Source organism: Brachionichthys hirsutus, unplaced genomic scaffold, assembly GCF_040956055.1.
Source record: "Brachionichthys hirsutus isolate HB-005 unplaced genomic scaffold, CSIRO-AGI_Bhir_v1 contig_1421, whole genome shotgun sequence".
Lineage (NCBI taxonomy): Eukaryota > Metazoa > Chordata > Actinopteri > Lophiiformes > Brachionichthyidae > Brachionichthys > Brachionichthys hirsutus.
In genome coordinates, this window is record NW_027180334.1 from 119,266 (window position 1) to 407,623 (window position 288,358).

At 40.8% G+C, this 288,358-nt stretch overlaps 7 protein-coding genes across 7 annotated transcripts; 4 read left to right on the forward strand and 3 right to left on the reverse strand.

Annotated features, from left to right (window-relative positions):
* The first annotated feature begins 606 nt into the window (after positions 1-606).
* LOC137913552 (adenosine deaminase 2-A-like) lies at positions 607-3,576 on the forward strand. The gene is made up of 9 exons (XM_068757196.1): positions 607-910; positions 995-1,214; positions 1,399-1,612; positions 1,698-1,825; positions 1,942-2,032; positions 2,164-2,272; positions 2,442-2,599; positions 2,693-2,895; positions 2,975-3,576. Exons 1-9 carry the CDS (start codon positions 607-609, stop codon positions 3,063-3,065), a joined length of 1,518 nt encoding a protein of 505 aa, XP_068613297.1. The 3' UTR covers positions 3,066-3,576.
* A 1,053-nt stretch (positions 3,577-4,629) lies between these two features.
* On the reverse strand, positions 4,630-7,924 carry LOC137913547 (kelch-like protein 36). The gene is made up of 8 exons (XM_068757190.1): positions 7,862-7,924; positions 7,181-7,375; positions 6,927-7,049; positions 6,601-6,822; positions 6,199-6,504; positions 5,706-5,933; positions 5,445-5,602; positions 4,630-5,173 (listed from the first exon to the last, which is right to left on the reverse strand). The coding sequence occupies exons 1-8, from the start codon at positions 7,922-7,924 to the stop codon at positions 4,630-4,632; spliced, it is 1,839 nt and encodes a 612-aa protein (XP_068613291.1).
* A 2,326-nt stretch (positions 7,925-10,250) lies between these two features.
* Positions 10,251-16,659, forward strand: LOC137913550 (coactosin-like protein). The gene is made up of 4 exons (XM_068757194.1): positions 10,251-10,342; positions 11,039-11,121; positions 13,897-14,054; positions 14,625-16,659. Exons 1-4 carry the CDS (start codon positions 10,269-10,271, stop codon positions 14,733-14,735), a joined length of 426 nt encoding a protein of 141 aa, XP_068613295.1. The 5' UTR covers positions 10,251-10,268; the 3' UTR covers positions 14,736-16,659.
* A 6,847-nt stretch (positions 16,660-23,506) lies between these two features.
* LOC137913553 (heat shock factor-binding protein 1-like) lies at positions 23,507-25,350 on the forward strand. The gene is made up of 4 exons (XM_068757197.1): positions 23,507-23,630; positions 24,346-24,412; positions 24,640-24,766; positions 24,898-25,350. Exons 1-3 carry the CDS (start codon positions 23,586-23,588, stop codon positions 24,759-24,761), a joined length of 234 nt encoding a protein of 77 aa, XP_068613298.1. The 5' UTR covers positions 23,507-23,585; the 3' UTR covers positions 24,762-24,766; positions 24,898-25,350.
* A 430-nt stretch (positions 25,351-25,780) lies between these two features.
* On the reverse strand, positions 25,781-43,508 carry LOC137913545 (DNA topoisomerase I, mitochondrial-like). The gene is made up of 19 exons (XM_068757188.1): positions 43,393-43,508; positions 41,997-42,051; positions 41,346-41,392; positions 39,234-39,353; positions 38,948-39,029; positions 38,728-38,855; positions 38,485-38,600; positions 37,979-38,100; positions 36,977-37,099; positions 36,677-36,864; positions 36,221-36,365; positions 34,364-34,507; positions 33,972-34,157; positions 31,177-31,245; positions 28,191-28,305; positions 27,620-27,747; positions 27,316-27,416; positions 26,687-26,836; positions 25,781-25,991 (listed from the first exon to the last, which is right to left on the reverse strand). Exons 1-19 carry the CDS (start codon positions 43,506-43,508, stop codon positions 25,889-25,891), a joined length of 2,238 nt encoding a protein of 745 aa, XP_068613289.1. The 3' UTR covers positions 25,781-25,888.
* Positions 43,509-45,157: 1,649 nt separating this feature from the next.
* On the forward strand, positions 45,158-54,136 carry LOC137913555 (malonyl-CoA decarboxylase, mitochondrial-like). Its single transcript, XM_068757199.1, has 5 exons — positions 45,158-45,703; positions 47,795-47,907; positions 48,765-48,921; positions 49,282-49,434; positions 52,694-54,136. Exons 1-5 carry the CDS (start codon positions 45,158-45,160, stop codon positions 53,237-53,239), a joined length of 1,515 nt encoding a protein of 504 aa, XP_068613300.1. The 3' UTR covers positions 53,240-54,136.
* A 41,569-nt stretch (positions 54,137-95,705) lies between these two features.
* On the reverse strand, positions 95,706-222,264 carry LOC137913549 (cadherin-13-like). The gene is made up of 14 exons (XM_068757193.1): positions 222,169-222,264; positions 221,921-222,041; positions 207,975-208,186; positions 200,981-201,094; positions 194,174-194,179; positions 193,445-193,597; positions 180,645-180,789; positions 162,187-162,365; positions 135,478-135,618; positions 124,869-125,051; positions 124,529-124,782; positions 112,249-112,391; positions 98,697-98,930; positions 95,706-95,968 (listed from the first exon to the last, which is right to left on the reverse strand). The coding sequence occupies exons 1-14, from the start codon at positions 222,262-222,264 to the stop codon at positions 95,706-95,708; spliced, it is 2,244 nt and encodes a 747-aa protein (XP_068613294.1).
* Between the last annotated feature and the right edge of the window lie 66,094 nt (positions 222,265-288,358).

A 288,358-nucleotide genomic window follows, 5' to 3' on the forward strand; every position in this document is an offset into this window, starting at 1 on the left:
TATTTTGCATATGAGGTGTTTAATTAACTTAATTAATTGAATTAACAGCCCATAATAGAATAGAATAGTAGTTTTATGTAAATTATTATCAAGTCTTTGCTTTATTTTGATTTAGTGTATTTAGTGAGTCACGCTGACGCCACCAATAAATGATGATCCGCTTTAAGTTTCAGCCAATCATAGCGGGGATAGGCACCACCAAGTGCGGTCTTGCACGGAAGCGTGGACATTTCTGTACGCTTTGTTATTGTCGTTACGGTGTTGGAACAATAAAAGCGTTCTGATCACACACGAAACGTGTTTCCGACAGAAGTAAGTTTTTAATGTCGATCCGCCGCGTTTAAATTGAACCGTGCGTTGTAAATAGAGCAGAGTTAACCTCATCAATCGGTCTTTACGTTGCTGTCAAAGTTATAACGATGCCGTTAAGCACAAAGACTGGCATTACGCAATCATCGGAACATTTATATGTATAATTAAACAAGGTAGAATTTGTTGTGCGCATTGTTAGTTAGTTGTACGCTATTTTTTACACGTGCATCCCCCCTTGACAACTGTGAGTTGTTTCCTCTTTTAGGAGACCCTCCCCCCCACCCACACCGAACCATGGCAGGGCTGCTACAGCGCCCCCAGGTGGCTGCTACCTGTCTGCTTTTGTGCTGCTTGACCGGTGGTCTGTCCATCCCAGACCCCAGACAGAGGGACGCCCTCATACAGCTGGAGGTCTCCATGCAGACAGGTGGGCAGATGGTTCTGACTGAGGCAGAGGAGCGGCTGGACGCTCTTCTTCTTAAAGTGAAGCGGGAGGAGATACTGAGAGCAGACTTCCCTCCCGCCTTGCACTTCTTCAACGCCAGGCGGCTCATCCGGGCCAGTCCCATTTTCAGCTTGCTTCAAAAGATGCCTAAAGGTGCGTGGGTTTTTTTTTGTCGTGCAATTTTTAAATGAACGCTGAATGAGATTTATACTAAATAATCTGTGTGCTTTATTACAGGGGGAGCGCTCCACGTCCATGATTTCTCCATGACTAGCGTGGAGTGGCTAGTGAAGAACGTGACCTATCGGCCCCATTGCTACGCGTGTTTCACCGACAGCCAGTCCTTCAGATTCATCTTCTCATCTCAAAATCCTAAGGCTCTGGACCGCTGCTCCCCTTGGACCCTGCTGGAAAGCCTCAGGGCCAAGATGGTCAACGCCACAGACCTAGACAACAGGTGAATCACGTTTTACTTTCAGTCGGAGTCGTCATCGTGAAGCGGGAGCTCATCACTGCAGATTGGACGGCGTGCCATTAAAATATTGTTGGAAGCTTAATAGACCTTTTATTAAGTGAAAATGTTGTCTGTGATAAGTAGATTGAAACCCGTGCAGGTAATCTAACAGTATGTTCACTCGCAGCATCATGGGAAACCTGACGCTCTTCACTGAGCAGGATCCAGAGGCGGCGTATCCAAACCAGGATGTGGTGTGGAATAAGTTTGAACAAGCCTTCCTTATGATGTTGGGTCTGGTCACTTACGCGCCCGTGTTCAGAGACTACTACTACCAAGGCCTCACAGAGTTTCACACGGACAACGTCATGTATTTGGAACTGCGGGCTTTGCTTCCGGAGGTACACCGATGTCATGTTTGGTATGTTCCGTTCATCCACTCATCTGTGTTATTATCATTGACCCCGTTGCGTTTCTGCTGCTCAGATATACGAGTTGGACGGCACAACTCATGACACAGCCTGGACTCTGAAGACCTACCAGGATGTGACAAGACAGTTCACAGCAGAACACCCAGACTTCTTTGGTGCGAGAATCATCTACACGATCCATCGGTAACTATCCTGAATTCACCTACGGTGAAATTTATAGTTTAAATATCACTTGTTTGTTTTTTAGAAGACAGTAGAAGTACACACTTGGCCACCATTCAACATTGTGTTTTTTCCAGGGGAGTAAACATATCTGTCATGACCGGAGTTGTGGAGGCAGCAATGAAGCTACGGAGAGACTTCCCAGATATCATGGCTGGCTTTGACTTGGTGAGAATCAGCAGCAGTTATTATATAAACAGCGACGGGTTGAACTGTGAGAGTTCTGATTTTACTCCAAAGACAAAGTCTCCAATTGAATCATTTGAAAAGCACAACTGTTTGCTGAAACGCATGTACAGGTGGGCCGTGAAGACAGCGGCAGACCCCTGTGGTACTTCAGAGACGCCCTGTCATTGCCAGCGGAGAGAGGGGTGACGCTTCCTTTCTTTTTCCACGCTGGAGAGACTGGTGAGCTCCTCTTTCCATATTCCAATTCATCGTGAAACCTAATCAATCAGATCTTAACCAAGAAGTGAGTCAGACGATACATGGGCATCGCATCATTTAAGAATAGCCCGACTGTGTCATGAAAATCATTGCAATATAACACGCACATTGATGTCTCTGTCACGTGAAGATCTTGAGGGCACAGAGGTTGACCAGAACCTGCTGGATGCCCTTTTGTTTAACACATCTCGTATTGGCCACGGCTTCGCTCTGCAACGCCACCCATTTGCCAAAGTTCTATCCAGGAAGAGAGGGGTGGCTGTGGAAGTGTGTCCCATATCCAATCAGGTACAGCATTTCCCTATAAGCCACAACAAAATTGTGTTACGAGTTAAAGTGTGCATCTTGTAAACAAATATCTTATTCCTTGCCGTCATGCAGGTGATGAAGCTCGTCAAAGACCTGCGAAACCATCCGGCGGCTTCACTGATGTCAGAGAACCACCCGCTAGTCATTAGTTCTGATGACCCTGCTATGTTCGGTGCCTCTGGACTCTCGTATGATTTCTACGAAGCTTTTGTGGGCTTCGGTGGGATTAGATCTAACGTAGGCTCCCTCAAACAGCTGGCAATAAACTCTATTAGGTAAGCTTGAGCGGAGAAGGCGTTACAAACTGTGCTTGCACGCAGTCGTCGTGTGACGTTTCCCTGTCTTGTCTTCCAGGTACAGTTCTTTGACTCTGAAGCAACAACAGGAAGCCCTGGCTCTGTGGCAGAAACACTGGGAGAAATTCATCTCTGATAATGCTCCTTAGAAAGAAAGCAACGCAAATTTCGACTATTTTATCCTATTTGCAGCGAGACAAAGTGACTCGGATTATAGAGAGACTCTATCAACGGCGCGAAAACGTCAGTCATTAATGGCGTAGACCCGTACGACCTCACGAAGTTAGCACTGATTAAGCCTCTATGCAGTATTATCATGTGTACTATTACCTCGTATTGGCTAGGTGTGTTTACATGTGAGCAGCGTCGAGCCTGGAAATCACTGGAGGCTGCAATCAATTTGCCGTGGGTTGGGTTGGTGATGGTTGCTTTAATTTCAGCTTTGCCTCTTCTTAAACGGTGCTTGAAGAGTTTTCTGTATTGTGTGTTTGTGATTTGCTTTTGCTTTATAAACATGAAATGAAGAACTAGTGTAAATTCTCGTGCTTTTAGATTTGTATATGTTGTGCTCTGTATAGGATCATGGTCAGATCGTACAGGCACATCGAATGTAGAATACTCACGAAATATATCTGTCTTGGGAGTGTTTATTAAACAAACAAAAAAGAAAATTTTACAAGGTTTTCTTCAATGCACTGCTTGTGATAACCAGAGAGTAGTTTTTCTTTAGGTTACTGACTGTTCTTTCTGTGTCTGGGCCAGTTTGGTGTTGGTGCTGTCCAAGACATTATTATAGAATGTTTTAAACGTATATAGGTCCAAATCAATCCATATCTTCACTCCTGAAACGTATACGTCAAGGGTTTGGTTGAACTGCCTTGCAACTCCTCTCCTCCGTCCCCCAGTGTGGGGCCGCCTTCCCCAGGACATCTTTCTGGCCACATGTTTTATTACCGTATTTTCCGGACTATAAGTCGCTCTTTTTTTCATAGGTTGGCTGGCCCTGCGACTTATACTCAGTCAGGTGTGACTTATATAAAATAAAATATAATATATTTTTATATAAACATGAAATAAAGCATGTAAGTAAACCCCCAGTTATCCACAGTTTCAACTCAAGCATCCGCGACAATTTTTTCGTTACGCTCAAAATTCCTTCTCAGTGTTATTGTTTTTATTAGAAGTAAACAGCTGCTGAGATGTTTGATGTGTCATTAAAGTAAAAAGTCAAAGTCGGCGATCTGCTTGAAACGTTTCTCTGTATAAAAAGCTCTTTCTCTGTTTTCTGGGGAAAACTGCTGATTTCGGTGAATTCTGCTTCTTCAAAAATATAATTCGTATATCATACCATTCCACTGTGTTCACTGAAAGACAGCGCTTACTGGTTTGTGACTGTTGTTTTGACAACTGTTACCGGCTTTCGCCAGCCGTAGTTAATTAGATTAAGATAATGTTAGCGCAGTGGATTGTCTGAAAGAGCCTGACTGTAAAATGATTCTTGAACTTGTGCTTTAAGGTTTCATACAGGACGATGTGGCAAATGGCTTTGGTTTTATTTGAACAGCCCAGGCAAGTATGTCAAGCATAGGGACATACAAGCCCCTAATACGTAGTTGGTGCCTATAAACATAAACAAAACATCAGTCTATAACTGGATTTATCTTAAATGTATGCTTCAGGTTCTGCTTCACTGTCATTATGTGAGTGTTTCATTCATTTCACTATGTGCGCCATCTTCTTCTGCGGACAGGGCGACGGCCTCACCGTGCACACACATGCTGAGGCCCCTGCGATGCGTTTCGGCACGTCTGGTCCCCTGGACCATGAGTCCTTGTCGGGGTTATAAACCTGAGTAGCTCTGGAGAATGACATTTTCTCCCAGCTGTAGCCACCCAGCACATAAATCCTCCCCGCCCACACTGCAAGTCCTGCCTCGCTGTTGGGCAGCAGCAGTGGTGCAATCTGGGTCCACTGTCCACTGTGCGGGTCGTAGGACTCCACCTGCAGGATGTCAAAGCGTTCTGTGGTGTCGGCGTCGTCATCGCTGCCCCCGATCGCGTAGATGAGGTGGTCGAGGGACGCCATGCAATGCCATCCCCGCGGTTGGGACATGGCCTGGCGCGCTACCCACACGTCACTGTCCCGCGATGGATCATAGCTCAGGACGTCCCGGCGGTATGGGCCGATCTGGTAGTCATGACCACCAGAAATGTAGACAATGCCGCAGTGAACTGTCCCAGCGTGGCCGTAAGTAAACCTACAGAAGACGAAATAAAAAAAAATCTAGGAAATAAATCATTTCTCCTGAAATACATTTTGATAAAGATATAGCAGAGTATTCATAAATTCACTATTTCCCCTCATTTTATTAGTCTCAGCAGAGACATCAGCCACCACCACCAGCAACCCCATTTCATGAGGGGATTTATTGTCATGTTACTCCGGGCAGATTTAATGATCGCACATTATCTGGTGCAACAAAAAAGAAAAGTTATCATTATTTACTTCATATTTATATTATTATTTACCTGGGTAGGCCCGCCACGAAAGACCAGCAGTCTTCAGCGGGGCGATAAACCTCCACAGAGGACAAAGCTCCCGTTTCATTCCTGCCACCTACAGCAATCAGGCAATCTTCAACTGCCCCCAAATAAAAATCCACTCTCTGCTGGTTCATCGGAGCGCCCTAAAAAAACGGGATGACATGTTTTGCGTTTGCTATTTATGCTTCATTTGTAAAGTGAAAACTAAAGGTGAAAGAAGGCCGCAGTGCCTATTTGGTTCAGTACCCTGGTCCACTGATTGTGGCGGGGGTCGTATCTGTACAGGAGGTTACAAGCAGCATCTCCACCAATGTCCCTGGACGAGCTGCCACCAGCAGCGAAGATAAAGCCCCCGAGAACCGCCAGGCAGTGGTGGCTCCGCTGGGCCGGCAGCTCTGTTTCCACCTTCCAGCTTCCTGTTTTGCCGTCCAGCCGGCAAACGTTGGCGCTCAGCTCCTCTCCGTGTTCTGAAACCTAGAAAATACAAATTAAGAGGACAAGAATCTCATGGCTTTTTACTTTTGTGCTGTTGAAAAGGTTATTGTGACATGCCAGATATAAAAAAACATTCGACTTAAGCGAGTTAGCACAAAGTTATTTTTGCTGTACATTCCAAATCATGTCTGAGTCAATTAAATCAAGACAAACCCTAGTCAGGAGGGTACAGGAGTACTAGCAAGTACATCACGAGCAAACTTCTCATTTGTCAGTAAACTACTGGACAGATCCACATCTGTACCTCTCCTCCTATCAAAAGCAGCCGCTCTTCCCCTCCCCTCAGGCTGGTGCGTCCTGTTTGCAGGAGCGGCTGGGCGCTGGGCCTGGCGTGGTACCCCAGAGCTTCCTCCAACAGGGTCTCACAGGCAGCCCCCTCGGGATGCAGCGCCCGCAGCGCCGGCAGCACCCGGCCCACGAGGTCTCCCATCGGCATCAGGGGGAAGCGGACATTAGAGAGGAGCCGTCTGGCGTGGGCGGGCCGCTCAGGACTCTGGCTGAGCCACTGCAGCGTGGCCCGAAGTAGCGCCTGCTCACTGTCATGTTGAACCTGCAGTGAAGAGAAGACTTTTTAGGAACCGACCCTCCACAAAGAGCCCCCCCCCCCCTCAAAAAAAAAAGCATTTGAAAATTGCAGAGTGTTTACCTGACTGCTGGAAAGGTAGGAGGAGAGTTTGCATAAAGGAATGCCCCGGAGAAAGTTGGGGGTGAAAGAGAGCGTAGCAAAGCGTGAGAGGATGAAGTGATCAATAAAGGCGTCGAGTCGCTCCAGGCTGTAGAGCAGCGCCAGCTCTTGTAGGTACAGGTAGTTTTCCTCGCTCACCTCCCGCTCCAGGTACTGGCAGCAGAAGTCCACAACTCGCCACACCTGAGCAACAGTTTAAAGCATGCTATATAGGAACGACCCTCTCAGTAGCGTGATGTCATCACTGAATAAGTGTCCAAATGATTTAATGGAGCCCAGTTTCTCACCTGCAGGAGGTGGGCAGCTTCCAGGACATGGTCAATATTACCCCCATCCAGTGGCAGCTCCCCGCTGTACAGGAAGTCCACCACGGCGGCGAGCCCGATGTAGGACAACCCAACCAGCTCCACCTAGAAAGAGGACGGGAACGATACAGAGAAATCAAGAGGCAGATGAATAATAATCTGTGTAAGCCTCTGAATGACAGCGTTATTACTGTCTATGTGTCAATCTGGACCCTACATATGGAACTATCTAGAACCTCCTGCTGGCGCTCCTCCCTCATGCCCAAAGTGAACATGGAATGGAAGTACGGGCTGCAAATAGCCAGCAAAGCTCGGTGAGCCGGGACCCGCTGGTCGTCGGCCACCAGGATGACGTCACAGAACTGTCCGCGCTCCCGCTGTCCATTGAGGCCCTGCAGCACTTCCACAGATTGATCCACCCAGTGGAACACCTTTGACACAAATCCACAAAACACAATGAATGGCATCCAGTTTATGGAACTTCACGGGAGAGCAGTGTTTTTTTTTTTCTCACAGTCCAAAATTCTGTTTGCAAAAATGATTTGAGTTGATCAAAAGGATCATAGAAGAAGAATGTCTACCGATGACACGGATCTTCTATGCACGTTCTAGTTGCTGCTCGGCCGCTGACGAGGACGCACAAGGCGGGAATCTGGCATAGAAAACCTACGCCACATTAAGTCTACTCCGATTTACCGTCTGTTTAACATCTGAGAAAGCTATGAATTACATGGTACATTTGAATTGTCCGGTGAAAGTTATAGACTTTGTGAAGTTTTGAATGGGGGGGGGGGGCTTCTAGCTGTGCTGTGCATCTGAACCTCTGGCCAGATAAACACAATTTTAATCAAAAATTCTCATCTTGATTTGGGCTCATCTGCACACAAACACACAAACACACACAAACACACACCGACCTTGGCCGAGTCGCTGATCCGATAGGCCCGACGCACAAGGCTGGGCTCGCCATTGTCCATCATCATGTCCCCTCAGACAGGGATCATCTAAAGACACACGCACACACACCCGCACACGCACACACATCATCATTCTATGCTGTGAAGAGGTTCGGTCCCCACAGCGCGCGCGCACACACGCACACACGTACACGACGATAATATATTTTAAGTTTAGTCACTTAGATATGTAAAGTGATTAGTGCTTACATTTGGCGAAGCAGAAGAAATCTGGTTTCAAACGGACTGAATGCTGTTTGGCATTAGGGGGATAATCAGCGGCATCGATCAACACGCGACGAGACAAATCGATCCGTTTAATTAATGAAACGAACTCTGGTAACGTAATCTATTCTGCAGAAACACACATACACACGGTACACACATGGCTTAATGGACTTAGAAACAGTGCTGCACAATGTAGCATATTCCTAGCTAGCCGGAATAAATAAGGAAACTTCCGGTTTAGACGTTCAAAATAAAATCCTTTGTTCAAAATAAATCCATTTACGTCAAAACCTTGCGACCGCAGCATTTGTAAAGTATTAAATTGCATTACCCTCAACCCTAAAACTTAGACAAGAGCAATAATGTCCAGGTAAAAAAGGGAAATTCTTCAAACAACTGTTTAAACGAGGAGTATCAAGACAGGTAAAAATGTTAAAACCTTTATTCATATGAAAATATACGCACGCACTGGCCTGTATCCATACAATAAAGCAGAATAATCTGTCAAACGCACTTTCATATAACATTTACCAAGGAAACCAACTTGCACTACAAAGCGACTGTCTCAGGGTGTGATTCGGTGAAGATCCAGTAGGTGGCGGTGTAATGCAGGAACAGATAACCTTGAATCCGGGGCTGGGCAGGTGTTGTCGGTGTCGGTTTCAGCAGTCGAGCCGGTGGAAGCTGCGGACTCCCATCTGGAGGGGGGGTTGGGGGGGGCGCGTCTGACCTCTGTGCAGCCTGCCTGCTTTACGGATCAGCCTGGTACTTTACGAAGGACGCACACACACACACGCAACCATCCGCCCCCGCCAGAGCCCGTGCACGTTGTTCCATGGCCCCAGCTTGTGTTCAATTCTAAGCGTGTAGAAGCCACATTTGCCTTTATGCACTGTAATTGCTACGAGTGCGGCAGCAAACTGCATATCTAAATGTAAAAGAAATCAGAAGAAAGGGATGTTACTTTTTATTAAATACACTAAAGTATTTGGACACTTCTATTAAAAGGTCATAAATGGAATGGCACGCGTGGAAGAAAATTAAAGGACGGAGACAAAATTAGTGGATTTCATCCACTGCGTCGGGCTCTGTCAAGTTGCAGAATTCTACACAACCAAGACCGGAAGTGTATTTATTTTTATTGCATTCTGAATAAAAAAATGTCTCAAATAAATTTTAAGGGCCAGGGCTCTTTCTCAAACCTGTTTCTGAGGTGCAGCAGATTGATATATTGATTGGTCACTACACATTTTCAATCTGGACACAGGCAGTCTGTCGCTAATCCTCGTCTACACTGGTTAGTGTGGAATGGTGAACCTGCCTCTATCTTTCTAGTGTGCCAATGACAGATTCCGGATTATGTATCCCCAGGAATAATATTAGTCATTTTCTCCCCAGTGTGTTTAACAAGGGAGGGGTGATGTGGAATTAGTTGCATGTAGACATCTTGGACATTTCTCTATCAATAATTGTTCTCATACTCAAGCCACACATATAGATGCACAACTAACTTTAAAGTGGAGAGTTTATTTCCAGATTGGGCGATAAATCATGTGCTTTTAAATTACCATAGCATTAGTATAGATATAATATCACTACAGTATTTTGTACATTTGAATAATTTTGAACTAAATATTAAATAGTTAGAATATAAAACACGACATATTCATTATCTAAATATTGTTCTACTAACATTGATTTGCCAGTTCGATTAATTCATTGCTGTGCATCTTATTTTGAAAGTGCATGCCGGAACAACGAGTTGAGTGTTGGTCGCCACGCTGACGTCGGTTCCCGCGCCCGCCGCCCACTGACAGTGAAGGTAAATCCGGCGTCGGGGCGCTGCTGTTCTCTCTCCTACATCACCAACGCCCATTGAGGAGTAACGTACAGGAAATGAACGGAGCCGCCGTTTCCCGTTAGGTGTCACTGGCTCGGTCGTTCCCGAGGCGGTGGTCGTGATTTTTGGGATCGCAGCCTAATCTATAACGTTATCGGTTGTAGTTCTCTTGATGTTCAGGCCTAGCATCAACTATATAAGTTAGCCGCTTTAGCTAGCTCTCCCCGATTTGGACTGATTTAACGCGGACACTTCCGACACTTTGATTCCGGCCCACCGGAAAACAAACAAAACAAAACGATGACACAAGTGGATAAAGAGGCTTGCATGGATGCTTACAACCAGGTCAGAGACGACAGCACGGAGTACAGCTGGTAAGTGGAGCCGAACTCCCGTTCTCCGATGCGGCTATTATTTGTGTGAGCTCAGGTGGAAAAACTCACCATGTCGTTTAGAAACGACCTTAAAAAAAAAAATCTGATCCCAAACATGTTAAAAATCACGCAGCCTCCTCCTAACGATGCCACCCACGGCGTCGTCCTTTCTATGGAGAAGGGCGTGAAAATTACAAGCGGACATTTTGGGGAAAGTTTATTTTTTATTTTATTTTGTCAAATCTGCCGATCTCAAAAGACATTTTGTAGTAAACGACATTTTATTTAGACCAGGGATCCATTTAAGAATAACTCTATGGTTAATAATCGACGCGTCCTGCGTCAGAATGCCATTTTAGTGGGTTGGGTTTGCCGGTGCGACACCAAATTCTGTGTCACCCATCAGATTCGGTGACCGGAAAGCCCTGCCGGATCCACTTCGATCCAAAACACAGCCGTGAAAATCCTGAAGCGTTCGCATGATGTGAACAGTTTCCTGCTTTGTTAGTAACCGCTGCTTTAAATCCACGCAGCCTGTCTCATCTTTATGCTGTTTTATGTTCGCATCCCAGCCCAGCAGGGCAGCAATAGTTCCCTTTGTCCTGTGTATATAGCAGCTATGGGCGTCCGAGGAATGCTTGTTGTGACTCCCGAGACCGATTGATCCGATAATGTTTGTAATTCTGCATCTTCCAGGGCTGCTTTTAAATACGACGACTCCACCATCGTGCCTGCGGGACTCGGGGCTGACTTTGAGGAGTTCAAGAAGTTGTGCACAGGTAAAAAAAAAAATAGTAGCTTTTATTTCTAAATCTGCATCTGTCGTTTTTTTTTAAAACCAGACGTTACCATGGTGACGTATGGACGATACTTGCCTCCCTGCTGCTGGTCTAGTTCTGTGCTCTGCGTGTCCTGCACCTCTCTGCAGGACACTAATCTTTTAAGACCCTGCTCCGCCCCCCTCTGGCCTTGAGCCCTTGTGTTTGTGTGTGTGTGTGTGTGTGTGTGTGTGCGCACTGTCAAAGCACTTAAACCGTGCACACTACATTTTATAATGCGTTTTACAGTATCCTGTTCTTGATTTTAACAAGGTGAAACGGTTCACGCGAGCACGTTGGGTTCCATCGCCACAGGTGTGATGGGAAGTTAAACGTTTCCACCGGACACACCTCTGGTTCAAAGGAGCGACATGCTGTGGACGAGTCCTACCATAATGTACGCCGTTGTGTCTTTAGCGAGGAGTCGGGCCTGCTGTGTATTCAGTACGATGAGGAGTCATTCACTTTGCAGGGAACTTGTTTTAATCCTCACAAAAGGAAGTCGATAGCTACAACGATAAAGAAGATGTTTCCAATCGAGCCGATGTAACGAATGGCTGCCGATGGGATGAAGAAAATCTGTCTCTGAATGTTACGTTCCTCTCTTTTTTTGTGCCCTCTGGCGAAAAATGTCTGCTCAGATGTTGGGTGTGGTTTTTTTTTTTTTTTGTTCCTGTTGCGTCTTTCTTCAAACCGAACTGCCTCAGGGCTGTACTGTCTTTACTTCCTGACAATGATGAGTTCGCTTTTGCATGTTGAAATATTTAACGAATCCCTGTCATTTACAATAATTCAGTCGGCATCCTTCTATCTGTGGTCTTAGTTTCCGTAGTGTAGTTGTACCCCGAGGAGGAGGAGCAGATAATGCCGACTGATAGTGTTGGAGTATTTTTTATTTTTTTTTTAAATCTCATCCACTTTTTGCAAGAAAAATATGTGAATTCTGTTGTCATCTTGGATCAGTGTAAAGAGATGCTGCAATAGCTCGTGTTATAAATGATCATATGCCCCTCAATAAGAAGTTGGAATCAGTTTTATTTTTCAGAATAGTTTATTATCAACATTAGTTTTTGAAATAATGAGTTATGATGTGACCGGCGATGACACCGGAATCATTAGGGATCATCCTCTGGGGACACCAGTTCAAAGCGAAAATAAAAACAAGACCAGATTTGTCCTCGGGTAACAGTCTGTGATACTGATACTGTTCACAGGAGACGGCTCTGGTTTCAGGCTGTGTCGCGGGGGGGGGGGCTACCATGTCCTGAGAGAGACACAACTCACCACAACTGAAGCTACACAGAACAAAGTCTCTCCCAACAAGTATTTCTGCTGTATCGTCATCGTCGAGCGGATGCCGACTGAGTCGGCGTTCCTTTAAAGGGGGAAGACAAATCAGGAAGAATACGGTAAAGAGAGGAAGTGTGCAGCAGCGGGGTCGGGTTCGTTGTTTGTCGTAGTTCCTCTCTGGAACCCCACAGTGGCGAGGAGGAATAAGACCAGGATTCACTCTGAGTTCCATGTTATTGTTTTTGCTGGAGGCGAGATGTTGAAACCAGCGATGTCCTTCGTGGGTTTGTCTGATTAGGCCCATGACGGCGGCTGTTTTCTGCTAGCGCTGCTGAACCGATTAACGCCGCTGCTCTCTCATGCCTGGAATGCTTCTATCAGCCGCTTCAACGGGTTCATAAAAAAAAATGATGTAAAAAAAACTCCTAAACAAGGTGCAGTTGATCCGCCGTACCTTCGACCGTTACTGCCAAGTCGTTTATCATTGTCAAAGCCTTCCCAGAATTTATAATGCTGCTCTCCTGTGTTTCCTGGTGGAGCTTTAAGGGCGTGTTCACACTCGGCAAGCTTGGTTCCATTAAAACAAACTGTGGTGTGATTGCTCTGCCAGTGCAGTTCATTCAAACAAGCGTGAACCCGACCGCCCCAAACTACAAGCGCGAACGCACCCTAAACGCGAGCGTGAAACCGATTGGCCCGGTCAGTCGGTGGTGCGCTGCTGCATTGGGCCCAGCGCTGCACAACGACTTGTATTCCGTTTCTTGATTGAGTTGCATTCCTTCTGCGAGTGGTCAGTCATTAGAACCAGATTTAGTGTGTTCCTAAGCCAGTAGGGATGTTTTTCGTGATGAATGTGACGGGATATAATCTTTCTGACAGACCAAATGTTTAATTGGAAGCTAAGAACATGGAATATGAGCGCAGCGTTTCTGGAAATGTAACCATTGGTGTCTGATAACTGGAAGCGTACTCTGGATCCCAACCTGAATGAGCCCTTATAGTTGGGCTCTGTCTATGAGCGGCGTTGCATGTATTCTCATTACATGTCTGGTAGCAGGTCGTCCCGCTGGACTAATGTGTCTTGACCGGATTGTTTCATTTGAACAGACACATATTTTAGAGTTATTTCAGAGGTGGACGTCCAAGACGATGGCGGATGTGGTCACTGGGGAGATCTGTGCTGCTACTGGAAGTCTCAGAAAACATTTGACTCATTTAGTCACGGAATATTTCTGTGTTCAACACACACACACGCCATCACTCAAAAAGAAAACCTTATTTTCTATCTGTGCTGCACCAGACCGGCAACGCTGAGCAGAAAAAGAAGAAAATGTGCAGTTTTAAATGCACCTTATTTCCAATACATGCATATTATAAACGTGGGTGTAAATAAAACCTGAAAGCACCATTAATATGTATTCAGTCTTTCATATTCTTATCCCACAGATGATTGTCGTTTGTACGGCTTTGTACGGATCATGACTGGAGATGCCATGAGCAAACGAGCCAAGTTCACTTTCATCACCTGGATCGGCAAAGGGATCGTTGGGATGCAGCTCGCCAAGATCACCACCGACAGAGCCTTGGTTAAAGAGATAGTGCAGGTCAGAGACCTGCGGGATTGCATGTGGAGAGAAGAGCAATTAAAATAAATAAATAATGGCTGCCATCATGAGAGTAAATTAGTGCAAAGCAGTAATAGTCCCTTTGGGAAAACTGAGTGATTACACAGGCACCGGGACAAAGGGATTAAAAAAACAACTCAGACTATTTCACCAGTAAATGTATGAGGATAATATAGTGGTAAAAAAACAAGCCACAAATCAAATGAGGAAGGCTCTGAGACATCATGGCAAAGCAGTAGTAGCAGACATGATGGAAATGTAGCCAGTAATGGAGTAAGACTTCCTATTAGCCGTACCAATATAGCAAGCAACGCCTCATCTCGTAAATCATGGACTATTTAACACTATTAAAAGGTACGTTTAAGATTTGTGAAAGGCCATTAAGGAGACACTCATGGAACCAACATTTGGTACTGAATTATAAAGGTACTTGTTTTGTGAGGAATAGATCATGGATTCTGTGGAAACAAGATTCCACCTGAAATAATTATATTGATGCTTTTTGTTCTCTCCATTTAAATCAGTCTTTATTTGTTTTTCATTCTGCAGAACTTTGCCAAGGAGTTCTCATTCAATGACCAGAAGGAACTGGATGAGGACTCCATCCGTTTGGAACTGAAGAAGTCGGGTGGATCCAATTATGACGCTCAAGCTGAGTAGAGAAAGTGCCACAGTCAACTGGAAGGGTTTGGGTTTTGGGATCAGGTCTTTTTGAGGATGGGGAGTGAGCCAGGATGCTACCGCTTGGGGAGAGGGAGAGACGGCACAGAGGGGGCTCATTAGGAAAGGAAAATGCATGCACCAAGCATAATTGTACCATCAAACTATAAAGCAGCCAAGGCGCATCACTTTCGGTGCATCTCAAAAAGGATCATGTCTACATTAGGGCTTATATTTAAGCTATTCTTACAACACTTATGGAGCTGCTTGGTTGCTGTACCTGCTAGCATCCGTTTCTGTACCTAGAACATTTCAAATTGCATCCATGCATTTCAAGTTGTCTTAATTTGTTGACATTATATTAAATTATATTATATCTATAACAGTGATCCCCCAACCTTTTTTGTGCCAATGGCCGGTTTCATGCCGGGGTGCAATTAAACCAAACCGCATATTATGCACTTGTAATAACTATTAAAGGATTATCACACCAATATCTACTCGCATATAACACACATGTTAGTTAATGTGGCGGCCCTCAGTAATTGCTTCTGTCCTTCTTGCTCATGTGTTTTTTTCATTAAAAAAAATCCCCTCCAACTTCTTGTCTTTTAACCCAGGGTTCATGATCTCCAGGGTTCGTGATCTCCACGTGCCGAAGCAGTTTTTGAGGCTTCATTGGTGTGCGGGTCAATTGTTAAGCCCGTAGTTTGAGTATGACCCTGTACTGTTAAAGAGCAGCTTTCTGTTCTTGGAGATTTTACGCTCCTCTATTTTAAGCGAGTATGCTTTATCGCTTTTATGTGATTGAGAACCTCAGAATTGCCATAATTAGCATTGTTAAGTCTTTTTTTTTTTTTTTTCCATACAAAAATCAAAGTAAAACAAGTGGAGAAGTTAGTAAATCACTGATCTTGTATGAATGTATTTACATGTTAATTAACTTCAGGCATTTTTGAACCTTTATTCCTTTGACAGACACAGGGTAGCTGTTTTCTTTATGCTAGGCTAAGGCCTTCGTACTGAATGAGCATTGCTAAGAGTGGCGTTGACCCGCCCATCTCTCTACCATCACGCCAAAGCAACATGCCCCAACGTGTTGAACTATTCCTTTAATTACTGGATCTGGCCCAAAAATGTACCCCAGCAGTAGACAAGCACGGTTCTGTTTATACTCTGTATCTGTCCACTGTTTGAGTTCTAGAATGACTGATGAAAAAGCAAGTGCATGAATACTAATGGATCAGACTCTTTTCTGTGATGCTCTGCCCTCTCCCCGTCCAGCTCATGGTTGGTTTTCTACTGTGCTGTGCATCATCATCTCACACTGATCTTCATCTCAGCTCGGCAGCAGATGAGCGTTATTAATTTACATCCAGGCTTTAGCACTGTTGACTAAGAAAAAATCAATTAAATGAGGACGTGGAAAATATGGAAGGGTTTTGCCTCAATCGCCATATTCTTATCATGAATCAAGTTTTAAGAATTAGTTCAAGGGTGAGGATAGATGTCCCATTTTTGAAATGAAGCTCTTTACCCGCGTTTGCCAACAGAGCATGTTCTTAGTTGAGTTACACTGTACCTCCTGGAGGAAAAGATCTCCATTTTTTGTTACAAGTATCCTTCGGCATGAAGCTCGAGTTGTAATGGCAAGAATATATTTAGCCAACCACTTCATCTGTAGCCCAACAGCTATGTTTGGATTCAACCCTCCCAAAAATCCCCTCTGCACAAAAGTAGGATTTCACTTGTACCTTTCTTTGAGATGAATTGAATTTTACCTGAACCTTTGCCTTTTGATTTTATTTTTAAGAGCATTGTTATTTTGGACATTTGGCAGAAAAAAGAGAGAAAAAAAGTCAAGGAGCCCAGTGGGCAAAAGTTGATTCATTTCAAAATAAAAACTCATGGCTTTTTTCCAAAATCTGTTTCTCAAGGTCTCTTTTGTGTCTCTCTGCATCACATGACATAATGATTGCATGACCATTAATAGTCATCTCGATGAGGTAATACTCCAGATGTAAGGACATGAAACAAAAACTATTTGGGTGTCTCATTAGGGTTTGACTTGACTTGGACACTGAAATCGGTGAACGTTTAACATTTTACCCAATAAAGAAATGGACATCTGCTTATGTGTATGAAACCACTCAGTCATAGGTCAAAGGTTAACCTAACAGCCAGTCAAACAGCTGATGGTGCCCCACAAAGGGAGACACAAACTGAACTAAACTCATTATAGCCAAAATTTGAGTTGGAATTTAAAAAGGAATTTTATTGTATTTAATCATGAGTAAGAGCTGCTGTCTGGACCGTCACCAGCCGCTCCTGATTCTGCTGCAGCTGCCAGATGACTGGATTAATGATGTCAGCATGACACAGTCAATGGTCAAACATGACTCCATTTAGTGTGTGTGTGTGTCTGATAGGACAGCAGACAGGTAGCATTGAGGCCCTGGATCGTTCACTGTGAGAAAGTGAGCGAAAAAGGCTGAAATTTAATATCGCGACACAAGTGTGTAAGATAGTTTAGTTGTCAGGGGTGACTGGTTTTCCATTGATGTATTGGCTGTTCTTCAGCGGCCGTTTTCCTGGATCACAGTTGAACTGAGAATAAAGTCTGAATAGAATGGTCATAAGAAAAGTGTTTACTTCGTCTGGACTGCGGACTGTGCTAACTGTCACAGTGGGTCTTGTAAATGTGTCTGGACTGTCGAGACTTTTAGATCTCCAAGCTGCAAGAAGTGAGTCACACTTAACTTAACCACAAGCGTTTGAACACATGTTGAACTTGAAAGCTGTCACACACATCTGGCAACTACTTTGTCACTCAGACCTGAACAATCCTCTCCAGAGAAAATCCTGCAGCCATTGTTGATCACGGATTAGTGTTTTACGTACGGGTGGTAATTCTGCTTCTCAATGTACCATCTGTGTCGCTCATGTTTACACCACGATTAGATAATATTAGAGATTAGGTAAGACTGTAGATTCTATAAGGACTTGAAACTGAAATAATCTGTGAGGTAGAATCATGATAAATATGAATGCTATATAGAAAGGTTATGGAAGAAAACGAATTTGATGCTTCCTACTAACATACATTTTTAGACATTGCTTGTCTTGAATCGACATCATCCAAAATTAAGCAATACTTTGACCCTTTTGTTTTTTAAACATTTTTATTTTTTTATTTTTTATAGATCTTATATATTTTTTTATGCCATTTGAAAAATAAATCCCCTATCATTGATGAAATCATTCCTGATTTGCCTTAAATTGTAATCAGCTCTTACTTGGCAAAAAATACACCTCTTGACAGATTGAATTAAAATTCACAACTTTTGAGATTTGTCAATGTGGCGTACATGTCCTGACAGCTCCAGACAACATAAGTCCTAATGTGCCCTTTACCCAATCTGTTTTTGTGGAAGAGAGAGAGCGAGAGAGAGAGAGCATACAAGACATGTTGGAGCATCTAAGGAAGGACTATCAGACCCTTCCTGCATTCCTCAGAACAGTGATCAACACAAAGGAGCACTTCTAAATTTCAGAGTTTGAAAATGACATTCAAACAGCAGACATAAAGACAATTAACACCGATTGAAAATTGTTCCCCATATGTTTTAATTAATCCTAATACACCACCAATCTTACCTCCCAAATATTTACCTTTAGTTGCTTGCACTTTTCTGGGTTGTTTCTTTCTATCCAGAGGGTGTAAATTGGAAGGGCGTTGAGGAAAAAAAAGACAGACACATGTGAATAGCGTTTCATCATTACCTCAACTGGGTAAGGAGGGTCAGAGCTAGAGAGGCAATAGGAAGGTCAAAAAGGACAAAAAGGGGCTTGGAGATTTAAATTTCCACATTTAGCAAAGCAAATTTGGGTTGGGGGGGGGGGGGGGGGGGGGGTCTCTATTCAGATTCTTCCAGGCCAAAGAGAAAACAATAAAGCAGGAATGTGAGAACGGGTCAGTTCTTAGCTGCTGTCTGCCAGGACTTCAGTGTTGGCACAGACATGCCATTGTCTCTAACGAGCTGAGGGCGACGTCATTCTTCCACCCCGAATGAGAGCACTGACACTGTAAATCCAAGCCCATGTCTGTTTGCTGTGATGCCAGCCTGTTATTGGTTTATATCAGCAACACCATCATGTTAGCCCCGCCAGAGGTCTTCCCTCCCAAATGTAAGATAACAAAGAAACAGGTATTGCGAAGAGAGGGCTGTGTTTTTCACTAAATGTTCTCGCAATCAAAGAAGCTCGTTAATATACCAGGGCTCTCAATATCGAAAGATATTCCTTAAATAAGAGTATGTCAAATTCAATATTGCGTTCTTCAAATTGAATAGGAGTTGGAAATGAAGCATATTATATGAGAGTATTATTGCTAACATTAGCAGCTAAACACGGCTCAGGGTATTTCACCTCAACATAATTCGAAATTAACTCCGAGTTTATGCCTCCATCATTACAGCCATGCTGGGGTTCCATTGGAAAAGCTGATAGCATCAGGATTACCAGGCCTGCGTCTCTCATCCAAGTACCCCGGACTAGACTGGGCACCATTTGGCCATTACGGCCATGTCTTCATGTGGGCACCACTCTAAATTCAGAGCAGCATTAATCACCCGCATCGCATTAGAATAGCTGAAGGCAACACAAGTTGCTCCTTGTGCATTCTCTCTGTCTGTCAGACAATATTTGATATGATTTTACTTTATGATCATCCAGTCCCAAGAACTACTGTCCATGTAGTAATATTTTGATTCACTGCAATTACTTAAGTACTGTGCACTGAAGAGTCCACCATAATGTTAATTAGACTATAACTCTCTCTCTTCTGGATGGATCAGTGACCCCCAATAAAATGGTTATTCATTTATTGAACCTGCTCCAATTTTCAAATTACACTGTCTCTGTAGCCATAAGGTCAACTGCCTCTTTGCACAGGCATTTACACTAAAAAATGAGGGTGCATTTGGATTTTAATAGCACTTACTGAAAGAACAGACTTAGTTACATCCCAGTAAATTAAGATATTGGTTAACGAGAGAGTGATCCAACACTGATAGGTATAAGCTAAGGCTGAAATTTTTATTTGGTTTGTTGAATCTTGATGGGAACTCACACGAGTTCCTTTTATCAAAGCACGTAAAAATGTGATCCGGTTGCATGTTAACTTCATTTGGATCCTTTCAACAACACTTCTTTAATTATATTTATAATATTTGAAGCTAACGGGTTCATAACAAATTCACTACTGTGAAATAACAAATAATATTAATATTAGTACAGATTTGCCCCTAAAATAAAATTGCAGTCGGCACTGATCCAGGTACCAGTAGGTCAAATTTGTACCTTCAAGCATTATTGAGTTAAAACCTGAAGAATAGCACCATTATAAAAAAAACTATCACAGATCCAATGACAAGGTGGATATACTGAGCTGCACAGTGGAAGTTTGCACTCTCCAAGTGCAGCCTAGTTGTATTTGACAGCCATTAACAAAGTCACACAATTCTAAATGAATGTTTTATTGCAGTTAAGAAAGATGCAGTTCAGCTGAAGCCTGAGATGGCACACATTATGGTGTGTGCAAAAATGAGCAATAAGCAAAAAGAAAAGACCTAATAAAAGCACCTCAGTCTCAGAGGAGCATCTGCCTTATTGAAATCCTTATGTACACACATGTAAAACACTCAGGTATAGAATAAGAGTGCATATAAACTCTCAAGTGTTGTTTTATTTTTTAAGAAACACCTAAGAAAAACACAGCGCACCTTGTGATAAGCATCAGGTCCCCTTTATGTTAAAACCTGGCATCTCATTGTGTCTTCAGAAATCAAAGTTGGGATCATTGGAATTTTCTTTGCATCTGAACTAAGTTTTCGTTTTAAAACTTGCCATTCAGATCATGGTGGATTTCCTGTTGAGTCAGTCTGAAGTACAACTTTTACCATATAGGGATAGAACTGAGAGGAGTGATAGTGTGTAAAGGGAAGAGAAAAGAAGAACTAACAAGACTCACATCTCAAGTCTCAACTCGCTGACAGCTGAACAAAGGAGTGAACACATTTAATCCCACAGTTCCGTAAGCAATGAAAATTTATGTTCTTATTGGAACAACTTTAACATTTATATAACTGTGAAACTTGTGTACTACCTGCTCCTCTTTATACCAGCTTAAAACAGAAGTAAAAAAATAAAACAACGTAGGAAATAGATTGAAAGTAGCGAGAGACAGAGACTGAGATTGTAAAGTGATATGATGACACCTGAAGGTTTTATAGCTGCTGAACTCAAATTCCTAGGATACAGCATTATAAAGAGACTGAACACCTTACTGCACGATCAAAAGGAAACATTTTTCATCTTCCATGTTTTCCGTCGCTAAATGTTTTCTGATTGAAACATTCCAACCACTTGCCATTACTTGCTACTGTCACGCCATGTTATAATTTACAATTCTATTAAAAAAATAAAATGTCAACTGCTGTAATAACTTTTCATAGCTATAAAATCCTGTCTCGCAATATTATGCAAACTGTTGTGCAAGCGTTCGGTATGAGATAAGCAGTGAAATTTATCTTTCGAACTGATCAGTGTTTGAAAGAGTTGCATGATATCTTTTTCAGCAGTGGATCAATTTGGAATCAATACCTCATGGCAAAAAAGTGTACACATATGTTGATTCATTTTAGGGGAGGTAAAGTGCTCCTCAGAGGCTGCAGAACCATCTCGACCATAAATTCAGGGTCATTTCTTTCACCTTCAGGACGAATTACATATAAATTTGGATTCACTTTAATGCAATCCAAAAAAAACCCCCTCACATTCACAAATGATCTTTAAGTTTTGTCATTCACCTCACGCTGCCTACAATGATTCACAACCGATATCCTGTTTACAGGAGTTTGCTTACTTTGATGTGGGCAGATTGCTTCACCTTCATCTCCACATTCAGCTGTCGCTGTGGGTGCATCCACTTAGTTACAGTGCAACACACCCATCCCAGAGCATTCAAAAAAGGCTCATGCCCTTAAAAGGCATTATTCACTGCCTTGCTGTTTCAACAGAGGCCTCGGTCTCTCGGCAGTTGCTCGTGTGCAGACTCTACTGGTGTAAAATGGCATAGGATTGGAAAATTATCATTTCAGGTGGCGCAATGGAGTTGCCACTTGCCAGCATAGCAACTTTATTATTGCGCAAATAATTTCATAATAGTAGACTACTGGCAGCAAAAGCAAAAGGAAAGGCACAACACCTGTTGTCTAAAAACGGGAATATATTTAGTAGCAGTGCTCTGAGGCAACATTTATTTATTTATTCATTTATTTAAAATCAATTTATGTGTTTGTATGTGGACTGACCAATCTCAACTATTCCCAAAGAGGAGCAATGAAACAATGTTTTATAAAGTCCGTAAAGTATAAACTGCATTCAGTGAAGGAAGGATGGGCTTTGGAATGTACATTTTTTATGTGTGAAATTTGTATTTATTGTTTTTTGACATACAGTATTTTAGTCGTGGACGATATGCTCATTTTAAATTCTGGCCAAAGTAAATTTGTGAAATGGCCTGTTTAAATAAAAAACAGCAGGGAAATGGAGGAAACTTACAAGGCAATACATTGCTGGAAAAAACTTCTCATGTGATCACTTCCCTGGGTGGACAAAAGCAGAGAGAAGTTCAATTTGCAACGGTCCAGATAGTAAATTAGCACACCCTGCAGAGCGCACATTTCTTAATCCTTGCCACACATCCAGGGTCTGCGCTGTCAAAACAGCCCCCAAAGAGGTCATCTAGAACAAATTGAAATGGCTTTCTGTACGCTAATGATTTAAACGATGACCACGGGGTCGACACCAGCTATCAAACAGAGCCATCTTTTCTTTAGTAATGGATGGCAAGCTTTTGCTGGCTCCCACAAAGAGGATTTTAAAAAGCAACAGTGGCTCTGACACACAAAGCACCGCTCCAGGAGAGAGTCGGCTGTGACTCAGGAGGCAGAGTAGTCGTCTACTTATTGGAAGGTTGGTGGTTTGATTCCGGTGTCGTTGAGCAGCACGCTGAGACTCGATTAACTCTCACTGCCGTTTTTTTGATGTGTGTGGGTTGTGTCAATGGTCATCACTCCTGTTGAGCAGGTGGCACCTTGCATGATAGCAAAAAAACAAAATGGAAAACAGACAGAGTTTAGATGTTTAGCGTTGCATAACCCCTAATTACATTGGATTTAAACCTTTTCTTAAATGATTGTACTGTTGTCGAGTTCTTTAATGTGCCATCCAGGCTATTCCATAAATGTACTCCTCTAATTGAGATGGATCTGCATTTAGTGTTTGTTCTAGCTTCTCTTTTTTGATATTTGTGAGTTCCTCTCAAATTATAACCGGTCTCTCTGTGATTGAACCTTTTCTGGATACAGTCTGGAAGATTGTTATTGTGAACCCTGAACATAACCACAGCTGTGTTGAGATCGACTAAGTCGTTTAATTTTAATATATTTAGCTGAATAAACAGTGGGTGTGTTGGGGCATAATACTCTGCATAATTAATTAATCTGACTGCCTTTTTTTGCGAAATGCAATGCAATGAGGAGTGCAACGAATAATTACGTTTTAATTGAGAACATAATTAACGACTGCTACTATGATATACACGCCCCCATCCTCACGTCGTAGCACCGCGGCTCTCGCGAGACTCTGACTGTTTTGGGACCGTAGCCGTGAGTTGGGTGGCGCTAGCGGTGCTGGGATATTTACAAATCCGATTCCAGTGTCGTGAGGGAACAGTTGTGTGAATTGTACTTCCGTTCAGGCACTGATAATCATTTACATCACCAAATGGCTGAGACGGACCCCAAATCGGTGCAGGACCTTACCAACGTGGTGAGTGGAGATCGAGCGGGCAAGCTAGTATTAGCTAGCTAGAAGCCTAGCAAGACATCACTTGTACAAGGATGGGCAAGCTAACGCTAGCACGCAATGGTTAGCTAACCCGCGGTATATCACATCGGTATTATTCCATTTTTCACTTTGCTTGTAGAATAAAATAGATGAATGTGTTTGCTGTGGTTACTCGAGCCAAAACGTCGTGACATTTGTGTGAATCTACAGCATGTTATGTAATGGTGGGATGGTCTTGTCAACGACATCACCAAATTACAACCATCATAACATTACATCGATTGTGCTGCGTGAATGATTTGAGTATGTAGAGTTGCTTACTCTAACAGCAATTCTAATGTCTCTTTCGCGTGTATTTATTCAATTTAAAATACAGCTGAGGTGATGTCATGGAGACGAGCGTGGAGAATGTTATGCTTCAAACACCCTGCTATTGATAGTCTGACAGTCGTCCTATCCGTGCTATTTTCTCCCTTTGTTAGTAGTAGTATGCATTCATTCATGCGTTGTTGGGTATGCGCTCACTCTTAACACAAAAATACATGTCATGTCATTAACCGACTGACCGTGTTAGTAAAGGAAGTCACCTTTTCTCATCTGCATATTAAACTGGTAAAGTTGAAGTGTGGCTGCCATCCTCATTGTCCATTGGATTCATGTTGCTGTTAATAGTACCGTATTTGGTTTTTTGTTTCAGGTTCAGACTCTGCTGCAGCAGATGCAGGACAAGTTCCAGACCATGTCAGACCAGATCATTGGCAGGAATATCCTAACCAAGTTAAAAATGTCAGGAGTCAGTTTTATGCATGAAATGATGTAGTTTTAAACTAATCCAGTAATTAATGTCTGAGCTGTGATTATTTTGTTTCACATCCTCTACAATTTCTTGTAATTGACCTCAAAACGGTCGGCGCCTGACCCGAATGACTTCACCCGTTTAAGAAAAACAGTCAAGTTATGGTAATTATGTTCGTTGACTCCTTTCTTCCACTCGATGAGATGAGCACACGCATTGATGACTTGGAGAAGAACATTGCTGACCTGATGACCCAGGCTGGTGTTGAAGAGATTGACGCAACACAGGAAAAAGCTAAAGAGGGTCAAGGCTCATAATGAAGGTGAGCGCACACACAGCGTTTAGCTTAAAATGATTTAACACAGAAAATATTTTTTAAATCAACAATTAAGTTTGCAAATGTGGGTTTAAATAGTTTGACATACTAGCCCATTTGTTTTGTCTGTCCTGCAGATTCCAAAGTCACATGATGCAAAGCCAGCCCTACATTCAGGAGCAGAGGACGTTCCACTGAATTACTCAACCTCGATTTGGTGTGATGCCGTGTGAAATGCTTTTTATATATTGAATATTGTGATAGACGGTTACCTTTCTGTAATGGCTTGAAGAGTTGAGTGTTATTTGTAAGCTAGACTAGTGTTATGTGCCCGTCAGCACCTGAAACCGGAAGGCACCTTCTGGAATTCGTGAGCCGACCTGGAGGTTTTGCCCTCCATCTTGAGGGATGCTTTGAGGACGGCGATGCCCTGGCCTATGCTGAGAAGTGCAACCTGCAGGCCAACAGGCCCGTAGAACCTCCATCCTTACCAGCATGAGAAATGGGCAGTGCACGTCTGAGCCCCGCAGTGTCACGACCAAACTTTGGGACGCATTCCAATTCTCTTCTATTAAAGAAATTTAATACAATGTAGTTTGTCGTGTGTGAAATTATAAATCGCAGGCAAGAAGGAAAGCAGATTTAAAAATATATATATTTAACTCTGACATGCTGATTGTGTTTCTGTATTGTTTTTTCCAAGCTAGAGCTGTCAATTATAGTTAGCAGGAATCTGTGTCGCATGTTTTTCGTCTAAATTAAAAATATTCTATACTGGTCAATGATCAACTGATATTTAGTGTAAATGAAATTATATACATTTGAAACTATACCTACTCCCGAGTCCCGTAGCATTCAGACAAACTGGTACCACATATTTTCATCTTCCATGAATGGCAGGAACCTTTATTTGAATTAATTGAAACAAAAGTTGCATACAACCGATCTTCAAACTTAAGTGACAAAAGCATCATTCAGAAATAAACAGCAGTAAACTATCCACCATGTTTGAATCTCAGGTATATAATCAACATGCCCTGAACATATGAAGGCATTAATGTGTTGCATTTGTGAACAAGTGAATGATCGGTGTCTTTAGCATTAATTCTGAGGCTCTGAATTGTGAAGTTAGAACTCAAAGTCATCCTCCGTCATGTCGATGGCCCAGGCAAACTTGTCCCTTTGGCTCTTATTGTAGATTTTTTCCACAGGTACATCCATGCTTTTACACCTGAACACATGGGGAAATCTTAAGTATACAATGTAAATAAATACCCAATGTTACTCAACATTTAATATTCAAAAATCCTCTTGTCTTGGAAGCGGTCAGACATCAGCTATCTTTATAGTCCTACTCGAAAGCAAACAGTCAGAAATGCCTAATAGGAACAGGAACGGGCATTATGCAAGTGTTAATGCTCAAAAAGCTTACAACAACATTTTCACACTAAATTGAATTTTATATTTCACTGGAAAAATGATATTAAAGTAGATACATTTTATACAGTGTGTTTGTGTTTGGCGTTATTGTTAGCCAGCTTCCTGTTTGTACAAAATATTCAACAAATATTCCTCACACCTGATTAAATGGTCATAAAAACACAAGTGTGAGTGATCTGATCTGTGCAATTACTCATTGAACTTAGAGTATGAATACAGTACTGCTGTCCATTTTGGGTTCTTATAAAAGGGATCTTTTTTTCCAGAAACATTCTCCAGGTTGTAGAACAGATCTGCTAAACTCACGTTACATGATTTACATTGGAAGTGACATCCGCCATCACAACGCTGGAACTAATCAGCTGACCCAACGGCTCCTTTTTGTGTTGACACAGGTCACATTGCTCTTTACAGGCATGCTAATGCATGAATGCTGGCAGAGTGTTTTCATCAAGCCCTGAGAGATGATTAGCATGGAACACTCACCAAGCCACGCTAATGCGAGGGTCCAGGTAGTTGAGCTTGGAGGTACCCAGAGCAATCTGTTTATTTTCCTCCCTGTCAGTCGCCTGGACCTCCATCTTCAGCAACTGCTCCTCACAGCGTTTGACCGCCGTTTTCTTCCGCTCCACCAGCCTGATAGAAAATATAGACAAGGTCAGGTGAGGGTCTTCTGATTAATTATATCATCAAAAGGCTTGGACGTTAATTGGCAAATATGATGTGATGTTCAGCAGACCAAAGTCTTCTCTCTCAACCATAATATATACTGATTTTTGATTCTAAACATGCAGTAGATAAACATTTTAAAACATGAATTTAAAGCCAGAATTTTCCCAGTAAATGTGCAAATATCAGTGTGAGTGCAATTACCTTTATGCAGAAAGACAAAAGTCATTGCTAAGTTAAAAGCAGGGTTTCCACCACAGCTTCTGTGATGTTGCATTGAAGATCACGTAGCTCATGAATTACAGTGAGGTAGTTGTCTCTGGAGACCTTTGAACCTGCAAGGTACCTTTCTAGTAGTGTGTGTGCATAGCTTCTGATTTAGCTTCCGCTGGAGGGGTGCATGTATTTATTTATCACTTTTCTCCCATTTCTATTATAACACATACGCCTGCAGCTTGGGGTCTGAGCCTCCTTTGGTCTTGGCCTCCTTCTTGGCCTGTTTCAGCTCCGTCTTTGCAAGCGCCAGCTGTTCCTTTCGAGCGTCAATCTGGATTGAGAACGTGAAGCCGTTAGCTTAAAAATGTCACTGACAGAAAAAGGTTAGAAAAAAAAAATGACTGTCTTTTGACATCTGTTCTGGTGTTCTTTCAGCGCAGCATTTCTGCAACACATTATTACCCCTGCTAATGCACTTTGAGGAGAATGTCAACATGAATTACTGTGTGCGAAGAGTGGTCAACAAGCTCTCACCTTAGCTTGAAGGTTAGCCATAGACTGATCAAAGGTCTTGGGTGGTGCACGCTGGTGGTTACACAAAATAGCAACAGCCCTGTTAGCTCTGTTGTAGGACAGCAGCTTCTCTGCCACACTGTCTGAATCTTGAGAGGAATGATAAAAGAGTAAATTGTATTTAAACAGGCAAAGCCCACTGAGAACACTTACTCGAGTTCTGAAACATATTTAAAAGATGACATATGCTACCGTTATTGCACACCCACTTGCACTCACTTTATTTATTCAAATTCCCACTAGTCTCATTTATTCTTCCTGGGGTCCAAGTAATCAGTACAATATAGCCACACGTCAACCTGAAGATCGGCCCACAGTGGTAATCAAGAAATAACAGTGCGATGCTTCTATCGCTGAACTCTGTCAGAGGATGCCAATAGGACATTGATTTGATTTTATCCTTCAACTTTTGTACTCGAAAATGAAAATGACATCATACATGATGTCAGTCATTATTCAAACTTCATGCAAGCCCACCCTTTAAAAAGTAATTCATATGATGATGGACCATTCAATGCACAATGATTCTTACTGTTTGTGAGATCTTTGAGCTGTTGCTGCAACGTGATGGAGGCGTTATATGTCCTGAAAACCTTTGCAGAAAGACCCGGCATGAGAGAACTCAGGTGTTTGTTCAGCATGCTTGTCTGCAATAAGAAATGAGACCATGAGACAGAGTGACAGACCAACACCACATCTATAGCACAATGGTACGAAACAAATGTTCCGTTCTGGCAAAAAACATGTCACGACTCAACCACTAGGTGGCACTGTGGCATAGTCAATTATTTAAGGTCTCTACAATGGCTTTAAAAAGTCATAGCAGCTCTACCTTCATTATCTTTATCATCATCATGCATTAGAGCAAGTAGATTAATAAAGATCAAAGTACTATTCCCGTCTGACATTTCAGGCAGGTATTAAAACAAGCTAAAGCTGTCATTACCACCAGTTAGACATCCATTAGCTCATGTCAAATGCTTGCAAATTTATAAACATAGATGAAAAAGGAAAAACCATTGGTATGAAAGGTAAACAAGCACAAACACTTACTGCACACACATAGGCGATAATCGTAAATACGGAGGAAAAAGTAAGAACAATTCGAAGAGTGCCGTGTGTCTGAACGCCGACAGTTCCTCGTGGTGAGAGAAGTGCCTGTTTTGATTAAGTCAAATGGCTGTTTTGGTCAGAAACTGTAATGCAGATGAACCCAATGAAGTTGTCCGATGAACATCACAGGGAAGAGTGCACCAACTCCAAATTAGTGTTGGATGGTGGGATGATCAACCTGCCAGATCCAGATAGCCTTACTGCAGGTGAACGTCAGGGCATGCAGGACTTGTGCATTTTTAAATCATGCTTGAGGGAGTATTGGGAGTGAAATCTGGTTTTTCTGTCATATTTCTTTTCCGTACGTGCCAAACATGCTATTTATTTCTCGACTTTATAAACACAAGTTTAATCAGTTTCACTGCTGGCAGCCTGACTTCAGTTTTCGGTGTCACGGTTAAGGTGTGAAGTCTTAAACTCCATTATTCCTCAGTGTTCTGATAAACCTCGTGAAGCAACGTGCCTTCAGACTCACGGGGCTATAAAGGCTGGATGATAAGGCAAAACGCAGGACCCCGAAACACTGATCAATATTGATATTTAAAATGTTAACGTGAGAATTTAACAGTGCAAACATGGCCGTGCGCGTTCCTATGTGCGTGTATGAAATGACTTGGTGATGGACAGATGGAACCGTCTTTTCCAACCGTCATTTCATTTGTGGTGATCGGGGGAGGGGGGTAATTAATAATATTATCCAGGCAGAGAGGATGTTAATTGAATATGGCTATTAGTCACTAAAATATTTAACTCTCTCCACTCGTTTGATTTCCCTTTCAGTCAGAGTAGCTTATAACCGCGCTCTCTCGTTCCTTCCGTCAGTTTCCAGTCCATTTACCCATTTTCCTCCTCCTCCTCATCTTGGCCTTAGAGCTGCTTTTCTTGCTCCCCTGACTTTTTCCTCCCACCACCTGAACCCGCTGTCACTTTCTCCTCCCCCCCTCCACTCACTGGCCTGGCCTTTCTGAGTGTCAATCAGTCCTGCACACAGCAACCATTACCATTCCACCTCAAACCCACCCTGACATTTCCCGCTACATCGGAGGGCAGCGAGCAGAGGCACCACATTCCTTCCTTCAGTTGCTCCATCTCTTCTTCATAGCATCTCCACCTTGAGTCTTCCTTTTCTTAATTGTCAGTATTTATAATGCGTGAGATGGCTCTCCAAGCGTCCTCAGTTTACTATCGGAATCTATTTCTTCCATTCGGTTCATCAAAACCCTTCTCATCTGCTGCACACATACCCAATGGATACCCAACATCCATTGCTGTCTCCGTTCAGCGATGGCAGCACTTAGCCCAAAGTCAACACACTGCAGCCTGCAAGAAACCTGGATAATGAGCGGGTCTGAACATAAACGACTTCCTTGGCTAAAACTATTTAATAGTTTGAATGAGTCATAAAAAGTCAAACTCCGATGTTCTTGTCCTGTTAAGTCTGAGTGCATCTTGCAAAGCCTGTGTCTCCCTGTGGTGGATATCAGGCTTAAGTGTGCATCTGCTACTTTGTGTGGCTTTGCTGCCTGCAGCTACACAAAGGCGTTGAGACGCCACCAGATTTTTATGAAAGAAACGAAATCTTGGATGTGCAAGCAGCAGCACTGTACCCATGTTTAAATGTGTACATAGTTTTATCTCTAACATTTCTTTTTTATTACTGTCTTGTTTTATTCTTAATTGTTTTAGTTCTGTGATAAAAACATGCATAGATGACTTTTTAAAACAATTTTCCTTCCTTTCCATGTTTTTATGAATATCTGTGTTGGAAGCCCATCTATGGACAGGTGCTGCAAATTAGCTTCAGCTATAAGCGCTATAATGCAAGCATCAGATACTTGTGCTACATGTGTCTATGTTTTGTCTTTGTCCATATTCAAATAAACCAGAAATAAATAAATAAATATGTGTGGCAATTCATCTGCCCAGGATGTTCACTTTCAATTTCCACTTGTGCAGCTTCACTTTTATCTGATGGCGTCCATCCCCCCCTCTCTTTTGATACTCCTTTCTAGCTTTCAGTCTTACCACTTCCAATATCCTTCTCCTTATCTTCACCTTCCATTGGCACCCTTTACTCCTTTCATCTGTCCACACCGATGTACTCATCCTCATTCAATCTCATCTTTCACGCCATACAATTTAGTCCCTGCTTATTCTTTATTGTCACCCTCTGTCTCTCAAAAGAATGAAAAAAAAGTAATTGTTAAGTGATTTCACAATCTTTTTTCTGCCTTTTCTTTGACCATCACACAAACCCGCAAAAAATTTCAGGTACTCTCTTACAAAGTAAATATTCATAGTACATTATATTTTCCCTTCACAAAAAAAGAAAAGAAAAAGACAGACGGACAAACAAACGAGTACGGAGACAAGAAACAAAGACATCAAGTTAGGGAGGAACTCACATTAAGGCGGTCAAAGAGGTCATCGCCAGGCTCCTTGTTTTCCATGAAAAGCATAAGATTCTTAAAAACCTAAAAAGATAGCCAGATTTTATGTTTCATTACAAGACAAGAAATAATGTTTAAATATGCATATTACAAACTGGAGTGCAGCTAACCAGCTAACAATCACTACCAAATACGCAGGTCGAAATGGTACAATATGGGTATTTTTCTTTTAAAATGGAGCAGAAATTTCATTCATTGGATCAGTCATTTCGCAGACCATTGTCACCTGTAATAAAACATTATAAAGCAGCTGTGGTGGGTACCGTTTGTGCGTGTGTAGCTGTTTGTGGACAATGACTCCATCTCAAAGCAGAACCAGAGTAACACTTACACAATCGCATCTGACATTTCAAGCAATTCGGCGGCTTCCACGGTTTCACTGTACCCCCAATTAACTAGTAAAATATGCAAGACACCAATTAACGGCAACAGATGTGGTACTTTATGACACCCACTCAAATATTCACTGGTTGATTTGTGTGGCAATGTCGTTCCCGTCGGCAGATAAAATGAAACTGAAAAAAAGTAAAGCACAAGTGCTTTGGAGATGAAAATGTAAATCAGCATCTGCCTACAGACTCGGAAGCAGTAACAAAGAAAGCTCACCTAAATGGCTTAGTGGTGTGTTTGTGTTCAAAATGGAAATAATAATCTCGAAAATAAAGTAATAAATGATCAGCAGTTTGAACTTTAATAACCCAAAGGGTTTAAGCATCCGCAGATGTCCCCACACTCGGAGGGTATTTGGTTCAGTCATTCAACATCCTGGTTCGGGTTCCAAATGTCTAAGTTTATTTTTTATATTTTTAAATACAAAGTGTTGTACAGTTGGGTGCTGATTAGCAACTTCCTGGGCATTTGCGGATGGAAAAGGGACAAAGACATTCATGTGGATGGTTTAACCCTTGTAGCTACTCTGCTCCCCGTTTCAGCTGAGAAATAACGCAACTTTTTATTTCAATTTGGACATAAAGTAATCCACATCAAGGCACACCACTTCATTGAGATTGTTGAAATTATTCCCTGCAAGTACATTAAGGTCTCCGTTTGCGGCAACACATTGGCCACATATAAACCGAATATACGACTAAGTATTAAATTCAAATGATTCCCAACCCAGAGATAAAAACTGGACGCTCCTTCCTTGCCTCCCTTCCATTTTATTCCAGGTGATATTTAGCAGTGAGTCTCACTGATTTCCTGGGAAGCGACAATGCTAAAATATGCAAGGGACTAATTAATTCCAGCTAATGTGAATGCACTCATTTGAATAATGATATGTTCTGCCAAGAAACAAAACACTTTGGCTGTCAGGTGCTAACATTTCTGGAATAGAAGATAGCAGGGCTTGACACCAGAGAAGGGGTTGGAAATTTACATACGCATACACACAAATGTGATATCTGACAGATTGCATGTCAACTAAACAAACAAAAAATGTTTCTTGGCATGTTTTATTTTCCTGTATCGAGTCACCGGCTTATTATAACATAAATCATTTATTGTAGCAGATGAATTGACAACTAAAAGGCAGTAGCTGCAATACTTACTTTATAATACATAACTCTCAGAAAAACACTATTTCTACTCCCGCAGTGACGACAAATCCAGTGTCGAAACTTATCAGCTTTATCCTTATCTCATCACTATGGGCAATTTAAAATGTCATTAAAATGTCTCTGGAGTACAAAAATATCTCAAGTCAAGATGGTTTGCCAAAAAATGAGGAAATTGAAAGAGCAGTGTGGCGTTGCTACCTCCTCCTGGTTACAGACGATACCCGAGATTCCACTTTGACCTTGTTTGACTACAAGGACAAATGTGAATCACCATTCTCGTCTGTCAGGATTACTGAAACTATGAACCGCTCATAAGACATTAACATGTCTGTTTAGAAACTGACTCAATTCCTCCAAAGGCTTCAACTGCGAGCAGAAAAGGCTGAACGTTTGATTAGATGTGACATTTGAATTCTTCTTGAAGATAAGAAGTTTTTGCTTGTTAAGCTTACTTCAGGCTAAAGGTGCCCTTTACCGAGTTCTACTTTTAGGGTGGGTTTTTTTGGGGACTGGAAATAATTTATTTATTATCCATATTTAGAAATCAATCATTTACGGTATTAGTTACTGCTTTTATATATATATAACGTTAATTAAATGGAGTTCTTCGTTCTGTCTGGCTTTTTTTTAAGTTTGGACCTCAGCAGGGCAGGAAAGCGGACTTGACTGAGCCATTACACATTTTAGTTGTGCTACTTAAATAGCCTTTTATACTGGGCAACGGAATTGTCTTTCTATTGTACAACCAGGTACTGCAGGTTTGATCAGATTATATTTAAAGTATTCCGGTGTGGCTTGAATAAAGAACTCACCAGCATGTAAGAGGGAGCAGCAGACGGGAGCAGGCGGACAAGTTAAATTAAACCACCTCATCTACAGGAATCAAATTTACAAGTTTGTCTTCAGGACATCTCTGCGTTCCCTTTCTGCCTCGGGCTCTGTGCACGGTGATGTATGCGAGTGACCTTCTGTGTAGGAGCTTCTGCTAAAACCCAAAACTAGATTCATTTTGATGAAATATATGGGTTTTGGAATCAGCAGAAATTGGCTTCTCATTTTTCATTTGTCAAGGTCTCTTTACTGAGAAATGGGCATATGTACCTTTTATTAAATATAATTTCCAGGTCTCAGCAAATGCATAGAAGCATAAATAAGAGGGAAGGAAGATGCGCTTTCATGCAATTCCTTTACCTTCCTGATAACGGGGACCTTGTTGTAGTAGCGAATGGAGTCTTTCCCCAGGAAGTCGAACTCCACCACACACTCGCTGCAGTCGAGCTGCTCGTGCAGGGTGATGTGCTCGATGCGTAGTGAGCAGCAGCCCACCGTGTCAGCTGTCTCTCCCTCTTCCTTCTCATTACCTGCTCTCAGTGCCAGCTTATTGGGTCAAAAGACACGAGAAAAATACCCTTCAAAACTCACAAATACTCCGACAAGAACTCTCACCGCCATCCTTCCTATTCTCAGAACAAACAAGCACGTGTCAGATCACCACACTGAATACCACAAAGCTGTATTCAAAGGGATTTTGCTCAGATTAAAAGCTTGAGATCTTTTCCTGGACCAGTGGCTCCACATCAGACCTTATCTATGAAGTAGAGGGCCACGGCTCGCTGCCTCGTGCTCATCTGTCTCGACTTGAGGTCTCGCAGGTACTCGTCGCGTATGTTGTCCACAAACGACTTCAGTTTCCGAGCAACTTCATATTTCTCAAAGTCTTTTTCTCCCTGTATTCATTGAGGAAAGAGACCGAAAGCAGGAGGAAGAGGGGAGATGGGTGGGCAGGAAGGTTAGAAGTGAGAATCAGAGATGGAGAGCAGGACGGACAAATGCTGTTAAATATTCACATGAAAACATCATTTAACACGAAATGATGACTTCTTCCACACCTGCGCACACACACACACACACAATCTCAAAAAACAACAACATTAAATCCAAATTTTAAGTAATTAAAACCATTTGGATAATTTAACATACATTTCCGACAAATACCTGACAAGAATTTTTGAATTTGAAAGCATAGATTTATAAGAAGTTCAATTCCATTTCTTTACTTTTGAGAATTTCACTGATGACTAACAACTTTCAGAGAGAGCACCGATGCCTTGTTTACACCTCGTGGAGTTTCTCTGGAATGAGTTGTGCATGGCTTTCTCTGGAGTCACAATATGCTTTATAGAACTCTTTCCCAAATACTCAGCAGTAGTGAGAACAACAAAACGGTTCAACAGTACACGTTCTGTTTAAAGTCAAATTCAGAACACCACAAACTTTAAAGACGAACCTGGCTGGCGGCTCAGAGTTTTGTGCCTTTGTTAGAGGAATCAACATGGCAGTTTTCCTGATTTAGAAAAAAATAATTGAAAGACAAACCGAAACAACTACCACTGCGAACCTGTTTGGAGTGCAAACTGAGCACACGTCAGACAAATAAATGAAAGCAGGAACTTTTTTCCCTTTTCATTAGCGGCATAAGCCCATGGTGTTTTACTTACAGAGCAAAACAACTACAGGCAAAAGTAATAAAAAGTGAAACGCTTGTTTACAAACACACCTTGACTTTTAGATGGCTTATCCTGAATACGACGTATGCTGACGGTTTTCCATTGGAGATGACAAGGAAGGAGGCGTGTTTGTTTTCCAAAAGCAGTTTCTGTACAAAAACTCGCAAACTATTAAAAAAATATCTCTATTTAAACAAAATAGCAGCTCTCATTGTAGTAAAATTTACATTTTGTTGAGCTCAAAGATGCCATGGCAACACCTAATTGGTGGTGCATTCAGGTTCTTGTTGGAATGCTGGCTAAATGTAAATGTAGGGGCGGCTCCGAGACTGAATCCGGCATGACCAAAGTCTACAGACGGTTTCTCTAGGAAGAAGCAACCAGCAATACCGCAGGCCACGGGAACAACACTACCCTGTTTAAATGTTCCATATCGCAGAATTTCATATTCAACACACACAGTTTGTGTGTTTAAGTACTTTAACTCTACTAAGTATGAAAAAATGCAGTACAGCTGATCCTCACTTAACGACGTACTCATTTAACATTAACTTAGAGTTACAACGGACTTTCTGAAATTCAAAAGTATTTTAGTGTTTAGCGAAAAGGAATCGCTGTTAAAACGAGCGGAATGCACTGGCTGTGGAGTGTAGGGAGTACGTATATAGTACATAGTATATAACATCGCCTATACGCATTCAAATAAAACATAATTTTGACCATACAAAATGACATCCAAGTTGTCAGTCGACGGGGGTTTCGTTCAACGATGAAATCATTTAGTGACGTCACATTCAGGGCCAAATGTTGCCTCCGTCATTTCTAGATCGAACAAAGAGGCAGTCTCTGATTTCAAACAGCAGAGGCGTTTTAAGGGTTAATCTAGCACTGAGACGGTTACTGACATATGTCGGAGCATTTCTTTCTCCTGACCTTGAGTTTCGAGTTTGCGTTGAGCATGATGTATTTAATGGACCCCTGCACGTTCTCAGTCCAGCTGGCCAGCCATGTAACAGTGTTGTCATGGCGAACCTCCTTCCAGCGGTGACCAGCAGGCGGCACAGGAATGCGGGACTCTCTAACAAAATTAGAGCAACAATGAAAAGTTTGTTCCAGGAATAAAAGCTTCTACACAGAAATGTAGACACCAAAGGTATATTTTTGTTGAGTGGTGAACAGAGATGGAAAACTATAATTCTGTACCACTTTAAAGCACCGTATTTCTGCTGTTCCGAAAAAACAACTTAAAAAACAACAACAATTGTGCTAACGCACGTGTGCAGTGATCAATATGGGCACACTCTGTAGCACAATCCTTAAAAAGCGTGACATGAGTTTGCATTAGATTCGGCTCTCTGCATGCAGTTTGACCCGTTGCTCCGCTCTTACTTGCTGCAGTTGATGATAACTTCTTCTGATTGGATCCTCTTCTTCAGCATGCCCTGTTTGGGATGCTCACCACGACCCCGGAACAGGCCTGGAGGCTCGATTTTAAAGTTGCCAATGCGTTCTTTGTGGTGGTCGAGCAGACAGTAGCCGTATTCATCAATGATCTTCTGATTGGCCTCTTTCGAAGCCTACAATAAAAAATAAACCAAGACAATCTGACCTAAATGATCTACACTTACCATCAGATGCAGGAAGAGGAGTACAGTGTACTGAATTTATTAAAAGAAACCTGAATCGTACCAGTTTCTCCTCTTTGCTCATGGCTTTCCTGGCCTCCACTTTGGCTTTGTGCATAGCATGAATCTCTCCAAAGTCACACTTGTCAAGATCTTTAATGAGGGATCTCTCTTCATGAGTCATTTCCTAAAGAGACAAAATATTCAGTACCGAAATCTGATCACTGCTTCGGGTAATCTAAATTTACATCCAAATAAAATTAGAATAGCGCAATTAATTAAATTTACATCCAAACATGTATTTGATGAATTAATCTATAATGAAAAAAATGGTCATAGTATCAAAAGCTCCAGTTTTACGTGGACACTTCCTATCGAGCACTACAAGAAGCAGTAGTTTAGTAGTAAACACTACCAAACATTGTGTTTAGTCGTGTTTACTACTAAACACAGCGTGTCAAATCGACTAAACAAAGTCTGAGACAAGTGTTTCCACACAATTCTGATTCACTGACATTGAATAGTACATTGAATAAATAGTACATTGGAACCACAGCGTATCATAAAGACACAACTGTCAGCTTTCCAATGTTATCGTTATTGTTTAATTGATGCCTTCAGCTCAAATAATTCAATCCAAGTCACTGGAACCCGCTCAAGATGTCAAAATCACCGTCCCTTTAAAATCTTTCAGAAAATTATGCGAGCGTATCGAATCGTATCATGAGCTGAATATCGTGCATCGTATCGTGAGATTAGTGCATCGCTACATCCCGACACACCAGGCCAGAATATCGCTCACTAGCAATGCACAGCTGGGATGACACCAAGCGAATGTTTCTGACACTGCGTGATTCTCCTGCATGAACAGTTCAAGTCTTGAAGACAAAGTAACAAGAAGATAAAAAATGTAACCACAGTGGGCATCCAACTCCATCAGAAATCTGGCAAAACTCTTGCATGATGCAAATATTTGTATTTTCAATTTTCAATGTATATGTCAGATTCAATTGGATTCATTTCTTCATTTTAATAACAAGGTGTCAGGTGTCTTTTCTCGCCTTACCTTTCTCCAGTCTTTATAGAAGTTCTCCCGGAACACCGCTTTGGTTGTGTACTCATGATCCAACATCTGGGCAAAAAACAACGCCACCTCCTCCGCAGCGAGGCTCAGCTTCACAGACTTGCCTGCACAAAAAGGACAACCAACACTACCATTTCACTTGTGCGGTGCCAATCAGGCACCGACGTGAAAATAGCAGATGGAAAAAGACATTTAAAATGTTCCTGGAAATTGGACTTCTCTCTTGGAAGGCCTTGGAAATTGTGGCCAAAGCTAAATATATTACAGATTTTGCAGCAGGTTGTAAACAATACGAAGCGTTAGCATTAATTTCCGTCGTTATTTGATAACCATCATTAAAAAGGAAAAAAATCCACAGCAATAAGAGAACTGACTTGGACAAGCAGATTTCTGACTCAATTGTCTGACAGGCCAAGTAAAGCATTAAAAATGAAATGTCCCTATGTCAGTCACACTTTCCAACACATCCATTTCTGCTTTCAACCGACCGTCATAGTAGAAGTGCACATTGTCTGGTAAAGGCTGGTATACAGGAGGAAAGTAGGGGCCATTGTGTTCAAGGAACTTCCATTTCAGCCCATCTTCATACTTCTCTTCCTCCCACCTGACAGAAAGAAATATGACAGAAAGATGTGCTTGAACAAGTGAAAATCGCTGCGCTCTGCATTTCCCATGTAGTTTGTGGGATGGGTCCAGGTCAATGCAAGATGAATAGAGCAACATTTCCAGACCATCTCCAGCGACTCCGCTCCTCCTCCTCCTTCTTTTTGATCTTCAACTGTCTTGCCTCTTCAATCTCCTTCTTTGTCCTCTTAGGCTTTTTGGAGATCGGGTCCTCGCCCTCCTCTTTCTTTACCGGCTGTACCAAGAAAAACAGCAAAGTCAAAACTGGAACTGCATTTCCAACATGCAGTCAGGGAACAAAATATATATATATATATATATATTTACCATTTCTGTCTTCAACTTCTTTTTTTCAGCTTCTTCACCACTTTCTTCATCCCGCATGCGTTGCTTCTTTTTTTTCTTTGAGCTGTAGGTATTCGACAGACAGAAAAAAGGTCACATAAAATGGAAAGGCAGAAGCACTCAGCTAACATTCTCATATCACACAAATTGCAGCACATATTTTGGATGCTAAAGGAACTTGGACTATGAACTGTGCTCTAGTAAAATGAAAGACCTAAATAAAAGCTGTTTATTTTGATACAAGAAACAGAGCCCTGTTCAGACTTACACAGGTTTGCCAGAAGGAAGGGAAACACTGTCCAAGTGCTCCGCCTTGACTCTCTTCCTTTTCAACGCTTTCTTCTTTGTAGTAAAGTCATTATCCATTGGCTCCCGTTTCACCGACATACTAAATTAAAAGCAGAGAGTACTCACTGTCCATAACATCAAGCAGAATGAACATTACCGACATCCTTCAGTTTCCAGTCTGCTCTGTCGTCTCATGCAGGAACAATTCTTTTCACATTTCTGAATATACAGAATACGCTGCTTTGTAGATGAGCTCAAAGAAAAATTATCATCTCCGTGAACTTTAGTTTAAGGATGAGCGTAATTTTATTTTTCACGCCATCTTATCCCACTGTATAAGCAGTTGTGTCTTTAAAGGAAAAAAAAAAACTAACTTGAGCTGATGATTTTAAGAATTAAAGCTTAATGGTGCCTTTCAATCCTCGGTCACATTATTGACTACAGATTTAGGACAAAATTACCCTCCATGGGTAAAATCAAATGGTAAAATGACCACAATACATTGAATTTACACTGAATATAGTAAATACGAATTACACATCGCTGTAATAATGAAATAATCACAGCAATTAAAACATAAAATCTCGGAAGCTTGGATTTCCCGGCGAGGGAGGAATTGCTGGGTTTGGATATAGCCCAGATTCAGAAACATTTAGTTAGCAAATCACTGTCAGACTCATTTCTTCCTAATTACATGATAGTTGGCTGCTGTAACAACTACCTTGTGCACACGCTCAGGCTTCTGTTGTATAGTAGCAAGCTTTGATCTGTGACTTCGTCTCGTCTTTGCTGTGAAAGCGGCATACGTTCCAGTTCAGATGTAAGAGACCATATTCATTATAAGAGATACTTTGACTTCAATAAATAGAAAAAATAAAAACTATCGTTGAAAAACCTATTTCATACTCAAACTAGCAGTTGCATGCATCCTCACAGCACTAAGATGCTGTTTGCAATTTATAGCTAAGAACTTAAAGGACTTTAAAACAGTAAAGAGAATCATCTTTGCACTGCACAAAGGTCCAATTAAAGTCTTATTCCAGCTTGTTTGACATTGTTCATTGAAGTCAACATACTGACAAGAGTAACTTTGAAATTGGATTGTGCATGAGTAAATGCAGAATCTCTGCAGCCTACCTGCGAGCCTGAAGCCATCACAAGCAATATCCTGAACCTCCATTAGAGGCAATGACTTTATAATTACATTTATGTAGCTGAACGGATTCAAAGCAACTTGTATTATATGAGCATTCCATAAGGCAAACACGTGACCATACAGCTGTTACTGTGCAAGTCCGTGCACTTCATTTATCGGCTTGGTTTTCAGTCCCGTGAAGTGCCTTTGCTGCCCTGGTGGCATGAGCGGTTGATCCATCAGTGTGGAGATTACGAAAGCACAATAGGAGAAAAGCCTTTGTCCAATGTTCTCCCCATTCTCTTTTTAGCACACATTGCTAAGTTCAGCGTATGATGTCATCAAGCTGTTTAACTACGCTCATCGTGGGGAGTGTGTGTGCAGAAATGGTCTTGCTTGTTTTATTATTTTTTAAATCCTGCACCACTGAGCAAAATCGATAAAAACGATCCTAAAAGTAGTTTGACCACAGTGGCATTTAAAGTCTGTTGTTCCAACAGGCTGATGTTTCTTCCCCGACTATACACCCTGCAGGAAACAAACTCTACTGGCAACCTTACAACCCAATAAATAACAACTCTAAAGGAATCAACGAAATTCAGAATTTAAGTAAACAGTTTTGCCGAATGACACCTCCTTTTGAAATGCCACTTGTTGAATTGGGTTAGGGTCCAACCCATTGATAAATATGCAGAATCACTGCTGGGGAAACAGATTTGACTCAGCAGGCAATCAACCAGAATCTGTCATGCTGGCTACACCCTGCTGAGCATCATGACAAGCCACAGATTTCTATCCTCAGTGAAGAGTACACAACACAGCAGTTTGTGTAAGAGAGAGATTTACACAAACTGGGAATGGGAAGGAAAGAAAAAAAGGGAGCATGCAGTTTGTTAGCTTATTGTTGTTGTTACCATGAATAAGATACAGCCCATTAGAAATTATGAATCCATCTACCTGGGACTGATGGCTGATTCCGAGTTATCTGTCTTTTTTATCTTGGGCTGAGGGGAAGACATACGTTAAGTTTGACAGGATAAAACAAAGTTGGCCTGTGACACTTATGTCGTCTCATGCATACAACAAAAACACGTATTCACACTAAACTAATTAGAAATACCCTCTATACATTGCTAATGTGGTAAACGACCATTCTAGCTGCAAATGTCTGGTTTTTGGTGCAACCATCACTCCAGCGTTCTGATGGTACAATGTGTTTGCTCATTGCGTCAGAAGGCTAATGGACGAGTAGAAAATCCTGTGCATTCATGTTGCACGGGAGTCAGTTTAGCTCCTTAGAGAAGCTATGAAACTGACCTGGGTGACCCCAAACTTTTTGAACAGCTAAATATAGCCTGACACTACCTACAGGAACAGCATGCGGGTCAACTACAAGGACATTCAGTTGCACATGCTGTCAGATATGGAGCCAATGGGTAACATGAGCTGGAACTTTCCACCTAGTATTTGACGTGCCAATTCCATATAAGTCCATGGTTATGGATCACAATCCCTCCCCTGCTGAATAGGACAGTGCACGTGCATTGACATTATTATTCTAATTTGAGTCCATGCAATACAGGAAGGAGAAGAACACGAGTTGCTTACCTTCTTATGAGACTTTCCATCGTTAGTTTTCTCTGTAGACTCAGTTGCCACAAGGCTGCTTGCCGGAATGTTAAGATGGGACAGCAAAGAACATAAGAGGAAAAGAAAGGGTCGGTTAGTTAAGCAATATTTGTGATAAATAACTGTTTGTGACCAGAGAATGCTGCTTTCCATTTCTCCGTGTCACAACTGAAGTGGGCCCTGAGAGACATTCTGAGCTACACATTTATCTATAGGATTTATGAGAGAACATATTATGGCCATTTCAGAGTTATATATTTCCCCGGTTTGCATCATTCTAGTCATAATATGCTATAAATGGCACCAATCAGACAAAGTCTCAGAGGATTCCTTGCAGCAACTCTAACGTTGCTCATCCATCTCTCATACAGGCTGGATGATATATATATATATATATATATAAAATTATATTTAAAATTCACAATTTTGAAGCCGAGATTACTAAACCTTGAGAGGGACCACGCTACTCGTATAAAATCTGGATCACTTTGACACTTCCATCATTTTGCCAATATGAAACATAATAACTGGCCAATCAAAAAAAAAAGAAAAAAAGAAATGCAGGCATAGAAAATGCATGATGTTCCACCGCTGTGCACGATTAGGTCTGGTTCATTACCTGAATCCCAGAGACTGAAGTACATGTATTAGAAGTAAGGGGCTACATATTTGGTTACGGAATAGTAATGGAGAGAGCTAGTGACATGAAACTACCTCTAATACGGAGCTGTGATCACGCAGCCAGTTAAATATAACTCAGCGGAGTCTTGAGGAAAGATAAAGGTGGGCCTGCCAATTTGGAAAATCAAGTACGCTTGATAACTCACAAACTACAAGCACACAATTCCCCAATGATACGCTTTCTTGTGTTGAGGCTTTAGGTTTTATTATAAACTTTATTTAGCACATTGTCACTTGCCTGATATGTGATAATATACAACTACATTTTAAGCATCATAGAAAAAGCCTCCAATCTTTGGCCGATCACATATTCGAGCATGGATAAATTTAACATGCTGATTCACAGAGGTTAAAAAGAATAAGAGTCTCTTATAATTTCTTTGATATTCAATGTGCATGCTTTGATATATAATTGCCCTCACCTTGGTGCTTTCCAAACCCCAAGTGCAAGTACACAACGATGTGAAATGTGTGCACGTTTCTTGCACAAATGATTGCAGCCATTTCTTATTTTAGAAATCTGCATTCTAGCAGAAATTAAGAGAAAAATCATAGCCAATAAGAAGACTATTTTCTGATCATTATTATTAACAGCGCTTAGTGGAATCATTTATTTCGCGCTAAACCGTGTCAGTTAAAGCCTTTTTTGTCTTCTTCTATCTATCTACCTGTCTGAAATGTAACATTTTCTCACCTGTCCCTCGCAGAGTCTCCCTCCGGACCAGCGCTGTCATCGTCACTCAGCTTTTTCAGCTTGGTCGCCTTGACTTTGGTTTTCTCTCCACACTTTCCATCCTCTCTCCCCATCATTCACAAACACCTCCGGAGAGCACAGTTTGGAAACTAGTATATTTACGAGAGCTGAAAAGCGGGAGGTTTTAAAATGCAAAAGATAAATCCCTTCGCAGACGTAGTTAACCTGCTACGCAGCGCTTTGCCTTTTGAAGTTAGCCAATTAACCGGGTATCTTTAAGCTAGCGGGAGCATGACAAATACAATCTACGAAAGTTGCAGAGCAGAAAATAAGTTATTTCTTATTACGCGTTTTCTTGCTTTTAAAAAAAAACAACAACTCGCTGATCACTTACAAAGTCAATAAATGGTGTTTAAAAGTACTAGTTTTATAGATGACTGGCCACGGTCGAGCTGCGCAGGTCGGTTCCGGCTGGATTCTGATTGGGTGAGAGAACTCACAAAGTTGCCAGGTTTGACGGTCTGACAAGGAATTCCGCCAAATTCCATTACTTTATTTTGTTTTTTTTTTGTACAGAATTAAGTGTTATGGCGAATGTACCCACAGTATCGCATTACTGCCCATCATTGAACTGAAAAGAAACAAATTGTTAGTCTTGGTTGTCCATCTAAACAGAACCTGCACTCCCCCTCCAGGAAATCTCTCAATCAAAACTTTTTACACAGCTTTTTATCTATTTTTATTTTTACATCCACCACAGTATTGCTAGTCATCATGACCAGAACAGCTAATTAAGTAAGTAAATAGATCAATACTCTTATTATTATGTACCTTTTTTTGGAGTCCCAGAAATATTAATGTTTGAGTTTAAAAATCACAGAAATTATCTTTGTTTGTCTGACATCATTGATCCAATAAAAAATACTGACATGGTGAAATATAACCCACCGGGTATGGGCATTTGATTAGATTTTTTTTTAAAGAAAATAACTTTATTTGTCATCTGTAAGCACACGAAGTACAGCACACACAATGAAATGTAATTTTTCACCCTACTATGGGCCCCTCTAACAACCAACACACACATGCATATGTTAGGCCCCGTAGCATCTGGAGAGGGCATAGGGTGGGGGGTGACGCCATGGTCTGCACACCCGGTGCAGTTGAGGGGGTTTGTTGCCTTGCTCAAGGACACCTTGACAGTGCCCTGGAGTTAGAGTGACCTGTCTCCAGCCACAAGTCCACACTCCGTATCCTTCTTCTGGGCTGGGACGACTTGAACTGGTGATGTTTATTAAATGCAAGGATTGATTCAAAATGCACTCCCAGGTTCAGACATTCGTCCAATAGTTAACTCAAATGGGCCAAATGAACACCGGACATCAGGATGAAGATAGACTCTGGAGTTTAATATGATGTAAGTTCAGACATGGTGCATGCCTGGCATTATCAACAGACACAAGAGTTATGTTTGATAATTAACCTTTGTGTTACCCCTTCAAACAAGTTGCATCCACGACCCTTCAAGTCGCCAAAAACGTCCATTTTCTAGAAAGTGTCCAAGTCATCTGTAAAATGGAACTAGCCTTTCTAAAACACGAAATATGTAAACTTAGAATTGTAAAAATGAAATTTATAAAAACACACCTGGCACGGCCTGACCATCAAGCGCGTCACCCGATCCCTTCCCTGTACTGTCTCTTTAAGAACCCGGAAGTGCTTCCTTCTGTTTATACACGCTGCTCACGCGACCCCTTTCACGGCGATGTTACGCCTCGCTGTTAACTGGGCTTTAAGCATCATCGTCCGGGGCTGCCGACACCGGACAGTCATCAAAGCGGCTCTCGGGGGCTCGGACGTCGGCATTTGGCGCCGGTATTCGTCCCGAATTCGTGGCGGTGCCTCCGGTATGGAGGAGATACTAGCGAGGGTTGTTGCACCGCTACCCACATACGAAACGAGAGACAAATCCCCTCCTCCGCGAGAATCAAATAGCCTGGAGTTTATGCGCTTCTACAACAGTCTCAACAAGGAAGACAAACACGGTTTCCTCACGAAGCTGTCGCAGGACTTCGGAGTGGACCACAAAAGCGTGTCCGAGCTCGCCGTGAAGCTTGTGGACGCTCAGCTACGAGACCTGGCGACCATTTCGCAGGTTGAAGACAGGTTACGTTACAGCTTGAATCCTCGCTACAAACAGTTGCTGAATCACATAAGCAGGGCCGAGGCGGGAGTGAAGTTTCTGGTGGATCTCCGAGCCGATGTGCTTGAAATGATCTCGTCCAAAGCCAGTGAAAGCCCGCACATCAGGGTAAAAAGGCTTGTTTGCTTCTTCTACGGATGCTCGCATGGGTCAAGAAGTGTGGTTCGCGTTGTTTCCTGCGGATACGGATTATGGAAACATTATTCCTGATATGTAATATTGTAACGGCATCAGTAACGTATCTGATGCAACAAGTAATCGCCACCACGAGGCTCCAGCTTTTCTTTGCCCCCCCCTCACAGCTTGAGTTGCTTGAGATGACCTTTGCCCCAGTTTGCCCTGCCCCAAGAGCTAAATATTACCCTTACTCATAGCTTGGGACATTTATTTTGCAGGTTCCAGTTTGGACAGCTCGTTTGGCATTTACAAGCATTTGTCAACGTGCCTCTGAGAAAAAAATGCCCCATTTGCACGCACACATTTGGCAAAGGCTGTATTACCTTCCAGTTTCTTCAAGTATTTAGTTGAACACTTTTGTTTAATTATATCTGAGAACATTTCCCAGTCGAGTTTCTGAGCCCAAGCAAACCTTTTTTAAAGGTACTTTATACAGGACAGATGTAGTGATGTCAAAACACAATCATCCATCCATTCCCTGGAATGATAGCATTTTACGGGCTTGCATGTTCCACTTGTTTTCCCACAGGGTTATTACCAGTGTTATTACCTAAAAAGGTATCAGAGGACGTCGCAGCTAATCACATCACTGTTTCGCTCAGCGCCAGTGTCAAAAAGCTTTGCTCCAGTTTCTTGCTAATGGTGTGAAAGATGCTTTTATTTATTTCCCTTCCCTCCTTCTCTCTGAACCTCAGCCCTTCCATTGGAAGACTTCTTGTTCTGCTGGGTCAATGACATACGCATCTCAGTTCGGCCTTCCCTTTGTGTGGGTGAGAATTGGCTACTCAAAGCAGCGGCTGCTTACGGGTAGTTTGTGAACTCAGCTGGGATTATTTTTTCACTTCAGTCCGCTGGTGAAGTCAGGAACACAAACACACACACACACACACACCATCTCATATGAGTTGATGGAAGTTTTGCGGAAGTTTCACCGTCTTTAATGGTTACAATTAATTTGCACCTCACACACACACAACCATGAAGCTGAATGACGCATTGCTGGATGTGTGTATGGGAGGAGGAATTTGGAACTTTATTAGCTTTGGTTTTGATAGCTGCTTTCGGTAAACTTCAGCTAGGGGCTTTTGTACCAAGGCAGTATTTGAGGTTATCTGCCGGTATTATGACTGTCAAGTCACCTACATGATAAAATCAGTGCAAATGCAAACATGTACACACGTATGCATGTAACCTGTTTGCACTGTTTTTATCATGTAGATTATATACCTGTACAATGATGCTGCTCAACTCTTGTGTCTTATATATCCCTTGAATGTGTTGTAAAATGTATGTATGGCTGCTGTAAAACAAATTGCCCTCCGAGGGACAAGTCAATAAAAGTGGTGAAGTCAGCAATAAACTAGGAGTGAAGCTCAGCCGTCATATGGACTCGCCAATAAATGCTCTATTTGTGTGCTTGAGTATCCCCTCTGTGGTGTTGTCTGTGTGTTTGCACAAGATTTTCTTTAAATGAAGTCTGACCTTTGCAGGAGGAAGGGGCCGTTTGGAAATGTCAAATTGTTGTTGTTTAAATTCACACCCTTTGCGAAGCTCTCACAAATAACTAATCATAATTGTGAAGACATTCAAAAGGCATCCAAAGCACCCATGGGATCGTACTCCTCGCGCAGTGTGTGTGATGGCGATATGGAATTTACAGCCTCCAGACAATCCATCTTCTCTGTCAGTGGAGGAGGTGGAACTTATGAATTCTTAAAATAACACGTTGATTAACACAAACTAAAGACTGTGTTGATCAACTTCTTTAATTGTCTTTCCAACTGGCCTGCTCATTCTTTATAAGACAAAAGAAAGACGAGAAGCTACACTTCTTACAGGACATGACAACTTTAGGCTTCTGTGACCTTTTATCTTACGCATCACATCACTATTATGTAATGCAAATTCAGAATCTTCTTTCTTCCAAACAGGCTGGCTTCCAAGGGAATGACTGTGGTGAGTTCTCCCATTGTCAGCTTGATGTGGATGTTAATTCCAGGCTCTCATGTCGGTCTCTCCAAGGACTTGAACGGAACGCTGAAGGGTCTGTTGTCTGAGTGGTTTTCTGTGGGGCTTCTCCGACTGGAGAGGATCACTTGGCAGTCCCCCTGTGAGATCCTGCAGAAGATCAGCGAGTAAGGGCCTTCATGCATCCTCAAACTGTGCAACTCATCTTCCTTTCTCTCTCACTTTCCTCCTTTCATCATTATCGTGTTCTTTGGACAGAATTGATCAGACGTGGCAAAGAAATGTGCCGAATTCCTTCCTGTGCAGCAATTTTTCCATTGTAGCTTAACCACACTTACTGTGTGTTCCTGAATATCCTGACGCGTTAATCTTACTTTTAACACAAATATGTAAAATCTATATTATACTACTACCGCTATGCTTTAATACACAAGCTCTTAACACTTGCTATTTCTTCACTTCTGTGTCCTTTACATGAAGTATCAACTGGTCAGAGCTTTTTATCGCCTCAGTGCGTTAGCTATATTAGAAATATTTAGAAATGAGGCAATAAGAGGGACAGTGAAGGTTTGATGTTTTGGAGACAAGGTCAAGAGAGACCAGACTTTGATGGTTTGGACATGTCCAGAGGAGAGGCAGGGACTATATTGGTAGAAGGATGCTGAGGATGGAACTGCCAGGGAACAGGGCTAGAGGTCGACCCAGGAGAAGATACATGGACGTAGTGAGGGAGGACGATGTAAAGGACAGGGTGAAGTGGAGAAGGTTGATTTGCTGTGGCGACCCCTCAAGGGACAAGCCGAAAGTACAGTAGTAGTTGATTAGCTATAGTCGATTTACCGTGCTATTGTGTGCATAGTCATTCCAGAGTTTACTCTATTTTTAATAAGCTGATCCCACCAAAACATTAAAGCATTACTTCCAATTAAATATGTGCTCATTGTCAACTGTTCTGTAGAAAGAAGTGGAAGGTTGACAAACAGCCAATTGAAAACCAAAAGGCTAACTCTCGTCCCGTGGCCAGGTACGAAGCGGTGCACCCCATGAGGAACTGGACTGACCTGAAGCGCAGAGTGGGGCCATATCGCCGTTGTTACGCCTTCACCCATGCAGCCATGCCGGGAGAACCCCTCGTCGTGCTGCACGTGGCCCTCAATGAAGACATCTCGGATAACATCCAGGTTAAAAGCAACACCTCCAGGCCGCTCTCGTTTACCACATCCTTAAAAGATAGCTCAACACCTGGGATTTATTATTTTCCTCTTTATCTCAGCTGACAAATAGATTCCTTTTGTGTAATAAACAAGAGTGAGACCTTTTTAACTGCACATTTGTCTGGGAGCAACCCCTGTAGTGCCCATTTGTAGTGAGGGACAGGGGCTTTTTGATGACAACACATTCTATGGTGTACAGTAGAGCACACATGCATCACAGTTTTGATCCAGCAGCTCTGAAATAGTTTCCAAAGACCTATTTTGCCACCATTTGATTGGGCTTGTATGCAGACGAGTAATACCTCTTCTTGTCTTCCTCCTCTGTAGAGCATAGTTCGTGAGTTTTCCTCTCTTCACGCTGAGGAGGATGCTAATAAGATAAATGCAGCCGTATTCTACTCCATCTCCTCCACCCAGGCTGGCCTGCAAGGCGTGGAACTAGGCAACTACCTCATCAAGCGAGTGGTCCGTGAGCTACAGGTGAGCTTGTGCAATGGCCAAAAAGTGAATGTGTGTGACCAAAAAAGGTCTGTTCACACATCTTTTGCATTCAGAAAAAAACAATAGATGTAGATTTTAGTTAAGGGTTACGTTTGGAGCTGATCACTTTAATGCAAATGTGTTATCTCGCAGATCAAATTATTGCTTTCATTGTACATATTTCCAGGACGTCTAGCTGGTGCTACTTTTTAGAACCGCCTTTGTTCTGCGTTCAAGCAAACTCAGCAGGTGCTACAACATTAAATGAAACTACAGCGTGAAGTTTACTTTGACTTTTACAACTGAATTTCAAATCGCTGTGCTGTAAAAGTACCAACCAATGAATCACATGCTCAGTCCGGCAAAAAATAATAAAAAGGAAGAACGTTATGTGCTTTGCAGCGAAACAGTGCAACGAACTTTTTAACTTTCCATTCAATAAAATTTCATTGACATAGCCCCATGTTAAAAAAGAACTACAACACACACACACACACACACAGTTGGACTTAAATAACTTGAGATCCTAATAAAGATAATATGGTTGACAAATAAGAAATTATATATTTTTAGAAATATAGCACATTCAATAAATACGAATTAGGTCTTCAAAGGCCGTTCTTACTGAAGTTCAACATCTATAAATGTGCAATATGAATTGCACATTTTGTCCAATTGTTAATGAGGATTTTAATCTAAAATATAGCAATGATTAAAATTCAGTGATGAGCTAATTGATTTTCTGGCATTCTTTTTATAACCTTAATGTATTTTAGTATTTTCACATTATATTGTATAGACCTTTGCTCATTAAACTGTCAATGAAGAGTTATTTGAATCCAATATATTTTAAATTGTCAATTAAACCTGGCAAAGCATAAGGTCACAGAAGAGATATTGTCCATGCAGCGTCTCATCTCATTGGAATAGAACACACTATTTTAAAACACATGGCACAGATGCAGGCTGCAGAGCTCCTCGGCATCCCCTTACAGCGTGTCTAGTTTGTTGATTGTCTCCTCCCTAGGAACTAAATGTTCATTTTGCATGACTTGTGGCCCAGCTGGCACGGTGTTATACCTAGAAAGAAATGGCCACTGCAATGAGCAAAATATTGGTTTGATTGCTATTCAAAGGTGTTTGTTAAAATGTTATGCTCATCCCAAAATATATTTGACTTGTTTCAGCACTCGCTGCAAACACATAAACAGGAAAAGCCACTGAACATGCAGTAATGACCGCTCAGCCTTACCACTCAATAAGCACAGAAGAGCCCTTCATGTTGAGCCACTCCTGCTAGCACTTGCTAAATGATTGGAACACTGAATGCTGCATCAAAAGCCACTCTACTGACCAGATGGGAAATAGCTGCTTCTAGTGCATCCTCGTAAAAATCAGGTTGCAAATAGTCTTACGTTATTCACATGACAGGATGGGGGGATTGCTGCAAACTTCCTATTTACTGCCATTTTTTATCAATGGCAACAATTTGGTTCAGCGAGCCCAGCAGATATTGTTTTGTGTTTTCTGCTGCTGCATTAGGGAGGAGAACAGCCATATTTTGTGTACTGTGTTATAAAAACCTGAAAGCAGGGGGATATTGTTTTCACCAAGAGGTCTATGCAGCTTTCCATTCCAATTTTCTGTTATCTTTGTGAGCTGGAAAGGAAAAAAAGAAAGAAACACCCAAGGAGATTGCATATAACCTGCATTATTCCCAACAAATGCAGAGACATGTCTCAGACTTTGGATGATCCTCAGAGAATTCAAGGTAAAAAAAAGAAAGTCAAAAGCAATTTGAATGAAAAAGGACATTTATTTCTTACTTAATTTTGATTTTTTGCTGTTTATAGTTAATGTGAAAACCTCCTTTCTACCGCTAATACATGTACGTACAATGAAAGCAATAATTTGATCTGTGAGATAATACATTTGCATTAAAGTGATCTTAATCAGCTTTCATGCAGCACATTTTACCAGATCACATTTACTCTTACTGTAGCTTTCGCAGGAGATTTTTGATCTAACAATTGCCTGCCTCATTTGCTTGCTGAGTTAGTTATATTGAATGACGTACTTCATATATAGCTATCATCTTTATAATATGGCTGTCTTGTCTAATCTGTCTAGTTCTAGAGCAAATTACCAAGTGAGTCAAATTTTATACAGAAATGAAGATGAAATTCCACCTTTCTGTTTAAACCATGTACTACTACTTTATGAGCGGCTGCACAGTGCTACAGTGCAGTCTAATCCTGCAGAGGCCCAGGCTTTCTGACAGAACATTACCTTACATAAAGGTGAAGAGAGGAGCCGTGTAGGCACAGAGGGGCCACTAACGTGATGGATAGATGATAGAGTGGTAAAGAAAAGGTCAACATGATGATTTAAGGTGAATGGAGGAGGTCTTGCTTGTCTTTGTAGATTGGACCCTGGAGTGCAGTTCTGGCACTGCTCCTCTATTCCCTCAGCGTCCATTCCTTCCTCTACGTTTTCTACATTTCCAACCGACTGAGTCCTCATTTCCACCATCTTCTTTTCCCTTCTGGAAGAAAGAATAAAAAAGGAAGAAGGGGAAAACCATGCTACAGAGCAAACAGACAGCCATGTCGTCGTCCCCACCCCCCCCCCCCCACCCCACCCCACAGGGGTTGCCTGACACCTCAGCTTTAATCTGCAGGCTTTCACTTCTCTTCCTGCCACATCGCTCAATCACTTTTCAGCCCAGATGCCAGAGAACAAAGATGGGTGGATTTTGGTGAGAGAAGGGGGCAGAAGACAACTCCAGAGATGGGTGGGTGAGACAGGCATGGGGGAGAGAGGGGAGATCATCCATCTCCATCAGCTGGGCAAGATTTTGAAGCAATGCTGTTGGATTTAATGCATTTTCTTTCAGAGGAATGGAAGGCCTGAGCTCAGTCTGAGCACAAACGAGCATTTTGGTTTGTGCTTGATTCAGTTCAGTGTTTATTCAGGTTTTGTGTAGCTCTTTGCATTCTGATGGGGATAAACAATGCTGCCTCTCATCAATTTTCTTTAATGCTTTATATTTATTTTTTGATTCACCTACTTTTTCTAGACTTTGATGTTCTAATTTCCTCTTGTCCAGCTGGCTAAAAGGGGATGTTCATTATCCGAAAATCTTTGCGTACGCGCCAAAAACCGATCCACAAAAAGTCCGCCAAGCTAATGGCCTTCAAGTGGGTCCGGAGCCTCTGAAGACAATGAGGTGTGTTAACTCTCCCGTTCTCTCTTCCAGGGCGAGTTCCCGCACATGGCTCAGTTCTCCAGCCTGTCTCCAATACCAGGGTTCTCCTCCTGGCTCCAGAGTCTGCTTGGCCAGTGCAGGAAGGAAGGCCGGGGCTCTGACCTCCTGTCAGAGCAGGAGTGGAAGGAGGTGGGAGAAGCCACTCACTCAGTCCCAGGGACCCCGGCCATCGAGGCTCTCCGCAAGCTGATCAGCACCAGCGAGTGGAATCACTCCGAGCGGTTGTCCCGTGTCCTTGAGCCCATCCTGATGCGCCTCTGCGCCTGGTATCTCTACGGGGAGAAGAGGCGTGGCTACGCTCTTAACCCGGTGGCGAACTTTCACCTGCAAAACGGCGCCACTATGTGGCGACTCAACTGGCACGCCGATACCAGCCCAAGGGGTGTGGCGAACTCCTGCGGCATCATGGTCAACTATCGCTACTTCCTGAACGAGACATCAACAAACAGCGCCCTGTATTTGCAGAATAAGGACATAATGGCGTCAGAACAAGTGCTTGGTTTGGTGTCCCAATTGCAGAAGACAAGTAAGCTGTGAGACAGAGACAAGGATGATGATTATGGCTGATATATTTTATTGTGTTTAATGTAATTTCTTTTGATTTCAGTAAATTTTCATTGCAAAAAAAACAACTAACCGTTTCTCAAGCGGACATCAGCTGATATTATTTTGAAACTGAAATTAGAAGACACACATGTCTCATCCTGTCTTCTTTATGTTGCACATAGCTTAGAGGTTTTTGGCTCATTGGTCTTCTGGCTGAGAGCTTTTTTAATGTGCTCGTGTTTCCCAGGCTGAGCGACTGCGGCTAATGAAGCACGAGGCATCTGTCAAGGTTTTACCATGTTCCTGGATAGCAGTGTGTGTAATCGTGAAGCAGGAGCAACGAGGGCGTGCAGGCACTGGAATAAATAACTGTCTCTCGTGCTGAGAAAAAGGGAGAGTGCTGTTGTTGTATTATTTATTTATATTGATGTTTTTTCTTTTTTCCCATCCTGGGTTCAGATTTATATACACCTGCTGTTACACTGATTATTCCCTCTAAAGCTCAAGACACAAAGGCATGAAATCACAGAGTGGAAATATTATTTCATATTAAATAACTATAAACAAAAGTAGAATTAGTTCTGCCGTGTGTCATGACTACATCTATTTTTATGATTCACTGGGCCGGTCCCTCCCGGTGCCTCCTTGGATAGTAGGAGGAGGAACCTCTCCAGAGAGTCATCACTGATGTTCCAACAGCTCTGTACAGGTGCCAGGAAAGGCAGCCCACACCTCATTGTTGTGAAATAATATATTACAGCAAGTTGACTGTGAAATTACATTTTCTCTCTCCGAGGAGCTAAACTTTCTTTTGTTTTTTTTGTTTTCTCTCTCTCCCTTACCCTGTTCCCCTCTGTGTCCTAGAAACTAATGGAGTGGGAAATAAAGTTCAAGTAAATGGGTAGATTGATGGTGTTCAGTTGTTGTGGGAGGAGTAAAGAAGCATTAAAAGGACAGCTGTAAAGAGGATGCCCTTGACAGACAATGTGAGTGCCTCGGACACGATAAGCGAGCCATTGCCGCATCTGCACAGGTGTTTTGTGGCACGATGTGGAAAAGCACAGCGCCGCATCACTATGATGGACGTTGTATGCGTTGCCATGGAAACAGCAATGTCGTACTTCACGTTTGCTGCTGATTTAAAGTCACCTTTGCCAAAGTATGGCCAATGATGGTAAACCACAGAGTCGTTTGGGTTCAAAGTCCAGCGGCATTTTTAAACCATGTCACACAGTGAAAATAATTACTTTTGGAAATGGGACAAAAAAACATCTAATCTAATTCATGGACTTGTACACGGCCGATAAATGAAAGGATACAAACCTCAGTGGAGCAGATTTATCTGAAGGGAAGGCCATTAATTGTTTTGAATGCCGAGCTCTTATGAACTACACTTTTCAAGAGTTAAATAACCATTAATTTGAAAATGGTTATTCAAATAAATGGAATCAGAATATGTAATTACTTAAATGAGCCTTTGCAATAAAGGTCATGTTTGATTCTATTAATCTGTGACAGAAATAGCTGTCAAGAGTGTTTTTAATACAACTGTCAGCGAGTATTCAAGATCAATGACAATTTCCACATTGGCTTAGTGTATACTTGGACTTGAATCTTCATTTTATATCTAATTAAATTGTGGTTTTGTCACATTTCCAGCCCAACACATGCTGATAATGGATCCACAGCCAAGTTCAATATTCTGCTGCACCCTTGTCTGACATGTCTTAGATTCAATACGTTCCAAAAAGCAGCAAAAGACCTGATTAAAATTGATTAGGAACTGTCTGCTGTGGAAATTCATGCCTCATCTAAAAATAATTTGGTAATCCTTTTATTTTTTTTGAAAGATTGTGAGTGCGCGCGTATGCGGGGGGTGGCGTATTTCATTTCTTGTCCCTCGCTTGGAGGAAATTGCCTTACAAATGAAGCTAATCCATTTTTTACAGTTCGCAGTGGTCAGAGAAGTCAGTGATGCTGGAGTGCTGGCCGTGGCAGGATCATGTACTAATTCATTCTACTAAGGTCTGAGATATAGAAACGCTGCAGCAAGTTTAAAGGGACAACGGGGTAAATAATGGATTGTATTACTGATGCTATATCACAAAAACATTAATGAGAGTCATAGAATTTACTCAAGCTTTTAAAAGTCCTTCATACATTAAACCCAAACACCTAAAATGTAACTAAGAATGTCCTTTATTTGAAGAAAATATTAAGCTTCCCATTTTTGCTCTTTCCTTTTTGGAGCATATCCCCTAGACTTTCATATTGTATTTCTATGAAATTTTATTACAACACTTCTGACATTTAAAGGAACATTTTCTTTCCACATTTCAGTACACGTATGCTAAATGTCAGCGTGCGGCCTATTCACAGCTGGGTTGGTACATAAGTAATGATGTGAGGAACGTGCTATTTCAGTGAAAACCGAGGGGAGTGTTCACCCAAGTGTGTTAATCCATTCTTCCTGGTGGCAGTCACTGGCCCACCTTCATGCCTCTCAACTCAGATCATCACCATTCTCCTCTGTCTTCACCCCCCCCCCCCTCGGTAACCCAGCCCTGCACCCGCAGCTCATGCAATCCCTTGGTCTGTCTTCAAAGGGCTTCACGGTTTCACGAGCAATCAGGACAACCACACACACACACAAGCTTCACGACCATAACCACCCACTATCACAAGGACACCCTCTGCCTTTCAAATCTGCTGCGATGTTTCAAGATGGAACCTTTAGAGGGCAGCAGAGGTTCACTCAGAGGGGATTGCGTGGCACTGCGCACGGAAGGCTGAACAAAGCCTCTCTGATGCATTAGCTTCCAAAACTAGTCTTTCCCTTGCTTTCATAAATCTCTATTTTTTTCCATCCTCTCTCTTTAGATCTGTGCTGCTATTCCCATCAGCTGCCATCCAAGCCCTGATCTGTCCCAGTTGTTGAGCTGGTATGAGATTGACAGGTCGGCTATATCAGGTTACAGGCTGTAATTAAAACTCATTTGGTTTTCTGATGGCATTTACCCCCCTTCATCCTTTGCCATTAGTCAGTATTAGCTGACCTGACGTCTTGGATCAGATTGGGTTATTGAATAAAAACGAGGTAAACAAGCAGAGGTACCAGTGGCACCACCCTGGGGCGACAGCCTCTCTAAACCTGACACGGTTGCCACACAAATTGAAATAAGAACGTAGAAACTGCCCCCCCCCCCGCCGTCTCATACAGACACCGATGTGCACATATACTTTGGTTGCTTTCGTGGTTCACTGCAGCAGCCTTCACAGCCAAAGTTGACAGGAAGTTAAACAAATTCCCCGGTTTGCATATCCGCATGCAAAACACACATAGCTGGATCAGTTGTTCCGACTTCGTCGATCGAGTAAACAGTAGGAGGCCCAGAGGTGCCGATCGTTCACAGACCGCTCTTCATTTGTCCTCTCTCCTCTTCATCTTTTGCCCTTGATATTTGGACCACCTCAAAAAATATGGAAACACCTCTCTCTCTCTCTCTCTCGCTCGCTTGCTCTCATCCTGCTGTGCAGGAGTCGAACTTCCCAAACTTTTGACGTTTGGGGAATAAACCAGATGTTGAGAAATTTAGCAAAGCAGATGTTTTGACACACACAGCTTGTCATTAATTTTTCTGTTGAGTTTATTGATGAAGAAAATGCTTTCTTGAAGTGAAACAGAAAAACTCCCTGATGAGGTGAAGATAATCTCACGACACGATGTTTAGTCATTGGTCAGTTTGTTGTTGTTGTTGTGTATCAAAATCATCGCACAATTGAATGATTTCAGACATTGTGACTATGTGGACGGAAATAGTTGCATGTATCTAGTTGATCCACACTGAATGGTTACTTGTCAGGATTGTCAGCGCAACAGAGGCAGAGATATCCTGTTTAGTATAAAGAAAAGCTGATCATAAATCCGCCATATCCAAACGGCAGACTCTCACGATCTGGTTGAATCCTACATCGTTCATACTCTTCTGCCCATTGGCAAACTCCTAAATCCATGCTGCCATCAAACCCAAAACTCAGACAACTCTGTTCAGAGTAGTTTTCTCCGACTTGACAAAGCTCCTGTGCAGCCACAGAACCGTATTCACAAGACGAGCGGCAAAGACCTTTTAATGCGTGAAATCGTGTGATTTAAATGGTTGGCATGAAAGCAGGGAAAGATCAGACTCTTTTCCTGCCGTTCATATTTGTAAAGGAATGTTTCATGATCATTTGCGAAGTCATGCTACTAATTAATGTCTTATTAACGGCTCACAGGTGTGTTATTCATCCTCCATCTCAAGTTGAAACCTCCCAATGGCACAAGAGACAATTTTTTATTTATTAATTTCAGCTTGCCTCCTCAAAAGATTCCTTTATCTGATGAAATATATCACACACGCAGAGACATTGTCCTCTTACTTTCCTCCTTCCGCAGACTCCCTGTCGAATGAGTCAATAGCTTTTACTGTCAGCACAGCTAGTCTTTTACAGTCACTGCACGCATCGTAGCGACCCATTAGAACCACAGGCCTCCACAGTTTCAATCTCACCTGTGAATCCACAGAGTTATCTTCAAAATAAGTTTACTCCGACCTCCCCCCCCCCCCCCCCCCACCCAGATTAGCTCACACCGCACCCTCTCCAGCTAACCCTGTCTCGACTGTGCGTCTTCCTCCCTTCATCTCGACGTACACAGCAGTTGCAGAGCTGCATATTGAAAAGATACGTGGTCTCACTCCATGAAGCTGGGAGCCTCATTTAAATGGATGCAACAGCTGAACTGACAAACAAGCTTCGCCTCGGGAAGCCATGCTGCTTCTTGCAACAGGAGAGAGGGGAGAATGGAAGTTGACAACGGTGTGACAAATTGCATTTTCTTATTTTTTTTATTCAGCTGATGTATTTCTTCCCTCTGCTGCACTGCCACCCATTACCACCCTCCTAGCTGCACCAGCGCCCTGCAGCCCCCCCCCCCACACTCCCCTGTCCTGCTTCTCATCTTGTCTAGAGGGCCTGTAGCAGCTGTAGTGAGGGAGGTTAAATGGTCATGCTGTGCCTGTAGGTTGTTGAGTAATGGTAATACCAGTGGTGAGATAGAGGGTGACGATTGTAACTATCTTTGTAGGATGCCCACTTGCACCCCTCTGATGCCTTTCTTATGATCTGAAATCTTCCCCAATGAGAGTCCTCTGGGCAGAGTGAAGATAAAAGAGATTTCTTTCAGACAGAAATGTTCAAACAGGCATTGACACCTTTTGTGCTTTTCAATTACTCAGGGGGGGTCACACCCTGATATTATGCCATTACAAAGCTAAGTTGATTTGCATTTACAGGATGAGATGGACAAAAATAAGGGTGATGAATTATTCTCTGTGATGGATTGCTTGTCTCAAGTAATTTTCAAGGCTCCGCAATTTGATTTCCATAGGAGATGAATGAAAATCAACAAATCTTTGTTCTTGGTATGAATTCTGTCTGCGATATGAAAACCAGGTTATCCTCATAAAGTGGCGGTCTGCTGTTGATTGTCAGGATAAATGCTGAAACCAATTTGTATTTTATATATATTTTTGCACTTTCAGAGGACTTGCTGATATTTTTATTGATACTTTTCTTGGTGAGTGCAAACAGAAAGATTACAGCAGATTTTTGGTATGCTACAGTATTTGACTGCAAATGTCATGTCACTCTCTGGCTTTTCTTTTAACAGAAAATAAACTGGTTTAATGCACACACACATTTATTTATTCAAACAGCGAATGAAAAGAACTTTCCATGCCAACTGTGCCCTCTTGGAACCATTACATTTTTGTCCCAGCCAGTATATTCAACTGACCTTTGTCAAGTGTGGCTTTTTTAGATAGAGATTGAATACACTAAAAATATCTACTGAACTCTAGCCAAGGCTAAAGCTCCTGAAAAAGTGGTTTGGAATGTTTATACCTCTGCAGAGACGATAAAGGTTTCATTCATTGTCCCAAAACAGATTTGAATCAGTCACTATGGTATTTTAAGGTCAAATATGGTATTAAAAAAAAAAGTTTGACATGATATCAAGGATGAAAACTAAACCGAGTTGCTCCAGGGATTCAGAAGATATGTATCCTCCAATTGAAAATGAAGGGATTTATGAAGATATTCCTCAAATCTGTTGGGAGGCAGTTAGGATGCTGCCCACAGATGACAAAACTTAAGTACATATGTAGGTACTAAAATGTGTGAGGTCAGAAAGGTAGCTATAGTATAATAAACACATTTGTTCAATAGCCAGACATTTTCATCAAAAACTCACCCATTTATAAGTGTTTAATAGTTAACTCATCTCAAATTCACATCTTAAATTCAGTAGTTTTCCATAGATTGAGGGCTCCAATTTAGCATCCATCCATTTTCTTATAGATAAGACCTCAATCGACTCGTCTACAGCTGCTTTTCCGCTTTGCGGGTCACGGGAGTTGCTGGAAGCCTATCCCAACTGGCTATGGGTGAGAGGTGGGGTACATCTCGGACGTGTCGACAGCGCATTGCGGGGCCACACAGAGATGGAAAACCATTCATTGAAGAAAGGCAGAAAGAAGGCAAAAAAGGTCAAATTAAAATGATAAACTGTTAAACAGCAATGTTTATGACACACAAACAAATCCTCCGTGACTAATAAATGATTCATCAATGTGCAAACGTGGTCCTTTCCAACCAATAAACATCATGATTGTAAAAAAGTTAACACTCGGTGCATTTTTCAGTCTTGTGGGCAAATGTTACTGCAGAGGTTCATCAACTGAAAGACAACTTTGACAACTATGAATACAACCAAGATGGGAGTAGATCCTGTCACAATACTCTACAGGAGGGTGCGAGATCCATGCCCAGTGGGGAGTCACAAGGCATGTAAGGGCAGATGCAGCTGGCGGAGGATGTGGGCACTTTGTAGATGAGTGACAGTGAGACTCAGCAATGAAGATAATTGGGGTTGGAGTCATGTCAGTGTGCCACGGCCTGAGGAAATCATTCGATGGATCAGATGAAGCAGCGTGGAGCAAGAAGCAGTGCCATCTAGATCAGACTGAATACATTCTCAGCTCAGACTTGCTAAACTTCAGTTAACTTCCAACACCAGACACGCGTGCTCTAACACGCACACACACGCACACACTTTCATTAGATAGCTCTATATAGAATATATTAGACAGATGGCTCGATCAGTATGGAGCGCAGGGTGCCATGACGGCACAGCAATAAATCTGAATGGTGACGATGGGCTTTGATGATGATGATGAATATATTTATTAGATAGAATGTTAGAGCAGTACATGTACAGTCTAACAATAGTATGAATTACAGCACAAGTACAGTCAAACACCCTGTCTAAGAGGCGCATTTCAAAAAAGCCTTTGCGGTCTTGTTTCAGTTGAAAGTCCTTAGGTACATAAATCATCGACATGTAACAATACCAAAAAAACTAATAATAATTACTCCATCGATACAAAATAACAATAAATTAAAAAGACACATAATGTACAACGTAGGTGGAGAAAAAAAGGAGGGGGGGGGATTGATCTGAAGAGAGTCGTGATGACTATCTCCGATTCTGGCCTCCTGAAAGGTGAATTTTCAAGGCTTCTGTTCGATATGATTTGATTTGTTCGATATGGCAATACAAAAACAAGAATGTAATGTTCCCGATCACCGATCACAAGTGCCTTGGTTTGAAGAAAGACAATTAAAAATGTGTTCCATTTGTTCCTCTTAACAGCCAACCTTGTTGCACATCTAAAAAGAAATGTGTATCTTACCCCAGAATGGGCCTACCTTTTTGTTGTGTCACCATGGTTGTATATATATCCAAAAAGTCTCAATTGTAACCATGAAAACAGAAAAAAACATCCTTAAATAGCAAAAGGCACCACTTCAATACATGGTAAGAAGCAGCTTCTTGCTTTGACAGTGCACTCCTCTACGGAGTGTCTAATTGTTTTTATATTAACTTGAAAGTCTGTGACTCGAGGTCTTGTCTTTCTCCCCATCATTCCTTTGTATTTCTCCGCCACTCCATAATTCACTGCACCTACTTGAATTCATGCAGCTTTCCGTTACTCCTCTGCCTCCTGTATTTTTCTTCACTCCTTATGCCAGTGAAACCTTGATGGCTTCGGGTTTCATTGAGATTATAGTTCTATCAGAATACATTAGCATTAGACAGATATTACTTACAAACGCAGGAGGACACAATCCCCTTTCAATACTTACACATATATACCGGTAATCAAAACATTCCCAGTAATCTGCAAAGCTATGTCTACTCTGCTTCACATCAAGATACTTCATTTTGTGCTGTGACATTATTGCAAGCATCAGCTATAGAACAGAATCAAATGATAATTGCGTGTTACTGAAACAGGTTCATGATATTTCTCATTGGTGGCAGAAGTTCCAGGCCTTTTCAAAACTAGAAATATTTCAATTTATTATGGTGCAGTCAGTGTGTTACGGCAATTTAAAGCATCCATCCATCCTAACCGGAAACTGTGAATGAATGGCGAAGTACGGCAGCTGCATCGTGCCAAAATTGCTGCCTTTCCATCAGGTGCTAAGTAGACACGCGGCACCACCTGAGCGAGACTAAACTCTGGCATCGATGAGTCAAAGCGATACATCGGCAGAGACGAGCGGAAAAAAGACAACACCAACATGACCAGAGAAATGCCCCAGTTAAGGCATGAGATTACGAACGACAGGATCATCATCAGTGAGGCCATTGCCGAATGAGCTTAACGCATTTATGCTCCCATTAATCTCCGCAACGGAGACATCCCTGCTTCCACAGCACCGTCAGCATCCATAACAAAAGTGAGAAATATCCTGCAGGGAGTGAACACAAATAATACACCTTAACCTAATAGCAGCCCTGGCTGTGAACTGAAAGCAAGGCAATCAGCTAGCTGATGATAACAGTCAATGTTGCCATGTTTCTCTCATAGGAGGGTGTTCTATCATTCCTCCATCTTAAACGTGTGCGCAGTGTCAACTTGAAATGACAACCACCCTTTGACCATCTCAAACATTTGTATGCTCTGGGACACATCCAGACCGGACCTCTTACCAGTCGGCATTCAGAGTCATCCGATCCACATAGGAGCCATCTTCCCTGCCTTCCTCTCAGCCTCCACAGACTTTAAAATTGGCACCTATATTTCACAGAATGTAGGTGTAGGTGCCCTTTTTTAATTTCAGCTCGGCATTTAAAAAAAAGAAAACCCCCCAGCTCTGCAACTGGGTATTGGACATTCTCACAAGAAGACCCCTAAAAGGTGAGATTGCTACACGAACCTCCTCCAGACCTGGCACTCACACAGCACAACCATTGCTGCAATATCAGAGCATATAAATAGAGGTCACATTGCAAACACCAACATCATCAGCCGTCGTACCGGCAGGAACTCAAAAGACTCTGATGCACAGAGAAAAACCTTCTTCTCAACATAAGACCTGAGGCCTTTCCAGGGATTTATGTCAATTCAAAATAAGTATTTAGAATTTTTGATTGAAGTCCATGCACAGACTTGTGTGCACCACTATCAGAATGACATTTATTTTTAAGTGAGACCAGCTGCCGTACAGACATTTCAATTTTCTTCATTTTTTCTTCCCCCCCCGTTTAAAAACAGACACATTATTGAAAGTGCCTTTGTCACTTTCTCTCTCTTTTTTATTAACTTCTTATTCATTTGTTTGGCCTATATTTCTAAGGCATGTCTATTTCGTCCGTCCCTGCTTTCTGGCTTGCTTCTTGCACTATCCTTTAACACGTATAGATTATATCGGAAACAATGTCCCATTTACTCAGCAGTTAACCGAGTACTGAACCGGCTCCTCTGCAGGTGCGCCCCACGCTGAACATCACGAAGAAGGAACACGCGCTAATTAACACAACAGAACACCGTGACAGAAACATTTATTCAACTGGCAACCATAGTTTATCCCAAGTCCATTGCAAGCTCAATGCATTTCCCCGTCTAATCACAAAGTTTGCATCTAGAAACAAACACTACAGTTTCAGTGGCATTTTAGGGGAAACATGATGGAAAGGAAATGGTGCACATGATTCAGTTAGTCACCGATATGCGTGTCCTTCTTTGTCTGAAATTCACCAAACAGGTTATATATAAAATTGTAATTTTCCTGCCCACTCCCTTAAAGTGTGAAACAGATTCAGTTAGTCAATGCTGAGTCCAGATGGGTTAAATAACAAGGGGGAAATGATGCACTAGTAGTGTCAATAGAAACGGGAGAAGTCAGGCGCTAAATGAGTCATATCCCGTATTAGAATTAACATACAAAAAATCATGCAAGAGCTGAGCTTTCTTAGAGTTGAAGACATTTATATGCATTTGCATGTCAGAATTAGGAGTAAAGGAGGAGGGGATTACACAGATGTGCCGATAACACGCCTCAATCATTCCCTCTTCTCATTCCAGTGAAGCCATTAGCAAACAGTCGAGTTGTTACAAAATGGCAAAATCATAACGTATCAAATCAAAGCTCCGGAAACGTTTGTGCCGCTGCTGATTCTTTCCATCTGTTTTCATTAAAATGAAAATGAGACAGTTCATCTGTCTTCCTGTCAAAGTGATGCGTCTGCCTCTTGGAGGCAGGACAAGTAAAAAAACAAAAAAAGCATTACCTATCCAATATCCATTCAGGTGTCAGAGCAAATAGTATATATAGGCTACATGAATGTGGTTAATTGCATTAATCATAGCCTTATGAAACCTCGCAACTCTAATTTAAAAGCATGCCCTTGGCTTCAGGTAGAAAAATGCAGATATGCTAACTGAAATATCAACTGTCCTCATAACGGCATAACAATTGACATTTCTTGTCTTTTTTTTTCTGGTTTCATGTTCTGGGATTCACCAAAGCAGGCTGAAGCCCAGAAATGTTCTTCAGTCCTTCCAAAGGTTCAACATGCAGAGATATTGACACACAAATACTGCACTTTTTCAGCTGTTATTTTTTGCAGGCAGAGCACAGTCGCAGACAGATGCTCTTCAGGTCCAAGTCGTGACTGCAGATAAGGAAGGGAGAGCAATCATTTCAAGACATTCTAACTGTTCTGACACTGTTCCAAGAACTTCTCCCACAACTCTCTCTACTGCCCCTGAGCTACAACCAACCCCCCCCTGCCTCAGGCAGATATACAATTAACAAGAATTACAGTTTACAGTGACAACTTATGTATTTTATTTCTGTCTTTTCCAGTGAAATGTGTCCATGACAGGAAATCCTGTGTATTTCATGCTGTTTTTTTTGCACCTTTTAAATAATAATTTGGATTTGTCATGCCATTTTTTCCGCATTTTCCACAGCACTCCACATTACAGTATAGAAGAGCAGAGCACAACATAACCATTTTCTAACCATTCATTTTCAGGCTCTAATGCTTGCGTATTGAACACGACTATGTTGCGATGATCTTAATGTAAACCCTCAGGCTGCTGGAATGGTGCATAAAGTGACAGCCTTTATTCCCCCTGGTTGTGTGGATTTCTATGCTTTTAACAATTGACAATTTAACGCACACTTTGTCTGTGAATTTTTCCTTTTGAAGTTAGTACCACAACAACAAGTCAGCTTGATCCCAACAGCCTCGTGGGCGAGCAACCATTGATCTCAATGTGAGCTCCTGGATAAAGGAACAGCCTGCATATTTAGCCTCATATGAGGAGGTTGCAACAGGAGGGTATTCAGTAATTCATGTACAGGGCGCTGGGGCCAGCAGGTAGCCTACTTTGGTGAATGTATTGGAGAGCAAGTCCAATGGCGACTGGGCATCTCTCTCTCTCACACACGCACACACACACACGTGCGGTCCCCTCAGGGTATGCAGATTAGGACATTTAATTCACTTGTTGAAGAGGCAGTAGGGAGAACAACATTGCAGCCAACCAATGTCTCAATTGTCACTATCGTCTCCGGATAGTTACGCCACCCCGTGCAGTATTCATTTTGTTGGTTTTGCCTTTATTTTAGCCAGTCAAAGTTTTTAGCGCCCCCCCCCCCCCCCCCCACACTGCTCCCTCTCTGTCATTATTTATCTCTTCCTCTTTCTGTCTAAGTCTAGTTTGCCAGAACAGCGGTGTCTCCTGATGAACACCCAAGGGAAATTTTCCGGAAATTGCTTTCATTTCATTAAAGACAGGGCCATTCATTGGTTTTGTATTCAACGTGACCAGGCCCAGCCGTTTGCAGAATTGTCAAAAAAGAACAGGTAGAATTCTACTGATTGATGCCATTTTATTTTATTTAAATAAATAATGAAGTGCACTTTTGAATTAGTCATGCCCAAACTAGTCCTGTGAAAAGGTTGAGGAGAAAATTGATGATGATGATGATGAATATATTTATTAGATAGAATGTTAGAGTACAGGTACAGTCAAACATCCTGTCTAAGAGGAGCATTTCAAAAAAGCTATTGCGGTCTTGTTTCCGTTGAAAGTCCTTAGTACATAAATCATCGACATTTAACAATACCAATAAAACTAATATTAAATTACTCAATTGATGCAAAATAACAATAAAACAAAAATAAATTACTCCACAGATGCAAAACGAACAATAAATTAAAAAGACACATACTATGTACAACTTGATATTAGCAAGCTGTTTTCAAGTATCCACAGAACTCAGCAGCTTGAATGAGATACTACAGTAATCCCTCGGTTTACATGGCAACATATTCAGTCAGTCATATTCTACATTGTGATTTTTCCCCCTCCGCTGTCTCTCCTTTCTTTTTTTACTCTACTTTTGTTCGTGAAAACCGTTACAGTCTTGTGAGGATGCTTCATAGACTTATTTCTGAGGCAAGGGCATCCAAACGTTTGTTCTGTCATCCAAATTCAGATCATCATCTTGTCTTACCCTTCTTTCTGAGGAACACAATAACAGTATCCATAAAGGATTTAAAGAAACTAATTACGGTATGTAAATGAACTATTCAGGATTGTTTGATTATTAATGCCCACATAAGGGAGTATCCTATCAAAATATATTTTGACTCATCTTTTTCTCTCAAAGGTAAGCCAGTAAACACTTGAATACACGATAGAAACTGACGGCATTTACTTTCTTGCAACATTTTCTTTTTGGTACGTTACAGTTCTTAAAAGACTAAATCACTGTAGCTGAAAGACTTTGTTGGACAGGAGTGCAAAGCCCAGGAGTGTATGAACATCAGAGATTTTTTATTAGTGGAGGTCAACCAATTAATCATTTGGGATGATTGATTTGTGCCAGAATAATGTTTTATGGAACTTGGCTCAGATCAAAGCTGAGAAGCTACCGGCTGGAGAGAATTTTCCCCTTATTATAAACCGTGTCTCAACTAAAATCATAAATATTGATGGAAATTACCAGCATTATTTTATAATGTTTTTTTGTTTGCTATTAAGTTCCACAAATGTATTATATTAGTATCTTTTACTTTTAATTTGATGTTTAGTGATCCAGATTGATTACTTTCACATTTACGTTCATTTTAGCAGTTGATACATTTTTAATATAGTCCAGTACTGAGGATATATGACAGTGTTGAAAAAATCTGTGATAGTGGCGTTCTCTTCCACGAGCCGATTGCTGTTAAATCCACCATTCAAAATTTACCAGAGGTTGACCTTCATTCATGTCACAACGAAAGGATGGCCCAATCCCAATCCTGAAATGAACCGTCACAAACATCTGCAGTATAATCCTCTCCTCCACCAGGCTTCTAATTGGCAACCCTGTCAGTGTTGGTTTAATCTCAGTTTACACCAATTACAAGAACTCACACACGACCCATTTACAAACCCTTAAGTAACCACAAGATCCATTTTGTTGCACCTCATCACTTCATTCTTGTGCGTCCTTATTAGAGATTTTGAAGTAACACAAATACCATTTCCTTTACTGCTATCAGTATTACTTCAAGGGGTGTTTGTTACAAGCAGCACTTGTAATATATATATATATGTATATATTACCATCTTTGTTTAAATTAAGAACTGCTATACAGCTAGAATTGCTCATTTACTGGGAAAATAAACACCCAACATCTTCTCAAATACTAATTAATGCATTGTGTTCCATTTATTCTGTACAAAACAGCAACAGAACAAGCCATGATTTTAAATAAACTTGTCTTGGCAGGCTAGAGGACGCTAATGCACTCTAGTCTGACAGGCAGCATTACAGAACACAGCAATTGTCCAGGTGTGTGAAGATCAGAAAGCTTCGGTTTGGAAACACTGAATGTTTTGTGATGTGAATAAATTAATTCCAGTGGAATTAGCATGATCAGAGAACCCACTTGAATACTTTTGCCTTAATGCCATATGAGATGAATACAAATGAGGTTGGGGTGTTTTTTTAAGCAAAACAAATCCCCGCTCAGTTCTCCAAACATAAAACTACAGGGTTGTGTACTTATAGTCCAAAATAACTCCATGTTGTGAATGGTCTGCAATAGCTGTTGTTTTCCTCTTGGGGTTGACTAATTAATACACAACGTGATGCAAGACACATGCAATACATACCAGTTAAAATAACAGGATTGATCATTTGTGAATGTTATCTCAATTTAACATTCATTTTATTGATATTACCCATCAATAAATCCTCATGGTATACGATTTCAAAGGGTAAATTCTGCAGCGCTGACTGCTTACAAGTTTTTTTTTTTTCTTGTGTCATAAAAATAATCATTTGGGACAGTCAGAGAATTGTGTTCGAGACACAAAAGATGCACAAGCTTTTTTTCTTTTTTCTTTTTTTTTTTTTATCTCCAAGGACTAATAACAGCCTCAAAACAGTTTGTAAGATAATGAATTGTTTTTGATCGTGTTAATCACATCACTCCTTCTTCATGAGCCTGGATGAAATGACGAATGATGCCTTTCATTTCATTATGAAACATTTACGTCAACCTGAACCTGCGCATCATTAGTAAACAATGTTGCAATGCCGTTCGGCGGATGCAGAATGGTTGAATTTCGGATTGACAAAGACATATGGCTTCACTAAAATCGAAAATAAAAATCTCATTCATCTACATTAAGGCTGCCGTTTGTCCTCTCGCCATTACAAACACCGTTATGCGTTCATATTTGCATGTAAATATTGTATTATGATGAATATGAATCTAAAAAAACCTCATTGTAAACACTCGGATATTCAATTTCTTTAGCCTGAGAAAGAAAAAACAACGCTATGTTAGACTCAGTCAGATGTGTTTACTGTACTCAGCAACCTCTTTCATTTGGATAGGTTCACTGCTTGGACCAAGTCAGCAGTGAGTTCAAGGACAAAGGAGGTTATTAAGTAAATAATCTACTCTCAGCAATTGTTGCCTTTCCCTGGCTCAGTCTCTGCCAGAGGCCCCTTTGTGTGATATGGGTTGTTTTCAAGTAACAGGCGGCGAAAATGGACATCTCATTATTTTTAATGGATGTTTGAGATGGGCTCCATTTCAGGGGTGTGCTGTCATTTAGATTCCTGCATGGTCAGAGAGCGGGATAAAAAGGAAAAATGGATGAGGAACAGAGGCAACACATTTCTCCATTGTGTACTGGAGGTGTGCACTAACTGTTGTTGCAGCCAGGAGATTGTCTAAATGTGAGTTTCCTTTGATCAGTCACGCCGACAGAGAACAAGGGAGAGGAGGAATAAAGAGATGGAAAACTCCAATTCTTTCAGTGAAGCGTAACCATGTTTGCGTCTAACTGTAACTCAGGTGGCCACATCACACGTAATTGTGATCATTTTTCAATCCGTATTAGTCCGCTGGCTCGCGAGCTCATCCTTAAAGCCCCCACCCCCCCACAAACATAGTGATTAGGTCCACATATCTTCTCTAACCCCGGAGCTCCTAGCAAGCCTGAACAAAATGACATTTTTCATCTAGATGACTTTTAATTAAGTCTCCTTGCTGTTGCTTCTTTCTTGCTTGTTTAATAAGGATTCCCAACAGCATCTGTTGCCCACCCCCCCTTGTGTCCCTGAAAACACCCTCTCTGCCAGTCCGCCCACACACTGGGAGAGACACAAGAACACGGAAACCAGCATGAGTATTTCAATAAGGCAAAAGACAATCAGCGGGTGGTTGTCATATCATTGATTAAGATTGGTGAGGTTATAACGCAGAACCAATATGCACAGATGCTCCCGAATGACAGGCCAGACTGAAACAAACTGGACTTCTAATTTATAAAATGAGATATGTAAAAAGAAAATTCAGAAATTAATGCCTGCTTTAATGTCAGTCTTCAATATGATATCTGTTTTGTTTTAGATATGTTGCATGCAAGCTATTTTAGTAACGTACCAGAGACAGAGGCAGCTGTTCTGTCAAGTGTAGTATAGCGTAGCCTAAAACACTTTCAAGGCAAACTAATATTTGATTAGGGAAAATGTTATTATTTTTACACTGAAACCTGATAATCTCTATTCAAGATGATTGATCTACTGAGTATCATTTGTGGTATGCCGTATACTGTGATTTGGATGCAGTAATATCTCTCATTGACTAGTAATAGTTATAATTCACCCATTACTAAGTACTTGCAGTACTTATTTTATTTGAGCCCATTAAATGGCACATTATATTGTAAGTATTTAGTAATTGGTACTTCACGACATTTAATAATAGCGAAGAGTAAGATTGTTCTCTGGTAATTCTCAATTGTCTAGCCTACGACAATAGTCCTGAAATTAGTTACAAAGAACAATTCGCCAGAGATTCTTTTGATGAGACGACTCCTCAATAGGTCTTTGGCAATTGTAAAGTATTACCCACATCAGAATGTGTAATAAACACACCAAGCAGCAACCATTTTAGTGCATTTATCTCCCCATTACTGGATTATACTGGAGGTTAGACATTTGTTACCATTGAGAATTGCTAATTTACAAATTGCCCCTCGACGTGGTAATTACTTGTTCTGTTAACATAAGTTCATTTCCAGATGTGAGTCTGGCAACGACTCTGTGGGTTCACAACATAGCAAAACATTTTTTTTTACAAAACCAACATAAACCAAAAACTACATTCAATATTTTTTGAAAAAACTACATGAGAACAATATTTTAATGAAGTATTCTGATAACAGTAATTTCACTAATACAGTAATGTGTCTGACAAAGATCCTTGTGATCGAGTTAACTTGTTTGAAGACATAATATTGTATTTTCAATGATCAGTGAATTGCCCAGTGAGATTACATTTATTTTAACGCTATAGTACCGTTTTCTATTACATTTATAGCAGTAAATTATCACCTTCTGTTGTATTTATGTTCTACATAACCCCTTCTCCCATTTTGAACTTGGGTTTGTAGTGTTCTGTGTAGTAATCACCCGGCGTGCAGGACAAAACTATGATGTGCTTTACTTCCTTAATACATGGCTTTTCTGCTTGGAATTTCCAATGTGATAGAATGAAAGTTGGAGTCGATAGGTGTTTAATTACTCGATGAAAGGGCATTGTCTCTCATAATTGTGTTCTTCCTATGCAATAAGATTAGACAAAAAAATCCAATTGGAGATGGTTCGTGGGTTCAGCGCTTTATCATCGCTCATTTGTCCATGCATAAAATGGGCTGCTTGATATTCACTTTGTTCGCCATTTATTTATGGATTGGATCTAAATGAATGACTTTTGATTTTTCTCAACACCGTTCTCTCTGTCATTCTTGCATGCAGAACAATGAGCAGTCAGGATGTCAGGAATCAAAATGTGATTAAAATTAGGTCACTTTTTCCACCAGGTCAGGTAGAGTAAGGGTTAACAGAACAAAGTGCATGTGTCTCTGCCTATATGCTGCATGTGAAGCAGCAAAATAAGAGCTTGATCTTTTTAAAACATGCACGTCCTGTCTTTCCGTTTCCTTGTCATTATCTGAAAGTGAGAATGCTCTTTTTTGTGTGTGTGTCTTCCTCCCATGTGGAGTTACCATTAGCAGCAGGACAGGAAGGTGAGATGAGATGATAAACTCCGACTTTAAATCAAATCAGTTTAAGGGAAATTCCACAGAGACCTCAAAATTTTTTCCGTTTTCACCTGCTGCACCAAGCGATAACCCACAAATCGCCCACACAAAGTTTATTTCTATTAGTATGGCAGATGAAGGCATCAGTATTTTCTCCGAAGTAGAACTCAACATCCATACACCGCTCTAAAACGGTCCAGAGGTAATCTGATAGTCCTTTGCTTCTTAGTACTCTCATTGGTTGCCTGCTTTCTTTGACTCATCGCTCAGTCATTTATGGAACAGAAGAAGCTGAAGGCTAAGTAGCATTCCTTTTCCTGTAGATGAACTACTGACTGATGTGGTATAGCTCTACTTCAAACCACGCTTAATGTTAAAGCCACCATACCCATGCATATCCATTAGTCTGGATTTTCTGTAGGGCACACATATTCATTAAAATCAATTGTGCATTGACAAAAAAAGTCCCACCTGCAGTGTAATAATTTAAAATTCCTGAATGTCTTCACCAATACTTAATAATAATAAAAAAAAACTCCTTGGCAGAGGAAATGATTAATTATGAAATTACGTCAGAATATTAAATATTAGTTTGCTGGTTTGCTAAAACTAGAAAAGTTCCCTTACTGATTAAACGTCATGTTTTGAAAATGTGTATTTTAGTTCATCCACAACCTGCAAACTTTGAGCATTAGAGTTCTTTTCCACTCTGAATGGGATTCCAAACTCTTTAGTTTAGAAACAGGAGCAGTTTCAATACATCAGCCCTGAAAAAGCAAACAAACATTTGCACGTCTATGTGAAAAGCAAAAAAAAAGCACCTACAAAAACAGATTACAAGAAAGAACTCAAGAAAAACACATTGTTTCTCCTTATTTGTATTATCAACATGCCGATAATGTCCTGCCTCCCATTAAAAACCAAAGCAACAGAAAAATGCCTCCTTGGGATAGACTCATTTTGAAATAATATTACATATCTTTAGCAGTGGGATAACGCTATTTATCAGCAGAACAAACCAGTCATTTTTGAGTTTTTGTCACGTTTTTGTCGTTAAAGTTTGATAATTGCTGTTAAACTAATAGAAAAAAAAGAGATGGGGAGTCTAAGAAAGGGTGAAAGCAAACATAGAACTAAAGGGTGGGAGCAGCCAGAAGGCAGCATGAAATAAATAAGGATGATAAAGGACCGGGGCCCGGGCAAAGTTTATCGCCAGGGCTTGTACCATAGCTCTGTTCTTCCATTTTGAAGGTCCCTTTAGGAGGTTAGGGTCAGGCGGTAACCCAAATCAATGCAGCGAGAAGGGACTCAGAGGGTCCATGTTAATACTTGCTCCATGGTAATACCGCCAGCCGAATCCCTGTTGGGTAATGCCATCCATCATGCCTGCTGCTGCCACCAGCGCAGATAGACAGATGCCTGAGAAATGCTCTTGCGTCGCCGTATTGAGTCCCAGAGCTGATTTTAATAAATGTGATAATAGGGAGGGAGGAAGTCCCTGCACAGTCTTCTTCCCTTCAGACAAAGAGATAAATGCCAAGTCTTGCAGGTCTAGTGGGAACGAAAGATGTTAATACATACATTACTTTTTATTTGCCCCAGCCTCAGCGTGCTGATACATCACAGAAGCTATTGATTGGCCCCTGTCCTGACAAGGGCTTATAAAGGAGACATTTCATCAACATAAGGCAAGCCAACTCATTTTCCAACCGTGAGGCCTTTTGTCTGGTCAGTGTTGGTTTGCTTCAAGTTTAATTTAGCTTCATGAATAGATTTTCTACGGGGCAAAATCTGAAATTATGTTCCATCGCAAGTGAAGAATAAATTCTTTGTTAGATCCTAAGGGTGGAAAAAGTAGACTCTGGCCTCACTCATCTGAGACACGTTAAGCAAGTCCCATCTCTCTTACATTCTTTCGACTTTTTCTAATTCACTACAAAGGCAGGCACAGTCTTTTTGAGTTAAGAATTAGTCCCAGTGCAGACCCCTAATCGGAACTCAGATATAAGTTCCCAGTGTTCAAATCGGTTGTGTAATGTTGACCTGTGAAGATGGATTGCAGGACAAGCAGCAGAGCAGGCTTCAGAACCAGAGGTTGTGGACTTGGTGAGCCGGGCAAGACGGGACACCTGGGAGGCTTTCAGGAGGTGAGACACTGACAAATGGTTGTTTAACCAAATTTCAAGCAAAACAACTATCGCTAAAATCCTGTAGACAGAAGAGTTGTCAGGTGAACATACGAGCTGATGAAGAGTGGAGTGAAGAGTTTGCTTAAACACTGCAGCACCTTTTCGTGCTGATTAGACTATCAGGTTTAGGCATGAAGGAAGATCAGCAGGAGGGGGGACCTCAAGCCTGTTCTACAAAGCAAGCTTGTTAAGCAGGTTTATTTCTGATAAGCTGTCTTATTTAATTATATACTCCTGCGAGGGACATGATGGAAAAGAGACTTCACTTCTGACTTCAATAATTACATTTTTATTTCCTATTTATGGTCTATTTTGACATAAATAGGACAGAACTTAGTTCATAGTGGAAAAACTAAATATTATTTCTGGAATTGTTTCATCCAATTCATAATTCATATTAACCATGTCACCTAACTAGCTAGTTTATTAACCTAATAATGCAAATTGGGATATTAGATAATTTGCAAGTTTAACCACTTTTTTTTATTCCACTTTATATAAGACCATGATCTGGCTATAATTATACTTAAAGACACTATCTACTCCATAAGAAGTGCTTTAATAATTTATTTTCTTATCAGCAGTGTCCTTCACCAGCTACACGGAAGAACATTTAAAGAGGTGTTCCTCTTACTGCTCAGCACAGAATTGTTTTTAAAACTTTACAGTGTTTCCCTCCCTTTTATTCGATTTACTATGCTCAATGTAACATTGTGTTGGAAGGCATTATTGTGAAAAGATAAATGCAGTGTGGGCTATCTGAGGAGGCCAGCAGGACGAGTGAGGGACTGAGGCAATAAAAGAAAACATTCCTTCTCGTTAGTTCGTTAAATTACTTACCAGTTGACTTGCTGTATCTCCCAACTGCACTGCCAATCGCTTAGTTGTCCTTCGGCAGTTCTTAAGGCCACCGAAGGCTTCCCTTCTTGTTTTTCTGTTTTTCATTCTTCCTTGCTCATATTCACACTCAGATGGGTACCCATATATTTATTTCTTTATTTTGACAATTGCTGCATTTTGTTTTCCCCAATTCACAGCTAGGAGTTGGAAGATGTCGTTACGTTTTAGAATGTTTGCTTCTATCACATAGAATTATGTGATTGTTTTTCCACACAAAACAACTCTTTGGCTTCTGGTTGTGCGTCGACCGGCAGCTTTCACACCAGAATAAACTAAACTTCAGCCTCGCGCTGCGGGAACACGACAGCACCCAGCGTTATCAGCTGACACCATGTTTTGAGTAAGTGCGTGCTAAAACTGACCCTCTCCTTAAAGGATAGGATGTCTGAGGAGTATAGCTCCTTTAGTTTAACATGCAAACAGCAAAGATGTGACGAGAGGACAAGAAAAGGTTAGCAGTGAGTTGTAAACATAGTCAGTTAGCAACTGAGGACTGATATCTGGATATCATCTTGCGCCAGCAGTTGTTTCGACAGATCGCCGGACTTGGCAGAGAGGGACAGAGGTCTCTCTCTTTGCTCCCGAAATGTGGATTTACTGAGGACCGACTGCCTCAAGACTAATAAAAAAAACCTGATCACTGGAAGACCCTCTCAGTTCTTGTCGGTCATCATCATTGACTGATTGCCAACACACTGCAAATCAAATTACAGACAAATCACTGGTGGATTTCAGTAAATCGCCAAAATAGTCAATCATCCTTGTGTTATTTCCAAATATCCTTCACATGCGTTCACTGAGGACTCTTGGGCTCCTCTCCTGTAGGCATGTGACATTGCATCTATTTTGTGTATTGAAGTAGGAAGCCAATACCATTCGGTATCGTTTAGCAACAAGTCTGTGGTTATTAAAGAAGTTTTTTAATGTTGGTAATGGGCTGAAGGGGCTGAAGGGGCCAAATGCCAAAGATAATCCAATGCTAATTAAATTCACCACTACTAGCAGTAGAAGAAAACAAATGTAAGAGTGACTGAGCGAGAGGGGAAAAAGTGGAAGTAGAGAGAGAGAGAGCGAGACGTCAATTGTTGATTTTTCTGTCCTTCCACTAACAAGATCAATACACATCAGAGAGACAGCAGTTATCCATTAGACACACAGACGTGTGTATGCACACATATGGATAAAGAAACCTATGTGATTAGAGGGGGGCCATGAAATCAGCTGACACCAAAGTTTATCTGTCACCCGAGGCGAGATGGGAAAATGCTAGATTCACCTGCAGCGCATCTTCCTTCCTTGGTATAAATGTCTGTCCACCACAACACCTGTTCAATAATGATATATTTAAATAGGATTTAGAATATTTACTTTATGTTAATTTTACTGAGGCAAACAACCACAGTACCCTCTGGTGTAGATTTAATATTCATCTGCCATGCGTTGAATAGTCCTCAAAGCAAAATAAATTCCGTCTTCCACAGTTAGTCCTGTTCTTGTTTTGCACATTAAATCAGCATTCAAGAGGCAATTTGTCTATGTGTGATGGAGAATTGTGATTTGTGCTCACTGATGCAGATAATTTGATTTATTTACTTTGAGAATTATCTTTCAATTTTATGGCTCAACTCATATTGGTGTTTTCACTTATCAAACACGGCTATAACTCCTGGGAGGAGTGTGTGTGAGCGTACACTCAGTCTGCTACAAACCATTCCTCTCACTCCAATATCAGTTTTCCTGTGAGGAAAAAAAAGAGTTTGAGATTGATCTCTATTGTCAGTAATACGAAGGAAGGCTTGATCAGGATCAATCACCAGTGACCATCAATGAACCTGCTGCTGTAATGCATCCTATACTAACTGTGAAAGAAACTGTAGTGAGGAGTGATTTTAAAGATGGGTCACAGGTGCGTCCCTGACACCAAACATGAAGTTGTTAGGTGTTTGAATGATGCTAGCCCTTTTACGTTATATTTTTAGTGTGTAACATTTCGGGTTTTTATACACCAACTAATATGAAGCCGTGAAATCAGTTTTTTATTTATTAGTTTAATCTTTTTCAACATTTCAACTCTTTTAGACATGCCTGGGTCACTGAAAACAACCCATGTTGCAATAAAAGTAAGGGTGCAACGTACTTGGTCTGTGAGGCTAGTGGGTATATTGGTACTTTCTTCTTCTTTGCTGTATACTGTATACACAGTCGACATGCCTGAATTGCAGCTTCACTACCCTCAAACATTTCCATAGTACTATTTAGTTTTTTCCCTCTTTCCCGTATCTGTGAGTTCTCCCACCAGATCCATCTTTGACAGAGTATAAATGGGCCTTTGCACCATGTGTGAGAGACTAAGCTGTTCTTGAAGATGTTGTCAGCCATACTGATATGAACATGGTTCACCTTGTCTGCTACTCTTATCTCATTCTGTAAACACAAATCAGTCACCGTGCTTGTCTGAAGAGCTGATAATGGAAAGGCTTCTGCCTCCTGGCCAAAAAGCTGCTTTATATTTCTATTGCATGTCTTTGTTTCCAAAAGTTGCTCATTGTCTCACTATAATATATATTTCTTTCTTTCTTTCAATCTCACTGTTATGTTTTCTATCTTGCTCTACTTTTGTGTATCTCTGTGGATATTTTTTTTACTCATTTTGTGTCTTTTTCTAACTGTAGAACTTACCAGAAAGCTATTTTGGCTCTTAATCCTAATACATAACATATGTGTAAATCTATTATGTTGATATGATGAATATTTTTTAATGACATGTGACCAAACAGAGAGGGGAGAGGGAGAATATACTGTTGTTGTCATGGTTACAGAAATTTCTGGAGATGCCTTTTTGTAAACCTGTCAGAATTGGAACTCCTTGTTTCCAGTCATTCATTCGTAAAGTAGATAAGCTGTGTCAAGCATAAAGGGCACACCATTATCCATATTTGTAATTTCACCATTGACACAAATTCTAAGAGTCCTATTTGTACTTGAAAAAAGAAGTTTGTGTCAATACTGCATGTAAGACATTTTTAAAGCCATTGTGAAGAATGTGTAATTACTTCAAGACGGCAATCAAGAGAGACTAAAACTCTCCCAATGTCACCTTGATAAGAGCCTTGCCTATATAGGCATGTGCTGCACTGATGTTGAAATTGTATTTCACAATCTCGAAAAAAAAAAGATGAGCTTTGTTTTTTTATGCAAATTGTTTTTCACCACATTGCCAAGGAATCAATTAATCATTCCTTTTTAGTTCCCTTGTTTTTGTGATGCTTTTTTCTTGTGCTTTTTCAGTATTCCTCGAGGGACGAGAGCAAAGTACATGCGATGAAGACTCCATGCACACACATAACCAGAAAAATATAAGATACGATAAGTGGCTTAGCTGTAACCACTTTGCTGACACGCAGTCTCGTAACTTCTCGCTCAAATCCTCCGCTTTAACTTCAGGGCTTGATGCGTCAAATCAAATTGCAGCATTAACTGGCAAAGGATTGATAATGAAAGCCCTTGGGTGATGCAAAATTAGGGTTGAAACATTTGTTGCAATTAGTGTGTGCAAAGTGTATTTTCCAATTGGTAGTCAGTATTAATTTTGTAATTCAGTGCAGTTTCACTTGAAATGCAAAGGCTGTAAGTGTTCTCCATCTTGACCTGCTTTTGACTGCACCAGACCAGCGAATCGATCGTGGTTAGTTTGCGCATATTAGAGCATCAAATAAAACATTGGGCTAATTTAATAAATATATATATATATAAAAGCTCTACAAAGACTTTAAAATATACCTTTCATGTATACAAAACTTAATGCTCAAATAGTAAGTACATATTAATCCTAATTCATGTTAATGATCACTCACTCCTGGAGGAGTACACATCATCTGTCCTGGGCTTCATCAGCAAATGCATTGAGGATGTGACCACCACCAGAACAGTCACTATTCACCCCAACCAGAAACCATGGCTGAACGGTGAAGTTCGCTCTCTCCTGAAAGCCCGGGACTCAGCATTCAGGTCTGGTGATGCTCCAGCACTCAGAGCGGCGAGGAGAAGCTTGATATCGGGGGTAAAGAGGGCCAAAGCCTCCTATGCTCGGAGAATAGAGGGTCATTTTGCTTCCAACGACCCCCGGAGCATGTGGAAGGGCATCAGTACCATCACGGACTACAAAAAGAGAGTCATGGAGTGCCCCAGGGACCCGTCTCTTCCGGATGCCCTTAACACCTTCTACGCACGCTTTGAGGCCTCCAACACGTCACCCTGCACAAAGCTCACGCTTCCACCAGGTGAGCTGCCCCTCAGTCTGGCTGCTGAGGATGTGATGAGGTCCCTGCGGAAGATCAACCCCCACAAGGCTGCAGGCCCAGACAACATCCCGGGCCGGGTTCTGAGGGACTGTGCCGATCAGCTCTTCGAGGTGTTGACCGACATCTTCAACACCTCATTGTCCCAGGGCTCAGTGCCGACGTGTCTGAAGACAGCCACCATCATCCCTGTCCCCAAGACCTCCACCGTTTCATGCCTGAACGACTATCGGCCGGTTGCTCTGACTCCGATAGTCATGAAGTGCTTTGAGCGGCTGGTGATGGGGCACATTAAGGACAGCGTCGATGACAGCGTGGACCCCCATCAGTACGCGTACCGGAGGAACCGCTCCACCGACGATGCGATCGCTTCAGTGGTTCACGAGGCCCTGAGTCACCTGGAGACCAGAGATGCTTATGCCAGGCTGCTGTTTCTGGACTTCAGCTCGGCATTTAACACCATCATCCCGCAGACTCTGGTCAACAAACTGGTGACACTGGGGCTGAGCCCATCGATGTGCAACTGGGTTCTGGACTTCCTGACGAACAGGCCGCAGACTGTGAGAATCCGCAACATCTCCTCCGCCCCCATCATCCTCAACACCGGCTCCCCTCAAGGATGCGTTCTGAGCCCTCTGCTGTTCACCCTGCTGACGTATGACTGCAAAGCCAAGTACCCGAGCAGTCATATCGTCAAGTTCGCAGACGACACAGCAGTGGTGGGACGCATCCTCAACAACGACGAGTCGGAGTACATGCAGGAGGTGGAACATCTGGTGCGGTGGTGCAGAGATAATAACCTCTGCATCAATGTGAAGAAAACAAAGGAGATGATTGTGGATTACAGGAAAGGAGGCTACACCCCCCCTCCCCTCCACATCGGAGGAGCGGCTGTCGAGGTGGTCCAGAGCATCAGGTACCTGGGCGTGCACATCGCTAGCGACCTGACATGGAGGACTAACTCAGCCGCCTTAGTGAAGAAGGCCCACCAGTGCCTCTACTTTCTGAGGAGGCTGAGGCGAGCAGGTATGGGCTCCCCTGTCCTTGCGTCCTTCTACAGGTGTGCGGTGGAGAGTGTCCTCTCATCCTGCATCACGGTGTGGTACGGCAGCTGCTCTGCTGCAGACAGGAAGGCCCTGCAGCGGGTGGTTAAATCGGCCCAAAGGACTTCGGAGAGCAGCCTACCCACCGTGAGTGACATTTACAGCAGGAGGTGCAGGAAAAAGGCAACCTGCATCATGAAGGACCCCACCCACCCTGCACACGGACTATTTTCCCCCCTCCCATCTGGGAGGAGGCTGCGCAGCATCAGGGCCAGAACCACCAGGTTCAAAAACAGTTTCTTCCCTGATGCTGTGAGGGTTGTGAACAGAGGATAACTCGGAGGCCAAATGCACTGCTTCCGTGTTGGACCCAAACGGGGATCGTGCAATCACTGTCACTTTGTGCAATCACTGTCACTTTGCCACTTGTCACTTTTTAATTTTGTGTATATATTTACTTTTAGTTGAATGAATGTGTGTTGTGCGCCTCGAGCTGGGACCTGAGTGCTGTTTTTCGTTTGTGCATGAGAGTGTATGAATGACATTAAAGATTTCTTGATTCTTGATTCTTGATTCTTGATTATCCTTTGCTAATATAATCTGTCAATTTGACTTTATGCTCAAACAACCATTCCCTAATGTCCTTCTGTACAGTATCCTCCTCACGATAAATGACTTCACTACTAATCCCTGCTACTATTGCTCAATAGTTTGCAGGGAGCATACCCATACATCTCCAAACTCCTGAGGCAAGATGGTGCCGGTGTGTGTGTGCGGCATGCAATAGATCTATTGCTCTTACTTTGGATGGCATTTCTAAGCCCTTGTACTCTGAAGATCAAGTCTCTGCTGGTGTATGAGCACCAATCTCTCTTGGATATCAATCAACAGTTAAAGAAATAGTGACTGACCAAGGCTGCTGAAAAGGATGGGTTATGATGGACTATGTATGCCATCCACAAACAGAAGATTAAAAAAAGGGAGCTTGTTGCAGATAGACTAAAATGACAACTACCAGACATTGTAATGATTTCAATGGAACAGTAAGCCACCCTTTAAAAGCAATATAAATTTACTTTGTGGGTGTTCTAGGGTGTCAATGATGACAAATGATTGATGTTTTAAACATTAAGAGTCATTGGAGTTTTATTAGGCTCAGTAAAAGCACCGTGTTTTTAAATGCAGGAAGATGACTGATGTGTGTCAAATATGCCCCCCGAGCTCAGCATAATAAATTTGATAGTTAAGTAAACTATCACTTTGCTTTGAAGCATTTGATTTTTAAGAGATGCATCATTTGGCAGAACTGCTGTTGACTTTTTAAGAAATGCTGGTCCTATTATTTCAGCAACATGTGTATTAAACCTAGTAGCAGTGTGATGACAAATAGTGTCTGAAAAGAAAATAACACTGGATTTATTTTATGGTAAAATAAAATAAGTGCGCCTCTCGCTCCCCATAAAGTTATGGGTGCAGTTTTCAGGAATATTTTTTTTATTCTGTGTAAAATTAATCTCCAATCTTATGTTAGGTCAGGCTCAGTCCCAAAATCACTATTAACACTATGGGAATATATATATTTTTAAAGGAGAAATCTGATAGCAAGTTCTGTACTCTACACAGTAAAATCAGCATACTCGGTTCAACACTGTCACATTTGATTTCAACACTCTTAAAGTGTCTATAAGCCCCCCCCCCCCCCCCCCCCCCCCCAAAGAAAGAAATGTGTTCATGTGTTGGTGCCAATATAAATTACAACAAACTGTACAACCATTAAATAATAAATAACCAGGGTTTGGTTTTTGGTTAGTTTACGGTATTTTGATAATTTGTGTTCCTGTTATTTACTTTCATACATTCTGTTCTTGCTCTCTCTGCAGTGGGTCGAGGAAATAGCATAAGACCAGGGCACCGGCAAAGACGCAGCAATTCGCCGGCGATTAATGGAGTGAAAGCCCAGAGTCCGTCAACTTACTCTAATAGTTATCAGGAGGAAAATCACAGGCATCCGACCACAAAGAGACAAAATGAGCACAACAGTGGAGCCAAATTGTTACTCTGGGGAGCTCCGACGCGGGCGTTGTGCTACCCGGTCTGGTGGGGAGCGTTTAAGTCTTTAAGAGCTGCCCCAGTGGAGGTTCATCCTGCTAGTTTGTGTACATTTTATAAGTACAAATAATAAGACAACATCACTATGTACACTGAGCATTTACGTATTTTATAGGTGTGCAGATTGTTGATAAATGTATTTTTATTCATAGAGATTATGTTTAATTCATGTCATAATTTACGGCAGACTATCACACGTAGACAGATGCTGTGCTGTCGGCATTAACACTGAGATCTACAACCTCGAGATAATTTTTATTGCCTGATTTGCATATCAGCGATCCTGTTAAAAACCTTTTATGAGAATAAGACAAAATAGAAGATGAGAAAATGAGGTGTTATCGACCTTGAAATATATTAATGACAAACTGAGGGGAGCAGGAAGATGTCACGAGATATTTCATACGGTAGTTGTGTACCTGCATTTACTTGGATGGGCTATTAAGGGGACTATTTATGGTGCATGTGCAGTGCACCTGTATTTACTGAGCAAGGCTGTTTCGCTCTTTATTAGGCCTCATTGTGGCTCCTTTCTGCTTCAGAATGTTTTGCTAATGATGTTGAGCAGCTGAAGATCTACCTTTTCTGTGTACTGCATGGTGTTCAGCACAAGTTAATATTACAATTACACGGAGAATAAAAGCTGTGTGCATCCCCACTGCCAAAACAAATCAACAGGCAATGCAGTTCTAAATAGGGAATATACTTGGTGCATAGGTACTGGACGGATAAATAAAAATGCAGTCAGTCTGTTACAAAAGGAGAACATTTGACACGTTACTCCAGTCTGCACCACAGTGGTGGACCAACTTATAGATACTACAGTTCATTCGGTCCTAGGATGGCTAAATAACATAAATTCCATTCTAAGAAAAAAGTCAAAATGTTCCAGCAACCTGCTGGATGCATGTGGACAGCTATGAGGGGTGCAGAAGAATCCAGTAATGATGGCTGAGTGCAAGGTTTTGAACTTGTCTGCATGCATTTGTGAAGGTATTGCTAAACCGAGTGGATCAGTTAAACATTGACGGCAAAGAACAGCAGGTGTTGCAACATTCTTAATGGGGCGATGAGTAAGGCACAATAATAGTTGATGGATGAAGGAGAGAATAAAGAGGCCCTTTAGGCCTGGTTGAATATATTGCTATTGTAATTACCACTAATATCGGCCAATGGCCCATTCAACATTTGTCACAGGTTCAGGGCGTTACTTAACCTTGCAAAGCTGAAGCTGAATGAGAGTGAAAATGATAATTGAGTGGCCATTACAGATAAGGATCTCGTGTTAATAGGTGCTAAATGATCATCTGGGAGGGAATAAATGGCCATGAATGGCTGAGTGGGAGATGGAGAACGGTGGATATTAGTATCATTATTATTGGTATAGTATGGTTGCTACTGGCATTTCTAGAATTCAGTTTGAGGGAGCTGTTAGGAGGAAATGCTTGGCACTCTCAGAGCTATAAAGCAGCTAACTCATTAGTATGTGGCATTATAATGCTCAAACTGTAGGTTTTGTTTGTTTTGAAGCCATACGTAGGCTGAGGAAGAGTCAACTCACCTTTCTTCTGTCTGCCATTCTAAAAACTTGGGTTTTCTACCTATTAAAATTCATATTGGTCCATCAAGTGCTCACCTTGTCATCCTTTGTCATCTCTTTTTTTCGCTATGAAAATGGCACATTAATTCGTAGAGATGCCACTCTGTCATGTAGCGGCATGAACAAATGTTGGGTATTGCTTCTGTTAGGTTTCCTGGTGAAGGTCCAGCACAGGCTAAAAACACTTACTTCTTAGGTGCATAAATAGCAGCAAGCATCTGCCCTTTTATGCAGCAACACAAAACTGAGAACGGGGAAAAAATAGATCTTTTTAAGGCACAACAGAAAGTTCCATTTGATCCCGATGGTCGTGTTTCCAATTCTTAATCTGTTGTGATGCATCCAAACACAATACAGCGTGGTGCAAACAGTGAAACTGATCACCAGAGACAGCATCTCTGTGAAGTCTTCATCTACGCGTGTCGCCGTCAGGAATCATAGATTTCAGAATAATTGAGGGCAATAACAGAATTCCTACTGATCTCTGTTGAGAAGTGAGACACAAGTAACAAACCAAGACAAGAAAGGTTTGAAAAGTCATTTAAATTGCTCATAATAAAGTGTGGAGAGTTTCAGATGAAAACTGATTGGACTCGTTTTAGCTGACAGCCAGTGTGAAGACCTGGCAGAACAATGCATTCTAAGGTTTCGCATATTGTGTCATATTTCTGTGTTGCAGAAAAATAAACACAGCCATGCGGCGCTGAACAATACACTGTTTTCGTTTTTCTTTTGCAAACACAATTTCTACTGGAGTTGTGCTTCTGCCACTCTCCTGGACGAGCCTTAACATCTCCTTCATGTGTGACCAACCAAGAAATAATAATCATTATCAACAGTAATGTACTTTTCACGGGAGACATATTGCACGCTGCCTCCACTACACTCTTGAGGATTTTTCCCAGCTGGCATTTATTCCCCGCATGGTTGCTTGTTTTGGAACTCTTCCATAAAGAGACAGAAGAACAGTTGTACCGGTGACAACACCTCTATCCATCAGGGGACCAACGAAATCACCATGTTGTATGCATTTCCTGTTCACTTTAAATACCTTGAACAGATTTCCATACATATATTCAGTGTAATATTTCAGCATATTTGTTGAAATGAATTGTGCACTGTCACGTTTTGGCAACTTTTTCTTTGTGATATCAACTCATCTGTAATAATAATAATAAAAGCTTATAGTTCATGTTGCTGAGCAAAAATGATGATTAAAACTACAAGAACCAAACATATCAAGCATGGAGAACTGCCAGCGGACCGCTTGGAACTGGGCTAAGTATTCACGTCTCTGTTAATCGTGTGTTTTAATTGGCAGGTAAAATTGCTGATCAATTGAAATAGGATTTTACAGGTGGCTGAAACATGGAGGAATTGTTAAGGTTGAATCCTCTTACAGATTTGTGGAAAACGGTCTACTGAGGTGCTGTGATGGCCCAAGGCATTGATGCACACCATGGAGCCGTGGTAACAATGCATGTGGTTTGATTCCAGATGTGGAGCTATGGTGCGTGTCACACCTCGATCGCCCCCTTTATTTCCTCCTTCCTGCCATCCGCTGTCAAACAAAAGCACAAAAGCTCTGGCTGATGACAGGAATTCCCTTTGGATTGTCCAAGCCTGGTTCCTCCCTCTCCAGCTTTAATAGATCGGCTGATACAATGTGGTTCTCACAGTAGGTTGTCAGTGGGGAGCTGAAAGACCCCCCCCCCCTTTCATTCGCTATAAGGTTGTGGACCTCTCAAGGCTATCGGCGATGCCTGTTAACTTGTTGCAACCGTAGTTGCACCGGAAATAAAAGTAATCTTTCATTTCCAACAGAATTCATTTTTTCTCCAGTTTGTGGGATAGATGGTATCCGTTAAATCTGAGGACCCAGTCAAAGCCCTCTGATGCCCCCCCCCACCCCTGCCCCCCCATACCCATATGGTTACTCAAGATTGATGGATGTCGAGGCAAATTTTAGCCGGCTTCTTTTAACTGACAAAGGTTTCACATTGATTTGAGGAAGAATACACATCATTTTATCCTCTGCAGAAAAAAAAGTATTCCAAAGCACATTATTTAAGCTTCATAGCTTAAAAAAAAAAATGATAAAGAAGTACATTATTATTGCAACAAATAGTTTGACAGCTAGTAAAAAATAGTAAAAATAAATAAATAAATAAAATGCTAATTCACTGTTATTAAGCCCTTTCCTGTCTGCGTTTTCTGCAGCTCACTTGTTTTGAATAATTCAAGATCAGCCTTCAGTTATTTTATGCAATACATTTTTGCTAATTCTCTTAAACACCGTGTACGGGGAAAACCCTGCGGATCTTAGCAACCATTTCATATTAAAATAAGTATTGCACGCCCACACAGTTGAAAAGTAAAAGGAGAAATACATCTTAATGAACAAGTGGAGCCTGCAATGATAGTGTGATATGGCCAAGAGACAATAAACAGTAAACAGAGCATTCATTTTTATCACCTTGATTTACGGTGTTGCCTATATCTAGCAGATAAAGAGCAGATCAGCATTTATGCTCCATTTAGCCCAGTTTAGACTCCACTTAGATGCCTGAGAGAAATATCTGGCTCGTCAGCCCTAAAGGCTCCAGCTAGTTGCTGCTAATGGGCATATTGTTCACAGCAGAGAAGCGGCTGACACTGAGAAGAGCCGTGAGAGTGAACCCAAAATAAAATAAAGTTGTGGACTGTAAAGCTCAATCAATGTTAATAATTATGCTCAGAAGAGCTGAAGAGAAGCCAATGAACATGGTGCATGGTGCATGCTTCAAGGTTTACGCATGGCCATTTCAACCCTTCTTAATATAAAACTATTGATTAGTGTAACTGACACCTAGAAATCCAACGCTAATGACGGATTGCAAGGTTTAGCTGTTACCAGCAGAAAGCCAGTACGGTGATTCGCTAGGTGTATGGTGTATCTGATGATGAGCCGACCAATCTTGAATGGAGTTCAAATTCTAAATCGGTTATATCTCTAATTGCTTGAACAAATAATACAACATTTTGGGAAATAGGGAGCCGATGAGAAGATGCAGTTATGTCTGTTAGTACATGGCTCTGTCAAAGGACCAGAAGGTACAATTCTTAAACAAGAAGAGACTTAAATGCAGCTTCTCCTGTAATGGAATGGCACAAGAGCATTATGGGAATTTTCAGTAACGCCTTTATTAAATTAGTGCAAAAGACAGACATAACTCATTCAAAATGTCATCTTTTTTTAGGGTGGTCTTCCACACAAACCCATACACTTTACGTTCTTTTGATAATTGCAAGAGAGAAAAAAAAGCAGAACTATCCACCAAGACCACATCCTTTGTTTCATCTTCTTGTGACAGATTGAGAGGGCGAAGTTGACTGGAGACAAACTCGAACCTAAACATATGGCAGTCAAAGCAAGACTCCTGATTCTGCAAAATTACAGATAAAAAACCCCAAAAAAACGATGTTACAATAAAATAGTCAAAACATTAATAGCATTAGAAATAGATCCTAAATTCACAAAAACATTTCCTCTTTTTTTTTTACTCACAGAATGGGTGACAAAATAACTTGCAATCAAAGTACATAAGTTAATCAGTATATTTATACAATGGTAAAAAATAAAATATTTATATAATAGTATTTTTTTAAAGGTTTACACCATTGCTATAAAGATATACTGCTTTCCACTCCATGACAACTAACGCAATAAAACAGAAGCAAATCGAAGAGAGGACTCGTGACTTTCTGAATCTGAAGGCTTATGGCTACCACCTCGTCCTAAAGACCAACGGCCACTGCGGAAAAGAAACAGCCTTTATTGTCTTAACTCAGACGGAAATAAGACCAAACACAGTCTGTGACGAGAAAAAAAGGAACACGTCAAAAAGTCAATGCTCTTCCCTGCACAGGAGGATAAGTAGCGCAGCCTTCGCAACATTCCCTAGCCCATCGAGAGACAGAGAGAGGTTGATAAGACAGAAACAGAGACGGGAGGTGGAGGCATAGGGATAGGTGGATGTCTACACATGGAGATGGATGAAAGAAGAAAGAAAGCGGATGAGGGGGGAAAGAAAACAGAGGTAGCTATGAGAGGTAAAAGAATGCTGGGTATAGAGCAAGAGGTTTGAGAGGAACTGAGGCGAGGCACAATATGAAATTGATTTACAGCATTTGTTTAATTATAATATCAATATACACGTCATCTCAAGCCGTCCTACAGATGTGGCATGTTGCCATGAACACCAGTTGTATATCTGCCAGCGTAACGGTGCGATGGCCTAATGGAATAAAATAAAAACTGTAAAAAAATTAATGGAATAATCAATGGTGGAGAAAGCGCAGCGAGGAGAAGACAAATAGAGGGGGGACAAAAATATCAGAGTCAAGGGAAAAGGAGGAGAGGAGACGCATGAGGATTGGAAGTAGGGAAGGACAGGTGCCAAAGAAAAAGCCACGATGATGAGAAGGAAACACCGGTGGGAAGAGGGATGAGTGAGAAACATCAGAGATGTTATTCAGCAGTTGTTCCAGTGTTTTTCTTATTGATTTATTGTGGGCGAGAAGATTCCCTCTTGCTCCTAGATCTTCCTTTACGTCGTCTTCTTCTCTTCTTAGCCTGGTTTTTCCTGGTGGAGATAAGTCGATGCTCTTCAGTGTTGCAAAAAGGACTACAGGATGCTTCAGCAGAATCTACAGGCCTGGCGGCAGGAGAGGGGCGAAAAATGGGGAAGGAAAGATAAAAGAGAGGAGGTGCTGTAAAGGGTAGGTCATTGCTGCAACTAGATCAATAGCAATCAGTTATAAAGGACAAGGGAAGGTACTGAATCACCGAGGTTCAGTTAGAAGAGAACCGAAGAGTTCATAATTGTTCACTCTTCATACACCTTTGAGAAGGAGCAATTAGGTAATTGGCTATAATGTGAAAACCCATCCTGGAACTGTGTTCAAAGTGCACCTGAGAGTTTGGGAAATATGACAGTACCAAGCTTTCAATTTATCCTGCCATCGAGAGACCTTTTCTGGACCGCTTACAGTAAAGATTAATCAGCTGCTGACGTTCAACTTGCAAAATATAGAATTGAATGAATTCAATTTATGGTACAAAGGACAACTTTGAGGTGAAAAATATGACAGCGCTTTTGACAAATTATTCTGGACTGGACTGAGGTAAGAATATGTTTGAATTCACACAACAAAGCCTTCATCAGAGCCACTGAACCCTTTGTCTTCCCTGCTCGTGCAAACATACAATACAGTGCACATATTCACATAAACATACAAGACAAATTGAGATGTGAGCGTTTATTGATCGTTTTTCTACCAGCATTTTCTCCCAGTCTGCTCCTTATTTCTGGCATGTTTGGAAATGGCCGGTGTCATTCAGCGGAGCAGAAACAGAAGCGCTCCTCACTCCTGCTGACCATTTGCTCATTCCTCTCTTCCGTCTCCTGTTTCCAAATCTGTGTTCTGACATAAATGGATACTGCAGGGCTTGTTGGGCTTCTACAAAATCTTTTAAGCCTTTTTTAAGGACAAAATAAGATTTGAGTGATGAAAACAAAATTGTTAAAAATTTTAATAGTTGCACCGGCTGTTGCACTTCCTTCAAAATGTTCTCTGCGAGTTCAGCATTAGGGTCGCATAAGAGCACCCTCACCATGTTTGCTGCATAGTCCTGAGGTGCATTCTGGGAAAGATATTCATGCCGTTTAGATCATTTCCACCTTCGGCGAATGCTACAACAAAAAAAAGGTTACATTAAGTATAACTGCTTTTTCTAAAAATAAAATAATATGTAACTTTTCATTATTTATTTAATAACTAAAAGAAATCCCCCCCCCCCCCATTTTCTACCACCCTCACTACTGATATATGTTAGCATCAGCTGGCATATTTGACTTCGTGAGCCAATCCCAGGTGACTTTGAGCATGAGGCGACGTTTGAAGGCACCACAGACAAGCCGCCATATCGCAGGGCGACCCAAAGAAAGATAAACAACCAATCACACTCCCAATTCATGCCTTTCGGCAAATTAGTCGCCAGTCCACCTATATTGCATGCAGATACGGGTGATATAGGTGGATTCCAACCACGGCCTTTAATGATCTGTACCAACATGTGCCCATGTTTCAAAGAATACTAGTAAAATTAAGCTACCAATTTAAACCTAGCTATTTGTATGAAAGCAAGTAATGGATTTATGAATAAGACCCCGTGCTGCTTCTTTATTGCGGTATTTACGATATGAGATCTAAGCCAACGGCAAGCTCAAATCAAAGTCTGTTCAATATTTCATCGGCCCTGTCTCGCCGCCACACACTCCAGCCCCGGAGGACAGAGGAAGAGTGCTGGACTGCATTATAACCACCAAAGTATTCCAAGAAAATCTCATATTAGATTTAAAATAGCAGAGCAGACAGACGACTGTGCATAAATCATTAGATCGGCTTTAGTTTTCATTCAGATTTAATGTTAAACGCTCACACAGTCACTACACGCCATATCCTCCAGTGACTCCCGACATCGTAATAAGACCCACGGCCACCAAAAGAAAATAGCATTGAATACATCGTGTTCACCAATAAAACTTCCATTTGGGGGTAAATTCAATCGGCACAATCATTTTGGCACATTTGTAAGGAACATCAAGCATGCTGATCCGTACGGGCATGTTTCCAAGCGCCTTGGGGTTTAGAAAGGGACACTTTCATGCTGCTTCGAACGTGGACAGCTATAAACGTCTGCTTATTATTTGTTGCATGCCACGTTGGGCTTCTTTATGCAACGCTCAGCATGGCTCCTGCGCCGTTTTATGAACGGTGCACCTTAAGTATTATGCTTTACTTAACAGGATTACCAAGCCTTGCTTTTTAACGCTAATCTAGCAAAATGCATGCAGCAAAATGTGGTGTAAAACAACCTAATTTGGATGTGGCAATTTGTCATAGCGAGTTATTGTTTTTAAAGGGTTTACCGTTGCATTGCATCCTCTACGTTTCCTTTGTGAGCACGTGAGAGGGTCACACAGCCGCTGTCGCTGCTGGTGGTTGCAGCGCTGGCGTGCTTTGTTTAGTAAGTTGCTAGTCAGCATCAGTCAGACGAACTCAAGCACTTCGGCTGTTGACACGACAATGTGTCTTTCTCTTTGCTATCTTCGTCTTTTTCTATTTATCCACATCTCTCTTCTTTCAAGGAGACTGGGGAGCAATTTTGAAGACTTAAAATTGTTTTTCTCAGATATTCTAAAATTAATTGTGGGGCACATTTAAAATTCTGATGTCTGAATAGAATAGATGGTATGGTGGGGAGAAATTTCATTCATTCTCCAACCGCTTTGCCTGTTATCGGGTCACGGGCCAAGCTGGAGCCTGTCTCAGCAGTCAATGGACGAGAGGGGGGGGGGTACACCCTGGACAAGCCGCCAGTTCATGGCAGTACAACGCAGAGACAGATAATCAGCCACACACACTCACACCTTCGGGCAATTTAGCATCACCAATTCACCTAAGCTGCATGTTTTTGGTGGAGAATCTGGAGAGAACCCACGCAGACACGGGGAGAACATGCAAACTCCTGACAGAGTCGGATTCGAACCAGCGACCTCCTTGCTGTGAGGCAACAGCGCTTACTACTGCTAACCAGTACTTTTGAACTTTTGTACTAATGCACATCAACTTTTGTTACTATCACTTGTTACTGCGGGTACCATAAATTTAAATAGGGTTGAATTCTCAAGCGAGTGAAATGAAAAAAATGAGCAGAACTTGAGTCTTAAAAAACTTTTTAATAGACCAGTGAGGGCTCAACCACAAAGCTGGTGAGATTACATATTCATGTCGAACTAAAACCGAACTGACGATGGTTCTAGACCGATAACATTAAAATTTGACACCATCATCATATAAGTTTGTCTACACATCCCCTGTGAAATAGGTTTTCCTGTCTGATGCTACAGGAGCTGCTAAAAATCAGAATGCACCGTATAACGAGGCCATTTGTTTGGTATCGTCCACGTTCCTGTTGGCAACAAATAGCCCATGCATTTTTATCGATTTTTATTTCACTGGTTATTTTATGCTGAAAGCTCCCTGTTAGTGTTTAACAGATGTACCAGCAAATATACAAACAAATCATTCATAATGCATGAATAAAACATGAGTACAGTCTGCAGCAACAACTTCACATTCATAAACTATTTATGATGCCTTAAGTATCACTTGCTACCAATCAACAAATAATTTATATATCTTCAGAGCAAATGTGGAAACTTTTAGGGTTTACAAAAAAGCTAAAATGGGCAGTTTACATATCAACACGAGGTAATAATATAAAGTTTATGCAGAAGCAGAAGAATTATCCTTCCATGAATTAGACTGATGCCATAATTCATTGTTAATAATAGATTAGGTAATTTGATTGTAGGCTTTTGTCTTGTCTTTTTGAATACCTTTCAGATTTTGCTTGATCTGGAGGCAGAAACAACATTTGCACCACACACACACTGCTCTAACACGAGCTCTCAAGCAGCAAGAACTCCATATTTACACAAGCATAAATAAGCCCGTAAACATCCTGTCTCTATGCTGGGAGGGGATTAGGGCAGAACTGGAGACGGAAGGGGAAAAGTGGTTGTCAGGATGAAGCAAGGGATCAGAGATGAGAAATAGTATTGACTAAAACTCCAAAATGGATTGAGGTAAATTAGTGACAGACAAGCTGGGAGTAGTTTGCTGTGTTTAATGGTAAATGCATTGTTTTTACCCCAGCTTCTCTCTCTCACATTTACTCCTTGAATTACATTTTTACTCAGACTGCCAAAATTACTGAGAAATGCAGACGGAAGCGGTTCTTTTCAATCGACTACAACTGCAGAAAAGCCTGTAATCCTCCATGAAAAAGATTTTAGTGGCAGTTTGAGCTTGTACACCTTAATAAATTGAGCAGGGTGAATTGGTGCAGTACGGGATGAAATTGTGTGTGTGTGTGTGTGTGTGTACGTAAGCGGTAGGTAGAAAAAAAATGGTATGAGCATCTGCTCACTTGGAGATGCTAATTTTATCTCTTATTTTAAATCCCTAATAAGACAGACACACGGGGCAAACACACATTAATCTCCAAACTCCAGTGGTGTCAAGAACACTCATACAGAAAATGGAAAACACACTATGTACACACTGTCCACCATTGAGGACTTATTTCCATCAGCCAGATACTTTAGAATGTAATTTTAAACTGCATTGGGCTGCTGCGGATAGATAATGCATGTACTTGTACTGCAATGAGCACGTCAGTACACATGTGCGTTGATAGGGGGCAGTGTTTGGTCATATGTGCTGATTCACCAGCTGTGAGCAGCATTTCCAGCTAAAGTGGCACCTTTCGGCCTGATATCGCCTCTGATATTAGAATCATTGCTATGAGTAGCTTTCCTTTCTGTATGCATCTGCAGCGTAGGAGAGCACAAATAACCTGCACTTATTTCACCCAATTAGGAATCCTTACCTCAGGCAAACAATGGATGTTTTCACATCTGCAAGCATTCTCTTCCACAGGACTACGGGATAATACCGTCATTGTTCTTGACTGTATTGTAAAAATCTATATGTGTGTGTGTGTGTGTGTACGGGATGTGTTCGAGAGTCTATGACACGTTGATCACAAAAGAAATGCTTACAATGGAGGGCGTGTAAATAGGCCCTTGCAAAGCCATGGGATTTAGATGGCAATCCAGCCACAGCAACAGAAGTCTCCTAAGAATTAGAAGATATGCTGGCGAACACAGACATTCTCTCGGCTTCTCTCTCCATCCTGCAAATACATTATTTAAGGATCTCAAAAGCAAACAATCCCCCAGGAGTGTTATATGACAAGAACAGAAAGCCAGTGAGGACATGGCGCTGCTTTTGGCAGCGTTGCGATGCTGAGATCTGCCAAAGATGTTGGATAAAGACAGCGTGGAGGTTTCGGGTGCTGTGATCTGTCGGAGGCAGGTCAAAGAAGAAGCACTGTTCTAAGCAGGCTTCCCTGCCCACAAATCATTTCCATGCTTTTTGTCTCCAGTAAAAATGGGCTACTAATACTAATCTACAGGTGCATTTGACCTCCTACTGTACCTGAAGGGGGCCGTCCCTGATTGCATGCAATTGACAAAAATCAAGGAACTTGAGAGGGGAAGCATAAATGAGGTCAAAAGCTGCAACCCCTGCTGTGAGTTACACAATATTGAAAGTCAGATTTGTTTTTTCAGTGTTTAAAAGTATTTAAGACCAGCTTGCAGTTACATTTAATACAACTATTAAATGTTAATTGAAGTACTTGTGATATAGGTTTTACCTTGCCATGAAAAATCCCTCAATAGTGCTCTTTGTGTCTGAAATAAAAGGGATTATACTGAAATAAAGGAACAATTAAGCAAGGAGCAGAGAAATAGAGAACTCTACTGCCTTCTGACCACAGATACCCCTGTAGCCCGGTGGGCAAAAACAGAACAAAGCAGAAGGGTTTAATCTCCACACCTTTATTCCCATCTCCTTTCCCTCCGGCTCCCTCTTTCTTCCTCCCTTCATCTCTCCCCTGCAGGGTCAGAGTTCAGTTTTGCGATAAAGGAATTGAAACGGGATGCATTCTGTCACACTGACTGACTAACTATACACTGCAGTGATCAGCTCCTGCTATCTGTTCCTCACACAGCCGTCCGTGTGGATGCTGTGCTTCTGCACTGACGGCACCTGTGTTGCTGAGTTTTAATACCTTCTCAGATTCACAATCTCATCATCCTTCCTCCCTCGCTCTCTCTCTCTCTGCTTTCCAGCCTCCAGCTAAAGCGTAACACTGCTCACTGTTTCTTCTATCCTGACTATGCAAACATCATCTTGGTTCAAATAAATGGGCAGAAAAAAACAGGCCCAGACCACCCAAGAAACCTGTCATGTGAAGCAGCTCCTTGGCTAATGAATGCCACTGCCTGTCACAGCGCTATTTACAGTGGAGCAATGAATGCTGCTCATTCAGAGCAAAAGGGCATCTGCAGAGGAGACTCTCTTAATGTCATCAAGACATGTCAACCAATTAAAACGCTTTGTGCTGCAGACACAAAAGCTTCTGTGACAGCATCGATAGATGATAAAATATTTCCAGAAATGATTTTGAAAACCGCAGATTGACTGCTGGGATTGGCTCCAGCTTGACCCGCGACCCGATGAAGGAAAAGCGGTTGGATAATGAATGAATGAATTGAGAAAACCGAGCCGTTCCTGCTCTGAGAGTTGGTTGTTCATTCGCGAATGCCGACACAGCATTAACTTACACTCATGATTACCGCGTTACACTGAATGTGTGATCATTGTGTCTTGTGGATCAAGCTTTTCAAAGAGAAGTTTCAGGGAACTACCAGACTGCGTCACAAGACTTTAAGGTAATGAGTCTTGTTGGGTGTAACTTCAGACACAAGGGCTTTGCATGCATAGTACAGCCATCTGATATGAATGAATAAAGAGATAAGGGATATGCAGCAATCGATAGATTGATCCGTGGCCTTAAGAGGATCGATAGATTGCAAGGATTCATGTAGAGAGAAAACTAGATGACAAGATGCAGAGATTCAACCTATAAACAAAGGGATTGCGGAGGGATGCAGCTGATGGCTAAATAGAGAGCATTCAAAATAGCAGGTGCTACAGGCGAGGGAAAACAGTGGCAGAGATGGATGAGGGATCATGAGTGACAGGAAGCAAGGGAGAACATTCCACCAGGAGTGATGGACAGGACATGTGATACAAGGAAAAAAGATGTTGAGACCAATAGAACAAAACAGAAAGGAATCTTCAGTTAAATATTTCACAGTCCAACTAATTCAGTGGAAGAAAGGGAATAAAAACCTTTATTATTTTTCCCGTCCACCATTGTGATTTATTTTGGTATTTTTCCTTCCCATACCGAGTCCTTCTATTCTCCTCTTAGCCCACTCTCACCATCCATTTGTGGATCCCTGCCGCCAGCATGCAACCTGCCCGATTATGGAGTTGCAAATGATTTTCTTCCCACCATTGTAGCCATTGAATATCTTCCATTACATTTGTGGAGTGAATGGAAGAGGATGAATTATTCATGCTATCACAAAAATCTTAAATGACATATTCAGAATAAATGAAAAAAAAAAAACCCTTGCCTAACTTCCCTAGAATTGCTCGGGGCATATGCCATTTATATGACATGCTTTGGCAAAATTAATGTAGTCTCATACAAGCATTTTCTCAGCAATGGACAGCAATGGACATCAAGAAATAAAACATCGTCCTAAATTCTCATTATTTGTGTGCTGCAGTCTTGTCTGTACTTACAGAGTAGGGCGAGCAGGAGTGTGGCGAGCAGGATGAATAGGCTGACACGGTGGGAGTGGGCGGAGCTGCAGTGCATCTTGTTCTTCTTACAGACGCACACTTGAACTTTGACCTCTGTGCTGCTCGACAACGGGGGTTCCCCTGAGTCGGTGATGAGCAACGGGAGCTGGTAGTTGGCTTTCTTCAGACTGTGTAAAAGCATGATCTGGGAGTGTGTGGCTGTGGGTGGGGCGGGCGGGGGGGGGGGGGGGGGGGGGGGGAAGACACACAGAAGAGGTCTAATAAAATGGATGTCTGCATTCACAGTTGCTTAATTTACAAAGCAGGAACTAAATATGGGTATTATAATGCAAAACTTATATGCTTCAAATAAGCGTTTGGCCATTCTTGACAAGTGGAGCGACAAAAATTGGCACCACTTAAGTTGCATAAGCTGAGTTACATTTCGTTGCATCACACTGAAGAGTGTCTTCAGCGACACCAAGGAAAGTGCTGCAGACACTCCACGCTGAAATGTGCCATAATATGCAACGCTACACATTGCTGTGAATTTCATGCAAGTTGACTTTTGCTTTTGTATTGAACTAGAACACAAATTGTCCAACGAGGCAACAGGAGGGATCAGCAGAAAACATTTCAAAGCAGATGGCCTTCTTTTAAAAATGCGACCCCCCCCCCACCTCCCTGGCCTCATCAGCAGAGTTGATTCGCTAGAGTGGAGTTTGATTTCCCCTTGAACCTTTATCCAATGAGGGACAAATCAGCTGAGGGCTGTTGTCCCTCGGGACAAGCAGACACAATCTTCTATAGATAGTTAATTTTACGTGACCAGAACTTCTGTTGAAGCAATTATTGTTCCAGAAACATACCAATTCCAACAGAGTGGCAACACCATACATTTTTCTTTTATATTCTATTCCATTTAATATTTCTATTTGATGCCTTTATCCTTTCTCAGATTATTATTCACTATGTGCCCTTTCATGGTTATATTGGTTCTCTTCTACACTTTTTCCCACACAATACTGATGATGATGATGATGATTATAAAGTATTCCATAAAGTATTGCTGTATTCTTTCACCTTTTCCAAGTCCTTTTCTTCTCCAGCTCCTTGTTTTTTTTTTTTTTTAACTCATCCTGACCGCAGTGGAGGAGGAGGGTGGAAGGAGGTTGCGGAAAGAAAAGGCGGAAAAGAAATGCGGGAGATTGACCAATTTAAAACAAAAAGGAGTGAGAGAAGGGAAAAGGGCAAAATTTATAAAACCAAATAAAACAATATACACTCTCCACCTTTCCTTAAACTAGCAGGCTTCCCACTATTAGGTCTGGGGGGGGGGTGGGGCTGTTCTGGATGGGTGATGGGTCCCTAGGGTGTGAGCTCCATCAGCCAGCTCCCTCCCAAGGGCTTGTGGGCAATAGAGTTAAACGCCTGCACATTGCAGCATCAGACAAATACGAGCAAAATCCGGTAGCAGCAGGGATATTTATTAGGAAACATAGAAAACACAGAGAGAGAGGTGAAAAACAGAACCACTGGCGCCCCCCTGCCTGAAATCTCAACTTCGATCCCCCCCCCCCCCTCCCCTCCCATACATTGTCGCCTCCTTTTCCTGTCCTTGTTCCCATCGCTCCCCCGGTTTCATTTTAATTTGGGATGTCTTCTGTTACTCCCCTACACCTGCACACTGTCTCCTTACTACAGACAAACACAAAACACATGCAATACGGCTGGATGTTTCTTCTTTAAGTATACTTTAAGTATTTAACTATGTTTACTACAAGAGTTACAGCATATTACTCTGCTCACACCACGTTGCTCTGCACACAGGTTTATCGTTAACAGTTCTGCCCTTTGTAAATTACACGTGAAAGCTTTCTGACTTGATGTTTTTGTTGAAGATCACCACCACTATCATAAAAATGCTGCTATTTCTTTTCTCTTGGTTTTTACACTGTATATTTGGCAAATTTGGTATGCAGGATTTTAGATAGAAGGTGGCTTAAGTTCACATTTAACTCATGACAAGTGACCTTAACAAAATGAATCGGTTCTTTAATCTTTCATGCTGTACATGTGTTAAAACCTGACTAAAGATGATAAAAGACAGTCTTGATCTGATTTGATGGAGCCAAGGTCGAGATGTCTACTGAACAAAATCAAGAGGAAGCTTTTAAAGTTCAGGAACAGTTGAACAAAGAACAAAAGTTAGTCTTATAGTGAGATAAACAGTCAAGGTATAACGTCCAGGCCTCCTACTCTAGCTCGCTCGCTCGCTTGCTCACTCGCACACACACACACACACACACACACACATACTGCCACTTCGTCCAGCTGCTAGCAGGCTTTCTTTGCTGGTCGTATCTGTCTCCTCCAGCGGGGATGATTGAGGAGTGTCTGTACCTCCCCTCCCACTGTCAGTCACAGTTAATACCTCTGGGCAGGTTTGAGCTCTATGCTGTCACTCAAACACACACAGCGACGGCGCTGCCAGTCATGATGCAAGCCCAAATCAATGTCTTCGTTGTCTACCATCCACCTCCCCTCCTTAACGGACATCAGTTTACACTTTACGGTGAGGAGTCGACGCATGCCATCACTGTATCTGCCAATAAAGCCTCTGTGTTCATCATTGAACATCACGTCGTAGCTCTTTCCATTTGTTCTTACTTTGTACGCGTCTCATAATTACCCTCTTTCGTGCTTTTCTACATTTCCCAATGTGCTTCTTGGTGACCCTTGTGCAAATGCACTTTAAATCTTTGGCAAAAGGGAAAATAGTGATGAAAAGGTAACCAGCGTTTCTACTATATTGGTTTCCACTTGGTGAAGACATGGACACTTTGCCATCTTGTATCAAAGACATTCGAATAGTTGAAATAATCTTGTGATTGAAATATTTAAATGCTATTATTATGTCATGCTCAGGTGGTAATTTGATACTCACAGTTGACCCTGGTAACTTTCCATGTTTTATCTAGTCCCGGCTGTTTGGCCAGCTCTATCTTGAAAGGTGCAGCGTTGGGTGTGAGGTCCTTGTCCCGTCCCCCAACTATGGCCACATTCATATCGTGCGCGTCTTCACACACTCGTGCTACTGATGGCACCACATAAGGGGCATTGTCATTGTAGTCCTCCAGGTTAATGGCCAATGTGCCAGTGCCTGTGGCTGGTGGGCTTCCTGTAAAAACACAAAATAGGCCTTTATCAGGAGAGAGAAAAGACGACAGCTGTGTGTCACGCTATAATACAGTATGCAGTCTTGTCCTGTACATTACAGTGGGAGGATGTGTATTGAAACGAGTGCTGTCAGCAGTAAAAAAGAAAGAGAAAAGTGTAGCCATTATTCTCAAATTAATCTTTGTCACTCTGCAGTTAAAATTCTGTTAGATGTAAAAGCAACAAAAGACCAGATCCTGGTCTTTTAATGACAGCAAACGCAAAACAAAATAAACATGCCATTTAAAGAGGAAAACATGATTCATAGAAACTTGCGTTTAGAAAAGGTGCACTCTGATGTGGCAGAGAGCCAGTTTCTATGTCTGTATGAAATTACACCATATTAAAAGATGTTGGGCTAAAAAAGGAGTGTGGCTGTTCTGTGTTGCTGCTATTACTGCTCCCTGTTTCACTGTGATTAGAGCGTTTTATTAAAGGGAACCACAACAGCTCCAGAGGTCAAGTCCACCATTGATATCTAAAGACAGGATTTGTAATTGAAAAATATGGGTCCTCCTCACACACTCAATACTTCCCCTCCACACACACACACACACACACACACACCACTATATTTCATTCTTATTGCATGCGGATGCTATTACATTTAGCATTTAACACAGTCTAACATTTAAAAAAGAGCAACAAAAACAAATCAATGCGTGATATTAGGTTTTAGCTGCTGTAGCTAGCCTTCTAATTAGCTAGTTAAGTTAAATGCAATGCATGCGTCAGTTGAAAATGCAGTTTTTGCCAGACTTGTTTTGAAATGAGAATCTTAAATGTCATCTTATTTGCTCCCCGTGTTGCATTATTCTACGTTTTATATACATACCATTAACTGCAGCTCTCATCAGACCTATCTAGAAATGTGTGTTTTTTGTTTTTGGAAAGCCACCGCCCATCCAAATCATTATTCATCCATTCATTCAGTCCTAAACTAGTGGAGGGTTCCAAAGCTTAAGAGGACAGTTGTGTTGATGGATGCACAGCTGCAAAGCTGTGATTGGCCAATTGCTTTTAAGAAGGTGTGAACATAGTTCTTGGAATTTGTAAGATGATGATACTATATTTTATTTAGCGGCCATTTACACTTTGTTCTGGTGTAACCATGAACAAGAACTGGTCCCACTCAAGATGTTACCTACACCTGAGATTAATTTATCATCCTCATGCTGACACAAAGTCTTCAACGGGAGCCACGCAAAGTGCTGCCCAGGCTGCGACATCCCTCTGGCGATGTAGCATCATTCCAAGTGCTAAATATTTGCAGTTTGTGTAAATGCATGAATGTGCCGTGTCAAGCGTGGTGCAAGCCTTAGAGGCATGTGTAGGTGCTGATTCTCTGTAATGGCACTAATCCAACTTAGCACATCTATAGAAACACCTACACACACAAACACACACTTCCTCTCTGCGTTCCCACCATCCCACACGCTGGGTCAGGTGCAAAGCTGAAATACTCTCCTCCAAAAACAAAACAGAATAATAATGGATAGCAGTGGCAGATTCCTCCATCGTCATCTAGAACTAAAACATAATCTGCAGATTAACCACATCTATAACTGACTTATCAGAAAATCACCAGGAAGTGTTTTCTTCACCGAGCTCCAAATCTCAGCTGCAGAGACAACAGCGGCTTCCGATTATGAGAGACAAGGAGAATTCAAAAAGCATTTCTAGTGTGTCATAATCGCGAAAGAACTATCTCTACACTTTGATTTTGAGTGAAACTAAAAAAAGCAAACAACCAGTACGTGTGCCTGTCACAGTCTCAGCAGCAACAGTATCGTTGAATTACTTCAGCAAATGCAGAAAGACAATATGCCAAAGAGCAAATCAAAGATAGTAACTCTTCAGGCAAGACCTAAAATAATCTATTATCACTCCTGAGAGGATTACCCATCAGTGAAAAATGCAAATTTCAACCCATTTCCAGTGACGGAGGCCATCTCTGGGCTTGGCTGCCTCTATAAGAGGCAGTTTGTCTTCCTAAATGAACACCCTCCACAACTACAGTAATCTTTCCCTTCCTGTGCTCCTCTCCTCTCCTCTCCAACGCCTCCTCATCCCCCCTTACATCATGCCGGTGTCATCGCCAGCATCAATGAAGCTTGTCTCCTGTCCTCTGCTTCACACCACATTTAAAGCACAGAAAGTTTTTAGTTATTTATTTAAAAAGGATCCCCATTAGTTGATACCGTGGCATCAGCTAGTCTTCCTGGGGTCCGGGATTACATGCATCATAACATGAAAGCACTATACCGTACATATACACAATACATATACACATTACACATACACACTATATATCCACACTACAGATACACACTACACATATACGCAGAACATCATATCAGTCTACCTCAACAAACATTACATTCATGCATTCGTCATTAAAACCACCTCCCGAAAGGGCATCCAGAAAACAGGACAAACATTTAATTGGTCATTACAGGACCATCGATCAGCTGTAAGTAATGTCTTCTTAAATTGTATTTGAATGAGGTTTTGTTGCTGGAGTGACGGATGTGCAGAGGGCAGCTATTTCACTGAGTGATAGCATGATAAATAACTGTCTTTTTTAGGGCATTTGATTTTGGGTGAGGTAACGTGAGTCGGTCATCACCTGCTGTTCTAGTGAACTGACTGTGGACGTTGCTGCATTTGACGACTTGACTCCGCAAGAACTCGGGTTTATGCTGTTGCTGAAGGATGTAACTGTGTTTTTTAAAGGAGAGAGACAAGATGTCGATCTCTGCTGCTCGTCGTTGCTACTGCAACGTAAAGAACGTAATGTGTAGACAATATTTAAGAAGGAAGGGACATGCAGGCATTTGCTGTGACGGAAAAATATGATGCCAGTTCTTTGGACAAAGAAGCGTCTTTGTGCTCGCACATGACAGATTCTAAAACGTGTTATATACACAAAAGCACTATTTGCCACTTGGCTTTCATCCGGTGTGGAGATCAATGATTATTTGCAATTCAAAATAAACAAAAAATAAATAAATGCTGCTAGAAATATTTCTACTTCTACAGTCGTCAAACTGATCACCTTCACCCATACGACCCCACGTCGGTTCTGACTGTGAATAAAGGAAAATAAATGCTTTGAATTTACATACTGGATGCAAAAGCCGACTGAACGGCTTCGAGACAGATTTTTAACGATATTTATATTTACAGTATGTCTTTCGTGGGTGAAATGTTTGTATTACATTTCTGGGATAAAGAGCGTCTGTGGGAAAAGGTCAGGGTATTTATGACGGTGCGACCTGGAGGGTTAGTTAGATAAGCAGGAGGCAGGTCGCTGACCCTAAAGAAAAGTCCAGAAGGTGTTCATTCATGATAAACTCACCAAGGAAATGAGTTGGTGGAATATCTGGGAGTCGTAAAATATAAATATGTTACTTGGACGGGCCTGAAAGGATATAAAAGCTGAAGAGATCTTGCTGTTGTCAGAAAACACTCTGTGAGTCTTCTCTCCATGCTGTATGTCTGATCTGAGATCCGAGTCATCACACCGAGGCTGGAATTCTTTAGAGAATTAGCAGCTCTCGACATCGAAGCAGGAAGAATTTCCCTGACACTTTCTTCGGGTTATTTACAGAAGAGACCGCCGTTCACGTACAGTTTATTACCAAGATTATTAGATTTCATCTGCTCCTTAATGATTCTCTAAAAGAGTCACTCATGACAAACAGTCACACCTTGAAGAACTTACATTATGAGTAAGTTAAGAATGACAATTTCAAGTGTTTATGTGTAAACAGTCCCAAACAATTTCCATTAAATTAAACTACGGTATGTAAAAATATATATATTAGGATTGTACAGTATATCAGGCTGTGGGCAATGTGTAATAGTATAAAAATGGGTAAAAACCTAAACTTTTCAGGCAAATTCTCACAGGCAGGCTTTTTGTGTCTTTATACCATCCAACTATTGGAGACAATGTTTATCAGATGAAAGCAGCAATGATGCAAGGTGAAGAAATTCTGCGAGGCAACCTTTATTTCCTCCAGCTTCTTCTTTGGGGCTTTGCCTGCTACCCTATCTCCAACCACGCAACCTCTCTCCAACTACCTCTACCTGCCCCTGGCTGGCAGGCAGATAACCTGTAATTCTCCCAACGGCCCGGAGATGAGAGGAGCAGGCTGACTGACTGACTCCTGGGCTTGTCGGGTCTAATTCACAGCCATAGGCCGCAAACTGAGCTTTTTCTTCCTATCGCTACATCTAGCAAACACTCCTTTGCTTCCAACACTTTGGCTTTAGGCTAATGTTCTGCCTCTGTCTGGCTGTCACTTTCTGTTGCTATTGATTTATTTTCTCTTTGTGTTGGTTGCCTTTTTGTCTACCCTCTTGGAGAAGAAGAAGGAAAGAAAAGATTCAGACTAGCAGCATTTTGAAATGTGCATCTCCTGTGTGGTAACAATAAAACAAATGTCAGATGATCAGTCTTGGTTATTCCCTTTAGGGTAAAATCCAAGTAAAACATTTTTTTGGAGAGGTGATGGAAGGGCAAAGAAAAAATTGACATTCTCCATTTTCGTTTTCGGCAAAATCATAATTTGATCTGTTTTTCAAAGTGAAATCTGAAAACGGGGTTTTCAAATTTTAAAATGCAATATTTTTTCCTAACATCAGTCTTGCTCAGATCCAGATGAAATTGTGAGAGGGTAAGATACAGGTCCACACCCTACACGACTGTCAAATTCCATAAACATTGGTCATTAATCAACTAAGATATTGAGGAACAAATTTTGAAGCTCCATTGATTGCAATGTTAACTGAAATTTTAAAGTGATCCAGAATCCAGGATCTCCTCCGGATCATCACCAAAATGCAATAATCTGTTCCTGGTAAGATCCCCAATCTTTCCTGAAAATTGTATCAAGATAGTTCCAGAACATTTCAAGTTATCTTGCTAACAGACAGACAAACAGAAAAACAAACAAACCAATGGCGGTGATTACATTATAAAAACAGACCGTGAATCTTCAGACAGCCCACTTCATTCTCCCCCATAAGTCATCATTCTCCTCAGGGCTGCAGCTCAGGCTATCGCATGACACCCTGCTAATCTGATTGGCTGATCAGAACTGTAAATTAAATCCAGCCAGACACAATTACAATAGGCACAAGTCATTAAGAGAGATTACTTCAGGGAGCGAAGAATGCCGGGGACAGGTGCATAGCTCCGAGTCTGGCAATTACATTTAGGATAGTGTTTGGGTTATCAGTTGCTGGCTATTAAACCAAGTGGCAGGAGAAGGAGGGTGTTGATACAGCTTCAAGTAGGCAACGGCGTAAGATCTTTTTGTGCTAATTAAACGGCAACATCGTTTTACTTATGATATTTCTTGTTTTTGGTCAGCTTCCAGAATCTGCAGCAGATCTTTGATAAAAAAGTCAGATAAAAAAGTGAAAAATCCAAGAGGACCAACTATAATTAGCAACTTTGTTAAGCTCGCATTATTCCCAAGTACTTATTTGAGATCTAATGTTGGAAATCAAAATCAACTCCATCTAAAGCATTTACCTATTTTTATACATTTTATTACATTTTTCAGCATTACACAAAACTAATGACAAATTCAAATGATTAAAAGTCCCGTACAGGCACCAGCAGTCCCCCCCCCCCTCCACCGCACTGCCAGTCACCTGCTGCTCATTCCCACATTGTCTTTGGGCCTTTTTCACAGATGATGTTTTTGTTGAGTCACAGGAGGAAAAAGCACAGGTGTAACTCGTAACAATTAATTACGGCAGAATTATTTTCAGCTGCTTTGGTTTCAGGATCCTCGTGTTATGCAAATTGTGCTGCCGTGGTTCACTAGAATGACTGAGACCAAACAGACCCGTGCTTGATGCCATTAGTAGCATCTGTGGCCTTGGCTACTTTGCTACGGGTGAAACTTGTCTCTTTCCCATTGATTTGGGGGTCGTTCCCTTCCACTGAAGATTTGATAGGAGATGCAAGGGAAATATACAAACAGAGATGAACTGGAGAAACACAATATTAAAGAAAAAGCAATTCAATCTGTCATCTCAAGTCATTTTTCACCAGTATGGCTGTATTAACCGTCCAGTGGCTCTGACATCTCCGTGGAGACGTTTGATTGCTTAAAGTTTCCGCTTGCAGCACTGTCTACATATTGATTTTTAGTGACATCCAATGACAACACAGCAGAACCGAGATAACAAGAAGGTTTCTTAATGACAGTTTTAAATTCAAAGGCCTATGGATCGGCTGTCATAATTATATGACATGATATTGACCACACTGAGGCTCGGCGGCTGGCTTCGCCTATGTTGCCTTGTCACAGATTTGCCTCAGGCTTGTGTGGATTTTCTACACATCCCCCCACTATTGAAACATGCATGTGAGGTTAAGCCTCTGGACCAAGGCACTGCCTTACATCTGGAAATGGTTTCTTGGTGGTGGCAGCCCATTGTGCCACAGGGATGAGTTCAATGCAGAGAAGAACATTTGTATACGTCGTAAGTCATGTGATTGTATTTAAAAAATACGTATTCCTTTCTTTGCACCACATCCTGATTACATTTGTACCAGGTTTCCTATAATTTCTTGCTACAAAATAGAAATCTGGTTTCATGTCTGCCCATTTCTGTTGCCTGACTTCATTTTTCATTTACTATCGCTCTCCGTCTCCACTACCCACTCATCTAATATCGTTTGGATCCTTGCCATTCTAACGACACACCAAAGTTCTTCGTACTGTCACAGAGTAAGCCCTAAAAGAGATGTGCAGGATGAGGAAGCGGCTGTACAGATTTTAGTAGCGCTGCATATACTCGCCGTCCACATCGCCAAGTGGATTTAATCTTTAACTTGGCATTGCTGCACTCAGTGGCCAGAGGAAAGTTTGTTTTCGTGTGACGGGAACAGCGATAACTTCTGCTCTGTGAATGAATCAGTATTCCAAGGAACGATGAGACGTAGGGCCCGATAACAGCCAGAAACAGAGGGAGACAAGTCTTCCCTAGCAAAGCTGAACAAAGATATGCTTTAATCAAATACGTAACTGAGCCCGTTCACAAGGCAGAGACTTCCCCAAGAGGTTCTGCTTTGAGTCAGAGTGAAAGATCAAAGCAGCCAGAGAGAGACAGCGTTTATGTGAAGGTGGTCCTCTACCTCTAAAGTGGGAACGACGTAGTACGTAGTTGGGATTAATGGGGCAGTTCTACAGGACCGGGGATGCAACAGAAGGAAAGATGGCACCGAGCTGCAATCTTCGATGATTTCCGGACCACATCTCATTACACCGCCATTACCCTGGGTCAAGGTGCCTTGATTCCCTACCCTGCGCCCTTCCCTCATGCTGGCATTTCCCTAGTCGACGACTACACAGGGTCATAATTGATTGGTTGGGAAAGAACACATTTCATCACGGTACTTAACTTGCTTGCCTCTGTGACTGTCTCCATAAATGGATCGACAGCAGGGAGAGTTGTGAAACAACCTGAAGATGAGAGGTGTGTGGGTAAACAAATCCAGAATTCATGCAAGCCTGGATTGATCAAATGCTGTACTGATTTGGGGAAGAAATTTGATCATTAATAATTCAATTTTCTAATATGTGTCAATCAATTCAGTACAGTATATTTGATGTCAGCAATATGTGTCAGACTAGATGGGAAGCAAAATATTGGGAATGCTAAAAGATTCTATCCAAAATTTTTGGAACAGCAATATGAGTTCTCTTCTGTGCAGCCGTGAATACCACATAAAATGCTGCTGCTGCTGACAGGGGGACTGCAGAGTTAAGATTGTGGACATCACTATTGTTTGTTTTCCTGCTACAAAGACAAATAATGGAAATATAATCTTACCTTTCAATTTGTCTCACTGCCAGCATTTTTCTCGTCTTCGTATTAGGGCTGCACAATATGGGCCTAAAACCAATATCGCAATATTTTTAGGCTTTATCGCGATACACGATATATATATCTCGATATTCTGATTTCTCCTCTAAATCGCCATATAAATGTTCAACACTTTGAAGCGTAAAATGAGAATATAATGGAATCATTGGAACGTGATGGAGAGCAGTCATGGTTGATTTCTATCATTCACATTGCCGCCATCACTTGCAACTCACTCTGAATCCAAATCCACTATTAATCCAACACTAACGCATCAATAGCTACATTCACATTGAGTGGAATTACTTGCATGTAGCTAAACGTTGGAGCTGCCGCCCAGATTACGACTATTTCTGTTTATTCTATTTCGCCTGTAGCCTGAGGATTTCAGCACACTGGGCTGATTCAGCTGCTCATCGTTTCAGCATTTTATTTCAATGCTGCAGTTTGTGGCTCCCTGATCACAGCTGGTCAAAGACACAACACGAGTCTATCTACCTGTGTTTAGCCCGCTAGGCTGCCTTGCTGTGAGCTGGTGACATCAGGGCTGGTCTGAAACAGGGAAATTACTCAACCCATTACTACAGTGAGTGGTGCACTGGTTCCCAGTCGTAGTATGACAAGGAGACAGCACAGCAGCGATGATGGACACATGTAGAGATGCCATAGCAGTGCGCACAGACACACACACACACACACACACTCACACAAACACGTGGACATACACACAGAGACCATCTCTGGTACTAACAGCTTGCTACCACCGTCAGGGTTCTTCCTGCTTTTCAGAGAACAGATGATGAACCTATTGCGTGGACCTGCCACTGAGAAATGACCAGATACCGCACACACACAACCATTATAATTCAGCCTCTTCTTTTGCTGGTGCTTTTGATTTCAGCTACAGGAGATATTCAATGTGACTGTGATGAATGACCTTTCACATTGTTCAGTTGGAGTGAATGTATGTGCGTATCATACTAAATATCCCTGCAGTTGATAAAGCGCTCTGAATGTGATGTCTGTCTGTGATATAGACAGATGCACACACATGCAGCTTCTGTTCCTTGTCTAAATGGCGGTCGCTCCATCCTCGTCCGTGGTCAAAGCACAAACTGCTCGACTCTTTCATGCAAGACTTGTTTGTTTTTAATAGGAGGTTCGGTGGCAGCAGACATAGAAGATTGTGCATGCGAAAGTGTGTGTGTGTGGTTTTTTTTCCTCCCCACTGTGCTTCAGACGAATAGGGCTTTGATGATATATTCATGCGTTCCAATGACAAATGGCTCCCACCAGGAAGTGTTTTAACATTTAAATGAGGAGCAGGAGGAAACACTGAACCACAACACACAGCTGGAAGTGGATACACACGGGCAAGCTAGAGAGGCACGGAGCGTATCGGCACAAATATGTTAAAGACCAGGACGAGAGCACAACTGCAATCATGCCGCATATAAATACACAGAACCGTCAATACAGTGCACAGAATCTAATGTGAAAGAAAGAGACAGACCGGGGTAAATTGAAGAACAGCTGGAACACAGGTGGGGGATCAGTGAGCAGATGATAATGTGCTGGCCTGCAAAATCAGCAGCTACTGCTGGGAGTTCATATGAACCCATGATCAAGCCCTCTGTCAGGCTGTAACAATATCGTCTCAAACGGAATCACTCCGCTGACCCGACTGTCCAGGCAATGCTGTGCTGGAAGGTTTGGTCATGAAAGCAAAACAGGACCAAACATGAAAGAAAAAAAACGATGTCTAGAAATAATTTACCGAGATGAATGTGAGCGTCACTGAATGCAACCATGCACATGTGATTCGCTCAAGCTTATTCCACAATAACAAAGGAGCAATTAGTTCATTTTATGTCCTTTGCATGTGCAGACTCATTTATGCAAATTATCCATCTTAAGTCCCATGTTTTGCTCAATATTAAAAGGCATACAGGGACTGAGCCGTGTTGCCATAATCGAGAAGAGTATTTATTCTGTATATAACACCTTGATTTAGTTATCATGACTTCTCCAGCCTCTGAAGGCTTGGTGCTTCACTCCCACCTTGTACAAAGTAATGTGATGCCAATGTAAAGTACGCATGGAAGACTGAACATTGAGGGACACTGCTTGAAACCAACTTCTACAGTAAATGGAGTATAAAGGAGGCTTAACATGACCTCTGACTTTGAAATGTACATGAAGACTATTTTCCTTCCTTCCTTCCTTTCACTCACGTTGATCTGCCTTCATCATGTTAACCAGAAGCAACAATCAATTTGGTGGCAACCTTGTAAATTTTACCAAGAACACATTTCCTATTATAATCGAGTACACAAACTCAAATTATCTTAAATTGGGAATGAGATTGCCTGCGACAAAGGACAAAGTAATTTTTTCAGAAACACTTTTACTCTTGCAGTATACCCTGTCGACACTATTGACAGCTTATTTTGTTTCTGACAAACATTTAGTATGTCATAATACTTTAACATATTAATAGAATAGAATAGAAAGCCTTTATTGTCATTGCATAGCGGATATACAACGAATAGCTGTGGGTTCATGTGTAATGAAATATACATAAACTAATTGACAAAATAGGTAACCAGGTAAGTCAATTGAGAACTAATTCTCTTTTTCAATAACAACCTGGACATAAGTTGCAAGCTCCTTACAGAAAAGCCACAAGTTGGGTTTGAACTTGTGACCTTCTTGCTTTGAGGCAATGGTGCTAACCACTGTGCCACTGTGCTACAAACATGTGTATTGTGTGCAGGTCTGTCCTTTATCATCCCCATCCTTTAACATGATCCCATTCTGTTTGACAGTTAATCTTTCCTTTCAGTGTAGTGTAAATATATATTCCTCTGAAGCCTCCATGTAAACTTAAAGATGAAGCTATAAGGTTGGATAAATATCTGGTTAGCAGTCATAAATCATTGTGCAGATCTCTGTGGGGAAGGATCACATTTGTCCTGTGTATGACAGAACAGTCAGCGAAAGAGGTGAGGCAAGCTTTAGTCCCGCCTGTAACATGTATGTATATGTAACAACTATTAAATGGATTTACCTCAACAACGCATAAGCTGTAAACTCATGATCTGCAAAAGTTGACTCCAACAGACTTTGGTCATCTCAAATGTCTTAATTAGATGATTTATCATGATGATTTGTAGATACATTTATGGCTCAGGGAGACTTAAGGCATTTTAATCTCGAGTGGCATCTTGTTCAGCAGATGGGTTGCTTCTTCATATTAGAGAACTTCATATGTTTTTTCCTCCTGCCACAAAAAGGTTCTAATTTCTGGTTTTATGGACTGCTATGAAGTAAGTTGCATATATTTGTGTCCTCCCTCAGGATGGAAGTTAATGGCTTTAGTGGTCCCAGATTGTTCATTTAGTTCCATTATCAGGTCAATTTTGACTTCAAATAATTTGGTTCTTGACCATGTTCCTGGAAAGCAATTGACATTCATTTTTAATTCCATGTTAATTGGCAAATGTTACTTAAAATAAAGGTCAACATTATGTCGCTTGGAAAGACAACTACCAATTATATTTATTAGAATGGCTTTCTATGTCTCTTTAAAGCACATACATAGGTGTTGCAATCAGAATATTAAAAAACTTTCCAAAAACCTCTAGCACAGACGTGTACCCTGCACTGCCTCCTCATAAATGCATAATTTCTCCTCGTCTTCCTCGATTCTTTATGCACTTCATGAACGCTGTATATTGTTACCTGTTATATCCTCTGATGCCCCTTCATTTCTCTTCTTTCTTTGACCCTTTAACTTTCTCCACCTTTTCTCCGATGCCCACTATTACCTCACATCCAATGTTCATCACTCTTAGGTTACCAAACTCCCCAGTACAAGAGTGATAGTCTGCTGCCTGCTAATATAATCTCCCAGCTCCTCTAATAGATCTGTCAGAATCTCCGAAGCACAGGAGAGAGATTGATAGAGAAGAGTGAGAATTACAAAGGGATAAAGAGAAACAGGGACACAGGAAGAGGGATGCAAAAATATATAAAGAGATGCACCAGGGCGCTCAACACTTTCATCTGTGCCTTGGAAAGTAGCAGCTCCACTGACACTGCCAGGCAGCAAGTATATGGCCTCACAGAAAAAGTGTTCCATTAGAACAAGAGCCAGATCCTCAGAGAGAGCCACAGCTCTATCTAGAGCTGCCAAGAGAGAGCTAGAACCAGAGCAAGAGTCTCAGAGAGAGTCAGAGCCAGCTGCCCCAAGACAGCTACAGCCCCCAAGAAAACCAGAGCCAGAGCTAGAACAAGAGAGAGAGATGCAACCAGATCTGGAGCCTGTCCCAAATTCGGTGCTGATACCAGTGCTGGTGCCTATGTCTGAGCTGGTGAGCTGGAACTGAACACCTTGAGAGAGTACAAGCCAGAACCACCAAGATAACCACAGCCACCAACACAGCCAGAGCCAGAACGCCACATAGAGCAACAGCCAGAGATAAAGCCCCTGGTAAAGCAAGAGTAAGAGCTCCAAAGAGACTTGGAGTCTGTCCCAAAGTCAGTGCTGATAGCAATACTGGCGCTGGCTTTCAAGCCAGTGACTGTGTCTGAGCTGGGAGAGAGACCTGGAACCAGGTAAGGAGTAAGGAGGCTTGAGGCAGAACCCTAGAGAAAGCCCGTGTAAATGAGAGAGGAAAGCTGGAACAGAAGCCAGAGCCAGAGCCCCAAGAGAACCAGTGCAGGTACCAGAGATGATGCCCCAGACAGAGCTGAGCTGGAAGAGCTTAGAAGAGCGCACGAGCCAGCACCAGAATTGGTGCCAAATCCAGTGCTGGAGCCCACAAGAGACCTGGACCTGGAACTGGTGCAGAAGCCAGTGCCAGAGCCCTACGACAACCAGACTCAGAGAGTCAGAGCCAGAGGCGACAAACCTGAGAGAGCGGGAAATGGCCTGAGAGCCTGAAAGAGTGAAAGAGAGAGCCTGAAAATAAAAGTGAGTTTGGCCCAATTTGAGCCTGTGAACCCATTTCTTAGGTGATCCAACTATGGACCCACATAGAGAGACTACATGGGTCTAACCCTGTAAAAAAACTACTTTGTATGGGCTTCAAATAAAATATTAATTTTCTGTCCATTCTTAGGTACCCATGTAAACTCAGCATGTGGGTCCCACATTCACTTGTTGCCTGGGTTGTCACCATGGAACAATGTCAATTTTAATGTGGACAGGGTCAGTAACTTCCAAGAACATTGCACAAGCTATCAATAGCGTTTGAATTATGTTAGTGGAACAAAAAAACAGTTACAGTAAAGTATTTACCTGAAGCTCCCATGGATAATTACTGTCTAATTCTAATTAACTTACATCATTTTTATGCACCAGGGTATCTGACACTTACCATTATCTGTAGCGATGAAGACAGCTGTGTACCTGTTGTCACGGACATAAGGAGACTCACGGTCCAGTGGGGCCGAAGTGTTGACAGTTCCTCTAACTGGGTTCACACTGAGCCATCCTGCTGGGTCTCTCAGAACAGCATACCTGAAAGAAAGTCAATTACAAAAGTTAAGTACCAGAACATCCTTCCACAATCCGTAAACAGACAGGATAGACATTTCAATTTTCCATGTTTGTTCCAGGAGAAACTCCACTGAATTAACACTCAGTACTTTCTAAGTCTGTCTGGTGACATGATGATGCCAAGAGTGGCTCCATCCTTTGTGTTAAACTAAACAGCTGCTTTCATCCTGAAGCTCAAAACCGGGGAACAGTTTTCAGAGCAATGCTGGAGGATATTAGACCAATCTGATGGCTGAATGAAATATCAGGGCATTATTGTTCATCCTGATGAATTGTAATTCTTTAGTTTACCGTAGCGCAGGCCCGAATGTAACCAGCTAATGAGTCAGATCCACAGCCCGCCCCTCTTTAAAAGACACTGGAACAGTCCATTAGAGATGTTTAAAGGCCAAATTAGAAAGACAATTAAAAAGTCATTAGGAATATTCAAATCTATTTATACACGGTTATCTTCAAAAAACAGTGAAGACCCAAACAAATTAGTCAACAAATGAGACAGCACACATACACAGCGATCAGAATTATCCTTATTTCACAGCAAAAACACTCACTTTGAACTTGTGCTTAGAGAATCAAGCAAAGTTCATAAGTATTGTGCTTGCCCTGTGAAATAATTGTCAACTCAGCAAGATTATTTGTCAAGATTTCCGCTTGACTGGTGGAAAGTGTCGTGTTGCGATGCAAACACTGTGACCCTAACGTTAGCGGCAGCAGAAAGTTATATTGCTCTTTCCGCTGCAATGCAGCGCTGAACCCTTGGGGGCATAACCGATGTAAAGCTTTGCAGGTTTCCTTTCATTTTCGGTGGGGTTTGGGAGATATTCTTAGGTGTGCAGCAAAATGAATACAGTCAGGGTTCACGGGAAAGACCAGACGAGAGAGTAACTGATTAAAATGTTGAGTATAGGAGATAGTAATGAATAATGTGGGAAAAAAGGGGTCAAGCAACACCTGTGCAAAATGTGATTCCGAAGTGGTTTTAAGTTTAAAGATATTGCTGTAAGTGTGAAGAGAGTGTGAGATATCCATTCCTATCAAACTCTATTATGAAACTCAATTCAGTTAGCGAAAACTTTTATCCCCCTTTACAGATACACAGCAAGTCGGGCATAAGAATGAAGTTCTGCTATTTTAAGTATCAGTGTTCTTCATTGTCAGTTTCCTGCAGTGCACTCCAAATTAGGCAAGTGTGCTTTTACACTTGGACAGCAATGTCAGCATGTTCCAGGAAATTCTAGTATGCATTTCTCTCACTAACTGCTTCTTCTTCCCCTTTTCTGTGACCCTTTTTTTCTCTTCTTTCGCTCCTACGTCTCTTTCTTTATCTTACTGTCATTATCAGTCTCTATGACTTTCGTCTCTCTCTCTCCTGCCAGCGAAATCGTTCCGTGATTGGAGTGTAACTTACTGAGAAGAAGGAGGCGGCATAAAGCCAACGTTTATAGTGTGTTTCCCTCTCAGAGCTGGTAGGGGTGTGTGTGTGAGCAATAGATATGAGAATGTAAATCAAGAGACATGCATTAAATGTACAAGGGACTGTGCCAACTTGTTTGGCCGTTACTGCTGAACACTTGATCCAACTTCACGCCGAGTAAAGCAAGATGGATGGAGCAGGGCAGGGAGACAAGGAAAGGGATCAAGAATGGAGATAAGACAAGGAAGTATAAGAACTGCAAATACAGTAAGTGTGGAATGAAAACTAATTCTCCCTCCTCTCCATTAGAGACTCTTCCCGATGTCCTCTAGGCTCAATCTTCTCCGGTGGTTTCGTCAGAGGTGATGGAGTCCAGCTCCACCCATTCCACTAAATCCTTGCACTCATTGCTCACACTTTAAACAGGTATTATTAAAAACCTGAGTTGACTTGCTGGGCATGTAAAAGCGCTGTCAAAATAAGAGTCAAACTTTTCAAAGCCTTTTACGTGTATTGGTCTAACATTTTGTTTTAACAACAGGTCACAGATATGCCTTCATGGTTTTACTATCGACCCCATGCCTAGTTGTCCCAGTGTGCAACACTTACAAGTGGTGAAAGCATCTGCAAATCATAATCAGCCAATCAATAACAGCAAGTTTTAAAATCTGTCACTTCCTGATTTAATGGAGTCCTTGAGTAGAGCCATACATTCCAGGGCACTAAAGTAAAATTAGCATTATTATTTCACTTTAATTTAACTTATTTTGGTCATTTGCTCTTGTGCTAACTTTAGCTATCTGCTTTCGAACCTTTGACAAAGCTGTCACAAACTGACAAATGGGCTTGGACTCTATATTTCACTTGAGTACAGAAAGAGGGAGTTTAAGAAAAGATAGATGGTAAAGCGTGCACAAACGTCCGTGTAAGATTGTGTTTCTATCATTTGGCTTGGAAGCAACTACACTTGGCAAATGAGTGACTCCATTGTGGTTGTTGACAAAGATCTCAGTCAGCAGCTCAACGCTGGATTTGAACTTGAGCTCAGTTATCCACCTTTCGCCAACCACTGCTCCAAGAAATGTGGAAGAATCATCTGTGTCACACCTGTTCATACCTCTGCTCTGTATCAGCACAGTGCAGCAGGTCTATTCAAGGGAAATGGAAGCGACAGCTCTGAGAAAGGGAGAAGAAAACACTAGCGAATGTTGAATCAATCATCTGTCAGAGAGATTCAGTCGAGGTTTGTCCTTGTGTGCCAGTGAGTGAAGTACGGGAACTTGTAAATGTGCATTGAAGAAAGTGTGCATGAAAATGGGATTTCAAAATGGGCATGTACAGGGAGGTGCGTGCACGCTGTGTGCACGATTACGAAAAGGCTGAGGAGTTCAACCGGTGCCATGTCTTTACAAGAAAAACGAAAAGTAAGGAACGTGTTGCGCAAGTAAATTAAACCAAAGGAACCTGAGAGAGAGAGACAGGAAAGAACAGGTTCCAAGTAAGATAAAAGACTGCAGGAATAATATTTCTGAATGTGGCAATTTCGTTTTTGAAGCTGAGAAGTTGTGTGGAGGTTATGTGATCACCTGCATTTGTCTGACTCTGTCTGCTTGTGAATATAAAAAGTAAATAATAGACTTTGGTGCCATTTCGCAGTGTTGCACGTAGGACTAAGAAAGATTACACTCGTAATTCTATGCAATTTCTTTTTTTTTACACATCCACATGCATACCAGTTAAATATGGCTTCCTGTTACTGTAATTAAATCCCTGTTTTTGGCCTCTGTCTGGAGAAACTGACTTTAGTGATATTATTCGCCCATAATTGTATTTAGGAAGCCACTTCAGCATTATCTCTCCTGTGACAGCAGCATCGCCGACAGATAATCACTACTCTGACTGTTGCTCTTTAAAAATTACCGGCCCTGTGTCGCATCCTAGCTCGCATCAGACCTTGTGCAAGCATGAATATGAATCCAACATTTCAGTCACCTTTTTAGACAAGCTCAAAGAGCTTCAAAAGCTCTCAGTCTTTTCAGCACGTTCATTATTGTAGCTAGGTAAATGTGAAATTCAAAGACTCTCTGCCAACTCTTTTCAATAACTGCATACATTAAATTGAGAGGTTTGAACCCCCCCCCCCCCCCCCCCCCCCCCCGTGTTGATTTAACTTAAACAGTGAGGGGAGCAAAGGAAGGATGGCAGTTTTAAAACCAAAGACAAAGACAAAATGTTGGCCTTATTCATGCGTTGGAGGAACACACAGAAAAATGCAGCTTTGATGCAGGACTTCACAGTCAGAAGGCACACCAACATTGTACGAAGCACATCTATACATAACCATAAAGACTTCGGCATGCTGTTCTCACCGAGTGCAGCATCATTTTTATAAACCGAAGCGTAAAACAACACAGAACAAAAAAATTGCTATTTTTGCAATAAAGGGCAAAAAGCACCTCTTTGCATCCATTAAAAAAACACAACCCTGCAATTAACATAAAGAAAAGCCCCCCCCTTGTTGCTTCTCTTGGCATCTTTTAGGATAGCTTTAATTATTTCCTGGCAGACCGACTATATGACTAAAGGCCCTTCTCTTCATCTCTGTCTCTTTCTCTATCCCACACACTCACACTACCCTGCTTGATCATGCCTATAAACAGCTGCCAGATATAAGAAATAAATCCAAACATCTGATTAGCCTATAATCAGTCCCTCCGTGTCCCGTGATGACAGAAGAAAGATGGAAGGGAAACTGAAGGAGACAAAATTACTAAATGTATTTCTCTCAGCAAGGCGAGATTAAAATGAGAAATCTGCTATTCATATCCTGGGAACTTTCTCTAAGACAGGTTATCCTCTGTGTTCAGATGAAGTAATGCTGCCAGGAGCTACAGAAGCTCTGATGGCTTTGGAGAGGATCGAAGAAGTCATTGCACACTGCTCACGACGCAATAAAAACATCCATGCAATGTTGCATTTTATATAGCACTAGAATAGCACTTTTTTTATTACAATAAAGTGCTATTCTATTCTATTTTGCACTCTATACATTCTTCTCTTAACCAGTTTCTGATGACACAGAACAGGTTTTGAGAACTATTACAAATTTTATACTGACTTACATCATTGTTGAGGCTCAAGGCAAACAATCTATCTAATGTAATATAATCCAATGTAGGTTCCATCGAATATAATAAAGTGTGGCCATAACTATAATATTTCAGGATTTCAACAGATTACATGGAATCTCTGCATTATTTGAGCTTCACTAATGTTTCACCTAAGCAACCATTAAAATTATATTTATAATTAAAGAAAGATAAATGATGCCCCGTCATGCAGTTAAACAGGAACATGTTTTCTCATGTCAAATGTGAATAAAATAAGAGAACAGAAGAGAAGAAGAGAAGGGGGCAGCATAGTGGCGTAGTGGTTAGCACTGTTGCCTCACAGCAGGAAGGTACAGGGTTCGAATCCTACCTATGTATGTTCTCACCCCCAAAAACATGGGTGAATTAGTTACTCCAAATTGTCCGTAGTGTGTGCGTGAATGGTTGCCTGTCTGTGTGGCCCTACGATACGCTGACGGAGTGTCTGAGGTGCAACCCGCCTCTCGCCCAGAGCGAGCTGGGATAGGCTCCAGAAGGCCAAACAGCGAAGCGGAAGAAAATGGATGGACAAAAGACGAGAAGAAGCACAGGAGCAGAGTGGTTGGAGGTAAAATCAAACAACTTGCACTCCACTTTTTTTTTTAGACAAACTTTCAGATAATATCTGCTACTGTGTGTGCATGGTCAATCAAAATTTGGGTTAAATTTTGGATTACCTTTGGAAAAGTTCAGGAAGTGTAATATTGATTTCCCCTTTATGGTCATATTCCCAGTACTTTGTATTCCGGGTGGTTTGCAGAAACCAGCATATTTGACTGGTCTAGCATATTCAAACTGGAATATAATAGAGTAGACCATTCATCATCATCAATAAAAACCCGACTGATGAAAGACTTCCTCCTGGCTGCATTCCAGTATTCCTTCCTAGCCAGTGTGCCTCCCTGGGCTTGTTCCTTGTCATCTTTCTATGATTTCCTGCATTCTCCTTATGAGTCACCTTTCTCATCTCTCAGGAGTAATTTTAGACAGACAGCATGACCCATCACAGGTCAGCATCTCTTTCAGCACCTCTTCTTCACAGACACCCATTCATCTTCCCTCTCTGCCTATCTGTCTCGATCTCGCTCATCATCGCCTCCTCTCTCAAAACTCCCTGCCAGTCTCCATGGCTGACAGTCCAGACCCGTATCTCTCTTCTTCTTTTAACTCCCTTCTCTTTTAACTTTAAAATGGCCAGAGAGAGAAGTGAAGGTAGAAAAGTAAGGGCTGAATAATGGATTACCCAGCACTTTGAGATTCTATATTTTGACAAGCAAGGAGAAGAAAATCTCTCGGTCAAGAGGTGACTGAATCTGAGGATCTCTGACTATGTATGCAGAAATAATATGGTAATGTTTTTACTTCTCCCTGCTTGATGTTTAAAACTTTCTATTTTGCCTGTCTACAACTTCTCCATGCAGCTGAACATCTTAGAGGAAATGTGTACATTATTTATTATGTACAGTTTTTTTTTATTCTCTCCAAAGTTATAACCAAATCTGCATCGATGACATCCTCTGGGACTTCATGCGCTCAAACTATGGTTGCATCTTAGGTCCTTTACCTTCTGTTGAAAACACAGCTTCCTTTTCTCATCAAGCATCAGTTCCTTTCGTGTAAATAGTTATTTGACAAATGATTTGAGTCCTGTCACTGTAAATCAGACCTAATTAAATTTGCAGATATTCTCAATAATATTAATGAGCCTGTCAGAAAGGCACTGGAGCAACATTCAGAGTCAAGTTTGAGATTTGCAAAAACATCAAAACAAACATTCTGTGTAAACTTTCAGTCTAATTTCACTGATCAAATTTACCTTTATATATTTCCTCTATGTTAAGCACGCATTTATCAAACATGGCATGCCTGTAATCAGAGGTTTACTGGGGATACAGTTGCATCAACAACAAGTTCAAAAGTGCCCAGGTGTCGGTCTCTAATCTAAACAGTTATTGCTTTGCTCCGATTCTCTTACAAAATTCCCATAAAACCATCATAGTAGATGCCATGTGAAGCCTTTCCTGTATCAGAAGAAAATACATTGCATCTCTTGAGAGTTAAGAAATAAGATAAAACGGGTAGCGAGGCCATTTGGGCCACTTCAAAGTGTTTGCGATATTTCATGTATTTATAGAAATGTCATACCCTCACAGGTAAATAAACTGTTTCTCGTCAGAATCACGGAAAAGTAAAGGAAAGCTGTTTAATTGTCTGGATGAAGGCGATAGCCCTGAATGACCCTGCTGGGTTCTGGTTGGCTCTCGGCTGGAGGTCCGTTTCTAATTCACCACAGCTTTTGAAGCATATATTCCTGTCGTCTCCATCTTCACACAGAATGACTAATTGTCTTAATTTGACTGATTAGACTTCCAATTAACATTATCATTAATATTGATAGGGATAGTACATTTACTTAAGACATGGTGTTAATGCTGTTATCCCATGTGTCTGTCATCGGATCTTCTTCCGGTCTTTGACAAGAGCAGACGTTCTTTTTTTTCCCTCTCTGCTCTTTTCGTCCTTGCTTGCATTCCTTGTCTCGTCTCGCCTGTCTGCTTTCCAGGACCCGCCGCTTGCTGAGCTCTGGTCTACTAAATTATGGAATTGATTAACTGGTCTCTTAGTGCGATTGATCACATTTTTTCACCCAAGCATGGGACTCCGGGGGAGCCCACCTGTCCAGACGGGACCCACGCAGCAGGCTACGCCATGGACCCTTGGGATAAATGGAGAGTGGTCTGCCTCACGGTCCTATCTGTAGAGGATGTGGAAGATATTTGGCTGTTTGGCTTATTGGCGGTGGGGCATCTGCTAATTGGGACGGGGGTTGCCCTGGTGTACCGGAAAGTCTCCAAGACGGCGGCTTTCAAAGTTCTGGATAAATTGACCATGGATCTAAAAGTGCTCTTCGGTGCTCTGGGGGACCGATCTGGGCAAAGAGCTCAGGGATCAATCCGGGGAGGACCGGCAAAAACTGGATACTATCTTGCGCCAGCAGGTAGAACTGTATCGGCAGATCTCCGGACTGAGTACTGGCTTGGAAGGACTGAAGTCTCGCCTTGGCGAAATGAGGAATAACTGAGGACCAGTTGTATATTTGGATTAAGCTAAATTTTCATTTCGGCCGAATATTGGATCTATTGTGTCTCCAGCCCCCCGCCTCTGAGAGAGTTCTGTACGGCGCCAGGTCCTATCTGTCTATCACAACAATCTAAGGACATTTCTCGGACTTTCCACAAACATGAACTCTCACACACATACACATACGCACACACCCCCCCCTCGACGGCTGGTCTGCTCTGGAAATTTTCCTACTGCAATGTTGCACTGTACTTGTACTGTGTTGACAATGACAAATAAAGCTTTCCATTCCATTTCCATTCCATCCTCAAATCATCTGACATTTCCTTGTTAACAGTCTCGCCACTTTTTCATTCATTCATATTTAAAATACTAAATATTAAATACTTTTTATTGATTTGTCCCTCAGAGGGCAATTTGGTTTACAGCAGTTACAGTCTAACCGTTGTCTGCTGCTGGTCGCCGCATACGCAGGCACCCAGGCAACGTGGGTGAAGTGTCTTGCCTAAGGACACAACGACAGTGCACACTCGTGCCTGAACCGGGAATCGAACCACCACCCTCTCGATTATAGGACAACCCGCTCAACCACTGCGCCATTATCACCACGAATACAGATTTTTTTGGGGTGATGCTAAATTAGGTAAGGGGTGATATCACTTAATTTGACATGGGCCAGATCCAAATAAAGTGATGACATCACATCACTGATGAATGGTGGCTGTATTATAGCCGTTGGAATAGATTTATGGTTTTGGTTTTACTTTAATTTAAATATTGTGACTCTGACATTCATACCAGTCATATAAATGTTTTAAAAAGGGTAATTGTTATATTTTTAAGAGGTTCTGTGTTAAAAATAACATTGATAGTACAGAGGCAGTGAAACAGAAACACAAATACCTTGAAACAGTTACTGTTAGGGTATACTTAGGCTGGTGAAAGCAGCATTGATAATAAGTGAGTTTTGATACACTGGTAATTACAGAAGTATTTGTAAGGCTGAATATGAGTAATAAACTGTGTTTATTCGATATACCAATTCAATATATATATGTAAAAGCATTGTGGAAAATATTGTGGCTGAAAATGATATTGTTTGATTACAAGAAAGTTTGTTTAATAAAGAGACAGAACATCCTGCCGTGAGAAACAATGAAGTTGTCCTGTCTCTTCTGTACCTGCTTCAAAACAGCTTCAAAACAGACACCTTAAATCTGGCACCGGCCACTCATTCCTGAGGCCTGTAACATGTTCTAGTTTTGTTTTGTTTTTATTTTGAGACTTTAGCATTTAAAAATGAGATTGTTTGTAAGTGGGAATCAATATCCCAATTTTCATGGGACCATATTTGTGATGAAATTGCTGCCATACTGTGTTACTGTGTCTTTGATGGTAGTTGTCATCCACGGGTTTCTGGTGAAAATCTGGGACCAGAAGTGTATATTTACTTGCCACTGGTCTTAAATTCTTTGTCCATCTTTGACTAGTATATTCCAGCTATTATGAAGTTAAACCCTTGGCAAATGACAATTTTATGGTAAAAGATTTGACTGGTAATAGCAGGAAAAGCACAAATTTAGTAATTAACATTAATCATGAATCAGCACCATTTAGGCGAGTTAAAAATATGATTAATGTACTTTTTCTATCTTATAATTAAACATTTTTTTTATTTTAATTTTGCTCGCAACAGATTAATTACAGTGTTATTCCTTTTCATTTTTCTCAGTTGTGTTTAAAATATCAAGTAGTGAATGTCAATCCATTAATGTAATAGTTCAATCCCTATTATTTCTCTCCAAATAAAGTCCTATATTTAGAACAGCATCGACTAATTTTCAAGCCTCAAGGCAGCTTCACATTATTTAACAAATTTCATTTTCTGCTGTGATTTCTGTTTGATATGACGCTATTATATCTAGCAGGCGGTTATCTTCCCATAAGGACTCCAAAAGAGATAAATAAGTAGCAAACCTACTCAGGAAACTCAAAATAAAAACGACATTTTAATTTAGAAATACATCTGTTCAGTTTCTTGAGCCAAAGACAAACTTCCTTTTTGTCTGTAGTTGCTTCCAGAGATTCACCATTATGCTTCTTTAAAAATACAAAATCCCCCAATCATCACTGCACAATCTTCCAAGTGGCTGCTTTCCAAAGTACCCCCAGTATTGGGAAAAGTTTCATTCTCCTACTGATCACTGAAGAATTTACACAAAAAAAATAATAATAACAAAGTTGAAGTTTCCTTAAAAACATTTTAAGACATTATGATCAATATATGGTATGTTGATGGAGCCCAGCATGTTTTTCATGATGTCTTATTGGGGATTGTTGTATCTGTATGTATGTTTTTTCCACTCATGTGAGTGCATCTATGTGAACCACACAACAAAACAATTTTACCTCTTTCCCAAGTGAGTCAGAGGAATTCATTCTGTTATGATGTTCAGTGAAAACACAACATTGATACTTGAGTCTTGCGCCGGTGGGATTTGCCTCAGAGCAATAGCAGGAAGTGGGTTGCTGAAGGACAGGCAGATAAGCGGTATTCAGGACTGAATCAACTTGAATAACTAAACTGTTTTCTCCTTTAATCTTTTTTGGTGGAAACCTTTTCTGCCAAGGCTCTCTTCATTCAAGGATAATGTGATGCATGAAGTCGGAAACAGACAGCTGCGCTTTTATCTTTTATATTCCTGCCTCTTCATATTTAATGTATGTGATATCAACTGACTCTTCAAATTAAATATATATTTGGGATGAGGGCACTGCTGATTTCATATGCCTAAGTCAAATAAATTATTCACCTTGTTTCTCCCGAAGCGTGGCACCGAACAGCAATGCCCACCGGTTGCTCGTAATATAAACTGTATGTCTGCAACTGTCATATGTATTGTCTTCAGTACAACTGAAATATATGGACACTGTTTTTGTCGAGGAGGGTTATTTCGTAGACTAAGGTTTTGGTGGCATTATGGCTAAATTACTCAGTTTGTTCCAGGTCAAATGTGCAGTAGCATAATTTCATGACTGTGACTACATGTCATATTCTTTTGTTTTGTCCTGCCACATTTGTCACAAGATGTAGAGCACTGTACTTTCCTGTTATCAAGGGAAACCCAAGTAATCCAGGCATCTAATCTGATTTTGAGCACTGAAGAAATATGCTGCCAAACTGCTGCGGGAGTGCGTGAAATTGGGATTGTTGAGAAGTCTTGTTGAGATTTGCATACTTCATAAACTGCACAAAAGTGCACAAGTTCAATCTATGCTCATAATTTGTTCTTTCAAAATGTTTCTCACATTTATGTTTGCTTTTGTGGCACAAGGATTGATATTAAAGGAAGTTCCAATCACTGAATCAGGATATAACGGCTGTCAAGGTTGAAAAAAAACCCCGACACGGCAACAAAATAAACAAACATTTCACCATATAAAAATACTGGAAACTTATGAAAACTAAAATCTATTTTTTCCAGTTTCCATAGAGTCGTGACATTTTACTGAGCAATGTATTGGCAACTGCCAACACAACTGCCAACACAGCAACATTTATATTCAGTCCAGTTTTGTCCCGTCACATATCTTGACAGTTACCGTATACGGTCTGGCGAGCTGAATGTCGATCGCCAGCCGCTACTGATGAGACCTTTATGGGCATAGGTCTCGACTTGACACATCATTCAGTGGCAAGGCTCCCCGTTATGGAGCATGTGACACAGGGATGGCACTTTACAGCACATAAAGCAGCATCAATAATTTTAAGCAGTTCAGTCACGATCTGGTGAGTTTTATTTCTTCGAGTCATTATTATCCCCATGTGTTTACTTAACACCATTTTTACATGACATATAACTCCAAGGGAGCAGAAAAAGCTAAATCCAAATTAAGACTATAAATTAGGCCTGAAAGCCAATAAACGCAATAATGAGTTTTCCATCTTGTAAAATAAAATGCAGTAAATTATGGGATTATTCTGGCACAAAAATGAATAATTTTTATTGTGGCACACTGTGAATCCAACAGCCTTGGTGCAAAGTTGATGGAAATATTTAAGAGCGGGCTTTTCTGCTGTTGAGTTAAAATTAATCAGCAAGTCCCTTGCTGACATTTCACTTCAATGGGGTGAATAGCTTAATATGTGACAATAAAATGTGTGATGTCCGGGTAATATATTTCATCTGACAGAATGAAGACAAATAAAGCAGATTGAGAAAACAGGCCAAGAAATTATTGGTGCCAGATTTGAGGACGTGTGACGTGTTAGAACAAAATGGACGGATGAGAGAAGATAAGAAGTGAGAATGATCCCTGGTATGAAAAAGAAACCTTATTACAAATTATACTGTGCCACAAGCTACCTTTCTTTCTCTCATTTTATTATTCTCTGGACAGCTGCAGTTTTGCAGCTCTACTTTTTCCACTTGATTTTTCTTCGAGGTCCTTACCTGATGCCCTGGATCTGCAAGATGTCTGGATCTGTTGCATTGAGAGAGGCCACAAAGCTGCCCACGGGTATATTCTCCATCTTGTTGACTGCCAGGGGGTCGGGGGAGAAGACAGGGCCCTCGTTGATGTCCAGGACAGTCACATGGACAGTGGCTGTGGAGCTGGGGCCATAGCCAACATCAAAAACCAGAGGATCCTCGTTCTCTACTTTGATGAGTAGTGTGTGAAAGACTGTGGCCTCGTAGTCCAGGGGCTGAAAAGGGAAAATGATTGGGCAGGTAATTGGAAAGTGTTTATATTACCTACTGCAGACTGCACAGTTAAAGGCAGATGTTTTACCTTGATGACGGAGAGCATCCCCTCGTTATTATCTGGGTTGGTGTGGATCTCAAAGCTCTGAGCGGCGTCTCCGAAAATTATGGAATAGATAGCTCTCCCTGCTCCCGTTGCTGGGTCATCTCTGTCATCCACTGTCAGGTTGACCACTACACCTGTCGAGCCCTCATTCACATATGCCTCAAACTGAAGAGACAAACAGACAATTAACCACGAATGAGCGATAAGAACCGACTGAAAATACCCACGTGTGGACTATAATGTGCAAATGAGACTGGTCAGACATAACACAGAAAGGATGGGAGAGATGAGGACTCTATCAGGAGCTGATAACTTTAATGGCATGCTCAGACGGAATCTGAAGTGAATCTTCGAGGAAGCACAAATTGCACTCCAAGTCCCAAGTGAACAAGGGCAAAGGCACGAGTTGATAATGTGTCAAAGTGGAGTCAAAAACTTGTTCTTATTCTGAATCTGCATGAAAATGTTTGTGAAGAGACAAGAGGATAAAGCAGTGTGGAAAGCTTAAAATCTAAGAAGTTAATCCCAGACTGAACACAGCTATAGGCGTCGTACATGCAAACACACACGCATGCACACTGTTCATGGTCTTTGTTAGGGAAGTTAATAAAGGCACAATGCACAAGCTGTGGAAAAAGTTATTTCACCTCCAGCTTGACTCCACATCATGCACCTCGTAGATTTTATGGCTACTAATGAGACAGGATCAACAATATTTTTTTACAAATGGGTTTGTTAGCTGTGTGTATGTGCATGAGCATTTGGGCAATGAAACATTCTAACTGTACTGTTGGAAATTGCAAAACACAAAGAAGCATAACAGTATATTGCACCAATCAAAGACAATGAGGAAGACTGCAAGCAAGCAAATATGGATCCAAACAATGGAGAGTTTAATTAATTGGGGGGGTAAAAATGACTTTGCAGATGTATTGTGAGGTGGGAAAGGCACATTGTTAGACACCAAGACAAAACATGATGCATTTTGTGGGAAACTCATTGTAAATACTGTATAACTTTAATTTCTTCAAAATAAACTTCAGAGATACCATCCTCCTCTTAAAAATGTGTTTACCGTGGAAAAATTGCAATAGTTAAGAGTTAAATCGGTTAAATCCAAGGAAAGCATTTGAATAAATATAATGTTTGAAGAAGGACTCTTAAACATACAAATGCAGGAATAAACAGAGCAAACGTTATCTGTCCAATGCATCCTGTAAGGCTCCCACAGAAGACTGCATTGTGAGGAAGGCTACCCCCGCAGAAGCTGCAGCATTTCTGCGAGTCTGACTGTGTGTGTGTTTGTCTCTGTGTCAGGACCATTATGGTGTCAGAGCTTATAGTGTAATCTTTTAGACACAGAACACTCTGTTTAAGGATAGTGCGGGTCCAGCCTTGATGACTGTGCCTCCTGTCTGCCCACGGTATTGTTACTTCACAGATTATCCTTTTACCACCGTACGCTGCTCGGCTCCATGCATTTATCTAAAGAGAGTCAAGCATTGATTTCTACTCTGTCCTTTCTTTTCTCCCTTTTTTTCCCCCATTTGTCCATAGCTTGTTAAAAACACTCTGAACCATTCATAGTCAGTCGGGGAAACAGGACAGGAACGTAGTGTTCTTCAAAGCCCCCTCCCACTCAGAAATATGTTGTTCTGCTTGCTGGATGGATGGATACGTTTGAACCGTGCACAGGCCCAACTGCTGAAAGTGAAATATTTTTCTGTGCTTATTGGAAATCTGATTTTTAAGAGACAGTGCCACGAGCCTGCGTTGTGACATCGCATCCAGTTTGAAAATCAATCTGGGTCCAATTTGAAACAAGTGCAATGTAGAAACCAAAAGCCTGCAGTCAACAAGCAAACAGCTTAGTAGGAGACACCTTGTTTTTAAGGAATGAGAAAAAGACAAAACATATTTCTGACACACATTACTGCACCAAGCAAACTATTTTTATGAATTTAAAGCAAGTGTCGAAAGAAGGAAGCTTTATTTCTGTTCAGATCAACATGGCCGGTCCTTCCGTCCAATTAACCTGTGCAGAAGAATCATGGGACACGGGTAAGGTCCAGCACTCATTTGTAAATAAATGGGCTGTCCTTGAAATTAAATGTAGAAAGCAATTGTCTCAGCTTTAGTATAGCCATGGAAATCATTCCACTAACTCTACCTAGATGAGCTCACTGCATGCTCAAAGAAACGAGCACTGTGATCAGAAAGCAATGCATGCCTCCGGCATTCCTATTTCCATGCTCATCACCCACTTCGACACTTCAAAATATAGATAAGGCTTAAATGCAACACTTGCAAGCTCTCATTTCTAATTTCTTTACACACACACACACACATACACATTAATACAGTATTGACATAGACAGCACCGGTCAGATTGGTTTATTTATGCAGGGCAGTCATGCAGTCGGAGGAAATGATGTATTGTGTGTGTGATGTGTGGCCACTGGGCTCCTGCCCCGCCGCTGATAAGGCCCCAATTCCACCTAGAGCGCAAAGCAACCAGTAACCTGAAAGACTAAAAGGAAATGACTAACTAGGAGGCAGAGCTAGCCTGAAATTACATAGAAGGGAGAGATACCAAAAGACAGAAGAAAAAGAGCCGCCTTAAGGTTTGCTTTAATCCAGGGGTGTGTTGGTGTGTGTGTTTCCTGTATAATTACAGCAGTTAATTTAATGTTTGTCTTTTCACACGCAGGTCCGTAGGTGGGTGGGTGGATGGATGGAGTTGGTGGTGGCCAGACATTTAAGCTTACAAGCAGTATAATATTCACGGCCATTGATTTTCTGCTTCCCATCTATTTTTATGTTCCAGTGATCTCTCCCATAAATATAAAGGTGATGTCATCCTGCCAATAAAAACGGTTCCCAGTTTTTTGAGTCAAAATTAGTCAAGATAAGATTGAAGGTAAGAAAAGATGAACTCAACAGTAATTTTAGTAACGTGTGTGTGTATGTTTTTTTAAAGGCACTGATGAGCTTGGGTGTGATCACTCGACTTCATACACGCTCCGATGTTGATGCAATGATATAGAAATGAATTACTGTCATGACAAATAATAATGTTACTTGAACTAAGATCAAATTACAGCTTTACTGATTCAGTTAGACAACAGGTTATCTAGTTAATGAGCTGAGCCCTTTTTCTTCAATAACCATTTATCTAATGACGACATTGTTGTGGAAACTGTTGCTTTGGTGGAGCTTTTGCTTTAACATATATTAGCAGCTAACAGGCTAAACTAAAATGATGGACATGACATGATAGATGCATCTGTCAAATATCATCACACTAACATTGACTATTTAAAAACAAATTAACATTGGAATTGAGATCAAAGTAAAAAAAAAAATCTACATTATAATAATGCTAAAATAAATTGTGATGAAGGCTGGTTTCAAAGTAATTATCTGGGATAGAACAGAATGCATAGTTTGCTTGATTCATTTAGCGCAACTGGATATCAATTAACTTCACAGTATTAGTGGCGTCATTTATGAGACGAATGAGGAATCGGTGATACAAAAAATAATGTAATTTAATGATAAATAATAATAATAATAATAAAAAATTGTATTTAAAGGCGCCTTTCTTGGCACTCAAGGACACCGTACAATACATAACAAAAATAACATATCAAAAATCAACAACAACCAAAAACAAATGAAAATGCAAATAACTATATTTATCTTGAAACATGTAAGACACAACGTGAGAACACAGTCTACGACTGGGCCCGTCATTTGTCATCGTCCAATCACAATGGCATCCACACAGGAGCACTGTGACGATGCTAAATGTGCTAAAGTGGTTATCTTTCAGACTATCTTCCTCCAATAGCACCTTGGTTGGCTAACATCAGCAAATCAAAACAAAACAGCTGGTCGATTTGTGAAAACACAACAAAATTCCAAAACCTTTATCTCACTATTGTCAACAATGTTCAACATGGCTCAAGACTTTCATCAATGTTCTGTATATCTTATTCCCAGCAGATGGAGATGCAAAGGAAGCCTGGAATCTTGGCAAAGGGCCCAGGAAAGAGAAGTTCGGCCTTGGAAGAGTATGCACATCTGTCAGCTTTACAGGGCAACTCTATATGCTCTATGCCTCATTAGCACTAATAATGGAAATTGCCTATTTCTTATACAGGCTTTTAATTTGTCTTTCTTTGCCAGCTGGCGTTGTTTGGTCGGTACAAACCCGTGACAAAAACCTTAACTGGTGTGAGCAGAGGTAGGGACTTAATATGGAAAGATAAAGACAAAGTAAAAACTGATAGACAAAATGAGTCAGTAACAGCCAAACAGAGACAGATTGAGATTGTTCAGATCAATGTATTTTATTCCTGGATGCCTGTCAGAGCGGGTCATAAATACAGATGACAGTCGGTGCCGTGATGACAGGCAGCCAGACAGACAGTTTAGCAGCTGTTCATTTGTTCTAATGGAAAGCACTTTGTGATACGTCGCTTCTGAAAAGTTCTTCTCTGAAAAACTAACATACATAACAGGAAGCATCACATTTAACCTCCTTAAACAAGATTATTTGGATTATTTCTCTCCATTTCAGCGTCAAGACAAGACAGAACCTACCACGCAGGTATTTCAGAGAATCTTTCTCATTGAAATGTTTTCTATCATCCCAAGAGGGTTTCTAGAGAGAGAGAGTAATCTGTCTATTGTGAGTGGATAACAATCTGACACCACATGCACAAATCTAGCACTGATGTGACACCTTGAACATAACATCTCATTGTTGAGGCTCTCTCATAATAATAAAGTACTGAGATAGACATCACGGAGGTAAAGGTGGAAAAGAAATCTCTTAAGCGGAAATCATACATTTTCAAGAGCCTGCTCGTCTGTCGTTTATCTGCTTACGTCCCAGCAGAACAACGAGCAGACGGAGTGCAAATCTGTAAAAAACATTTTTATTGTACCAGCATAAAGCTGAAATGAAACCAAGTGCACATGATGGCTCATCTTCCCACACGATCACAATTTTATACAGTGTGTCTCTGTGTCTGTGTGTTTACCTCTCTCTGCCCCCCCCCCCCCCATTTCCCTTTTTACCCTTCCCCATCTTTAATCCTGCCTTCGGAACGTGTGCCTGGAGAGCTAATGAGCTTACCTGTGCCTTTATTAAATTTGTTTCCAAAGATAGATTTTCGATGAATCTGACATTCAGCAAAGCCGCTTTTCTACCTTTAGAAAAAGATGACAGCCCTCAAATTTGTCAATGCAGCGATTTTAAGAAAAACACATAACAATCCTCAAGGAATGCAGAGGCACATGCCGAATTAACAATGTGCCTCAAACACACTGGCGGCCATTCAAGTGCTACAGTTGGTGCATTATCGCTCTCAACTTGTCAGACTGAAGCTCTGCCTCCAAGCATTTTGCAACTGTCCTAAAATAAAACAATAATTTGACTGTATTTGCTGCTGCATTTCAGCTAAAGTTATGCGACTACCAGACTGCTAAACTGCCCACCATGGAATATGTCATACAGACGAGAACTGTTCATCACAACAGTTTGACCCTATACACACATTTGTTTACTTGCCAGTTATACCATCCCTAATTGAGAAGATTCATTTTACATTTGCAGTGTCAAGTACACTGTTGTCTGTTTTGCTTTTTCTATCCTTCCTTCAGTTTTGTAAGCTAGGGAGAGATATGTGCAAGCCCAATTACGTACGGTGGCACAACGGGCGAGGAGATACCAGAGCAGCAATAAGGGCACGGCCACTAGCTGGGAGCCCAGCCGCCAATCACCGCTAATTGTGTTTGTTCCAGAGAGCCAAACATGAAGTGCTACAACAGGGAAATGACACCCAGGTTTTTGTGGTGCTGTATGTCAATTGTTATTGGCGCAGATATTCATGTGTGCAAGAATGACGATTAAATAAATAAAAAATATACTGTGTGTTATTTATTATTACTAAGTCCATTACTTATTTTCTGCACTCATAAGCAATGGGATGTAAATTTATACTCTGCAATGGGCAAGGACACATTAGCCCACTTAATGCAAATGGAAGCTTGTCTTACAGTCTATTAGGTCAAGGTTCATCCAGAAAATTGCCTCAATGTGAGTCCCCACAAGGAGGAGGGACTAATGGGTGACAAAACGATACAGTAATGGCAATGACAGGAATAACAACTCTAACAAAACTGTAAAAACTCCATCAGCCATTGCAATATAGCTGCCTAATATTGTGTCAGGCCCATTTTGCCGACAAAACAGTTCTGACCCATCAAGGAATGGATTTCAAAAGTGGAACCTGCAACTACTACATATGTGTGTGTGTGTGTGTGTGTGTGGGGGGGGGGGGGGGGGGGGGGGTGGACGACGACGACAAGATGCATTACGGTGTTCACCACATTTGAATTAAATTACCCAATAATACCTTTCATGGGCCACTTTGTTAATTCAGCTTGCTCTTTTGTCATGATACAATACAATCATTACTCTTATACAGACACACGTTAAATACTGGATGATTTAAATAGCTTAGCAAATGCAGAGTGAAACGTAGCTGCAAATATGATCTAATGTGTATGATACACATTTGAACAATTCATTATTTATACTCTAAAATGTTCCTTATCTCAAGAAAAAGAAGAAATGATGAGGAGCATTTCATTTCAAATTGCAAAAGTTTCAAAGAAACACTCTGTCTCTTCACAACTTACTTTAACCTCAATCTGTTTGCACATGCACCCTTGCACACATTCACACATGGACTTTAATCCGTCATCACACCTTTCTAATCTAAAACACAGTGCAGAAATCCTCTCCCATCCCTTCCTCTTTGCGAAAGGGACTTCTGGCCGACTCAACCACAGCATAACCCAGGGTTAGCACCGAGAGCGTATCTCGGAGCCACCGAAGCAATCATGTAAATCCTGGGCTAATCTCTGACACCTGGTAGCCATCCCCCCCAAGACAGACCAGCACTGACAGGGCCCTGCTGCCATGCGCTGATCCTACACCCATCACAGCTAATGTCTTTATCACTGGGCAGATGGATTGCAGGTGAGCGTATTCTGCTGGACATCAGAGTGTGAGAAAATAGAGAGGAAGAGGGGCAGCAGACAGAAAGACAGGCACAGAGAATTTGTGAAATTGAGTGTGGAAAAAAAAGAAAACCCAGACTGGCTGTCAGAGGGTTTGAGTGTTAGGAGTGATAAAGGTCCATCATGGTCTTGTTATGAGGAGCAGAGCAAATTGGTCCAGTCAGACATTGTGTGGAATTAGCAGACATGAGAGCAGGACATGAGACAGTGAGTCTGGGTGCGGGGGGGAGAAAGTGAAAGGTGGATCACGGTATTGGCGAGCAAGGAACTGTGAGGTAACAGAAGTAAAGAGACAAGAAGGGCGAAAGGTCGGCGCCGGTGTCTGCTGTGATATCAATCAATTTGTACAAAGTTTAACCATATCAACAGCAGCAGTGTGAGCAAAAGTAGAAAGCACACAACTCAGATGTAATCCATAAAAGTGATTGGGAGGGATATAAAACCATTGACCATTGTTCATTTTTTTCACGGTTCCTTTTCTCATTAAAACTGGATTAGACCTTCACCATAACAATTAACAAGGGATGATTCTGCAGAGGCGGAATGAGATAAATGTCTTACAGAATACATCCATTTTTGATTTTATAAAAGGGGGAGCGATAACAGTGAATCATTCTTCCTTAAACATAACTAATGGAAAATGCAGCACGGGAATACCGCATTTTTGGACTGCTGCAATGGTAATCCTTGCATCATTTATGAAAGGCTTGAAGCATCGTCTATATATTCATATTTCTGGAGCTCTCACTTAGGACATATGGGCATTATTTAACAGAAATATCTTTTTTCATTTAACATCACCTAAATCTTCATGTAAAGCAGCTTTCAAATATAGGAAGCAGCATAAATGTTCTACTATCATTATTAAACGTATTATATCATTCCTAAAAATCCCAGTCGCAATTACCAAAAAGAAGAAATTAAGTTTTTCAGCCCTGACCTTGGACTGGACTCCATTTTGGTGTCCAATTATACAAATGTTTTTGTAAGATGTCCAGTTATGTTAAAATAGACCTCCTGTGTTGCCAAACTCACAACTTTCTCTGAAGTTTGGTTGATGTTTCATATCCTTTTTGCAACCTCTTCTGATGAGTTTTTAGCCGACCACAATTCCTCTCCTGTGCCTGCGGCTTTCTATTTGGACTACGCTCCAACCACGACCTCTGATCCCTACGAGTGTCTCCTTTCTTTTTGTTCTGAATGACAACACATTTTGTACTTTCCCTTGAAATATGGTTTGTTTCTTTTTGCATCCTATTTTCTCCGATAGTTCCTGAGTACATGCAACAGCCTGCACATAGTCGGCTAAGTTTGGTTGTATTTTATGTCACATATTCTTGCATCCTTTGGGGCAAAGTTTTACTACACTTTTAAACTTATAATATATAAGCTATACTTAGAAAGTATAATACTAGTACCAGTCAGATAAAATAATGGTAGAGCAATGGATACGACACCCAAGTCGACAACATCTGGCATTTCTCACCTTAAATTAAGAAACAGCTTATCGCTTATTGCTTACATGTTGACTTAATATTCCAAAACTACGTTTAGGAGCAATTCTGCCTCCTTGTCGGTCCACACGAACGAGCCGGACGTCATTCAAGTTTTGCGAACGAGAGACGAATTTGCAGGAGTCCGTACAGATTCAGAGTATTTTGGTAGATGGGATTTTGGGAACTTTTAGTTAAATAATTTAAACAGTTGACACTCGAGAACTGCTGTTGACAATACCAGGACTGATACACACATACCGATACGTTCCCAATACGATGGCAGCCTGAGAGGTCACACATGATTCATGGACAAGCTGAGATCGGTCAGGGAGGGTCGGGCGAAGAGGATTTATACAGGGAGCTTAGTGCCTTCAAACACTTGTTTTTTAAAAGCTCCATTTCTCCACGCCGTTAAATGGATCTCTTCACAGTGAGAAATGAGAGCATTAACTGGGACACGGACATGGTGCACTCTGCGCGGCCTTCCCGAGCCCTCTGAGCTGTAACATTTTGCAATCTTAAGTTGCGCTTCTCACAAGATGCCTTGACACCGCAATGCATCATGGAAGGGCTGTGAGGGTAGGTTTGGTTAGGGTGAGGCATGACGCCTTTTCAAAACCTGACACGGGTTGAAGGCGTTTTCATTAACAGCGACGCAGCTCAGTGTTACAATCACACCTGAAGGCACCGTTGGAAAAGGGAGGGCCTTTTTTGGTTCTGATTCATATTTATCTATTTTCTCAAGTACAAAAGAGTGAAGGAATGATGTGGGGAGAAAAAAAATCAGACATGCATATTTTATTTTATAGCATGACTTGAAGGCACTGGTTCAGTATGTTTGATTTACAATTATGCCTCAAGACCTTGCTGACCACGACTAAAATCTTGATTGGAACACAGCATGTCGACTCCCTCTGCTTCTCAGAGATTCCCTTATCTTACCTTTCTGACCATATCGCGAAACTACACTGGAATGCAACTACATCTGATATATATTCCTTCCTCAAACACGCACACACACACACACACACACACATGCGTGCTAGTTATTTATTGAGCTTTACCTTTAGCTGGCAAAGACAGACATATTTCTTTTTATATGAACGTTTAAGGTCATTCTGAGCTGGATAAGTCTTCGAAGGAGTCAAAACACACATGAAATGTGTTGATGTGAGAATGTGTCAGGGCAACTGAGCATGGTTCAGGTGACTCTTTTTAATTAAAGGTTAGTTTCATGACAGTGCTGTTACCTTTTGGGGCTGATATGAGTACGAGTCCACTTGTCAAGCAGTCCCCATGTGAGCCTTAGCTACTATCTTACCCTACAAAGGCAAAGCGCGGTACCTGCAAAACATGTTTGTGTTTTTCCTCCTCCATATGTAAGTATTAAAGGAGACATATTATACTCTTTTTCCACAAGTTAACGCAGTTCCCAAACACTTGTATGAAATATCTGTGCCAGTCTTTGGTCAAAATAGCAAACAGATGCTGCAGGACAGCATCCGTTATTTCTGTCTCGCTAGTATGGTAAACCGTGAGGCGATGTTTTTAGCACACACAAAAACATTTTTGGCAATTTGAACGAGGGAGAGGGAACAAGGGAGAGTGTGAATGTGCGGAACGCAATCAGACAGACATGGCACGATGACGCCAATAATCTCAGGACAGAAATAAGGTAGCAGGTTTAATTCCTATCTGTGCGGCATTTCTATGTTCTCCCCGTGTCTGCATGGTTTTCTCCGCGTTCTCCAGTTTCTTCCCACCTCCAAAAACATGCAATTTAGGTGAATTGATTATTCTAAATTGTCAATAGTGCATGTGTGTGGCCCAGCGACACATGCGACACATGTGACATGCAAGGCAATTAAGCGGCTGTAGAAGAGACGATTGAGGTTGTCTCATCTGCAAGAAAATAGATGAATGGATGGATGGATGGCTGGAAGCTTTTGTGACCGTAGTGTGACAAGGGCAAATAAAAAGAGAGGAGTGTTTCTCACCAGTGGATGTGTGAACTCAGGGGCATGGTCATTCTTGTCTGTGATGGTAATGGTAGCCGTGGCTGTTCCTGTAAGGCCCACCTCACTTCCTGACATGTCCTTCGCCACAATCTCCAACTCGTATGTTGTAGTTGGCAGCGTCTAGGAAAAACAAAACAAAAAAAACATCAACATAGTTAACAATAAAAACTCAAGATCGATTAGCATTTGTATCTGAAGGACTCATAGATAAGCAGAGAGTCAAAAAGGGAGAATAAGTGTGAGGGTAAGTAGGAAACTCTACAAATATTAGAGAAGATATTCAACATGATATGTGGGAAAATTCATTATTCAACGAATGATTAGCCATTTGAGTGATTAAATGAATCCACCTCAAGCAAAAGTGAGCACTTATTGCCGTTTTAACAACTTTTAAAACCTGTTAACAAACCTTGAAACCCACTTTAAGAGTTGACTTGAGGATTCAATGCACCAAATAGAATGATGATCGGCCTGAAAAGAATTATCATAATGCACAGCACCCTCATGCTCACATAGCAGTGCTAAAAGCTTCTGTGGATGCTCACGACATCTATAAAGAAAAGAGTGGTAATTTGCCTTTTGAAATTCATTAATGTATTAACAGATGGGCTATTAAAAGCTAGCGAGAGAAGGCTGCCCGACGCTATGCCGCCTAGGATCAAAGTAGAAGCATACTACCTCAGGTTTATGCTCATCCATTTCAGAAAATCCCCAAGGGCTCAGAGCTGGTTTTACACTCATTTTCCACAATGCTTTGGGGCAACAAAGATAACACTTTCCAGGCCCTGCCTGAAAAGACAAAATACTTTCCTCGACATAATCCTTAAAATCAGAGAGATCATACCGGGACTTAAAGATGATGTTGCTATTTCCACGCTTTCAGAATCTCCTTCTTTTTTTGTGTGTATGTGTGTAATTTTTGTTCAATTGTTCAAGATAAAAGAATATATTGAGAGTGGATCCAAGCTACTCTGAACCAAGGACAACAAATTAAGTCGAATGATTCCATGAGTACATTCACACAGCGGCCTGGGAAGAGGATCTGTCCTTATTAAAAAGTACCTTTCCCGAAGCACAAACCTCCTTATGATATGTGTAATTCATTTAGTGGGCTGCCAGCATCTGTAATCTATAGAACAATTGGAGAATCACAGCTCCATACACGGCAAGAGGATGGCATTTATAATAATGATCGCAGCACCAAAATAATTTGTCGCTATAATTCACATTAGAAATATTGACTCGAGCCTATAAATAACAGGAAGTGGGGGTAGAACTAACATTTATTTGCGGCTGGAGTGTTTTCTCACAACTGGGAGTGTTAACTGTCACGCACTTAATAAACTTTATCCATCATGTGAAAATGCTGCTGCCTTCCAGTGTACAGGCACTGCTCGCATCTCACTTCTCTCATTCCTCGTATACGAAGGAAGCATGCAGTCATTGCTGCTTTGAAAATACAGAATACCTGAATTCTTACCTTGCGCAGGATGTAATTCATTTTTAATTCACCTTAATTTATTAGTTGCTGTTTTTTCTGCCTTTGTTAACTCACTGAAAGCATTTCTGTGGACTTAAATTAATTCTTATTTTGTAGTAAAATAACATTACTAATATATTATTTGTTAGTTCATGATGATTTCTGATGTTTATCCCCTTTTTCATGCCAACTCATGTTCGACATTATTAAAAGCTTGCATTTGTTAAACACTTCCAAACGCATTATATCCACCAGCACATCCGTTTGCTCTGCATCATCAGGCCTCTTATCTACAGGAAGTCAACCTGATTATTGTTATTGATATTGTTTAATGTCCTCTCATATCTAACACGAATCCTCTGTGCTGCTCAGTGACAAATAAGCAGCAGTGGCAGTTGTCAGTGTGTGCTCCACTCTTACCTGCTTTCATCATAGATAGTGCCCTAATCAATATAATCTGCGGCATGCACCGGGGGGGGGGGGGGTCAAACGATCAATGCTGAGCCACCTTGAGGCTCATTGTAAATAGATCAACTAGAACTTAGGGTGAAAGACTATTCACATAAATTACATGCTGAGGTCTGGAGAAACATAAGACAAAGAAGTACAAGATACACGTTTGCATCATTTTCACAGGACAATAAAAGGAAGACTTTGCACATTACACGCAGGTGATTTTGAGCTCTGCCTGTACTTAATGGCCTGGGTAAGAATGAGATAAGAGAGTGCTTCACTTGTAAAGTGTAAAAAACATAAAAACAAATGGGTGAAAAGCTGTTAATTTTTTAGGTGGAATTCATTTCAAAACATGCATCTATGTGAACTCTCTTAAATACAGACTGTAGTAAAAACAGGAAACCGTCTCAGTTCTTTTAACTGTCTGTTTGCATGTGCAGGGAACCTTTTTTTTCATATGCATGGAGGATACTGCCGTCTCGTGTCGTAAAGCTCTTCCATTTGAGCAGCTGCTCCAGTAGAGATTTTGGAAGGAGCAAAACAATAAGCAGGTGTTTCTTTCAATATTTTCTCTCACATATCGTATGGAAGGGATGTCCCGCACAACCAGCTCCTGCTCCATCAAATGCTGTGCAGGCAGATGGTGCTTAGCAAACCTGTGAGTTTATTAAGCCCATGCACGCAATCACACATGGATATGAACACACGCTGACTCTGAAACACACACACGTGTACACACTTTTGCCCTCCAGCTGGAGGCAAGAAGGACTCTGGGGTAACTGTATTCTCTGTGGCATTTAAACACATTGAGTGTGGCCTCCTCTGGCAACTGACAAGTTCTTAATGAGTATTTTCTAAATCTAAACTCAATTATAAACTCCCTGGCAGTACCTGGCTAAGGAAAGACGTTTATATCCAGTCTGAGAAAGACTTACGGCAACAAGGATTTTTCCCTCTGGTTGTCTGAAAAAGTCTGGCACAGATTGATTAACTCATCTCGTAAAACATTGGGACATTCTGCAATATGTGAATAAGAACTAAATATAATTTTAAATTCAATTTTGTAAACAATTTGTAAAAAAAAACCCCACAACTTTGGATGCCTCGTTCATATACATTCATTGACTGTTTCAATGAGGGGTTTTTGGAGCCTTGCACAATCGCTCCAGTTCTGTGTGACCCCTGACCCTGCTGAATTTTTTTTTTTACAAATCTATCAGGTTGAACAAAAAGGAAAAAGGTTAAATATATTGTCTTTGTGCTGACCATTTGAGTATATGTCAAAATAGATTGGCAAATTTACATCTTTTTTAATTAATGCCGTTTTTGAAAATTGCTACGGCAGCACTTTGAATCCTACTTTTAGCCTTCATGGTCAAAATGAAGCCCTAAATATCCTAATTTAGAAAATGCGATGCTAACTATTCATGCCAACTTTTCCTAATCAGCAGTAAACATAAATATGAGCTGATGGTAATGACAGCAGTTGTCCATTTACTCATTTGGTCATTTCCCAAAATATGGGACAAATCTCTGCCCTTGATTAAAAGTGGTGTGATTATCAAAGCTAATACTGATCACGGCAAATATTCACTTATGTGCAAAATTTCAGATCAACAGAGAGAGAAAAAAGGGTGTCCTCAATGTCATTGTGCTTTTTTCTCTTTCAGCCTTGAATGATGATGCTTTAAGTTTCCCTGACAAGTTTAAAACTGGACAATAATCAGTCAACAAACCAAAACTGCCACAATCAGAGCCCTTTGAAAAAGCTCTATTTTATTCTTTCGTCCAGTCAAAATGAGTCGTCTCCATTGAGGGAAGCTATATCCAGTTAATGTTTTGACTATCATGGAAGCTCAGATGTTTGTCAGACTGCTAGCAATGTTTTCCAAGGTAAGGACAAACATCCTCTGTGATGCCATTGGCAAACATGTCAAACCGAACACAGAGCTAATGGCTAGTGCTCTGACAAGGCCTTGACACATTCTACCTTGAAAGGGTTTAATCAAAGGTATTTAAGCGAGGGCTGATCCCTGGCACAAACGGAGAAAGGAGAGGATGGATGGGAAGTAAGACAGAGAGAGAGAGAGAGAGAGAGAGAGAGAGAGAGCGAGAGAGAGGGAGAGGGTGGAATGGAGGGACATACAGGTGATGGAGGGAAGGGAACAGAATGTGAGAGAGAAACAGAGCAACCTGACATCTGAGACATCGCATTAACTTTCTGAATAGGTGTGATATTATAATCAAATTGGCAGTGGGTTCTTTGTTCTTCACTCACCCTTCACTAGTGCACACTCACAGTGCCAAACCACTGGCTATTCTCCGGGCCTCTTTTCAAATCTTTTGAGACTTGGAGACAGACATATAAGGGCTTAGAAAAGAAAATCCAAGATGGAGATATATGAAAACCCATGAGTGACAGGATTTCTACAAGAGCAAGCTCCTCTCGTCTTTATGCCTCCATCTGCTCCATCTTTCGAGCTTCACTGTCCTTTTTTTTTTCTTCCAGTGGAAAGCTCCGACTGGTAAAATTCATATTTTATTCTTTTTCCCTTGTCATTGAAAAGTGACAAAGACTTATGTCACTAATACGCGACGAGCTTGGAGGCCTTTGCTACTTCTCGAATGAAGTATTCATATTGAGTACTTTCACTACTACTTTTAAAAACATATGCATAAGAGTATTCTGAATGCAAGGTTCACAGTAACTTTAAAAACTTCTCAAGATTGTGTTTTGATTGATGGAAACAACCAAAGATACAATCATACTCCTTTACTTTATACTGGGTGAGGCAAAGGGAAATTATAATTACCTCCGCCGAGGCGAGGCTACGTAATCGCCAGTGTCCGTCCGTCACTTTGAAATCTTTGTTAACATTGCAGTCAATGGAGCTTTAAAATTTGTTCCTCAATATCTCGGTGGATTATTGACCGATACTTATGGAATTTGCCACAGTAATGTGGGGTGGGGGCTCTATCTCACCAATGGAATTAATCCGGATTGGATCCTGAATTGAGTCAGTAAAAATATTACATTTTAACATTAAAAACCCCATTTAACATTAAAAATCCCAGATTCAAAAATCTGTTACAAATACACAGCAACTTCGATTCACTTTTACTTTTTATGGTTAGTGTATAAAGATACCAAGAACAATTTATAACCTTTTGATGATGATTCAGATCAACATGTGGACGGTGTAAATCTAATTAGGAGGGGAATGAGCTGCTCGGCGGAGGTCTGGGTCTAGTTATATTAAGGACTGCATGACGGCCTCTTCTCTGACAGGATCACACAAAGTTTTATCTTTTGTAACTCACATTTGGTTTAGTAGTTCTTCATCAAATCATTAAGACTGATTTTTTTTTTAACAATAGTGTAATAAGATTCCTAAATCTCTAGCTCAAACATTTCCAGCTGCACTTCACCTCACAGTTTCCTGACCTCCACTTCTTCACATATGTTTTATCATTTTGACAGAATTTAATTACAATAGAATAGCAGCAGCCGCGTGAGGCCCTTATCTGGGTCACTGCAGCCTGCATACATGATCTATTTCTTTCATCCGTTGCTTAAGTATGGTTTGTAATCATACCTGAGGACAGTGTAAGAGACACGAGGGGACAGGGTGACACGTTGGCGTGACCAGGGTTTCATTTTTAGCTGTCTTTTTTCCACCTTTCAATTCTTCCACCACACAAGGTAATTTTATTTAGCACAAAGCTGAATTAAACCGCAATATCAAACAAGAAACATAAACTGTCTAATTGAAGTTTAACAATATGCTCATGTCATTTTGATATGAATGGCTAACGATATTTAAATGCAAAGAATCTGGCATACAAGACAGATCCCTAAAAACCTGCAGCACTTCAGACGCATCCTGACCAAGTGTTACAGAAAAGCTCCTGTCATAGAAACATGAGGACATCCTGTCTGAGTCACACCCACCCACCACCTTTTACATCACGACGCTGTGATCAACACTATTAAACGCAGCGCTGAGATCCGTAATTACCAAAACATTACATTAATCCCTATCAGAGGACATTATGTCATTGGAGACTGAGAGCTGCGTGCGGGGAAGTGTGCTACTATGCTAATCAAGCTTCTTCAGGAATTTATGAAGAAGCTTGAGCCGAATGAATAAATAGACATTTCAAGTTGAATTACATTTTAATTAGTCACGCATAAATTGACGTTAACATAATGGTAAAAGTTTGGATGATTCCACTTTCGTGCCTGTTTCAGTAAAACTTAAAGGTAGCTTCATATGCAAATGAAGACAGTCATGTTACGTGGAGACAAGAGACTCGGTATCATTTTATTCATCAATCACAACAGAGTAGAGTAAAAAAAGTTGCTTTGTAGAAAATTAAATATGTAAATGGGTATAGACCCAAAATGACTAAAACATAATTTCATGGGTTTGAGGGAAGAGAGATATTCATTTGGGAAGCTATCCCAAGGCTAAAAGACAAAAGTTAATCATTTAAAATGCTTTTAAATTATGTTGAGTGGTGCTGCAAATCCTCCTTTTGCAGGTCCTGATATTCAATAAGAATGATCTTAAATCACTCTCAGGTTTGTAGATTGCTGCCAATTACATCATGTTAAATCCGCATTTTGGAGAGCCTGTAGCAGCCCTAAGTAAAACATCATTGGATTGTTTGGCACAGTCAAAAATTCAACTGATTTAAAATCTCAGGCTTGCCGTCCTGCTCTGATAGAAACCCACCGCTGTGTCCAGCTGACTCTATTTTTGTCTTTCCTGCACATCTGGTCACAGCCTAGATTCTTTTCAACAAGCCGTCTCAGTCCTTCAGTCATCTCTTTAATAAACAAATAAACAAGCAAACAAACAAACAGTTCAGAAAACATCATTGCTGACGTGGGACACACTCCATAGACACATGAGAACTCTCAAGACACTGGCTTCAGCTTGTTGTTAGTTCTCCCCCCTACTACTACTGTATGTTCGACTTGTCCCTTTAGGGGTCACCACAGCAAATCGACCTTCTCCACTTCACCCTGTCCTTTGCATCGTCCTCCCCAACACCAGCCCGTGGGTTAACAACGCTGCTGGCGGTCGTTGTTAACGGTTTGTGGCGTCTGCAGGAGACTCCTAAACAATGTGGTTATCCATTATTTTGTGCCGTGAAGATATCAGAGGAAGCAGGCGCTTGTCTTCATAAAAACTGTCTTCCTCAAGAGTTACTCTTTGCGCGAAGCGGCAATGCTAACTTTTAAAAATTATCTCCAGCGCACGTGGGTGGAGGGCTCCAAAACACACACACACACAAAAGAAATAAATTATTCTGCTCGCAGTTGGGAAATAACACCTTAGGCGATTTGGCTCAACAATTGATACAGTTTCCTCACTCTGCAGTCATAGGATATATTGCGATATTCTGCACCATGCCCTGCACTAATAGGTGAAGTATCCCCTTATCCCTTTGGTATGTGAGCCAAGCAGAAGTGAACTGAGTTGGGTGCGCGGTGCTGAGGGATTCTCCGAAAATGTTTTAATTCCAAAGGGTCTAATTCATGTCATATGGTAAAAAGTGAAAAGGCTAAACGCTCTGACTGGTTGGTCAAACTGTGACAAGAATAGAAAAGACAGATGTTGATTGTGTTCTCGAGTAAATCCCCAAAAAATAGTTTGCAGGACTGTTTTACAGTGAATGATACCGTTGTCTATTCAGTCAGCGGAACACGGCATCACATAATACAATAGGAAATGCATTTAATGAGCAACTGTGACAGGATTGCAGGGTGGCTGTGAAACTGCATGTGCACAGTAAACACTGATTTGGTAGTACGAACTTGATGGAGTGCGAGTGCCAGACTGCCATGACCCCAGCGCTTCCCTCCAGAGAACAAACCGAACAGTTCAAACGATTCAGCTGGAGAGAAGCCATCCAAAAACAGAGAGCTACTTAAACATGCATTCAAGAGGAACAAGTCCCACATTTCCCCCAGAGCTGATGCTGAAAGGACTGCCAAGTTGTCTCTGTTCTATATTTCTCTCATTCATCTCCCTTCCTGCAAGTGATTCCATCTCTTCTCTTCTGATGTTGTGACTATAGTTGCAGTGATTTAATATTTTATACATTGTTTTATTTGGTGTTTGTCATCATTTATTCTGTATAGACGTATGTTTTTATTTCCTTCTACCCGACAGCAGCGTGATGACAGAAATGCACACGCCCAACGTGACCAATGCTCATTTATTTCTGCTAATAACATCACTTCTTGTGATTTTCTTTCAACCACACGGACAACGTGACCAATGCTCAATGCAACCACAGGATATTGAGTGGACTGTATTTGACCTGATTGGCTGCTGTACTACTGGAACAGTAAAAGTTCATTCTCCCTATGAAGCAATTATATGAACATGAAATCTAGAACAACCTAAAATTCAACACAACCCTTAGCTCAGTGCTAATTTTTAGCATCATTAGTATCTATCCAGCAAATGTGATAGATTTGTTTGGCATATTTTCCTGCCTGAGGCCACTTATATGAGGGAGATGGTCTCCAGTCCCTCAAGACACAAGGCAGGTATAAAGAACAGATGGACGGATAAAGTAGATGTCTGTCTCATTTAAACAGCAGAGGAGCTATCATCTCAACACATATGGTGTACTGACATGCATTTGTTTACACTGACATCTGGGTGGAGGGAATAACCTAAAGGACAATTGCTGATTTTGATTTTCATGTTGTTAATCACCTTATCTCTCTGTATGAAATGCGACTTATCTTTGTGTGTCTATCGAAGGAAAATCTATATTTATGTTACTATAGACAGATTCAAATATAAGTTAGTTTCTACATTTTCTCGACTCCTTAATTTTTCATGTGGAATTGTTCCCCTGACTTTTCTACATCATTTAGGTGTCAAAAAAAAAAGACTTAAGAGTAACATTAGCAACCCATTTACCAATAAAATAATCACATATAATTTGTTATAACTTCTAAACCAAAGACATTTTTTTTAGTCTAACTCCAAGTAATTTTGTGTTATGCATGTTTGAGTATACACCGCAAGATGTGCATTGTGCCTTTGGCTGTAATGTGGATTGTGAAGTAAGAACAATACATGTGCAATAGCAGCCATGCTGCAGTCAGGGCTAATAGGCACAGAGATGTGACAATTGGCATAGTATCACTGGTGGATTTCTGGAATCTATCTAGCACCCAGTTTGTGACTCTCTGCTTGAGAGCAATATTTTGGTGAAATGTTTCGATTTGGTAAAAGTTTGTACAACAAACGGAAACGTAGAGCAGTAAAAAGCTTGTACAACAATACTGTTGACCAGCCAGTCTGATTTGATCTGTATTTTGTTTACAGCCAAAGCTGAATCCACTCGGTTGAGGTGTCTTTGTTCCATCTGTCTGTGCTGGTATGATTAGAGGGGGGTATTTAGTACAAATTTATTGTCTCTAGCAAACAATTTAATGTGGAATAAATAGGACTGATTATTGTTTGGGGTGACAGAAGCATAAAAAATAACATGCACATCTGTCTTTCCCTACTTTTTTAATATGAATATTCATTGGCGCTGCTTCCATTTCAATGTTGAACATATTTATCCTGTCTCATCAGGCCAATTAGTAGCGGGATGATAAGCTCCTGCGGTACTGGTATCCCTTAAGCTCTCTCTGATGAATATTGGGCTAATTGGGGTCAAGGATGGGTTTAAGGTTGTGGTAAGTTGAGGCAGAAAGTGCAAGTCGAGGCTAACCTGATCAAGTGCACCGTCGGACCGCGGTCTAATAGTGTCATTTAGTGAGCAGTTAGATGTATATTGGGGACTGAAATAGTTTCCTCTCACCATATACCCCCACACTAAAGTGGCGCATACATTTATGCATGTGTGCTGCCGTGTACGAGTGTCATTACGTGTCCTGGAGTGTTGAGAGCGTTTGAGTTAAGTGCAATCATCATCCTGCGCCTGCCACCATCACAGCTATCAAAGGTCCATCTGGGCAGCATGCTTGTAAAAGTGTACGTGCGTGTGTGTGCGCGTGTGTGTGTGTGTATGTGGGGGGGGGGGGGGCACAGATTCTTCGGTGAAGGGCCCAGGTGTTCCTGTTAAAGTGTTAATTGGATTATTGCGGATCAAACTGGGGTGGGATCCACCGGGGAGTTGAGGTTGCGGGGGGCCATTCCAATGGGGCCAGGGTTCCGAATACCACTCTTCATCCACCAATTAGAACAAATTAATCATTCACTGGACTAATTTCTTTGGTTTCCTTGAAATACACGTTGACCCCAGCAGTATTCCACATAGATTTCTACAGAGGAGTGGATCAAGCGAGATGCAGAAGACATTAGAGACCTGCTTGAGAGTTGAACCTGCGTGGAATGAAACGTTTTTGCAGTTACACATGTGCGTTTCTGTGTGGATTTTCAGACTGTGCTTTGCAGGGACCTACAACCTTACAAGTGCTACAACAAATGCTATTTTTCTTTTATTTAGTAAAGCCCAGTTGAAAATCAAAAAGAAGGGAAACAACAACACAACAAACAGGAAACATGTTAATGAGTGAAGCCTGTGCAAAGCCAATAAGCGATTAATGGTTCCTATAGCTTTTGACTAAGCTCCTATCAGGCTATGATGTTACCTATGCACCTGGCCTCAGTACGTGAAATGCAGAGAACTTTATGAATAACTTAATGCACAGGCATCATTTATGCATGCTGTTTAGAAGTGCTTCAGGCAAAGTCGTACGTAGTTATTCTTGGTGGATTGCCTGCTTCACAAACAAACCTGGCTAAGTGCTGCTGTGTTCTCACAGAACCACAGGGACCAAGAACCAGGCAAAGAAAGACACATCAGTGGTATGCGCGGTTTCACAGCAAGCAGGAGCTATTGAAGTGGATCTCTTCGGAGAGCACAGCGTGGAATGACAACAGATGCGTGCAGATGAATGTTTGCATATTCTTGTTTTTTTCAACGATAACTAAATTGGCAAAGGGGGATGACTGGTATAATAAATCTGCCCCATTTGATGGGAACACAAAATCAATAATGATCAATGAAAGACTGCAATTGCATGAGCTTTTATGGATTGCAGTGGTTATTTAGTGCTATCAGAGGACTGGATTCTGAAATTCAATTATTGCCAAAATGCTCTAATATTTGACTAATGGAAGCAAGCAAAAAATGTTGTGATGGCCTTTAGCCTCTTGTTGTTTGTCCTTTCTCATTAACTCCTCTAACAGATAATTGATGGGCGTTGCATGCTTGTTTTTCCTACTAATTAAATACTTTACCACATAGAGCCTGCCGTCTCTCCCTTTAATTTGTCATGCGTTTGAGCCGGTTATGACAGTGTGGAGTGATTTCTTAAGGCACACGTCTGACGTTTCAAAATAAAACAACTTCATCTTCAAAGAGAGCCAGACAGAGAAATGAGGTAGATCATCTTTTCATAATTATATATCCAGGCCTTTCTTGTCTAAGTAGAATCAAAATAAATCGGCTTCAGTTAACAGCTGACAAAAAGACTTCCAAAGGATCCGATAGGAGCTGAGAACATTGATGTTTTCATTCAAACCTTTGTCTTATTGTCAGAGCTGCAGATTTTAATGTATAGTGAAACAAATAATAATTTATTTGTGTCAACCTTTTGCCAGTCATTCCTTACAGAAACAATAATACTAATAACAACAACAACGACTGTTGTTGCTGCTATTGTAATTAATTATACCCAAGAGACCTGCTGCACTTGCAATCTGAACCAAACAAATGGCAATGAGAAAATAAATAAATACATGAATGCATTTACTTCAGTATCTGAATATTCGAGTTGCCAAAATGTAGAGATGCCACCAAATCTTCAAAACACAACTGTGATTTCTCTGTGGTGTTCTTTATTGTCTCAGCAGCCATGCAGAGGCTTTTGTTCCAAAAAATGGAGCGCTGATATGGAACTGTGGTTTAACTGCCAAGAATCTGAGCATGCACACACCTGCCAGAGTTACGAACAACAAACCTGTAATAATCCTGAGCCTGTGCAAATAATATCGTTGTGTGCTCTGGGACAATATTCATACGACACCGTTCTGTATAATAATATGCTTTCCTCTAAATGCCTCCCAAACCACGGTGGAAATAATGCATATACCATTAGAACTAATTGTTCTGCTTGTAACACAGGCGAGAGATAAGCTTTTAATGTGCAGTGCAGCATCCAGGGAGCCCTCTATTTCTTTTCTTTTTGTCTTATCCTCACTGCTGAAGGGCTCATTTATCAGAGAAGAAGGACTCCGGTGGCTCGGCCACATACCGAGAGCTGAAATCTGCACATTGACTCGAGTCTGTTTCAACACATCTCTCCAAGGAGAATGTTTTAATGAGGAAAAAATACAAACCAACACATGCAACCTATTTACATGACAGCACTGGAAATGTCATACTCTATGCTGAGCACAATTCAGTCAATGAAAATGCATGAGAAATGTCTGATTGAGTTGACTGTTAATTGACCACATACCCTTCATGCTACACAAATCTCAAAATTCCTGTCCTCTTCCCTCTTTATATTGAGCTGTCCCTCCCTTAAGCAGCGATTCGTCTAAAGGTGGCACTTGTAGATGGAAGCATTTCTGGCTGATTGTCTTTAAAAGCAAAAATGTGACAAGAATTTACTTGGAAATAAATCCATGAAGGTTTCATTATATTATGGACTATTTTTGGATATTAAGCATACAAACCATTACAAAAGCAATCATTCATGAAGCACGAGCCCTGTGAATCCATCCCCGAAGCTCACGCTCCATCTTAATAACAATGACGTGGTGTCGTAGCTCTTGCAAGACTTTTATATATGAAATTTGAAGCAACAGGCCAACTCCTCTGACACATTCCTTGTAAATTATAAACCATTTCAGATTGTGCGCAATTTTCATCCAATCTTTTCTCGTCTGAAATGTCCCCATCTCTTGTGGGAGTGATGCGTTGTTACAGTGGCGCTTGGGACCAAACAGAATGATCAGTCCCCGGCTCCTGCTAAGACGGGGACAGCTTGCTTGTAATTGCTGGAAAATGTCACCACAGTTGATTACCAGTGATTTGTACTGCTGCAAATGGAGACCAAATAAAGAGTGGAGTTGATGAGTGCATATTTAATGAAGCTCATCCATACTAATGTAAGCATCGCATTCTGCTCGATTTCACCACATAAACACATGCAAATTTGTGATGCAAGTCAGTGAAAACACAAGTCATGCAATGATGTAAACTGTCATTATCTCATCTAAGTGCTCTCTGTGGAATCATCTCGGTTTAGTACGTCCTGCTGTTAGACAATGTGTCCCACTGACTGTCTTAAAAACTATACTTTTATCAAATGTATACAGCATAACTGTATTTTCAAGGGGCCACTTCAAGATTAGTCTAACATGTGTTTGTTTAGAGTAGATAATAGAGATTTTCTTTTTGTGTGAAATTGATTTCACCAACACATATAAAGAGAGGGGAAACATGCTTGAAGCAGCAAATTGAATTAGACTAATGGTAATTCTTTAAAAGATGTGGGTGGACATCGCCAAGTAAATAATTACAGAACGGAACCGAACAAATATAACTTCTTGAGCTGTCATCAAGCATTTCTTTTATGAGTAAATGATTGGTGCCAAATCTGAAAAGAAAGGATACAAATGGCGCTCAGTTAAATATGCTTGTATGTGTTTGTTCTGGGTTGTTAGGTGGTCCAGATGTACAGGACCAGGAACCCCCCCACTGAGTCTCATGAAGCATCTACTTTCTTTGACACATCCATAAACATGTCAATATGTTCCTGGTAACATTCCCAACATTTCCTGAAAATATTATCTAGATACGTCCAGAACATTTAGAGTTATCTTGCTAAGGGACGGACGGACAGCTGGACAAACCCTGGTGATTACATCACCTCCGCCTCGCCTCGGTGGAGGAAATAATGCACATTAAATGTCAAAAAAAGACAAGCTTGGCACATAAAAACATCCTGCCTGTACCTTAAACAGCAGGCAACAGCAATAATACTCATGCACACACACACACACACACACAGCCATTTCCAGGGGGCAAGTAATCAATTTTCTGATGTCTACATGGGTTTCAGGCTTATAACATTGTTATACACACATACTTGATGCTGTAATTTGATGTACAGTGCCAAGTCTGGTGGACCATTATTTGATGGCTGTCCCTCTAAGCAAAATGTTGACCGCAACACACCGTTGACCTCCAATGCTTTATTTAACAGGCACCTGTTTGGATTCACCAGTATGCAAATCTGCCCAACTCTGAGGGCCCATCAGCATCTGCTGGGCTCCAGACATGGAATACAGATGCAGGCAGAGAGGTATTTAGGAAGGCATCTCACGTTTGCCTACTGAGAGGCAGCACAACGATTTGACCACAACCCACAGCAGCGCCGACACACTCATTCTTCAACTGGACTGATTCCTAGCAACCGCTAACAATGTGACTCACCAATATTCAGAATCCCATTGCCCTAAAACAGGGCCGTTCTGTGAATTTTAACCCCTTCAGATAGAGTATTGTGTATAGTAACAAGAAAATAAAGAGGGAGGCAGGTCTCATCTGCTAAACGTTTAACTTTGTCCGATTTGTAATTTCATTCTGGTATTTGTCGGTACCAGATAATTGGAAGTTTATATGATAGGCAAAGGTTGGAACTATAAAAGTTTAAATGACTTCATGTGATGCCAGTCAATGCCCTAAACATAGCCCTCTGTCTCGTTCCTCACCTGGATGGATCCTCCTCCTCTACCTGCTCTTCCTGTAGCTGCACCTCCCATGCTGATCCGACACACTGTCAAATTACCTTCTAGCACTCTGAGAAACCCCAAAAAACACTGAATTATTTAATTATTTATTATTTAAAAGTCTAACTTTGTCTAACTTCATCCCTGCAAATAGAGAAACGATGCCATCCCACATTCCCCAACCTCATCAATTCATCAACTTTCGTGACATCATCTGTACGTATGAATTATGAACAATAATTCCTTCTTATAGACCACTGGGAACTGAAAACAAGAACGTTCTTATGAGTTCAGGTTCATTGCAAACAAAGAGGTTGTCTGTTTATTTATTAGCTGGATAGCAGCCAACACCACATCGATGGCTCCAGGCTGAATATAAGCATTAAGTGTCTAACAAAAGAAGTCAGATTGTTTACAAGGATCAATGAAAATCATTCCGACTGATTTAATATTTTATAATAATTGACATCGCGCTCGGTTCTGTGTAGAGCCAGGTTAAAAGGAGGACGTTATTTTTCTGCAGTTTTCTCAATCGACCTATAACTGAAAATATTAATGCACAAAGGTCGTTCATTTCAAAAATATATACGTTTCGGTCAGTTAACCTTTTCTTTATTGAAATGTATGTTCCCAAGAAACTACCCGTAATATCTGCCTGCATCAATGCATTTACTTTGGGACCTCAGTAGAAGGCCTGGTGCTTAATATTAGTTATAATTAGGCTTTGGAAGCAGTGCTGGCCCTGGAAGTGAACTCTCTTCACAGATTTCGCAGAACATCACAGCACACAGTGTAGCGTCAGCTCGATATCTGTTGGCATCTGCTCACATATGCAGCTAGATTTGTATAATATGGTCAAAGTGAGAAATGTTGTAAGTTTCTCTTTTTCTCTTTCAGAGATTTATATTAAAGTTTAATTGGGAATGGGCAACACATCATCCACAAAGAGCATGTACGCTTTTGAATAGGATCTGTTTAAATCTCCATAATCCCAGACGCCCAAATTAAACTGCGCTGTTTGGTTGTCGACGACACACACCCCTCGAGCCTCTCCTCCCCCTTCAGCGATACAGACCGGCAGGCGAAAGAAGCCGCGAAGCCAGAGTAGATCTCTGCCAGTTTCACTGTTATAGACAGAATACTTTTGAGAGATGTATTGTATAATATTAGATGTGTCTGTATTTTCTACTTTTATATATAAATATTTCTACGACAGTGGCTTTTCTCACATTGCAACATTATGCTGCACAAAAAGCAGTACAAAAACCAATACAAGCAGACATCTAGGCAATAATCAATCACTGAAGGGGAAGTGATGATTTCCATGAACGAGGTTTCATTGAGACATCTTGAATCTGTTCTACTCCTCTAACCATTGATTTTTAATTTGTTAAATTGATCCCTTTCCCAAACATCCACAATGTCTCTGATGAATGTGAAATTGGTAGATAAGAAAACGCTCATAGCTGCTCAATCAGCATGTTGTTTCCCAGGTAGGTAAACTGGGAAAGAACATTTCACAGTGATTTTTTTTTTCTGGCTTCATTTTCATAGAGATTAATAAATTAAAGACAGTGACACAGCCATCGTCACTCTCCAGGTGGTGACAGTTGACACAGGGTGGAGTGAATAATACAGTATATCTTTTTTCCAATTAGCTTAGAGCAGTGCTTCTCAATTATTTCCTGTTATGCCCCCTCTAGGACAATGAAAACATGTCACCCCCTCCCACACTCTCCACTGCAGCTATACACCTCTGCATAACACTGTATCCTTACTAACATTAAAGAAAACAAAAACGGAAAAATAAATATACGTAGATCAACTTAGAATAAAGAATAACTTTAACATTGTACTTTAGTCTGTAAGAGAAAAAATATTTTATGACCCTTACGTCATTCCTGATAGAAATCAAATGAAATTCAATTATTCTTAGGACCTTTATTCTGCTTTCCCCCCCACATATTAACACTGATTAAAGTACTTCTGGTGATCAGATTGGTCCCTCTTCTGTTATTTGTATGCCAGGTGTAACATTGCAAATACCTTTTTTTTTTCAAGTCTGAAGCCTATTAGTTCACAATGTGATGGCTGCTGCAGTCCAACACTTAGCAATGGAGCAGTAGAAGGGCTTAGAGGGAGATGGTATGTCCAGCACGGTCCCTTAACTCTTCTGATGCTGAAGCCAATCAGGGGTTCCTGTCACCTGGTCAATGACTTCCACACAAATACATCCCCATGTTTGTTCAGCAGGACATATATTGACTGATCGACTGAGTAAAGAAACAGAGGATGTTTCTGAGGTGATCGTCTTGCCACTGTCTCCTTACACGAACTTGCTGAGCCAGCGGATACTACATTTACAGCTTTCAGAGCGATGAGGACGCCTGTCTGTCTTGCCCTTTGAACAGGTGCCATTATATTGAGAGTATCAACTTCCTAAAAGGCTGCAAGCAAAGTGACTGCTTTGTGTTCGTGTCCAAGGAGAACACTGCTTCTGAAACGGCAGAGAGGGAGAGCAATCAGATGATCCTAGTTTGAGAGTTATTGAATCCAACTCTGACTCATTCTGACTACAAATATATTTAATACAGACTGGGAAGAAAGATCATTTTAACTCCCCATTTGACAGTCAGCAGGCAGTTGGCTGACAAAATAAAAGCCAATTTACAGAATCCCATTGCTGGTCTCCACAAGGGGCATCACTGGACGACCTCCATTCATTTACAACACGTTGCGTCAATGCCAACTTCCTCGTTTCATTTCCTCTAAAATAAATATATAAAGAAAAATCTTCACTCCAGACAACTGATGATGTCGTCATTGAAGCAGAGGATGCGGACAGCAATTTGGCGGATCTATACACGGAGGGTGTTAAAGACGCACGCCCGGAGAGAGAGTGGCCTCAAAAGCATTGTGTCTGCTTTAAGCAAGGCAATAAACCATGCAGCATTTCATCAGCAATGAACAAGTGGCATGAGAAGAAAGGGAACAGTAAAAAAAGTGCTCTGCACACAACAACAAACTTTTCCAATCAATCCATTTGCTCATGGAGATGGGGTGAAATTAAGGGCCATTGTGGACAGGGGTTAAATGGGGAGTAAGAGCTGTTGACAAATACTCTTCATCCTCAGGTATCAGACAAGGTAGGGGCTGTTAGAGATGGGGGTGAAGGAAGAAAGTAGGAAGTGAGGCTCATAAGGACAGCAGGAGGGATGGGACAGTTAGCAGGGAGAGGCAGAGCCATCAAGAGGGCGTTAAGAGCCTCTCAAAGCACTAATGACAATGAAGCGTTGACACGAGTTCCCTGACATTACTGACGCCCTCACTTCCACTTAGCATAAACATTTACCTCCTCGCAGAACGCAGTTGTCGCATCCTAATTATTCTGCCTTCAACCTGTGCGCCTCGCTCTGCTCGTCATTCTCCCTTGCCTCTCCGTTCTCAGGCGTCATCTTCCCATCCTGTCCACCCACCTCCTCTTCGCCACCCTTTAAATTGTTCCTCAAGACACCGGTTAAGTCAGAACTTTCCAGTTTTCATAGATTACTGCTGAATTAAAAAAAAAAAACATTCCTTTCAAGAAATGGTGTTGTTGGTGTTCTCTTTATTCTTCATAGAAAATCAAATAAATTCTCAGCTCAAACATTGATTTTCACGAGAGTGACAATAGCAAAAAAAGGTTTTCTCATTTGAGCCACTTCCATATGCGGCTCTGAAACTGATGTTTCACTTTGTTTCACCGAGTTCACTCACATCAATTTCTTGCCAGTAAAGGTGGTAAAAGTTAAATATGGAAGCTCACAGCAAAGACAACTGCGAGATTGCAAATTATAATATATTTAACATATAAATTAGAAAATTATTTTTCTTTTTTGCCCACTGCCTGTTATCACAGCAAACAATGCCAAAATAAATACCGGCTTTGCTATTTTATTATATTGGATAATTATATGGCATGCAGATGGTGTTTTCTATTCAGCATCAGTATCATTGATGTAAATGTGGGGTCAAAGTATTCAAACATCCATGTGTGCAGTGTAAAGAAATGGAAATGAGATCCTTTCAATCACAGGGTGAACATATTTTATCCCTGTATCACGTGGGCATCAATAATGGTTGTTGAAAAAGTGACATCATTAAAAGCAATTTGTGAATGAAGGCATGTTTATAACCACGAGGGGGAGACATTATTCAGCTGTCATTTTATTAAATCTTAATTACCGGGTATTTAGCCTTTTTTTTTCTTTAACCACAAAAAACATATTTTAGGGGGTGATTATGAACTATGGTCTGAGTTGCTACTCATTGTTCAGAGGAATTTATCAGCTCACATGAGACAGTTTAATGACAATAACGAGCCATCCATCAAACCCCTCAAGCATTTTAATTTGCTACTTGTACAGGCTCATCCTGTTGGCAATGGAATCGTGTGTCAGGACTCTCTTCATTTCATTCATTCATTTATGAGGCAAATAAATCATGAAATACTAAGTATATTATTTTAATGCAGAGTAATTTGTCTCTGAGTGTCTCCCACGTCCCCTTTGTTTTCACCTCTATTATCCCCTTATTATCAACGTTGTCTGGTCTTATTTCTCTACGTTGTTCCGTCCTGTTAAAGTCTTAACGATTACTATTTTCACCATCATCCCTCTCACTTCAATTTCTCTCACTCTCATCTCTTTTCTGGTCTTCTGGAGACACAATTCTCTACCTTATTGCTCCGGTTGAGGTAGAGACTCAATTAAAGCAAAGGGGCCAGGAGAAAATAAGATTAACAACACAGACTTTTACCCACAATGCCCTGCGGGGCTCAATTTATCTTGAGGAATGCTCAGCCTGAAAAAAAAAGAAACTGTGACTGACACCTCTAACCTTCATTGGGACGTAATCTTCATCTTTAGCACTCAGAGATCTAATTAATTAGGGAGAATCTCATTTCCTCACTAATGTAACTGGACAGAGGAATGATATAGAGGGGAGAGAAGGGAGGACAAGGAGGATGCTGAGTAGAGGATGGATGGAGATGGAAGGGGAACGGAAGGCTGCAGTATCTCATTAATGCCCCATGAGCGGCATCAACCTTGCTCATTTCAGGAAAGAACAAGAGATTGTGCGGCGGTGGTGTTCACACCAAATACACTGTATTGATTTCAGCTGCCAGAGGTCTGGCTGCTGGCCATCGCATAAGGAGACACTGCAGCAAGTCTTTAGCATGGAATCTCTCGGTAATGCACTCCCGTGCACTAGACTTCGCATTCAATGTGTTTACGCATCCAGTTTCACGTGGAAATTTACGCAAAGGTAGTTAATAAATGTTCATTTTGGCTCGCTTAAAGTCAGGCTAGGGTTATTTATTTAACCTTTATTTAAGCAGGTAAGTTAATTGAGAATTATTTTTCTTTTTCAATTACAACCTGGACATAAGTTGCATGTTTTTGGTGGTCGGAGGAAGCCGGAGAACCCGCAGAGACCCCACGCAGACACTACATGTGTTAAAAGAGCTAAGACCAATTACAAATCATTGTTTGTTTGTTAAGTGTGACACTTTAAAAGTATCTCATACACTCTCACAGACAAGCATGAAAGCCATCATATGTGAGGACATTTGATCTGATCGGAAATCGTTTTGTCTTTTTGCTGCAGCGCATAAATTATATAAAGTGTGAATTCAAGTCGATAAATCATTCACTCATCTTGAGCAATGAAAGCAAAATGAGTATGGATGTGACACATGTTCTGTTGTATTTAATCCTATGAATGAATGAATGTCATTTAAGATAAATTGAAGATAATTAATAAAGAAAGCTCCTAAAAGGTCAACGTATGCTTCAATTTCATTTGTAGGTGAAGGCTATCATAATCTTCACATTTACATGTCTTAATATCATGTTTCTGGTGGCTATTAGAGTCCGTCTCTGATTCATCACCCAGCCGCCTGCGCTAGCTACATTAAAACAGAAACACAAATCAATGCCAAAAAAATAATTTCATTCATCATCAGCAATAGGCAGAGTTGTCGACGTGCACGAGGCATAAATCATCGTTACACTCCACAACATCAGCCACTTCCTGGAACACTGAACAGTATGTGGATGAAATATTTCTACTGACTATTTCTACATTCTAAAAATGAAAAAAATGATCTCTGAATACATTTCACACCACTGTGGCTGCATTTTATTTATATATACTATTGGCCTTCGTTCTCGCTTTGCTTGCATATATACGTTTCGGTATCTTTAAATTACTTTGGCGAGTTTCGGCTTCTTTGTTGCTGTTCTGAATAAAATGCCTTTTGCTGAAAAATTGCTCTCCACTCTGCACCGTCCCAGATCTTACTCGCCCATTAAGCTTCCAACTGCAGATATCGAACCTGCACTTCACTTGCTCTCAGATCACCCCTTCCTTCTTTCTGGCAACCTCACAGGCTGTTCCGCACCTTTCCACAGCTGAGCTTCCATGCCTGCTCGCTTGTCCTCTTCCCCTGGGGGGGGGGGGCACCTCTCTACCCATACTTGACTGTAACTCTGCACCACCCGGCTCATCTACTCACTCCATTCCAATCTCCAGAGCATAATTGGGGAATGAAAGGGAGTTTATAAAGTGAAGTGCGCGTCAGATCTGCTGTAATGAAATCTTATCAATGTGCTCCCTCTGCTATATTATTTGCATATAAATGGCATAATGTAATAACTCATCCCACCTACCTGGGAGGAGTAAATATTTCTCTGTCTGCTTTGTCTCATTGCAGTGACATACGGAAACGAGACGCTAATTGAAGAGAGGAAAACGCCTTTATATGACGACTGACATTCAATTATGTTTGTGGGCTCAGATCAGGTGGCGGACGCAGAAATACTAAAAGCAACGTTTTACAGAGCGGCACCTCTGAAGGCAGCGGAGCGTGTAATTTGAATGGCTGTTTGATGGGCCCGGGCTGAATGGCGCGCCACTGAATGGAATCACTATGTTATGACCAGCAAGTAATTGGATGTCCACAGTGAAGTGTTGACAGCAAAAGGGATGCGAGGCAGACGGCAACAAAGAGGAGACAGACAGTAAGGGAGAGAAAGAGGAAAAACATTAAATGATGAAAATCAGCAAGAAAACAATGTGATGAAGAGGAACGATGAGGGGGGACAAGAATATCGTCTTTGTTGTCTCTGCAGGCGGAGAAAGTGAATGCTGCTTTCCTAAAGAGTAGAACCTGCCTCCTCGGTTTTCATTCATCACAGCACACACACACACACACACACACACACACACGCACAGAGTCACTCTGGTCACTGAGCCAAAAAAGCCATTGGACAATATAAGCTTCCTTATCAGTCAAATACAGTCAGGCCTGGCAAGGCCGCTCCTAGCAAACACTGGGTCACTCTGCTTTCAAACTACACAGTTGATCAGGAATAATTGCTTACATTCGACCATTTCCTGTCACTCCGGGTTTGTGTTAGTTAATCATAAGTGAGCCTCAAATACACACACACACAAAAAAACAAGATCGTTTGTTGACAGATGTTGCTGAGCGCACACACCATTAAAAGTATTTTTCATAGAATGTTTCTTTTTCTTTTCATTCTTATTCTTATGTATCGGACTTAAACTGAAGAATGCTGCCGTCATTCTCTGGTGCAAAACAAATTGTGATCATTAAGCTCCGCTATCTGAAAGTCACCTTCAACAAAAAAACAAAAACAAACAAACAAAAACTGCACTAGCTGTTTTTAGTGCTAAGAAATGCAAGCTCTCACAATGTATCTCAAAAGACGGAGGAAGGGTAAAAAGGTCAAGTCCATATTTGTTAGCAGCACTTGTGCTTGGCAACAGTGAATGAGGAAAATAAAACCTTTTAACCAGCAAGAACCTCGGAGCAAACTGGACAGGAGGTTCGACGCCCCGCCTTTGATGCTTGGGCTGGATTAGACAAAGAGAAGGAGAATTTTGCGAGTATCACATCACTTCTCCTCTTGTTTTACCACGAGTCTGGCTACAGTGAGATTTAACGCCAAGGGTTAAATCCACTCAACTCCACTAACCTAAAAGCACAGGTGGCTCTGTGCACTCTCTGTGCATGCAAGTCTGCATGTCAAGGGATTTTGGGTCTGTTGAAGCTGAAGGACATGCACAGCAGCCTTGATCCGACATTTACAAGTAGCCTGCTGATGAACATCAGAAGATATCAATGATATGCCTGGTCATTATCAGTATGAACAAAGCAGTGATGCAGACATTCATTTATCCCACAAACAGGATTTTGATTGGAGCAACTTCCCATATAATTTAGTTTTGCTTAGATTTGCAATCTCATTTTTTTTCTCGATGTTATTGATGCAATCTTTTTCTTCGTTTGGGAGATCCACATTCACAATCTAAATTGTGAAAGTGGCCCAGCTCGAAATTGAAAATGCCAGATTTTAACCTACTTTCGCCTGCAGTGAGAAAAAGAGCCAGCATATGCAAAAATCATTGCCTCAAAACCCAACCTCAAAAAATTTAATTAAACAAACTATCTATCTGAATGTAAACATCACACACACACACACACACACACACACTCTTTCTATCTCCATGTAATTCAACTTTGGCGAACACAGAAGGGGATGGAGAGGTCAGCCGAGTTCATCGATTCAATGCCCTTAGCTGAGACAGCTCCCAGATTGGCCAGACAACATTAGAGAGTCAGAAAGTCGCACTGCCATTAGCAGCCTGTCCTCTCTGGTAACCCTTGTGTAGGCAGACACTCCATATACTGAAATCGATCATAATGATGTGTGTGTGTTTAATATGTGTGCTTAATGCCTGTGTGTGTGTGTGTGTGTGTCACCACCAAAAGATGCCTGTGTGCATGTCTCCAAAACGAAACTTTAAATACACTGGAACCTCGGTTCTCAAACATCTCGGTTTTCGAGTTTAAAATGCACGTAGTTACATATTAATATAACTGTAGTCATGTAAATGGACATTTATCTGGTGCGTAGGAACGGATTGATCTAGTTTCCATTATTTCTAATGGGAAATATAGTTTCGGTTTTTGAACAAATTGGTTTTTGAACAGTATTACGGAAATAATTATGTTCAAGAACTGAGGTTCCACTGTATATTCTACATGATGTTCAAAGAGCTTCACTACCTCACTCTCACCAGCACCAAGTTTGAATCAAGGTCAACATCATAAGTGTGTGTGTGCGTGTGTTTGCGCTGTCATTAATTGTTATTCGTCCTTTGTCAATGAATAATAACAGTTGCATTAAAGGTTTCTTGACCAAGATAACACAGATTTTCCGCCAAATCTATTTGTTAGTGTGCGTGTATGTGAGGGATATTTGTCAGCGTGTGTGAAGGATTACAGCTCCTGAGCTGCAGGTGTCTTGCATGGCTGCCCCTGCCAGCAGCGTGTGAATGTGTGTAAATGGCTGAATGCTGACTTGTGCTACAAAAAGAAAGAAAGAAGAATCTTTATAAATGCAATCCATGAATCACAACACACAAATACAGCTGAGGAGGAGCATCAGATTTAGTAAACTTGAGGCACCTCATGCCAGCGTCCGCACCAATTGTTTTCTGATTCACAAGTCAAGCAAATTATTTTACAGTTCACCTCTCTCCTGGAAATGCTCAGCCATTCGTTATTAACAGTTATTAACTCCCTCATTTAAAGTAACCATTGATTATTAAGCTTTAAAAAGCCTAGACTTGACTTAGAGATTTTGGACATACATTCCTGTCCTTTCTAAAACGCTTGACAAAGCAGTTACTTATCAGTCTTATCAGTTTCCAGTCAGGTTGCCGTGGGAACTGCAGAAAGAGCAAACGGTCAAAAATGCAAATGCCCATTAACTTGCCTCTATTGTCTTGTTTGGATCAATACTGTTCACTCTATATAAAGCATGCTCCATAAACTTTCATTGTGCAGATGGTGTGCAATTACACCAGATGAAACTCATCAGACAGCAGAACTTCAGGCTTGTTTTCAGGACAGAAAACCTGGATGACCAGTCATTTTCTGCTCTTCAACTTAGACAAAAACAGAGCTGGCCCTAAACGCCTCAGAAAGATGTGCTTTAACATTACACTCTGTTATTCTTCTTCGGGGTATGTCCCTTAATTCCATCAAGGACCGCTTTCTTTGACCTACATTGTATCAGGCTCTCCTCCCACGGAACCATCTTGTACTCATCATTTGCGAGGCAGACTCCATCTCTGCATTGAAGTTAAGACATGAGCCTCTTCCTCCACTTGTGCTTTCTCCCTCTTTTGCTCTCTGTCCCTATCTAGCCAACTGGTCAAGGCAGATGGCCACCCACTTCTCCCCCCCTTCTCCGTGCATGAAGCCACAGCTAAGTGAGAAAAACGAGTCAAGTGTCTTGAGTTACACCTGAATTATGTCTGAGGGATTTTTGCAGGAAGGAGAGGGAAAGTTTTTCTATCTATCACTACTTCATCCTTCTGTTGTGTAAACGCGTCTCTCTCACTCTCTCGAACACAAATCCAGTGAACACATATGCTGGACATGCTGTCTGCAAAATGTACGGTCTGGAAGGCAGATGGAATCGATGGGTGTCATGCCGGAGCCATATCTTTGAGACTGTGCTGGAGGGCCTGGGTGTAAATCTGTCCAGAGCTCGAGGAGGACAATTTAAAACTTTTGCCTTCTGCACTTCCATCTGTTTCTGCTGACTCAAGAAATCTCATATTTCTTTCTGTTTTTTTTTTTGTCTTTTCTTTTCCAGAAATGCTGCACAGCGGCTGGACTGTTAACCTTGAAACATCTAGCAGATTAATAAATTATTATTATCCATGCTGGAACGAAGAAGGAGGGGGGGTGAAGGTAGATTCAATGTGAAGACAATCCTTGCTGCTCCAAGCTGATACAGCCTTTAGGTGTTCATGGATTAGTCACAGCTGTTTGGATTTAATTGAAAATAAAATGCCATATTGGATTACGCTTCTGTAGCTTTGAGGGTATTTTAAAGCAAATATATTTCAGGTGCATTACTACTATAATATGACTACATGCTTTTTATACCCTTTAGGTACACCTTGCATCCACGGTGTCTTACAAAACTGAGGCTCCCACAAGGCTAATTGATTACAACAAAAATCAATTTCTGTGTATCAGAAGAAAAGCTAAACTAAAAGCTAACTAAATAGATGTTGGCAACAGAGAATAACTTGATGAACTGAATCAGAGTATAATGAGGTTGAATTTGAACACGTCTTCCATTATGCACAGTCAAACACCAGCTTTGTAGAAATAGAAATACATCTCGGCTGGTGGAGCGGTGCTGATGTGATGGCTACTTTTTCTTTGATGGCGTGTCATCTTTTGAAAGATCTAAGACATGCTACTCTTGTAAAGTCTCACTCGTCAATCGAAGCGTGAAAAAGCGTCAAGATGGTCGCACGTCTCTCGAGCCAATCTCTCAATCGCCTCGCAAAATAGAGCACAAACAGCGCTCCCTGCATCGATTCACATCTCACTCTGCTGCACTTTTAATCAATTAGGGCCTCTATTAAACAGTTTCCTGTAACACAAGGAGCGGCTCATCAGGCCGGTTCCAGCAGTTCCGGATGGGAGGTTTTCAGCCAGGCTTGTTGGACACCGCCCGAGCTGGCGGATGAGTGTGTATCACCTCAATTAAACTATGCGCTAAGTGTCTGACAACAGCAAATATTCCTCTTCCAGGGGCGAACCCAATCGATGTTCTGGCATTCGTTACCCCTCTGAAAAACCAATCATGCCGTTGTCTCACTCCAGTTAGACGTGGAAATAGAGACTGTCATTTGTCTTCCGCACATGCTCACTGTATCATATGACACCACACACACACACACACTTTACTCGACTTACTGGCATCGCTAGTGACATGGTTTGAAAAGTACCTGCTATATCTTCCGCTCTGTTCCGCTCGGACCACATGCTGACGCACACTCACAATCTACACCCACCTCCCTGTCGAGTAAAATGGAGGCGATGGAGGTGACGATGTCGCCTCTCTCAGCATCAATGTAGAACATGTTCGAGGTAGGGTTGGCTGGCGACTGCCTGACGATATTGTAGCGCAGTGCGGCATTGTCTGTCGCGGGATCATCTGCGTCAAACGCCATCATCCTCATCACTGTGGTTCCTGGAGAGAACAGAGGGCAGACAGGGCTGAGTCCAAACACAATCATTTGTGCCAGGTGCAGGTGCCATGTACAGGTGCAGCAGAGGGAACTAAATCCTGTCACGAGTGAAATACATTTGCAGGAATGAAACGCTTTCGGAAGCAGCAGCTGGAGCCGCTTTGGAGAGTTAGAGCAACGATTCAGCAGTAAAACAGATTGAATTCAGGATTAACTGCTGCAAAGCATTAACGTAAAAACAGCCTCTGAATTAAGACTGAATGAAATGAAAACCGAAATGAAAGGAGACAGATACATGTTGATCTGGAAATCAACATAATTGCTGGAATACAAATTCATGCAAGCGCGTCCACTTTGTCATCAACATGATGCTTCGTCAGTATCACAGCGTGCTTAGAAAGCTAAAATGAAAGCAATCATGGCAGCAGGTGCGCACAAAGAAAATAGTTGAAGATCCTCAGATAGTCCCTCAAAAAGTTATCCTTTGATATTAATATGTTTTCTCCCTGGGGTCAGCTCTAACAGCAGGGTGCATTTTAGGTAATGGGAACAAAAATGGAAATCCTGCCCCTGCAGCTGAGCTAAACTAGGAGGCAATCCTTGACACATCCTTAACTCTCAATCTCTGCCTCTTTGGTAAAATAGACTCACCCAGATTTAGCAGGAGGCAACCTAATCCACACAGAAATGTACATGCAAATGCATGAAAATGCAATTCTATGCGTGCATGCGTACACACACACAGAGACAAACTGCTTGTAGTCAGATATTTCTTTTTAAATTAACATCTGCTTAATAAGATATCTGACTCAGTCTTTGGAATTATGTTAGACTAAATTCTGACAGGGCGTTGCGTATAATGTTCAGAAATATACTTCAATAAAGCTGAGCTTTAAAGCTTTTACTTTAAGTCGTGGGGTTTCTCATACAAATCATTATTCAGACTAAGCAGAAAAGGTTCTGTGAATTTCATTGGCATCAATATGTCTCATAAGAGACAACTATTTGTTGTGGATGATGAAGTGATTCGGGATTTGCTTCTGAAAAATGCAATCAAGCAAAGCAGTTTCTTTTTTTTAAAATAAAACCTCCATTACCTGAGATAAAACAAAATCTTTTCTGAAATGATTAATGCCACAGATGTTGATTCGATAAAGCAGCCGGAGGTTCTTAATCAACCAACATTCTGAACTAAACATAAAATAGCAACACTGCATATCGTAGCTCATAAACATTGATCTGTTTTCATACTTCTTAATACTTTGCCACAGGACATTAGCCAAATTACTCAAATAAAGTGGGGGGGCGACTGGAAAAATATTTCCACGTTAAGAAATCGTGGCTTAGTAGCAAACTTCTTCAGTCCAGTTGAAGTTAATGAGGGGCAGAGAGGCGTCGGTTTTATCCCCTTTCCATTTGCACTTCAAGGTGAACCATTAATGGTTAAGTAGACCAGTAATCCTTCCTCTGCAGAATAATTACACAGTCCCATCTCCTTCATTACCCAAAGTCTGTTCCACTTCACACCTCGAAAGCCACACTGTTAAAGACGAGTCCGCATGAATGTGACACACACACACACACACACACACACACACACACACACAATTTTGCACACTAACCAACAGCAAATTAGAGTGCTTAAAAACTATGACTAAAATGGTTATCTTGAACAGATCTCAGTAAATTATGTTCTCATGCTGCCGCAAAGTGAGGGCTCTCAAATGCAACGCAATCACATTACACGTTTTATATGACATCAGAGCCAGTGTGACCCTCCCTAAGCAGGCCTCATTGTCCACATCAGATACCGTAATTCCACTGGTAAATGAGTATCATCTAAGCAGCAAGCCTTCCTCACTATAGAAAACATTGCAGCATTAGCATCAATCAGCATTCTGTAATGGGACAACTCTAACAACCAACGTCTGTTGTGTTTAATCATAATGTGATAACGTGGGCGGCCTTGCTGAAGATATGTTGCCCTCTTTTATCAGTTTCATCCTCTGGCATGGAGCTACAGCCCAATCAATCTGAGCTATATTCCATGGGGTACGGCAGGATAAATGTGAAAGCACAGGGCAGCCATTCCACCCGCAATCACTTGGGCCCCATTTAAATTTTCTGCTGGATGACAACAGCTCCAACTGGATGGAAAAAGATCTACAGTAAACAGAGACGATAGCGACTGTGTAAATACTGGGTGTAGCACGTCAATTAATTTATTTTGCAATGCGTTGCATCTGTGTGGTTGCTCAGTCCAAACAAAAAATAGAGAAGCAACCAGGCAGGAATTTGATGTGTAACCACAAATTCCCACGTGAAATGATGCAGAGATTGACACCGTAAAAGGAAGCACACACACACACACTCACAGATGAACACATTGTGGATTGATGTCATCCAACAAGGCTGATGGGACACGGAGCTGTTGCTTACAGCTAACTCCTCATGCCTTTCTCAAACACCAAGGGAAATTAGTGGGGGATGGCAGATCACTAGGCGCCGCCAGAGAATTCACACAGTGCGAAAAGCCAAGGTGGAGCAAGAGAACACCGACACCATAGAGAAAAGACTGACACGACTGAAAGGAGCAGAGACGGAGCCGCTCTATTGTCAGGTGTGAACAAGGTCACATAAAGTTCAAAGATTAATCACGTTATGCAAATTAGGTCGAGGTATTCAGCGGTGACTGACAAAACACTTTTCATGTGGAGCAAGATGCAGAACAAGAGAGAGAGAGAGAGAGAGAGAGAGGATATTTTGGGTTGTTGATAGGGTTCTGGTCACTGCACCACTGAATTGCACATTGTGTCAGAATTTTAACTTTTAACTCAAATAAAGATTTTCTTTCAGTAAATTACAGGTGCTAAATAAAACTCAATATGTCAATTGGGATTTCATTTAAATGGCGAGTTCATCATTGAACTAATTTGTAGTCAAAGTCATTTTGAATGATCAATGTCTGTATTCGCGTCTTAGTCTTTTTTTTTGTAAGTATTTTGCCAGCAAATTTTGATGAAACCGCACAACCAGTCTTTAAATATTAATTTAAGGATGTTTTTATTCCTTTGCTTCAAATTTGATTTTTTAAAATCTAGACATGAATACTTACACTACTATATTAGTCATATTACTACATATCACATAATACATTCTTCAGCACACCCAGACCAGCAAAATTATTTAACACACATTTCTGCTTAAACTTTGAGCTCCTTGAGCAGCAGCTCACGACAATCAGCTAAAGAGCAGCAAATCTTATTCAACGCCGTGGTGGCGTTTTCAGTCAGAGAAATACACAAATAAGTAATCATTTCAGGTGAAGTAGGTTTACCTAAGGCTTCGATAAATAAAACCAGCAGATTATCATCAGATGTATTGATTAAATAATGTCCCAACTATTCCAAAGGACATATATAGAAGAATAATGTACTTCTATGGTTTTATTTCTTTGTATAATAATTTATGCATGTCTAAAATTTGTTTTCTGTCAGGCTGCAAATACATACAGATGTGTCCATTAGTATTAAGTAACAAGTCCGATTTGTATGACATATTATATTGAAGGAATATTCAGCCTGCCTCCTGTTACCTGAGCTCCTTGTTTGGGTGCTGGCCGGTCTGAAACATTGAAATCATTATTCTGCAGACATTCTATCTTTTATTTTATATTCATTTATGCATGGTAATAAATCACGTAGATTTACATCGCAATGAAAGAGTGCCTGTTGTCCAATTAAAAATACATAAATAAATAAACAAACATTGAGGCCTTTCGGAAAGTCATTTTTGTGCAACACGGTTATAATATTTCTTATTATTGAAAAATAACATGGAATATGATGATGCTCTGGGGTTTTGACATACAATTTTCCTGTGCTTGTCAAGCAATGTGGTTTCTCCATTCTACCTCAGCCAGTTCTTTGGTAAAAGCTAGATAATTTATACTGGATGCAAACCAATGCAATCCACAGAGATGGATGAGCAACACACAGACATTCAGCATCTTATTACAAGTCAGACAAAATTAATATTGAAAGGTTACATAAAACATCCATGAAAATTTGGATGCTATATAAACATTTTTTAAAAACATACATTTGTGCTGGTGGTCATCCTGATGCCAAGGAACAAGTCACTGATTGACAGAGATGACAGAAGGACAGTTATTGCTTTCATTACAGGATACTAATTACACATTTGTGTAATTATAAATAACAGGTTAATGAGAATACAAATAACACACAAGCTAATGAACGGAAAAAAATGGCAAATAACTCCAGTATAAATAATGGAAATCAGGGCTGAGTAATTAAATCAAAGCATAACTTGATAATTGAAAATAAAACTGTTTTTATTTAGCAATTTGAAAGATGAAAAGTGAGGCGATAATGTGTAAATAAGAATGCAATCAAGATGAACAATCAACCACTGGTGGCTCTATTCCAGAGAAGTATTCATGAGTCTGATAGTCGTTTAAAAACCTGTGCTTAAAATGTTCATGTTTGAAGAATTAAATTCGATTTTTTTTTTTTAATATTATATAAGGATTAACTAAACATAAACTCCAGATATCTCCATGTATTATTTTTATTGGAATAAATTTAATGGACAGAAATGGTTTAATGCCGCTGCACACATTACAAAGGTCAAATACAAATTATTAAGGTGACATACTGGATATATTGTTGTGTAAAAATGTCAGCAGCCACGATGCATGATCCAATCACTGGTGAATAAAGTATCATTGCCGTGTGGATCTAATGCTACATGGCATTTTCAAATTAGTAATTATTCCTGTTCTGACAAAACAACCATTTGTTGTTTTTTTAACCAAAATTAAACATATATATATATATATACTATATATATATTGGTTCCCAATTAGTCAACACATTCCATCTCTCTCTAAGGTTGATCAACACTTATCCATGCAGGGAAACATGGATGGGTCCATAAATAGAGTCACCACAAAGACCGGGGGGAATCTAGAAGAGCAGAGGATGTTCCTATTGTGACAGTTAAGAAAAACAACAGATACCATTGTTAGAAGGTTGGGGAATAGCAGGCTCAAGACAATGAGTGGGCAGCCATATAAAAAAGATTTCAACAATCTTATTGGCAGTCATCTCCATTTTGTCCATTTTCTACACCTGCTTGTCCAACATGCACTGAGAAGCAAGGAAAACATAGATATTTGCTATTTCATCTAACAACACATCGATTGTGTTGGTGCCGCCGTTGCAATCTGTCTGAATGTTTTGAACTTAGTTTGAAAGGAGTTTGAATCACAAGGTGAGATTAATCTTGACGTGACTCAGGAAAATGAACCAAAGCCTCAAGATACTCGTTAAAATGCAAGACCCTGGGGAGAGATTTGAATTAGAGAGCACAATCTCTCACACAGGAGTTAATGCATAAAGTAAGCCAAATAGCAAAAGGCAGGTTAAACAAAACAGACGTACGTGCACAATGATTAAGTAGAGTTGATGAAATGTCAATTATTTATTGAAATGTTTCTTCATATTTTAGAAAGGAATATTTTTTTAATGTGGCGATTAAAAGGAAACAGTGCTCAAATTGAATATTTTGTAATTAACTTTAAGGACATTTGTCAGCCACTTAATGATACTTTCACATCACTGTGTCATGTCAACTACTTTCTACTTTCTGATCAGGAATCATATCCAAAAGTTACATTACATGAACACATACAGTATCCCAAATACTGTAGATAAAAACAGATAAAACGTAAATGATTAGATTTATTCATTTGAATATGGAAGTTAATAATTTACTACCCAGGAGCGCCTGGGTAGGGATAATACCTGGAGGGCAGCTGATGGCAAAGGTCACCTCCTCTATTTAGGGATGGCCACTCCAGTTTGACATACATGTCTTCTTTAACTCATCTCTCCAAGATGTGTAGATTGTTATCCTCAAAAGAATGGCCCTTGGCCCTCAGGTGCGGCTGGACTGCTGAGTCCTGCCCTGAGGTGTCTGATCTCCTGTGTTGTGCCATCCGCTTGTGGAGCATTGCAAGGAACTGCATGTGCTACACCACCCAGGTAGTTTATTGGTGTATTTTTCTCAGGCCGAACCCAACCTTCCTCTTAATGCGTAAAAGGATGTCGAGTTTTTATTAAACCTCCGATTCAGTTTCTCCAAAAAACCTTGCCAAATATGGGATGTCTTTCCGTTTGCCTTCCCTCTCCTTGGGTCTGTTTTGGGTTTTCTGGTGTATTTAACAAAAGCCCAGGTGGGGTATCCACATTCTTGCAGTGGGTTCTGTATGTGTTCCTTCTCCTTCCCCTGTGCAGTTGAGGGTACATTAATGCGTGATGGGGTAGGGTCTTGATGGCTCCTACTGAGTGTTGCAGAGCGTGGACTCGAACTGTAGATGTTGGTCTGTGTTGGTTGGGATATCAGAGAAACTGAAGTGGATCACATCACCAGATAAACTGTATCACCAAATAACGGAACATCTTCTCTGAATGTGTGAGATTAACAGCAACGTCCAAGAGATGATAGCTTCCCATGCAATTCTAAAAGCGAACTCAGCTGGGCTCTGTGATTCTCCAACCCATAATCTCTCTTCTCCTCTGCCATTGAGGTTTCAGCTAACAACTCCACTTACTAAATCAAGACAAAAGATACTTCAATTAATTACCCTCAAAAATTGCTCTAATTCTGTACCAGGGCTCAGTGACTAAAACTAAAAACCTATTAGTGGGCATTCATCTGATCGCACGCAAGGAAAGGGAGGCAATCAGTGCAGAGCAGGCAGCTACTGTACAGCGGGATGAGACAAAAGACGAAAGGAGTATTAAAGCCAGTCACAGACAAGTTGAGGGATTTTTATTTGATTTTAGGATTTCGGATTTATTTTGATTTTAAATGCTGGCTCTGTGATAATGCAAAAAAAAAAAAAAACATTTCTGACTAATTTTGAACACTTTTAATTAAAAGGGTTAATGCCTGAAAATATTTGATAGTATCCCTTTTTTGTCCCAGGATTAGAACATCAAAATCAGTCAGACAGAAGCAAGACCTGAAAGTTTAAAACATACACGTTACTGCCTTAATTTATTCATTCATTTATTTGTAAATTCCTTTTTATATTTACAGCAAAGTAAAGTTAAGAGCCAGCAGCTCTTCTAACTAGTCCTGCTGGTAGGTCTTTATGCTAACATGTTGATGTTGAACAGGTTTAATGTTAGCTTATTCACAGAAACAGATTTAAGATGTTGCCATGTCAACATTTTCTGATCAGCAAAAAACAAACAAACACAAAAAAAACAGCAAACCTACAGTTTGATGATGGTGCAATATGGAAAGTCAGGAAGTTCATCTTGAAGGATGACATGTCTGAATCAAATTCCATTGCAATCGATCTAAGAGGAGCGAGAGCACACATAATGGATGGATCTGTTATTGTCAGTTGAATCGCCAAACTTTATTGCATCTCTGTGGGAGATGATGGGGACGAGGAAGAGAATGAAACCAATAGATGAGTGCTGACATAAGGCCAACCATCCAGTTTGAAAGATGACATATTCAGAAGGAGAAGAAAGAGACAAGTGTATGTGTGTGTGTGTGTGTGCTCCCACCCACAGTGTTGTTTTTCACCCCAAATGCACTTCCTGCTCGGGATAAAACTGTCCAATCATCATAAAGCTGTGCTGAGTTGTATAATATGTACAACTCAGCAACTGATTTGTATCTCCATTACAGCTCGACATGAATCTTACTGTCCTCAAATATATTAGTATGCATTAAAAGTAAATGAAAAACTGCAACAGAGTTCCACCCAGCCAATAGGTTCGCACAAAAGGAGAAGAAATTTTTAAGGGCAGAAACAAACAAAATGAAGGCATAAAAGAATAAAACTTTCACAGACAAAACACAAACTTCCTCCAGCAAGCCAGCGTGAGACACACAGCAAATAGGTTATAGTGATAGGAATCACTAGTCAAAAATGCAGGGGTTGAACACGCCTTCCTTTAAGCAGCGTTCCTGATTGATACCCCGAAACAACACGACCAATGGTATTAAAAAAAAGACCTGATGAAGTGATTTATATGCAATGTATTTCTTATTTGGCATTTGCTTCGCTGTGCTCTGAATACTTGGATCAATTTGTCATTTTTATTCTTTCATGAACTTGCCTCAGCTGCAGGCTGGAGACACAGATAACTAGTCCTCCCCTGCTCTATGTTTGTCATGGATTAGAGGGCTATAATGATTGTTCACATACTTCAGTGAGAATGTTGCTGCACAGAGTGTTGGTGGCCTGACAGTGGCTGTGATGAGGTGGTAGACAAATGGGAGAAAGTGTTTTTATACTTATACATAAGTAGAGCACTTCATAGAATAAGACAAAAGCTTTGCTATTTTCAGCATTCTGTTGTATTGGGTTACTATGTGTGCCATTAAAATAACATTACAGTGATAACTTTGGATGACTCGCCCTGCATTGGACAGCTCCAGATTCAGCACCAAGGCCAGCGCCATCCTCAGAACCAAGGACAGCTCCAGATTCAGCACCAAGGAGAGCTCCAGCCGCAGAACCAAGGACAGCTCCGGCCTCAGCACCAAGGACAGCTCCAGCCTCAGCACCAAGGAGAGCTCCAGCCTCAGCACCAAGGACAGCTACAGATTCAGCACCAAGGACAGTTCCGGCCTCAGCACCAAGGACAGCTACAGATTCAGCACCAAGGACAGTTCCAGCCTCAGCACCAAGGACAGCTACAGATTCAGCATCAAGGACAGCTCCAGCCTCATTGTAGGAATGGTGAAACGAACTTGTCTGTTCTGCTTGAGATGGTTGTGCATAGGCTGATTGGGCACCAAGGAAAAATAATGGAGCAAAGCAGGGCACGCAGACAAGTGAATGCAAGACCTACATGTCAAATACAATAAAGCAAGGCACTCCCACAGAGAGGAACATGTTGCTCTGCCTTTGCTGCATAAGCCAGCTGTTGTTTACTAATGCATTGGCCTTTTCAGTTTGACCTGGTGTAATAATTCCACCACAAGATGCACAAAAAGCAATATTCACATTGCATCACTTTTGAATATCCCAAACAACTATTCCATGCCAGCGCAGGAAGAAGTGTGCCCTTTAGGCAAGTCCTAGTTACAGCTCCTTATTTTTATGCAATCTGCAAGAGTTCAAACACAATAGAATTTGGGTATTGCAGATCTATGGAAGAACATTATCTGTAAAACTACACACTTCAGATCAGTGTCCAGCAATTAGATGTCATTACAGCATGTATAGATGAGGCCGCAATGACTATCACCCTAATTGTGATATTAAACTGCATTATCATCAAAGCGTTTTTCACAAGGTGTATTTTTGAAACACTGGATGTGTGAATTAGATTTTGTTCTGCTAGACTGGTGCGCTCAGTGTGAGTTGTTGAGTATTAATGGCAGCAATCACAAAACAGTTTCACGCTGGTTATGTTAAAGTTGGATGCAAGAAATGCAGTTTTATAAAAATGATAACTTCCATATTCAGACCAGCTGCCTACTGCTCACAGGTGCTTGCCCAACTATCGCTTCATCCTCAGTGAACACACTGAGTTTAATCCTCCCGCTCCTCTTATTGCCCAGTGCACAAAACACTGCGGCGGATTAGTCAGAATGGAACTTGGGCATGGTGGATAGACAAGTAGCGAGCCTGACTTCAATTCAAGAAATCAGAGGTCAAACGATTAACGTTTGTGTTTTTGTTAACATTACCCACAATGTTTTTGTTGTCACAAAATGTTTTCAACTGTTGCAATACAAAGCATTTCTAAGAAAAGGAACCTTTGTTATAATCACACAGACACTGCCACCAAAAATGTTCTCTCCCCCCCACCAAAAACAGTTCGGTGAATTCGTTACACTGAATTGTCTATGAGTGTGTGTGTGTGTGTGAGGCCCTGGCGGCTTGTCCAGCCTTTACCCCGCCTCTCACCCATTCACAGTCATTGGTATATTATTCAAACCTTCATTACAGGTTTGAAGTCATTTTACATTGTTGTCATCGTTCCTCTGTGGAGATGAAAGTGAATGAGGCAACTCAGTGTAATGCACTTCTCCGAGGAGGCCCGTCAAGAGCTGGATAAGTGGGGCAACAATATCACAGCCAAAAAGACTTCACCTCTCAAGACAGAGAGAAACATACATGAACCAAATACATGGCAAGTCAACATTGTCTTTCATACCGCTTGCAAACTGCGGCCTGTGCAACTTTACTGACTGCTGGATTTTAGATCTCATGTCAATCAATCAATCAATCAATCAATCAATCAATGTGTTATTATCATGTGCACAGCAATCGCATAGTGCATTTTCTGGCAATGAAATGATTGATTAATAAAACTAAAATTTTAATAAATGAACACAAAAGTAGAATATAACAAAATAAATAATTAAACAAACCTGCTCTGTAGTAGTTTGTATAACAGTGATTTGTTTTTACACAGCTATAATTATTTTTTAAAGTATCTTGCTACTTTATCACTGGTGTGTGCGTCTGTGTGTGCACGTATGTGCGTGTGTGCTGGAAATGAACTTCCTACTCTTCAACTTTCCGCTCAAATTTTGCTAAAGGTGTCTAGAAGTCATTTCTGTGTCAGCATTATAAATACTAATGGACTGCACGGGATGTCAGGTCTAAAGTTGCTGACATATTTTATGTCTGTGAGCATGTGTGTGTGTGTGTGTGTGGGGGGGGGGGGGCAGAAAAGCAAGCTCAACAAGAACTGTGAACACAATTAAGGTGTGCTTATTAGGAAAAGCCAGAAAAGTTAAGGGTGTAGTGTAGAATAAATGCTCAGAATAATTCTACACCATTTCAGTGCTTTATATGACAAGAAAAACAGATGATGGATAAGATCCATTGCACGTGAATAATGACACCAGCCTCATTGCCATTAACTATGAATCACATCTTAGTTTAAAATGTTAGCACTAATAATGACAGCTACCAATATGATTTATAGCTACCGTATAAGAACTCCTGACTGTCCGTCCAAATTTCAGTTATTTTAGTCTGGACCAATATCTATACCTAATCAAAAAACAGAGGGACGAAGACCTTTCTATGACTCGAGCCGTAATAGTTGGTTGGTTAAAATCTTATTCTATGGTTCCGCACTGAATGAATAAATAAATAAATAGCAAAGAAAACTACATCTAACATTTGGAGAGCTATTGTCCGGTGGTTATTTATTGCAGCACTCTATTTCTCCAAGTATTTTCTGCAGCAAATTCAACTATGATACATTAGATTAAATATGCATATTCTACCCCACATTAATAATATATCACTTTTATTTGACTGTGTTACTTATGGAAATAACATTTTCAAAAAGTTTAGTTCATTGTGCAAGTGCACAGGGAATTCAGCTTTAAATACAAAATGCATGAATTTGGAATGACGGCATTGTTAAGGGTTTCATAAAACCCATTGTTAAAATGAAAATATATATTTTTTTAAATCACCATATATAACATTGATGATCTTTGCCTGCCAATATTCATGAGTGAATGATTTAGCTGGATTCAATGAAGTAGCTGCTTTGACCAATTACTACTGAAGTCTTCCAGGAATTGATTCACAGACCAAAATTTCCTCTTGTACTCACAACCACAACAGCATTCATGGTGGCAATTAGAGTGTGTCTCTGCTGTGTGTCTCTAGAACATAAATACTGCATGGTCTTTCCTCATGGGACTAAACAAACCAGTGCATTTCTTGATTAATGAATGCAGGAAAAGCAATTTTTATAAGCTTCAGGGAAATATGACTCTGACAGCATCCTATTTTTGTCAAGCGCTATATGTTTTAGTTTCGTCGCTAAACCATTTTTCAAGCTGTCACAATGAAAATAAAAATAAATGAGTATAAGAAAAACATGCCAAAATCCATCTCGCCGTTGCCTCATAGGGCTACACCCATCTCAGGTCTCTTATCAACACAGCCAGCCCTCTGCTCGCCGCAGCCTTTACCAGCACTTGTCAGTCACAGCGTCTCATTCCTATTGATTTCATTCCATGCGCTCATCACTCAGTAATAACATGTTATACGGAACAAAATGTATTTTGTCTAAAGGGGATAAGCAGCGCTAGATGATATCGTGTATTTGACAATTTCATTCCTGCTGCTACTGACGGTGTTTATTTGATGTTGACCATATAATCACACCTTGCCACAATGATGCCGAGATCAGTCACGACTGATGGATACGTCTCTTCGCCCCTGCAGACGTGATTACAGCAGAAAATGCACGGCAGGCTGCTGCATCGTTCTCATGTGTGACCTTTGTCATCTCTGCTTGTGTGACAATCCCAGATCAATACTCAATCAAAGAGTTTTTGCCTTCAGCTGATCTGCTACTACTCAGTGCTGAAGCCCAGAAATCAAGCTGCTTGTCGTCGTTCAGAAAACGGAGAGATGAGAGAGATAGAGCGGGCAGCGTGGCTGGTCAGAGGAGATTCTCAGTGACCGCGTCGGGAACGGCGTCACTCAAACGGCGCAAGATGCACCAAGAATTCCCTTCAGGATGCCGTGCCGGCAGAGATCTATGTTTTAATGAAAGAACTGAAATGTCATCGTACATGAAATAAACCAGGAATGAATGATGTTTGTGAAAAAGACCCCCCCCCCCAGTTCAAACACCGCCATTTAATTTCTGGTTCATTTAGGAGTTTGTTCATCTGAAAGTCACTTGTAATTCTTTTTGACTACTACAAATGTAACATTATATGTACCGGTAATACTGTCATCGTAACTGAATCATTAACTGCACAAACCACCACTGCAGAAATTACACTACCATGCATTTGTTTTTGGCTTTTGAAATTAACTATAATCGATAATCTGCTCCTGGTGTGCAACAGTGACAATAATTTTGGCCAAAAATGAATAATTTCTGTGGAGCAACACCCATTTTTTGTCAAACTCTGATAATGAGGATAAAAGTGATCGCGATTCATACTGAAGGAGGAGAATGACTGAAACTTTGGTGGAACTTATTCAATGTGTTCAAATGTGAACAGGCTGGTTCCACTACAGTAAATGTCAGAGACAACCAAAATCAATATCTGTCATTGGGGAGCCGTGAATTTTACATCAATACATAAAATAGTGATAAGACAATTGAAAACCTGCATCTGTTGCTAGCACTAGATGAAGTTACCAGTTACCAAGTCAAAACTTCATATCGCCCTACTCACGGCTGTTAAGATAACGTCTGGACCAAGGTGGCAAACTAGCAACCAACTCTAAAAGAAATCAAAAGGTAAGCTTGTACTGAAAAATGAACAGTAAATATCCAGTCATCTGGTTAAACCTCACATTAACTCCACATTGAATTCCAAGAGGCATTGTCCATGAAATAAGGAAACTGTGCATCTCATAATTCACCAGCAAGTTTAAAATGTCACTTCTTGGAAACCCTTTAAAGTGTAGTTTTCAGGAACTGGTTCCTGGTGGGCTGAGAGGGGCTGCGATCGTTGGGACCAGTCTTGTGAAACAAAGAAGAGAGATAATCTAAATTGGAGATCCTGCGGTGCAATGAGGGTTCTGAATGGGGCAACAGTTGTCTTTTCATGTCAGCAAGAGGAGAGAAAACGTGGCGATGGGGAGAGATTGGTTTGTATGGTTGGACTTCGTGTGTGTGTGTGAGGAGCAGTTCCCAGCCGAACTGGCGAGAGGGACAGATAATCAAGCCCGAGTTGATGTGGGACTTGGTGCAGGAGCAAAGGAGAATAGAAACTCTTTAATAGATTAGCAGCATTCAAGCACCGGAACCGCCACCAGGGAAGCCAAGAGTCGAGCCATTGTCACACCTTGAATTCCCAATCCCCTATTCACCCTTGTGCAACTATACTTTTGAGGCTCCACATTCCGCTTTTGGGCAAGTCTCTTTGAAATTAGGAATAAATTCTCATCACCATAACACTTATGAGAAGTAGAGGAGGGAGCGAAAGGGAGGGGGGGGGGGGGAGCAGCAGCAGAAAGCTGAAAGAGAGATGGATGTTGATGCCATTTCACTTTGGAACAGTGCAGGGAGCCACAGAAGGTCCCCAAGGGAGAAAAATCATTTACGCCAAACCACTGAAATATATTCAAATAAAGCCATATTCACATGTATTCAGATCAAATCACTGTTGAAAATAAAGCCCATTTAGAATGCAATTTTTTGTCTCGCTGGTGTAATGCATATTGCTCCCTATGGTAATTCAAAAGAAGATAGCTCAGTTAGGAAGGCTCAGGAAAATCAATGGTAGCTTTACTGTTGCAAACAGAGCAGACACATATAAATGAGCGTCGTCTCGACGGCATGCATCTCAAGCCACTGGCCGTTAACACTTTGATCAGATTCTATCAATATGCTTCACAATTCTCATTTAGACAGTTTAAATGACTTATCAATCAGCACACAATTATTAAATGGAAAATGTCTCATGGCATAAAATCTAATATCATACTAGACACTGACACTGAGGATGAGTCACCAAGTAATTAGAGGAAAGTACATGCTGCTCACGTGGGCTTGTTATTTTATATGGCATCATGTACATATGCATCATAAGCGCAGAGGGATAAAAACTCATTTATCCTACCACAACAATGCCCCAGAGTTAATTGGGCGGCAGTCTCAGTGGATAGCTTGGACATTAATTTGCCAGACTTTGACACTCTGACAAGCTGATAATGAAGCAATGTGGGACAGGAGATCAGGCACAAGGGTGTTGGACAGACTGTTCTCCAACTCACAAAGGACGGGAGATAAAAAAAACAAGGCAAAAGGCGAGACAAACTCTATAATGACATGAACAGAATTAATGATGCCATAAAATTACATGTCAGTTTAAGAGCAAGATTGCAGAGGTCAAATTGCTTTCTGTGACATATTGACCAGTTTTGGCAACTCCCTGCTTTGACTTTTTTCCACCAGCTTTTCTCAAACTTATCAGAGGCATCTCCACTAGCAGTGACATTGTCCTTGCTTTATTATGGATGAGGGTTTTTCACTGGAACACTGGAAGTGCCAGGGCTGTGCTTAGCACTGCATGTGACAGTTGTGACACTGCAGCAATAGATTAAGCACGGACTTTGAGATTTAGGGGTAACAAAAGAGGAACAGGATACAGGACAGTTCAGGCTGTTCAGCCTACACTGTACGTTCATGCAGGACAGCTACTGGATGTGGGCAACAAATCATAATTTTGTTCAAATTTTGGTGATGACATTTGGGTGAATGTGAATGTGACTGCGGAAGAAGGAGCAGAATATGTATCAGAAGAAATTGACTGGAATTTCTGTCATGAATGACTGATGTTTATTCCTGTGCTCTGTTCAGATTAGGTGGCAGATGGTAAAACTTCTTCGGGTGTAACTAGCAACAATAATGTTGGCTTTGTTCCAATTCAGTGAGCCTGCAATTTGGCACCTTGAAAACACCTCACTGACTTGCCTATGGCACGGGGGGGGGGGGGGGGGGGGGGGGGATCCACTTTGAAAATAACCCATCAACATGCGATATGATGGAGGACTGAAGTTTAGTCGAGACCTAAGCTGCATTTGTCCTCTCCAGTCTGTGTGTGTGTGTGTGTGTGTGTGTGTGAAAGAGCAGAGCAAAGCAACAGACCGGATCCATCGCTCTCTCCCTTCACAGAAGGAACACAGCCCTTAATTACCTTTGATATAAACACAAATTAGTTTGGAACACAAACGGAGACTCGACTATGAGTAATATCTTCATTTATACCCCATCATGTCCAATTACACAAGACAGATCACCTAGATGCTGGATTTAACTTGTTTGCATGGAGAGAAAGGAAAAGCATAAATTGAGGAAAAACATGACAATCTTAACACAGTAGTTTCCAAACAGCATGCCATTTGTGCCATAAAGATTAGATCAAACGATCTCCTCTATGTGAATCCTTCAACAGTGTGCGCGACTCTCAGTGACGTTACCGTTCCCTTGATGTGGCCCCAATGACTACAAAGTGAGTCTTGAAGGAATTAGTGGCACTCAGTGCAAAGGTAAAGGCCATCCTATGTATATAGTACATGTATAGTACACTGTAAAGCATCTTTGAGTTTCCAGAAAAGCGCTATATAAATAAAATGCATTATTATATTATATTATAGTATGTCTACTATAACACATTAACATTTGGGCTGATGACATAAGAACAAATAACGTGAACCATCACAGAATATTCTGCATCTAGGCTTACGTTTGACATCTTTGTTTTGTTATCTGTGCTTTCCTTTTTTCTTTTAATCAGCTATGAGTGGGATCTGTGTTCGACGAACAATCTTTACAACCGCAGCGTGATCGGCTTTCAGTGAATCAGTAGAGCATAGTTCCAGGTGAAATCAGGGACGCGTGCGGTGAAGCAGCTGATTGCTGCTAATTTCAACATCGGTGTCACAAGGTGCATTTGTGACAGGTGGGAACGTGGGGTATTCAGAATTACAGTGGGGTGGTAACTTTTCTACTAAAACGTCTTGTTTTAAACTGTCATTGTCAGGTCAAAGCCTCAGCATAAAAAGGTTCAATATGGAATAATTTGTATTTTAAATCAATCAAATATGACTTAATCATGGGAATGTGAGAAGCTTGTTGTGACCTTTAGTAAAGGTTTTGTATATATTTTGCAGCATTTATCCATGCCGTCTCATCCCAATAGCTCTTTAGCACAGGAAAATGTAATAGTATGACTCAGGTTTATCTGTTAACTAAGCTGACCAAGAATGGCAGGTACACTTAGCAGCAGTAAGCGGCTGCTCTAGTGATATGCGCTCTCCTATTTTATTAGAAGTTGAATTCAACACATGCACATCATCTCCAGTAGCTGCAGAAATGTAAACCCAGATTAAAAGCTATTGGAAACCATCAAGTCTTGACAAGCAAACAGAATTGGAGACTTCAAAGCCGCACACTATGGATATGACACCACTACACATCTCATGTCATCATCTGGTGCGGTTGATGATCAACGTTCGCACCTCAGCTTGGTGTCAGAAAACAGGACTTCATTCCTGATTTAAACAGTGACTAGTCAGGACACACAAGCACACACACGTGCACACACACACATACACTCATCTTGCATAAATATGCCAATAGGTTAGCAAAGTAGAACATCTCAAAATAGAAACAAAGTACATTTAAAGCAGCCTTTATTTATATTTCACCCAGTGACGGAACAACTGACATCAGAAAATAAAAGGTGGAAACGGTCTATAGCTCAAAGAACCAAAGGAGAAGCTCTTGAGACAAATTGACAAAAGGCACCCAAGTTGTTTTGTTAAGATTAGCAGAAGCCAGGTGAGGAGTCTCCTCATAGGCTCTGCCAGCTTGGCCTCAAAATGATTGATTTTAAAACACTTGAACAATAGATGAGATGGGGATAAAGGGAGAAGAGAGTCCCTGACTAAGATCCAGGAAGGAACAATCTGTCAGCGCACATTGAATGTCATTATCAGATGACTGCCAAAAAACAGTCCGGATTATTAATGGTATTTTGCTTTCCAATTTCTTCAAAACTCCTACAAATCTTATTTAGCTGTTACACACAGAAGAGGGGAAGTGAATATTTGGTGCTACTCTGCATTGTCTTGTGTACAGTAACTCGTCTCTTACACTATAACTCTATATATCACATCAGGGATTGGTGCAGAGAGGAGAGAAGAAAAGTAAAAACGTCTTAGAGGTATTTATGATACGAGGGCATTTACTGCCAGAGTGAGTATAGCATCATGTTCTGATGATGTGACATTTTCTACGTGGAAAAATTTGGACAATCCCATTTAAAAAAAAAGATTGTTCATGCCAGCTCCCATTCAAAATCTATATGGGATAAAGAGGGCAGATATGATTGATTATTACTGTCTGCCATACCATCACAGCATTTGATCTGAAACCAATAAGGAAATGACAGAATTTCACAGACTTAACTTGAGAATTTTTGAGAGCAAATAAAGAAAAACTGAACATAATGTTAGTGTTAAACCTTCACTTCATTGGAAAAAACACATTATAGAGACATAAGGTAAAAGAGTCAATGAGGCTCTCTGTGAGGCTGGAGGTCAGGAAATGGATGCAGACACCAGCCCCAACTCAACTGAACCAAGCCCTCAGATCAGAAGACGTCTCAAGTGTAGCAATCACAGTGTGTAATGTTGCTGTGATATCATAAATCCAATAATGTCTCAGGTCTTTTTGGGGTCCTTCAATATAACAATGTCCACCTACCTGTAGGGGATCCTTCAAGCACCTCTCCTCTGTAACGCGTCTCTTTGAAGATTGGTCGGTTGTCATTTTGGTCGATGACAATGATCACTAATATTGCCGGTCCTTCCACAAGGTTTCCAGCGAAGTCTGTGGTTGAAACCTCCAGCTGTGCAGATGAAAAGAGAGAGGAATAGTTTTATAGTGAGAATGTTGTTCTGGGGGGAAGCTTATGTGTATTGTAATCTTCGTAAAACGGTCGGTGGCTGATTTGAATCCTGTAGTATTCTGCATCTCGCTGCAAGAGACAGATGATTCATCCTCTCCACAAACACCATCACAATGCGTCACCCCTTTCTCTAGCACTGGCAACAATGCTTCATTTTACCATTTGTCATAAAACGGATAATATAGTTGCAATTAGTCTATCTTTGTTTGCCATTGTGGAACAATGTCCTTGAATTACAATGATGAGATTTTCATTGAAATTTATTTTTTGTTTTGTATATATACACTATTTACATTTAATCTTTCCTCAAGATGCAAGAAAACCCTGACATATTGTTCATGTAACTGACAATAAAGATCAACAAATATCAAAATATCTTGTTTCCAAATAGCATGTTCTTTCTAACTTCTCCTCACTCTCAAGATCACTGTGTTGAAAAAAAAAAAAATCAACTGGACATTGGACTCTCATCCAAGAGGGTTCTGAATGGTAAATAAATGGAACACCCCCCACCAGCCATTCAGAACTAAAGAAGCTTTTCCTACAAGTATAGGTGACCTTTTTCAATACAGAAATCTACCATGACCAAGATGACTGAGAATCTTCAGTCTTCTATTGTCCTACACCGGGTTGGCTAGTGACAGCGCTTAATGCTAAATGCTACAATAGTAGTCCCAGCATTGGAACTTGCGACTAGAACACTTATCCGCGTATGATGCCATCCTCATGAGGTCAGCGATCTGCATCCCATAAACATGTATCTAAAGACACGTCAGGCTTAATCTGTGGCAAAAGAGACCAATTGACTTCCTTCATTCATGACGGAACATGGCTGCAGAGATTTATCAGAGGAAGACAGCTTCCTCCTTCATCTGTAATGCGTAACAACCCAAGAGTTCTCATCACAGGGGTCATCCTGCTCCGCTCCCTTTATTTCACTCCCCTCCTGTCTTCTACTTGCTTTGTCCTCCTATCCATCCATCACTACGGAGCCTGGAGTATATATTATAATAGAGGCAAATATGCGCATGCAGCTGAACTAAGTGTTTTAGGTGTTAGAAGCCTAATGGTTTCATTTTTCATCTCATCCTCCCCTTCCTTTCTCTCCTTCCTTAAGAATATATCAGGGGAGGCTTTTTGTGAGCAGGACCATTTCCCTCATAGTCTTAATCCTGTAGAATAGCTGACTCTCAACTAATGGTGTTTTCAACCCGCCATGTTTTTGTTCATCCAATTCAATGACTTGCTTGCACGCAAGCACGCATGCACACACACACACACACACACACACACACACACACACATACACACAATCTGAGGGGCATACTATTAGGCTGAAACAAGCCTGCAAGGAACTGCATGGCGGAGGAATTACTGTCCAATGCCAACAATCATATACTGTATATGCATGACTTACACTCACACAAACATTAATACATGCATAGAGTCGACTTTTACTTCTCAGCATGTCTGAGTAGTAATGAGAACAGAAGCTGGGAGGGGTGTCGTGTCACTTCATTTGAATGGGGGATTTGCCCCTACAACACAGCAATAAGATATTTGCAGGCAGATGAAAACATAATCTAAACATAGATCATATCATAACAAAGAGAAGAGTGTGATATTTAACACAAAGGCAGCCAGTTTAATACATTTAGTGGCTCTTTAGTCTGCTCTCTTTCTGAATATGGCAATCAGAAGTATGTGAGAGAGCAGGGGATTGAGTTCTTTTTTCTTTGGTTTTCTCCCTCCTTGCATATAAGACTATAATCCTTGCTATTCTGCTGTAGCTCGTTATTTTTGCGGTAACTGAGCCAAAATGCATTTCTATAAAAATAATAATGATAAATAGCTACTATACACATTTCATACCTTTGTTCACAAAGAAAGTTTTTTCTTACCTTAAATGTTTTATGTGAGAGAGTCTGAATGTGATTAAACAGCTGCCTTTGAAGCAATAAATTCTAATATATCAAATAGAATTTGCTAAAAGCAGTGAGCCCCCAGGTGATGTTTTTCTTTATAGACCTATTTGTACTTGAATAAAAAAGATTCCGCACTGGCCCTCATTCCTTAGATCCTCATCCAAATCCTCACTTTTCCTCTTATATATTTTTTTCTTAATAAATGACTGCACATAATATATACGTATAATTGTGTCTGCGCAAGAGCAACATAAAAGGCTGATTACACTTTTTTTTATCAGGATATATATGAAGGTACCATCGCTTAGCATTGAAATATGTGGAATCAGGGTTTCTAAGACCTATACTGCATTTACTCTTCACATCACCATCAGTCACTTGGGAGCTGTCAGCTCCTTAGGATGGAAAATGCAAAGTTTACCAAGGGAAGGAACCACAAACTCAATAAGAAATATTGAAAATATGTACAGTAGAAACGTTTATAAGTCCTCATTGATGCACAAGTTATGTTGACTGTGTGTGTGTGTGTGTGTGTGTGCGCGCTAGTGGTCAATTACTGGGGGTAGTCTGAGTCAGACCGGAGACATTGCATTCCTTACACGGCTCAACACTCGCCTGTTAGGGGAAATGGGGATTATGTTGCTTCTATCGCAGTAGTGGCAAAATATTTTGTTAAATTGAAAATGAACTTCCTTGTGGCATTGGTTTCAATTGGGGGGGAAATTGTTCATTAAGGGCAGCGAGGATTGGAGAAGATGGCTCAAGCTCGCACCAGATCAGTGGCAGTCATTCACAAGGGATACCGTAAACGGTTTTAGCTCCATGCTTATTGGCTGACCTCACCACATCTTTATAGTGCAGGCCTGTGACTACAAGCCATCGTGTCTGTGAATGTAAAAGCCTCAGTGCAGTTTAGCTTTCTCTCTCGCTTTCCTCCCTGCCATGTTTTCTTCTGTGTCAAGGTCGCTTGAGTGGATTTATTTGTATTTTTTTCATAACTTGATATTGGCAAAATATTATTTTTGTGTTTAGTATTTATTTGTGAACGTGTGTAAATGTAACCTAACTGTACAAGGATGAATAACAATGGCATTCCTGATTATTGTCCATTGTTTTCATTTATGTCAGAAGCAAAGATTGCCTTCCCTCTCCTCTCCTCTCCTCTCCTCCAAGGATGCATATAACTTTCTGCCTGTGTGTTTGTGCTGAAATGAGAAGCTAGGTTGATTATAGTGCAGGGATGCATTGAAGGTGGAGGTGTGAATTGAATTGGGCTCTTGGCTTTTGGTGGCAAAAGTAGAAGGAAAAGTAGCTGAGCTGGGGTGGCTTTATCGCAGCCTTACACACAGACAAGAATAAGAATAGCGCAGGGAAAGGAGAGAAAAGGGGCCCAGTCTTGCATATGGAAGTGTCTCCATTGCCATTGCCCTCATTTCAGATTCACCCAGCATGTAGATCCTCCTGAACCATTCAAGGAGTCCCCCCCTTTACTGGTGTGGTGAATTCAATCTTGGAAAATTGGGCGAAATAAGCGAAAACTGGGGCACTCAGGATATAGCTGAGCTGAAAAAGTCTGGCACTCAAAGAGTTAAGATCCCAAGTAAAAGTGCTCTTCAGTACATTCAAGGTGAATTCTTGATACCTCCAAAGGAGACTTGCTGCTCAGCTTCATGGAGAAAATATCTAATATATTTCTATCATCTTTACCCAATGTGGGCAGCTCTTCAAAACTGGTATCTTCGAATGCAGGAAACCCATGAGACTGACAGGTGTGCCGTAAGAGTTGACATGCATGTATAGTGCTGTATACTGTGCATCAAAATGAGATCGATTTGTCAGATCAGTGCGAAACCTAAGGGTGTGCCAGAGGCGGCAAAGGCTTGCGTCTTAGTACATTTTGACAATCTGACCTTGTTAAGCGATGCTGGCAGTGTCAGTGGCCATTAGATGCTAAATAGGCTTCACGAAATACAGTACATGCAATTGGAAATGACAATGAGTTTCAAGGAAGCACATTAAATCTAACGTGTTTCCTTGAAACTCACTGTGTTTAAGTCACAGCTACAGACATCAAAGAGACGTGACAAAATCGCAGTTATTCTTCGATGTCGCAATCACAGCCAGTACACTGGTGTAGCTATGGTTGTAAACCAAGGTTATTCTGCAGCACACAAAGGTGTGGTGCTTATTTCCTCAAATATATTTTAATAGTGCTGAAAATATATCTCCCTTAGAGAAACTCATTCGGACATGGGGATCTTATTTTCTACTGATGTTGGCGTAAGACAAATGTGATGATTATCACAATATCACTATTAATGTGCTCACTCTGGCTATTAACATGATGTTAGATGGACTGTAATCTGTCAGATGCAGACAAAATGCACAATCAAATGTGAAACTGTTCTGTTACGAACTGAAACAAGCAACATCGTAACACCACCCGGTCTTCAGAGCGCTGAAGATCGAAGACATCAGTTTCCGTCGCGTCGTGTTTAGATACTCTCTTACGAAGACGCATCTTCATGTCAGTTATTATTTATCTATTGATCTACCTTCCTAATGGGCTCTCGACCTTTCCGGGCCTGTGATCGAGCATCGCTCACACAATCAGCAAGTATTGTTTATCCTGAAAATCCCTTATTTGGTCTGATTGAGGTGAAAGGATGGCAAAATTGGTCTGGTGGTGTCTCCGGCACCTTCTTTTGACAAGACTGAACTACATCAACTATTAGATGGATTTCCATATTGCAAAATGTACTGATGACAATTTGAGGAATCGTGAAAACCATCCAACCATCAGAGCAAATCTATTAGCAAATCAATTTCGGAGCAAAAAATAAATACATTGCTCTTGGTTCATGGGGTTGTGTTGTGTGTGTGGATTTTTATTTCTGTCAGTATCTCTGGGTCGCTGATCACAAATGTTCCTCATTACATGGAAAGGAAATACACCGTTGGGATGTCAAAGAAGATATAAATAGGTGGTCATTTGAGAGGGGGAGGGGATTAAATGAAAGATGGAAGGTGAAAAGGACTGTGGAAGTTAAAAGCATAGAGAAGATAGAAAATGATAGAAAAGGTCTTTCATTCAGTTGAAAGATAAAAAAATAAAAAAATAATCCTGCTTCTGAAAGGTGTTGAAACAGTCACAAAGGCTCTCCCTGGTAGATCACAGAACAAAATAGCCACATTCCTCTTCTAAGGCATGATTCAATATCCTTTTGTTTGGTGTTGAAGGGACTGTTCCGGAGGGCCAGTGGAAAACCGTGTCTCTTTCTGTCTCTCCCACTTCTATTGTAATGCTTTATATTTGACCACTCAGGTGTCCTGGATAAGTGCACTCAGCGCTGAATGAGGCCGCAACACCATTATCATCCACCGCAACACCATTATCATTCACCGCAACAGTTGAGGGCCTGTTGCGGTGGAGAGATACAATGTTTCGGTAATGAGAAACAAACCAATAAAGGAGGGAATGCGCTATAACTCTTGCTCATTCTATTCAACAATCTATTTTTATCTTTCTGTGTGTCAATCTTTTTCATGGAATGTTATACTAAAGTATGGTATTTTGTTGCAGGCAAGAATCAAGTGAAAAGAAAAGGCAAAGCACAGGGCTTTAAAAAATCTGGCAGACAGAATAGTGTTGTATGGGACCAGTATCCCAAATGCTGATGTCTGTATGACCAACTGAAGAACAATTCATCAGTGACTCTGTTTAAAGTGTCAGAAGAGGAGGTAAATACCAGCAGTGAATTGATTCCCCCCGATCTAAAAACTGTTCCTGGGATGCTGAAGATTCATCAGGTGACATCCTCAAAGCCAGGAGTCATCAACACACGGGAGGTATCTTGCTTTTGTGGGGTTTTTGAAATAAACATTCATTTAAAAATGGTATGTGTTTAAATGTGTCAAATATGGTTGGGTATCAGACCCATTGTACAAAATGTGTATGTTATCATTTACAAAAGTAATTAAATAAACAAAATTGTAAATCCTCACAAATGTTTTGGTAATGAGAATTAATAGGAAATGACATTAAATTAAAACATTTTAAAATGTATCTCTCCAGAGTTATATATAGGTTTTAGCATGAGTAATAAGAGTCTACTGTAACAATGGCCAAAAATAATCATTTTTAACCATATATTTCATGTAATGTTAAGTTGCGGTAATGATAATTTGTTATGGGGTTCATCTAAAAAACGTCGATAAACACATAGGCAATATTCTTTTTTAATTCTGAAAATATACTTTTTAGTTAGTTCACCCCATAATCTTATATGTACAAAAAAAAATATTCAAGGGCATGTTAAAAATTCTTATGCTTGACACCTAAATCTTGATTTCATGAGAATCACCCAAATGTAAGGATTCATTTTGATTAATATAAAAATGAATGCATCAAAAGTTTGACGGGTCTGTTCAAAATATAGTGAGTACTAAAATTATGTCATGTTTGGAATTAAGTGTAAAAAGTAGATATAAAATGACCACTGAGCTCTGTTATTAGCTCATGTTAAAACCTGTATACATATTTGGCCTCTTTCTTTTTTGCAAATACACAACAAAATATTAAGTTAGGAGCTTTGTCATAGGGACGGAAATCTCTGGTCTCTGTCCGAGTCGATTTGTGTGTTAATACGCTTGTCACGATCGGATTCAATCAAGATACATCTGTTAAAACCTCAGATGCAATGCAATTCGATTTAAACACTTCCCACAATGCATCTGGATTCAGCGTTGCCTGGTCAAGATGACGTGATTCAGTTGGTTTCAGTATTTTCTGGTTTTTTAGGTTTATATGTACTCTAGACTATAAACAATACATTCGTTACTGTTACTGTTAATTAAATACATTTAATTAAGGGTGTAATTAAAATACATTTAATTAACAGTAACATAACCAGGGTTTATGTAGCTAGCTGCAAGTCCAATTTAATGCTTTTTAATTATATTTTAATGCCCAAATACTATATTTGCCATAATCACATGTGCATGTTCCTTAAGATTGACAAACACTCCATCAGAGGAATGAGGAAAAATTTATATATTCAGCTGGCAGACAGAATTGGCAGCAGTGAGCCCTCAGGTCAAGCGGCAGGGCATTGACTGGTTAATCAGGTTATCTCAAAGTATGTAGGCGTATGGCAGAATATCATCCACCTCCAAGAGTTGAATGATCCTGGCCTGAAGGAGAGGCTAGACATCATACAAAGATGTCGGAACATTCAGGAAAAAAATCTTTCTACACTACAATGTGATAGCGCGCTTCAAAGAAAGTTTCATTTTGTTGTGCAATTTATTTGAAGATTGTTTACATTTTAAAATGTATTGTCAGAGCTAAAAGTTAATTTGGAGCCCAAAATGGCAAAGCTGTTGTGAACATAGTTGACGAGTAAAATTGTGAGTGTGAAATGACATCATAAACCAAAGCCATCATTAGTTGCGACCAATGGCGTGTGACCTTGCAGTATGAAAGTTTTACGGTTGTATTTCCTAAAGGTAATAGCTATTATGGTGGCTCAAGGATTGTTTTTTGCTCAGGGACCTTGTGATAATCGTTTCCATGTTGAGTGTGTGTGTGTGTGCGTGTGTACTTTATCTCTTGCCCACATACAAGGACTAAGTGTACATCAGGGATGTTTTCTTGTGTGCAGGACAGCATGTCTTCTCTCCAAAGCCCAGGAAATTACAGTCCAGCCAAGCAGAAAACAGGAGTGGGATTTGGACAACAGTCCTCACCTGTCATTGGCCCCAGGCTCTTGAAGGAACACCTACTGTACATGAGGAATACACGGTGGCTGCATTTTCATACAGCCACCGCGTGTGTATATATATAAGGGCTGTCAAATTATTGCATTCATTGCGATGAATTCATACATTTTTTTACTTTGTCAGATTGTCTCACCTATATTGTCAAGGCTTCCGACAACTACCACTATCGGTGTTACTACAAAGAGAGCTGGAATAAGAAGTAATTTCCATGAGAATGATATGTCACATCTGAGGATGCCACTGTTTGATGCCTCCTCAGTCGACTGGCAGCTTTTGTAGAGTTCTTTTGGGTTCTTAGTGACCCCTTTGCCACTGTGTTCTGTGGTTTGACAGAATATATGCAGTAGGGTGAGGTGCCTTTTAAATCTACTGTTTAATAGCTTCACAAGCATGAAAACTACAAGGCACACAAGCTGGAGAAGCAAAACTTGGACTGTTACCAAACATCGAGAGGAGCAGTTTTAAATAAAATCTTAACTGAAAATGAGGTTTAAAAAAAACCATAAACTCAACTCATAATTATCTGACAACTGCTTCCTGTGTCAGGAAAAAAAAATGAAATAAAGCTTTAACTTCATAAATAATAATAAAGACCACAGCAATATTTGTAGAATGGGTGAATTGTCTACCTACAATTTCAGCATCTCCTACATGAGCATGTAGAAAGGACCCAGCATTCCTTATTGTTGCAATGGCCTGCATTACTGAGGGTCAATGCTCACCTTGTGTAAACAAGACTGTTATTTATCCCTTCATGTTGTGTCCCTCTTTTGTTCTGAGCCAATTAGAGCCGTTACCCGCCGCTCTCGACCAGACCCAGGTTTGTCATAATCACAGTGATAAGCCCCACACTCCTCTTTGCCTCTCTCCCTTTCTGTCCATTTTCCATTTCATTAACATTCATTTTCAGCCTAATTGATCTTAATAAGAAAATAATGTTTGACATTAAATCCTCATGAACTTGTGGGCCAGCTGATCACAGCGTCTGTCTTTTTCCACAGTGAACGCTTCCTTTGTCTGGGCTCAGTTTGTTTGCCTTTCTTGTGGTTCCTGGTTTCTGCTTTGACAGAAGTTTAGCTGTGCTTTTCTGTGTTGCCAAGATTAGCATTTTTTTTGTGTGTTTTCACTCACAACAGTCTGGCAGCCATACTTTCCAAACTGATTTAATGTACATTGACCTTGAAGAGAGGATGATGCATTTGTTTGCCAATATCAACCAATCATCATGATTATACTGTAAAATAGGGATTAGAAAGAATGCAGAAAGTGCAGGGTCTGTTCAATACAATCTTGGCAGTCTGATATATTGCTATTAATTGACAAAGACACGAAAGGAGGAGTTCACATTTGGTAGTTTATTTATGATTAGCAATAATCCAGAACATGAGGGGCCACATTCTCCGGTAAAGAAAGATGTGATTTGATTTCAAAATAATCCTGGATCTATGGATCATAGACTTGACTATTGTCTCATGTGATGCAGAGACACTAATACAGATTACACCAGCTTTAACAGAAAATACAAGGAGGTTCACTTTGTCTTGTATATTTTTAAAAAAAACCTTTAAAGTAATAGAAACTTTAATTTACCTCTGAATATTTCATGCTTCGTTATTTAATGAGACTGGGACAGCCTGGAAAAGACCACGGGGACTTTGTGACTGGTCATGACTGCGACAGTCTACGCTGAAAAGAGGCCAGCATGATGATACAGAACAAAGCTAGTCGGCTTTGGAAGACAAAAAAAGCCCCATTTCTTATTATTATCTAATGAGTTAATGAGAGGCCTTTATTCACAGCACGGGTGCGCTACACATGCACAGTGTGTGTAGAGACCAGGATTCCACTTTGCCTTGATTTTTGCTATCAGTTTCAAAAAAATGATTATGATTGCATAATTAGTGTTGGCAGATAATTCTCTCCAGGCTGTTGAAACAATGGCTTATTAGCCTGGCCCAGTTTTCACACTATGAAATAATTACTTAGCCATTGACTGAAGCCCTCAATTAAATGTCTTGCTTTTATGGATGGACAAAATCAATCAGAGGCCTTTTGGAAGGTAGTCTTATTTCAATCTGGTGTTGGCAAGCAGATCTGTAATTTGTTGCAGTTAAAAACAAAATCTGCATCTTCTTTTCGGTGACTTATTGCTACTTTAAGACGATCTGCATGGTGGAGCGATGAGACAAGATGAATATACTAAATCTCTTTGTTCTTTGTCTTAGCTGTCTTACTTTCTGACTGACAGCTTCAATAAAGCCTCTATCTTTTTAAACCAATGCCAACATAACAATGATACCAACAGAGAGGCTTATTTTCCAAAAATGTTCTACTGTATTATGGCATATTAAAATCATCAGCAGGATGCAAGTATTGGACAGTCACTTTTTCTTTTTTCTTTAAAGAAACATCAGAGGTAGCCAAGATGCGGATGAAGACTAACATCGATCCAGAAGCCTTCACAATTATTTACAGAACATTAACAAATTGCAGGAGCCTGTAAGAGTTTATTTTCATTCTTTAAAGGTCAGCCAAACCAACACATAGCACATTCCTAATAAACATCAGCACGAGAAACAGGGCCAGTCCAGCCTATATGCAGCTGCTTAGGGCCCCCTGGCCACTCTGCTTGTAGCACATTGTCTACCTAACAACGAAAGAGGCAACGCATCACCAATGACTTATTGATGCCGGAAGTCTGAATCTGTGAATATCTTTCCAACTTTGCCAAACCATCATCAATCTTCATAGCATGACAGAGTGGCAAATAAATCTGAACTAATGATTTCGAGAAGTACTTCATAAAGCAGTATACCTGTAGCAAAACATACTCGATACATTTTGCAAGTTTATAAAAATGTGCAATACCATAGAGAGGTGTCTGAACATAGGGGTGCAAGTAGGTTGAAATGTTCTATACCGTCTGAACTTAGGGGTGTCTGACTATTGAGTGGACCCCATAACAATCAACTAAGGCACTTGGTAGTTAGGCATGTTTAAACACAGCAAAAACTGTAAAAACAGATAATTTAAAAACTATTTTATTAAACAAGTAAGTGTTGGCACTCTGGGCTCGAGCATATTGTGAAGTGGCATGCGTCATGAAAAAGTTGCCGATCCCTGAGAGAGAGCGAGATTGACCGACGGACAGACAGACAGACAGATAGATATTTGCACTTCAGCACTGATTAAATATTCTTGTAAGAAACAAAACAAAACAAAAAGCAGATCCAATAAAGAAATCAAGTGGAAATCCTGCACTGTTAGATATAATTGAAGAAGATCTATGTGGCATGAAGGTTCAATGATGTGAGGGAATCGTAGCCAGAAAAAATAATTTGTTTGGGTAGGTGGCAGATGGATCACTATTTATTTCCCTATCCGGAGTAAGATATTGTTCATTTATAAAGGAGACTGCAGCTGATGTCTTCTTCTCGAAGGCCATTCCATCTATTTACTAGATTATTCATGAGACACAGCAATGCTCATTTACTGAGTGTCAAAGGTGCATGTAAACAACCTGAATCAGACCTTAACCACTAAAAGCCATTATCCTGCCTTCACCAATGCAAGGATGCATGCATGCATACAATGGTGCCAAACTATTGACAACTGAGCTATGATTTTAATATTTGATGTGTATACTCAACAAAAATGTTCAGTAACATGGATTTAAAGGTATTTGTGAACACATTTTGAGGGAGAAGCCTTTTCTGAACATTATTATCTTACATATTTTACCTCACGTTTGAAAAATGAAACCTGAAACAACAGTGTTGGATTTATATTTTTTGTTGAGCATATTTATTCCTACATTCTCTTCTGTTCATATTTGTGAATGATATCACAAGAGCTGTTTTGGAAAAACAGGTCAGAGAAACTTTATTTAAAAAATATATTTTTTCTGTTTTTGTTTGCCTCTCTTTTCCGGGGCAATAGCTTCATCAAGCAGGAAACCTGGAGGGCACCAGACCCAGCAAGAGCCTCAAACAGCCTTTAATCGTCTTTTATCACAGAGAAAACTACCAGCGTCTAATCGATAGCATTAATTCAGCCTTGAAAAAGAAGAAGGCCCATCCATTCCCAAATAACACTGCTAATATTCAGTCTGTATGTTGTGTTACAAAATCAAAGTGCTCTTTCAAATATCGAGGCCAAAGTGTTCTCTGCTAGTTTGAAGGTCAGACTATATTGTTTTTAAACTAGTAAATTACTACAAGTCTGACACAACAGCATCAGTAAATAAAGCTGCAAAACTTCAGGCACATGGAAACTGACAAGGAAACAATATACAGTGGAAGCTCGGTTCTCGAACGACTCGGTAGTCAAACAAAAAAATGTAGTTTAAAATGCCTCGGAAGTCAAACTCATTTCCGGAGTTCGAACACCCGAGTAGAGTCGAGGAGAACCGAAGACATGCAAATGAAGGCGGAGTCGACCCGAGTGGGTTCAGATTGAGTCGACCTGCTGTACGGGGGAAGACTGTGTGCTAATTTTTGGCTTTGTGTGCGTGCTTTTCGATTTTTTCTGTTTAGCCCTTAGTCTTGGATCCAAAGAAAGGCAGCAGTAAAACTACTGGAAAAGAAAAAAGGAAAGTGGTGAGAACAACTGTTGAATTGAAGAAAGAAATAATCAGCAAATATGAAAATGGAGTATACTTTTGTTTTTCTATTCTGACAACAGCCAGATTTATGTACCGCTAAAACAGGAATTTGGATTCTGTACAATGCAGCTCTTGACATGCATTGAGGAAGTGAAACATTTCACTGAGTGGCTTCCTCCACTGTTGATTTTGGTCATGAAAAAAACGTAAAAGTTGGGACAGGTGGCCTGAAAGAAAAGATCGTAGCTCTGTCTACACGCACACACACACACACACACGCACTGACCTGGTAAGAATCAATGGCCTCCCGGTCCAATGAGCGGCTGACTGACACATCTCCTGTGTCAATATCAATGGTGAAGAGGCCTTTGGGATCCCGATCAGCACCAGGTCCTGTCAGGCGGAAGATATGGTTCCTCGACATCTCTGCTGAAATAACCTGCAGGGCAAAGACACACATCAACAACTGTAAACCTTCGCTCTCATTTAATTCTAATCTCACTCTATATTATGAATCTAAAAATAACTGAAATAAGGCTTTTCTTTTTTCTTTTTTTCAAACCTCAAATTACTAAATGCCACACTAATTACAATTCATTGTCATATACCTTGGGGAAAAATAACTCACTGTGAATGGCCATGGAAACAAAAGTTCAAAGATTCTGATTTGATTTAATCAGTTGGAATATTCAATTCATGTAAACTAAGAATGCTAATGTATGTATAATGTAATGTAAGAGCACAAGAGACATACATAATAAGGAATGGAAGGTTTTCATTTGAATGAAGAAAGTGGAAAACATAAAAACAAAACTCTTTAAAGGTTCAGGGGTGACATTGTGTTTATTCTCACTTTGTTGAGACTTTAATGAGGACGTTTGAGGCCATTCCATTGTTCCCAAAAATTAAAATGCTGTATTGCAGATGTGCTAATGTTGATGTGTACTATCACCTTAATGAACAAGTGATCCTATTCTCAGACAGTAGGGATCTGATCCCAAATAGCTCTACTTACATGAGACTGCCATCGCCAGGAGAAGTAACAGGTACACCGGAAAAGCAAGACAGAAAACACAGCATGTTAGACTAACACAGAACACGAAAAAGCAGCACTGTTAGCAATACAGGCAAATGCAAAAGCATGATAAAATAATAAACCAAAATAGTTCAAGATTGATCCATAGACATTAATATTTTCTGTGGGATGATTATCATAAAGTCTCCCATATATCCAAAACTTAGTTCTAGTTTAAAGTGTGAAAACCCAAAAATCAGCGTGAAAGTCAGAGTTTTATCCTCATAATCGCCATTATACTGAGTTCAAAGTGATGGAGCGCCACAGCAAACACCAAAAATAGTGTTACTTTTGTAATACCTGTATTATCCCTTGAAGCATTCAGCTACCAGTACATGCTGAAGCTGGAAGCTCCACCATTAAGACCTCCCTATTGGCTTTAGGTCAGTCAATGTGTCAAGGATCTAAACGGTGCCTCAGCTGTGTGTCTCATGATCAGAAGCGTGCCACGAGGTCACCCTTAATGAGGGTGCACTTCCTTGAAAGAGCATGGGATACGAGACTGCAGTGCCTATTGCAGACGAAGCCTGAGCCCTTGCAGCCTCTCCAAAGCACTCATTTATCTCAATGTCTTGCATTATGCTCCCCCTTTTTTCCCTCTAGCTCATGGGCCTTGCTTGTTACTTTGCCACTTTCGTGCTCTTCTACTGAACATCGATATATCATTTTGAATCCATCGTCTCCCTCTCTTTCACATGGACTCCCTTCGCTCTTTTGGTTTGTCACACCACATGATGAGAGGGAGACATGTTGAAAAGAATAAAACAGACACGGGCAGACATTATTTGAGGACGAGACCTTTATACTCAAACTATTTCCTCTTTTCTGTCCCCTACTGCTCTTGCCATGATTTTCTTTTCAGTCTAACACATTTCACCCTCCTTGTCTTCTCAGAATTGTTTGCTTCAAAAGTTCAAAAGTAGGGCTTTTTTTTTTATTAGTTTAAACCCCAAATACAGTTAGTCAATTATTTAGCATTTTCCATATATTCATAGCGTGTGTGTACATAAACACACATACACAAACGCAATAGCTGTGATTTAGGACAGATATATTTTGGAGTCATAATCACAGTGGTAGTCATCACCTGCTGAGAGTGACAAACTAGGTCAGATGAAGAACCCCCTCCCCCAATAGGGAAAAAAAGCATGAGGTGCAACATTAGTCAGATTCACAGACGGCTGTGTGTCAAACTTGGATAGATGTGAGGGGAGGGGAGGAAAAAAGATTATTGATGTGCATGGAGGACGGGGGAAGGATACAGGATGAGCGAGAAAGAGAGATGGGGAGATTGATGAGAAAGACACCAAAGTTCAACAGAAGGAAGTCAAAAAAATGTTTTAGAAGAAGTTAAGTGTGATTCGGAAACATCTCTGTGGGGGAGAAATATGAAATCTACACGGCACATACACACAACAGACCGACTTCATGCATGCTGGCATGGAAACGTGCACCCAGTGGCTTTGTCACCACTAAGTATATCTCCCTCTGTTTGTGTGTGTGTGTGTGGGAGGACTGATGGGTGAATCTCCCCTCTTTCTATCAGCTCTCATTACCAACCGAGCAGACTTAAAAGACTGTCAGGTTTGCGATACTGCGGAAGGATGACAGGTGTGGCACAGCTACATGACGCCAAACACCTCCAAGCACAGGGAGGAAATGAGCAAGGAAACAGATAGACCAGCACCACAGTGTGCATCAGATGGATTGTGTGTGTTTAAACCTTAATGACACCATTTGCTGTCTGTATTCCTGTCAGATGTGAGGATTGCAAAGAAGAAGAAAAAAAAGTGAGAATAGGCAATATGGTTAAGGAGAAATATGTGAAGCATTTTCTCAGAAAGTCAGGAAAAGTAAACTTTTGTAACGCAGTTGATGTGTGAAAAATTAGAAAACAAATATGAAGTGCTAAGCAAAGTGTGTATAAGTTGGTACAGAGAAAATATCCCACTGAATACTCCTCTGCTTTGTTTTGGTCTTTCTCTACCAAGGTCACACAGCCAGCCTGTGAATGGCATTCCGCTGTAGAAAATGGTGCAGTTAAACGTGAAGTTCAACATTTGCTGTGTGAAATTCTGCCTATGAAAAGTAGCTTCCGTCCACAAAATCCAGCCAGTCCTTGTAATACGTTACTTCTTTCTTTTCCTCCCCACATTCATTTCAAGGTGACAACTCATTTATATTGTAATTCGCTATCCCGCAACCATCGCTAATTTTGAACATTATGGTCAAAACAAAATATATATTTTGTGCTTAAGCTAAGAAAAATCATCTGTAGCATATTAAGAAATCAGTCAATTCTCGAGAGTTCACACTCAACAAAATGCTGTTTGTTTGCGCCGCTCATCAAAATGGATTTTGCATCTGCTCAGGGGAGTCAGGGGTCCAGGCACAAATTGGAATTTGCATCAGATGGCTTTAACTAACTGTAGGCAAAGATCCACCACAAACGGGCATGATTAACATGCTGAAAGACAGATGGAGTGGAAATGGCAGAAACTTTCTTCCTAAAACAATTAAGAGAATCAATTAGACTAAATGACTCGGCCCACAGCTGCCTGCTTTCCGATGTTGAAATATCTCGCAAGACAGCTCCCCCACTTCCTGCTTCTGAGTTCAGATGCCCGGTATTGAATGACTGCTTTGGTGAGAGGAGGAGCAAAAATAATGAGCAGAAAAATCAATAAAGCGCAGTGGAGAAAATAAATGCAAGGTCACGGGATACGTAAGAGATGACGACAAAGCATGGAACGGATGACAAACAGCAGGTAGAGGGCAGCGAGCCGGAGCAAGGACTGACAGGTGGAGGAAATCAGTTTATACTCAGCACTGAAATAAATGCACAAGGGTGCCAGAAGCATTTATTCTCCTTAATAATATTACGCGGGCCTACAGTCAAACTAGGCCCACATTTCTCCCACCAACAGTACTTTATTTAGCTGTCATGTCAAGTCAGACACATTGAGTTGATTTGTGAGATGGACCCTCAAGTAAGGCAGCTTCAACATTTAATGACGGAAGGTTTCAGCCAAGCATAGAAGGTAAAGTTTACTTTATAGATTAATGGGTTTGAATTGCATGCTTCTACATCCAAGATGTAATTTTTTTGTACACAATTGAATGGTGTGATTTTTTTGCAAATTAGTGAATAAACTGGATAATACCTTTTACTTAAATCATAGAGCATGAAAGGACATTAAATCTCCTTTATTTAAGATCTGCTTTGCAGTTAGGATTCTAAACGCAGCTAAGTCTTTTACTTAGATTGTTGCCTGTTTAAGCATCACGCTTCTGCAGGTGTGAAATCAATGAAAAGACTAAAACACATTTGTTGCGAGGGAACAAAGACAACTTCAACATAGAGGATACTGGACTTCTAAAGTTTGTCTTCTTAAAAAAAAGGTTGATTATTAACCAAATGTGATTGGCCCGTTTTAGACAACATTCTATACATCATGCAGTTGATGCAGTTCTCCAGTTTCTGCATCAATGATTGATTTCATCATGAAAATACATACATTCGAGACTGAAATGACTTCAACCAAGTTGAACATTCAGGCATATCAGTTTCATTGCAGCTGCTGTGTGCGGATCATGGTCCCCTGAGGGAGGGCAGGGGAGAGACCTCTATATCAAAACAATTCCACAACTGGCAGGAGGTGTGACATAAACAACAAGGTTCTCACCCTGCCCTTGTGAGTCATACTGACAGCAAAATCACCAACACACACACACTGTCCTTGCATGCACATCCACTCACACACTCATAAGTGTCATACCGTAGCCCTTCTGCTCATCTCCCAGAGAGGAGGGAGCATGAAAAATGAATGGCTGCTATAAGGAAGTGGTAGGTTGCATGAAGTGGAAAGCTATTGGTGTGGAAAATCAATTTCACCAAGTCATCAACATATAGGCTACGTTTGGTAAAATAGCCCACATTAGACTCTCTTCTCATACGAAACTGTGGAGGTAGGAGGAAGGATATGAAAGGAGGATGGGTGGAATTTGCAGCAGGGGGTGATATGGTAAGAGATCATACTGGAGGGAGAAATAAAATATGCACATTATGCATCCACTTCCTCACTGGAATGTGTAAAAGTACTGCAATGGCTTTAATTGTTGTAGTACTTTAGTACAGTAGTACTGGCCTGGTCTCGACCGGTTTTGATCAAAAATCCCGAGTCCGCCCTGCCTTTGATTCTGAGATGAGACCCTAAAAAAGTGGTCTCAAGACAAAGACCGATCTCGAGACCTACAACACTAGTCTCAATTTTTAAAGTTTCCTACTGACAGCTGGGAGGGTGTAAAGGCTTTCTATTCTATTTCTATTCTATTCTATTCTATTCTAAAACTCGAGAATAACAAATAATTACATTTAGTGATGCTATGGAGTATTGTAAAAATATTTCTACTTGTCAGTTTAATGAGGCTAACTGAGAGTAAGAAGTCTGTGTCCTTTGGGGAATTATATGTTCATCCACAACAAGAGGTTTGTCTTCAGGTCTCAATTAAGTGGCGTCTTACTGATATTAATAAAAAAAAAAAAATGTCTGTCTATCTATCTACAGTACATATTGCTAATGTTAGCAGGCCTGTCCTATCATGTGATTTTTATAGATATGAAACAAAAGATAACAGCTCGCGTTAACATTATGACTCATGATCATTCACTTTTGTCAGATAATGTCATTTATTCAACCTGTCACAGAACATAAACCAAATGTAAATAATCAAAAAGTTTAACCACACTTGAAACAAAAATATCCAACAATTTCAATACTTGAAAACAAAACACTCTGCTCTGTTTGAGTACTGAAGTTAATAATGTACCTGCTTCCTAATGTATTGATTTAATTTATCTCACTGAATAAGCTGTTTCTTATTCATCCATGCTGTTTGAGGATTTCTGGATTTGTAAAAATTTTCAAAAAAGGATCTTAATGAGAAAGAAAAAAGCTTCATTCCCTTCAAATAACTGTAAAAACCCAATTTTCCAGGACTCAGGACTAACAACAGACCATTGATCTCAGACTGATTTTTAAATGAAAACAAATCCAAGCTGTGTACTCTGTTTCCAAAACATATTCCCATGACTGTTTGCTAATTAACTTAAACAGGAGAACACATGCTTTGACTTGATTTCACTTGTCTTGGAAATTCACAATATCAAAATTGATACAGGCGCCACCCAAGTGGAAAAGTGGAAAGAATTTAGAGATGGAATGGTTTATTCTCCTCTAGTGTTACAGTACTTACATCTGCAACTGTGTCTGTATGCTTCTTTACAGTTCAATGCAAAGAGCCACAATAAGAGTCCTAATATTATACTGAAGTAGAAAATTCAGTATATAACTTGAATGATGTTATGCAGGTGACATTGAGGTCTACGTTGCTGCATCCTGATTACAGAGACGATATTGAAGAAGTAAATAAAAACAGAAATGTAGCAGTGAAAACCTTTCTGTAGATTTATGACGGTTAAAAAGCCCACCTCTTGTCTTTGTATTAAGTGGCTATTAATGAAAGCTTTTACTGTTTCAATCATCACAATAAAACAATGCTTACATCTAATGTGATGTCTAGACCAGGAATTTGTCATAGTGAACCCATTATTTCACAAGAGTGCTTGTCTGAAGGATTGCTTGCAATGCCTTTTAGTATAGTGCTGTGTGGTTCGCATACATGTACCATCCACCATGGATGCTTTCTATTATGCGGTGCTCTCAAGTCAAGAGCAAAAAAAGCCAACGCTATTCTATTAATGTGGCCATGTCAGTATTTTGTCTGACTGATATTTAATGCATTGCAGGTGTTTTATATTTAACTATGAGAGGAATCATCAACCAGGATGAGACATGATCTCATTGCAATATTAAATTCATCATTATTCACATCAGAAGTGCTAAGGGTGAGCAATACAATGCAATAGCTAGAGCCTTGTTCTGCAATACAGACAGAAATAAGAAAGGTTTTTTCCCCAATGATACCTTCCATATTGTTCAATACCATAGCACAATACAAAAGTCACAGTTTGTGAAACACTATGAGATATTCTACTTCCATGCAACACAAGTCTGTTTTGATGCTTTTATCTAACTGACGTAAATGAGAAATGGATACACTTAAATGAGAAATTGTTGCAAGTGAATAGAGTTTGACACTTTCCCTTTGTTTACTATATTAGTCTAAAGTAATGTGGAGAGATTAGCCTTAAAATAATATGGTTAGAATTGGCCCTCAGTGAGTTTATACCCAAGTAACTCAATGATGTCCACAATATAAAAAGCTGCACTGAAACCCTGCTCGCAAAAAAATCAATGTAAGCAAACGTTATTGACAGTAGATCAATGAAATAATAAAGTATGAAGTCAAAGCAAGTTATTAGCTTTGATAGCAGTGAATGGAAATGATTTCATGAGTCCATTTGATGCTTGTCTGTGAAGTGATTCTAGATCTTAAAGAAATATCATCTTTCTACAGTTTAGGCTCTTTCTTAGAGCTCCAATCAAATTACACCTCAAATCCATTTTGAATTTGTTTTCCTATGCAGCTGCGTAAAAAGTCACATACCAGATCATATGTCTGTTTTGGATTAAAGACATGTAAAAATTAGCAAAAGGGCATCAATTTGAAAAAGTTTCAATAACGCATACGTTGATTTGTTGATTCTGTATTTTGTGCAATTTAATACTCCCATTTATGATGCATGCATCCATATGCCATTATGATTCAAACTGAGATTCTTACCCTCCCAATTATCCTGGGGAAGGGAGCTCTCTGGTTCTCGGTGACGACCATAGGAGGAACCAGCAGGGACCTCTTGGATCTGTGCTGCAGTGAATAGCCAAGACCGAGGATATCCTGCAACACAGGAAAGAAAAAACATATCGTTTATGCTTGAGATAACACCCCTTATTATAGTAATATAACATAACATCTTGTTAGCAATCAACCTAAATCACTGCATAATCAACACAATCATGACAAGCATTAATTATCCATTAATATATGATGAAAAAATGTAATAACAAGGAACTCGTGGACGATTTCCCAATTTTGTTTTATTTTATTATTAGTGAGTGAATTGCATTAAACATAATAAGCAATGCAATGAAGTCCATCATCTGCATCTGTCACCTGTATGTGTGAGTTATTTATTCAGCTCGTATATGTTAAATGAGGACAGAAGAAAGAAATAGGGGAAAAAACAAAATTAAAAAAGGCATGAAACTGGGTACGAATTAAGAAATGAGAGATGACAAGGTTTTGGGGAAGCATTTGCAGTGTTCATGAAGAAAGAGACAATATGAAATGTTTTATTTTGTCCTTGAGATCCTAATAGCATCATCTTATTTCATTTTCCACCTTCTTGCCTTTTGAAAAACAATGTGGCTGTGAGAGATTTTCTCCTTTTCGCTTGTTGAGATTTCTGAAGCAGTTTTGGCTTCTCTGCTTGAATTTTGAAGAACAATGCACTAGAGAGATGGTGCATGTATTATGATTAAAGATTTATGTACTCCGTGTAATATGGTGACTAAGTCTGAACACTGAAAATTGTGACATTTTCCTTGGCAAGTAGAAAAAAAAAGAAAATGTCTTAGATTTTATACATTTTATTTCAGATTGACTCTGCTTATGTTTTTCAAGACCTTCTACCTATAAAATGAAAGCTCTCCCAGCAGAGCAGCAGCGACTCATTCTAATCGCTCAAATTAGTCTTATTTCGGTCCAGGTGGAAAAGCCTTGTCCTACACAGAACTAATGTGCTACCTGCTTCCAAAAGAAAGAGACCTATAAAGACAGTACCAGAACAGGTCTATGGAACTCACTTAGAAAATCCAAACCTTTATCTGCCAGCTTTCACAGTTTGATCTTGAAATAAAAGTTCCATTCATTTCTCCCTTAGGCACAGGTTACGTGATTCACAGTTGGAGCACTTCCCCGCCTTGGATCAGCATGAAATTATTCTGGTTTAAATCATCGAGATGAAATATTAAGAACTTCTTGGGGGAAATTGTTTTTTTAATCTGCTTTGATTTAAAGTCAAAGTTAAATGCTCGTGTGCATAAAACGGCTTCAAGTCAACGATGCAGCAATTCAGGGGAAAGAAAGTCTCAATCACGGGTCGTCAGTTACAGACACGTTGGGTTGCTGAGGTTGACGATGAATCACGCAGACACCAGTTGCTTTTCTCCTAGTGACGACACGGACCTCTTGGCCCTGCTGCCATCTTGCTCTCTTTTTTCTCTCACTTCTTCCCCGACCTCCTGAGTCGGGAACTTTATTGACCACTTCAAACACCGCCCCTTGACTAGTGACATCATAACATCGCTGACCACCAAATGGGGCTGTTCCTTCCAATAACAATTTGGAGCTAGATGGAAATATGTAAATTATCCTATCATTCTGATAATTAAGCATCTTAACGTTTCATCCGCCATAATTAACCACAACCATTGTCTGTACAAAGGCAGTCATTGCCGACCAGCAGCGACAGAAACAAACAGAGCCGTACTTAAAAACTAGAGGAAAGACTGAGCTTGTGTGTTTTCATTGATTTTTAATTCTGATTTTTTTATTATTATCTAATTTCTATCTTTCAACCTTCATCTTTTTCTTCAGCCTTGCTTGACAGAACTTTTATGACAATCTACACTTCATATGGATGTGACTAAGTGGGTATGTGTGCATTTGCAGGCAGCTGTTTACTTGTTTACTGTTCAAGCTGTTGTTCTTGGCTGACAGGGAAAGTCAACGCTCTCACCCCTGTCAGAATGACGGAAAGGGAACAGGTAAGAGGGAAAAGTGGAGCCATTTATTTACAGCACGGTGCCGACACGCAGACGCGGAGGGCAACGCCGAACACTCGCACCATTCACTGCCTCTGTCTTCCATCCCTCCAAGCTACAAAGGTCAGAGAGAACACAATGAAATAGTAATCATAAACACAAGCCGGCCACAACAACAACAAAAAGACACTCCAAGCGGTCTCTGAAATGGCCACTCTTTTCAAACCCACTGGGGGATGACCTTCCAAATGTCAAAAACAGAAATCTGAAACTGGACCTGAAGCGGTTAAACAGGAACAAAGAGGAAAAACTGAGGGACCATGTGACCTATTTTGTGTCTGCCAACCACAGTGTGTGTGTGTGTAAGACCAGTTCACACGTTGATGGACTTATAAGTGCTGTCTCTAAAAATCGCACCAAAGCCTGAATCATGAGGATGAGAACATCAATCCCATCATGCACATTTCACCTGTGTGATTTTTGTAAAAGAGGTGAGGAGGAACTGGGAGGTCATTTCTTTGTCTGGGTGTAGAGACCTGTCACAGGGGTTAAGATAGACCATACTGTCCAATCCACGTCTTCACTCAGCTGAGATGCAGTGGAAATGAAAAGGGAATGCTGGTGCTTTAAAACCTATCAATGTTCCGTAGGTGGATCAGAGCTGTGCGAAGCATGGACACAGTCATCTGGATAAAGATGTTTTCCCTGCTGTTCCACGATGGCTCACCACACAGTGCTCTTAAAATCAGATAACCTGCAGCCCTCCTTTCTCCACTCTCCCTTTTCCCTGCGACTTTACAGCTTCCCCTCGTCCATTCTTCTTAGCAATACCTTTTTAATTTTAATGTTCTCTCTTTGCAGTATGCATATGTGATGAATAGTGGTCTTACAACTTGTAGACAGTGTAAGAGAAGGAAGTCGTGACTCTTTAATATATCCTGTTCATAAATACTGGCACACCATCAGCCCTGATCGTCCTTAATGCATTTGCTTCTCTTTGTCTCATGTCTCCCGTGTAACTGTGGATAATGATATGAAAAATCTTGCTGGTGAATTTTAAATATCTTTGAGGAGGAGGGTTACATGCCCATGAGTTTACATTCACATATCCTGCACTATAGTATGAGTGCATATCTGTGATGGAGAGAAAGATGCTTTATCAATGCAAATTTTTCTGTGGCAGTAAAGTCATGTCCTTGTCTCTTCTTCCATTTTTACTCTTAATACTATATTGAAAAGTGTCATTTCTCATTTGTGACAATGTGCTGGAAACCTGATGACAAATGGTTAATATCAAGGTCATTGTTGGACAGAGGGAAAAAGCCAGGCATCTATAGCTAGTCAATGTGTATAAAACTCTTGGATATGAAGCCAGCTAAGGGAAGAAAGACTTTAAAGTTAAAGTTTGCCAGTTTGACAGAAAAAATGTGATTTATAGACAAAACACATCCCTCAGCAAGGAGTGCTTTGAAGTGACAGTGTCTCACACTGTTACTATCTTACAATCAGTGGCTCATAAACACATCCTAGTCAAGTGGAATATGGTATGAAGCTGCTGACTAATGTTCATTTCAAGCAGTCAATCACCAGAATTAATTAGTAGAGTGCTAACGTGATTATATGTGTGTGCGCGATTTCACTTGTAAATTGTGTTGTGACAATAAGTCAGACATAACTGTTAAAATACAACTAATTAACTAGATTGAAGTTATTTAAAATTGCATCTAAATTTCACTGAATAAATCACAATTTTGATGCATGACTGCGTAGTCCTCTGGAGTCTTTATATATTTAATTTGATTAGTGAAATGCATGCAATCAAACATCATGCCAAATGGAAAGATGTTTTTGTACAGAAAATATGGGTTAATAAAACATAAAAAAGTCTGACCTTTATCTGGCTCTCACATTAATTATTGCTAATTTTCACCTAACACTAATGAACCATTAGATTTTCATACTCCCAGCAACCTTTTCCTGTTTGTTTTTCCTGCAGCCCTCTTCTAAAATAATGTCTTCATTATCTTCTGCTGACCTAAAAAAAAGTCCTCCATGTGATCCTTATTTCCATTGACTTCCTTCATAGTGAAACTTTTCTTTCATCTGCACCTGGTGCAGCCCCCCGAGGCGTTTAAATAAATCGAGAAGACCTGTGCAACATTTTAAAAATCTATTTCAGATGCCACCTAATTTTAGGAGTCCTTCCAGAAATGTAAGAATATCTGTATATCCATTTCCTTCAGTGCAACCACAAACACGGCCGTAAAAATAAAAAAGGGACACACTTTGAAGGTGATGATTTGTTGGACTTATCTTGCAAATTACTCATCCATACTCAAAATCTATATATTTGCAAATCATTTAAATGGTTCCATCAAAAGTTGTGTGTCAGGAGTTTAAAAACATGCAGTAACCAGAATAAACAAATGACAAGTATGACTGTATGGGCTGAATAGAGAGTGGAATGGCGACGGCGAGTGAAAGACTATTTGTGTAGTGGTGAATAATTCTCAGTGTTGTACTGTGGCTGCAAAATGTCACATCATCACCATCATACCCAGAAAGCCTTACTGAACACTAAAAGCATAGTTATAGGAAATCTTTTTGCCATTGGAGGATGATGATTTTACTCAGGATGCAATATTACATTTTATTCAGCACACAAATGAGTGCAGATGGATGAATAATAACAAAAGCAGAGAAAATAGGCTTTTGGACCCAGATAATTTTCTCTTATCAGCACTTGGATGGTGCCTGCAAATGCCTCCTGAAGGTAAGTAAATGCTCTGCATAACTGTTGTTCTGCATAATGCAACCAAAATAACATGGAATAATACACACAAGCCTGTCCATATCTGGAAGTGTGCATTTGCTAAATTGAATTGCATTGTTCCATTATTTCACAGACTGATTCGTTGCAAAATGAAAGGAATATATTTCTCTTCAAATTTAGACTTTTGCTCACAATAGGAATTATTCATCAGCCTCCTCTCTCCCCTGCTGGATGTTTTTCAGCTAACACCGCACACCTATTGAATTAAAAGCTAATTATCTCCACCTTTGCTCACAACACATATCAATTGTCACCATTCATTATTTTCACTACAGTACAATTAGTCATGCCAATAAATTCACCACATCATGTTTGTATTTTGCTTTGGCAACAGATAATTGAACAGCACTGTGCAAGATATGAAATTCCATGAAATTCCATGCCACATATTCCAAAAGTACAAGGATTCATCCCCAGATGTCAGGTGGGGATATTATTCTGTAAAACGCACAATCAGTGCAGGTACACACGTCTATATAAGGCACTGGAGTCATCACCATCATTTTCAGATCTGAAAACTGAAGAGGCCGTTACTGTTGAAAGGTGGTGAAGAGGTGAAGAAAGACAGCAACAATCATCATCATCAATCGGCCTACAAGACAGATGGTCGTATTTACTCTGAAACTAGAAGGAGAGATCCTTTGTCTTGCGTTTCTCAGGTGCTGTCTCATTTTAGGGTTGCATGAAATGTGGAAGGCACATCGGTGGTGTATTGCTGATTCAAGCTTACATGTAACAAGAAGTTGACTTGTGATAACCATGTATTGAGGACACCATACATTTGTGTTTACCGCCATTGCCTAGTGGCACCATAGCCTGGGTGGAGCCCATTGGAGATGGATTGCTATATTAGCCTATGGAACTTCGATGCAGATCTCTAACAAAGTTGGTTGGTAAAACTATAGACCATGATCATGTCCTACACTAGAGTCCAAAAAAAGCAATACATATAGCAAATAATCCTTTTATTTGGTCTGGTTAGGCAGAGTTTACTTTCAGTTTGTCATTTCTAACACAAACAACCAAAGAGCAGCACTGTTCTGATGCATGGCAAAGGCTTGTTTCTGCCTTGCTTGTTCCAAACAAAATGCCACAAAACCGCAAGGTTAAAGACAGCGAGAGTAATGTAGACACGCCAATGGGAGGGTCTACTCACCTTGGTGATGGCAGCAGTCAGCATATTAAAGCTCTGTTCACGTCAGACCTTTTGTTTTTGCTAGCGAAAACTACATGCAAACGGGAGATTGATCAATATCAAGAGACAATATCATGCATGTCTGTGCACCAACAATCCCTCAGATCATTTCAATTATTTCATCAAAGAAAACAAATGGTCCAGTGTGAACCTAGCTTAAGTACAAAAGAAAGAAAAAAAAGAAGGGGAGGGGATTAAGTGTCAGGACAGGGCCGTAACCATCCTCGTTGTATACCGAGGGGACTCAGCCCTGACCTGCTGAAACTAGAGAGGGAAGCTATATTGAGTTCCAATGCTGGACTTTCTTTGCTAGACAAAGTGTCAAAGAAAAGATCACACTCAAAAACTCACACTGGTGCCACCTCAATAAGGCAAAATGGGCCCTCTTGATGGTGGATGATGGGATGATGCCACTCCCACCATTTCAATAAGGTTAGTGTGGATATAGCTCCAATCGCTTCAAATCCAGATCCAGTCTGTTTGGTCTGAAGAGGTCTTATATAATCCCCATGAACGTGGAATATGTAACAGGGTGGGTGAGCATTGTATCGTCTTGTATTTAAACATTCTTTATATTATGCCACAAATTTGAGGGGCTTCAACAGCTTAATTAAAAGTGTGGTAATGAGGTTTTTTTTCACTTCTCCACTAGGGGACTCCTAACTTGATCAGTCTTAGGATGTTTTCTTCTAACATTGTCATCTAAATCTGCAAAAGAGTCTTTAAAATATTCACTAAAACACAGCTCATAAATCCTCACCATTTGTCCAGGGGCATTTTAATCTGATCTCTGCTACATTACGCCTGGCTATACTACATTACATCTTAAATGAAGCAGATCCTGTTCTATTTTGATGAAGTATAAATAAAGAAATGCATCAAGGCATACACAAAGCCACACAGACAGCAATAAATTCTACTAACTCTGAGAGACTGAGTCGATGGAACCGGCAGTCCAATGACTTCCACCTGTGCCGTGTCATCTGCGTGCACACTCTGCCCGTGGATGAACAGGACTGGACTTCTGTACGGGACGTCTCTCTGAAAAACCAGATTATGATCTCCATCCACATGGAAGGCAGGATCCGAAACTTCAAACTTCACGTCTTCGTTTCCCGCACAGTCATCGAACGTGACTACAAGAAACAAAAAAACAACAGCATTTGTTTGTTTGTTAAATTTGTCAAACAAAGTTACATACAATTAAAATATCAAGCCATACGAAGCAGTCACTGATGCATACGGTATACATGACGATGTGAGCCACAGGGTTTGGAAAACAGTATCAGGGAATTCTCAAATATAAAAAGATGCCCTGAAGATGAAGATACACCCTGAAGAAAAAGTAAACATTTCTTAAAGGATATATTAGCTTGGATTCAACAATTAATCATTTATATGCACACAAACCTGCAATACTTATGAACTTATGCACACAACAGTATGCATTGTTGGCTCATCAATGTCTCTCAGTAATGTGTGGCTTGCTTTTGCAGGGCTATTGTTTTAACTCCAGAGAATGTAGTGGCATAAAGCTGCAGACTGCGGCCATAAAAACAAATGAAGGTAAAAGACAAGTCACCTTTGAGTTTTATGCATGCGACTCCTGTAGGAGGGCTCGTCTCTGCTGACTATATAGATAATGTCAAGAACTCCACCAGGCTTCATCCTCTTTTTAGCTCTCTGACAGACTCTCCATGGTGTTGCAACATGATCTCATCCCCCCATCCTCAGCAATCCGCCTACTATATCTATATATCTATCTATCTATCTGATTTACCCTCCCTTTGTTTGACAGGGCTGCTGTTGCACACAGACCTGTTGGAACACTTTGTCAACCCAGTTCATCTGGCCTCCTGCATCTAATCAAAAAGCACATACAACTATTAAGCGCTTACATAAAATGTCAAAGGATTCTTTACACTAATAATAATTTCTAACTCATTGTTTACAACACAAACAAACAAACACTTAATTAAATTCAGGAGCAAGACTATTGTGTTGAAGCTTGTGGGGAAAATAAATATGCAGGATTTGGTTTCATAAGGAAGACAAGTCAAGTGATGGGCTTGGCCATCCGCTCGAATCTGACCTCTGGCCTCTTGGGACTTTGACACTGTTTACTACATTGTGTGGGGTAGTTGTTCTGCATGACGCTCACGTATAGGCGCTGAAGATATATTCTGCTTTAGGATTAGAGGAATGACAGCCGCATTTGATATGCTGGGATTGAAATGACTGGAATTGTTACCAACTCACATTAAATGCATATAGGAAAAAAAATACATTCAATTGATTTGCCTCTGAAGTTTGGGAATAATGTGCTGACTGAGCACAATTTACACTGTGCCTCAGGCTGATGGTCTTAATGCATACAGATGAACTCACAAAAGACTGCTCAATTCAAGCACAGAATCGACTCATTGTTGAACTAACATAATGCACTGTAAATGTTATTGTTCATATTTTCATAGAAAAAAGTGACTGACTCTTGGATTTTTTACAATTCACTAAAGAGGTTCCGCCTTGTTATCGTTCTCCCGTGGGTCTATTTTACATTCTATATACGCACCACGGTTTTGTCTTGCAAAAACATTAGCTGCATGTGGATCTGACTTTCTCCGATCACAGTAGCACTAAGTGAATTGCGACCATACTTAGCACTACCTGACTATAAAATCAATAGGCTGGAGTCTATCAAAGCCCTCATTTAGCACACTTAACCTTTGTGACTGTTTAGCCTGGCTTCTTTTATCTCTCGCACTGCAGACATTTTAATATCTTCCCTCTAGACAGAATCATTTTCTGCCATCTGGGTGAGAGTAAGAAGAGGATACTAGAATGGAAAATAGAGGAGGGGGAAAAAAGAAGGGACAGGAAAATGAAAGAAGAGGCAAGGTTTCAATGGACACTGGCTAGAGAGCTACAAAGTCAATGAGCTACTCTCCAGGGAAACGCGTCTCCATTTCAATATTCAACACTCACTTCAAGCCAAAGCATGAAAGATGTGTTCATTTCTACTCCCATTACAAACCGCAGATTTATTTCAATAAACATCAGCGTGCTCTTTACTGCCTGCAAATTGCAGTGCCAAACAGTGTCAGCGGCATTTCAAAGACAGCTAGAGAGAGAGTTTTTGATGGTATTGTAATTTTGTCAGGTTTTAGGGGATTTCAGGAGGGAATGTGGTGCAGCTGGAGGCTTTGAAGTGAGGCAACAATGACAGAACTCAACTTGCCCTGCTCACGACCAGCGACACTACACACTCCTCTCTCTTTCTTCAGCGCTCAGGGTTGAAATTACTGCACAACATGGATTAGGGTCTCTAAAATCCCTCGCTGATGACTGAAGCGGGGAAGGAGGGTGGTTGGTAGTTAATTTCTTTTCCAAAGCTTTTAAATGTCAGGCAAAAAACCTCCTGTGGAGACTGAGAAGCAGCTTAGGGCAAGGACGTTGACCAAACGGAAAACACACCTTGTCAACTGTCAACTGATGATATATCAGTAGCCTCTCTTTATCTTTATCCTTTTCCGTACACTAAAAAAGTCTGATACCTTCAAACATGTGTTTGTTTGGTTAGCAACATGTTTGACATCCAAAACTTCCCTAAGCCTATTTACCCTGGCTCCTACTCTCTTTGTCAGCCACATTAATTGGATTCTCCCTCATCCTCTGTTAGGTACCAGAGTTTTCCTTTGAGGTGTTTTGAAGACAATTGTCCTTCTTGAAATTAAATGTCAAGTCTCCATGATGGGAGAGATGGTCATCGGTGGAGTAATCTCGGAGGTGGCTGCATGGACGTTTTTGAGCTGATAGCTGCCGTGTCTAACCAGAGTGTGCTCAGCCTCAAAAAAAGGGCTCAGGAGCAAGATATTCTCAAATAATCACCTGGGATTAGAGAGAGAGAGAGCAGCTTTTGAACATGTTTTTACACCCTGAATTGCATTTTATACTTGAATTTCCCATCACAGAGAATTGTGTAAGACCTATTCTTAGGATTTAGGATTTACAAGTGTTGAACTTTTCAATTACAATGATAAAGGTTTGATGGCTTTTCCAAACAATGTGGTGTTGATGGAAACCTTTACATCACGTGCTCAATTAAGATTTTGAAGATCCCCCACCTTCTGAAATGTCATTTGTTTCCTGACTCAGCACTATAATCCTGAGTTGCTTCTAGAAAACACATATGAGGACAAAGACACACCTACAACATCCCCTTTAAACTAATTAATTGATATCGCTATGCTATCAGTCAGGTAATAAGGGTATACTCTTCAAGGATTTTAAAGTGCATTAATAACACTGACAACAGTCAACATTTGGCTGTCTGTGCACGAGCGGGAAATGTTTAGGCCTGTAGGCTCAGTCTTTGAAGTTGCCTCTCTCAAGGTTGCACCTGCTTAAATATGGATTCAATTAAAATTCATACTAAAATCATCATTGCATTTCTCACCCTATTAAAATGTGGAAATATAATTGAAAATATCCATCCACTTACACGATTGAGATCTCCTGAAGCCTACCATGATGTGGTTGCCCACAGCAACAGATCTAAAGGGAGTGAGTGAGTTGTCATTCACCTGGAATGACACCTCACTGGAACCTGGAGAGAACCGGGGATATGGTTGACCCTCCTGGAATGGACTTGTCTTACTTCATTAAGAACACTGGAACTAACTGGGTTGCATCTTCGTAGTTAACATGTAACTGTAACCTGGAGGTGTATTTGTATCGGTTCTCCGGCTTCCTCCCACCACCAAAAAACATGCTAATTAGGTGAATTGGTTACGCTAAATTGTCCATAGGTGTGAGTGTGTGTGTGTGAATGATTGTCTGTCTATGCGTGGCCCTGCGATGAACTGGCGGCTTGTCCAGGATGTACCCCGCATCTCGCCCATTGACTGCTGGGATAAGCTCCAGCACGAGCCGTGATTCGGTAATGGACAAAGCGGTCAGGAAGATTTCTTTTTTTTTTTTCATCGACATGCCTGTTGCTGTGTTTTAGTTGGTTAATGTTGAAGAACTTGTGAAAAATAGACATCCTGTAAGTACTATGGCAATGTACTGAAAGTATTTGTAATTATTAAAAAGACTTATATGTGTGTGTGTCATTACAGATCTGTTCTTGCCAAAGCTGATGAGGGGGTTGTTTTCCAAGAGCCAAACTGAAAAAATAAATAAACTTCAAGCTTCTTACCAACATCAAGCCCTGCCACACAAAAAACTTTGCACAACACGCACACACACACATACACACACACAAATCCATAAGACAATATAAGATTTCACACACAAGCTGACATCCAACACAGGCAACCATTGAAGCATTCAAGCATCCAGGCAGATCGATAGGCTTTCAGGAAGTAAACTCCTAGGCTGAAGCCCTAAGGCTCAAATCAAGTTACTCAGCACTTTTCCTTGCCACATGGCAGCAGGCCAAGTGCGCTGGGCCAAGACAGGAAAGGAGCATATGGTTGAGATCAAAACTTTGACACAAAGTAATTCTGTCACTTCTATGACAGCAACTATCAGTATCTCTTTAGTGAGTGAGTTCACAGTTCACTTCGAATCTCTGATTGAAGGACTTGTTGAGGTATGGCCTTTATTGGTGCAGTCAAAAGTACATGGTTGAGGATTTTAAATATTTGTATCTGGATATATCCTGCACTGCAATATTCACACACAGTTGATGTGTTTTAAAATGCTGTTTGCTGTCCCATTTAATTGTCATCATTGCCATGCCCTTTATTAAATATCACGCAGGTGATTGTGTTTGCACCTCTCATTAAACCATTGAATCTGATCATAAAACAGGAAGGATAGTGATACATTGGAAGCCTCCAGAATGAAACCGTGATGGACATCTCTTCAGGACTAGTTCAGACATTTTGTTTAATTTAATGCTAATAATTATTTAACTAGATATTATTGAAGGTATGGCAATAGTAGACAACTTTGGCATTGGTTGTTACTTGAAATGCAGTTAAAATGAACATTAAAAATAATGTGGATTACATTAACTGAAGTTATGGGGAAAGGTGGTTGAGGCTCGACTAAAAGGACAGAAGTAAGTATTTGTGAGCAGCAGTATGGCTTTATGCTGAGAAAGAGTACCACTGGCACAATGTTTGCATTGAAGCTAGCAATGGAGAAGTACAGGGAAGGTCACAAGGAGCTGCATTGTGTCTTTGTAGATCTAGAGCAGGGGTGTCAAACTCGTTTTCTCCCAGGGCCACATTAGCATTATGTTTGCCCTCCAAAGGCCAAATGTAAACCGTAGCACAGTAAAAATGTAACTAAATGTAATGTAATTTAATGTAAAATAAATGTAACTACTCCTTAACATGCTGTTAAATAACTAATTATTTTTTTCTTTAACTCTTTAGCCACCACAGTAATTATAATAAAATATTCAGTTTTAATATCACTTTTTAAAAGGTTGTAACTTAAAAATTGTTAGAGATAAAGCCATACTGTAAATGAGAAAAATTATAAGTATGAACCAAAGTTTGTGATGGGAATAAATTAACACATCTAATAATGTGGAAAAGTTCCATTCAAATGCAATCATCACGCAGGAACAAAGATAATCGATACAGGTTCGTCTCCGAATTGTGGCCATTCTGTGAGGAGTTTGCATGTTCTCCCCGTGTCTGCGTGGGTTCTCTCCGGGTTCTCCGGCTTCCTCCCACCACCAAAGACATGCAGCCTGGGCTGATTGGTGACGCTAAATTGTCCGTAGGTGCAAGTGTGTGTGTGGTTGTATGTCTCTGTGTTGCCCTGCGATGAACTGGCGGCTTGTCCAGGGTGTCCCCTGCCTCTCGCCCATTGACTGCTGGGGTTGGCTCCAGCTTGGCCCGCGACCCGATAACGGATTAAGCGGTTGGGACAATGAATGAATGAAGCACAAGTAGGGAGTAGAAATATAACTGTCAACAAGATGCCACATTTTACGGCGCTTCCTTTTCCTTTCAAATTATATTATCAAGCACGTATATTTATATTGGTTTTGACCAAAAGAGCATGGAAATGTCAAATAAACCAGACATCAGTTGAATGACAGCTGTACTTTATTTGACAATGACATATTCAGGTTTTTTGGCTGGGTGTTCATGCTTGTGGTCTTATCATGAAGGAACAGGTATTCTAAAATAACATAAAATGGCAGTAAATGCGTTGCCAGTAAAGATGACCTCATAATCAGGTTAATACTTTTTACAATGAATGGAATAAAAATATACAAGGAATGCACGGAGAGTTGGCTCTAAAATAACGAGCTGCAGAAAATTGTGTGGACGGGTTGTGAAAACAGAAGATGCAAAAATATATTTGTCGTTTGAAGGCTATTCTTGGCAGCTCCGACTGGAAAAAGAAAAGCAATACTTAAAACCTGCGTGGATAAGTCTGAAGAGAAGAAACAACTGCATGCAATCACATAAAAGTTTTATCTTTAACAACAGAAACCATAGAAGGAGAGAGTTCACAATTAGTGCTGGTGATGAAATACAGTGTCTGATTATTTCAGACAATAAAGGTGTGTCTGGGCAGAATAATGTAATCTTAATTTTGACAGGTCATATCTGCTTGATGAAAGGGAAGGCCCATCAAACTCAAAATAGAATACACTGTGCAGCTAAATGTTAGAACCCCTTTGGTCAATAGCCTGTGTTACTTAATTATTATTTACAGAAATGTTGCTATTGATGTATGCTCAGCCTACAAGCAGACATACTGCAATATTTATTCAAATCTTACATTTTACCCATCTTAAATAAATTGGGAATAGATAATACAAGCGTATATGAAAAGTTTATCTTGTAGTGGTAGACCCACAGAGAATTAAAGCCAATTACTGACCAACTCCACAGTTCCCCGCAGCTCTACAGAGACATCTGACATCATTACTGTCTTTCAAACGCATTGTTTTTCCATTGTTTGTTCACGCTAACCGCCTGTCTCCCAAATCCCAAAGTCATCATTAACATTTACTTCATGGAACCTATTTTCATGACATCAAAACATCAGATAGCAAAGATAGAACTGATTTTCTTTTGAAGCTTTTTATGTTTCTTTGATTTGGGATATTATGTTTTAAATCATCTCAAAGATATGATTAAATCATATATAAATTCTACAGCATGCCCTTGCTTTAACACATGTATTTAATAGCCACACACAGCAGCTCTCATCTCAGGTAGTTGCTATTCTAGTCAGACATTCTCATGACATTTTCTTTTGTCACTAATGATTTGCAATCCGCCATAAAATATGTTGCCACTGTAGCTTTATATTGCACTCACTCTTTTTCTCTTTCCCGTCCTCTCCCCCACCATTTACTCACCTCTTTCAGCATCATTGTTCATTTCCCCTTCTACCTCTTCCCTCATCAAAGTGCCAATTGCCAGCAGTCTCCAGTGACAATTTGACCTGCTAAGGTTCATAGTCCACTCACATGGATTCCTCCTTTATTAGCTTATCACCTATTAATAATGAAAATCATCGCCCATTGTACAGGAAGCTTTCATGAAATGATAAAATTCACAAATGATATTGTACATAGAAAAACCCATCGACACATTCACTTCACTTCCAGACACACACACAGAGAGAGAGAGAGGTGCACATTCATACTAGTAATGGCCTTTTATGTAATTACAGTTGTTTGTCAAAGCGCACCTTGATTTTTGATCAAATTAAATACAGTGTAAAAGAAGCTGCGTTTTCTAGTGACTCTCGCTGCAGTGAGTGACAAATGCTACACCATTATGGAATGAGAGTGACATGATCAGGATTTGCACCTTGCTGTGCAGTCAGATGCAAAGAAGAGCATCAATCCAAGCATCTGCAGCATTTGGTTGAGCAGATATTACACAGGCGGCACTGAGTGGGCCTCTGTACGGCTGAGGGTGGTGTTGGTGGTGTTGTTATGCAGCGATGATGTCTCCCCAGTCTTTGGGTTTCATCAGGTTCGGGTGAATTTCTACCGTTGTACCAGTGGGAGCATATCGTTTTGCAACTGCTCTGCCTTACTGAAAAAAAGCAGCATAAAGGGCAGTGAAAACTGTCTAAGGCATCACAGTAAAAATAATTAAACGGTTCACCCTCATCCCCTCTGGAAGCAGCTTCGGGACTCTCCTCTGCAGTAAGGTGACAAGTCCAACACCCTCAGCCTCCCCTGCTGTGACCTTCATGTGCATAGTGTCATAGTGTTTGCACCGACTCATTGTGGTTGTTAATGCTGTAGAAAAATGTACATATATTATTATATTGATTATCTTGTGTTGTAACGTTAACGTTATTGACCGCTTTGTCCATAACCGGGTCGCAGGTCGTGCTGGAGCCTGTCCCAGTTCATCACAGGGTCACACATAGACAGACAATTATTCACACACACACACAGGAGGAAGCCAGAGAACACACGCAGACACAGGGAGCACATGTAAACTCCTCACATAAAGGGCGCAAGCCAGATTTGAACCTGTGACCTTCTTGCTGCGACAGCGCTTACCACTGCGCCACCGTGCCTCTCACATAACAATTAATACATTGTAAATATGTTTGTGTATTCACAACCCTCACTATTACTCATACATTTATTTATTTATTTGAAAGGATAAAACCCCTTGAGATGAAACCATCTCGTTTTCAAGAAGGTCCTCAATCAAAACAAAACAGAAATAACAAAATAACAGCAGTGCAGATATGAAAAAAATGCAACAACAAACAAAATAGAATAAATACTCTCTCTTTATATACAGACACATCCACACTCAAACTACACACATACAAACATGCACATGCATCCTTTTCTTGCTTGGACTTTAGGCCTGTACACTATCAGCTGACTTTATCTTGCACCTCATTTTATTGTCTCAACGCTGGTCCACTCTGCAACAACAATAAAGCTGATCTAATCTAATCCGAAAGCCAGAATGATTAAAATATAGCTAGTTTACTGACAGTAAACTAGACATATAGGTTTACTCTGTTGGTGTTCCACAACGTGCATATGAAATAACGCAAAAATACTAATTAAATGAAACAGTTGGCTATGCGCATGCATAGCCAACTCAGCACCACCAATAAACAGATGGGTGATGGCTGCTCTGCTTCATTAACAAATCCAGTGTTAGTTGATCCCCACAGAATGGTGAGTCATTTGTTACTAGAGTTCCAAAACATTGTGTATCACATAAGCAACAATCGCGCATTATTTTATGTGGGTGAGGGTGCAAATAACCGTTGAAGCTGCAAATGCATTAAAACTCATCTTGCATATGCTGGAAGAGGCAGGATTTGAAGCAACATAAAGTAATAAGGAAACATTTTCACTAAATGTCATATTGATCTCTGAGCAGGAAGGAATAAAGGAAGGAATGAAGGAGTGTTGTTCCATGTGTCCCACTTATCTGCAAATACTTGGCTGCGTCAGAATTCAAGTGCTGTAAAATTGCCTGGATGATAAAGTAGGATAGAAAAAAGTCAGCGGGAAGAATAGTTCCTGTATTGATGTCTTTGGAGCTCAATGCAGTTTATGTGCCTTGGGCTTGCTGGCAGTTGGGCGAGTGCCACGTCCACAGACAGCTACTGAACACGAAGTGGATGTTATAACATTAGAATTAGTCAAATCTTAAGGAATACGCAGTCATTCCTTAAAAAAAAAGAGAGCTAGAATACTGAATATTTGTCCGCAAGAAAAACAGATAAGACCTTGAGAATTTGATAAAACGGGTGAATTTTGGGCCAGGGAATAGTTAAAATTTTGATTCACATCATGAGAGATGTGGATTCAATATAGCTTTATCTCTTGAACACTGAGAAATTGAGCTTTTTAAAATAAAATAAAAAACACTTTTACACTTTGAAAGCCAATAACTTTTGTGACAGTCATTGGTGAATGTACTTTATAAGGGGTTGTTAGTTAAAGGTTGAGCTGCAAGGCTGAAGGGTTGCTGTGGAGAATGCTGAAGTGCACCACTCTTTCAGTGGTAATCGTAATTTGGTGGCGAGAATATGTAAAGGAAAAAAATAAAAAGCCCCAGAGACCGTGGTCTTGCTCTGCATGATGCAGAGTTCTATGTTATATTTCTCCTCCACATTTTATTGGCTGTGAGTGTGATATGCGCCACAGCTTCCCATGTACATCATAAAATCAAAAACTGTACTTTCATAGGTTTGCATAAATTAACATTAATTAATTATTATGAAGGGCTGAAGGGCTTTTATTACATAAAAATAATGGTATCTTAAATCATCAGAGATGCTGAAGTAAAATAGCAGCATTGCAGTTGGTATTTCTGACAGCCTGCCATATTGAAGACAGAAAACCACAAACTTTTCTGACTCTTCGGAGGAGTTCGCAGCCGGGCAACAAACAAAAAGCTGGTAAAACTAGGGTGAGCTATACCAGCATGTCAGAATCCATATGTTTCATTTCTGTATTTCTTCAAGTAGTGACAGAAGTCAATGAAAGGAGGGAAAACAAATATGTTTTCAGAAACTGTGGGTGTAATTTATCCTTCAATAAAAGTCATTCATTACGTGATCTGTTGAATGCTTGTCGACCCTGCGGAGACATTGTTTCACTCAACACTCAACAAAATGCTGCATTTTGCAAAACAGGTGAATTTTCGGATTCAAATTCTGCATCTGATCTTATTTTATGAAACCTTGAAAAAAAGTGCTTATTTCCTGTGTAACCAACAAATATCCGCGTGGAAGTTACCAGTTCAGTTCTCCATAATTATTTCATAAATGAAAATCCATTTTTCATTTGATCCATACGGAAGGCTGTGGCTCTGCTGCTTATCAGATGCAGCCCACATGTTGAAGTATCCTTGGGCAAGATATTGAAACCCAACTTGCTCCCAGTGGCTGTTCCACTGGTGACTGAATAATGGTGTGAATGGTCACCGCCTCCAAAGAGCAGCTGGTCCATGCTCTTTCAAACTTCTGATTAATGGATGACTCCTCTGAGTGTCCTTCAAATTATGAGATGGTACATTAAAATTAAATTAATTTTACATGAATAATGTTGACAATTTTAATTTGAAAATAAGACACGGTTGAACATTAAGTCATTCTCACTGACGAAATGGCACAAGATATTTCTCCAATCACATTATGTGACAATGTTATACACGGGGCACTTTATTTCCAATGAAGGTAATTTGTGTCACAAATGCTGCCTACAGCTGACGGCATAGCTGCCGAGTTCACACTTCAGAGACTTTGGTTGCTGCTTTGGATTTTCAACTGGTGTTGAAGTCGGCGTCTGTTTGCTCATTGTGTTACCCTTGAGGTTAATGATTTATAATCATTATTCAAGCAGATATTAATATTACTGTGTGACTGTCCTTTCCTTTAGTAAGCCTGCACCAGATCTGCAGCCTCGGTGACATCTGTGACCCACGTTTCAGACCCCACTGGCACAAATCCTATTATTTATTTCCTGAAGGAATCTGTGCCAAATTGTATATTTATATTTAAGTATTCGAGTTAATTGGGTCCAGCAGTGAGCAGTGTGACCCGTACTCACATATATTAGTTAATGGCTCGCCGGAAACCAAAGAACCTGAAATGATGACTGACTTTTCCCAGTGTCATGCGAAAAACTGTGCATTGGTCTGCAAGTCTTTTGTGGTCTGAAGAATTCATTGCCATTACTGCCAAACCATTTTTCCTAAACAATTCTATTTTTGCATGCATCGATTTTTCATGTAAGCTCTGCATTTGTCCTCTTTTAGAGTTAAAAGAGGACAAATAAAATATGAGAGAATTAGTAACACCAACAGAGAAAGTGAATGCTTGCATATTGTATATGCATGCATTTAATTCTCAGATAGGGTCATTAGCCGAGATAGATGCCCTTGAATGCCAAAGAGTGTGTGTCAAAAGGTATCCCTATCTAAAAGACTGCACCTCCACTGGTAATTACAGAGAGCTTTCTCTCTCTCTCTCCTAGATAAATGCTTACTTTGTGTGGAACACACACACACACACGATGTAAACATACTGTTTGTAAGCTATTGCATTTACCTCTTATCAATCCATCCATGTATGGTAGATCCGTCACTTATACAGATAGATATCGATTACGTTTCAACTTGAAAGCTGTAATAAAGCCTCATTAGTTTCTTTTGTAGTTTTCTTTAATTTAATTTCCTGTTATGTGTATGGTGTTACTGTTTTTAAGCACATTGTCACACTTCAGTACATGCTGGAGCTCTGTGTTAGTTCAAGTGCTTTGAATGCTGCTCAAAAACCTGCATGGCTGTTGTGAAGTTATGTCAATTATAAATGAACAATGCAATATATGGAATTGCATGCAAGGCCTCCATTGTGTGTGTGTCTATCATTCTGATTTATTTGAAATGTGCATACACATATATGTATTTGTACTAAATAATATGAGTGGATCCTGGCAGGCCAACACTTCTGTCATAAATTGAGAGCAGTGAGACCCCCCCGCAGTGATCGGTGTTTCTGCTGACAGGAACATATTCAAGGTAATAGAACCGCTCTGTCGTCCTAGAGCACAGCACTAAAGCAGAGCTGAGTTCTGTCGCCCGCTGCACGCACCACTGAACCTCCAGATGACAAAATGCCTCACTGGCTGACCAAATCAAACACGAAAGTCAAAAAAGAAGAGAAATAAGATTGAAGGAGAAAATGCTCAGATGTGTCATTTGCCATGTTGTCGTCTAGGTGGGAAGGTGTGCTTTTTTCAGTTGGAGGAATACTTAGAAAATATGTGTGCTGTATCCAAACGTAGTCAAGTACTGAATGTCAGTCCAGCCAAAAGAGACGGTGATGTCGAGATGATCAGTGCATGTTGTGTAGCGCGTCACTGAAACATGCTAATGAATGGAATTACTAAAATAAGTGTTTCATTATATCGCAATACAAAAAACAAGTGAGTGTGATTCCCGATGAAAGCGCCAAGACTCGAGGCTGTGGATGTTCCCATCATGGTTTCTGTCTCAGTTTCACCATCAACACCACCCATACACCAGCTTTGAAATGAAATCACCATCGGCTGCACCCATGCCAATCTATCTGGAGAGACGTGCCGGAAGCTATAACGTACATCCACAGAGAAGCAGACTCCAATAGCCAGTAGATATTATTGCTGATCCCCGTAGAGACAGAGTGGAACTGTGCAGGCAGGCTTTGCCGGAGGGTCCCAGATGAGCAGGGAAGACCAATGAGTTGTGGCAGGTATGTGTAGTTGAGCGTTGAGTCTGTGTGTGTGAGACTCACTGACCACTGCACTAAGAAAAGGGAGGAGGCTGTTTCTCGAGTGGCTTAGAGATATAATTCTGCAGTGAGCCTCGTGACCTTCCTCTCAAAATATTTAATGTCTTCATTAAAACCTGCTGAGATAACGTTCCTGTATGAAAGTGAAAATGCAACTCAAGAGCTCAAGGTTGTCCCAAAAGGCTACCTAAACTCAAGTATTGTGTTGCTGCGACCAAAAAGGTCCAAGAAAATAGTCCCCGCGTACAGAGATGTGCATCTGATCCCACACGACACAGATGCAGTTAAATGAGCAACCAAGCTGCTTGGGGGGGGGGCGAAACAAAAGAAGAACAAAAGGCATTTGTAAATATCATCCAATCAAGGAGAATAATTCATCTGCAGACACAAATTATGTTGTTGTTGTTGTTCCAACTCCTGTTTGTAACAGGAATCCACAGGGATTCTAATGAATGTGAAGAAGAAAACAACTGCAGACTGAGGGTTTAGATGTCTGGTCGGGTCAGTGTTGAATGACAAATAGTAAGAGAGAGAGAGAGAACAAATGAGAAAACTTCAAAGTACAAAAACTCTGATAGCTATATGTTTGCTATTGGAATTTGACTGACCTTGTAGAAGCACCTGGCCTTCCTGGACGGGTCCACTGTACGCCACCTGGTAATGTTTGACCTGGAATCCAGGTACACAGGCCTCATGGGCTCCATCATCTTGGCAACCCACGTCGGCAACCTGCAATTAGAGAACAAAGGACAAGCCATAATGAATAAATGAATGAATGAATGAGTGGTTTCTGTCTCATGCTGAGTTGAAAGCCACAGAGTAAAAGGAAGTTTTAAGATCCATTTTAAAAACAGACAGTGAAGATATTGTCGGATGTGCATTGGTAAAGTGTTCCAAAGTTTTGGAGCAGGAACAGAAAGCGCTCAATCTCCTCTGAGCTGGTTAACCACATTCTCCAAAAGTGACAGAGGTATAGGCTCAGGTGTGTCAAACACAGCCCCACGAGACACAGAGCAAGAGGGCCCAGAGGCAGCAGGTGAAATCAGAGCCCTAGTGGTAACAACCGTGTCGGTTAAAAAGTGCAGGAAATGACTTCACAATTCAGAAGATGCTTCCAGACAGACAGGTTGAGCTTCAAGGAAGCCAACAGACACAGCAACATGACATGTTGATGAGCACAAGTCACAAGACAAATGAAAGCACATGAGCCAATGCATGATTTTATAGACTGAAGTCCGTGTGACAAAAAAAAATAAAAAATATTTGATCACAAAGCCCAAGCAGTAGAATTCAGCAGCTCAACAGTGAACTCTTACACGTTGTGCAATGTTTACAGTGAGAAACATCCGTGGTACCCTCGAGTCCACTGGCTTCCGTCAGAGTGTACAAAAACCTCATCAGTGTGTGAATCACACACACACACAAAACTTTGTTTCAAGCCGACATTCAAATCGAACATTTAAGCACTGATCAACGTTACAAATGACATAAATGCATCGTGCCGGGGTCTCAGCGCTTGTCTTGTGAAACGACAGTGCTGCACTTGACACCAATGAACATCAGCTACTATGACAAAGACGTCGATATTTAATTTGCATGAAAGGATTTGTATTTAGTAGGTGTAAATGGAACTGATCAAGCAGACGACTGCCCACCTTGAGTCACGATCTGATCAAAGTTTCAAGATGTTCCAAGCTGCCCCAGGAGTTGTTCTTAATAGACCGTGTTTCTTTGTTTTCAGTTTTGTGCCCCGTTGTCGACTGTTCTCTTCACTTTTTTTTTTTTTATTGTAATTCATCTGCCTTATGTTGCTATTTAGAATTTAAATTCAAACAGACTAAAAACTGAACCTTGTGATCCTTGACTTTCCATTGACCTATTTTATCAGCAAATCACAATTATTCAGTATAGAATAATCTTTTTTTAAGTCACAGTATGCTCATTTTCTAAATATGTGTAGTTTGTGGTTATGTAGTAGTATCTACACTGCTACTGTTATGATGTTACTTTACGCCATGTGTCATCAAAATCAAATTCTTTCAAATAAAATACAGTTTTATACTTTGCTGCGTATTTCAATTGGCATGAATTAATTAAATTCTGTTTTATTTGACTAGTGCCAGGGCGAATTAGCTCTTTCCAAACAGGCACGTATGAACAGGCACTGAACTGATTGATTAAAATAAGAGAAGCATATGATGTCAACGTCAGTCAACTCATAGAGGAGGAGCTATAAACAAGTCAGCTAATCACTTGAGAGGTTCATATCTGACATCAGTTTAAAGTGTGAAGAACCCATCAGGTTATTAATCCAATGATTTGGCAGGGCACACAGTAAACATCAGCGAAATCAATACTCCCCTCAATGATCCACAATGCATCTGATAGGAGGTGAAGAGGGGCTGACTTCTGAAAGTATTTGTTAATGAGGGTGTTGGGGGAGAGACTGATGAAGAGGCTGAGATAGATGTTAGAAGTGATGTCTGCAGATATGTACACACAGTTTGAGTGAGTGAACTAGATCTGACATCAGAATAAATGTAGTCAAATGTCTTTCTTCTATTCTGTTATATTTATTGCTAGATTTGTTTTGACAATGAAAACGCAACTCTGAACAATGGATCGGTTGACACGTCGGATACATTTTTAAAGTGCATATTGTTTATGCCTGGGTTAGTGTCTGTTACAAGTACATAATATAAGGTTTAGTAGTTATATTTACATTCCTCTTTTTCTTTATTTAATTACACCCGCCCCCCCAAATCAGGAAAAATGTTGGGGGCCGCTGTTGTACAGCATAGTATATCTCATGTCGGCCATTTGTGAGATGGCCGACATACGTCCATTCTGACTTACCGACATACGTCCATTCTGACTTAACGATCTTGGTCAGAACTAGGATAGTACATGTATCTACAGGTAATGAGGTCACAACCCTGCTTCACAGTAAAATTCTCCACTTTCACTGCTATGAAAGTCTCTTGACAATGTGCATATTGATTTATTTCATAACATACATACACAGCATACGTGTCAGATTGTCTGCGTTTGCTAAAAGGCTCACTGAGCCAGCTAAAACAGGCTATGTTGGAGGATTTGCCAACAATCCAGCCCAACAACCTGCCAGTAGTATGACATTTCATCTGGCTAGTTTCTACTTCACGGCTCTATAGTTCCGTTTCCTCTTCAATCTTATATTTCTTCAGTTTCTATCACAGTAAATGTCAGTGCACACACCTCGGCCTAGGTTTGGCTGAGACAGCCAGGCTTCACTACATCCAAGCCTGCAGAGGAAGTCAGAGGGAGAGAGCGAGAGAGAGAGAGAGAGAGACCTGCAATGTTAGCCATGCACGGAGCACCTGAGTCATGAAACCATCTGGTTCCCAGCTCGGTCTGCCAAACCCAAGATTTTCCTGCTGATGGGTGGGTTTTGTCCCGATGCTAATGCAACATTGAATAATAAAGGAAAAAGAAGAGGCAGAAAAACAGCTTTATTTCTAACTTCAATGTGCATTTTTTAATTTGTTGTGTGTGTGTGTGTGTGCATACATGCAGGTAATTCACTCCTGAATATGAGTAAAGTCATTCCTAATTTGAGATGACGTTTTGGAACATGCAGTCAGCATGTGAGTTGTGGTCTGCTCTTCTGGATGTTGATCACTGGCCAAAATACAGATTTCGAGTTTACATTGAAGTGGTAAAACTGGCTTAAACACATCAGTAGGCCAACAGCCACGTTTCCACTACAAGTAAAGACTTCCAGAAAAACTAAGGAGGTTCTAAATTCACTTATTGGTCACAGAGGATCATCACCGTGTAATTGCATCTTCATGGCATATGGTACACAGAATATCCCGCACAGCACAAGCAAATCCCAGCTTTTTAAAACAGCTATGATTTTTTTCAATACCTTTTTTGAGGAGGTGAAGACATTCCAATCTTTGACAGTCGATGAGAGCATCACACTAGGTGGATGCGGGGTGTATGTTGTGTTCAAGATAAAAAGAAAAAGAGACTCCAAAGTATCCAACAGGCTAGCATATTTTTTGCACTGGCTAGCACAGAATAAGGACTTCTCTCATGCCACTAACTCTGATTGACGACATATTGTTCAAGCTGACAGCTACCACTGCAATGCAAATCCGGCCTCCCTGTGGGGGTGTAGAACTGTGTGATGAGTGAGCTGGCGCACCCCGACAGTACCATGCCCTCACCATCAATATGTTCAAATCCTTTTTTGTCGTTGGCCAGCTCGTCAACACTTCCAACCTAACATGCCTCTCATTTCCCTGCACAGAAAGACGGGAGAGGTGTGAAGCGAGGGACTGAAAAACAACAAGAGCGTCAGCTACAGGCACCAGCTGTGGAATTCATTTCAATGCTCTTTTTTTTTTTATCTCTTCCCTGTTGAGCTTCTCCTGCATGTCAGTCTGAGTGGGTTCAGCTTCATCTAGTGGTAGGTGGCATGTTTGTTCACCATGAAATGGGTGTTTTGTCTAATCTCCTCAATAAGCAAGCGTAAATGTCAATTCGGGGTCACAGGGTGCGTCAGCTGCTACCCCTAACCCATGTAAATGGGCATTTATCTGGTGCTAAGGAACGGATTAATCTAGTTTCCATTATTTGTTATTGGAAATATTGTTTTGGTTTTCGAACTAATCGGTTTTCAAACAGTATTACGGAAAGAATAACCGGTTCGAGAACCAAGGTTCCACTGTAACAATAAATAAAGGCTAACAATGTTCGATAATTCATAATGTATCATTAAATCACCATAAAGGCAAAACTGCAGACATTTCTTGTAATACGGACCGTAATAAAAAAAAAAACAGCTTGGTGGCTTTGGAAAGTGTGATATACTGTATTATATACTTGATATATATCAATATATATATTGATATTTGGAGGGGAGCTTATAGAATAGTAACATTTTCCTTTTGCCCTTGTCTGTTCTAGTACATTTATTGCCTAACTCCAGAGTAAACTTGGGGGCATTCTGTCTGCTGTAGTTTTGCTGTCTATTTTTCTCCGGAGCATGCCAAGCTAAACGTGTTGTTCTCTGACTCAATTATTTCTCCGACTTGCCCTTTGCCTCATCTTTGTGTGTGTGTGTGTGGGGGGGAATCTCACTCACTGAGCCGAGACCCGCCCCCACTGCTGTACAGAGTGCTGTTCGCTTGGTTATTCAAAAGTTAATATTGGATATGCTGTCTGTGCGATTTGTTGAAAGCGCAGCATTACACATTCTTGGGTGGCCAGCAATGCAGCCGGATGGTAGGAGGTAGATCAGATGAACTCTCGGGAGATATTTGGAGAACATAAAGTCCAGAGAGGCTGACAGAGACTCCTCACTTTAAAGTTAGATATTCGAGTGACTTTCTTATGTCTTTGTTGGAGTTTGTTGAGAGTCTAAACAACAGCCACAGGAAAGTTTCTTTTCCAATACAGCTCGTGGGCATAGCAGCGACAGATGGGAACCCAATGCAGCACACAGGCTGCTGAACCTAAAATGGTGCAACATCGACAGGGAGGTTAAACCTTTTTAGGTGTTCTCTGGAGGAGCCGACTTCAGAATGGTGACGCTATTACACTTTGCGCTTGGTAAAGATGCCAAATTGGGGCTGGCAAACTTATCGGAAGCTGGCGTCGGTCACATTTGTCTCGCACACTGAACAAATGCTGATTTTATTACTTACTTCTATGACATTTCATTGGCACACCTCCCCCAAAAGCATAACTTGTCTGTGGCATCATTTGAACAGAAATATCACACTCCTTCAGCCTGAGGATGGAAGTAATGTATTTAGCCGTATTTAGCTTTGGAACATGCTGAGCATACAGTCTGTGCTGCAGGGGAAGTTTGAGAAATGTCTGTGGATTATTGTATTCCTCACAGCAGCATCCGTTGTAAATGATTTGTCAAAATAAACCACCCAAAGATGCTGCAAATGCAAGCCAATACATCTTATCTATCATACCAGCATTTACTGATTAAAAACTACAGCTCCATGTTATCTGGTTTATATATGTTAAGGGTACAAAGTTGAGATTGAATATTCACAAAACATTTTGCTCTCTCGTCTCCAACAGAAAATCCCCTTTAAAGCTCTTAATTAATCGTCAGAACATTCTAATTTTGGGGAAAATAAGGTCTTAATGGAACCTTCTGACAAAATTGTCAAAAACAAACGAACACATTTTTATGCAAGTACTTTAATTTATGTAACTTTTGGAAAAGCCTGAATGTTTTCATGGAAATTGCAGATGCATGTTGGCTTGTATCTGTCAGCATTTTCAGGGGGGGGGGGGGGATCTAACTTCGGAAGTAGAAGCCTCAGAATCCCGAAAGGTCATGTGTATCGAATATGATAAGTTTGGCAATGAAGGGTTCAGAAAAGTGATTTTTAAAAGGGCAGAAACATCTGAACTCGCCGTATTAAAACAAACAGCAGCAAGCAGGATAATACGTACTCTAGAAACATCAAGCATCATAAAGCACATAGGACAGATAATTGCTTTGTTATATCCACAAGGGATGCATACACTGAGATAGGATATAATTGTGTATATATTTATGTTAATCATTTGGTATAAAAAAACAAAAACACAAGCTCAGCCTGTAAAATTGAATTTCCTCTTCTAATTTATTCCTCTTTAAACAATTCCAAAAAATTCTGACCTCATAAATCTCCAAGAATGGACATTCGCTCTCTCATTTAAAAACATTTCCCAGACACAGTGGTGAAATTTGATTATTTTGATGGAAAGTTGTAAGGGAGCTCCTAACCTGATTTAAGGAAGCATAAGAAACTGCATTCTCAAATTCAGCTCTACAGCCAATCCCATTTGATCCTGACTAAAGTATACTATAAAATGGGAATCATATTCCGGGCTGCTTTCCAGTAGTGGGCTCACACTCAGCTTAAGTGCAAAAGTGGATGGATTATCGTCAAACAGACCCGTCTAGCCTCATTGCCCTTGGAAGACATAAAACAATAGGGATAAATATGCCATGCAGGGGTTCGTGCTGCTCTATTTGCCACTGCTGGTGAATGACTGCAGTTTTTGATGAGATGAATTTGACTACATCTCTGATTTTAATTTGAGCCTGGGAAATTAAAGGTTAAGTAAATGAAAAAAGTAAATAGGACGATTGCAATGTAAAAAAATGGGAAAGGATGTTGTTTATAGACTGAACTGCTGATCAATCCCAATTTGACAGAAAGGGAGGTTTTATGTATATACCTTTTTGGGTTTTTTTTGTTTTACACACACACCACCACTCCAACAAAGGCAGTCATATAACACAACGGAATAAACAAAGCTAAGAAAATAAAAATAATAGTAAAGACAAAGGTGAGACTGTTTTTGTGCAACTTTCTCTTTCCACTAGCTGTGACGTGTAAGTGCTTGTATAAAAGAAACCAGTGGGTCATGCATTTCGACCTCAGATAGGAGAGCTGCATCCTTATAAACACAGTTTTCCGCCACAATCCTGTCCGTCAGAGCACCTGCCACCTGCCACACACTTTGTATTAAGTGTAAATGTACAAATCTTCAAACAAACTAATTTATTTTCATCACAATCACAGCAACGAATTGTCCATATGGGTGTGAGTGTGTGCATGAACGATTGTCAGTCTATGTGTGGCCCTGCGATGAACTGGCGTTTGTCTGGGGTGTGCCCTGCCTCTCACCTGTAGACTGCAGGGATAGGCTCCAGTAGGTCTCTTGGTAAGAAAGCCACATGAACATGGCCCCCCGCCCACCACCACCACCACCCAGTGAAGACTAATTTGAAGGTTTCTAGATCTACAGCCAACAGGTTCAGAGGTGTCACTTTCTTAATGTCCTCCGTTTGCTGCTTTTTTAATGACTAATCCATAAGTGTTTGATTTAATGATCACTCACAAGCGTTCTAGAATTCATCTTTTGCCAGTGACATGGCTATGCCAATTAATATGACTGATCATTTATGAATACCCGAGTTCCCCCCATCTGAGCTCTAAACACGAGGAGGATGGAAGCTTTCATGAGATGTTTTTCACTTGTCCTCTAATTTCCCACTGAATAAGTTGTGTTGTATTAATAAAGTACGATGAATGCACAACAGTTTAAATATTAATTCCCTACATAATAAGTTGTAATACTCTATCCCTCTGCACTGTCTATCGAGCCAAGACTGACACCGGTGCTCAAAGGACAACTCTGAAAACTGGGAAATAAACATCCAGTGCAGAAAGAGATTGGGAAACGGTTCGGATTATTTTCTCAAAAAACATAAAACTCTATAAAAAGAGTTTATTTTTAACAATCATTTAATGTCATAGTCAATCATCGGAACATCAATCACCACTCCACCAGTAAATGCTTCCACTCCCCTACCTATCAAACATAGCAGTGTGTTTCCATTCCCTTGCCTTGTAAAGGGGATGGCAGCATTTATAAATACTGAATATGTTGGACATCCTGCGGTCCTGCTGTATGGAAATAACTTTAACCGATGAGTTAATATTTCCTTGGCCCCCCTTCAACCCCACTGACCTTCCCAGTGTCTCTGGCCCTGAGATGGGATGTTAATGCCTGTGTTTGGGTGGTTGCCATGCTGCAGTCTGTGCTCCAATGAATTGATAAAAAAAAAAAAGCTCAGAGTGCAGAATCAATCACAATATATACCTGTAGTGAAGCTTGTTAAACTCCAAGGAAAGTTCCTCTACTCTAATGCCCCTAATCTTCACTCATTTGCTATCTGACAGACATGCCTTATAGGAGGCCAGAGAACCTTTTGTACCACGTCTACATTTCTGTCCTCATTCAGCACGCTCCTCCTGTCTCATTTATTGGGGAGTGGAGTATGTTCAAATATGAACTTATACAAAGCACAAAAAAGAATAAGTATAATTTCTGTTTGAGTCATTTACCTTTATCTTTGTTTTCAAAGCAAGTTGGTGCCCATAGTGTTGTTGTTGAGTGTTTTCCTCTGCCTCTCAAAGTTTCATCCTGCAGCTGAAGCCACTCTGTTAATCAAGGCATCGAGCTCGAACGTTCTGACAGCTCCTCGTGGCAAGCCAGTGGACCAGGTGGCAGCAGTCGTGCTGTGTGAATAAGCGCTTGTGATTTGGAGTGTGCTTCATTATTTTGAATTAGGGGCGACAACTTTCACTCATGGAATTGGCTTCTGAGTTTGTTGTAGACAGACCTCCACCTGATGAAGCTTTTTATTAGTGTTCTCTTATTGTAATTAAACTATTTCTTTTTGACCTATTTCTTTTTAATCTTTTTTTTATTCCAGTGACAAAAACTTCATTTGTTAATCCCCTGAACTTTTTATAGAGGATATTTCAATGTTGTTGTAAATGTTTAATTTTTGTCTTTGATAAAAAACATTAACAAGAACCTTTATTCTCGAACAAAAATGGAGCATTGGACCTTCTATGAATAGGACAATTAACTTCTTAAAGAAGAAGGCGAAGAACAAGACAAAGGAGTTGAAGACTTCTGAAGAGCTTTTCACAATAACCGAGGCTGAGCTCGCTGATAGATGGTCGGCAGAGCTTCAAAATGACAGTGCGTATATGTAAACCCCCTTTTCCTTTTTTTACAAGTTTTATAAAAGATGTGACATGATGGTGAGACAGCACTCACTAGCAGTAACAGAAGGCTTATATGTTTCTCATTGTGAATTTCTATCAAGGCCAAGGTTGTTCAATCATGACTACCTATGATGTCTTGAAAGAAGATGTCAGGAATAAAATTCTTAGTGGCTGATGGAGGAAGTGCAAGACCTCTGTGTGAAATATACATATTTGACAAATCAAATTAAAGATCTTCTCCTAGAGCAGAGCACGCTGAAAGCCCACAGTGACCTTTTGCTGCATTTCAATAAGCTTTATAATGTAAGAGCAAGAGATAAGCCAGGCTGAAAGACATTTACAAGGTGATTGAATAGTATGTAAAATGTATTCATGTACAATTCATGGATCAATTTCAGCCTAATGTGTCTATAGATCAGTGTAGATGCTCTTTGTTCCATTCTGATGTATTCTGGCATCTAATTTAATATATCTCAAAAACTATGTATTTTTTTTAAAGCTTCTTATATTTAAGCTTCTTATAAAGTAATATCACATGTTTATCATGATTTTATCTCAATCCTGAAAGTTCGTCCGTTGCAAACCACCTGAATTTTCATTCAAGCAATTCCCCTTAATAAACATGCTTTCAAAATTCACATCCCAAGGGCTGAGTAAATAAAATAGTTCAATAAAGCCACTGAGCATTCACTTCTACAAGCATTTATCCCTTCCTGCAGTTCATCCAATGCTCTCCCTTAAAATGCTGTGATCTGATCCTAATTCCATACCGCTCAGGAGTTATTCTGAAAACCTAATGTAACCAATTCCAGGGAGCAAATTGAAGGGCTATCAATTGTATTGCAGGGATGTTTTGTCACTACGGGATGTGCCAGAGCGGAGATTGGATGAGGGCAAGTGTAGGGGACAAGAAGGGTAGGTTACGGCTCCAGGGCATTAGTTTGTCAACATCTCTGTGAGTCGGACACCGTTCTATTGCTTCACAATAAATCTGATTTAATAGCTATTGTGCTGCAGGTCCCGTCCAGGGAAACATCAGTACGGCGAGCAGAGGGAAGAGGAAGCGGGGCGAAAGAGCTAACATAATGGATTATTGTGACATTGTTGTATTCGATCACAATTTTAAAACTTTGCATACATAACCTTCATCTAATAGAGATGCCTGGGAGCATGAGAGCCCCAATACCCCCACCGGTTCCGAGGCAAGGACGCAGCTGCAGCATGCAGCCACTTTTAATCAACACATAGCAAGCCGACTCCAACTCAGAAGATGATGTGGCTTGCACTGTTAGAAGCCGCCGTGTTTCAGTTGTGCAGAGGCGTCGCTGTGAAGCAACGAGCTAAAGTGTTTTATAACCTGAAATAGCGGTGTCAAATTCCCCGCAGCAAGCTTGTCAGGAAGTAGCACAAAGCTCGGCTGCTGTCTATGCTAATCGCAGACGCTCTGATATTGCTAATAAGTTTCATATCAGGGCTTTGAGCTGCACACGCTATGCTCCATAACGCAGCATGTGCAGAAGTGATTTGCCGGCAGGTGAAACAGTCAAATAGCTTCCTTGCGTTGTGGGAGGTATAAAACCGCTATTTTCTCCCATCACTGATTCATCCAAAACTCAGCCTGCGAACAAAGTAGTGTTAAATTATGGTCACTCTTCTCTCTGCAGTGTGAGACATGCAGGCCTCTGAACGAGGACCCGAGCTTGAAGGAGACACCGTGCAATGCGGCAGGGCGAGACAACAATTAGTATTATATATATATATATATATATATATATATATACACACACACACACACACACACAAACTCTAATTGGTATGGAATGTCTCAGAGAGACAGTACATCTGGCACCTATAGACATCAAAAGCATCAAATCGAAGGTGGCACTGATTTATGACTAAATAACACAGAAACTGACACAAATGGTTCCACCATTTGTGTTTTCATGTCCTGCTCCGGTGCACTGGCTTCTAAACTGAGATGATTAGCCTGGTGAACCGAGATGATGGAAATTATGCAGACATATTAAAATAAAATGCTGCAACAATAATTTGAAATTATGTTTCCAGTCACACAAGGGATACTGTGTAGCAGACTGATGAAGGCAGACAGGGTAGAGAAAAAAACAATCTATGATGTTGGTGGAGGGTGGGCGGGGGTAGAGAAACAAAGCCAGCAGGCGTCATTCAATACATGAATAATTAATAACAAATTGCTTTTATTCACGTGTGAAGTTCAGTTGTTGTGAAATTCCGAGTTTAGTTTGTGCAGCAAAGGATGGAACTAAAAATCCAAAATGAAGATAAGGAAGGAAAGACAGACGTGATCTTTGAACAAAAATAAATTATGTTGAATTGAGTAAACCTGGAGAAACATGGGCATCAATGGAAAGATGATGCAGCCGGGTTAGCTGGAAGGAGAGATGCATTGTCCTGGCACGTCTTGTGCAGGTCTTTATTTTCCATTAGTCAGAGTTATAGCCTCTAAGGAACTCTCTGAGAGCCCTCAAGGGTGCTGATAAATATACACAGCCACTAAAACAAAGCTGACTGACAGTTCAGGGACAACTTGCACCTACAAACTCTGTGAATCATCAGTCCCCGGCTCAGTTACAAAACCATGATCACAAAGACGCTCTGTAAAGCACCTTTCATTTTGCCCTGGCAAAAAATAACCAGCATGCAGGACCCTGAACTAAAAAGTTAAACTATAGTGACATTCTTCTTTTTTTTTTTGCATTAGTTTTATACTTTTAATTCACCTACTCGGACACATAAAAGCGTCCCGTGGTTGGCTGAGCAACTGTTAAAAGGGTTCATGAGTGTCAACAAATGGACCTAAATATAGACATGCAAATAAAATACTACTTAAAACATTTCCAATAGTTTTTTTTTTTATGTGATTCATCGATCGAAGCTCATTAGTTCGGTTCACCTGCCAGCTTCAATCACACACTTGGCTTGACAACTTATTGGAGAGGCGAGCGGCAGCCGATGCCAAGAGTCGGGTTGGACTTTTTCACCAATAGTGCTTGTTGTTTGATTAAGTATTTTAAGACAACTATGCTCATGATTAAGGAGCTTTAGACAGACAGGCCTATAGATAGATAAATAGAGATTTATACTAGAAAGAAATAAAAGCACCGTCTATTCATAAACACTGAAATGTGGAATTTTTGCATCGCATTCTTGTCTTTCAACTCAGACACAGAACCTCACACGAAACCAGGGATAATGAGATTCATTCAAGTTAAAATGACTCTGATAATGTAGTAAATCACAGAAATAAATCTTTCAACGCACAGTGGGAAAAACGTGTTGTAAGAGATGAGTGTGTTTAGCATTCAGCAGGTAAAACCTGCTGCTTTAAATGATGGACCGAGGCAGCAATGAAAAACAACATCTAATACAGAGGAGAGAGGAGGCTGTGCATTGGTTCTGGTGAGGGATCATTCAGGTACCAGCACTTCAGTGAACAAGCAATCAAATGGTGCACAACAAATCCTGCTTGTTGACATAAATCATAATGATACCACAGCCTCACACTCCATTTCCTTAATATGAGAACCATTGGAAGAGGGAAGATTAAACACACACTGTGGTGATTGAGTATTGGACAATCACAGTAATGTTCAAATGAGTGGCTCCTTTTAAATGTATGCCAGGTTAATGTTAGCGATTGTGCTAGTGTGTGTGTGTGTGGCCTCTGCTTGCAATGCACTTAATGGACCTATGACGTCACTACAACTCCACTAACAGACAAAATGTTGGCCAATATTGATTCAATGGCTCAGTTGATTGGGCCCTGGGCTGGGAAGCGGAGAAGTCCGCTGCTTCCCTGGTTCAAGTCCCAGCTCTGGTGAAATGTGGAGTGTGGCCTGGTGACTGGAGAGGGGCCAGGCTGCTTCCAGAGCACTGCCGAAGTGCCCTTGAGCAAGGCACCGTCCCCGCCAACTGCTCCAGTTGCGCTGATGAATGATTCGTTTATTTAACAGGGACAGCGCACATTAATAAACATTTCTGTCAATGTGCCAGAATTAGCCAAAAGGCTATTTTTCATCTGTTGTCCCTGGACAGAAATTCCATGGCCCCAAAATATAAATACATATGAAATAAAATTAATAAAAATACAGATATACAATAACCACATAATTAAAAACTATATCAACTAAAACAATTTCAAGTAACAGTAAAACTTAATGTCTATTAACTAAAATTTTATAAAGCAACTAAAATCATAAAAACAGGTGACAGTAAAAAACAACAAATTAAACAGCAGTTTCTCTCAGTGACGACACAACTGTGTGCTAATGAGCCATTCCTTAAGGTGAAATTTAAATGCATTACAGCTCTCAAGATTTCTGACGATAACTGGGATAGAATTCCACTCATGTGCAGCTTTAAAGGAAAAGGCAGATTGACCAAATTTGCTTTTCCTGAGTGGGATAACGCAGTCCCCTCTTGCAGCACCTCTAGAAACTCGATGTGTGGCAGTTCTTACATCCACAAACTGTCCGAGCGGAGGAGATGTTAAACCATTAATAATTTTATACATCAGACATGAATTTATATATTTAATCAAATTTTCCCAGTTTAACAATTTGTATTTATTTAATATTGGGCAGTGATGAAAATATGCTGGTTTTTTGTCCAGTATTTTAAGCGTTTGTTTGTACAGAGACTGCAGAGGTATTAGAGTAGTGATACTGGCCTGCGACCAGGTTGTTAAGCAGTAAGTGATATGCGAAAGAATCATAGAATGCATATACATCAACGACGCCCCTGTCGACATGTAATCCCGAGTGAATCTAAAGTTTGAGAGACCGAATTTAACTCTATTACAGACCTTTTTAACCTGTTTTTTGAAATTAAGTTGTGAATCTATAAGGACTCCAAGGTACTTGTATTCGGAAACAATCTGCAGTCTTTCCCCCAAAACAAAGACATCTGGGTCAGCACCAGAGCACTTTGTCTTTGAGAAAAACATGCAGACCGTTTTCGATAGATTTAATTGCAAACAGCACTGCTTCAGCCAAGTTGTTACATGAACCATGATGTCTGTGAGTTCTTCAGCAACTTGTGTAGTACTGCTACCAAAAACATAGATAACCGTATCGTCAGCATACATTTGTAAGTCGATGTCAGGACAAACAGAAGGTAAATCATTAACATATAAAGAGAACAGCAATGGTCCCAGGACAGAACCTTGAGGAACACCTGTAGACTGACCTAGAACAGCTGATTGATGGTTTTGTAGTTGAACACACTGAGAACGGTGTAATAGATATGATTCTAACCATCCAAGTGTGCGCAGTGAAAAATTAAAGGTAGACAGTTTAGACAGGAGGATTCTGTGATTGACAGTATCAAACGCCTTTTTCAGGTCAAGAAATATTGCTCCGACAACACCACTTTTATCCATTAAAGATTTGATCCTTTCAATGAAAAAACAGTTTGCCGTTTCAGTCGAGTGTTTGGCCCTAAAGCCAAATTGCATTGGATGCAGAGAAAACGGGCCAGTATTCAGATAGCAAGTTATTTGTTCTGCTACCAATTTCTCTACCACCTTTGACAGTGTCGGGATTATACTAATAGGCCTATAGTTGCTAGGCAGCAGAGGATTTCCACCTTTAAATATAGGAGTCACAACTGCCTTTTTCCAAACACTTGGAAATTTTCCCTGGGAGATTGAAAGGTTAATAATTTTGGTTAATGGATAAAGTATTGATGAACTGAGCTCTTTGAGCATGACTGTGTCCAAACCAAAGACATCTTTTGCTCTTGACGTATTTAACGATTGAATAATTCTCCTAACCTCCATTTCACTAACATTTCTTATACTGAATGCTGGTTCATTTGTGCTTATTGTTCTGATATTTGTTTTGCCATCAGGAAAACATTGAGCAATTGTAGACACAGAGTCAACAAAGTAATGGTTGAGAACCTCTGTAATTTCAGACGGACTATTTATGATTTTTCCATTTATTTCAAGTTCAACCAATTCCTTTACTTTATTGTGATTTCCTGTTAAATATTTCAAGTGTTTCCAGACAATTTTACTATTACCTCTTGCTTTTTCGATTATAGTTATGAAATAATCTGCCTTTGCTTGTCTAATTTTATTGATCACTTTGTTCCTCATCATTACAAAAAGATGTCTGTCATGGCTAAGTTTAGTTCTGATTGACTTTTTTAAGGCCCTGTCCCTTTCTTTCATAATTTTTAAGATATCTGCATTTATCCAAGGGACGTTATTTTTCCTATTTCTATGCCTCAATTTACAAGTATGGTTTATAATAGTGTTCTCTAAGCTTTTTGAGAAAGCATTGCTGTCTTCTTCCAGGTCTATCCCCTGCAACATGTCATCCCATTCAGTATGTAGAATAGCATTTGTTAATGTCTCCATTTTAGTTTTAGGAATACCGAATGATTCATGTTTTTTTATTAATGGATTAAATCTTTTATTTGTTAGTTTCCTGACAACAATAATGAAGTTATGGTCAGACATGCCAGTTAACATGTTCAATGATTTAGGAATCCTATCCGGTCTATTGCAAAATACTAAATCGATTTGCGTACTAGAAGAATTGGTTATTCTTGTAGGTCCATTGACTAGCTGCACCAGGTCAAATTGATCTGTAATCTTTTTAAGGTATTTTCGAGATTTTTTGTCCTCCCAATTAATGTTAAAATCTCCCATAATAACTACTTCTTTGTTAAAATTACATTCTCTAAGTAAGTTCTCAAATTTCTCATAGAAATTACTCTTTGATGAGGGAGGGCGATAGATCAGTATAAGAGCAAATGACATTTGTTGTGACAAAACTATATTTATGCCAATGCACTCTAATTCTTTGCCATTTGACCATTCTATTTCCTGACACTGAATGCAATCTTTGACGTAGATCATAACGCCGCCTCCCTTTGAGCTCACCCTGTCTCTCCTGTAAATGTTAAAGCTAGGTACATTAAGAGCTGCTGATGGGGTAGATTCCTGGAGCCAGGTCTCAGACAAACAAAGGTAGTCTAAGTTAGAGTCCAGCAAAAGATGATGCACCTGCTCACTTTTAGATTTAATGCTGCGTATATTCAAATGCCCTCCTAAAAGACCCTTCGGCTTCATTATAGGATCCCAAACTGTTCTTGAATGATTTACAGTCTGAAAGACTTTCCACTTACGGTTCTTCGTGATTGCTGAGTTTACTCGTGTCTTGTTTACAATCTGTTCAGGAGCAGCTACCTGGTCACGCCTCCTTAGAGTCCGTTGTGATCCATCCTCCCCAAAACAAGGGGCATTCATAGAACTGATTGTCACAGCCTTCACCCTATTCCCTCTCCGCGTGCTAGGCCCTTTGTTGCATATATTAGTGTGTGGTTGTTTCGACGGGCCCGCGTACTAGGGTGTAAACGCAATCTCGTTGTGTGTTGCAGTGTAAAAAGTGTGACGTATGATGATAAATAAAGTCTTTCTCTTTAACTAAAATGGCTGGACGATCCAACTTAAGATCCAATTTATGCCCACCAGTTCAGCACTATTCCATACAATTAGAAACTTAACATACCCTGACAGACCACTGTCCTGCATTCTCATAATTAATTAACCCAATAATTACTTATAATTAGCGAATTACTTGGTTCTTTGCATTCTATAAAGTGTAAAAGTGGTGGGAAAATGTCCCAAAAGCTTCCACGGGCAGAAATATGAAGTTACAATGTAGTCATAAAAGAGAGCAAAGACTGTAGAGTTAAATCTTATTTATCCACTTTATCACATTAATGTTAGCTGAGGCGCTGCAAGAGATTGTCTCTCTGTTTGAGACATGCCTCTCATGCAGTACATAATCGTGTGTCTCCATTGTGTTCCAGTCTATTTAAGCTACAGCTAAAGACGAAGTTGTCAGTAAGAAGCTCTTTTTTGATCCCAAGTCTTGTACAGAGTCTAAACACTGGGGGGGACAGAGAATATGTCAGACTGCCAAAGGCTGACTGGCAGAACACAGGTTGTAAACCTCAACTGAGTCTCACTGGGGTGACTGCTAATCATTTGAAACACAAATTGCTGGAGGGAGCTGTGTAAACAGGACCTCTATCATGTACTTTAGATTGACAATATCGTCCATACATCCATCCATCCATCTTCTTCCGCTTATCCGGGGCCGGGTCGCATCTCTGTTAAAAATAAAAATTTCAAATGCAGAATAAAGACACAAGGGCATGTTAATTCCACGAGTCACTGGGCTCTTTCCTGAGGACTGATCATGACATTAACAAACTTTATCTGAGTTTCATTTGTATTAAAACACAACATTTATGGCACTGTTAAGTAAAACCTGTAAAACAAAATAATGCCAATTGTGTATTTAACGGAGAATTTCCTTGGACAGCCAGCCGTGGAGCTCGATAATGTATGTGCGACTCTTCTGACAAGACATTTCATTCAAGAAATTGGCATGAATGCAAACCATCCTCTGTGGTAGTGAATTGGATCTGTCATCCTCTCAGTGGAGTATAATTGGAATTATAATGGAGAAATCACTCAAAATCCTGGTAATTACTCAGAGGCATTTAAGCATGCACAGAAGAACCCCCATCCAACAACACACACACACACACACAAAATGTGTTTTTCTCATGTACCATGCATGCTTGTTTACAACCACTAACTTATTGCGTCAGAATATGAGGACATATCATGGGATTAATGCTTTTTTTACCCGAAGAGAAGCTGTCATGAGAATAATGTGGAAATAAACACATGAAAAATAGAGTATTGATCTGATCCATGATGATAGACATGAGGAGTTGAGCATATTAATAATAATAAAAAAAACAATGAGTGAGCAATGAAATAGATGCAAAATAATACACGATTTTCATTTTGAATCCCCTATGAACAATTTTGCAACACATGAGTCCAATCAGAATGAAGCAAAGCTAATTCATAATTGCAGTGTATGATGAGTGATAATTACTTTCCCAGAAAGTGTTCTGTGCGTCGACTCTTCAGGGAGATTGTGATCACTGGACGTCTGCCCTGGGAGCAAGATAGATCACCCCAGTCCACACGCTAGTGGTGGCGATGACTAACGACCCTGCTGGGACTGACGAGGATGAAGAGGCTGACAAAATGAACTTGGTGAATCTGAGAACAAAGGGTGGTGAAGGTTATGCATAAAACCAGCTCAAACAAACAGCAGGTAGAAAGAGATTCATATAAAAAAGAAAAGAAAAGAAGATGAAGAGGAGCATGAACTCACCAGGAGAACCACATCTCACTTTTGGCTTACACATCAAATATTAGACACTAAGTTTTCAGCTGGTATGCAATATCACCAATGTATTAAGGCTGTACTTTCAGTTGTTTTATTATATATAACTGAGCATTTTGCTCTTTTATAATATATTGCTTACAGAGCACACCTGTATTTATGTCACCATCCTGGCTCCTTAGTGAAAAGGCTAGGAAAAATGCAATGGGTACAAGCAACTTGTAAATATAAGCAAAATACCATTTCGCATGATACAGAAAAAACATTTCACACTTTAGCAAAAAGACAAAGCTGAGCACCCATACTTTGCAAACGTTGCCACTCCAACTGCAGAGTCAGTAACGCAGAACTAATGATTTGATAACGGGATGGAGTTGATGAAGGTGAGACAGACTAGGTGACCGCTAGAAATGTGGCCAAGGACCAGTCCAACATCATTTATAATACAACGGCATAATGAGGATACAGACGTATGAGATGAGACTCACTTCGGCCATTCAGTCCATACATCCTCACCTGTACTGTAACATTAAGCATCGTAATTCGATGTTTTACAGCACATACATATTTCCATTATTTCTCCCCTACTCATCCACATGAGCGGGCAGTCTTTCTATCGCTGTAGTAAGTCTGCATCACTATTTTTAAAATTAATTAAGGTGTTTTTTATTTCTTCAGAGAGCTTGGTTTCATAGGGTGCTGCAGCCAATGGTGCAAAGGATGACAAGAGTGCAGGAGAGTGTTTGCGGTCGATGTGGAGAGCATGCAATGTCAGATCCAGAATGATACTAGAAATATTGGCACTGTGCATTTCAGCTTGCAGTGTCTTGGTCCAGGGCAGATGGCAGCACACATCCAGCCAAGGCCTTAATAGTGCCACAGCTGTTGGCAGACAAAGTGAATCATCCCTCCATATGTACTTCCTTCGGAAAACACGGCACTGCTCTGTTTGCTCTGCCGTGTGGTGGCACAGTGCACAGGTTATGACTGTCAGTACTGATTCTTCTCCATCGTCCACTCAGAGCATTTTGTTCACATTTAACAAGAGGCAGACAGTGGATAGGGGTACCTGTCCACAAACCCTAAACCTTTACTGTTAATACTTCTGCCTTATTTAATTAATTTAACTTGAATGTATTTATTTCCTGCGAGAAATGTCAAGTGAAAAATGCTTCCTTGATGATTGTCATGTTCAAAAATAAATTACATGCCAATCATTTGTTCATTTATAATCATTTAAAACAGCAGTTTGTAGCTACAACAATGCTAATAAGTTCCAATAAAAATGTAAATAAAAATGTATTTATGCAAAGACAGAAACTTCCCTATGGTATGATGATGTTGTTCTACCTGTGTTTCTAAGCTGCTGCTTCTGCATCCATGTTTTCTTTTGGAAAGGTTATCTAGCAAAAGGTTGCTGCTTTGAGGAATTTTGGCATTATGAAAATTAGCATGTTAATTCTTGCGTTTTTCTATTCTGGGAATATGAAGTGAGACTATCCCACTATCACCGCATAGACAGGTTTTGACAGTGAAAATGTTAGTGAGGGTAAAATCACTGTGATATAATTGAATTAAAAGCACAATATCTCAGGAGATATGATATGCTGACACAGGGTGGCACAATGAGAGATATGGAACAGATGTAAGAGAGAGAGAGATTTTAAAATCTCAGGTGAGGGCCATTAAACAGAATTACAATGTGATTGACATTGCTAATTAATATTAATTTAATCACTTGTGTTTTATTTACTGAGTGAGAGTGGATTGTTGTTGATCAACTCATTAAAGTTGGTGTTTGTCTTATGCTGTGGATCATATCCCTGCCAAGTGGAGTATGGCAGCACCCTATGGCAACAAGCTGCACCATCTGAACTGCACAAACAATATATGATTCATGCAGGCATAATAGAACAAGCACACACACATTCAAAATGTTGCTTTGAATGTGAACTGTTCGTTTACACACACAATTATTGAAGGACTGCTTCTGCTAGGAAAGGATAATTTTATATTGCTCCATTATACACCAGAAAACAGCAAAGAAAGCCTGTTTTCCCCTCAAAGAAAACAGATATAGTAAAAAAAAAAATACAGAAATCCTGACCTGTTGTCCAGTCACACAGTCCTTTGTATGCACAAACCAACACACAGAAACCAAAACAGATGCAGAAGAAAGAACCACGACAGCCAGGCTCCCTTCGATCTATCATCCAATCACAACTTGAAGTCATTCTCAAAACACCAGCTGCTCAGCTCGAGTCTCTGCAGCTCACCGCTACAGTCCTTTTTTTACGGAGAGGGAAGACATGCATCAACGGAGCATCACTTCATGAAATGCATTGAAATAGAACTGCCCCCCCCCCCCCCCCAAAAAAAAAAAAAACAACAACAACATGAATCACAACATCTGTCACTCTATGGCTGCTGTGTATTCTACTTTTTCTGCTCATATTATTCTATTTGTCCACCTTTTTACATAATCACAAGTTTAAAAGAGTTTGGCAAGACCTAGACAGGTGTAGAAACAAAGTCCTCAAATTAGAATTAGTAATCAAGCCGTCTCATTTTTTCATTTAACTTTACCATACTTGCTATAATTTTGCACTCTGTTTACCTCTGCAACAACATCGTTTCAAGTCTTTCTGCTAAATTAGCCCCATTCCTCTAATTGTGCAGTCTTTCCCTCAAGCATACCCTTATAAACCTTTTAAATGGACTATAAAGGCGTGAAAGGAATCAAGTATGTACGTTAAGGATTGTCTCTCAAAAAAACTGAGAAATTCAAGTCTATCAACTAGTGGTGGATACCATAATGTAGAAAGGCTTTTTTCTTTACAGTGGTTTTCACTTCAGTTTTAAAATGTTTTATCAGCATTGCATTCTAACAAAATATGAGGAGTATTTCAGCATAATATGCGACTGCAGGCAACAGAATACTGCCCATTCGTCTTGTCTTAGGAGAGAGAAAAAGTCAAGATCGCTCACCTAGGAAGCCTCGAAGCACAACAGGCAGACTGAATCTCGACATTGGTCATGAATAATGAATGGATACCAATCCAAAAACACAAAAGTGTGATCGTTTTTTCAAACTAAAATGCATTCTTTTAAACCTTCCTAGAAAGTGAAAAACTTTTCTAAACTTAAAACAGATGGTCAAGTCCTACAGAAGGGCACATATAGGAAGGCTGATGGGAAGCATTTGCATCATTGCAAATCAAGTGTCTCAGTTTGTGAGCTTTAACAAACATTTACGAGCAACTCTTGACACAGGAGGAGAAAGAGTGTGAAGAGGGGGCCACAATGAGGCAGTGACAAACACACACAAAAAAAACAGGAGCTGAGGACACACTAAGTAAGAAGTCAGAACGCATAAAAGAAAGTAGAGGCTTCCTCATTTCAAGTGCTTTACATGAGCGTAAGCTGATTTTCCCTCGTACATACATCAGTGGATTTGTTTCCAGTAGCCCTAATAAAAGAACTGTTATGTTACTGACATTTCCGCTTATTACTGCACTGCTGAAGGATTCATATGTACTTGAAAATTTATTTTCCTCCAGAATCTTACCACGTGGTTATTTGTGTGAGAGTCTTTGCCAGGTAATCTATAGGAGGACATTAAGCCATTAATACATTGTGTTGCAAAAAAAGAAGAAAAAAAGACGACTGGCACTGCGTAGATGAGCAAACTGGCCATCAATAATACTGTATAATGAAGCCAATTGAAGGCCTGTGGGAAATGGAAAACAGAGGTGGCTGAAACTTAAAAGCTTTATCGCTCGCGCTCTCATTCTCTCCCTCTTTCTCTCATATCCTCTCTCTCTCACATTCTCTCTCATTCTCTCCGTCGCTCTCATGCTCTCTCGCCCTCTCCCATGTGCAAGTGTAGGTGATGCTGATGCTACTTAATGCTTCCATGTGTGTCATCTTGAATCAGAGGAGTTGGAGTGGGAAGAAACAGGTGCAAAGGATCAGGGACGACGTAGAGCTGGCATACTTACTTACCATGACAGAGCTCGATCTGGGCTAAATCCCTCCCCAGTTTGGAAATTTGAAATGAAACTTGTTGGTATACTCTTGACTGATACACAGATTATCAAAAAAAAAAAAAGCACACACACAAATTCAGTAGATCAACAGTGATACACACAGATCCAAAATGTGCAGAGCAGGAAAAAGCTTATCAAAAGCTTATTTTGTTTTCTTAGAATCAAGGATTGTCTGACTTTTCACATGGCCCGTCTTCTAATCTGGATGTGTCATAGTATGGGGCCGAGTTATACTCCTTGCCTTGATCACAGATTCAGTTCTGTCTAATCCATCCCTGCCCTGCAGCCCTTCAGAAAAAATGGGAATTAAATGAGTGAAGAAGCAGAAGATTAAGACGGATTATAGGGAGTACACTCAACCAATCAAATGCTGTCACACTAGCAGATGATGGAGGTTTATTATCCAATGTAGGCTTTGCCATTTTTGTATGAACAATTGAGCACTGGTCATGGAAGCTACAGATATTATGAGGGGGCAACGTAGAAGTAATACATTTTAAATCATGCACGCGAGTAACTGCAGAAAACAGGAGAGATAGAAGAGTGAATATAAAATTGTGTACTGTAACTGTTGTCAAGTGAATCATTATGACGGGTTCTCGAACACCCTTTGAGTTATAGATCACTTTAATGTTCACACATATCTTTACATGACCTTTGTTGTCTGTCAAATCTTTACGTCTCCTGATTTACTGAGGCTGGATATTGACAAGGATAATGACTGAAGAGGAAACAAAGGATGTTTGGACAATGACAGATGACTGGTTTTTGACAGCTATGATCTTAGCTGTAATTATAGAGGTGGAATGACACGTATTGAATATCCATCACATGAAAATGATTCAGGTTTCTGTGCTGCTACAAAACTTCACAGTGTTTGCGACGGTGGCGCAGATCGTCCTATGATCGAGAGATTGCCGGTTCAATTCCCGGCTCTGGCACATGCGTTCACTGTTGTTGTAACTGCGGCCTGTGTGAAGGTAGCGAGCGAGGGAATGTCGGTGGTGGTCAGGAGGGCCGATGGCGCGAATTGGCAGCCTGGCTTCTGTCAGTCTGCCCCAGGAAGAGCTTCACCACCCCCAAGTATGGAATGAATAATGCACAATGTTGAAAAGTGCTATATAAAACCAATGCATTATTATTATTAAATCCATTAAAGTAAAAACTACTTGACAATCAGTTGCCAATAGATTTTTCAAAAGGACCTCTTCTCTTTGCTTCCTTTTCAATGTCTCCGTCTTCCTTTATCTTTGTTTCATCTCATTCTCTTCATCTCCCAGCTTCTCATTCATCACATTTCATGGGTGGCGCAAGGATCCTATATGCAGGTACTGGAACAAATGGTCCCCTGCGCTGCTATCGATAGGCTCTACTCAATTGAATTTAATGCATGGCTGCCCTTGAGTTTTCTTCCCGAGTAGAACAAACAAACTCATTTGTTCTAATTTCATGAGGTCTCCATTTGCATCTGCAAGCTCCAATAGCAACTGCTCTAACACGACGGTTCTTGTGGGGCTGTGCTTGACTACGGTGGCATCTGTTAATTAACCACTTAATTAGAAACAATTAATGTAATAATGTGTGACTTAATTAACAAAATTGCTAGAGGCACATTTCAAAACAAGTTATCCAATAGCTAAGTCTAACAGGATGATAATAATTATTATCTGATGGGTTAAAGGAGACATATTATACTATTTTTCCACAAGTTAATGCAGTTCCCAGACACTTATATGAAATATCTCTGGACCATCTTTTGTCAAAATAGCAGATGCTGCATGACAGTGTGGCTCTTTTCTGTCTCAATCAGCTCTGTCAGAAATGCCTCTGAAAGAGGAAACAATACTAAATTCATAGCGGGAACGCACGCAATACCATGGTAACCAGTGCAGTAACTTTTTTTAGCACACACTAAAAAGAATTGTTGCATAGAAATAGGGGAAAGGTGTTTTGTTTTTCATAATGTCCCCATTAAATTCATATTGATGGATAATAATGTGACAACATAGCGCCTGAGTAGAAGGGAGTTGAATATTTTGGCAAAGTCAAGATCTAAAAATTACTGTCTCTATCATGTTAAGAGAAATGAGCCAAATCAAATATGTCTGACCATTTTAACAATGTCTCTCTCTCTGTTTCGTTTTTTAATTTGTTTTCATGTGTTGCACCGTTCCTACAAGATGTCATATTTTTCCAGATGAAATACACAACAAGAGAGAGAGAAGGCCTTCCAAGCAAACCTTTCTGCCTTCGTTAAGAGAAGGCATCTTTTTCCGTCTGAGCACACCAATAGGTGACCATTTCCTCCTCCTCCTCCTCTCATACAGGCCGGCAGTTTTGCTCAAAGGCAGAGGGCAGAGGATTTGGTAATCACCTCTGACGGAGACACAAGCTAGCTAGTCCATACAAATATAGAAGAACACACTCACACACACACACACACCTGCTACAATGCCAGTGAAGACTTTCCATCCCGATCCAGCCCAGAAGATTGCAGTCAATAATGGGAAAGCCAGAGCAGCAGAACAGAGTACAAACAAGCTCCAGAAAATCAGAGAATGAGAGAGCTCAGTGTGCTGTTGCAAATTTTCTGCCGTCCTGGATCAATGCAGCAGAGCATTCAGGCCGGCAGCTTTAAAACACACAGCAGTACTCGTACACACAGACATAAGGAAAACACACACCGACTACTTGTACACAAAACAGATGTCAGTCAGCTAAGCGTGCCGAGATACTTAGAGCAAGCTGCTGCTCTGTCAAACGTCTTAGTGTTGCCGTCCCTGTGTGGAACTTCATGTGTTAAGTATAAAACTACCGAGGATTATAGAGTAGGAACTATTGATCAAATCAATAAAACCACTGTTCTTCATGATATCAGCACTGTCTGTCCACCATGTTATACATTTCAGATGTAAGGAGACTGAACCCCAGATGACTCAAGCACCACACAAATGCCACACATATATTTCAATGAAAGAAATCTGTAAAAATAATAAACTTTTTATTTAACCTCTACGTATCTTGTTTTCACATCAGCACTCCAAATTTGTTCTACTGTGTAGTTGTGTAGTCTGAGATACCTGCAAACATAATCATAGAACAGCTTTTTGATTAGCTCATGAAAACACTGCCATCACGAGCCATTGTAATTTTAGAGCTGAATGCCAAAAAATATGATTCTGCACCTGAGTTGGTCGGATGGGATATAGATCCAAGTTGTCAAGATTTCCCTCTGGCAGATGAAGCATAAAATTAATACAATATTAATGTCACAGTAGCAATATCATATTATGATATTGAGAGTAAGTGCCCCAATTGCTCTTTTTTCTTCTCAAATTTCACACATTTGTGATTTCTAGTTAAAACAAAATCTCTGCTGGAACAGCAGAGCCAAGTGGACTTTAAATCCTTTCTTAATAATTAGTCGTGTTTCGTGTGAAGACACTCCCTCAGGAAAAAGAAAACAAAGTCCTATTAAGGCAAGGGTGCATGTAATAAGACAAAGAAGCAACCCAAAGCTCCATGGAAATTATGGTGAAAAGTTTAAAAGAATGTACATCAGTATCGTTCAACAGTGACCTTCAACTTGAACAACGACTGTCACTGGACAAAAACCACAACCATGACCCATTATAACACCAGATGTGATGCTGACAGTGTCAACGCCCCCATGAGTGGCTGATAGTCGACTCTTCTTGCCTAAGTTATTCCTGCTTCGTCAATAAGTCATGGAGTAGCTAATTTCTACATACCAGCGAACAACCGTCAGGCCTTGCAGACATTTCTTATGAAGCCTGAAATGATACGGTGCCCTTGAGGACTTTTTACCTCCACCAAGGAGGTTATGTTTTCACCGGCGTTAGTTTATCTGTTTGCAACATAACTCAAAAAGGTACAGAGGATCTTGATGAAATTCTCAGGAAACTCTTGGAGTTTTACCAGGAACAGATGATTACATTTTGGTGATGATCCAGAAAAGATCCTGGTTTACGGATCACTTTGAAATCTTTGGTAACATTGCAGTCAATGGAGCTTCATAATTTGTTCCTCAATATCTCGGATGTTTAGGAAATTTGACAGTCACGTAGGGCGGGGACCTCTATCGCACCACCGAATTTTATCTGGATCCGGAAAAAATATTACATTCTAACACTGAAAACTTTATTTACGGAATCAAAAATCAGTTAAAAATACACAATCTCCGATTCACTTATTTTCATGGTTGGTGAATAAAGACACCAAGAACAATTTAGAACCTTTTGATGATGATCCACATCACCATGTGTCCGTGCACCTCTGTAATGCGGATTAGGAGTGGGATGAGCTGCTTGGCGGAGGTCTGCACTCTCTGAGTGCTTTTCTCGTTTAAAAATGCATTATGTCAAGAGATGTAGCATTATCTCAAGAATACAGAAGCAGGTATGTTTGTCATCTTCATTCCTAAATGCATATATGCAGGTTTCACAAATCTATGTGTGCATTTAAAAATACATGGAGATATCTTGACAGAATATCTGCATGCAGCTATAGCTTTATTCCCCTGGAGGGTCTAGGCATAAAAATAGCCTGTCCCGCATACAGTACATCATAACAGTGAAGGAGCCAGATAACGACGCCGGTCCTGTCATGCTTCACGCATTCCGATAAAGGAGCAGACATGGGGGGTTAAGCTACAACTAATGTACGTGGTCTACTGAGATGGCAGGCCGTAACTAGCAGGGAACCATGTTGGTGCATCTCTTTCCTCTTGCTACAGCGCAACTAATATCTTTTAATGTGGCTACACAAATAAGACAGGTGAACATTTTGGGTGTTCCTGCCGCTGTATCTTTATTGGAGATTTTTTGCAAACTTCCATTCTGTATCGGTGGGACGTTACAATAAAATGAAACAATAATTCTACATAATTAACCAAATTTAATTAAAGGAAAAATCTGGGTATCATTTCAGTTGCAACCCTTGACTTTTTTTCCCCTACATCCCAATCACTGAGGGAAAAGTGACAAACAATACATGACAGTGTGCTTCACTAAAAAAAAACGACAATAGTGCCTGCGTGTATACGCAGGTTTTCTTCACTTAACGACATACTCGTTTAACGATGACTCAGAGTTCCGACGGACATTCGGAAATTTAAAAGTATGTTTTAGTGACACGTAATCGCTGTTATGACGAGCAGAATGCACTGGCTGAGGACCTATGAGTGTGTATGTACACATGTACTGGAGACCCTGTGTGTCTATCTCCTTGCTGTCTCTGTTTGTGTGCCACCAACTGAGGAACACAATCAGATTCATTGGTCAAGTACAACATGTACAAAGTCTCCAGAGTCCTCTGTGCCCCCATCCAACCGATATGCCAATCGAGATGACTCTAACTGAGCTGTCTTTAAAAATTGATTATGACTCGGAGCGAAACAAAATGGATTGTAGCAAAAGTCATTGCTTTCCAAATGGAGTGAAACGTTGTTTAAATTCAAAACGTCAATTCTTCTATTAAAAGGTGGAAGTGAGGCGAAGTCATTTCCAAGACTGCAAGCTCATATTCTATGCCTCATTTCAATGCAGTTTTGTTGAACACAAAACTGTGCATTAATTAACTGATGGATGGATAAAAAGCTGCATGTATGGAGGATAAACTAATTTCCTGCTTTATATGCATGTGGAGCATTACCGAGACAAAAATAGGACAATTAAGCGAGGGGGTTGGGCTGTGAAGTTAGCTCTGTTTACAAGAGGAGGATTTTGGGCTCTATTACCGGTACATTGTTTATTTTTTTCTAAACAATGGAATGACTTGATATCATAGATTAATCATAGATTAAAAATCAAAATAGCTACAACAATTTTTTTGGGTTTGTGTGACTGAATTGTGTTTATATCTCCTCCAGTCTAGTTTCTGTTAGAACACTATCCAAAAGAAAGATCTCTAAAATCAGAAATGATGACAAAGAGTCATTTGTGCTGAATTATTTAGAAATACGCACATTTCAGTTGAATTTTGGAAACAGTGAAGGTTATTAAGGTTTGTTGTTGTTTTTAAATGAAGACTTAAAACGCCTGGGTTTTCTCCGGATCTCTCCACCCACCAAAACATGCAATTTAGGTGAATTGGTTACTCCAAATTGTCTGTAGTGTGTGAGTGTGAGTGTGTGTGTGAGTGGTTGTGTGTCTCTGCGGCCCCGAGCTTGCGCTGGCATTGCATTCAGAGTGTACCCAGCCCCTCGCCCATAGCAAGCTGGGATATGCTCCAGCGACTCTCGTGACTGGCAAAGCGGAAAATCGGGAGAAAATGAATGAATGAGCATACAGACATAAATGAAGCTGTACAGTGTATTCATTTTCACCTTTGACCCTGTTTACAATTGCCTACATTCTGTGTTAACATATTAAACAAACATTATTACTGGGCACAGTCCCGTCACCGAGTTCCTTTGAAAAGTTGTTGTCAACGTTCACAGACGACGAAATGAAAGCATCTTGACTAGAAACATCACAATCATGTTTCTTGCATGAAATGGGGCTCAACGACTCTGCAGAGGTGAAACATCACACCGTAGCAGCTTTTGAACATCACTGAGGTGAAATGATATGTTGTGACATCTCTAATGTAATGTATATTTTATCATTTGATTTTTTTATTAATTAATCATATAGCTTTTTTTCCCATCTGTGTACAGCATCGGGAAACTATAAGTAAAGCTGTACACTCTTACGCTGTACAAATGAATCTTGAATATGCACATACATTTCGAAATGATGGCATGTGTGTGAACGTCAATGATATTAGTCCAGTGTACAGAACTGTGCATGCCTTTCATGTCCTTAACCTCAACGTCTAAGTCCTGGAGCGGCTCAGCCTGCTGGTGGTTAATCACATAGTGTCAGGTCTTTAATAAATCCTTGACGGGGGTGGAAGTGAACAACACTCCGTATCAAAGGTTTCCAGTGCTCCAGTGCCCTGCAGAATGATTGATGCCATCATGTACAGATCTGCCCTTCATGCTGATTGACACAGAGCGTCACCCACATGCCCGGCGGCGACAAAGATGACAGAGGTGCACGGACAAATGGGGTTCGAAACACGTGTGGCTGAAAGTGCATTTGGGTGATGTGTACTTCTCTTCTACCCATTGCATTTTTCTTCCTATCAATGGTAACCTTGCCTACCACTAAGAGAAAGAGAGAGAAATAAAAACTTCCTAGTTAACATGCTAAATAATTTTTCCGTCTTGTTGCTTCGCTTCGGGACATTATAATGTATGGGAAGGATTGTAAAGCTCTGTTGACCTTGTGATGAAAGAGACTGCCAATGTGATTAACGTAGATGAATATGAAGTTCAGACTTAAATCTATTACGACAAGACAAACTACGTAACGGAAGATTTGCCGGTTATGCCGTGCTCCCCAAATTCACAGGGCGCAATAGAATTAACCTTGTCTGCTGGATTGATCTGATTTGTGTGAGATTAAAGATGGCTCTGAAACAACAGTTTTATACCACAAAATTCTGAAATGCAAAGGTAGAATACATTTCTAGGTTAACTGCACAGCCCAACAAGTTTAACAGCATATTTATCACCAAATGACATTTAAATTTATGAGGTATATTTAACATTACACTATTTTCCTGTCCTTATTTAGATTGATTAATGAATAATTTTATACCATCTCGCAAATTACTTCCTTGTTCAAGTCAGATTTTTCAGGGGTAAATATATTAAACTGCTGATTCTACTGATAATGCATTAAATTCATAAGACACTGTAAAACCTTGAAGCTGTACTCTGAATAATTTTATGGTTAGGAATTTTTGAAGTTTAAGCCCAAAGTTAATTTTTGGGCTTAAATGTTTTATTAGGTCTCTCCAATTGCTTATTGACTTTAAAGAGAAATGGGTAGAAATGTGTACTGAACAATCAATAAGCCTTGGGGATCATTTTCAACTTGTAATCAAGTCAGTATTGCTTTTTTTAAACTTGAACAAAGAGTCAAATAACATATGAGCTTTGAGGTGACTATCTGATACTGATAATGGAGACTTGAAAAAAAAATCACATCTTGTAATATGCATTCAATTCACCAAATATCATACATAAACGGTCCGATATGAACCGTCATGCAAAATGTCTTCTGGGACTGATCCAGAATGAGGTCAGGAAAAATCTGACATTGTAACATTAAAACCCCATTAGTGAGGGTTGCTATGGTGACTCTTACTGCCGCTTGATTTCAGCCCCTGCACATCTGCAGAGGCATCGTTTAACTGAATGAGATGCACCTGCTACACATCTCACTAATCAGCTCCCGGTTCTCTGGATAGTTCTCTGCCAGAACATCCTCTCTGTTTCCTCAGTGTTTTCAGGCTCTCCCGTTCTATGTGTCGTCCTGTATTCCCTAGTTCTATCTTTAATACCTGAGGAAATAGATCCAGTAGAAATCAGGGTAAATTGTCACAGCAAATGGATTAAAGTTTTGGACACTTTCAATAATATCTCTCTTATCTTTACCAAGACACGGTGGAATAAGTGGGCAAACTTTGCAAAATTTGTTGTATCTTCAAAAGATTTTCCAGTTATGCCTGAAATCTAAGGACATTAATTTATGTGGAAGATGTTGCAGGCAACGCTGACATTTGGACATCAGCTGTGAGGACCTCGCTCTCTCTCACTCTCTTACACACACCCCGTTTCCCCATACACCCAAAAGAAACACTTCCATTAGGTGATGAATGCACCATCTGGTGGAATAGGCAGAGAGGCTCCAGGAGAGACTGAGAATATTAAATAAGTGTGCAACGATTCAACAGTCGCCTGCAATGTCTGTGACTGTATTTCCTGAAGGGGCCTGTCTCTTGTGAACTCACACCAGCGTTCTGCTCCCAGTCTGTCAGATCTCTGCCATTTAGTCTCTATGAAGCCTGAGCCTAGAAAGCTTTCCTTTTTGTTCCAGGGAACAACAAAATAACTGTTCTTATTGTTCCAGCAAACCTTTAGCCGAGTTGCACCCACATAATTATCTTGGTTGCCACAGAAATCATTTATGCAGTAGCTCTTGAGTGTTTAAAATAAATGTGTCTAGGTAAACAACAAACATAGAAAATGTAACCTGAGTGAGGTGCAGCATAGTGTAAAAAGTAGAGGTCCATTGTGACTATTAGCTGTGTGTAGTAAAAGTCTTGTTCTTCAAAGAAACTGTAATATATGGGATTTAGAATAGCACAGAATGCAAGATTAATTTAATGTGCAGCTGCAGCATCCCACATCTTCCACTTTTGGTTTGTATCGATCCCTTTCTCTGTATGGTTACATTGCAAAGTCAACTTTTCTTGTCTTTAAAAATAAAAGGAATTTGGTATAGAATAGGAGAAAAGATCTATAACAGCAGCACAGATTCAACTTTGATACAGAAAAGCTACGGGGCTTTTCTGCAATAATCCCTGTAAATCATAACAACAATGGGAAAACACACTTCCATGATCTCTAAGAATGTCTTAAATTCTGCCCCGAGGAATGCAGACTGCACATCTAGCCTTTCATTGTGCTCTGTAAAGCCGATTCCTGTATCCAGTAACAGTTGGTCAAAATTGGTCTGCCAAAAATTCCAGCCAGACAGTGATTGTTTTCATGCGTTCCTGAACTCGTGATGAATAACCCTGCGTTTGAGCCTGAAAGCAAATTCCATCTTGAATTCCAACTAATATTTCTTTTGGGGGTCACACATGTTCCCTCTGTCTATCTTACACACACACACACACACACCCACAGTCAGTTTTTTATGTTCTCTCTTTGCAGACAGTTTTCATGCTTTCTCATATTCACAGAGACAATTTACTTCCAGTGGAACAGATCTGCTAACTGTCATCCATTCTACCTCTGAATCTCATTTGTTTTTCACATGCATATACAATGAATATACACATATATATGAGCTTGCACGCACACACGCACACAGTAACAAAGCACACAACAACAACAACATTTGAGTATATGCTTCACAATTGTATTATGTGTTCAGGATAAAGGTGACAGACACACTCCAATAACTTTACTGCTATCACATTTAGGGATGGATTTTGAATTCAACTCTAAGTTACCAAGCATTTTTCTCGAATAAAGATTTAGAACTACAAAACAATCTATACAATCTCTTCTACATTATGAGGCTCACTGGCATACTTTCCTCAACTTCACAACCAAAGACCACCGACTTACCCACCTCTCCATGCTCCATCCTCATGCTCGACACTATATTCATGGGTAATGTGGAGATAGAGTCTGGTATGGTGGACTGGTCTGTTCATGACCAGTAACAGCAGAATTTCTCAACCCGTCACACATATAAAAGTCCTTTCTTTGACACACCGGTCGACTGTAACAGCCGATGGAAAACCTCAGGCACTTGTCAAGAGATAGAGATCAAAGTTAATCAGTGAAGTAATGGATGAAAATGGCAGCTTCTCATTAACAATTAATAAAAAAAAATAAAAAAGAAGCTGTGAGTAGCATACCCTTTCAATGCCGTTAATCTAAAGCTTGAGCTCATCATTAGTTAGCTCATGAATGTCGTGGCTGCTAATCAATGTTCCTGAGACCCGAGCATGTAAAGTGCCAATCGTTCCCAGAACTGTGGGCTGTCATCGTGCCGCATGTCAAAACTCTTGATGGACAAGCCACTTTCTCTCTGCTTTAATGCATTTAAATGGAGCTGTGAGTCCGGCAGTACAGGCCCAATTTCAGAAACGGCAGTAAAGGCTCAATCTCATCTACTGCCCTCGTGGATGGAGCGTGTACATAAGAAATGAAATTGAAAATCAATCAGGCTCATCCATGTGTACACTCACACACACACACACACAAATATTCACCAGGCTTCTCCTTTTTCAAACTCTGTTACACACACACACACACACACACACACACACAGCTGTGCACAATTTGAAGGATGTAGCCAGGGTCATATCTCGCATTTCAAAGGATTATAATGACGGCTGTGTGATGAGCTGGTGCCAGATGTAGAAAGCTAATCCAAGCAAAAAAATAAAAATAAAGATTTACTTGAGTAATTGAACTACAGTCAAAGCATTATGAAAGTGGTCCAGATTGCACTCAGTGTCAAGGTACTCTATCCTTAAATTTAATTAAAATCTTTTTTTTTTCCCTCTCTTGTACTTTAATTCATACAGTCAGCTTTATCCCTTAAATTACATCATTCATCTTCATTTAATACATTTGTCATCCTTATAAGGACATCACTGGTGAACACATGGGTATAAAGTAAAACTTGTATGGGTAGTCACTTGTTATTTCTAAAGTACCGGTACTCAGATCAGACAGCAAATACACAAATGATCCTGAAACGCTGAAAGCGTTGTTAAAACTAAAAAGACAGCTACAATAACAGGAGGAGGCGAGATCATGTGCTTTCTAATATGCAGAATGTGCGCAATTACCCGCCAGCTGGTAGCCATTCTTTTTTACACAACATGGCCTTGCATCTGTAGAATATCCAGCATGGAACATCAACTTCATCCATAAAAGGTTGAATCAAAATGCGGGAAAAAACCTCCAACTTTAAATGTTCAATGATTCTCCTAAGTACTTCACCCTACCTGTTTTCTGCAGATGACAAGCATCAGACAGCTGTGCTCTGTGCAAATGCATCAGACACCTATTTGCCAAAGTGCACGTGCATGTATGTGTCTGTGTTGTGTGAGTGTGTCTGTGCATGGTGAGAACATCTGCTTTCAATAAAAGAGGACAAACATTTGAGAACCTGTCCCCATCCTGCCAACATTTGCCATCCTGAGTTAAACGTTCCACACTCCCACAATGGTTCAGAAAGAACAAGAGGGAGACGTCGAAGGCCAATGATGTGTTGGTTTGGCAACCGAGAGATTCCAGAGTCAGCTACGAGTTCATTTGACTCCGCTGGTCTGTTGAGTAATATCAACTCAACGCCTACTTCCACAGCTCTCAGATTACTTTCTTGAGATCCCTATGATAATCAACATTGCATTAGTTGGCCCTCCCACGCATGTAAGCAAGATGTCTTTATCGTTCTATCCTTAAATACCTTATTGGACATTCATCACCTCATTTAGATCTATGCTGGACTGGGCCCAACCGACATTATTCTCTCAACTCTTATGCTTCAAGTCCACTATAGGTTCCCTCTAAATCAGGAAATACTGCCTTCTTGTAGAAATTCAACATTGGGATTAAAGAACAATCTAGTTGTTTGGATTGACAGAATTTTCCATTTATCTTGGGCCAATGTGGGGGGGTTAGAAAAGAACAATACGAAGGATAGCAGATGACGTAAATAGGTCTCAACAGAATGTAGACATTCATCAAGGTTGAACAATCTCTGCAAGTAGCTGTTCTAGTCAGTCTCTTCGTGCCTTCCACCACTTCAAATATATTCATTGCCCTCCTCCAATTCCCTTCCAGATGTCCTTCCTTTCTCCATCACCTGAGTGAGAAGCCGTTCAACGCACCTGCTTCTAATTTCCCCATCTGCCCTGTTCTTGCTCACCTGACTCCACCCTCCCTCGTCAGTCCTGCACGTATTGAACCACAATTTATTAGAATTGTGTATTCATTCCATCCATCCATCCATTTTCTTAACTGCTTTATCCATAATCAGGTCGCGGGTAATGCTGAAGCCAATCCCAGCAGTCAATGGGCGAGAGGCGAGGTACACCCTGGACAAGCTGCCAGCTCATCACAGGGCCACACACACATACACACACACAATCAGTCACGCACACACTCACATCTGCAGACAATTTAGAGTAATGGACTCAACTAAATTGCATGTTTTTGGTGGTGGGAGGAAGCTGGAGAACCTGAAGAGAACCCACCCAGACGCAGGGAGAACATGCAAACTCCTCAGGCTGCAAATCGGATCCTAACCTGCGACCGACTTGCCGTGAGACAGCTATCCGTTCAACAGATCCATGCAGCTGGGGGCCGACAAGTAGGAATGGCCGACGAGACCATTCCTACTTGTGCGCTAAAACTTATCCCCAGAGAGCCATTCTGCAGTTCCTTAAACAGGGTAAATTGAATTAGGACATTCCAGCAGCTGGCAAGTGTGAAATTGAGTTGAAGTGTACTCGGAGGTTAGGCATGTGAGCTGCAGGATCGAAACACCACCAACAGAACCGAGCGGGATCAATCTTTGTCCGCAAGATTAATTCTAAAGAAGTAACAAGTGGGGTGATAAGGGGCAGCTGGAGTTCACTGCGTTGGGGCAGGAGGTTTATGTTTGTGTGTGGGTGATTACACATGATTTTGTGGCATGCATACAATCATCCACATGTTTGCATTATGTCACCTCGGGGACAATGAAGTCAGTGGAGTGACAGGCAAGCTATCTGGAGAGAATTCCCTCGCAGAGGCTTTAATCTCATTCCTGCCGCAGCTTATGAGTGCCTAAAAGCATCAAATCAGAGCCGTAGCTTTTGAGAAGAACACAAACATGGAGAGAAATGATAACGTAGTCTTTTGGCCTACATTTTTCTTCACCAACAGGATGGGTATATTTATCTGTCAGTCACAGCTAATACACTCTGTTTGTTCCATTCAACGTGTCTGTTTCACTCACACCGAACGAGATGCATGCTCATATTTAGGAGCCTCCAGGTGAAAAGATGAAAAACCTCAGTGAGGATGCAGAGAGTCTACAATAATGCCCAAGTCAATGAATGAAAAGATGATTGCCCCACTCTGACTGATAAGGTTCTGCACACAATTTGATTTGGAAGAACCATAAAATGTTTTGTGTCTAAAAGAATATTCTGAATGTTTCTTCGTAGTGTAAATCCCACTTTCTACTTCATTCTGCTGTCATTCATGGAAGTGATGCATGGATTTCATCCCATTTAAATGAACAGAGGAATATTCCATCCATCCATTGGGGTGTTGGATCTGCCTGAATGTGCTCTGGCTTCACACATACTGCCGTCCATCATATAGATGATGATGTGTCCTTGCTCCACAAATGATAACACTACATATAAACGTCCTCTAAAGCCTGCAGCAATGTCCACCCCTGCTTATCACCGTCTTTTTCTTCTTGACTGTAACTATTTTTGGCCATGCCCGTCTCGCTCCCCTTTCCTTATCTCACCATTTCCTCTCCTTCTCTTCTAGCCACATTGTTTCCTCTTTGCTTCCCTTTCGCCAGATCTTCCAACGTCGGACCCATCTTGTTTCATTCTGTCCTTCTGACCCCGACAACAAATGCCTGCTCCCTCCATCTCTGTTATTCCCAGCCTTGATGCCAAGTGTTTGCGATATCAATCACATTTTCTCATCCATTCTTTCCCTCTAGCAACATACTCCTCCATCAGCCACTGCTCAACGCCCCCCCATTAACATGCTCTCACCCAGTCGTTGCAATGGTTAATTCCATCAGTCACACGCCTCTCACATACCCTCACCAAGCCCAGCCACTTCCTTCAGAGTGTTAATCCATTTAAACAGCGAGCACTGCTTCCTGCTCTGCAGGAGCAACTGCAAGCTGGAGCTACAGTGAAAATGTATGAGAAGAAGAAGAGGGGGTTTCATCTTCATACCTCCTTTCCTCCATTATATTGTGATCTCATTACACATGCACAAAAAAAAAAAACTTTTTTTGATTTTCCAAGTTCTATTTTTGGAGAGCTGCATAATTATAAGGATAGCATGTGGTAGAAAAGTAGGCTTTAAGGCTTAACTTACTTCAGATAATATGCAGTCAAAAAATACCAACTTCCAAAATCAGCTTTGAAACGTCTCACAGCCACGGATGATGTCTTCAAATTGCATGCTTTGCCTGAACAACGGCCGGAAGGAAAATTTGTTTACACACGGGTGAAAAAGAGTGAACCTACAAAACGGTAGGTTTTGTAGGTTCTTATTTTCTTACTCTTATACACCCATTGAAGCCTGTACACAAACCTTTTGTTTTAATACACATCTATGACACAATATTGTGCCCAATTCTCATCGATTGATAAAAAAAAAGGCAGTTGACAATGATACTCAGTAATTATCTTTTTGCAGTATAATTTATGAAGTATTCTTAACAGAGCAATAACCCAGGTGATGTCTGCATAGAGCAAACAGGAGCTGCAGCCGACGCAGCGGGAGAGCTCACGATGCAGATGTGACAAAGAACCAGCGACTTTGTAATTTCTATAATAATTCACAGCCTGTGTGTTACAATATAATGAGTACCGGTATGTGTATGTTTTATACTCAAACATTCTGCAAGGCTCCTTCTCAGATTGTTTACAACAAATTAGCTGTGCAGAATTCAGTAAATTATATGTTGCTAATGTGATATTTTCTGTGATCACATATTCGCATATCTTGTAGAGAACGGCTCCTTGAAAGACGCAAAGGCTTTCATTGGTAACAGGCGGTGGTCAGACTATTACAGGGGCTTACTGCACTGACCTCTTCAGACAGCCAAGGGAGAAAATCAAGGCACTGCGGGAAGCTTGAAGTGTCCTGCAGTGTACACAGTGAACACAGTCAACTGCACAGTGGTGCCGAACGCCATTCAGAAATGGGATTTGAACTGACCAACACCCTCCCTGTTTACTTGATACACTCAGAGAACGACCACGACTCAAATAAGAAGGTAACACATGCAGTTTAATGATGATAACTTCAACGTATACCTCGTGTCACTGAACAGGCAAGTGGAACTGCAGGATTCCTGTAAGGGAATTTATCACCGTGAAGAAACGGCCAAGGTGAGAGGAAAAGTACCGCCTAAAGTAGAAACCAAATAATGTGCAATCGTTTGAATGAATCACTTTTTCTCTCTTGCTACACACACACACGCGCACACACACACACACACACACACACACGTTCAACCTGTTTCCCAGTTGTCTCCTGTTTCCAGCTACCAAAGGCAGGCCTTAATTCCCTCCAATCACAACTACAAAGCCGAAGCTCTCCACCCAGAGAGATCCAGCAGGATAAAAAAAAGATTGCCTCAAACCATTCTCTGTCGATGCTCAGCGCCATAATAACACACCCATCGCCACGTGTAAAGCTGCTGCTCACGAGCTGACCGAAGAATACTGAGAACACTCACACACACACACACACACTTGCAAGCACATACACACTCTAGTTTGTCAGTTTTCATACACTTCCTGTAAATACAACAGAGTGAAAAATAAATTACAGAGAACAAGGACGAGCATTATTTGCTATTCCGCGCGCCTTCTTTAAATTTATTGGGGGATTGTTCCTGTCACCATTGCTTCACCCAGCTGGGGTGGGAGAAAATTGCCTATGCATCTCTCTTTCAAATCCATTTTCTATTTGGTTTGTTTCTGGGAGTAATAGAGCGATAAGTCAGGTAACTCCTGTGCAGGAAATCCAGCAAAAGCTGTATAAATAATATGCGTGACCTTTTCTTCAAGTGCACTGATGGTAACCTTTCAATAGCAAACCTTCAGACATCTCCCTTAATGAGTGAAACATTAAGGCTGATGGAATCAGATTTTGGAGACGCAGCATCCTTGAAGTGCTTCCTTGTTTTAAAAACTGAATTTCAGATGTGTGCTGTGGATGCAAATAAGTATTGCTATAAAAAGCAGAGCATTACAGTAATGAGTTGGATGGATTTTTTTGTTTCTCCCCTGAAAGCTGTGCCTTCAACACTTCAGCTCCAGTGTGTTGCTCTGCCAGCCTGCTGCATCCTGGCTAATGCCTGTATACAGACGGATGATCCAACTTGCATTCAAATCTCTCTCCAAATCTCTGCAGCCATGCCTGGTAATACCATAATAGCAGGAGTGTTTGGAGAACACTGCGACAAGAGCGCAACTGAAACTGCAATAATGATGGCGGAAAATGTCTGTGCACCAGGAACGTGGCCAAATTTGTACAGCAAGCTGAGGAACAATGGATTATGGTCGCCCATTATGAGACACGGGATGAATCAGATTTTGTAAGCAAGGCCATTTAATTTTGAGAGATGGCATTTTTTTCCCCCATGAATTAAAACTACATTAATGTGAAGCTGCACTTTGCATTTAATGTGATCCATATGTAAAGTGCATTCTGACATGGATTAAAGATGTGGTTCTCGTTTCGTTGTGACAGCAGGTGCTTTCCGACTGTGTCCATCCTGAGTATCAAATCCATAGCCAATCATCACTTAACCTCGCATTTCATATTTCCTGTAGCTTTACTGGTTTTCAATCGCGCAGGTCCCATCATCATCAGTTAATGCTACAGCTGGTGATTGTTTTCAGCTCTCACAAAGGAAACAACCTGACATGAAGTCCGCGGCTAACTGTTGAATGCAATGAAGCACTGCTGTTAAAGAGAGAGAGAGACAGTTTCCTTTGCTGAGCTGATGGACACTGGAATGGAAATAGAACTCTTAATCAGTTCACCACCCCACAGATTGTTGCTGCAATCAAGATAATGGTACATTTGGTTACACTACTTCTTCTTCTCTTCCGGCTTGTTCCGTGAGGGGTCGGCACAGCAAACCTCCTTTCTCCACTTCACCCTGTCCTTTGCATCGTCATCCCTCACCACATGATTGAGTTAGAAAATTACAGGCATGCAAATCCACAATCCTGTTCGCGTCAATGAAGCGTACTCGTGGAATGACATCAATTATTACAGATGATTAAGCAAAATTTGACTGATTGAGATGTCTTGACAAAAAACCATAATGCTGGCAGCTTCAATGATGTTACCTCGTTTTTACCTTGCTGGACGTTCCAGCCCATCCACCCCTCAGTACCGTTTTTAGGCTGAGTCTTTTTTGTTTGAGAGCAATTAAAGTCTCTATTCTGTTTCCCGGCTTTGTCTCCGCATTTTTGGGGTCTTCTCTGCTCGTTAGCCCTACGGGACGCAACAAATATAGTACACATCTGTGTAACCACTCCGGCTGCTGCTGATGTGTCTGTACTTGTATGGTTTTTGTATTTTGTCATTAATGTTAGATGTAGCACGACTTCACCGAGAAACGTTCCTAGTCTGTGAACCCTCACTGACAATGGCAATAAACCACTTCTGATTCTGATTCTGATTCTGATGATTATAATGACGGATATTTGTTGCTCCAACTCATCTTATGCTGTGTTATTTCAGGACAAAGAAGTTTCCAGTTCATATGTAGGATGTAAAACTGCTCTTCTGCTGCAAGGTACTTACTGTGTTGAAGAAAGTTGAACAAAACTTTACAAAAACAATGCAAAGAAAAATTGCTATTTAACTCTTTGAGTAGCAGCTCAAGCCACACAAAATTAAAAGTGTGTTACTCCCATTTTTCATTCTGGAGTTATTGGCCATTGAAGAGAGGCAGATTTTAATGTCAGGGTTGGCAGTGAATGTTTGGGTTAGAAAAAAAACGTCTTTAGCCGTCAATGGCACTCAAATAGTTAATAACAAAGGATGGCGCGCTGTGTGAAACGCTGCCTGCACATTCTGACTCATCAACACGTGCTGTTACATTGAGATGAATTCCTGCTTTGTGTGTCTGGATTTAGCCCAACCTCTTTTAATACTGCCGTCTGTCCAGATCGCTGTCAGACATGTTACACAACCGGGACAAAACAAACCCACGGATGAGATGCAAGACAGTTGCAGGCGCAGAGAGGTGAACAAACAGATGGGAATAGAATATAAGTAGCTGACCACATTTTATCATTCTAGAGAGCAGCCTGTGAACACTCTAACCAAATAAATATTCATGACAAGTGGAGAGGGTCGTTCACTCTTGTCCTTCCACCACGGGGAAGTGCCTGGATAAATCTGCACGTGAGAAATGACTCTGTCAGGGCCCATTTCAGAGCCGCAACTCAGCAACCTTGTCCACCCACTGCCCACACACCAGCGAATTCTCTGTCTTCCTTAATTCCTCTGCATCTTCCCTTTACCCAACCTGCTTATACATCCCCTCATCTGCCTCACCTTCTTCATCATATTAGTACCACCACTCTCGCTGCTTGTCTCTCGGTCTCCTCCTCTTTTATACTCTTCATTTGTGTCTTTGGGTACATTAAGCCCGAAGTAAGACAGGTGGCAAACAGAAGGGCAATTTGTTGCAGTAGATACATGGTTTGTGATACTATCATGTATAAGAGGGTTTGACTGATTGACTAGCAGGAGAAATTTTTTAAAATATTTGAAGGAATGGTTCAAATGGAATGCTGAGAAGAAAACTAGAGAATTATGGGAAGGTTGAGGCATGAAAAGATAATGTGAGCAAAGTGAAGAGTTGGAACAATATAGAAAGAATTATTGACACAAACAAGCCTGAAGGGGTCTGTAACGTTTTGAGACAGTTTGCAGAGCTGATAAGATCAACCTGAGAGTGGAGGGGAAATTGTTTTTCATGATAACTCAAACTTCTTTCTAAATATTGTACCCAGGAATATGAGCTGGTCTAAATACCTGGAGACGATTGAAGATGGATGGACGGCTGGATGGATGGATGATGTGATAAATACACTAATTGTAGAGAAAAGGGTCGTTGTGTCTAAACATGAATTTGTGTAGCTTAAGGAAGGGTGACTGCCAGTTCCTCAAATGAGGCTAAAAAAGAAATCCTCCAGCTCCAGACAATAGAACTTTGTCCAGATGCTAGTGAGTTTGCAATGCATGTGTTAACATGTATAAGCATGTGTCTTATAATAAGGCGTGTGTAATGAGTTAAACATTAAGGTGTGTATATCTGTTCATTCTTCTGATGGGCACTTGATTTAAAAATAAATATTTACATGTGCATAACTTTAATGTAGAATTATAAACAAACAAAAACGGTGGATTCTTCCAGGGCTCTATGGGGGCAATAAAAAAATATGGTGGATCCAGATCAGTGCACAGACAAATGCACACAATGGCACATAAAACTCCGGTTGCTTTACTTCAATGTGTTCATCTAGACTAGAGACTCCAACAAAACACAAAACATCGAGCTCAGGCTTTAATTTAATTTGCCTCTTCAGTGTTTTGTTTTGTGAATGTTTATGGTAAATGGCGGTACAGTTGGATCAGGTTCTTGCTTTATCAATAACTTTTAATCGAACAAAGATTCTTGACCTGTGTCAATCAGTCACGTATACTTGCTCATCTTTGGAGCATGATATGACGTCTTTCATTTTGAAGTCTTGTTCTGATTTTTGCCCGAAGAAAATAGTCTGGTTTGAGCCAAGTATTGGAGCAAATTCAACAAGAAATGCATCTCATAATCACGATGGGAATTTCCATATTTTGTATGTGTTTTTACACAATGGGCGGAATGTGACACATTCTAGGTGTCTGGATGAGACAACGAGAAGCTGCTTGTACCATAGTAGGCCAAAGGGTACTATAATAAATCAATGGTAGAGGCATGTTAATTTAAGCCCATGTCCTCAGCTGGTGGGAACACACTGCAGCTGTAATGAATGTTCATGGTCCTGTCCTCAATACCCAAACATAAGATGCTGTGAACCTCTGGAGACAAAGACTCGCAATGCAGGAAAGACAAAAGCTTCAGATAAAAAAAATTGGTTTTGGCAATTATTTCAGAAATGACGTTTCTTTTTTGGACAATAATTTCTTGGTTTCTGGTCAATCTTCTTGTTCACACCAAATAAAACTGATCTTCTTTTGTATAAATATGATTATGAAACTAAATAGGTCGCCGCCACCAACGTCGGATGGAAATATTACCTAATGGAGACGTAAGCCTGAAGAGGAAATCTGGCTTTTGTGAACTGTGAACACATTTTTCATTGTTTTTACTTATAATCCTGAGTGTTTTGAAATGTAAATGCATGCAGTTGTGTCCATTTAGTGGTTCACAAGAGAAAAGAAAAATCTCGCTCAAATGTTCCACGTCATGAGCACATAAAAACACATACTCAATAGCAGGAAAGAGCTCCCCCCTTGCTTCTCTGGCTGCATTAGAAATAATTATCTCTCATTGATTCTTCAAACCTCTGCAAAGCGGGAACACCCAGCTTGTAGTTCTTCCTGCCTTCAGCTGTCTGTCAATAGTGTGTGGAGACGTGTGACCTGCACATCCCAGGTCTGTGCAGTCCACTGTTTGATTTGTGACAGCCTGCTATGGTTCACTGTAATTCTGTAGGTGGCTTGTTCCCACCGTGGCAGCGGAGCATGTCTCCAAGTGGGGCTCTAGGAAAGGCAGAAAAGCCCCGCACCGAGCAGGCAGCCTCATGGGGCCCTACTATAGGTGAATGCACCGATGAACGGCCACCTGGTGTGAATCTTCTGCGGTATGAAAAACCAAGCCATCAGTATGGGGTCCACCGCAGCGGAAAATTGTGTCCAGTAAAGCGTGCAACGTGGGGAGAGGATGTGACGGTGAAAGCATGCAATCCTAATGAAAATCAAATCCAGCCAGCTTCCCACAGAGTTCCTGCATCAGGAAGCCTGCAGCCTGGCTAATGCTCCACTATAGCTGATAAGAGAGATAGAGTTAAGATAATGAAAGGAAACACTTTACATACCCTCTCCTGACTACAAAGCAGAATTGCTTTTGTCGGCAATCGTGCATTTCTCAGCTGTCTGAATTAGTCACCACATGTGCATGAGGGGGTGGCTGTGGCGTCCCTGCAGAAATCATTGCACTTACCTTGCCAATACCACAGTCTCAACTTTACCTTCATTAGCGCTGCCTCAGCCTTCCCCATGAGCTTCGCAAGCACAACCACCCACACCAAAAGCCCTTAAGTGTACTCGCAAATAGCTGCCCAAGCATTTATCCAAATGGATTCAAAACCTCGTGCCCTTAACTCCTTAATTAAATCAGAACAGAGCAATTTTTCCTCATGTGTCACACTTCATTGAAGCAGCAGCATCCTTTCTGAAAAGTCTCTTAAGATCAACTTTATACAAACCAGCATAATGAGAATGGACACGCATGAACAACATATAGGTCTGTCAGTGTGAATTGGTTTGTTGAAAGTAAATGCAAGGCAGGGTAATCAGAGAGACACGGTCTGAACCCAAAACATGTCACATCTGTCTTTCAAGTCACAAGAATGTTTTATTTCCACCAAAAATATCTCACATCCTTTTAATAGCTAGCAGTCTCCTCTCAAGCAGAGCTTTTGTCTAGGGAATCAGAGTAATGGGGAAAAAAGAAACTTTGTAGATAAGAATCCTTTCATTTCAAAAAGAAAGCGACATCACTGCATGTGCATTTGAAATTGTCAAAGTGTCAAATATGGCAGCTCTACAACCTTCCCGGGCCTAAATATTGCATAAAGGTACCATCAAAATGGAGATGATCAGGACACCAGTCAAAGACACTTGAACGTAACTTCACAATAGAAGAAAACCAACAAATAAAAGCATTACAGACACATTAGCCTCGGTTTGGCTTTCTTCTGAATCTTAATCCTTTCATCATTTAATTAATTACCGAGCTCAAAGACTTTGACTTGCCGACGTTAATATGTAGTGAACCTCAGAAGGGAGGACGTTATTCATTGTGTCGTAGTTACAGAATGAAATGGCAGGCAAAAAAAAGTTGGCTCTCTCCCTTCGACACAAGTTGGCATCAAAAGCAATAAATGGGAAGAGCTATTTTAATGTCTCAAAGAGGACCTGCCTGTGTGGATATCAAAACTGTGTGTTCTACGTGCACTACAGACGTGTTCTCTGATTTCCTTCTGTCAGGTCCAGAGGTTTAACTGTACAAAGCACATTTGCAAAAGACTCTCAACACAGGCATGCTGGTATGAATGGACAAGCAGACATGCAGTGGACTTACACATGCCACCACACACACACACACACAGATCTGAGCGGTAATCGGCCATAACCGCCCCATGAAGAATATCTGGCACTTTGTCGCCATCTAGGCAGCCTGAGCGGTGTTGCTCAGATCTGTGCGGACAATGTCTTTGATTTCTTCGAGTGGAGCAACCAGACGGAGAGGAAAATAGTAAAAGTCAAATGCAACTGCTATTTGGAAGAGACCTGACACTTTCTTGGAAGAAATTGACTGTAGGGGGAAAAAATAAAGCTGATGAAAACAAAAATAGAGAAAGAAATGCTGTGAAGCAGCAAAGAGGAAAAACAGACCAGCCAGCCTTGAGGAAATGCTTTGACACAATCGTGTGCCTACAGAGCTGGACTTCACGTGGCTCTGCACCACTTTAATGTATCTGGAAACTCATAGTCATTTACTAACTCAAGGCTGCAGTATATTCTTCTTTTAAGAAAAATGCATATTAAAATGTGAGAACAGACCGCTGTTTGTGGGCGTGTCAATCTGACATCACCTGACACCGCACGGTGTTATAATACACAGCTGAAGTCACAGGATTCAGTTCAGCTGATCAAAACGTTGTTCCACATTTAATAAGTAACTGCACTGCATTTGACTTTAATAAACCAAATGTCCTGGTCGAGAACGTGCTATATAACAATGTAATAACTGGATATACTTCTACAGCGCAGACAGGCCTGATAAAACGAGGCCAATGAAGCAACAACACAAATGTAGGAAGGTAACCTCCTCGGTGACTCACATCCAAAGCATTATGCACGATGTGAGAAAAATACATGAATGACTAGGCATGCGTGAGCGCACATATACATACACACACACACACACACACACACAAATGATTATATTGCATGCCCCTTGTGGATAACATTATTGCTGCGACACAGACGCTCACTTTCTTTCACCCGGTCACATGGCTCTTGTCATTATGGTTATGGGTTTGGCTGCAATGACATTTCATTAGTAATAAAAGTCACCTTTTATCATCTGCCACACATGAACAACAGAGTTTACTTCATGCCCCCAAATGAAATTCATGGTGAAATAGAAAGATAGTTTAAAAACTACCTGTTAGAAACTGGCAGCAGGACTGTCAACTAAACTCAGCGCACAATCACAATTTCAACTTTGCACATTGACCTCATCCCATTTACCACTACAGAGGAGTTAAAAGGTGCGTTTTTGTGGAATCAGACAAAATGAGGAGGGGGGTAATAAGATCAATCTGAATCTGTGCCACAATTTATTTGAAGTCCCCTGAATGGCTGACATTCCGCCTTCACCAATGATCCCCATTAGAACACAACGCTTTGATTGGCTGACCTATCCTTTTGCCTTTCAGCCGGTGAAACGCTGCTGGCTCTTATACTTCAAGTACACAATTTAACGAACAGGCAAGCACCAGCTATTTCTGTACTTCAGAGTGGCAAATCCTCTCAATTCACTCTTTGATGTAAAAATGCACACCTGTGACACGAAATGCACACATTCTGACAGATCACTAAAGAAGTATTCAACGTGTTCGCTGAGTGGTTTTCGCAAAAGTCAAAAAGACCTTCTCAGTTATCCATTCTGTTGAACAGGGGTAAGGGATTTGATTAATTCAAAAGGCACTCTCTGAACAAGGAGGGAGGCGTAACACCCCCCCAGAGTCGCGTTGGTAGAGAATGAAAAAGTAGGGTGGATGCCTTCAAACAGTCACATCACATGCTCCAAGAGCAAGCGTGGCACATCAGAGGATCTGTTTCCGTTGGAGCTTTGAAAACAATGTCAAAGTGAAGGTGATGATGTGTCTCGCATGATTATGAGGGGTTTCAGGCCATATGTGACATCCTCTAATAGCGCAGCCCTTGTTGGTCTTTGCAAACTAATGTGAGTAAAAACATGTCAGACCCAAGTCGACTGGGAAAGAGGGAGTTAGAAAAATAATATATACATACACTGCTAAAAAAAAGTGCATGTCTGCATGCTCTCTGTAACAGGCAAAGGTCATGAATATGATGAGCTTAATTAAAAGACAAAAAAATATATTTTAGGCATTATATGGTCTTTCTCAGTGCAAGATTTGATGATATAGTATAACAGCCATTTGTAATAGGATGCATTTTTATAGCAGATTTCTTTTTTTCTCTTTTGGCATTATTTTAAAGCTTTTCCTCTCAAATGAATAGGTATATAAATGTCAGAAAATGTTGTGGCAGTCTACAGAGGTATTGTGACAGAAGGTAAGCGTATTGAGTTTAATGAGGACATTTCAAAACCTGATCAAACTCAAAAGTTAACATGCTTAAAAAAAGCTTCTCCACATAATACCCCAGAGTGGAAGAGAAGAAAAAAGATGTTGTAGTTAATTTAAAACGGTGGCTCCACTGAATCCTCGTGGTGTTTTTATGCCATATGGCGTTTATTATAGCACAGTGCGAGAGCAGGTAAAAGGAGGACCAGTTCTTTTTGCTTCTACTGAACATCACTTGCGAGGCAGCAACTCAAACACCATCACACACACTTTTATACAAGTATGCCACTTTAAGTAAATAAAAGTGTGTGATGCCAAATACGGATTGCTACACAGTGAGAGGCTTACATAACGTATGATATTATTGTATGCCGCCTTCCCAGCCCTTTTACATGAATGGTCTCACTATGCTATGGCCTCACACCAAGAGGAGTCATTGGAGTCGTGCTGACAACAGAAATGTGTGTGTGTGTGAGAGAGACATTCTTCAGAATCAGCAGAGGAGGAAGGGAGAAGGAGAAAGATGCGTAAATCGTCTGCCTTCTGTATGCATTGCATTTCCGATTCAGTCGGTGGTCATTCGGGGTTGCTTTTCTACTACTACAGTATCTACCTGTTATCTCTTTGTCGTTCTGACACCCATTTAATCTGCGTTTGACAAGGGGAGAACAAACTAAGATGAAAGTGCAATCAAATGGAGAAAATTGGCGTTGGATTGTACTGCTGTGTCCTTCACACATGATCACTAAGGCCTTTTGTGTCAGCCCGTGTGTACGTGTGTGTCTTTCTTGCTTCCTCTACCAAATGAAACTCACCAGTACTCACAGATAAGCCATTAATCCACTCTCCCAGGATGCAGGGTTTTGTCTCTTTTTTTTTTTTTTTTCTTCCACTTGGCACATTTCAGGATTACACCACGCAGTATTCATTGGCGTGTTGCATAATTAGACCTCTTGTGTGAAATACAGGAAGATTCTAACGGAGTGCTAAGGAGTACATAGTCCCTTTAATCACTGGCTCCACTCTATCTCTGTTCCCTCTATCCTTCTCTCATCCACTCCCTTCCTCAGGAGAGAGTATCGCAGTGATGTCAAGGGAAAGAAGATTGAACAAGACTATCTTTCCCTCAAAGGTCACACCCTCCCACGGTAGAGTTAAGATAGTGTTTGACCTTATAGCCCATACAAGTGCAGTGCTGCTCGGCCACAGTCACAGGGGAACAGACGGATAAATACAAAAAAGTAAGTCTCTATTTCTGAGACTGTGTCCATTTGTGTGCAAGCCTTGTGTGTTGGTCAGGTGTGGTGTGTGTGTGTGTGTGTGTGTACTTACATGGAGCATTTTATAGTTAGGTATTTTCTCTAAGACAGCTAACGACAGAAGAAGGAAAAAGGAGCACTGCAGCACAACATGGTTGTTCCTGTGCTTTCAGGCAGAAAAACCACAGGTAAAAGAAGGATGTGCAGCGGAAAGACCAGCAGCAGTGTGGCAGAAAGCGAAGAGGAGAACACGAGAAGCAGGGTGCGGGGGCAAATAAATCACCTTGCCTTAATAAATGGCTTTGTAGAATGCCGTAATGTTTTGCCTTATCCAGACTCCATTCTAAAAAAAAAAGTATATTTCTAAAAAAAGTATACCTCCATGGGGGGGTAACAAGAGGTCAGTGGGGGGGATAAGGAATGAAAATTCCTTGGCTCCTTGTTTGCAGCTCATAAAGAGGAAATCACAGGAAAATAAAGATTATTATAACCTAGAAAGTGAGATTCTACTTCCACAAATTATATATATTTGGAGACGATAGTATTGGACACAGCTTGGACCTTGACTGAATGTGTGTGTGTTCATATCGCACACTTGTTGCTTGCAGTCCTGAATTCTAAATGATGCTGACATACCAGGAAGGGCCATGCCTGCTCTCTTTTTGATCATTCTAAATCAATGATCTGCCTCTGGGGCTGATTGATGGCATGACCACACCGAAGGGAGAGTGAGAGAGGGCGATACAAATGTAGGTATCTGTGTCAGGCGTCTGAACGTGTACATATGGTGCTGTATTTGCATTCCCATATGGATAACAGGAGACCTTGGAGACTGCTGGTCTTCAGAACCATATTCTTTTTTATTTCTTTATTTCTTTTTCCTCGAGACCATGACCTCCCTCTTCTTTCTATCTCTTTCTCAGAGCCTGCAGCAGCTTAAACAGGGACTATTACAGTCCATTGGTCAATGTGCCCATAAACTTCCATCAGTGCAAATCTTCCCGCCGTCACACCCAGGTGCCGGCCCAGAATTTAAACGGGGGGTCTGTCAGCCGCGATCTGCTGGTGAGACAGAAAGATGTGGGGAAGAGGAAAGAGAAATTTTGAGGTAATAAAAAGCGGATTTAGATTGGTAAACCATATTAATTCAGGATGGGAGGAGGGGAGATCTGAAGGGGAGAAGTGGGGGCACATAAACTAGACAGACAATGAGGAGGGAGAGGGAGTCAAAGTGGGGCGAGGAGAAAAAAGAAGGGAATCGAACTCCTCGCATACCTGCAGCTCCTGTGCAGCTGTGCTGTGCTTAAATCATTGCTCGACCCGGAGAGACTGCTTAGCTTTTACAGGGATTTATTGCCAAGGAGGGGGCTGCTGCTGCATGGCGTGGGTGTGTGAGGGAGGGGGGGGGGCTGTGGGTGGAAAGTAAGTGTGCATGACAGCTTGTTGTGGAGAGGAACTCTGCTCCTTACCTGAACAACTATAAATATGAGCCCTTCGATCCCACACACATTAGGAGAGTGGATGTTCCTGAGATTCCTGCATCAGGCATCAATCAGGCTTAGTAAATTCTGTGTTCACATGTTGAACACAAACTTGCGAGTGTTTTGTGCAAAGTGCAATTTGGAGAGCAAAGGATGGATCACTGGAGTGTAAAACAGTGACATGTGGTGCAGGTTTTCTTAGCGGTCTCTCTGCTTTATTGACTTTGTGAATTAATTTACATTTGGAGTATTCCAAATATTTATTGCTTCCACTTCTGTCCGGGACAGCCAGAGGATAAAGATCATCATACGGAGTCCGTAAATCAGCCCCGTGTATCTAAACCACTTTCAGTTTCAGTGAGTGTATCTTTGACTGAACTTCTACAGCAGCCGAAGTATGCAAAAAAATCCCCGTGTCCAGGGGCCATTGTAAGCGGGGTATTTAATGGGTTTAGTCAATGGAAAACGCCTCCACAAAAATGCATACGAGCGTTTGAGTGGGGTGAGAAGTGCAGAGGCTAATCAATACAGCAGAGATGTAAATAATTCCTTTGTAGGTACTATTAGCCTGAATTACGATCGCCTCACATTCCAAAAATCGAACGACAGAGTGGAAATGAACTGATGGCTTATCCAATTAAAAATGAATAGTAAAGAGTTGAAACTGTGCACTGAGCCTCCATAGGTCAAGCAAGCAAAAAGCAAATGAGCTGCGTTGTCTGTGGCCTCTCAACACGTTCAGAGGAGGGAGGGAAGCAGCTCAACGCTCAGCTTCCCAAATGAGCTGTTTGCCTGCATCGGGACCGCCGGTGTGTTTTGGAAATAGTCTCTGCGAGGTGAGCTGCTGTCTTTGGAGTGTGTCACCAGAAGTCTCACTGCCACATGGTCGATGAGGACCGGATCAACTCGGAGTGGAGCAAGGAAGTTGGCAGTGCTGGTGTTTGTCACACCAAAAAAAAAAAAAGAACAGCAAAAAATAATTAAGTTGCCATGATGCCCCCCCTCCCACTTCCTCAAATAGACTTCAAAGGCAGAAACAGCTGTTCTGAGTACCTGCTTACCCCCCCCCCCCCCCCCCCCCATCCCTGTCTGAAACGGGTGGGTGGCTCTGACTGTCACAGCGGGGGAATTAAGACTTTATTAAAAGTACCGGCAGCATTCACGTCTACGGAGGCCAATAGACTGAGTAAAATGTCCAGAGAGGACGGCACAAACAACAGCAGAGCGGCCAAGTGCGCTCCATCTCCCCTCCGCCGCTCGCTCCGCCAAACACGCGAACGCGCGCGCACACACACACACACACGGCTCAAAGAAACGCTCAACTTGGTGTCTGAGCGGAATATAGATGCGACTGGAGACAAGAGCCGGAGCCGTTATTTGAAGACGGACCCTGCGCTCTTTTTCTCTCCCCAACTCCCTCACTTCTGTTCCCTCCCGACTAAATGAGAGAGGCTTCCCCCTAAAATTGAGCTGAGATCGCTAGACCCCCCCCCCCTAACTCGATGCCACTAATGGCAGCCGAGCGCGCCGATGGGACTCGCAGAGGATAAACTTGCTCCGGCGCGGCGCGGCGCGGCGCGGAGCGGAGCGGACCAATCTATCTGGCAGCGCAGTTTTTTTCTGTCGGCTCCGGTTTGCAAACGCAGTCCAGGCATAAACTTGAAACGGGATCAATTTGCCTCAACATGAAAAGAGAAGCCTGTCTGAGACCGGACGGATCCTCAATGACAGGGAGCGAAGGACAGTCCCCCCCCCCCCCAAAAAAAAAAAACATCCGAAAACACCCTCATCGCTCACTTGAACATTTCTCTCCTCTCTTACCTGAGGAACGAGGAAAGCCAGGAGGATGCGGACTCCAATCTTCATGGTCGGTTCAATTTCTCTCGGTGTGAAACAGATTCAAGACAGGCTGATAAATACTGGGGCAGCTCTGCTCATAATTCCACTGTGCCAGCGCCGGGGAGCGAGGAAAGCCTTTCGCCGTGAGTCGCCTGCTGCCAACTTCCCCCCCAAAATACAACTGCAGTCTGATCAGCAAAGCGCTGGAGAGTGAAGCCGAGACCACAACCAATAGATTTATGAGGAGGGATGGGGAGGATGGATGGAGGAGGTGAGACATGGGGGGGGTTTCTGGTGCTGGTGGGGTGAGGACGGGTCTCGTTTCTAATTCTAAGTGGAGAGTCGCGCATTTTGCGGTGGCTTAAAATTTGGGACCCTCTAATTGGTTTTTTTGCAGAGTTTTAAAGGATGGGCAGGTGCAACAGAATGCATTAGCGTGACACGCGCCTTTTGTCGCCCTAATCAGGCAGGTGTCTAACCACCCCCCCCCCCCCCCCCCCCCGCGAAAGGTGATTAACCGATCATGTCGTTTTCAGTGCAAAAGGTGAGGGCGGGCAGGAATCACAAGCCAGTTAGTGTTTGGAGAGGTCATTTAGGTTTTAGGAGTATTTAAAGTTAAAGTTGCCAAATTAATTGTGGGTGGGGCTTTCAATTACAGAAGTCAATACTGTTTAGCTGTCTATGACAAAAATAAAGTTTACAAAAATATTCACATTTATTATTATTATTATTATTATAAGAAGAAGAAGAAGAAGAATAGTCATCTATGGCCATATTTAGGACTCTAGATTAGTTTTACCACCTTCCAGTGTACACATATGTTGTAAAATAAGGATTTATCTCATAAGTTGTACATGTCACAAATACGTTGTTTACTATATTTCTAACAGTAGGATCGTTGGAAAGAACGAGAGGAGGGAGACCCAGATAAGGTGCTGCGAATAAAGTCAAGTTTATTCTTGTCAATTCAAAATATATTTCTACGCCAGCAGCGGGGCCTGACGACGTAGAGAGAGAGAGAAGGACACACCTGTGAAGATACAATTTAGCATTGTGTAACAGTAGATTCAAGTTACAGACCAATATAATGAGCCCCTGATGTTTGAACAACGGCTTGAATAATTCCAAGTATAATATTCGGAAACATTTATAGTGATTTTTCATTGTAAGCTCCGCCTTTATTAGTAAGTAAATGTAAAAGTGATGAGTCAGTCATAAAAGTGTTTCTTTCTGGGTGGAAGCTGTTTGAGCATATTTGAGGCATGTTGTGTCATTTAGTAGACGAGTGTCGATGATTCTAAAGAATGACATTGATGGGCTATATTTAGTTACGTGATTAAATTTGATCGTTCTGTCCACAACATAATTGCTGTGGGGTAAAAACCTATGCTGTTGTGTTTGGGTGCAAGAAGGCAATTTATTGTGCAACTACCCAGAAATGACCAGGAGCTGGAGGCAGAGTTCTCAGAGAACAGAGGCTGCAGAGGGAGAGGATGAGATTCAGAAAGACAGTAAAGACGAGGAAAGGGAGCTCAACATCACTCTGATTCATCACAAAAAAACAGAGTAAGAAGAGCACAGGACGGAAGGAACACAGACGAGTTTACTGATGGGAAGAAGGGAGGAAGGAAGGATGAAGCTGTTTTCAAAGCACCAAGTTTAAAGCAACACAAAAGTTAAAAAAAAAAGCTGCACAAAGCAAAGAAAATTCTGTTAAAGGAAAACTCAGCAAGATTCACATGCCTTTTATGGCCCCGTCTAATTTATAGTGTCTCTTTTTTTTAGGCACATTAAGATTGATTTTGTACGACTTATGCAGAAAGCACATAATAATTTATAAAACTGTGCTTTGACGAGGAAGAACCTCTATTCCTGAGCAAATGATAGATTTTGCTCTTTATTGCACTTGGAGTCACATATGTATTAAAGTCTGTGAGAAATAGCCCGAACGTCGTGAACGATATGAAAAGAATTATTGAATATGTGACGAATGAACTGGCAGTTCATTCCGTTAGTGGTGTCTTTCCATCTGACCTCTTTCACAGCAGTGAAAGAGGTCATGTGCTCCATCAACCACTGTCTCCTCCGTTGAATGACGTGTCAGGATTCAGTCGTGATCTTGTTTTCATAAAGGTTTGATGGGATTCTCTGAACTTGCTTTGACAAGTTCCTTTTTAAATGCCCAGCATTTTCTATAAATCAGACATAAAAATAAGCCTCATTATAAATGTTCCTGGAGACAAATGGGTTCTAAAGCTCAGAATCGTGTTCAAAGTTGATTCATGTGGCAAGTCTAAATATCAAAATGTATTAATTTAGGTTGCAGGTTTTCCTAAATTTATCATGGAAAATGCATTGTTGCTCTTTCTTCTATATTGATCAAGTCTCACTCTGAGCTGAGCTTTATGTAACCATGATAAGAAAGGGGAGATTGATGAAACCAAAGACGTCATTGTACTGGTTGCTAATGGAGTCATTTCTCAAGGAGGCTCATTTATGCTGCTCCCGAGACGAGGTACAGATGATATCTGAGACTTTAAACAGTAAAGGGAAAAATAATAATAATTATTATTATTATTAGTTATTATTATTGCTACTAGTACTACATGCCCGATATAACGAAACTGGCCGAATCATTTGAAGCAAGTATATTGAAAGTCATGTTTATTTTTTTCTACTGATTAATTATTTCTTCAAGAAGAAGAATAGTTTTTTTAGGCCAATACATCCACACAGTTTAACAAAGGAAGTGCAATGTTGTTGTTGATTATCTGAATTTATCTGTTATTTAATTATATGTTCTCTTTTTGTTTCAAGGCGAAATCGCAACAAGCCTTTTCACGCAGAGGTGACACAACAAGGATCCACCTCTACAATGTTGTTTACGGCGAACAAAACAACCATAGCATCTCAATAGCATTGATGCTATTTGTGTCATTGAAGTAAAGCAGTTGGGCATCACTACCTGGCACAAATAAATTGTTTGTTGAGTTGGCTTATAAATGCCAGCTGCTTTTGAAGTCTTCTGGATCGAGCCACAGATGTAACACATCTTAAAAATGTCACCCCCTGCGCCCCCTTGCATGTACACAGATCTCCGATTGGCCTGTCACTGCTGAGAGGTGGGATAAAACGGACCGCCCGCTGTCATGTCTTCATTTAATTTACACAGAGCAGTGGGGCAGAATGAAGGCGTACCATTCCTACCTTGAAGATGTTCTGTAAATGGAGCGACACCGACCGCTTGGTGAGCTGCAGTGACTTTTAATAAGAGAGATGGCGGCCGACTGTGCCGTGAGTTCAGCAGCTTGTCTCAACAGAACAGTTTATTTTAAGGCAGCGTGAAGAAGTGGGACAAGTATTTTCAACTCTCCCTCCTGCCTCTCCAGACAGATGACACACTGAAAGGTAGGCACTTATTTCAGTCTTTCACAATTGTTTTAAAGTTCATTGAAATACTCCTGATTAATTTACTAAAAATTGAGTTCAAATGGGCATTGCTGAGACGTTGGAGCGTATCAAGACAGACTTAAATGTTGGAATTGTTCTAATAATAGCGTAGCATTTATTGACAATGTAAAAACTATGAATGTGTTTTTAATCAGGTTTCTGTAAGGAGCTGGCAGGCAAGAGGACCCCAAAATGCAGAGACGGAGACAAGAAAAAAAGTTCAAAGCTCAAAACACTCAGAAAAAGTATTGATGGGGGGGGGGGGGGGGGGGCAGGGGGGACGTCCAATAGCAAAGCGAAAAATCACAGCCAACAAAGAACCAAGGTAAATTTGACTGGAAAACGGCCTTAGTAAAAGCATTGTATTCTTACGCTGCAGTCTGTGGTCTCTGTATTTCTAGGAATGATCACAGTCATCATAACATCATATTGCAGCATGCATATAGCAGAACTCATTTTCATAATTAAGTAAGATATGGTCCACTGCCTCCGAGTATTTAATTGTTGCATCCTAATAATTAAAATTAAAAGGTTGACATGGAGAGAAGGCTTTTGCCAACACAGTCTGAAGAAGTTATCACAGGATTATTGATGTTGGGAATGAATAAAATTAGGTCTCAGGGTTTCCCAGGATTGAATTCATTTGTGCGTGTTGATCTTAAATTTGGAGAAAATTAAGATCCGTCTTAAATGATGGTCAAGGTTTAGACGCTGTAGCGTTTGTCATTGAGCTCAATGGACCCAAAGGCCAGATTTCCATTGAAAGGCCCCCATCAGTCTTTCTTAGGATGCAGAGCTGTCAAAGAGGACACTTGGTCTTCATGCAGAGTACCCTTAACCTCCAGCACGCCGACAAATCATAGAGTGAAACAGATAAAGGAGTCTGCTGTGGAAAGGAAGGGAAGAGAAAATCTCAGTTAATGGAAACAGTGTGATGCTCTCTCCCTTCCTATTCTATATTTCTTTCAGTTTCTTAAACGTACAAAGGCAACCATTAGAGTGTATAGAATGCAGGGACAAACCTCTACATATAGCTGTCTTGAGCAAGGCAATGGCAAAAGGTAAGCTTCACACAAAAGTCAGGTGGGAAAAGCAGTCAAGCTCTCACCTTCCCTTTTTCAATGGATGTGAGAAATGAGGACATGGATTGTTGTGACGGTTGAGGAATTGCTTTTCCTTGACAATATATTTTTCTGCAATATTTATTTATCAGTAAAGCAAAAAAGCATTGGAAACATATCAACAGCGATTGCGGTCAACAGCATTGACCAATGCACTGGAGAGGAAGATGCCAGAAATGATCCATTATGTCAACATTGTCCTGTCATATGTTTCTAAATCATAAACACTGGATTCCTCAAATCCTGAAGAGAGTCATTGAGTTTGTCAGCCATGGCTGAGTGGGCGCAACTAATCAGGACAGAGATGTCTATTCAGAGGCGAAGGAATTAAAGGGATGTTTGGCCTCGGTTTGGAAGCTTTAAGGCCAAATTTCCTTCATGCTCATGGCTGCTTTGTGATGAAGCCAGTGGGACTCTTAATAGCAGTGCATGTTCTTTCTGGATATTAGTTAGTGGTTCTACTCTTAGGTCCACCGCATGAAATGTGATTCATGTGTCATTTTAATACTGAGCATTGAGGTTTGTGCAGTTTCTCTTCAATATTTTCACCCTCTCCATGCATTCCAAGAAATGACCCGACCATGTGTCGAGTGCATCGGGAAGAAGAAAGTGTGAACAGCCTCAGTTTGTGCAGCAGGCAGCCAGATGAACTCTGAACTGAGTTCAATTCTTCCCATGGGCCTTTGCTGCATTTCGGAATCCTCACTCTCTCCCACATGTCCTACATTTTTTACCATCTTTAAAAAAAAAAAAAGCATATGTTTTAAATGCCCAAGAAAATTGTTACGTTTGTCAGCTGCTATCTCTTTTTTCTTTTTATGCTGGTCACGAATCATCAGGAAAGGTAGTAAAGCAAATGGACAGCGAATCATTGGACAGGTTTAACATGGATGAGGGGAACAGAGTGTTCCAACAAGGTTACAACCTTGTTGTCATGTCCTTCGGTGCTGTGGAAAGAGTTTAACTCATTTGAATTATCCGCGAGTTGAAAACTGATATATTATTATCTTTTAATTTCATGTACTTTTTTTACATCTGAGATCGCATGTCTGGAGAAGCTAGAAAAAACTCTTCACAATGAGATGCATTTCTGTGCTGCATGCTATACTTTCCTGCCACAGCCCGTAAGCAATAGAAATTCTTTGTGGCACTGAAACCTTGAACTGTACCACAAATAACCGTGTTTCATATTACTGCAATTCATTAGGCTAATCGTCCGTAACAACAACATGAACACACAGGGGACATTGGGAGCAATTAGCACCATTTATCTGATTTAAGCCACAAAACCTGCTCTCTCTCTCTCTCTGTCTTTCAACATCATAAAAACAGCCTTTAACTTAAAGACTAAAGAATCAAGCAAAGGGTGTAAAGAAAACCAGTTCTCTTCACAGTGCGCCCTCTTTATTATGAAATAGCCTTCTTCATGCAGAAGTCACAGCGAAGCGCCCCAGGCCTGTGCTCACGTCTGTCTCAAGAGGTCCGCACTGGGAACCCACTGCAATCCCTGCAGATCATGTGTGGGTGGGAGGATGCACCTTGTGCAACTCCCTTTACAAGTCCTGTCTCCTTTATTGCTGCTGCTGTCTTTGTTCACGTGCAACAGATGCGACTGATAGTGGGAAGTGAGGCAGACTGCCATGTTGTGCAAAGAGGAAGTCAAGTAAATCATTGAACCTGACATCCTGATTGGACGAAAACAATACTTTCATCCCTCTGGAATACAAGATAAGAAGTGGTAGGCTTTGGACTACCACTTCGCAACAAGCCATAGAGTTCTAATAAATTATAAATGTAACCCTGGAATGATCTACTGGGTGATTTACTGGAGATGATACAAAGAAAGGTAACTGATGTGCACTGGCTTGTCTCTGCCAAAGATGGAATGAAATCACCTTTTAAGAAATGGTCAACTAAGGGGGAATTCATAAATTTAATATTATGATGATATACTGCCATTCAAAGTTCCGTTGTCAAAGTGATATTTATTTATATTTTTATTGACGCTGCCATAGCATGGCAACGTTGGATGCCGAGGGTTGACGAGCTGTGCTCGTCAACTTGTCGTCTTCTGCGTTGCAAAAGCAATAGCCCCTTACGCCTAGGATAGGCGCTCGGGCCTAAATATAGTCAAAAGACGAATGTCTGCAGGCACTGCTACATGCTTCTGGTGGGGGGGGGGGGGGTCACATGATTGAGAGGTGTTGCTGACATTTCAGCTACACTTTCCCATTTTGACATAATTGTATTAATGGAAATATATACTTGTGGGTGTGCTGTCAGTTTTGCATGATGTGAGTGGATTATCGGCTGGCATGCACTCTCCAAGTGCACATTTGTTTTTGGTGCAGCTCCTTTGGTGATGCTAGGGGGGGGCAAGCTACATTGCTTAAGGGCACTCCAGTGGCGGTATCACCACAGCTACAACAAGCTTGAGTTACTCCCTGAACACTTGATTACATTCTACATGATTACTCTTTATTCAACAAATACACATCGTATGTGTTGTTTGCGTGCAGGCTGTGTCTTCATTTGGATAAACTGTCTGAAAGCCTTATCCAGTGAGCCACATCCATGCTGCTGCATTCCTCTCTGACTGCTTCCTTGTGATCACTGGCTGAAAACCTCCCCGCCACCCAGTTTGGCCTTGATATGCACAGATCTATTCTCTGTGGTGAAACATCAGCGACGGAGAATCTTGCTCAGTCCATGACTTTGTTGTTTCTGTTGGGTGCCGGCTCATTATCTCATCTTTCATTTACATTAGTCAACTCAGTCAGGCTTGGAAGCAAACCGTTCTTGTAATAACTTTTGGTGCTCCTTTGCATTAATGGACTTTTCGCATCACAGCAGATCACTGGTGCCAGATGCAGAAAACAGCCCCCTCTCTATACCATAATTCCACCTCCTGCATATTTCACACATCGGCTGGAGCACGTACATGACTCAAAGCATGGCTCATTACTCCAAAGTGATTAGGACTTCAAAAGGTTCATGACGTTTTTGAAATAAAAATAGCAGCTTCATTCTTAAGGCACAGTGTGTGTGTGTGTGTGTGTGGGGGGGGGGTTATGGTTTATGCATGTAGCTGCAATAAGCCAAGGCTGAAGTGCAAATGAAAATTGGATCAACTTTTGAGCAGGTGGACCTGATTAAAGCCGAATAGTAAAACTCAACATGGAATTGTCTTATCTCCTCTCTGAAGAGCGAGCGAGCGAGAGAGAGCGAGAGCAGGTTTTGACAGAGTAAACCCTGATTTCAGCTTGTCTGTCCTCTGATTACCCTCGCCGAAGGGGAGGCGAGGGTATTGCAATTGGGTGCGTTTGTATGTTTGTCTGTTTGTGTGTCTGTCCGAGCGCATAACGCAAAAACTAGTAACCCAATCGACTTGACATTTTTACACAAGCAAGGTTCTGTCCATGGCTTGGTCCTCCCCGAGAATGGTGTTGATCCGGATCTGGATCCAAATTCTGGCATTATTTTTACATCTGGAATTGTGCCTCTGCTGTAAACTGCCACTTTAAGAGGGAGGGACACGAATGGCATGATGGGAAAAAGAGTCCAGAAGGAGTCTTGTAGTACGTTCCGGAGCAGCAAGCTAGAGCAGGTTTGGCCCCTCTGATCAAGAAGCCCTGTTTACTGTCTCACAAGATCGAATAGTCGATTGGAGGCGAGGGTCTGCAATCTCTGATTGTCGTTTTCTAGTTCATGTTTTGTGTCCCTGTCTCCAGTATACTGATCCACTATTATATATATATATATATATAATAGTGGATCACATTGTTAACAAATAGTTTGACTAATCAATCTGCTCCTTTTATTATCCACCAGACAAAGGGACTCCTTTCATCACACATTTTATGAGATTACTAAGGTGAGTCCTTGTCTCGATATTTTTGGGCAATAAATGACAGGGACGTTGAGACAATAAGCAAGGAGAAATTATGTGTTGCCCTTAAGAAACAGTTCTTTAAGTGTGACTCGCACCTGTGTGAGATAATCAGCTCTATGAAGAAAGGCTTTTCTACGCACCTCCAGGGGTGACTGTTTGAAACATCTGTAGACACAGACGTGATCAGAAAGCACAAGTACAGCATAGCATAATCCAAAAGTAGACTTTGTGTAATTGTTCGACAACAATAATTATTGTAACATTACACTGTTAAGTGTTAAGTGATTGATCATCACGCTGCGGCTGCTTCTGCTTTAACTCATAATGCATGTGTCATATTACTCATGTTTCTATTCCCTGTGTTAATGGTATAAAGTCCTGATATGTGGAGATGTGGGGAGCATGTGTTTGGCAGACTTGTGTAACCTGCACGAGATCATGTGATTCTGCCCATGACCAATTAGTTCCACCTTCCTATTCATCCAGTCACAAGCCGTGATATGAAGATGAAGATGAAGATGATGAAGGTCAACCAGTGACTGATGATGGACATCCATTTAATGCCTGAGGACCTTTGTGACTCCAAGAAACTTACTGCTGAAATGTTTGTTACTCAGAAGTCGAATCCTACATTTAGAATTTTAAAGGTTTGTTTTTTTTATTTGTCGAAACTTTCAAAAATCAGTAAGAAGCCTTCTCGTGCGTCATTTCTACTTTCTGTTTCTTTTCTGGGGTTATTCAAAGTACGTGTATGTAAAGCTTGGCCATGGGCCGTAGGATGAGGATGAGGTGAAGGGAAACATGCACAGCTGAGTCTATTCTGTGCACATTGACACTAGATGCATACGGAATCCGAAAATACATTTGAAATATAGACAAATTAATTGTATTATTTATGTGTGTTTGATTTGGGAAGTATGTTGAGCAAACTGTATTTTGTATTTGCACAGCAAATTACAGCGATATTTAATACCGGTCCTTACTTCATATTCATTCACAATTACCTGTTACAGATGTTTACACAACCATTCTGCCAGAGACAGAAACATTTATTTCTGCATTTTGTGTTGTCTAAAAAAACCTTAACAGTCCTGACTTTAGAAAGTTACATCGTGATAGGAAGGTTGTTTTTTCCCATTTGTGAAACACAAATAGTTTCTTTTTCTTTAATGAAGCCATTGATTCCCTTGATAAGAGCATCTCATCTTGTTGAGGATTGTGTGTCACCACTGAAATCACCTATTCTGCCCTAATTAGAACATACAGCAAATAGCTTATATTGTTAATGCCGGAAAAGCTTTTAGCTTTGCCATTATCCTTTAAAATTCCACGCACACAAAACAAGAATTCCAATTGAACATGAGGGTCACATAAATAAAGACTAAACCAAAAGTCCACACTGACTTACAAACAGGAATAAACATAGAAATTAACAAATGTACAACCAGCACTTTGCAAACTTTAAAAGCAGCTCCAGCATAAAGCAGGAAGTGGATCCTCTTGTCAGAGAGATTTGTACGACTATAATTTCCAAGGTCACGGACCGACTTTGACAGTTAGTCCCCATCTTGAAACTCTGTTGTGCAGTTTTAAAGTTCTTGTCCACAAAGCTTTTTTTTTTTCTCCTCCAGACTGTACTGGCTGTTTTGGACCATATGCTAACCAGCAGGATTGGTAAAATGAAATCTACCTCCTCTCTGCTCCTTGTTTAAAAAAAAATTAAAAAAAAGGAAATGAGAGAGAGAGAGAGAGTTTGGGGAAATTGGATCTGGGAGAAAGCCAATTATTGCAGATATGTTGTCATGAATTGATTGCTTCCCCTTTCTCGCTCTCTCTTTCATATTGTCGGGTGACTGGATGGCTCTGCCTGTCAGTCTCTGAGCGTGGAGCTGCAAAGGACATGACAAGACACAATATGCCATGTCTGACTTGAAGCTGGAAAGTGTTTATATATATATATATATATATATAGCTGCAAAGCTTTATCCCATAGTCTTATTTTGATATGATAAAATAGAAACTTACCAGTCTTCATCATGGATCTGTCACCAACAACAAATCACAAGAGTGATAGCAGAGACTCTGTGCTGCTACTAATATCATTTCCTCTCTTTATCTTGAGATTTGATGCCCTGTATTTGTCAATGTCTAGTTGTTGGGAATATTTTGTATTTTTGTATTAATATATATATATTTTTATACAGAACACTCTGCTGCAAATATTTAGTGTATATTTTCTTATTTGACCATTGCAACCACAGTTATATTCTTTGGTGTTTTTGAATTGCCTTTTCATTTTCAGAATATGCAAGGTGCTGCTTGACCCGTGACCCGGTGCCGGTAATATTGTGGCGATAGTGTAGTGTTTGTGTGTCTGTGCATCCTCCTCACCAGCTCCTGCCTCCACTGCGCTTTGAAGCTTTGAAAGTCCTGACAGCTCTCGGTGCGTTTAAAGACCTACGTTCTTATTTGAAGAAAGGCTGATATCTTTTGCCGATAACATTGCTCTCTGCCAATTGTCACACTTTGAGTTCATGCGTAAAGTTTGCAATGACCTTAGATGTGATTGACAATCCAGTCTAAACACGCTGGCATCACAGGCTCAAAGCACAAACATTGCATTCACCTTCATCAAGCCTGAAGCCTCGAGAGAGCGAAGGCTGCTGATTTACTGAGTGGATTGTCATTCAGAACTGCAATTTACAAGCGTCAGCTGTCCTAATCAGTGAATTAATAAGACTGTTGCAGCCTGGTTAACAGCGACGGTTACCAGAACAAAAAAAACAGGAGTGTGATGCAATACTACCACACATGTCTCTGCTACCCTTTTACATCACACATAATAAACTGGAAATAGTATAGTATCTCAGGCTCTCGTTTAATGAGGAAGAGCAACCACTGGAAGAATGGAATAAGTTTCTATTCAACAAACTGTTTTTTTGTAATCAGAGTGGCTAACTGCATGCACCTGCACCTGGGCTGCAGTGTAAAGAGGCTGATGATCGCAGAGGCGCTGACTCTGCGTCTGACAAGGCTATAAGTATTAGCTGCAACAGGTCTATTTTGCTGTGAGGAAGAACAAAGCAGTTGATTCTGATAGATAGGCAGCAACAGCCTGTTCTCACTCCCAGTGTATCAAATATGGCCGCCTGGCCAGTGACCCTCTGAGTGATGCTATATGTAGTCACCAATGGTGGTGTTGAAGGCCAAGTTATTGCACGGGATTGAATAAGAGTGTTTCGGCACCGGCACAATGACGGGTTGTTTTAAATCAGGTTGGAGACGTCAATTAGGACTATGGTCAGCTGATCTGCAGCACACAATCAGGGATGCCATCAGGGCCATCAGCCTTAATTGCATTATGGATGCCCTGCCACATGTTGAAGTGCTTGTGGCCGTGCATGGCCCGTTTCATTCAGGTTAGCTCTGGTTGAACGGTAGGGCTGTTCATGTAGACGCAGAGAAATATAGCACTGGTTGGTCTGTCACTGTGATTCAACCATTGTGATGAGACTAATAGATAAAAAAAAAAAAAAAAAAAAAGAACCACAGCATCGAAAGAGCATCAAAGGATCACTGACAAGCGATAACAAGCATCTTTTCTGGGTGTAAATTCTTGACTCTTTCTTCCCTTTCTGTGAATTCCATTCCAACCAGGCAATGTCTAAAGATGACCATGATAGAGCAACAAAGGAACACAGAGCCATTGATAAGACAGGGGAAGGATGCATTAGATAACGATATACCAAAGTCTGTCATAATCTGTTGAAACTTAAATTTAGAAATAACAGCTTAGAAGAACAAAATGACCCTTTTTATTCTAAAGCTGTCCTCTATAGGTCACACTACCTTGATTTTTCAGCTCTGTATACGGAAAGTGAACTAAGTAGTGGGTGAGTGGCAGTAAGCCCATCAATTAGCAAGGTATTCTCACTGTAACATAATGGCCTATTCGGGTCTGCCTTTGCATTTGGTTTCGTCGCCATATCAGCCAAGAAGCCTTGTCTTAAAGCCAGTTGTTCAGGATTTGAAATGGCATTACTTGTCATTAATAACTACATAAAGACCAAATTAATAAAACAACAGTTATTTTGGGTGATAACCTGAGCTGTAAAGAGATTTAAACCTTGTTATGTGCAGTGATGTGGCAGCACTGCAGAATGGCATCGCAGAATTGCACACTTAACATGTTACTCATGTAAACAGGGGCCAGTGAGAAGGAAATGATACCCCCTGGTATAAACCAGTTATCACAGCTGCAAATGATAGCAATGATTCATACTTTTAATCAATCGCCTAATGTGATTAGCTCTCTTTGAGCTAATTGCTGTCAATTGAAGTGTTATTTCAAACTGTGTTTGCATCTGGATGGTTAAACTGTAAAGCCCTGAAGTGGGTCAGTCTCTCTCTCTTCTTGTGCACGACCCTGAAATGAATGTAGTGCGGTACTCCAAGCCCTTGAAGTAATTGTGATGCTCTGAAGTTATACATTAAATGATGATGAATGTATGACTGCACTAATAGAAAAGACTTCTCTGAGAAATATGGAAATGATTGACAGTGAGAAATAAAAGCTGAGACAATCATTAGATATTGATTGATTTCACAGAGATAGAGTTCAGTATGAGAGGCAGTCCGCGTGCAGCGGGGGGGGGGGGGAGAAGATGATCAAAAACGTGAATTCATGCCATACTTAGACGTTATAAATGGGGTTATGAATCTCATCATGTGGTTTATTATTATTTAAGAAGCTAAAAAAAAAGTCAAAAAGAAAATCTTGGCTACAAATACATTCATTCGTCGACTGTGAGTACAGCCATGTAATGCTCTACTGCCATAAACACTGGTAATGAGGGCTGGATGGATGAGAGATGCTAATCTTCTAGATAAACAGGATTATCATCTTGTTTACACACATAATGTGGATAGATGTACCAGGCTTTTTTGTTATTATTAAATTTAGCTTTTATTTATTTGTTCTTTGATTATTCATTCTTTGGTCTGGATTCGGGATATCAGTTTGATATAACTGCTTGGCACACTTCCTGTTGAGTCTCAGTTGCTCACGGTGGTCCTCAGATCTCTAACAGCATGGTGTGGTTTGAAAACACGCTGCAGAGCAGGGACATGATTACGATGACAAACGCTGCATTGCACACACTGAATCCCATCTGAGTCATATTGGTCAGTGAAAACAAGATAAATGGATGCATATCAGCCAGGAGTCTGCCATTAGCAGTATCCCGGTGAGCACTGTGTTTTGTGCACAGACGCAAACGCGCAAGGAATGTAGGTTGTTGCATTACGGAACTGTCTTTGAGTATATACCACCTCCTCTTTGCCTCTTTTATTGTTAAATCTCTCGTCATTACTGCTATATTTAGATTGTGATCCTTAGCGTTTCTGTGCGTTTAGCTTGTTTTAAAGTTGCAATTAAATAAAAAAAAAAAAACCATGACAATTCTGTACATTCACCACTGCAACCTCCCGCAATTGCACAATTAACTTTTTAATGGCATGCTGCGCCTGATGGTTCAGAACCAAACAGCCTGTGCAGAAGATGCCTATCCTTATCTTAAAGACTCTGTCTGACTGGATAAACACAAAGAGCCCACAAGCAGGGTTCAATAATTAGATCAATTAAGCCAGTGGGTAATCAGATGCAGGAAGAACCATGTCACAAAAGCGTTCTTTCAGGGTGTGAAATGAAGGGGCCTAGTGAACCTGCAACGCACATTGTGCTGATTGAATGGCATCTTATTATGGACTCATTACACACACACACGCGCACACACCTACACAAACACACACACACACACACACAACTATTTCTGAAACTAGAAGATACTTGCTAGGAGACTAGTACAATCTTTATTGTCTGCTGATAAAATGACAACTAAATGCCACAACAAGACTTTGGATCGCTCTCTACTGGTAATTACAGTATGAGAATCCAGATTTTAATTCACACCCATTTCCTGATAATGTTGGGCGATGAGGCCGCACCGACACTCCTTCCTTTGTCTCCATCTTTATTCCTATTGTCCGATGAGTCTGCATAGCTTGCCTCGCTGCTTCT

Bases quoted from the DNA above. Each gene is read 5' to 3' on its own strand.
- LOC137913552 (XM_068757196.1), top strand. From the start codon at position 607: ATGGCAGGGCTGCTACAGCGCCCCCAGGTGGCTGCTACCTGTCTGCTT. The intron at 911-994 runs GTGCGTGGGTTT...GCTTTATTACAG, and splicing joins GCTTCAAAAGATGCCTAAAG to GGGGAGCGCTCCACGTCCAT. The intron at 1,826-1,941 runs GTAACTATCCTG...TGTTTTTTCCAG, and splicing joins ATCATCTACACGATCCATCG to GGGAGTAAACATATCTGTCA.
- LOC137913547 (XM_068757190.1), bottom strand. From the start codon at position 7,924: ATGATGGACAATGGCGAGCCCAGCCTTGTGCGTCGGGCCTATCGGATC. The intron at 7,050-7,180 runs GTTCTAGATAGT...TCCTCTTTCTAG, and splicing joins GGGAGGAGCGCCAGCAGGAG to GTGGAGCTGGTTGGGTTGTC. The intron at 6,505-6,600 runs GTAAACACTCTG...TCTTCACTGCAG, and splicing joins CCTACCTTTCCAGCAGTCAG to GTTCAACATGACAGTGAGCA.
- LOC137913550 (XM_068757194.1), top strand. From the start codon at position 10,269: ATGACACAAGTGGATAAAGAGGCTTGCATGGATGCTTACAACCAGGTC. The intron at 10,343-11,038 runs GTAAGTGGAGCC...TGCATCTTCCAG, and splicing joins GACAGCACGGAGTACAGCTG to GGCTGCTTTTAAATACGACG. The intron at 11,122-13,896 runs GTAAAAAAAAAA...CTTATCCCACAG, and splicing joins GTTCAAGAAGTTGTGCACAG to ATGATTGTCGTTTGTACGGC.
- LOC137913553 (XM_068757197.1), top strand. From the start codon at position 23,586: ATGGCTGAGACGGACCCCAAATCGGTGCAGGACCTTACCAACGTG. The intron at 23,631-24,345 runs GTGAGTGGAGAT...TTTTTGTTTCAG, and splicing joins TGCAGGACCTTACCAACGTG to GTTCAGACTCTGCTGCAGCA. The intron at 24,413-24,639 runs ATATCCTAACCA...CCTTTCTTCCAC, and splicing joins AGACCAGATCATTGGCAGGA to TCGATGAGATGAGCACACGC.
- LOC137913545 (XM_068757188.1), bottom strand. From the start codon at position 43,508: ATGATGGGGAGAGAGGATGGAAAGTGTGGAGAGAAAACCAAAGTCAAG. The intron at 42,052-43,392 runs GTGAGAAAATGT...TCCGGCAAGCAG, and splicing joins GGAGACTCTGCGAGGGACAG to CCTTGTGGCAACTGAGTCTA. The intron at 34,158-34,363 runs GTCTGATGTGGA...TGACCCAATAAG, and splicing joins CCCTCTACTTCATAGATAAG to CTGGCACTGAGAGCAGGTAA.
- LOC137913555 (XM_068757199.1), top strand. From the start codon at position 45,158: ATGTTACGCCTCGCTGTTAACTGGGCTTTAAGCATCATCGTCCGGGGC. The intron at 45,704-47,794 runs GTAAAAAGGCTT...GGTCTCTCCAAG, and splicing joins GTGAAAGCCCGCACATCAGG to GACTTGAACGGAACGCTGAA. The intron at 48,922-49,281 runs GTTAAAAGCAAC...CCTCCTCTGTAG, and splicing joins ACATCTCGGATAACATCCAG to AGCATAGTTCGTGAGTTTTC.
- LOC137913549 (XM_068757193.1), bottom strand. From the start codon at position 222,264: ATGTGGTTAACCAGCTCAGAGGAGATTGAGCGCTTTCTGTTCCTGCTC. The intron at 201,095-207,974 runs GTTAGTAGAATT...CCTGTGTTGCAG, and splicing joins CATCGACTCAGTCTCTCAGA to GATATCCTCGGTCTTGGCTA. The intron at 180,790-193,444 runs GTCAGTGCGTGT...TCATCTGCACAG, and splicing joins AGGCCATTGATTCTTACCAG to CTGGAGGTTTCAACCACAGA.